The 253,295-nt window shown below is 41.0% G+C and overlaps 1 protein-coding gene across 3 annotated transcripts; it reads right to left on the bottom strand.

Moving 5' to 3' along the window:
- Positions 1 to 33,421: 33,421 nt before the first annotated feature.
- LOC124602490 (2-oxoglutarate-dependent dioxygenase htyE-like) lies at positions 33,422 to 218,694 on the bottom strand. 3 transcript variants are annotated; one of them, XM_047136324.1, is made up of 8 exons: positions 218,554 to 218,694; positions 112,134 to 112,249; positions 109,770 to 109,885; positions 96,705 to 96,874; positions 92,028 to 92,215; positions 84,090 to 84,200; positions 52,648 to 52,860; positions 33,422 to 33,829 (listed from the first exon to the last, which is right to left on the bottom strand). In XM_047136324.1, exons 1-7 carry the CDS (start codon positions 218,606 to 218,608, stop codon positions 52,651 to 52,653), a joined length of 966 nt encoding a protein of 321 aa, XP_046992280.1. In that variant the 5' UTR covers positions 218,609 to 218,694; the 3' UTR covers positions 33,422 to 33,829; positions 52,648 to 52,650. The 3 variants fall into 3 exon arrangements, with proteins under 3 accessions (XP_046992280.1, XP_046992281.1, XP_046992282.1); XM_047136325.1 differs by lacking the exon at positions 218,554 to 218,694 and adding an exon at positions 181,944 to 182,069; XM_047136326.1 differs by lacking the exon at positions 112,134 to 112,249 and having other exon boundaries at positions 218,554 to 218,675.
- Positions 218,695 to 253,295: the final 34,601 nt, after the last annotated feature.

The raw sequence follows: 253,295 nt of genomic DNA, 5'->3' as shown, positions 1-253,295 counted from the left end.
CCCAGAATTCCTTCAGAATTAATTAGTTTTCATAAATGTTTCCCTTTATGGCCGATCTTCGGGCCGCTATATTTAACACTGCTACGCCTCCCTGAGCACAAACAGCTCCTACACGATTCCCTACGACGTAGGTTCTCGTCTGTATCACTCGCACACTACAGCACTTAGGCCTGATCAGCCTGGCCTCAAATGTTCAAATGTGTGCGAATTCCTAAGGGACTTAATTGCTCAGGTCATCGGTCCCTAGACTTACACACTACTTAAACTAACTTAAAGCAACTTATGCTAAGAACAACACACACACCCATGCCCAAGAGAGGACTTGAACCCCCGGCGGGAGGGGCCGCGCAGTCCGTGACATGGCGCGCCAAACCACAAGTCCCTCCGCGCGGCAGCCTGGCTCATTAAGCACAAAAGACGCCTGTGAATTTCCCCATCTCGTAGCGAATCTGCGCTCTTTGTGACACATGGTCCTGGACGACAGGATTCGTTTCACAATTCCTACAAGGCTGTCTCTTTCGGTCATATACTTAAATGAGAGCGAAATGGTCGTTAACTCACTGTAGTAAGTTACTAAGAGGGAAGGAAATCGGCGACTTCCAGTCAATATTACTGAACCAAAGGAGTACATTACTCCGGGAATAAAGTTTTCATTATCTTCCAAAGTATTACCGGCGGAGAGCGCCATTGAAGAGTACGCTACTGCGTTAGTAACTTAAGGGGGAAAGGGGGAAATAAGGTCAAAATTTATTCCTAGGCAGTAGCAGGAGTAAAGTAAGAGAGTGAGGTGCGATCTTTGAGTTTTGTGTTTTATGTGTCGAATTCTATGGATTACCTGGACTACAAAGAATATATGGAGATGGATGAAGAGGTGAGGCTGGCCGCGGTGGTCTCGCGGTTCTAGGCGCGCAGTCCGGAACCGTGCGACTGCTACGGTCCCAGGTTCGAATCCTGCCTCGGGCATGGATGTGTGTGATGTCCTTAGGTTAGTTAGGTTTAAGTAGTTCTAAGTTCTAGGGGACTGATAACCACAGCAGTTGAGTCCCATAGTGCTCAGAGCCATTTGAACCATGAAGAGGTGAACATCCCAAAAACGAGGGTTGTAATGGAGAGAAGAGATCCATTTGTGATGTATAGCGACAGTGATTTCAAAGAGCGGTTTGGGATACGCAAGGAATATTTTGAGTTGCTGCTCGGTATGTTGGACCCTGTCGCATCCCGTCACAGCCTCACTATACCAGAATGAAGTAAGTGCGAACTGCGTAGTGCAATCGGGACATTAACGACAATGGGTCAATTATAAGTTGCCTCCTTGGTGTGAAGCAAATTAGTTTCCTGAAAATAGGTTACAGAATTGCAATAGGCACAAAAGATTGGTTAGTTTCTATAAAGTTTATTCACACATATACTTATGTGAGGTGCTGGACCATAAATCCCTTAGTAACACTTAGTCTATTTATTCGGACTTGCTACTTCAAAGCTAATTGCCGATACATATAAGAAACAAGTACAAAGCAATCACTTGTTATTGGTTAGCACTGAAATCTCTCTAAGTAATTGAGACAAAGACTGACAGCCTCTGTTCAATACTATTCCAATGAAACTCTAAAGATCCTACTTGACCTGCAGTTCCTGATTGTCCACCAGAGTCTATCACCGTCCTCTCGTAGTTGAAGCCTTTATCAGCTGTATCGGCTGCTATGGGCCTACTAGGCCCCGCTGGCATCTCGCTGCAGAATCTCCAAACTGCCGGCACTGGCTCTGAATCTGCATCTGAATCTCTGCCTCTAGCTATTCCGCTGCCTGGCCTTTTATTTCGTTTCTCATGTACTTGCGTGCACACGAGGTAATTTGTTTTACATGAACCTTTCATTTCTAAGTGATCAGATTGCACAAGAATGCCTATCGTTCCACACAACACTCTCGTTTCTAATTGGTCGGCTTGTGCAAGAATGCCCTTGGTTCCACATGACACTTTCGTTTCTAGCTGCACACAACTTAATTTGGTTCCACACGAGTCTTTTCCGCAACATGACTGACAATCTCTCTTGCTGTATTATCACCCTGGTGTTTGCGTCTTCCATTGCGCAAGTTTGATTTGTGCTGCTTCCTCTGGCAGGAAGTCAAACACTAAGTTATTTGATCAACAAGCCATACTTGGCAGCCTCCGCCACTTATCTTGTCCCTACGTCTTGGTGGACTATTTCTTAATGTCGGCTGGCTGTTTGCCTATGAAGCCTGGACTCTTATTATGGTCACAAAAGCAAGAATAAAAATTAAAAGTTTCTACAGTCACAACAAGCCATTACTGCACCATAATCCTGTCAGGAACTGTGCTTTGTCTCCTAGGCTGCAACTTCTCTGTGGACTGCGAATCTTTTGCACAGGTACTTATCAAATCGTATCAGGGGTCCTATTAATATCCATCCTACTGGTGCTTGAAGAGCTTTTAACGGTGTGATAAATAGTTTAACTGCCTTAAAGCCACTGTATGTGTCCATGTCACAGAGCCAAGAAAATATGTCAAAGAACAAAAGGGAATTCTATCGAACTGGTGGATTCCAAAATGTCATAGGGGCCATAGATTGTGCACATATACTGGTACTTTGTCCGTCCAGAGCATAAGCACAACTATACGAAATCGCAAGAATTTCTTTTCTATCAATACACAAATGATCTGTGATGCCAATATGAAGATTTTGAACGTGGTAAGCCATTGGCCAGGTTCCATGCATGATACACGCAGTTGGGACAATAGTAGAGTTGCTGCAGAATTTTTAAATGGACAATATGATGGGTTGCTTGTTGGAGATAGTGGATATGCTCTCTCCAAACATCTTATGATGCCTGTGTTCCGAGCCCACACAGAAGCCGAACAGCGCTACAGTAGCCCATATTGCTACCAGGTGTGTAATAGAGTGAGCGTACTGTGTTTGGAAGAAACGTTTCCAAATTCTCACTAAAGCAATGCCATTTAAACCAAACAAGCGTGGGAATATTATTTGGCTGCTACAGTTCTAGAAAACTCTGGAATAGAAGTTGGAGGTGTGTTTCACCCTGATGCGGTGGAGGTGAATGACATCAAACAATATGCATTTCAGCCAGAAGCATATGTTGCAGGTCAAGCTGTCAGAAGATCTATTATACTTCGTTACTTTAATTGAAACTGTACCTAGTTTGCTAGTAAAATTAGAAGTTTGTGTAAAGACCTATCCTTTTTAAATGAAAGCCACCGGATTTTCACTACTGCAGTGAAAATTTACTTATTTTATTTATGTGTAATTTTATAGTTATGTTTTTTCTAGGGGATTAACATTCTGATTTTATTTCTTAATTAAGTATGCAAAGTCATACAATGTTTCGATTATTTATAAAACAACTTCTTTTATAATATAACAAATTCAGATACATATTAAAATATGGTATTAACAAAAATTAGTACCAATGCTGAAATGATAAACACAAATATTATGCCATACAAGAAACAAGGACTTATTAACCATTTCAAAAAATATCAAGGAAATAGAAGATGTTTTATGCATATGAATATTTTCTTATTCATTCAAAAAAAACATATTTCACGAGCACATTGGCTGAAGAACTGGAAGCTGAAGTTTGCTCCATTACGTTCTTGAACTTACTTATAATTTCCATTTTGAGGTTATGCTTTTCTTCCATGATTTCTCTTTGTCTTCCTATTAATAATATTTTTGCATTGTATTCCTCTCGTATTAAACATATTTTTAAGGAATGAAGCTCGTCTGCTTTTTTTCAACAACTCTCGGTTCTTCACTACAACTGCATGTTCTCTCTCTCTCTTTTGCTGGGCGCATCTTCTGACAAGCTCCGACCAGAGAAAGCAAGCAGAGGTTCATGACTATGGGATAAAGTTCCACCTTCAGCAGTTTCATTGCTACCTTCAGAGCAGTTATCATCATCGAAGTTGCTTGAAAGTATCACATTATCTTCAGGTGTGTCGTTGTTGTTAATCCCACCTATCCTCTAGAAAACTTGTGGAATCATATCAACAACCATTTGGCTTATATCATCGATCTTGGTCTCACCTACTCCACCGCCAGTTTGAAATTGTTTTCGATTTCCCTTAGCTTGCATTTGCTTTGTTTTTACTTTCATGTCCTCCTAAATTACCTTCAGTTGCTCTTCTGATCTTTATGTAAGAGCTTCTGCGTTGCATTCAACGTGTATTTTTTCCAAGCATCCTTTTTCCTTTTTAGCATGTTGACATCATGCTTTTTAGATTGAAAAGTAGTTATGTACTTTTTCATTATTTCAGGAAACCGCCCTTTTCATTTTCTGGTATGTTTCTTGGCTACCTTCATGTTGCTGCTAGCTTGTAACTCAAACTGGCGTTTAAATTAATACGTTTCACCAACTAACAATGGGCATTGGTTGCTATAGATGGCGGTGTTAACGATAGATTCATCCATTAATGGCATGTTTCTTTTTCATAATACACAGATCTTGTCATTAATTAGTACAATAGCATTTTGATTTTCCAGTTACAATAATGCAATTTAATAATCCTTTTTGGCTTCTAAAATTATATCAATGAACATAAATTACGCAAAAGGTGACGCAATAATGTCTGCCGACAATCAATAGGCACTATTCTTCGAGAGAGAGCATAACGCACGTGCCAGCAGTGTGCAGTAATGGTTTACTTCTTTAGTAAAAAGGCATCAGTACTAAAGAAGTAAACAGAAATTGAGCTCTCCAACAGTTACTAGAAGAGCATATTCCTACAGAAGTAATTTACTGAAGTAGTTCAGACTAAAGGAGTGAAAGTTACTACAAGAGTAATTTATACTACTTTGGTGCTCGCCACCCAGACTCAAAATAACCTTTGCGTCTTTGAAGATGACGATAGACACGTAGCTGCCAGAAAATCCCGATCAGCAAAGAAAAAATAATAGCTGCTTTTTTTTTTAATCGAGTGGAATTGTGGAATGTGCTGCTTTGGACACACAGAAGACAGTCACAGCTAAGTGGTACACTGAGCAGTGCCTGGCCACAGTCATCTAATCGTTGAAGAATGTGCTACTGAAGTCAAGAATGGACACTTGGTTCCTCCATCACGACAATGCTCAAGTTCAAGACACCAAAGCATGCACCGAATATTTGCGGCATACAGGATTGAAACTTTTTGAGCACACTCCGTGCAGTCCAGACCTTGCTCCATGTGACTTTGCACTGTTTCTGCGTGTGAAAATGAAGCTGATAGGAGTGCAGTTTTCAAGTGATGAGGGCTGGGGGCTTGGGACTATGAGTGTGCCTTACTCCCTACAGAAGTACGGAAGATCTGGTTTAGGGACTGGTTTCAGAAGATGGAGAGGTGTATCCAATGTAGCGGAAATTACTTCGAAAAAATTAAATAAAGAAAGCTGTATTGCAAAAGTTTCCTAGTACTCTTTGTATGAATGCATAGCGCTAAACAGCTCATCTATGCAAATGTTTTTCACATGTCTAGCATTTTCTGCTGCTGATACAGGGCTTATCATGAAAATACAGCAACAACATCGCCCAAACACTTTGAGATACTCCAGCACAATTATATGTACATTCAAAATTTTGGACCTTAAACTAACTGTACAAAAGAAGTGAAAACGAATTGTATCTTCTTTGATGAAATGTTGAATTCAACGTTTCGCTAACTTTCGAAGGCTTATTTAAAATTTTTGTTGATCTGCCATCATTCCTGGACTGAACGCTGTGGGACCGATGACCAAGCAGTTTGGTCCCTCCCCCTTTAAACCAACTACCAACTTAAGGCTGCACCTTCAGCTGTATTTTTTTTCGTTTTTTTTTTTTTTCGTGTAACTTATCATCCTGGGTCGCAGCTCTAAATTGTCTCACACCGTTCCATGGAGAAAAATGTATGTACCGGTAAATATCTGTCCCAAACCCATCGTATAAATATGACATTTTGTAATGGACACGATTTAACCAAAGATATTACAAAACTTCATCTGTAGCTGTGATCTCTATTGGAATATTTATTTGGCGACTGTGAGAAGATGCAAACGGTACTCACAGTTTGAACTTGGATTTCATTTTCTTCTCCTGCTTGGTGTAGCTGCGCGATATTTGATTCACTTCAGTCCATATAATGCTGTTCTTCGTCAGTGTATATGACTCGTCAATGTCATCCTCGAGGTCCTCTAGCGTCTCCTCCAGATCTTTCTCCATAAAAGCTAATATGTTGGCAATCTGAAACAGAGACCTTCATTTTAATGGCATTGTCGTCTGCTGTTTGCAAGCTACAGGACAACAATATATCACTTACAGCCTTGTTTAAGTTCTCTCTGCTTAATATCGAAGTAATGTCTCGAACGGGTTGTGTCTCCATGTTCTGTTGATACAGTTCACAGTATCTTACTTAGACTCTACTATGCGAACGCTGCATTAAGGAATAGACCGCGTTGTGCGAGTACTATGTGATTTTCATTTGTTTTAGTTTAAGTAGTTTGATATTTTTAGGATTTGGGAGGGGTGTCTATCTTTGGGCGAATGATGTTACAGTTTGCAGTCGCGTTTGTATAGATGTCGATGACGCCGTTTCTTCTAAATTCTGTCGTCAGCTATTCACCAAGCTTGATTTTCTGTTACGATTTTTATTTTAAATACAAGAATGACATACCTCATGGCATTTAAATTAACGTATTTTTATACCATAAATACTCCACTGCTTGTCAATTCACGAGTTCGTAATGATCAGATTGCACTTGGTAATTCTGCCTTTTTTTCTTGATCTGAGCAGGATGTGCCAACACGTGCATTTTTATAATCTGACCAAGCTAACGTACAATGAAATTGAACTTTTATTTCAGAACAAAATGTTTAAACAAACAACGCAACGTGCTCAAGGACCAAGCGAAGTAGCAGTTCCAGAAATGTTGATGCGGATCTGCGTTTTGAATGTGAAATAATATCTCGAACAATAATGCCAACGTCGCGTTTCACTGTAAACAAGTAGGCTGCAATACATGTAGAAATACCGTAGTTTTACACTTGCCGCTAGCCGTACTCGTTCTCAAATACCCAATTACTTTCCAGGATTATGATCTAATGTTTCCGTAACAAAATGTTTTGAAACGATTGCCAGACGATACATCTCTTCTCAGCAACCTGTTTGACGTTTTATGTTCAGATTACCCGGGCGGGAGTGATAATCACATGCACAAAACAGATTGTCGTCTAGAACGGTTAGGCGCTACCTTAACAAATTTCAACTCCTCAGTACAGTAGGACCTATTGAAAACTGCTTTGACTCAGATTTTAGGCAATTTTCTGGGGGTTTTCTTTACCCTAAGCCCTCAATTAGTTGCTGGATATATTGCAATCTTTGCCTCCCGCCAGAGTTTTCACCTTCCACAGATCCCTCTAATACCAACAAATTCCCTAATGTCTTTAACATTTGTCCTGTTACTGTGTCCCTTTTAGTCAGTGTTGCTTTCTACGCTGATTTTGTGGAGAACCTCCTCATTCCTTATCTTATCAGTCCTCCTAATTTTCAACATCCGTCTGTACCCATCTCAAACACATCGATTCTCTTCTTTCTGATTTTCTCACAGTCCGTGATTCACTACCATATAATGCTGTACTTTATACGTACGTTCTCACAAAATTTCTTCCTCAGACTGAAGCATGCGCTTCATATTAATAGAACTCTGTTGGAGAGACGAGTGCGCTTTTCCCTTTGCTAATCCGCTTTTTACGTCCTCCTAGCCTCGTTCGTCATATGCTATTTTGCTTCTGTGGTATCAGAAATTCTTAACTTTCATGAACTTCATGACCAAATTTTTATGTTAATCTCATTCCTTCCTCTCATCACTTTCGTCTTTCTTCAGTTGATTCTCAGTCCAAATTTAGTACTTTTTCATTTGTTCATTCCATTCCACACGTCCTGTAATTCTTCATTACTTGTTACTTTCACTGAGGATAGCAAAGTCATCAGCGAATCTTACTGATATTCTGAAACCCTGAATTGTAGTCCCACTCTTGAACATTTGTTTTACTTCTTTCATTGCTTCTTCGGTGTACAGCTTGAACAGTAGGAGCAAAGGCCTGCACCCTTGTCTTACACCCTTTCTGGAGCTGCCCAGATGAATTGTAAGAGTACAAACTATAGCGAGAAATCCTAATAAATGCAGCAGAGCTTTAAGAACCAGTATTAAGTGAGGGATATAGGAATTCATTACAGCCCTCTGCGTATTGCATCCATAGGAACCGCAAGGAGTCCAATAGGAGGTGTTATAGTTAACAGAACTATCATTTGAAAAGAGTAATGAAATGAAAAGATCGTATGGCATTGTTAGCCGGGATGTCTTATTCGGGTTCGGCCGCCAAGTGCAAGTCTTATTTCATTCGGCGCCACATTGGGCGACTTGCGGCCGATGATGAGGATGAAATGATGAGGACACCACAACACCAGTCCACGAGCGGAGAAAATCTCCGACACGGACGGGAATCGAACCCGGGCCCAGTGCATGCGAGTCAAGCACTCTACCACCCAGCTAAGCAGGCGGACTGGAAGGAGCAATAAAATCAGCTCACCCATCTGAGTTAGAAAACACATCACATAGCCACCTGCAACAACAAATTGAAATTTCAGCAGTAGATTCAGCAAGAACAAAACTAGGTGAACCTGTATCATAAATCACACATCATAATCGCTGACATCCATCGCAACTTATCAGTCAACCAGAGCTGTACCAAGGATCAACCTTGCTATTAAACTAAAGGACAACCAGCAGCTGCCAGGAAGCGCACCACCAGGACCAAATTTGGACACAGTGGTCCTATCAACTGTCACTATCACCTGTTGCAGGACAACAAGAGCACCAAGGAAAATACCATGAACAAAACCCTGAGGCACTAATAGACATCACAAACAATGTTGGGCCAAGAGCTTCACAACCACAGGCACCGCACCCTACGGAAGGCATTTATGACTGAAGTGGGCTTTCACAGAAGGACTTTCTGGCATACCCTTTGGGATTTCCATCCTACAGTGCTTGACAGCAGAGTAGTGTTGCTACCCTGCCAACATTTCCATGAATATGGGCACCAAACATCAGGATAATGCTCCAGTAATTGGCGTCCATGCATCGATTCTGTTAATTCCGTCGAGCAAGGTGGCACTATGGTTAAGACACTGGACTTGCATTCAGGACTTGATCGTTCGCATTACCCTTTGACCATTCAAATTTAGGATTTCTGCAGTTTTCGTAAATCATCTAAGATAAATGCCGAGATGGTTCTTTTGAATAAGATACAACTGATTTTTTTGATCATCTTTTCCCAATCCGAGCTTTTGTTCAATCTTTAATGATATTGTCGCTGACAGAACATTAAAACATTACCTCCTTCCCTTCTCTTATCACCTGCCAGAGCCACCTCCATCCAGGACACTTTTGGCGGTATGTGCCTTTTGTAAGGACGTGGGATTTAGTGTCTCATAGTGTTATTGATAACCATACTGAATCAGATATGCTGGTAGAGGTGAAGATTGTAAATTTCCTGGTCATGTGACAGTTTTGTTAAGCTTTTCTTTGGTTCAGTACCACTGTTGACCTGTTGTTTGCTGTCACATTGTTTCAGCATCAGACTATTTGTAGGTAGCATTACAGACAACTTACTCCTGAGGCACACATATCTTTATAACTTCATAATTGTGTGCCTATTCCTCTCAAATTGCTACTGCCACTCTTCATTATAACTAACTCAATCAATACACTACGATTAAAAGGGATCTTCAAATTAAAAAGTTTATGATTGACACCGGGCTTAATACGTCTTGAATTTATGAAATGGTCGCTGGATTGATCTGAAGTCCACTCAGTGTACATTAACACTCACACTATTCACGTTTTCGCTTTTTAATTTCGTTCGTTCACAGTACCCAAAGTAGGCCTACTTGGCGTCCACAAAGGCAATGGGCAGGTGCCAGCAGAGACGTGAAAAGTAGGATTTGGTACACTGTAGTGTTATCAATATCTGTACCATTACAAAACAGATACCACTGATAGGGTGCCTTGGCCAACTATGATGCTACCGCCACTATCACGGACATCTCTGCATGTGCTAAGCAGTGTTCCTTTCAGACACCATCATATGAGGCCACGATTGAATAGCAGCCAACTGTTCGTTGCTGTTGTGGATGTTTAGTATTTTGGATACTTACCAGCGTGCTTGTCTTGCTGTCAACTTGTTTGTACCATTGATTTCACCTGAAACATTCTATGGACTGTTATTCTACATAACCCTTTCACTGCTGAGTGCACCGCAACAGTGTGGGCCGCACCACGCAGCAGAATGCGTCGTTCTGGGCACAATAAGGTCTTGAGCACTGCAGTGCTGCTGCACTAAGCAGGTGTCGTCACAGGCTTGTCCGTATTTATTAACACTAATGAATATTCAAAATTAAGTGGGCGTATAATACCCTTTATCGTTGAAATTCCTAAAACTATATGACATTACAAAGAAGAATAGTTCAGAAAGTTTTTGTGTATAACTGTGTGAAGTTTTCGATACAAGGCACAATGCACAGTTCCCCATCACACTGTTTACAGCAGTAATCGATTCCTTTAGGTGTTTTTGTTTTTACTGGATCTACAAAAAGGTCCATGTTCTTCTACTGACGATTCGACGGTGCTAGGAAAGTGCCTTTCTCAAACTCGCAATGGATTTTCTTTTTCTGATGGAAGATCTCCTGATGCTTTCCTTGTCTCACGTCTGTAAAATATCAGGAATAACGCCAAGAAGAAAATCGGTGATTGGATAATCCAGTGTGAACTTTGAAACCAACATGGGAATTCAGCACGCACATGTCTAAGTAGTGAAAAGAGTTTTTTGTACTATTTTAGTATATTGCGAACACATTTCATTGAGCTAAATACCATGTTGCATTTGTCCACTGCACCCACAAACTCGTAATTCAACACATACGTTGGTTTGAATTTTTCGGTATTAGCTTGGCGGTTGATTTTCCCAGCTGATTTCATTTTAGTCATATTGCACGTCATCAATATATGAGGGGCAGTCAAATGAAAACTGAACAACGCCACACTAGGACCATGGGATGGTTCCATTCAAAAGCAATCACCACACATGTTAAGATACATATCCCAATGGGAGGCAGGATGATCAGTTCCTGTTTTTTAGGGTGTGGTCAGCCATTGGCAGTCCAACACTGCACCCATCCTTGCGCTTCCTCTTCCAACTGAAACTGACGTTCACACACGTCTTTTTTCACGCTGGCAAAGGTGTGAAAACCACATAGTGAAAGATCCGGGAGAATGTTGCCTTCATCCGATCGGCAGTATGGGGATGAGCGTTGTCATGCAACAAGATGATTCCGTCTGACAGCATAAGGGCAAATGGCAAAACCAACGGTGTAAACATCCCAATTTCCCCTGCCACAGAAATCCAGTGAAATCACGATGACCTCCTTCAACTCCAGGTGCCCTCCACTCACCGAGTTCCCCAAGCGTGGAGCCACAATCAATGCACAGTTCTTGCAAGACACTTTGCAGAAACTGGACCGTGCAATAAAGTCAAAACACCCAGGAATGCTGTCTGATGGAGTCATCCTGTTGCACCATAATGTCCGCCACCACACCACCAATCCAATCGAACAAAGGCTCTGAATCAGCGAATTGGGTGGGAAGCACTGCAGCATCCTCTTACAGGCCAAATTTTTTGTCATATGATTTTCAAATCTTTGACAAGCTGAAGAAAGACATGCACGGATGTCGCTTGCAGTCAGACAAGGAAGTGCAAGACTGCATACGGTGTTGGATCCATCAACGGTGTTGGATCCATTGCAAGTACCAGTTGTGGAAGAGAGATGGACTTGTGTACCAAATGTCCACATATGGCATAGCATGTGCCTCGTACCATATAAGGTTCCAAAAGTGTTGTCACAATATTTCCAGTAATTCCCAAATAGTCTTCACTGACTACTGTGTCACACATTGCTCCAGTGTTAACTAAAAAGTCAAGTATAAAAACCATTTCACAGTCCCACAAAACATACATTTTTATGCTGAAATGATGTATTTTACATAGAATTTACTGTTTGAAAACCAAAGAGTCTCATGAGTAATAGACAACTTTCAACAATACAGTATTTTCAAAATGGAGTGAGTGCTGTTCTGAACTTCCCTTTCAATTGGAAACAACGGAGCTTACTTTGTACAGCCTATCACCCTCAACAGGAACACTGTTACTTAAAAAATGCAGCATTTGGAGGAACAATAATTACCTTTAATGAGATCAGTAATCAGAGTTTTGAGGAGATAATCATTTGACCATTATTCAAAACATTTCAGTCTTTTATGTGACTACGCAGGCTTTCCCAGCGTAATAAGTTTTGAAAGTCTCTTCGGGTTTGCTGCCGGATCCTAAAATCGGCTTGACTCGATATTTCGGCGATCGAGCTGGTCGCCATCTTCAGGAGAATGCTGCTTCTGCTGATGAGTCCCGCTGAGAACTGATGCCAGGCTGCAAATCGACGTCCTATATAGGTCATTGTGCAGTACACGGTGCATGCACTGCCCATCATGGTTGCTGCCCTCCAAGACAGGGAGGTGGCGCCGCCCTTAGTAGAACACTGCTAGCAACGATATGTCACACTCAGGGCCTCACCGAAGAACGTTCAATTTTAATGCGAGATAATACAGGATTCCACGTCTTGCTAAGAGGAAACCCATTGTCTCTGTTTATTAAATTATCTGCCAACCTAGTTTCAATCGCCTCTTTATAGACACTGTTCCAAAAACTGGAAATGTTGGCAACTACCACAGTTTCATCAAATTTCATACTGTGTCCCTCATTGAAGCAATGTTCTGCTACTGCCGATTTTTCTGGCTGTTGTAGACTCCTATGACGGCAATGTTCCACACACCTGTCATGAACTGTGTGAGTCTTTTAGTTCGTGCCATGAGAAGAGTCACTGTCCGGAAAAAATACATTTCTGCTACACACATTTCTTTCCAGGTCTTCAAACAATGAACAGTATAGTAACTATTATTCATGTCTACAATAATTAACACTAATTCCTCTGTGAATAATGTCAGAAAAACTTGTAATGCACTAGGTTTTTCTGGAAGTGTAAGAGTTACACCTGAATATATTGTATCAAAATCACAAACCCAGGGAATCACCTCCTCCCCCCTGTATCATGAAAACTTGTAAATGAACTTGCCTTTCTTCACTGGGCACAGCATCCTGATCTTCATTATCATTGTCAAGGTATGCAACGAAAAAAAACGGGGTTCTGGCCTCAGAGATGTAAAACGGCAAGAATACAGAGGCAGTATCCTCAGTTTTAGGTGAAGAAAGAGAAAACTCTCATTACCTGTTTCCATGAGAGTATGTTCTGTTTCCTCGTCAGGTAGCACACACTTACAAACTTTCAGACACTACGGAACAATACAAAGTACCTGAGTCCAACTGAGTAACCATCAGTAATCTTAAAAACTGCTTAGAGCTCCACAACTGATATCATGTTACCCAATCACTAACATTTACTAAGAAAATTGTGAAAAATATATGCAATGTTAGCTTCTTTCATACACATTGTCACTGGCACTGGAGACATGATGACTGGGCTTGGATAAAGCAGTTTAAGTTTTAATGCTCTCAGACTTTGGCTTTCTCCATAGAATCTTTAGTATTTAGTTGATCAGGATCACTACCCACTCACGCCAGAAATGGGTCTTACTGAAGGGTTCTTGCCATGAAATGTATCAACGTCTGTGAATCAATAAATGTCAGCTTACAACCAACAAAATATAACTGTAGTTTTTGCAGTATGGCATACCTTCCACCATGGGAGCTTTTGAAGTAGACTTTGCTTTTATTTGACCTTAGTGTGTTTCCTCTCTTAACTTTATTCTCAGTGCCTATGACAAGATGACTATTTTTATTTTTGTTCAATCAGTGGCTACTCTGTTATTTCCATGCCTTTGAACTTAACTGTTTAGAATGGTGCAGAATTTCTCCTTGATACTAGTCTGCCCCTGTTTCCCAAGTTCTCATTTACTTACAGACTTGACATTCCCTTTGCAATGCCATAGAAAGTAACTGCTGCACAATGTAGGTGTCTTGTAGTGTTATATGTCTGTTCCATAAAACTTCAAATGTCCAGTTATGTTATTGCTGACCCTAACTGACACTAGTATATGTATCTTTGTCACTATAACACACTGCTTACAAAAACACATATACAACATTTACTTATATAGATACAAAGTGCTAATAATTATCACTACTTAATTAGTTTTGAACAGAAAGCTGTGCATGTGTTAATTTTGTGTACACTGTACCACTTCCTACACTGAATTATCACATGATCTAATTAGTTCCTTGTGTTCCTGTCAGGTTATAACCAGGTGTAAATGTGCACTATGTTCAGAAGGAAAAGGTTGTTGGACACATCAAATCTGGGCAGCCTACACTTAATGCTTCTGTATGTTCACTCCAAATTATCAGAGAAGTAACCTTTATCTTCTCCATAACTTTCCTCATATGGTACAAAGGGCAAAGTGATATTGTAGTTAATTCAGTGGACTTGCAATGAGGAGGACATTGGTTCACACCCTCATGCAACCATCCAAACATAGGTTTCCATGGTTTCCACAAATTATTTAAGGCAAATGCCAGGACAGTTCCTCTGAAAAGACACAGCTATTTCTTTTCCCATCCATCCCCAATCTAAAATTTCACTCTGCCTCTTATGATTTTGTTTGCAATGAAATGTTAAACCCTAATCTCCCTTCTTTTCTTCACATGGCACAGGAGAAATCATCACTACCATATTAATAAATCAGCCCTCATATCTAATAAAAGATAGTCTGTTCAAAAGCTAGGACACTCTTTTACTTAAACTAAAGCAAATATGAAACACAAACTTTCTGAAGTTGTTCAAGATTTTTTGCTAATTTGTTTGATATCAGAAAAATATGATATATCTACATCTACATCTACATATATAATCCACTAGCCACCAAGCAGTGTGTGGCGGAGGGCACAATTCACCCAAAAGTCATATTTTGCCCCCTCTGTTCCACTCACAGATTGCACGAGGAAAAAATGACTGTCTGAACACCTCAGTATGAGCTCTAATTTCCCTTATCTTTGAATGGTGATTATCGCACGATTTGAAAGTTGGTGGTAATAATATACGCTCTACACCCTCGTCAAAGATCGGATTTTGGAATTTAGTGAGCAGCCCCTTCCGTTTAGCGCGCTGTCTGTCTGCAAGTGTGTCCCACTTCAAACTTTCTATGAGATTTGTAATGCTCTCATGATGGCTAAATGTGCCAGTCACGAACCTAGCTGCTCTTCTTTGGGCCTCCTCAATCTCTTGAATCAGACCCAACTGGTAAGGGTCCCATACAGACAAACAATACCCTAAGACTGGACAAACTAACATATTGTAAGCAATTTCCATTGTTGAAGGCCTGCATCACTTCAGGATTCTACCAATAAACCACAGTCTAGAGTTCGCCTTGCCCGTTATTTGTGCAACCTGATCATTCTTCCATTTGAGATCATTTCGAATAGTCACACCCAGATGCTTGGCGGATGTTACTGCTTCTAAAGACTGCGCCATTTATTTTGTACTCGTACATTAATGGGGATTTTTGCCTTGTTATACGCAGTAGGTTACACTTAGTAATATTGAGAGATAGCTGCCAGTCATTACACCACACGTTTATTTTCTGCAAATCCTCATTGATTAGTTCTTAACTTTCATGTGATACTACTTTCCTGTAGACTACAGTATCATTGACAAACAGTCTAATGCTGCTGTCAATACCATGAACCAGATCATTTATGTAAATCATAAAAAGCAACAGACCTATTACGCTGCCCTGGGGCACACCTGACGTTATGCTTGTTTCTGCTGAAGTCACCCCATTCAGGACGACATACTGCTCTCTGTCTGCTAGAAAACTTTCTATCCAACCGCATATGCCATTGGATAGACCATAAGTGCACAGTTTCTGGAGCAAGCGACAGTGCAGAACTAAGTCGAACACCTTTCGAAAGTTGAGAAATATGGCATCAACCTGAGAGCCGGTATCTAGAGCCTGTTGTATATCATGCACAAAGAGGGCCAGCTGTGTCTCGCATGACCACTGTTTCCTAAAACTGTGCTGGTTTCTGCAGATGAGCTTCTCAGAGTCTAGAAAGGTCATTATGTCTGAACACAAAATGTGTTCCATATTCTACAACAAATCGATGTCAGTGAAATTGACCGGTAATTATGTGCATCCGATTTTCTACCCTTTTTATAGATTGCTATGACCTGGGCCTTCTTCCAGCCTGTGGAACTTTCCACTGTTCCAACAATCTCTGATAGATGACAGATAAGAATGGCACTATATTTGTAGCATAGTCAACATATAATCTTATGGGGATACCGTCTGGGGCAGATGCCTTCCTGGCATCTAAGGATCTTAACTGTTTTACAATCCTAGATACACTAACCACTATGTCAGCCATCCTTGCGTTTGTTCGATAATTGAAAGGGGGAATGGTGCTGCAGTCATCTACCATAAACAAGTTTTTGAAAGCTAGGTTTAGAATTTCGGACTTCTGTTTATCATCAACCATTACATTACCTGTACTGTCAGCATGAGAAGGTACTGAATTATTTGTAGCATTCATAGATTTTATGTACGACCAAAATTTTTGGGGGTTATTTTTAGAATCTGCAGATAAAATATTGCTTTCAAATTCGTTAAAGTAATCTCTCATTGACCTTTTGACAGCTGCTTTCATTACATGTAATTTCTGTTTGTCAGTGGGGCAGTGACTACATTTAAAATGACTGTGCAAAATTCTCTGCTTTCTCAGCAACTTCCTAAAATGTTTGTTGTAGCAAGATGGATCCTTTCCCTCCCCTACATTTTGTATACAATACCTTGTTAGAATAATTACATTTTCCAAACATGTGAACTGAAATGATTACAAGATTATTAAATAAGTTCTTCCGGAGCTCATGGGAGATGTGCTTTTCACAATTATTATGCTAATGTGGTTTACATTTGGCTTAGTGCTTTCACAATTTTGTTCACAGTATTCCTATTTATTTAATATATAGTTTAAAGTGGTCAACAATGGATTGATCTAGGTGTCCCTTTGATATTTTAAGCTGTTGTCCCACTGGGGTCATGAGAAGAGCCTGGTTTACAAGACAAGATATCGAAATAGATGACAGAGGGATAGAGAAACAATTAAAATCACTCAAAAGAGGAAAGGCCGCTGGACCTGATGGGATACCAGTTCAATTTTACACAGAGTATGCGAAGGAACTTGCCCCCCTTCTTGCAGTGGTGTACCGAAGGTCTCTAGAAGAGCGTAGCATTCCAAAGGATTGGAAAAGGGCACAGGTCATCCCCGTTTTCAAGAAGGGATGTCAAACAGATGTGCAGAACTATAGACCTATATCTCTAACGTTGATCAGTAGTAGAATTTTGGAACACGTATTATGTTCGAGTATAATGACTTTTCTGGAGACTAGAAATCTACTCTGTAGGAATCAGCATGGGTTTCGAAAAAGATGATCGTGTGGAACCCAGCTCGCGCTATTCGTCCACGAGACTCAGAGGGCCATAGACACGGGTTCCCAGGTAGATGCCGTGTTTCTTGACTTCCACAAGGCGTTCGATACAGTTCTCCACATTCGTTTAATGAACAAAGTAAGAGCATATGGACTATCAGACCAATTGTGTGATTGGTATGAAACACACACATAAACCTTGGAGATAGGATCGTTGCATCCACTGAATAGGATTACTGCATTCACTGAATTGTTACTTCCATAATATTCCTCTGTACAGGTGCTATAATAAAGGTGGTCAACATATTTAGCAATTAGTACTTTAACTATATGAATTCAGTCACTTTATGTATTACTGCCAATCCTCTTCCTGCATGTACTGAAATAAATGTCAGAGATGGTGACTGCAATGCTATGGACCATGATTATGGAGAAAACAATATGTGATCCCATAAAATCAGTTCTGGTGGAGCTAAACAAAAAACATTACCATCTTGGCAAATTACTTGATCATGCCAAGGGCTTCCGGAGTGCAGATCATAAAATTATGCAGAGAAATTCAATATATGAGGCATTAATGGCATTCCCATGCATGGATGAAATCATTTTTAACACAGAAAGCAAAATGTCACAGCCACAAATGACACCATAGGAATAAAACAACATTGAGAGTACAGAAATATTAAATGTGGTGTCCAGCAAGATTTGGTGCTTGGCCGACTCCTGTTCTTAACCTACATAAGTAATTTACCAGGGCACTGGATACAAAAACAGTGATGTTTGCTGATTTGCTAGTCAAATTTTGTTGATGACTCTAGTACACTAAACAGCCAAGAGAATAATGGAACAGGTCTATGACTGGTTCAAGCAAGCAGCTTAACCATCTTGCAAAAGTTTATATTGTGCAGTTCCAAAGAAATAAAAATGACTTGCTTGTAACAGAAGAAGAATCACAGATGGAATGTAACAATACCAGAGAAGGAAAGTTGCTTCTCACCATATAGCGGAGATGCTGAGTCGCGATAGCCACAGCAAAAAGATTCACACAATTATAGCTTTCGGCCATTAAGGCCTTTGTCAGCAGTAGACACACACACACACACACACACACACACACACACACTCCCGCAAATGCAACTTGCACACACGTCTGCAGTCTCAGAGAGCTGAAACTACACTCAGAGACTGCAGACGTGTGTGCAAGTTGCGTTTGCATGAGTGTGTGTGTGTGTGTGTGTGTGTGTGTGTGTGTGTTTGCGCGTGTGTGTATGTGTGTCTACTGCTGACAAAGGCCTTAATGGCCGAAAGCTATAATTGTGAGAATCTTTTTGTTGTGCCTATCGAGACTCAGCATCTCCGCTATATGGTGAGTAGCAACTTTCCTTCTCTGGTATTGTTGCAGGTAACAGAAGTAGAGATCAATGGGCGCACATCAGATGAGGCTCCACACATGTAGTTTCTAACTATCCAGATTGATCATAAACCGAAATGACACAAGCATGTGGAAAAGTTAAACAACGAGCTTAGTTCTGCCTACTTTGAAGTTTTAGTATCTACAAAAGCAATGAACTAACTGTTGCTGTTTGGTGCTGGCCTTAAGTACTTGTGTCATTGCGAAGTCTGGCCCAACACCCACAGAAATATCTGCAAGAGTATTGTGTTACAGTGTTTCACAACAAGTGTTTCACAACAAGTGTGGCATTTACTTGCGACGTTAATATATTTTGACCACATTTCTCATATTCTGTAACCAGTGTATAATATGACAATTTCCAAGACCACAAAGGAAAACAGACACGTCAATAACCAGATGAACAGTTCATCAATTTGTAGAAAAAAAAAGAAAAAAAAAAGCTGGGCATGAGGGAGATCTGAACAGGGATCTCCTGCTCTACAGTCCAACACCGTGACTACACAACCATGCTGCCCTGGCTATATAAATTCGCTCAATCTTGCATATCTTGAACTTGGACCTTCACTGTTTCTATTTTGCTTCTTCTTTCACAGTTCAATACACTTTCTTCCTGTTTTCATGCTTGATCTGTGTTCAGTTTTTGATGGGCTATCCACTGGGCCATCTTATTACTAAATCTGGGGAGGGGGGTGGGCTGATGGGGAATTTCCCTTATAAGTTTTTGCCATCTCCTCTAAAATTATGATGGATGAAGTAGTAAAAGCCGTGAACTTCATCCATGGCTCCTAAATATGCAGATTCTTAATCTTTTGTGTCAAGAAATGGGATCATTGAATATTACACTTCTGCTACATATCTTGACGTATAATGTGAACAAAAATTTTCGAATTTAGATACTTCAATTTTTTTGGCTATTGAGAGGCATGAGTATGCAGATTTATTGCAATTGATGCATGAGTATCTCAGTTGGCATATCTTTCCAACATTTTTCTACACTTTAATGAAATGAACAGAAGAATGCAAAGTAGAAATTCTGACTAGTATGGATATTATTCCAGGATTTATTAATAAGTTAAATTTGTGGGTACAGACAACTGAAAATGGATTGGGTGAGATGTACTCGACTGTATGGCCCCTTACTAATGATAATAAGATTTGTTTGACTTAACATTGACTACTCTTGCAGCAGAATTTCAAAAACTTTTTTGGAGAGAATGGTGAAGATTTTGACTGGATTTGCGATCCATTAATGTATTTGAAACATCTTCCAAATAATTTAGGGTTAGGCTTAAAAGGGGAACAGGCAGATTCGAAAGCAGGCAGAATATTGCCATCAAAATTTTTCAAAAGTGCCTTTGGATACATTTGGTTGTCAATAAGCAGGTGGCAGTTAACATGTTATTTGTGATATCATTTTCAACTGCATACTGTTTGAACTGAGCTTTTCAACATTTACTGAAATTAAAACATCCATGTCCATGTCTGGGTCTGTCCCCTTTCCACTGTCCTATTTGATGTGTCTTGATTATATCATAAATATATTGGGTTGTGGTACTTGCAAAGGGTCCAGGGGAGAAACTGATGAAATCAGTTCATCTACTTATAAATCTACATGGATACTCTACAAATCACACTTAAATGGCTGGCAGAGGGTTCATCGAACCACCTGCACAATAATTCTCTATTATTCCAATCTCGAACACCACGTGGAAAAAATTAGGAACCTATGCCTTTCTGGACGAGCTATGATTTCCCTTATTTTATTATGATGATCATTTCTCCCTACTTAGGTTGTCATTGACAAAATATTTTTGCATTTGAAGGAGAAAGTTGGTCACTGAAATTGAGAAGATTACCCTCCAATGAAAAATGCCTTTGTTTTAATTATGTCCATCTGTCAAGTCCTGTATCACAGCAGTGAAACTCGCTCCCCTGTTTCTCAATAACACAAAATGTGCTGCTCTTCTTTGACCTTTCTCAATGTGCTCTGTTAGTCCTATGTGGCAAGACTCCCACACCGCACAGCAGTTCTCCAAAAGAGGATGGTCAAGCATAGGGTAGGCAGTCCCTGTAGTAGATCTGTTGCATCTGCTAAGTGTTCTGCTACAAGGTGTACAACTTTGCTTCCACAGATCGCAGACCTCATGCAGTTAGCTTGGACCTTGGTCAACATAATCTTATTCAAACATTAGTTGATTCTTGTCTGCATCACAAAGTTGTTCTTGATTGAAAATGTCAGTTTACAAGCCTAATTCTCGTCATTTGCAGGAGGTGTTACTGTTTTGTTTCAATATGAAGAAAACAGCAGCTGAGTCTCATTGAATGCCCTCAAGTATGTATGGTAAGGATGCTATTAGTGAAAGAACGTGTTGCGAGCCGTTTCAACGCTTCAAGAACGGTGATTTAAACATCATAGATGGGCATAGTGGTGGAAGAGAGAATGTTTTCGAAGATGCAGAATTGGAGACATTGCTGAGTGAAGACTCACGTCAAACTCAAGTAGAATTGGCACAATTAGTTTCAGTGACACATCAAGCCATTTCAAAATGTCCCAAGGCTACGGCCATGATTCAGAAAGGAGGAACTTGGGTCCCATGTGAGCTGAAACCAAGAGACTGAACGACATTTGTGTGTATGTTAACAGTTGCTTCAGAGGCAAAAACTGAAGGGATTTCTGCATCGCATTGTGATCGGGGACAAAAAATGGGTTCATTACGATAACCCTAAATGCAAAAAATCATGGGGATATCCCGGTCATGCTTTCATGTCGGCGGCCAAACCGAATATTCATGGCTCCAAGATCCCGCTGTGCATTTGGCGGGACCAGCTCGGCATCGTGTATTATGAGGTGTTAAAACCAAGTGACACAATCAGTGGTGCTCATTATCAAATGCAATTAATGCATTTGAGCAGAGCATTAAAAGACAAATGGCTGCAATACAGCAAGAGGCACAATAAAGTGATTTTGCAGCATGACAACGCTTGACTCCACATTGCAAAAGAGGTCAAAATGTACTTAGAAATGTTAAAATGAGAATTCCTACCCCACCAGCCATAGTCTCCAGACATTGCTCCCTCTGATTATCACCTGTTTAGATCAGTGGCACATGGTCTGGCTAACCAACACTTCCTATCTCATGAAGAAGTCACAAATTGGATTGATTTGTGGGTCGCTTCAATAGATGAACAATTTTTTCATTGTATATTGCCCACAAGATGGGAGAAAGTAGTGGCCAGCGATGGAAAATGCTTTGAATGATACATGTGTAACCAATTTGTTGCATTAAAGCCTCAAATGTTGGAGAAAAATGGTGGAAGCAAAGTTGTACACCTTGTAATAAAGCGCAGTCTTTGGCTCTCCTTCCCCACAACATTTTCTGTGTGTTCTTTCCAATCTAAGTTGTTTGTAATTTTAATTCCTAGGTATTTATTTGAATTTATGGGCTTTAGATTTGACTGATTTACATGTAACCGAAGTTTAACAGATTCCTTTTAGCAGTCATGCAGCTGACTTTACACTTTTCATTATTTAGGGTCAATTGCCAATTTTCACAACATACAGATTTCCATTCTAAATTGTTTTTCAATTTGTTTTGATCTTCTAATGACTCTGCTAGACAACAAACAAGAGTATCATCTGCAAACAACCCAAGATGGCAGCTCAGATTGTGTCCTAAATTGTTTATAAAGATAAGGAACAGCAGAGGGCCTAAAACACTACTTTGGGAAATGCCAGGAATCACTTCTATTTTACTTGATGACTTTCTGTTAGTACAAACTGTGACCTCTGATGAAAATTGAATTTAATCACACAACTGAGATGATATTCCATAAGGTGAAGTACATTGTCAAAAGCCTTCTGGCAATCTAGAAATACGGAATCAATTTGAAATCCTATGTCAATAGGCTCATCTGCAAACAATCCAAGATGAATGCTCAGATTGTCTCCTAAATCATTTATAAAATTAAGGAACAGCAGAGGGTCTATAACACTACTTTGGTGCATGCCAGAAATCACATCTGTTGTGCTCGATAACTTTCTGTCAGTTACTACAAACTGTGACCTCTCTGACAGGAAATTGTGAATCTAATCACATAACTGAGACAATATTCCATAAGCACGCATTTTGACTATAAGGTCCTTGTGAAGTAGTGTCAAAAGCCTTCTGGAAATCTAGAAATAGGGAATCAGTTTGAAATCTTATGTCAATAACACTCAACACTTCGTGCAAGTAAAGAGTTAGTTGTGTTTCACAAGAATGGTGTTTTCTAAACCAATGCTGACTGTGTGTGAATAGATTGTTCTCTCTGAGGTAATCATAATGTTTGAACACAATAGATGTTATAAAATCCTACTACATATCAATGTTGATGATGTGGACCTATAATTTAGTGGATTGCTCCTATTGGCTTTCTAGAATATTTGTGTGACCTGTCCAACTTTGCAGTCTTTGGATACAGATCTTTTATAGAGTGAGCGGTTCTATATAATTGTTAAGTATGGAGCTGTTGCATCAGCATACTCTGAAAAGAACCTAATTGGTTTACAGTCTGGACTAGAAGACTTCCTTTTATTATATGAAGATGGTATCTGTTCTTTCGGACATGTCCGAAAGAACAGATACCATCTTCATATAGTTAAGGCTAACCGGCCATTGACCTTCTTCTTCTGTGCTAGATGCTCACGCATTGCCCGAACTCTTACAGGACTCGGTAAGATTTTCTGCTGCGAGTAATGAGTGTAATGGGCTGGGGCACTATGAATGCAGTGTGTGAACAATAAGGTGGGAATATAGGTCTCACGGGAGCATGCAAGGGATAAATCCCTGCAGTCGCACTATCCTCTGTGCCCTCGGTGGCTCAGATGGACAGAGCATCTGCCATGTAAGCAGGAGATCCCAGGTCGGGACACACATTTTCAACTGTCCCCGTTGACATATATCAATGCCTGTCAACAGCTTAGGGTCTTGATTTAATTATAATTTAAATTGCTTGGCAACTCTGAGGATATCTACTTCTAAGTTACTCATGTTGGCAGCTGTTCTTCATTCAAATTCTGGAATATTTACTTTGTCTTATTTGGTAAAGGAATTTTGAAATGCTGTCTTTAGTAACTCTGCTTTAGTAGCACTGTCATCGATAGTATTTCCCCAGGAGGTCTAATCTCCTCGGTACTTCAATTGCTATTGCACAGGGAAGGAATTGATTCTCTTGCCACTAGCATACTTCACATATGACCAGATTTGGATTTTCTGCCAGATTTTGAGACAAAGTTTCATTGTAGAGACTATTATAAGCATCTCACTTTGAAGTCCATGCCAAGTTTCAAGTTTCTATAGAAGATCGCCAGTCTTCGAGATTTTGTGTTCGTTTGAATTTGGCATGCTTTTTTTGTTGTTTCTGCAATTGTGTTCTGTTACTTTTGTGTACCAAGGGAGTTCAGCTCCATCATTTGTTCATTTATTTGGTATAAATTTCTCAATTGCTGCTGATACTATTTCTTTGAATTCAAGCCAGATCTGGTCTACACTTAGAGCTACATTATTAATTTGGAAGGAGTGGAGAGTGTCTCTCAACTTTTTATTTATTTTTGGTGGATTTGGGAAATACAGCATCCAGTCTCGCTACGACAACCCTGTGTTCACTAATCCCTGTATCTGTTTTGATGCTGTTGCTAAGAGGTCAAGTGTGTTTTACTATTCACATGGGCTCATGAACTAATTGTTCAAAATAATTTTTAGAGCATGCATTTCACACAATTTCAGACAATGTTTTGTTCATTCCTCTGGATTTAAACATGTATTTTTGCTAACATATCAAGGGTAAATTGAAGTCACCACCAACTATAATTGTAGCTATGGGTTGGTACATGTTTGAAATTGTAGTCGAGTTTTCTTTGAACCTTTCAGCAATTGTATCACCTGAGTTGGGAAGTCAGTAAAAGGATCCAATTATTATTTTATTCCAGTCGCCAAGCATGATCTCGACCCATACTAACTCACAGGAACTATCTACTTCAATTTCATTACAAGGGAAACTACTTCTAACAGCAACAAACATCCATCACCAACTGAGTTTAGCGTATCCTTTCTCAACACCATTAGGTCCTACGCAAAAATTTTGGCTGAACTTGTCTCTGGCTTTAGCCAGCTTTCAGTGTCTATAATGATTTGAATATTAGTGATTTCTATTAACACTTGGAGCTCTGGTACTTTTCCAATGCAGCTACAACAGTTTACAAGTGTTATACCGATGGTTCCTGGATCTTCATTCTTCCTGTGTTCAATCTGCACCCTTTGAGAAAGAAGCCCTTTTTGTGTTTCCCTGAGACCCATTAACTCAAAAAACTACCCAGTCCACTCCACACAGCCCCTGCTACCTGTGTAGCTGCCTCCTGCGTGTAATGGACTCCTGACCTAAAACCCATACCCTATAGCATAAGTTGAGGAATCTGCAGCTTTCACAGTCACAGAACCATCTGAGCCTCTGATTCAGACCATTCACTTAGCTCTGTACCAGAGGTCCATAATTGGTCCTATCGACTAGGCTGCAAATAGTGAGCTCTACATTCATTTCACAATCAAGATTGGAGCCTTTACCATTTCTGATAGTCACTTGAAACCACAGAGAATATCTTCCAATCCAAAGTGACACACATCATTGGTACTGACATGAGCCACTACCTGCAGCTGGCTGCACACTGTGCTCTTCATGGCTTCTGGAAGGACCCATTCCATATCTGGAATGACTCCACCCAGCATGCACAAAAACTGCACAGTCTTTCTTACCCTCCTTGGCAGCCATATCCCTAAGGAACCCCATAATGCACTTAACATTGGAACTCCAAACTTCCAATAATCTCACCCTCTGTGACTGCCTGATTCTTGCAGACTGAGAGGTTTCCTCTGAAACAGGACAAGTGACTGGATCTGGCTGAGGGACATTGTCAGCCACAAACAGCACCTGGCACTTGTTTGTCAGGCTAACTGGGGAAGCCTTATGTTCAGCACCCTGGGAAGTCTTTCACTGCTTGCCACGTCCCGAGGTCACCAACTCCCGAGGTGACCTCCAACTCGACCCAGGTGAGGGGTCACCCTCAGTGCAAGCAGCAGTTGGGCTGGCCACTGGTGTGGACCGATCAGCAAACTCAGATATGCTGGATGTCCATTGGATCCCCACAGCCCATCCACCACAGTTATGCCCATCCACTACAGCTTCAAGCTCTGTAACCAAAGTCATCGCAGCCCAGAGCTGAGAGCAAAGTGTCATCAACTTGGCTCACATCCGCACATAGCAAATACAGTCCCTATCTACAATAAAGACCATGGAAAACTACACTACACAGACAAACAAAAGACTGTCGACATGTGCTATGGAACTCTACTGTATACGCTGACGAATACATAAGAGTTGTGTTTAATAAATTAGATTAACAAGCAAAAATTCAAAAACTGAACTACCATAGCACTCAGGTGAGACTGATTAGGAACTTGTAATACATTACAAAATAAGTTTACTTTCTGACACAAATGAACATGCAAGAACTGTGTAAATTGTATATTAAATTAAAATGCAGAAACTCAAGAAACCAAACTAGCAAAGCACACACAAGAAACTATACAATTTGTTCATGGATAGGAACTTGTAAAATGTCACAAAATCTGTTACTTTCCTGTTGCTGCTTGTGTTTCAGCTGGCTGCTGCTGCTGCTACCTGAGACTTGTATGCATGTCTTGACAGTTGTATGTATGCATTGCAACCTACCAGATCACATGGCTCCATTTTCAGGTAACATGATGTGGTATGTGGGATATGTCAGCAAAGAGGACATTATTCCAGGCAGCATAAGGAGAGAGCGTGGTTGAGATTTGGTAAACCATGGATAGAGGGAAGTTTGGCGAATGTAGATAGTAGGGGATTAAATGCATAATTTTTTGTAAATAGGGTTGTCATGTGAACTGTGAATTTAAGGTCTTCCAGGATTCTACACTAGTAGATATGTGGTTTGACATCCACAGGGTACCTGTATCAAGGGTGGAGCTTTTCTCTTCCTTTCAGTTTCTATGCCATGCCAAACTCATGCTTTAGATGTAGTTCTGTTCTCTTGTGAGGTGCCACAATTGTAAGTAATGGTACAGCTCTAACAGAAAAAAAAACAGATCAGTCTTGCAACAATGACTTCCAGTTCAAGTTTTTTGTCTTCTCATCATGCAATGCTGACCCAAATAGCAAAGTAAGATGCTGAGAGAGCACGATGCAAGATGGGTCGCTAGTGAGGTGCTATATTGTTCTGGATCCTTCAAAGTTCCCTCAGCATGATACCAAAGAATCTTTCTAAGGTAACTATGAGAATCATTGTTAGGAATAATGGGAATATAATGGGGGAATGTATCAAGTTTCAGGGAAGTATGACGAGAAGAAAATGTTATTAAGTAATGGGAGTTTTAGCTGGTAGAGTGTCTGTGGTTGAATATTTCAGTAGTATTGCAGTGCTCGTGAAGCATGATATGCTGAATAGGTCTCTCAGGGATGAGAGGAGACGAAGTTCTAGGATTTAAGTGATAGCTGTCCAAACACTGCAATCATAAATACAGCTGCAATGACTCTCAGCGATTCCCTTTTTGTAAATAATTTAACTCCTTTTTGATGGACTTCTGTGCTCATTTCATGACATAATGATAATACATAGTACAGTATTAGGGCAATTTGTAAAGTGGGGAACAGGATGACTAAGCTGGTGAAGATGATTGTTCATTGACAAAGCTGGGTATAAAGTGAGGAGGATAATTCATGGAAGAAAAGGATAAGTAGTCTGTAATTTCAGGCAAGTCAAACAGGGGCACAGTTGTAGGTTATCTCCCTGAAAATCAAAATGTCTAATCCTGTGAGATGTTGTGACACTACTGCCAACTGGACATGTCAGTGTCTTAGACTGTGTGTTGTTGACTCCCAGTGAGACTGGCTGAAGAGTTCTGCAGGAAACATCAAGTGAATCACAAAAAGTGCACCTAGGCATCAAAGAGTAATAACACATTGCAGTTAATCTGGTATTTGTTTGCAAGACTTATGCTAGTGTCTAGAGATATTTGGTGACTGAAAACTACAAACTGTGTGGAGATTTTTAATATATCTGGATACCTATTTAGGCATTGAAGAGCTGCAAATAGGATTTCTCACAACTGTGTGAGCTAAAGACTAATTGAACGTGCCTGGAATGAATTGCGAAAAATTTAACTAGTTCCAGGTAAAGCAACAGAGAGAGCCAAATTCTTTGAAGCAGGGAAGTGTGTAATGGTATGAGCCTAGGCAACAGGGCTTGATGCTGTAAAAAGGTCAATTGCTGCAGTCCACTGGCACGGGATTATGTCACAGTATCCGCTGGGCACCACTGCTCACCTGCCAGTCAGCACCCGGAAAATTACCAAAACCAGGGATACTTCAACATACAGTGTAAGTAACATTTGTGGCAGCAACGTTGCAACAAATCCACTTCAGCACATATAATTACTGGCTGCCCAGTTAGGCTGGACATCAAATCAAATCAGTGAGTCTTTGAGTCAGTGTCCATCGCAGTGCCTCCTTCTGCCATAAGTCGCTACGGCTCCACTGGCATCCTGACAGGACCCCCTGGGCCCTGTCCATTCCAGTCTAAGGCATCAGCAGCTGCTGTAGCTCCCTGTTGCATCTACAGGCATCTTCATGACACTTTGTGCCGATGTCATCGGGCAATGCGCACTTTTCAGCACCCATCATACATGGGCTTAAGCAACTAATATGAATTGTTGGAATGTAATAAAGGGATTCTACTGTCATCACCTTGAACCACCATCCTTCACCACAGCACGCGCGCACCAACTACAACACATATGTAGTACAGACTGTTATTTTCTGTAACAGTAGTATCCATTGTTCAGGTGCTGCTTTAACTGTATTGTTCAAATTCAGTTTCCGCATTGGAGAGGTCTGAGTGATAAGAACAAGGCTCAAAGATTTACCTGTGGCTTTACATAGTATATCATTTATTTCTAAATTTCAGGGACATTCTTATGTTCTGAACAGAGAAGAAAAATGAACTAAAATTTAAAAAGAAGTTACTTGTTACTTAAATGTAATCAAGTAGATGTTCTGAATTCTAGGATATTTAATCTTTAATATTTTTTCAGCTGTCAATACAAATCTGTTTCAGATTAACTTTTGTAGCTTAACATACAGACCACATGGTCACATCAAGCACTTTTACTTTGGCCAACCTTAGTGTGACCTATGGTTGAGTGTTATAATAACACAAGAAAACGCCAACTGGTCTCAGAAATATGCACACACAAACACACAAAACAAAATATATGTGATTTACACACATAGAGAGCATATGAATTTGAAATTCTGGTTTTTGTCATGTTCATGCACCAAGTCTATTGTACAATACAGCAAGAGTCAGATCAATTTTTGGAATGGGCTCAATAATAATATTTTATTACAGCATCTCATTTCAGTATAAATTTAAATCTTTGAATGGTTACAAAATTACGGTCTTTCTAAAATATCAGCGACACAAAAGATAAATACTATACATTACCTTAAATATCTAATCAAAATTAATCTATAACATCTAGCACCAGTTTTGCACATTATACTTGAAAGACAGTGTCATCATAACTAATTAGTAACTAATTAGTAACAAACTAGAGCACTACTTCCTTTTTGAACTTCTTGTAATATGGGTCCACAGGTAATATGTATTGCTTAAAGGACGCCATTTCTGCTTATGGCTGCAAATGTTTCTATTATGTTATTCCAGTTTCAGTGTTGTGCCATTGTCAAGCATAAACATTAAATGCCATATCAGATCATATAAGTATGTTATAAGGTTTCAGAAATGATCCACAGGTGAAAAATGAACCTGATTAGTTTAAATGTATTTCTTCTGCAGAGTAAATGGACAAGAATTGTGGTGATAGGTATCAAACTAGCTATAATAGAAACAGTAGTACCAGTAGTTGGATAATGGATTAGAGTGCTAACAGCAGCAGTCTTGTGGTACTAAGAATTGGATTTTTATTATTTTTTCTTATGTTTTACAATATACTAACAGCAGAAGTCTTTTGGTAGTAAGAATTGAGATTTTATATTTTCTCTTGTGTTTTGTAATATTATTATGCAGCACACAGATATTATTATCCCTCAATGTATGTGATTAAATGACCTATTACAGCTACCATGGTAATAGGTCACAACTGTGAAAGGATAAAGAGACACACAAATGGGAAGCCTGAAGGATTTGATATACAAATAGTTGGAATACCCACCTGTTCATTATATTTGGCACCACACTTATTCTCATGTTCAAACGAATTTGTGGATGGAAAATGTTTTGATTCCAACAAGAGGTTACAGAAACTGTAGATGGGTAATATGCATATGCACACGCACCCACGGGCGCGTGCACACACAAACACACACACACACATACATACACACACACACGCACACACACACACACACACACACACACACACACATGGAAGTGTTGGCACATGGCACTCAACGTAGGTGGTGACCTGGGTAAGATAACTTCTCCAGTAGGTGGTAGCATGGTCAGCCTTGACTTGGCAGTGCTGTATGGCAAGTCAATGCAGAGCTGGAGATGGAACTGAAGAAAATCCAACCACCATTACCGTAGATAAACATTTTGAATTAGCATCCACTGATCTAACAGAGCGAGACATCTATTAGAAGTTAATTATTCTGTGTGTGTGCTACTCACCTAATGGTAATGTGAGCACTTTCCTTAACAAATTAACTGAAGTCATGGAAAGAGACACCCCCCCCCCCCCCCACACACACACACACACACAAACCAACAACATAATAATAAGTAGAAACATGAGTTTTAACCCAAGTGTTGAGGATAAAATTGGTAATAACTTCCTAAACATTATGAGCACATTTGATGTGGCACAAATGGTACAGGCTTGTATAGCATATCCGAAAATTTTAAACCATGTTCTTACAAATATTGACACAGAAAATTGTAAAGTATTTATACAAGCTCTTAGTCCTTACATCATTACTATCAGATAATAAAGCTAAAGAAAGGCCTGGTAAAAACTACAAGACTGCAGGCCAACAAAAGGATTTTTTTTTTTTTTTTTTTGGAACAAATGATATACTTTTTCTGGGCTCTGGCAGATCAAACCAGGGACAAAGTGTGTGTGAAAAACAATATACATGCTAAATTTAGAATTATATTAATGACTTCAGCTGCTGACGGGCATTGATATATATCAACGGGGACAGGTGAAAATGTGTGCTTCAACCGGGAGTTGAACCCGGGATCTCCTGCTTACATGGCAGATGCTCTATCCATCTGAGCCACTGAGAACACAGAGGATAGTACGACTGCAAGGCCTATCTTGTGCATGCCTCCCTCGAGACCCACATTCTTACCTTGTATGTCCACACACTACATTCGTAGTGTCCCACTCCGACACACTCATTACTCATGGAAGAAGTTCTTACACCATATCCATATAAGTATATAGTTCTGGCAATACCAGCCATGACCTCCTTCATCTGTGCGGACGCACACCTATTCCCTGAACTCTTACGGGACTTGGTAAGAATGTCTTCCATGTGTAATGAGTGTGTTGGGGTGGGGCACTACGAATGTAGTGTGTGGACATACAAGGTGAGAATGTAGGTCTCATGGGAGGCGTGCACAAGACAGTCCCTGCAGTCACACTAACCTCTGTGCCCTTGGTGGCTCAGATGGATAGAGCATCTGCCATGTGAGCAGGAGATCCCGGGTTCGCACTCACACTAACCTCTGTGCCCTTGGTGGCTCAGATGGATAGAGCATCTGCCATGTGAGCAGGAGATCCCGAGTTCGAGTCCCGGTCGGGGCACATATTTTCACACGTCACCATTGATATATATCAACGCCCATCAGCAGCTGAAGATATTAATATAATTCTAATTTCGTTCTAGATGGCTGCAGGTCATCAATGGTGTCTGTTCTTTCGGACATGTCCTTATTCCACCAAGTGAGTACATGTACCAATCTGTGATGCATATCAGGAAAAACACTACTAAGTATTTCACTAATAGTTCTATACACAATCATGTAACAAGAGCCAGTTTGAGGTTACATTTACCCAGGAAAAATAAATAAAAAACGCAAAACAGCATTTTATATCAGGGAAGAAATTGTGTAATAAATTGCCAAAGGAAATGAAAAAGATTACTAAATTACACCTATTTAAAAAAAAGCAGCTAAAATGTCCTTTATAAATAATGCATACTACCCAATTAAAGATTACTTAGAGGACTCACAGTAGTGAATAGTAATGAAACAGGAAACTACAACACACTGTTGCGTTTCCATACATGATCGCAGTTAACTGCTTTCACAATGAAATCATGTGTTAAGACATAAAATGCATGATAGTAATGTCTTGTCATTCTCTGAGGTTCAATGTCTCACTTATCATGGGGAGGGGGAAAGCTGACTCAGTTTTTCAGGTGCACTGAGGGGATAGTTGAATATGTGTGGGCATGGAATTAGCTTTCTGAACAGACTGGGTTAGTGCGAAGGACCCAGGAGCATCTTCACAATCCATGAGTATCAGGGGTGTCTTTAGTACATGTGGCAATGAAGAACAAAACTGTCATTTACCTGAAATAAACTGTATTGTAAATCAAGGAACATTGTACAATAGAGACTAAATGAATGAGGAAGTGTTGATGTGAAGGCCCTGACATCACTTTTGGGAGTTTGGAGTTGCTCAGTCTGGCCATTCTGATTTGAGTTTTCTGTGGTTTTCCTAAATCACTTACACAAATGCTGGGATCATTCCTTAATCAAGGCTATGGTCAACCAACTGTCCTATCATCACAAGCCACCTGTCCTATCATCACAGGCCACTTGTCCTATCCTTAGAAAGCATGTTATGTACTCTGTGTGTTGTATGTTCCGAGCTACTGATTTGTATTGTATTATCTTGACAATTCCTATATCATCGTGAAATCCTTTGATGAATAAAGATAAATGAAATAAATTAATAGCAAATATTGTATACCTTCTTTTATTTGTTTTAATTCCTAGGCTTGTTATGAGCTTCTATTCACTATGTAAAGATGAAAAACAAAAAAATATTTAGAGCATTTCAAAACTTATAGATGTTAACCTGAGACTGTTGCTAAATGTAACAGTTGTACTAAACCATATCATACTTCAGATAACAGATACATTTATATATATAATGTTTCAGCTCCAAGATTATCTGTAAGTATACAAGAGCAAATCAAGTACTTAAACGTTAATAAACTGGCAGTTTTGGAACTGTTAGTGGCAGCTTGAGGCAAGCAGATTCCTTTCATATTTACTGGTTTATTGAGACTACACAACAAAATGAGAAATATGTGTTGTTTATTTCCTTTATTTGTACATACTAGAATACATTATCTTTTCTTGTCAATATTTACATGACTTAAAAATTGTTAGAATGCATAAATCAGTCAGAAGCTTACATGTGAGATATGATATCATCACAGTACATTTCTCTGGAAGTCAGTGGTTCTCAAGGTTTCCCATACAACTTCAACTGTGCGTCCTGAATCATTATCTTTTAAATAATAATAATTATAATAATAAACTGTGTCTCAGTGCCTTTAATTTCATTATGAAAGCACCATAAATATTTCATGATTTGTAAAGTTTCATTGAATGATTTGCAAAGGGTGTCATAAGTTATGAATTTCACAGTCATTTGGCTTCATGCAGAATGGTTTGAAGAGAGCAGAACTCAAATATTTGTTATCTGTAAAAGAAAAAAGGAATTTTTGTCATACATGTACAGAAAAGTGAAGAATATTACAAACCAAATCATCCATAGTTTTTGCTGTTAATGCTAATAACAATACACAGTTTGAAATAAAATGTGAGGCTTAAAAAGAGATATTCTTTATGATGTCTCTCAAAGTAAATAAATGAACTACTACATGAAATATTGATTATAGTATGTAATTGCAAAAAAGACTACATTGATCCTGGTGTCATAATCTCATCACAAGTAATATCAAACGTAGTTATCAGTATGTGAGATATATGATGTGAACAAAAAGCTGTATATAGTGAAATTGCAATTTTTGAGGTGGAGAATGCTGTAGTTCTCCATACTACAATTGGCTGGGTAAGTCAGTTGAGAGGTGGTAGAAAGACAAGGGCATACCAATTCCATGGCTAGTAGATAAAGCACTGTGTGGTGTGCAAAACAACCTGTGCTTATCTTTTTTGATTGTGATCCCAAGGAAAAACAAGAAAGGTTGGGGGAGGGGGGGGGGGGCAGTCAGGGCTAGGGGGTGTGGACAACCAACACCATATGATATGTCACTTGTGTGGAAAATCATGGAACAAGGAAGAAAAATTTGCACTCTTCAGAAAGAATTAGAGTGGCATATTTGTAATTAGAAAGGAGAATGAGAATGTGGCTAGTGGGAAAGGATTAAACATAAAAATACTGAAAGGAGAAAAATTCAGAAATCATATTTGAAAACTTCATTGAACAACACTCTGACATATCACTTGACCCAGATGGAAACAGCATACACAACCACTGATTTTGCAGTATTCAGATGAAACCTGGATGAACACAGCTGTCAGCCATGTAAAAAAGTTAGTGGGTTGCTATGGGCTGCAGCATAGTCTCATGTCTGTTCTGTATCAGTTGCTGCAATTGGAAGATGTGGATATGTTAAGTGTGGCTTCCACCTGAATAGCAAGAAGTAAAGACTAAATGCACTTCTATTAAGAAATATAAATGTGTCACAAAGAAACAAAAAACATTTAAGCTTAATGGAGCCAGATGAGCAGATTTCAAGTTAGAGTCAGATTACAGACAATAATCTTGAAAGAAATCATAAGAGAATGTACCACAAAATATCTTGTATCATGATGAGTTAGTTTGTTTTCCAACATGTTATGAGGCTTGAAAACAATGTAAATGAGATTCTTGTATGTTTAGAAGATTTTCAAGAGTCTGAATCGAGAGATTTTCCGTTCCTGTCTGAATAGCATATAGCCACAAGTTTAAGGAAGTTATAAGCATCATTGTCTTCTAAAGTCAATATGTAAAAAGAAGAAAGAGGTTGTTGCTGCTTACATAAAACTTGATCACAAAGTCAGAAACATTGAAACAGGCAGTTTTTTCATAGACCAGAACTTAGATGCATGTGCTTGTGTCATTACTGAAGAATATTTCTCTTATAATTGTAACAGTCCACAAAATCACATAGGAAATATTTATGAGAAATCTATGTTCAGTGTCTGACAGTCAAGAAGGAAGTAGTAAAAAGTTTGTTAATATTTTAATGTAGATTTCTTAAAATATTCTGACAGATTATTTGGCTGTTAAGGTCTGATTTCAGAAGTGAATTTTCCAACTGATGTACAGTAAGATAGTGGGATACTGATTGTTAACTTTTTGATGAACAGTATTTAGTACCAAAATGTTAATACTCACTGCATCAGTAGTACACTATCTGAAAATGATGGGTAATTATACCTTGGAGAGGTCCACATAAAACAGTGAAGCTAGCTAAAGAGAGCAGGATACAGTCTTCTAAGAGAAGCAATGGGATGAGATATATGTGGAAAGAGATGCCAATGTGAAATCAGTGTATTTCATGATAAATATGTGTCAATATATGGAACTAGTCTTCCTATAAAGTTTGGAAGAAATGAGAAAGAGGAAATAATATATTTGCCAAGCAAACAAAGGTCTTTTATTACCTGAACCCTAAAAAAATTGTGGTAATTTTTAGTAAGAATTGTTATATACTCCAGAAATATGTCTGTCAGAGGCAGAAAATTAATATAATTAAACAGAACCACTGTACTGTAAATGAGAATCTATAAATTGCAAGCATATTTAAGAAAAAACGGAGTCAGATACTTTAGTTGAAGAAGTAAAATGATACTTTATATTCAAAATAGGTACATAAAAAATTGAAATTTCAAGTTTCAACAACATCCTAAATCGAAATTAAAAGTATTATAAAAGTTTCAAAAAAGAATCTCATGCAATGTTGATAAAACTTCAAATAAAATTCAAAAGTGTTTTGATGTTCTTAGTGATATCAGAAAGGCAGAGAATTCTTCCATACAATTGCCACCAATAAAACTTTTTACAAGTAAAGATATGAAAAACAGAAATCCATTTTACAGATTTTTCCCTAAGAAGATAAATTTATGTAGCACATTACAGTTTGGATAGCAGAGTATCTGACTGAGAATGTCATTTATACATTCATACCAAATGTTGTAAGCCTTAAATCACAAAATTTCACTTACAGATATCACTTGTGATCTGCCCAAAGCATTGCTAAAGTCTGAATAATAAAACTAATAGTATGACAAACAATGGGTTTGAATCATACTTGCAAAAGTATGCAAAATGTAGTGCTGGGTAATTCAAATAATGCTGGAAGGAAAAAATACAAAGTGTAAATTTAGGTCTTTCACATCATAACACACTCATCACAAGTATCAATTCTTCTATATCCAAGGTAATAAAATATAAACAGGAATATAAAAGACATTTCTCCACAGAAAATCTAAATACTTTTATTCAGATGTTAGCAAAGGAAACCTAGGAAAATGTATTTTCAAACACAACAACCAGTAATTCATACAATGCTTTTTCTAGTACTTTCATGTTCCTATTTGAGATGCGTTTTCCAAAACAGCTTGAAAAATCAATGGCATGCCAAGGAACCCAAGGAACAACAGTCAGTAGGTATCACCTGCTATCAGAGTATCTACTCAAACTCTAAAACATCTCAGTCAAATCAAAAAAAGACACCAATCATAAAAACTATGCAGACTACATTAAGACATATAAGTATAATAGATGGAAACATTCCACGTGGGAAAAATTATATATAAAAACAAAGATGAGGTGACTTACCGAACGAAAGCGCTGGCAGGTCGATAGACACACCAACAAACACAAACATGCACACAAAATTCAAGCTTTCGCAACAAACTGTTGCCTCATCAGGAAAGAGGGAAGGAGAGGGGAAGACGAAAGGAAGTGGGTTTTAAGGGAGAGGGTAAGGAGTCATTCCAATCCCGGGAGCGGAAAGACTTACCTTTGGGGGAAAAAAGGACAGGTATACACTCGCACACACGCACATATCCATCCACACATACAGCCACAAGCAGACATATTTAAAGACATATAAGAACATTTATAGGAAGGTGATTAAGAAAGCTAACACAATGCACAATGACGAAATAATTTTAGGGTCAACAAATACATCAAAATCAGTATGGGAAGTAGTAAAATAGAAAGAAAGAAATAAAAATGTTAAAAGTCAAGAGGACATTGTTTTAAAAGATGATCATGGTGTATTAGTCAGAAATCTTACCCTTGCAAATTACATAAATGACTACTTCATAAATACTCTAGCCAACCTGAGTAAAAATTGCCATAGGAATAGTGGACTCTGTTCCAAAAAAAAAAACAAAGTGTTAATTCAATATTGCTATGCCCCATGAATATACCATAAGTTCTAAAAATAATTTAAAAAAATGAGGAATAAAATGTCTTCAGACTGACAAAGTAACTGGTTGAGTCATAATAAAATGTGCTAGTGTCATATCAGAACATCTCTTGACCATCATAAATATATCATTATTGGAAGGAGTGTTTCTTCAAAGATTAAAAATTTCAAAAATAAAACCACTGTATAAAAAGGGCAATATATATGCAGTGGAAAATTATAGACTGGTGGCTTTGTTATCTACATTTTCAAAAGTAATGGAGAAAGTCTTGAAACACAGGATTACAAATTTCCCTGAAAAATTCAATCTCTTGTCTGTAAGGTACTTTCCATTTCAGTGAAAATGCAACAATGAGAGTAGACAGGCACAATAGTACAATAGCAATAAATCTGGATGTATCAAAGGCATTTTTTGCTGTCCAACATGATATCTTGCTTGACAAATTAGAAGTTATTGATATATGAGGAGTTATGAAAAAATGGTTCCAGTCTTGTCTCTGTAACAGAAGACAGATAGTAGAAATTGAAAACCAAACTATTGCTTAAAACTCTGATTTTTGTACTGTAACACTTGTGGAGCACAGGAAGTGTTCTAAGACCTCTCTTATTTCTAATGTATGTAAAGTATATCAAAATTCCAATCAATGGTACTCACATAACCCTGTTTGCTGATGATACAAATGTTCTTGTAACAGATGTAAACGAAGTATTGCCAACATCTGTACTAGAGTTTTGGAATATTTACAAAATTGGTTTGAAATGAACAAGTTAACTTTAAATATTTCAAAAACTAATTACATCCATTACAGGAAAACAAAGTCACAAAATGATCTGGATGTCATAATACAAAATCCATTATCTCGCTAGCAAGTTAAGTTCTGCGTGCCTTGCACTATGTGTAATTAGTAATGTGTCTCATAAACAGTGTAACAGAACTGTCTACTTTGCTTGCATTCATACAGTTATACCGGTGGCCTCACTTTCAGGGGTTCATAACACGACAAATCTAAAAACCATCCTCACACTACAAAAATGTGATGTAGAATAATTACCAACAGATGAAGGCTAACACCCTTCAAGCAGCTATTGTTGTACTAACTGTACACTGCCTTGTTAAATGTTCACTCATAGTCACACTTATTTGATTTTGTCACTCTCTCAATCAAAGGCTCTGTCTTCAGAGGCCCTAGTTCCTCTGTGGCTAACTTTTCCTGGTAATTTACTTTCCTGTTCCCAGAATGAGATTTTCATGCTGCAGTGGAGTGCGCATTGATATGAAACTTCATGGCAGATTAAAACTATGTGGTGGACTGAGACTCAAACTGGGGACCTTTACTTTATGCCGGCGAGTCCTCTACAAACTAAGCTGCCCAAGCATGACTCATGACCCATCCTCACAGTTTTACTTTTCTGTTAACATTTAAAATAGATTCACCATAGTTTATGTTTACACTGCACATGAAAGCTGATTCCTGCATAGTAAACAACCAACTCCAAACACAAAGTGCCATTTGTGAGATGATTAAACTGAAGTAGTAATTTCTGCCAACATGGTCACTTGACTCGAATACAAATGAGGCACTGAGATCCATAAGGGCCTAAACCACACCGCCATTGATCCCACATTTAAGTGAATATCAGAGAAACCAGTGATACAGTTTTTTGTGAATTTTCATGTATACATTATGGGCCTACAGGACAGATAAACTTGACTCACCATATGCTCCACAGATTTCAGGAGGATGAATAAATGCTACAATGTCACAATCTATGGTGATGTGCTTTATGCCCTTATGATTCTCTCCACCTCAAATGGATTACTGTACGATAAAATTCATAATTTAATATACTATAACTCATTCAGAAGCCCACGAAATAGGTTGATTTTCAGTCCAACTTTAAAATACACTGATGTCCGATATAATTTTCCTAAAGTATATAGTGAGTGAATTAGCTTATCTTAGAAGTGTGCTATCATGTAGCAGCATTAATGCCGAGCAAATGGGGAAAAAAAGTCTGCCGCATTAACAGCATTCAAAGAAAAATAACCAATAAATCTGCAAGGCATTGAAAGTTAGGGTGTCCATGTGCACCTGTGATCTTACACAGTAGCCGGCACTCATTACTACTATACATTTGAAATTGATTTATATGAAACTCTGTTCTGTGCAGTTCTTATTTATATGTTAAGTTTTGTTGGTCCCTCTAGTATCTCACACCGCGGAAGTCGAACACGTGCCAGAACAAATGGACGTTGGCAGCCCATAGAGGGCTCCGCGTCCGCAGCGGCTATTCCGCGCAGCGGCTCTCGCGCAGCGAGTGCGCCACCACTATGCCACGTGCAGACAGCTGCCAATAGCCGCTCCCTCCGGTTTCGTATATAGGGACCCGCTCTGCCCTAGTCCAGTCAGTCTGGTACTCGCTCTGGATAGAGTTTCTGTCTCGGCGGTACTGCGTTCTTGTCATTGCTCATTGTTTACTTTTGCCTGGCTCTGGTTCCGAGTGGATTTACTGTTGGTGTTTGGTGTTGTGGTTTCTACAAACCTCCATTGTTTATCTCTTCCTTGTTGTGCCGGTCATAGTCAGTCGTGGTCGGTTGTCGTTGGTCTGTCGTCTGACTCGTCCTTGTGTTTACCTGGTGGTGCGTGCTCCACCGCCGGCGGCTTCCCCACCTGGCGGCTCCGGTCCGCGGCCCAAGGCGTTCCCACAGTTGGTTGTGGTTACTACATTGGCGACGAGGTAAACGGAACGTAGGAGTATGGAAGAGAAATTGCTCACTCTCTTAGGGCAACAGCAACAGCTCATGCGACAGCAGCAGCAGCAGTTGGAGGTCTTACAGACATCACTGCAGTTGCTCTCGGACAGGGTCAATAAGTGGGATTCCCTCCCACCTCTTCTCCCAGGTGCCCCGCTTTCAGACACGTTCCCATGTCCGCCGTCTTTCCCACCATTCAACGACGCAAAAGAGGATTGGGAAACGTACCTGCATCGTCTGAAGCAACATTTCACGGCCTTCCAGGTGTCGGATGACTCTCTGCAGCGGTCGTTATTCTTGTCTTGGGCCTCACCGGACACGTTTTTCTTGCTCCGCAAGTTGGCACCGTTTGCCGACCCCATGGCTCTCTCCTTTAACGAGATCTGTGTGTTGCCAACTAACTACTATTCCCAGCGATACCACGTGGTTGCGTCTCGCTTGGAATTCCATCAATACCACAAGCAGCTGGGTCAGTCCTACCGTTCCTGAGTGACGGATTTGCAAGGCCTCAGCCGCAAATGCAACTTCACGTGCACCAATCAGCAGTGCAAGGCGTCATATGCAGATTCGTTGATTCGGGACGTGGTCGTTCAACTGGCACCCGATCCAGAGGTCAGCACTGCGGTGTTAAAGTTGGGCAACCCCTCATTAGAAGACATTCTGCGTATTGCCCATTCCTTCGAAATTGCTCAAGCGGCGAACGAACGTCTCATGGCGCGGCCCCAGGTGGCAGCAGTCGAGTCCACTTCCCGCTCCACTCCTTCCCGCCGTCGACGGGGCGCAGTCTCCAGAGGGCACCGGCATTGAGATTCCTCGCTGTCTGACATCTCTATGGCGTCCGAACTGCCGGTTGCCCCTTGACAACGGTCGCGTGGCCCCCTCCCGTTGCGCCCCCAGTGCTTCTCGGCCCACACTCGAGATGACTGTCCCCATCGCTGGAAGACCTGTTCGCTCTGTGAGAAAGAGGGCCACCTTCGATCTGTCTGTCGTGGCTGCTCGACCCGCCCCCATCCCGCACCTGCGGGTGAACAGGAGGCCGTCCACGCTTTACACGCAGTCGCCCCTCAGACCGACACATTGGCTCAAAAGTTATTCCTCACCCTACGCATCTTTAACGAGGACGTCCGTTTCCAGGTCGATACGGGGGCCACCGTTTCATTGGTCAATCTGACGACGTATGCACATCTCAGGTCTCAAGAATTGTCCCCACCCTCTCAGAGGTTGGTCACCTACGGCGACGGTTCCATCCCTCTCCGTGGGCAGTTTTCTGTTATGGCCATCTACAAAAATGTTCCCTGGCCCCTCACCCTATTTGTGGTGGACCAGCCGTCGGCTTCGGACATTTTTGGACTAGATGCGTTTACGCGGTTTGGCTCTTCCATTCAAGATGAAGTGCAGTTCGTTTCAACTACAGTTCCATTTCAGGACCTAGACGATCTGTGCACGTCCTTTTCCTCCCTGTTTTCAGCAGACCTGGGCTGCGCTTCCAATTTCCAGGCACACATCACTTTACTGCTGAACGCACGGCCTCACTTTTGTCGGCTCGGCCTATTCCGGTAGCTTTGCATACGGCCATCAAGCAGGAACTCAATCGGCCTACAGGCTGCGGGGGTTATCAAGCCAGTACAATCGAGTGCCTGGGCAACGCCCTTAGTGGTCATCAAGAAACCCAATGGATCGCTTCGTCTTTGTGGGGATTTTGGGGCTACAGTCAATGCTCAGTCTTTGGTCAAAACTTATCCCATTCCTCGACAGGAAGACCTTCTCGCTAAACTGGCCGGTGGCGAGTACCTTTCTAAGATTAATCTGGCAGAAGCCTATCACCAACTGCCATTAGATGAGGAATCGCAGGCCATCATCGTCATCAACACGTCTTTCGATCTCTATAAATACAAGCGTCTTCCGTTTGGCATTTCCTCTGCCCCTGCGATTTTTCAGCGGTATCTCGAGCAACTTACGCAACCAATACTGGCTTGTGTCAATTACCTCAATGATATCTTAGTCACGGGGCGCACGTGCCAGGAACATCTGGGCAACCTCAGTACCTTATTTCACGCCCTGCAGGCTGCGGGTTTACGTTGTTGGCTGGAGAAGTGCAGCTTTTTTCAACCGGAAGTGGAGTACTTAGGGCATTGGCTCAGTAAAGATGGCATTTGCCCTTTGGACCGCAATGTCGCGGCCATCAATGCCCTTCCCCATCCACAAAACTTATCTGAACTCCAGGTATTCTTGGGGAAAGTCAATTATTACTTAAAGTTCTTACCCCAAGCCGCCCACGTCGCGCATCCCCTAAATCGCCTGCGTTGCAAAGGGGTACCTTACACGTGGACTTCTGCCTATGATCAGGCTTTCACCTGCCTGAAGACGATGCTGAAATCTGCCCGTTGCCTTACGCCTTTCTCTCCGGATCATCCCTTGGTGGTGGCAGCCGATGCCTCAGCATACGGGATTGGGGCAGTCCTGGCACACAGGAATGAGGATGGGTCGGAACAACCTGTGGCATATGCATCCAAGATGTTAACCCCTGCTCAAAGAAATTACTCTCAGATCGAAAAGGAGGCTCCTGCCATTATTTTTGCACTTCAGAAATTTCACATTTACCTGTTTGGGGCGCAGTTCACCCTCCTCACGGATCACAAGACCTTAGTGTCGCTTTTCGGGCCCCATTCGCACCTCCCAGAACAGACGGCTCAGTGTCTTCAGCGCTGGGTGTTGTTCTTGCGTAATTACACTTACACCATCCGCTATAAGCCCACCAGTCAACACACTAATGCAGATGCCTTGCTACGTCACACATCGCCGCTTCCACGCGCAGGGACCCCATTCTGCGGCAAGTCCTCCGCTATGTGACCCATGGTTGGCCTCCCTACCTTACCCGACATTTGAAAACTGACTTCAGCCCATGGCGTCATGTCTCACGCAGACTTTTGGTGATGGAGGATGTCCTCCTGTTGTCCACGGACTCGGACGCCCATCGGGTGGTCATCCCTCCGGACTTACGCCACCACGTCCTGCACTTATTACACCACAGACACTGGGGGATGTCTCGCATGAAGGCGTTGGCTCGATGACATGTCTATTGGCCAGGGATCGATGGCAACATTGAGCACCTGGTCCATGGTTGCACAGTGTGTGCGCGTCATCAGGCTTGTCCTCCACAATCTTTTGCACCCTAGCCAACATCCAGCCAACACTGGGACAGGATCCATCTAGATTTTGCAGGCCCCTTCTTAGGCTCCATGTGGCTCCTCATCATTGATGCATATTCCAAATACCCATACGTGGTCCACATGGCGCCCACTACCACTGACGCCACCCTCACTGCCTTGGCCCAGGTGTTGGCCATTGATGGCCTTCCTCACACGTTGGTCACAGATAATGGGCCCCAATTCACGGCGTCCTCATTCCAGAACTTCTGCTCCACTAATGGTATCAACCGCATTCGCTCTCACCCCTTCCATCCTTCATCCAATGGCCTGGCGGAATGCCTGGTCCGCACTTTCAAACAGCAGCTAATGAAATCAGTGGAGCTGTCGGCCACCACTTCGGCCCTCACCTTGTTTCTAAGCTCCTACCGCCCTACACCGGTGGCCGGTCATAGTCCTGCCGAACTCCTTCATGGGCGACAACCTCGGACCCTCCTCCACTTGCTGACACCATCCCCTTCTGGGCCATGCTCTCGCCCCTCCCAGCGCTACACCCCAGGCATGGCCGTGTGGGCCCGCTCCTATGGCAGCACACCTGCATGGATGCCCGCTACAGTGACGGCGGCTCATGGGTGGCGTGTGATGACCGTACAGACACACAGGGGGCTCGAGCATCACCACCATAACCAACTCCGCCCTCGGACCCCTGCCTTGATTCCTCCCCCACTGCCTTCCCTGCTTCCTGGTGCAGACACGTTCCTCGAGGTGGAGCCCTCCCCTTCCACCTCCATCTCCTCGCCGGCTCGGCAGACACCCCTTCTGCCACGCCAGGGTATAGAGACGCCCTCTGACCCCCTGCCCTCTGGTGACACCTTGATGGATGCCGGAGACAGTCTGCCCTCCCCTCCCCCAGTGGTCCTTCCGGACATCTCACAACCCGTGCCCTCATTCCGCCTGCCTCAGCATTGTCCAGGGCATTTCCGCCCCTATGCACCAATTTCGGGGGGGGGGGGGGATCTAGTACCTCACCCCGCGGAAGTTGAACACGTGCCAGAATAAATGGACGTGGTCAGCCCATAGAGCGCTCCGCATCCGCGGCGGCTATTCCGCGCAGTGGCCGCCGCACAGCGAGGGCGCCACCGCTACGCCACATGCAAACAGCCCCCAATAGCCACTCCCTCCGATTTAGTATATAGGGACCCGCTCTGCCCTAGTCCAGCCAGTCTGGTACTCGCTCTGGATTGAGTTTCTATCTCAGCGGTACTGCGTTCTTGTCGTTGCTCGTTGTTGACTTTTGCCTGGCTCTGGTTCCGAGTGGATTTACTGTTGGTGTTTGGTGTTGTGGTTTCTACAAACCTCCGTTGTTTATCTCTTCCTTGTTGCGTCGGTCATAGTTGGTCGTGGTCGGTTGTCGTTGGTCTGTCGACCGACTCGTCCTTGTGTTTACCCGGTGGTGCGTGCTCCACCGCCGGCGACTTCCCCGCCTGGCGGCTCCGATCTGCAGCCCAAGGCGTTCCCACAGTTGGTTGTGGTCACTACAGTCCCATTAAAATATAATTTAAAAACACGTCCATTAAACCATACATATATGCAATGCATTTTTAGTAATTCACTATTATAGACCACAAATTCTAGTGAAATAAATTCCCTGTGATATTTTCCTTAACTTTCTTGATGTATGCAAGTACAGCAAGTGGTCAGTCCCATGGAGACCAGGGACAAAGACTGTTACCCAGAGTAAGTAGCACGGAAACAAAGACACTCCCAGCATTGTTGTTTTCAATACAGGAATTTCTTTTGTGGTAACAATCGAGAAGTTAAAAGCTGCCTGCTGACATTTATTGTTGAAAAGTGCTTCTATCATTCAGTCACTTCTGATCAGCCATGGAGAACAGAAAAAGGGAAAGTTACACACTAGATCAGAAAGTAAAATTCATACGAGAGTTTGCATGCTGATCCACACAACCAGGCTTAGGAGTTGCCTGTACTACAGTACGTATGTCATCAGCAAAAGAAATAGTACTTTGAACATGTTTTTAAGATTGGGTACAAAATCAACAAAACACAACTATCAGCAAGAAGGAGGTATGTAGATTTGGAAAAGGCACTTTTTACATGGTTGCAGCAAAAATGGGTTGCAGTTCTATTGATCAGTGGTGACATGCTGAAAGCAAAGGCGCCAGAAGTATGAACATCACTGCTGATTTCAAGGCTTCATCAAGATGGTTACAAGGCTTTAAATATCATCATGGAATCATGGGGAGAACAATTTCTGGTGAATTGAAAGCTGTGAACAATGTCACCATGCAACACTGAATTGATGAGGTTCTGCTGAGTATATTAAGAGATTGTTAACCTCTTAACATCTACAACTGTGACAAGATTGGTCTACTCTACAGTCTAATTCCTAGTAGAACAGTAGCTGCAAAGTGTGGCTCATGTTATGGAGGTACAAAAAGTAAAATTCATATGACAGTTCTTCTCGCCACAAATGCAGATTGAGTCACCCACTTGTGTCAGCAAAATCTAAAAATCTGAGGTGTTTCAAAGGTGTAAAGATGAATCGTATGGAATACAAATCCAATAAATTTTTTGGATAGTTGTGATTTTAACAGAACAGTGGTTTTAAAAAGAAGAGGATCCTGCTTCTTATGGATCAATGTGCAGAACATCCACTCTAAATAGTTTTGAAAATGTTTGAGTGGAATTTTTCCCTCTAAACTATACAGTTTTATACAGCCACTTCATTTGGGCATTACTGCAAATTTCAAAGTTCGTTATTGAAAAAAACAGTTCAAGAACTGACAGATGCAGGTAATGAGAGTCTCTTCATTAACTTACCACAAGCCATGGAATTTTTTTGGCTGCCTGGCAGCTGGTGTTATCCTCCACAATAAACAACTGTTTCTAGGAAGCTCTGGGAAGGGACTGCCATTGACGATGGTGGTGGTGGTGACAGTGAAGTCATGTCTGGTAATGAGTTAACTCTACTGTAGGGTGCAGATTTCGGCAGTTTTGTATATTTCGATGATAATCTCACCACGTTTGTGGAACTATAGGATGAGGAGATTATTGCTGATGTGTTCCAATAATGTGGTGATGATCAAGAAGGTGAACCAGCTTCAAGTGACAGGAATAGAGATGGAGATGACGACCTGAATCTTGAAACTCCTAAACTAAGTGAAGTGTTAAGTGCAGTTAAAGTGTGCACATATTACAAAACCTGAATTCATTAAGAAGTTTGTAAAATGAGGTGTGTACACCAAATGCACAGAAAGTGAAAAAAGCCAAATTATCTGATTTCTTTAAATCAGGATGAAGTTCAAAATAATGTATTTTCCCTTTAAAACTGTATCTTTGCCATTTATACAGTGCAACATGCCAAATTACAATATAGAATCTAATTTCTCTAAACAGGAGCGAATGATATTTTTTCTTTTAATACGGAACTCTATCTTTGTTGATTGTAAAGTTTACGCATGTAGACCCCCTATACGCTTTCTTTCTTTCTTTTTTCCCAATGATAAATATGATGTGTATTATCATATCTTTATTGGACTTCTAAGTAATTCTGAGTTACGAGTTTTTTTTCTCTTCCTCCTTACATAAATATAAATTTGGTCAAACCGTATTGCAAATAAAGTACACCAGATAACACTGTAGGCAATACAATAACACTCATAGGACAAGCTTCACTGCTCATATCATCACAAACAGAGAGAAGAGGGCATCAGATCGACCTAGTGATGGCTTATTTGCTGGAGTCTGGTTTGGTCCTCTCGCAGGCCACACTTGAGAATCAGTGCCTTCTGTGTAATGGCTACAGTAGTAGGTAGTAATGTTGCACTAGTTATTCAGTTTCCATGGTAAAAATAGGTGGTGCCCATACATCCCCCCACCCCCACTAAAACTGACCACCAAGTGAGAAGAGCATACCCTGTCATGCCACCATATACAGAGTCACTTTGCTTAGGCATGTCAAAGAGAGGAGTAATGTGACAATGCAGACAATAATTATCAGCAAACACCCAGAGCACTGGAATGGCGTCATAAACTGGTTTTTGGTCCAGAAGAGTTGGGGTAGATGGTGGATCAAAGTCCAAGGAGGTTGCTTCGAAAATACAGCACAGGATGACACCTGATACGGAGTTATATGAGTCACCACTGGTCCAAAGGGTATGTCAAGAGTGGAGAAACTGGCAGCTACTGTACAGAATATCAGAGATGAGGGTAATGATGGTGTCAAAGAAATCTTTGAAGAGAGGTCACAAGATGCATCATGAACCTGTGGCATGTGGCATGCAGGGATTGTCCTGGATCCATCTTGGGGAGCATCAAAGCTCGTCAGCCCATGCCCAGGTGCCCACCTGGAAAGGAGATGCCTCTGCAATGACATGCTGTGGCGGTAGATGCAACCACAAGAGTGCGGTGATGGGTAGACCTGCAGTCGCTTTGAACAGCAGGGGTCTTCAGTCAGGATGGTCCTTCATGTTGCTAGAAGACCATAGCAGATGTTAAGTGTGGTGTTGGACATCATTTCCTAGCAAGTGGCAGCCACGACATAATCTTCTACTTTGTTCAACTTTATTGCCTGAGAGGTTGAGTGGCAGGGTGCCCTGGAAGTACCCTTACACAAGTTCATTTTAGCCCCTTGCAGTTTCAAGAATCATGAATCCAAAAGCATGAGAAGAAGAATCTATCTCAAAAATATTGTTCACTGTTGGCTCTGTTCCTGCAAGAAAATTTACTGGGTGAGTGATTTTGTTGTAAGCAAATAAAGCTGGAACTTTTCCTAGCAATGGCTCCCCTGATAGCATCCACAGGAACATAGGTTTGTCTCAACTGCCTGCACTAATGTCCAAAACTAATTTCACAGGGTATATGCTGTGAAAGGATCAAGGTATGTTTGCTGTGTTTTGTCCTGAAGATTATAAATTTCCACAGATTTATCACTAACTTAGTTCACTTCCATAGGATGGGCCATAACAACATTAGAACTGTTAAAGTAGACCTCTTGCAAGTGTACTTCTTTGCAGCACATGTAGCGTACTGCGTGCCAATGAGACACCTGCTTTTGCATGGCAAAGAAAACAATGTTTACAGCTGGCCAATGACTCTGATGCCGATGTGGTCCATCGCTGCATGTGTGGTTGTTTATGAGGTTGTCCAGACTACGGAGCAATGGGGGCCCTGCCGGAGCTGGCTTGCATTCAGCGTAATCTGTGCCAGAGAGCAAACTGCCACAATATCTTCCACTACAAGCAGACTATGAGCCAGGGGCAGCTTCTGAGGTAGTGCCACTGTGCCATGGCACTACTTGCATAGAAAAGAAAGAAATAGAAACATATGCAAATTGCACATAAAACATTATTTTGGAGTATGTATTTTCTTATTTGAAGAGGCACGTTTCGTTGCACGCACTTGCATGGTAGATTTCTGAATCCTGGAGCCAACTGCAGATTGGCACCATCTGTCCTCATAAGTGTTGTGTGAAAGGCTCGGCCATTGGTTTCTACATGCTTCTTATGGCAGAGGTCTGGCTCAGAGCTTTATGTTCCTTCCGCCAGAGAGCAGTAAAGTGCAGGACCTATAGAAGCATGATCTGCCATCTCTAGGGATCATGTTAGAACACATCGGGGCCCAGATTTCTTGTAACCATTTTTACAATCTTTCTGCAAGTTAATGCTAATGCATTCCTAAATGCTAATTAATGCTTAATTAAATTGAATACAGAAATAATACACTTAAATATCATTATAAATATCTATTTGCAATTTGAATATAATTTTGCCCTTAGATTTTGAAGCTAAGAGGCATTATTTCAATATTGGTATATCTACCAACAGCAAGGCTATTTGCTGCAGAAAAAAAAGAAACTAATGTATTCACTGCATGTTGAGCATCTGTTTTCCATACAAAGGTGTAGTATTTCTGTTCATACTCATTACGTCCGTGTAATACAGTTCTGTACAAACACGTAGTTATTGCGAGGTCAGGTAATTGATCGGGTATATACAGTATATGCACAGTGTTATCTGCAAGGGAAAAGTAAAATAATGAGTTATTAAAAACGTCATTTAGCAACAGGACTCTCAGATAAAAAAATACTAGGTAGGCCACTCCTGAATCTGAATTTGTAGCAGCAAAGAAAAAAATCAATGCCATAAGTTCAATCCAGAAATTTACCAAAATACCAAAAGAAGAAATGGATTTGTGGTTGTGAAGAAAGCAACAGGTTTTTTTTTTGGTTTTTTTTTTTTTGGGGGGGTGGGGGGGTGGGAGGGGGGGGGGGGGATGTTCATTGGTGTAAGACCGGAATAACTGATATTAGGCATATATGGTCTAAAATGAAAATACATGAAATGTCAAAGTGACACATGAATAATGTGCCTAGTCTTTCATTTCTAGGCAAGACCAACATTCAGCAGAAATTAGATTCGCAATATAGACAAACAGTTGACAGCCACAACAAATGTGTAGAATAGAATAGATGTATATTGAATGTAACTGTAAACTGTGAACTGGTGCTTTGGAACTGGCTCTCAGGGGCCACGATGAATCTGATGCCTCTCAAAATAAGGGTTTTTTTACAAGCTAATTCAGTTCAGCATGGCACTGGATACACATCTTCAAGTACATCTCATTAACGCATCAGTGTTCATAGACATTTTTAAGACCGTTCAGAACGAACTGCTACAGTGCACATTGGAACTCTACCATGACAAAGTTCGTAAAGAAATAAAATATGCCAATTATGTGGCAATAATTGCGGATGAAAGCACAAATGTTTCTTGCAAACTTCAGTTGGTTATTGTTTTGCATATGTTGTTGTAGGAAAATGTGTTGAAAGATTCTGGAACTTTGTTAATCCAGAAAATCAGAATTCTCATACTATAGATGAGAGTATTCTAAAAGAAATTGAGCCATTAAATGCCAATGAGTGAGCAAAACTAATAGCTCAGAATTACAATGGCACATGGTTAAAAATACACTTTCTACCAGATGAAAACACACTTTTTCCATGTTATTAAGTGACAGTACATTTTCCCTCGGAACTGTAAAACTTGTCAATCCTTTGAATGGTTATGTTTTTATACACTAATGTAGAGTTTCCCGGCACTTTAGAAAATGAAACTCAGGGAAGAAAACTCCTTTTGGAAAGATTTTTGATATGCAGCAACATGTACGCTGCATATTTTCATATTGCGAAAGTATAAATTCAAATTCCACCAAACACCGCATATTACTTTCCGAATCATTGTAATTGAGATTGTGATGCGCTTTTGTAAGCCAGTCATAGCTCATGTCACATGATCCTGCCAGTCGATGACAGTGGATATTCAGAACACAGGACACGTGATGTAGTCAGCTAATAGCAACATCACTTATGTAGTGCGGATACACGAACAGGAAAAGTTAATGTTTTAAATTAATATACATAGTGTTGATACAAGAAAAGCAAAGCTTTCACATATAATATTGATCTCTAAGGTTAATAAGCTGCAAGAGAAGCTAAGTTTTCGCATATAATGTTGATATTTTTTGCGCGTGTTACACTTTCAGATATATATCACACATATGTGCCAGTAACATTTTTAGCCAATTCCAGTGACTTGTCCTTAAAGATTTCCAAAAATAAAATAGCTACTACAAAGGAGAGAGAGCTTCCCGTAGCACTACATCAATTTTCTCATAATGACGACATGAATGTCTGATCTGTGCTCGAAATACTTCTAAGTGGCTCTTCATCAAACGCTCTGTGTTTTAAGAAATTCATCGTACACTCGCACATAGTTCAACTTGTGTAAAAGGAAATTTACTTTGAAAGTAACACTTTTGAAACCACCATTTGCAATATTTTCCCACGACTTGTTATAAATAGGTTCGTTTCAGTATTTGTCAGAGAGTGCCAAATAATAGGCGCCACCACACTTTGGCAGCTGCTATGACGCAGGACGCCTGTATGTTCCTATGTGTAAAACATTAAAAGATCTTACATTATGTCACAAAAGAAAAAAAGACATCAGAGGATACTCCAAGAGCATCGGAGTTTTGTGAACCATACTAAAACGGCACATTTAAAGTGCATACTTAAAAAGCACATTCGTCTGTCCAGATTCCCAATGAAGTAGGCCTCGACCTGACATTAAGCTTTTCAGAGTGGGTTCCGGGATGTAAATTTTCTTGGAGTACCAGTACTGTATTAACTCATTTTTGATTCTTTATTATGGCATAATGCCATACATGCTAGAAGATGAAAATGTGCACTTGAAATGCAGTGAGCAGTTGAAATTAGCCAATAGTGTGGAACTAAACACTTTGTTTCAAACATGTTGACCGCCTCAGCGAAAAAGATTAATAAAAGCCAAATTTCTTTAGCAAACCGACACAAATAACTTCATTGTTCTACAAGGCGATTAATGCATAGCTGTCAGAAAAGTGAAAATCCCAGCCCCCCCTCCCTTGAGCATTTGAGATACGACATCAAAAATTTTAAAAATCGAATTTTCAAAAATATTTTCATTTTGTAGCGCACATCTTTCTGAAGAGTCTGATACATAAAACATATATGTTCGAGAGCAACACATCATAGTCCATTTTCTACTAGAAGATATTTTTATAACAGATTGACAAATAATATAAAATTGCTAAAATGAAACATATTTAAGACAAAATTAAAGCAACTGTTAACTGATAAATGTTTGTAATCCATCAAGGATTTTTAATGTTATTGTGTATAATTTATCTTTACTTCTTAACTTTTTTTTTAACGTTGTTGTGTTTGTAAACTGACTATGTCCACAACCATTAAGTTATTATGGACAAATAAACCATTTATTTATATGCTGTCCAGAAAGTCCACTTGATGCTGAAAGTACAAGCAGCAGAACATACAGCGGAAAAAAAAACTTAAGAAAGGGTGATGGAGAACATGAGAAGATGGTTCTCATTTATGCATTAATTAATCAGCAGTAGCTCTCAAATCAGTTCATTTTGGACAAATTTTTTGTGTAGGCCTACTGAATGCTTTCTCGGAGGCTACCTTCATAAAACAGACAAATATGAAAGTTCAGTGAAGTCAAAAGAAACTATTTACTACAATAACAGGTACTGTGTCAAGGCTGTTTTTCATTGGTAGATTTTTCATGCCTTAACAACAATCTTCACTTACTTGTCATGCATAAGTATCACCAAAACGCATCTGTAGGTACTGATAGGCTGTCTGGACAGACCCTGGAAGTATTGGTGAGGGGTTGTTTGTCAGCTGTACATGACTTGGCAATGGAGTGAGGGGAGTGTTGTTATCAGGGTGCACAAAGAAGACCACAGCATGGCGTGCTCGGCTCCGCACTGATGCTTGATCAGGCATCACAACACGATGTGGCTGCAAAAAGAAAATTGCCTTCTCAGGTCTCCAGTGTTATTAAAATGGTTTTATATTTGGGACATACAAGCATCTGGAACTTTTATGATCTTGTTAACACCACAATAAATGTACAATAAAAGTTAAAGACTGTAAACTCATCACACACAGATTCTGATATGCTGGTCTACTCATCTGCAACTCTCTGAACAGCAAGTTTCTGAACAGCATGGCAGCGAGCTGGTATGACATGGGCATACAAAACTGCCACAGCGGCTACAAAAATGCATCGACAGAAATGGTGATTATGTCAAAAAATAGCTAAATGTTCAAGCTGTAAACTGATGTAAACCATTGTAGAAATAAACAGATCTATGTATTTATAAAAAAATAGGAGACCTTACTTTTGGGATTACCCTCGTATTTCACATTTGAAACGGTTGATTCTCGTTTTCTTACTGACTAAACATGGCCTACATCTTTTTTCAGAGGCTCCTGAGGTTGATCTTCTTCTCCTCTTCTTCGTTGCTGTTGGTGTTCATCTTCTGTGTTCAACACATTTAAAACTTTTGCACGGAGTCTCCAGTTACTTTAGTACTTCTCCTTTTACACGTTCCTGGACAAGTTTGTTTGAAAGATATCTGAGATATTTTCTACTCTTGAGATTATTGCTGGTGTTTCCTTTCCAGATTATAACTTAATTTATGGCAGCAATGCTCATCATCCAAAAAAACACCACCAAAGGCCATCACTCTGTGTTTCTTGCAATGTTGATATACCCACAAAGTTTGTCAGCAGCGTCAATGCCTCCTTTTGTGTGATCATAAGAAGTTATAATTTCTGGTTTCTTGAGGTCACCTGCTCCTCCATCAATTTTTCCATTGTTGAGAAGGCTGGATATCAACAAAACATTCTTGTACTTTTTGGCATGTATGAAACAAGTGTTGCCTCTTTGTAAAAAATCAAACAGACTTGAGTGGGACTCTCATTTTCTGGTTGCTGTGAATGCTGGAGGAATTCGAGGTTTAGTTTTACATAATTGCCAAAGAATGAAATTTATTTGATGCCAATTCCTTTACCAAATCATAATCCATAAACCAACTGTGCTGTGACATTTCTCCCACTGTAGAAAATGGGTGCTGCTAACCTTTTCACAACGTCGGAAGGTTTATTACTTACACTAAATGGACTATCTGGTTGGGTTCCAGCGTCTATTTCCATAGTAGATGTATAAAATAGCCAAGAGTTGACTACAGCAGAAATTTTTATGCCATATTTGCTTGTTTTTTCTGGCATATATTCTATGAAACTGGATCTACCTCGAAAAGCCTCGAGTTTTTCATCGATTGTGACTTTTCGTCAAGTGAATAGCATTTTTGGCAATTCGCAACAAATTCTTCAAAAATTAATTCTTATAGGAGCTAGGCAGTCAGTTTTTCTTCATTCTCCTCTTGTTTTCACATCATCAAAATGAACAGATCACATTAAAAACTTAAATCTTTTTATAATCACAATGGTTAGGAAGTCATCCATTCGCCATAAGTCGTTGAGATTCAGACGATTCGTGTGGTACACCCCAGCGAGATAAAGCAGCCCGAATAAGGCTTTCATTTCCACTGTGTCTGTCTCTTCAGTGATCTTGAACGAGAATAGTTATCTTGTATTGTAAGAATAAATTCGTTTGTATTTTCTACAATACGCTGAATCATTGTGTCACAGGTGAGGCATTTCCATGAATTTAGAATATTAGTCATGATTTTTGCAGGTCCGATTACTCCAGGCAGATGAAGTAAAATATTTAGTTTACCTCGTCTTTGCCTGTTGCTCAGCTTTTTTTGCCATGACCAAACCTCGATTATTTTTTTATTTTTCCATGAACAGCTTGAAATGGCGATTTTGTGCTCTAATCTTCATCGTCTACTCAGCTGGTCTGAGCATTCAGTTCCATATCAGAATCTCCATCTCTTTCCGATACGTGGTCTTCTTCATCAGTGTCACTGCCCTCTGTAAAACTGTTGTCCTCATCATCCTCATTGTCGGTATCTCGCAGAATTGCATTTATCACAGCTTCAACATCCAAAGGATTGTTTAAATTATACATCTCTTTATCCCCCATAGTACCTAAGAAATAAATATGAAACGAAACTGAATAAATAACATGGCACAAGCATTGAAGTTCATGCGTATCTGACACATACAATTCAGTTTAATTTCATTGTCGATTCGAGACACATGCAAATTCACCATGTACACTACTTTAAATTACTAATAAGCATTAAACGTTTAACAATAAATAATGCAAAATGCAAAGTTAAAAACTTACACAGAGGGTTGCGCGTATTCCTCAGATATGAAACATGTGTTACTATGCTGTTTACCGTAGCGGGCAGTGACCAGGACTGAAGTAGGGTGGGGTTGGATGAAGAGGCTAGAACAGATGGGGGGTTTCCCTCCCTCCCGTTTTCCAAGAAAAGGTAACAAACATTATCGCTACATATCTGACACATACGCGTACCTATCAGAAGGTTAATCAGGCAGGTAGGTTAGAAAATTTAAAAAGGGAAATGGATAGGTTAAATCTAGATATAGTAGGAATTAGTGAAGCTCAGTGTCAGGAGGAACAAGACTCTGGTCAGGTGAATACAGGATTATAAATACAAAATCAAATAGAGGTAATGTAGGAGTAGGTTTAATAATGAATAAAAAAATAGGAGCATGGGTAAGTTACTATGAACAGCATAGTGAACACATTATTGTAGCAAAGATGGACATGAAGCCCAAGCCTACCACAGTAGTACAAGTTTATATGCAGACTAGCTCTGCAGATGACAAAGAGATTGAAGAAACGTGATGAGATAAAAGAAATTATTCGGATAGTGAAGGGAGACGAAAATTTAATAGTCATGGGGGACTGAATTTGATAGCAGGAAAAGGAAGAGAAGGCAAAGTAGTAGGTGAATATGGAATGGGGATAAGGAATGAAAGAGGAAGCCACCTCATAGAATTTTGCACAGAGCATAACTTAATCATAGCTAACACTTGGTTTAAGAATCATGAAAGGAGATTGTAAATGGGGAAGAGGCCTAGAGACACTGGAAGGTTTCAGATAGATTATATAATGGTAAGACAGAGATCCAGAAACCAGGTTTTAAATTGTAAGACATTTCTAGAGGCAGAAGTGGACTCTGACCACAATCTACTGGTTATGAACTGTAGAATACAACTGAAGAAGCTGCAAAAAGGTGTAAATTTAAGGAGATGGGCCCTGGATAAACTGAAAGAACCAGAGGTTGTAGAGAATTTCAGAGAAAGCATTAGGGAACAATTGACAAGAACAGGGGAAAGAAATACAGTAGAAGATGAATGGGTAGTTTTGAGAGATGAAACAGTGAAGGCAGCAGAGGAACAAGTAGGTAAAAAGACGAGAGCTAGCAGAAATCCTTGGGTAACAGAAGATGTATTGAATTTAATTGATGAAAGGAGAAAATATAAAAATGCAATAAATGAAGCAGGCAAAAAGGAATACAAACGTCTCAAAACTCTGCCATAGTCGGTCCCAAGCCCAGTTGAAAAAAGAGGAGAGGGAGGAGTAACACCTCATAATAAAACCTTGGTTCACCTAGCCCAGGTGATAGTACCTCGTGAGGGCCCCTTGACAGGGATACGGTGAAGAACTCAATGGCAATGAAGACGGAGATGAAGATCATCGGTATGGTGGAACTGGCAGAAGAGGCAACCTTGCTTTTTGGGATATTATAAAAGCTATTGTCCAAGGTTATTTGGACAAAGGGCATGACGGTTTCACAGGTTAGTGGCGGTACTCCTATAGCGTCTATTCCACATGTTGTGGCACATGATCTGAACTTAACCAGACTGAAATCTCAGTTTCAGTCACAAAGTCAGTCCAAATAAATCAACATGGACACAGCACCTTCAAAGACAAATTACCCCAGTGGATCAAATCCCACGGTTGAAAAACCGCAAGTGGTCTATTCAGATTCTGGGGAGACCACAGAAGTGTGCATGGAGGTAAATCGGAGTGCCTCAAAGCCCCATATAACAAAATCAAACCAAAATCAAGAATTTGGCTAATGACATTTAATGTAAATTCTCTCTTAAAAATGGGAAAACTAAAAAATATCCTGGACAAATCCAGAGAATGTAAAATCAAAATTATCGCATTTCAGGAATTACGATATACAGATGAAAATCCTTTTGATTCAGCAGAATACAGGATGTACAAAGGAAAACCTGGAAAATGAGCCATGGCAAATTGTCCACAATTTGGAACTGGATTTTTAGTAGATAAATCAATACTTGATTCAGTCACGACTTTCAAATCTTACTCGTGTCACCTCTCCACAATGACAATAAAATCAGCTGGTCTTTAAATATGTCTGCTTGTGTCTGTATATGTGTGGATGGATATGTGTGTGTGTGCGAGTGTATACCCATCCTTTTTTCCCCCTAAGGTAAGTCTTTCCGCTCCCGGGATTGGAATGACGCCTTACCCTCTCCCTTAAAACTCACTTCCTTTCGTCTTTCCCTCTCCTTCCCTCTTTCCTGATGAGGCAACAGTTTGTTGCGAAAGCTTGAATTTTGTGTATGTATGTGTCTGTTTGTGTTTCTATCGACCTGGCAGCGCTTTCGTATGGTAAGTCACACCATCTTTGTTTTTAAATATATTTTTCCCGCGTGGAATGTTTCCCTCTATTATATTGAAATCAGCTAATAAGATATACACTCTAATCAACGGACATGCACCAACTAACATCACTAACAAAAACAAAGTTTGAGAAGTAGAAGAATTCTGGAACCAATTAGAAAATTTCTCCAAAAAATCCCAAATACCCATGTCAAAATCCTTAAGGGTGATTTCAATGCACAAATTGGTAAAGAAGAAAAATATCAATATTGGGTAGGTAAATGGTCAGGACACACACAGACCAACCGAAATGGCATGCGACTCATTGAAATCTGCAAAAACTGCCAACTGTTTTTCAAATTGACATTTTTCAAGAAAAGAGACTCGGAAACCAAAACTTGGATCTCACCTAATCCATTACTAGGTGAATATCAGTTGGATCACGTAATGATGTCCTGCATAAATACAGTAGAAATCATGAAACTTAAAGTCCTTAATGGACTAGACCTAGATTCCGACCATTACCAAACAAAATTCTCCCTAGATGTATTTTACAAAAAAGAAAATTCACTAAGAAATCTCCACACTGTAAATATGATGTACAAAAGATAAATGGTAATGAACAATTTACAAAAGAAACACAAAATTTAAAACCACAAAATTGGCAACAACTGCAAGCAGGATTTTTAAAAGCAGCTGAAACTATAGCACCACAAACAAGAACACGTTAACACCCATGGTGGACAGATGAGTGTGACCAACTCAGACAACAGGTGTGGCAAAACAGAAAGACCCTGGAAGATCAAAAGATACAGTCACAAAAGCAATACAAACAGTCCGTAAAAAACATGAAGACAAAAAATTGCAAGACATAGAAGATGATTTCAAGAAAAACAATTCCTGAAATTTCTACCTAGTAATCAAACAAAAATTAACAAAGTACTCTCCTCCATCACTCCAATTCAAAAATGAACATGGAGAAATTGCCCATACCAACACCGAAAACTGTGAAATTCTTGCAAAATACTTTTTTAAATTACTGAATGGTGGAAAGCCTGCAGAAAAATTTGAGTTCCGTCATACACAATGAAACCCAGACTCAAAGCCACCAAGTTTACTGGAGATTAAAGAGATAATTCAGTCGCTGAAAAATAACAAAGCATCAGGAGAAGACCAAATCACTGCAGAATTATGGAGAAATGCAGGAGAAAATCTTATTGCAAAACTCAAAGAAATTGTAGATGAAATCTGGAAAACTGAAAAAATCCCCACATATTGGAAAACAGCAATCATACATTCTCTGTACAAAAAAGGAAGTAAAACAGACCCCAACAACTATCGTGGAATCTCTTTATTGTCAATAACATACAAAATTCTGTCTAAAGCCCTACTAAACCGAGCAGAACCTCACCTGGATTCAAAACTAGGCGAATACCAAGGTGGATTCAGAAAAGATCAATCATGCGTAGAACAAATCATTAACTTGAAAAATTCGATGAAATATTTGCATAGTACTTCAAACAAAAGTTATGTCATCACGTTCGTCGACTTTAAAAAAGCATATGACAGTACAGACTGAGAATTCCTCTTTGAAGTGTTAGCAGAATTTGGACTAGATCAAAAGACAACAAACATCATAAAAGAAACACTCATGGAGACTAAATCCAAAGCAAAATTTATCAGAGAATTGAGCACAGAATTTGAAATCGACACAGGAGTATGACAAGGGAATGGACTGTCCCCAGTGCTCTTCAATTGTGCTCTTGAAAAAGTTGTTCGAGAATGGAGAAAAGCAGATGTACCAGCACACAGATTGGGACGAAAACGAATGGGCATAGAATTAGACTGTTTAGCATTTGCTGACAACATGGCACTGGTCACCCAAGACATTGCCAATGCACAGAAATAGCCAGAATTATTACAAGAGCAGGCAGCAAAAATAGATTAGAAATTTCATTTGAAAAAAAAAAAAAAAAAAATTATGACTGACATCAAAGATGCACCTTCTGATCTCAAAATTGGTAATAACTACATCTACCGAGTAAAAGAATTTAAATATTTAGGGGAATGGATTGCAGAAAATTGTAATGAAAAGAAATCTGTCAGATCAAGAGTCCAGAAAATGGAGATGGCGTTTCAGTTAACAAAAAACGTTTACAACAAAAAGAGTCTTTCATGGAAATGCAAAATACGACACTACACAACAGTAATTAAACCCAATGCTCTCTATGGATCTGAGGCACTAAATCTTCAACACAGAACACTAAAAGGGGAATTAGAAGTGAGAGAAGGTAAAATAATGAGGAAAATCCTAGGACCAAGAACTAAAGATGGTGTACATTATCCAAAATCCAATGCAGAAATATATAAAAATATCTCCAAAATAACAGACACAATGCATATGAGAAGAATCCAATTTGTGGGGCATTTAGAAAGAATGGACTCAAACAGGTTAATGCACAAAATCCATACATTTTTAAAGAACAAAACTATAAGACCGAACTGGTACAAAGAGATGAAAAAGACCTAAGAGAATTAGGGTCTCCAAATCTACATGACAGAAATGAAATCAGAAAAATCACAAACACACATGGTTTTGAGGAAGAAAGGAGAAGAACTAACCGACATACATGGTCTGCACAACGAAAACTAGCCTATTTGTTGAGTATGAAGGAATTATGGGCAAAAAGGAAGGCCAACAAATGTCGATTATGCATGGTCCTAAGTGAGGCATCCACAAAGAAGAAGAAGAAGAAGAAAAAGCAGGCAAAAAGGACTACAAACGTCTCAAAAGTGAGATCAAAACAAGTGTAAAATGGCTAAGCAGGGACTGCTACAGGACAAATGTAAGGATGTAGAGGCATACATCACTAAGGGTAAGATAGATACTGCCTACAGGAAAATTAAAGAGACTTTTGGAGAAAGGAAAAGCACTTGTACAAAAATCAAGAGCTGAGATGGAAAACAAGTTCTAAGCAAAGAAGGGATGGCAGAAAGGTGGAAGAAGTATATGTACTTGAGGGCAATATTATGTAAATGGAAGAGGACATAGATGAAGATGAATATGATACTGTGTGAAGAGTTTGACAGAACACTAAAAGACCTAAATCAAAACAAGGCCTCGGGAGTAGCAAGATTCCATTAGAACTACTGATAGCCTTGGGAGAGCCAGCCCTAACAAAACTCTACCACCTGGTGAGGAAGATGTATGAGACAGGCGAAATACCCTCAGACTTCAAGAAGAATATAATAATTCCAATCCCAAAGGAAGCTAGTGTTGACAGATGTGAAAATTACCGAACTATCAGTGTAATAAGTAATGGCTGCAAAATACTACCACAAATTTTTACAGACAAATGGAAAAACTGGTAGAAGCCAACCTCAGGAAAGTTCATTTTGGATTCCATAGAAATGTTGGAACACATGAGGCAATACTGACCCTACAATTTATCTTAGAAGAAAGATTAAGGAAAGGCAAACCTACATTTCTAGCATTTGAAGACTTAGAGAAAGCTTTTGACAATGTTGCCTGGAATACTCTCTTTCATATTCTGAAAGTGGCAGGGGTAAAATACAGAGAGCAAACGGGTATTTACAATTTGTACAGAAACCAGATGGCAATTACAAGAGTCGAGGGGCACAAAAGCGAAGCAGTGGTTGAGAAAGAAATGAGACAGGGTTGTAGCCTTTCTCCGACGTTATTCAATCTCTATTTGAGCAAGCAGTAAAGGAAACAAAAGAAAAATTTGGAGTATGAATTAAAATCCATGGAGGAGAAATAAAAACTTTGAGGTTTGCCGATGACATTGTAATTCTGTCAGAAACAGCAAAGGACCTGGACAGGGTTGGCTCAGGTGACTGACAGAACAGGGGAGCTATGTAGGAATTTTACAACGGAGGATCAGGTAGTGATAGTGGATGGAGCAGGGAACAGTCTTGCCAGGGACAGGGAATATGATGTAGGTGGTGACCTGGTAAAGATAGCCACTCAAACTGGTGGCACTAATGTGCATTTCATGCTGCTGCTTCAGCATCATGGCTGACCTCATCTTAATGCAGCTGTTAGGCACGTTAACGTGGAACTGGAGAGGGCGCTGATGGCGGAGGGTGTGGGTTACATTTCAGTGGTGCCAGTTGGGTCTATCAATAGGTCAGGTTTCACTAGGCATGATCTGCAACCCAATAGGTACGGGAAGGGGAGCCTGGCAAAGCTTATAGGTGACAATGTAGTAGGTGGTGGTGGGATTATTCATGGAAAAATTCCTGTAGTAGTTGGCTTAAGAGCTGCACCTTTATTAGATTGAAGTCAGCTGATAGGTATACCTGCTTAAAGGAAGTCCCTCTAACTAAGGGCTCACCTTCAGAGGACATCATGTTTCCAAGTAGAGAAGGAATTAACATATTTCATTAAAATATAAGAGGTATTAGAGATTAAGTTAGTGAACTGCTTGTGGATGTTGACTCTGAAATTTTTGTTATGTCGGAGCACCACTTAAACAATTTGACGATTCAGAGGCTTCCTTTACTAGGATATAGATTAGCTGGCTGTTGTTCAAGGAGTTCCTTGTGGGGTGGGGGAGTGGCCATGTATGTAAAAAACAGTATTCCATTTGAGTCCATAGACATATCACTGAACAGATATTTGAATGTTGTGCAGAGGCAGTTGAATCTAGTGGAACTACACTTCTAATTTTTGTTAGGTCCCTAACTATGACTTCAGAGCATTTCTGCTCAAGCTAGGGTGGGTTCTTGATTCACTTTGTAGGAAGTACCAGAAATTAGTTATATATGGTGACTTCAATATAAATTTTGTATACGATGGTGCAAGAAAAAGGATGTTGGTAGATCTCCTAAATTCATATGATCTGATGCAGACTGTTTTTTTCAATTAGGGTGCAGGGGAACAGTAGCACAGCCATAGACAATATTTTTATTCATTCTTCATTATTAGATGGGCATTTTGTTAGTAAAAGGGTGAACAGCCTTTCAGACTATGATGCACAAATTTCAACACAAAGGCTTTTGCACTCAAACAAATGTCACATATAATTACAAACTATGTTGGACAGTTAATCCAGCAGCAATAGAGAGTTTTTTAAACCTTGTCAAGGAACAAGAGTGGCTGGATGTTTATAGTGCCGATGACATAGATGACAAATAAAATGCTTTCCTTAACACATTTCTCAAGCTCTTTGAGAGTTGTTTTCCATTAGAAGATTCTAAATGGGGTACTAGCAGTTATAGGCATCTCCGGGTGGCTGACTAGTGGGGTACGGATATCATGTAGAACAAAGCAGGAATTATATCAAAATGTTAGAAGTAGTCACAATCAAGCTAAAGTATCCTATTATAAACAGTATTGTAAGGTGCTTTAGAATAGCTAATTCACAGGATAAAATCAAAACCATATAGTTAGTTGTGAAGGAAGTGTCCGGTCAGCAGCACAAGGTTGACGGTATAAAGTCAGTTGATAGTAAAAATATTTCTGTTACTGATAAGTCAGATATATGTACAGTATTTAACAATTGTTTTCTGAGCATTGCTGGTGAATTAAATAAAAATTTAGTTTCTACAGGGAATCATAACTTTCTTGGCAAATGCCTTTCTGAGATTGATGGCTGAAATACTCCTCTGTGATACAGACAAGGGGGAGATTGAGTCAATAATTAAATCACTGAAGACTAAGGACTCTCATAGATATGATGGAGTGCCTAGCAGAATATTGAAGTACTGTGCTGCACATGTTAGCCCTGTATTTAGCCATATTTGTAATTTTTCCTTTAGGAATGGTCAGTTACCTGAACAATTAAAGTACTCAGCTGCTTTATAAAAAGGGAGAAAGGGATAATGTAGACAATTTTAAACCTATTTCTATCCCAACAGTGAAGACTGTGTACGTAGGGATAATTGATCTTTTATGTCATACGATTTGCTATCAAATGTACAGTTCGGCCTTAGAAGCCGTTTCACGACTGAAAATGCTATATTCTCTTTTCTATGTGAGATACTGGATGGGTTAAACAAAATGTTTCCAATGCTAGGCATATTTTTGTATTTAACTAAGGTGTTTGATAGTGTTGATCACAAAATATTTCTCCAGAATTTGGACCATTAAGGAATATGGGGAGTAGCTCACAATTGGTTCACCTCTTACTTTAGCATCAGGCAGCCAAAGGTCATTATTCACTATGTTGAGAATGGTTGTGATGTGGAGTCTGAGTGGGGTACAGTCAATTGGGGAGTGCCCCAGGGATCAGTGTTGGGGCCACTCCTGTTCCTTATTTACATAAATGATATGCCCTCTAGTATTACGGTCAACTCTAAAATATTTCTGTTTGCTGATGACACTAGCTTGGTAGTAGAGGATGTTGTGTGCAACATTGGCTAAGTTTCAAATAGTGCAGTTCTGACATAAGTTCATGGCTTGTAGAAAATAAACTAATGCTAAATCACAGTAAGACACAGTTTTTCCAGTTTTTAACACACAACTCAACAAAACCTGATGTTTTAATTTCAGAGAATGGGCATATGATTAGTGAAACTGAACAGTTCACCTTTTCAGATTCTGCCAGTCCCTTTCCCTCACAAGCCTGGTTCTACAAAAACATGTCTTCATGGCACAGACATCCCTGAACCACTCCCACTCCCTTGGCAAAATACTGTTACTGTGCGATCCCCACTAGCTACAACTCATCACCCAAATTGAAATCCTGGCACTCCAACACCTAGAAGAACATTCCATTCACCCCCTCCAAAAGTTATTCAGCCTGCTGGAATCCTACTCCCACCTTGGGGCATCACTGTTCAACCACAATCCTACTCACAGTATTTCTCCTTGTCAAACCCTTATAGCACCCAAGACCCTGCCTAGCAGACCTTTCCAACTTACCACATCGTCCAGAACCTCCTACCAACACTCCATGAAATCCAGAACCAAAATAACACCAGAACACTGTTGTTAACCTCACCACCAAAATTCTCAGCCCCACTGAAGTTTTAGTCCTATCCATATACCTTATATTCAGCCCTACTCCCAGATTTAACTATGTTGGACTTGTGAAAGACCTACTATTCTCTTCCCATTCCCTACAGTGGAAACACTTCCTTGCCACCAACACCTCTAACTAATGCCAATAGCCTGCCTGTCCCACTTTCCAACACCATCCAACTGTGATCCTCCTACACGGATCCTGATCTGATCATCCATCCAGCAGACAAAGGTTCCACCACTGTTGTGACGAACCCAAGTGACTACATGGCAGAGGGACTCAGCCAGTTGTCTGACACCTCCACCTACAAGCTCTGCCCCATCCCAGAGATCCAACATAACCTCCAATCTCTTCAATCCTTAGGCCTTTCCCAGCACCTCTCCTCTGAATCCATCTCCCTACTCCCCCCGAACAACAGCCCACGCACCCGCCTTCTGCAAGCTCCCCAAAATCCACAAACCTAACAATTCCGGTACCCCCACCAAAAGAATCTCAGCCCTTGTTGACCAACATCTGAAGCCCATTGTCCAAAACCTAGCTTTCACATTAAAGATAACAATCACTTACTGCACCGCCTCTCCATCCTCCCAACACCCTTACCTCCTGGGTCCCTACTCATCACCATTGATGAAACCTCCTTATACAGCAACATCCCTCATGCCCATGGCATTGCCGCAATTGAACACTACCTCCCCAGTGCCCTGGAGATTCCAAAACCACCACTTTATTCCTCATATACGTAGCCAGCTACATCCTAACCCACAATTACTTCACCTTTGAAGGGAAGGTGTACAAACAAATTCGTGTCACAGCCATGGGCACCTGCATAGGACGCTCCTACACCAACCTCTTCATGGGCCATCTACAGGAGACATTCCTGGCTTCCCAAAACCCCAAACAACAGGTCTGCTTCAGGTTTACTGATGACTTCTTTATAATCTGGACCCATGGCCAGGACACCTTATTCTCCTTCCTCCACAATCTCAACACTTCTCTCCCATCCACTTCACCTGGTCCTCCTTCATGCATTGTGCCACTTTCCTAGATGTCAGTCTCCTCCTCTTAGATGACTCCATCCACACATTGGTCCACATCAGATCCATGTTTCACCAACAGCACCTGCACTTTGACAGATGTCACCCCTTCCACAGCAAAAGATCATTCCCATACAACCTGGCCACATGTTGGAGAAACATCTGCAGTGATGAGAACTCCCTTGTCCAGTATACTGCAAGGCCTCACAAAGGCCTTCACAGAAAGGCAATACCCTACAGACCTAATACATAAACAGATCCTCCATGCTGTATCCTCACCCGCACCTGATCCTCACATCCATCCCAAGAACCAATCCCAAAGAAGCACCGCCCTTGTCACCCAATATCACCCAGGACTGGAATGACTGAACCACATCCTTTGTCAGGGCTTTGACTGTCTAACATTATGCCCCTAAATGAGGTACATTGTACCCACGACATTCCCAACGCCTCCCAAACTGGTGATACGTTGCCCACCTAACCTCCACAACACCCTAGTCCATCCTATGCCACTACTGCTCCCAATACCCTGCCACAGGGACCAACCCTTGTGGAAGACCCAGATGCAAGACCTGCCTAAGCCACCCACCCAGCACTACCTACTCCAGTCCTGTCACAGGCTCATCCTACCCCATCAGAGGCCAGGCCACCTGTGAAAGCTATGGTATATACCAGCTCTGCAGCAACCACTGCAAACCATTTTACATTGGTGTGACAACCAACCAGCTGTCAACTAGAATGAATGTCCACTGCTGAACTGTTGCCAAAAAAATGTGGACCACCTAGTAGCATACATGCAGCAGAGCACAACACGCAAGATTTCAATGGCTGCTTCATAAGGCATGCCACCTGGATCCCCATCACCACCACCACCAGCTTTTCTAAGCTGTGCAGACAGGAGCTATCCTTACAGCACATCCCTCATTCTCGTAACCTCTGTGGCCTAAACTAAAGTGTGTGTGTGTGTGTGTGTGTGTGTGTGTGTGTGTGTGTGTGTGTGTGTCTGTGTGTGTGTGTTGTACACTATCCCCTGTCCCAGTACCATGCCCAATTCGTGTCAGCTAGTTGTGCACTGCTGTCTCATGCCCTAGTCTGTGAAATTGCATGCCCAGCTGTCTGCCACCAGCCCCTCTACCTGCACTCCTAGCTAGCCCACTGACAGCTCCACACTTCTGTACAAGCTACTAGACACTTCCCCCAACCTCCTCCCTAGCCCCCTGCCTCCCTCCATCCCTCACCCACCCCACCCTGCAGCCCATCTCACCCCAGCACACTCACAGTGAGCCAAGAACAACGAGCTGGCCGTCGACTGAGCACAATGTAGGGAGCCAGACATGTGTGTGTGTGTGTGTGTGTGTGTGTGTGTGTGTGTGTGTGTGTGTGTGTGTGCGCGCACACATGCGCATGCTTTTCCTGTAAATTGAAAAAGGAAGTTCATTCCAAAAGCTAGCAAAACTCTGTATCTTTTGTTTGTGTACCTATCGACAATGCAGTGCTTCTGCCTGTTGGTGAGTAGTCTCCCTTACTCCTAAATAATTTGTAATTCTGTACATTAATATCTTTTACTACTCACTTTTAAAAAAAGCCTATGTGTTAATTCAGGGTACAAGCTAATTCCACTCCAGATTTCTCCCAAATCAAATCCATCTAGCCATTTCAGCATGAAGGAGTAACAAGCATACTCACACACGAATTTGTGCATTTATAATACATATGAGATGTGGCATACATACAAGCAATACACTTCAACAGTATACTTACAAGGGGAGGCCAAAACATTGGGATCATGGATTTACTTCAAACTTTGTGCTCCTTCAGTAGGCTATTGAAACAACATAATGTGCAAGTAGAAAGTGTACTAGCCTGACAATTTCAAGAAAATCACAAGAGAAGTTTTATGGATCTATTATGTAGCTAATGCATCTGTGCATAGGCACCAGACATTATAGTTCATGGTGGTCAAGTGGTTAGAATTCGAGCTTCATGAAAGGGATGAGTATGAGGTGACGGGCTCAAACATTCATTTTTTTAGTACAATTGTAAATTCTACGATATTCAATAAATTTGCCCCTACACTATTCATTCTTGCTACATTAGTAATGTCTCACCTCTACACAGGTTAACTGCCAAATGGGGCCTGCCTCTGTGTCTGCAGCTCGAAGCATCGAGGTACAAAGTAGTTCTCGGTGCCTTACCAGATTGCATGTATAAGGGGTTTCACAAATCATGACAGGCATACATTTTCATGAAAACTCTATGTGCTTCTTCATTCACTTGATCAAGTGAGGTGGCACAGTGGTTAGCACACTGGACTCTTATTCTGGAGGCCTATGGTTCAAATGCGTGTCCGGCCATCCTGATTTAGGTTTTCCATGATTTCCCTAAATCGCTTCAGGGAAATGCCAGGATGGTTCTCCACCCTCTCCTAATCTGATGGGTCTGATGGCCTTTCTGTTTCATCCCTTACCTGAATCAACTAACCATTCACTTGTCAATAGTTATAAATATGATTGTTCTATTAACTAAATTTAATTAAAAATAGTAAGTAGCCAAATAACATGAAATTCACTAAAACTTCATGCAAATACATGTGATTTTTTAATTATATTACCTCTCAAATGTTGTTTAAATTAAATATGACCAGTGATGAAAAAATATAGATTGAAAATCAAGTACGAGCAGTAGTCGAAACGTTGCCTCATACCTATTCATCTTATGAATCTAAAATGCCATGAACTCTAACCACCAGAACCTATGCACAGATAGATGTGACATGATAGACAAGTAAAACTTCTCTTGCGATTTTCTCGGAATTGCCAGATTAGTGCACCTTATTACTGGCACATTATGTTGTTTTAATGGCCTACTAAAGGTGTACAAAGTTTGAAGGAAATCTGTTATCACAACATCGTGGCCTCCCCTTACTCTGGAAATCAATCATTATGTGTTTAACATGAGAGCTTTTATCAAGTACAGTTCTTAAAAACTGCTTCCACTGCTTGAATGTACCCTAGTGAATTAGACGGAAAATTATTACTTTGCTAAATGCTGTTGCTTGCTCATTTATATTAAATAGCTGTGAATTATGTTCTACTGATAGCTTAAACCACATATAGTGTTTTCACTGTCATCTAAGAGATGCTTGTACATGATGCACTACTGTGAAAGAAACAAAGGAAATGTAAATTTGACTCCAGTAGAAAGAGATAGAAGCGTTTGTAACGCCGAACATAACAAATACATGGTTAGACAAATAGGAAATAGACAGCTGAAACAAATGACCTGACACAGGACAGAATAACTATAAAAGCAATGTAAAATTCGGGATGCTGAAGATGCTAGCACAGTACAATAGCACATCTACTTGTCATCTATACTAAATGTAATGAGAGTACACAGGTGTCGCACATTAGCAACCAGTGACAATAATAATGTCCACAGATGCTCAAAGCGACCGCCCTGCATGTCCAAACGTTGTGCAACCCGCCGCATCATACAGCTCTGGACCCTTTGCAGGAAAGCTGCATCCACAGTAATAAGAGTAGCACAAACTCATGCTACCAATTCTTCCACATTCGTCAGTGGAGTAGAGTACACGTGCTCCTTCAGATGTCCCCACATAAAGAAATCCAGAGGATTTAGGTCATGTGAACACAGTGGTCATACAACTGGACCTCCATGTCTGAGCCATTTCCCTGGAAATGTTCTGTTCAAATACTGTCATACATTAATTCCCAGCACATCAGGCAGATAGTTTGATAGGAATGCATGATACCTTTATGCAGTCGACCGGTCATGCAACATGTAGGGGTCCAAACACCTGTCAGCCAATATTCTGGCCCAGGCATTGATACCAAAGCGAACTTGATATCCACGCTCATGGGTGACATACAGGTTAACCTCATACTGAAGACACCCTCAAAAGTGAAAGCTGTTTCATGCGACCATATTACGCTGTTCACAAAGTCATCATTGGTATCCTGTTGTCATTGGAACCATTCACAGAATTGCATCTGCTGATGGTGATCTGCAGGATGTAGGTGTTGCGTGAAAGCATAATGATAAGGGTGCGGCCCATGCTTGTGCAGCACTTTAATGACCATGCATTGCATGATATGCAGCTGCCTTACTACACTATGTGTACTTCACTGAGGTTCTTGGTGTATGACCTCCAGAATAGCTTCCTCAGTAGCTAGAGTATGGTGAGTCCATGGATGACCTCTGTCACGCGATTGTAGAAGGAGAGAACCTGACTTCCAAAGGTGCAGCTCCAGACAACAAAACACATTTTTATCTGGATGGCATCGATGAGGATATCTAGCATCATATTCATGAGTGACAACACCAGCCCGGTTATCAGATGCACCAAGGACTAGAAGCATACCCACATATTCATTGTCTGCCACTCTGGTTTAGAGGTTTACAATGAGAAAATTTGATATGTGTACACATGAACATTGGAGTCTGCCACAGGCACATCACTCCACTTGTAACTAGTCCCTGTCTGGTGGACAGCGCATACAGTATAAGCACACCATCAGTCCTAAGCACTTTTCCACCTAACGCATATTACCCCCTGACAGATATTGTTCTGCATGATTCATCCGGACACCGCTAATTATGAAATGCTAGGTTTTGAATTACACTGTTTCCCTGATGGTCAGAGATGTGATGTTTCCACAGTCATATTGATAGAATAATAATAATAATAATAATAATAATGAATTGAGATACATACTAAACAGCATGCAGTTACGAGACACAATGTTGAAAGGCATAATTAGTGGGACCATGGTGATAACACACACAAATAGTAACAGAGTTTGGACATTATTTGCAAAGCACATTGCAAATCCTACTGATAACAAAAGCCCCTAACAAAATGTAATGGACCAGAATGAGGCAACGATAGTGGTTGGTACTAATCGATAGGACATCGGAGAAGGGTACAAAGAAAATAGGTTTCATATGTATTAGATGAAGTGGTGCAAATAAATTCATGCCCACGACGTGGAAAGGGCTTCTTTCAAAGTTGACTAAGCTTGCATTTCTACGACTGTAGTATGTAAGTGCAAATGTTTTCTAGAGGGCCGCTGCAATTGCTGTTGGTGGTTAAGATGCCACATACTGTACCACCTGGACCACATTTACCAAAAAAAACATATGCCTCAACCCAGAGTCGAACCATCAACCTCCTGCATCAACTTCACAGCAAGATTAATATTTGCTGAACAAGTATTTACCCTACCTATGGTTACAGTGTTGCCAGATTGCCACTCTTTTAACGTCCTTTTTCTGCTGGATGTTCTTGCCGGATGAAATTTTGTGACAGACATTTTTTTATTGCTGGCCTGCAAGGAGTCATGCTGCAAAGTCCAAGTACACACACACACACACACACACGATCTCTCACTTCTGCCTCATGGTCAAATTCTGTTTCTTACACTTGGGCACACTTACATGCAACTGATATATTGAATAACACACAAAAAAAAAGTGCCATAAGAGAAATGTATAGCACTGCTGCTCCCTCTTTAGGAAACTTGATATACTTAGTACTGTATTTCTTTGTTATATGTCTCATCACTATACGTTAAACTGAATGTAAAAGAATTTCAATTAATAGGAGATATACACTAGCACAACACTAGGGGAAAAATTAAAAGACACAGACCCTTAAAAGCAGCCTATTCCCCCAAAGTCAGCTCACTAAAAATCTTTACCAAATTACCAGCCTTGGCATGGTCCACGTCCTATAAATTATTTCAAGGAAAATTCTGTAACTGGTTGAGTGAAAATTCATTTTATAATATAAAATATTTTTTTTATGTACAGATTGTGAACATAAGTTAAAATTCAGAATCTATAGTTAAATGTCTGTAAGGTGTATGTAATTAACTATATTTATATTATGTATGAGACATGGAGCCTATGCCATTATGGTCAACGGTGAATAAAGATGACCGAATGATAAGTATATTTCCATAACATGCAATCCCCCCCATGAACCATGGACCTTGCCGTTGGTGGGGAGGCTTGCGTGCCTCAGCGATACAGATAGCCGTACCGTAGGTGCAACCACAACGGAGGGGTATCTGTTGAGAGGCCAGACAAACGTGTGGTTCCTGAAGAGGGGCAGCAGCCTTTTCAGTAGTTGCAAGGGCAACAGTCTGGATGACTGACTGATCTGGCCTTGTAACAATAACCAAAACGGCCTTGCTGTGCTGGTACTGCGAACGGCTGAAAGCAAGGGGAAACTACAGCCGTAATTTTTCCTGAGGGCATGCAGCTTTACTGTATGATACATGATGATGGCGTCCTCTTGGGTAAAATATTCCGGAGGTAAAATAGTCCCCCATTCGGATCTCCGGGAGGGGACTACTCAAGAGGATGTCATTATCAGGAGAAAGAAAACTGGCGTTCTACGGATCGGAGCGTGGAATGTCAGATCCCTTAATCGGGCAGGTAGGTTAGAAAACTTAAAAAGGGAAATGGATAGGTTGAAGTTAGATATAGTGGGAATTAGTGAAGTTCGGTGGCAGGAGGAACAATATTTCTGGTCAGGTGACTACAGGGTTATAAACACAAAATCAAATAGGGGTAATGCAGGAGTTGGTTTAATAATGAATAGGAAAATAGGAAAGTGGGTAAGCTACTACAAACAGCATAGTGAACGCACTGTTGTGGCCAAGATAGATAAGAAGCCCACACCTACTACAGTAGTACAAGTTTATATGCCAACTAGCTCTGCAGATGACGAAGAAATTGAAGAAATGTATGATGAAATAAAAGAAATTATTCAGATTGTGAAGGGAGACAAAAATTTAATAGTCATGGGTGACTGGAATTCGAGTGTAGGAAAAGGGAGAGAAGGAAACATAGTAGGTGAATATGGATTGGGGGTAAGAAATGAAAGAGGAATCCGTCTGGTAGAATTTTGCACAGAGCACAACATAATCATAACTAACACTTGGTTTAAGAATCATGAAAGAAGGTTGTATACATGGAAGAACCCTGGAGATACTAAAAGGTATCAGACAGATTATATAATGGTAAGACAGAGATTTAGGAACCATGTTTTAAATTGTAAGACATTTCCAGGGGCAGATGTGGACTCTGACCACAATCTATTGGTTATGACCTGTAGATTAAAACTGAAGAAACTGGAAAAAGGTGGGAATTTAAGGAGATGGGACCTGGATAAACTAAAAGAACCAGAGGTTGTACAGAGATTCAGGGAGAGCATAAGGGAGCAATTGACAGGAATGGGGGAAATAAATACAGTAGAAGAAGAATGGGTAGCTTTGAGGGATGAAGTAGTGAAGGCAGCAGAGGATCAAGTAGGTAAAAAGACGAGGGCTAGTAGAAATCCTTGGGTAACAGAAGAAATATTGAATTTAATTGATGAAAGGAGAAAATATAAAAATGCAGTAAATGAAGCAGGCAAAAAGGAATACAAATGTCTCAAAAATGAGATCGACAGGAAGTGCAAAATGGCTAAGCAGGGATGGCTAGAGTACAAATGTAAGGATGTAGAGGCCTATCTCACTAGGGGTAAGATACATACTGCCTTCAGGAACATTAAAGAGACCTTTGGAGATAAGAGAACGACTTGTATGAATATCAAGAGCTCAGATGGAAACCCAGTTCTAAGCAAAGAAGGGAAAGCAGAAAGGTGGAAGGAGTATATAGAGGGTCTATACAAGGGCGATGTACTTGAGGACAATATTATGGAAATAGAGGAGGATGTAGATGTAGGTTGCAGTAGGTACTGGGAGATGAAAAAGCTTGCACAGGATAGAGTAGCATGGAGAGCTGCATCAAACCAGTCTCAGGACTGAAGACCACAACAACAACAACAACAACATGCAATCTGTTCCTGTACCTCTCTTTCCTACACTAATGTATTTATTGTATCTGTCACAACCCACTGGTTCTCCTTTTAACTTAAGGGCACCAATGTGATACTTTGTAGCAGATGGGAGGAAGGTGATGGTGGAAGGGGGAGGGGGGGGGGCAAGATCTGGAAGTACGAAGTATTTTAAATATTTATATTTTGGAAGACGAATGGCAACTTGTCAGCAGTCATAAAAATTTCCAATTCTGACACTGTTAAAAAATCTGTGTAATACAGATTTTTAAATCAAGAAAAACACCTGGCTACACTATATATTTTTTGCCATTCCTGAGAGCTATAGGGTGACACAGTTGCTCCCCCCCCCCCCCCCCCTTCACCCCTGGTACTGCATCATTCTTTCAACAGTTGTCAAAAAGACACACACACAGACAGACACAACACACACACTATTTCCCTTTTATTACACACTTTTGGTTCTCTGTATCTTGCACATATGTTATCCATGTGTTCTTTTTTTCTCTGTTGCATCCAGAATTCCCATATCCCTCTCTCTACCCATTATTCACTTCCAAACACATCCATAAACTGTCTCTTTAACTGTATGATTCCTATTATTGCTTGAATTTGTTAGTTATGTGCTGAGTGGCAGAATTCATTGTAAACAGTCTTCTATTCTCACAGAATGTAGATAATCTTTGTTCTGTGATAAATGTCAGTCTGGTCATGATAAAAATAGTTATTAAGGGGAATACATATGGTGAAATTGCTCAAAAGGTGGCATTTTCTGATTATTATCTCTTAATAACATCTGATGTCTCCTGATTAGTTTGTTGCATCATTTGTCAATTAATTCCAATTGGAAGTGTACTTTTCATCATTTCAAAGTTAATAGTGCAAGTGTAAAAAAAATCCGGTCCTTCTACATTGACTTGCTATCTCTGGAACTATTCAATCTACAAGGCTATAGTTTTCAGCTATTTATTCCTTAAATTCATGTTAAGAGGATGGATGCACTGTGTAAACAGAAATGGTAGTACTAGCACACGCATCTTGTGGATTTACTTTGTGGGTGTAGTGTTTCATAGGTGTTGAACTGCAAACATAGTCATTTGGTGTACTATTACACATTCTTATACCTCTTTACAACATGACAAAAAGAAAGAGCTGTTTTAAGAAGTAACATTTCCATGGAAATCAGCATAGGACTGGATCTGAATCCAGTGCTGATCCTGAAACAGATGTTTCACAGACACACAAAAAGGACATGCCTACTAGTGCTTTGAGGAGGAAACTTGGAAACCATGAGGATTTATTTATTGACAAAGGAGATCATGTAAATAGTTTAGGTTATGTTTTATTAGATTTGAATGTGTCAGGACAAGTTTTACAAGATGCTGTTTCATGTAAGGTTTGTGGTGGGCAAATTATCATCTTTGAGGACACATCTGCAAGGACTGGACTAGCTAACGAACTTGTTGTTCAGCGCAAAGTTTGCAGGCTCTCTACATCATTTTGGACTTCTCAAAAGGGTAAGAATGACTTGTTTGAGAGCAATGATAGATTCTTGTATGGAATGAGGTGCATAGGTAAAGGACTGATTGCAGCTCAAGTATTGTGTGTGAGGCTGAACTTGTCGTACCCACCATCTGGATCAAGTAAGTACAAAGAAGTAATTGGTGAATGTGTCAAATCTGTTGCTGTTGTTATATGAAAGCCACTGCTAAAGAAGCAGAATTAAAGAACATGACAGATTTCTCTGTGGCAGTTGATGGTACACAGCAGAATAGAGGCCACACATCTAAAAATGCAGTTGCAACTGTCACTTGTGTAGACACAGGTAAAATTTTAGACATCGAAGTGCTAACTAAATACTGCCATCAGTGTAAATCAGTTGGCAATGATCACAATTGAAAGTCATAAAACAAACTGTGCCAAGAGTTATGAGGGAACTAGTGGGGGTATGGAGGCTGCTGCAGTTGTTTCTATGTTGAGACAGTCACAGCAGGAAAGAGGTATGTGCTACACTGAGTACTTGGGGAATGGAGGCCTTCCAATCAGTTGTGGGAAGCCAACCGTATGGTGAAAAGCATGTTTTGAAGATTGAATGTGTGGGCCATGTTAAAAAACAGATGGGAACATGCCTTTGAAAACTGAAGCAGACAAAAGGAAAAGAGAAGTTATTGGATGGAAAGACTCTAAATGGTAAAGGAAGACCTACAGACAAAAACATTGATGAACTCCAGCAATATTATAGAATGACAATAAGGAACAACAGACATGGCCTACAAGGAATGAAAAGAGCAGTGTGGGCTACATTCTTCCACAAATCATCCACTGATGATACACATATATACGGTATTTGCCTACTTGGTGTGCCACAAGGCTCTATCTTGGGCCCCTTTTTGTTTATTTGCTACGTGAATGATTTCCCAAAAGTATTAGACACCAGTCATCGTATTACTATGTATGCTGATGACACCTCTTGGGTTTGCTGGGCACGTAGTAATGATGGCCTAAATTCAGTGGTACAGAATTTTGTTGAAAAAGCCCAAACACATTTTGAAAAAGAAAACCTGAGGGGCAATATTAACAAAACTAATTTAATTTATTTTAAGACAAGTGGCTCAAATAAAAATACTGTTGTAAATGAGGACACTTAGGAAAATACCTGTTCAGAATGTAAATTTCTGGGGATACATATACATGACAGACTTTCGTGGAATCAGCAAATAGATCATGTCTGTGGTAAAATAATATCTAGTCTGTATTTACTAAGAAGATTAGTTCAATATCTAGATACTGAAGCAATAAAAATAGCGTATTTTGGGTTGGTGTATCCCCACCTATATTGTTGTTGTTGTTGTTGTGGTCTTCAGTCCTGAGACTGGTTTGATGCAGCTCTCCACGCCACTCTATCCTGTGCAAGCCCTTTCATCTCCCAGTACCTACTGCAACCTACATCCTTCTGAATCTGTATAGTGTATTCATCTCTTGGTCTCCCTCTACGATTTTTACCCTCCACGCTGCCCTCCAATACTAAATTGGTGATCCCTTGATGCCTCAGAACATGTCCTACCAACCGATCCCTTCTTCTGGTCAAGTTGAGCCACAAACTTCTCTTCTCCCCAATCCCATTCAATACTTCCTTATTAGTTATGTGATCTACCCATCTAATCTTCAGCATTCTTCTGTAGCACCACATTTCGAAAGCTTCTATTCTCTTCTTGTCCAAACTATTTATCGTCCATGTTTCACTTCCATACATGGCTACACTCCATATGAATACTTTCAGAAATGACTTCCTGACACTTAAATCAATACTGGATGTTAACAAATTTCTCTTCTTCAGAAACGCTTTCCTTGCCATTGCCAGCCTACATTTTATATCCTCTCTACTTCGACCATCATCAGTTATTTTGCTCCCCAAATAGCAAAACTCCTTTACTACTTTAAGTGCCTCATTTCCTAATCTAATTCCCTCAGCATCACCTGACATAATTAGACTACATTCCATTATCCTTGTTTTGCTTTTGTTGATGTTCATCTTATATCCTCCTTTCAAGACACTGTCCATTCCATTCAACTGCTCTTCCAAGTCCTTTGCTGTCTCTGACAGAATTACAATGTCATCGGCGAACCTCAAAGTTTTTATTTCTTCTCCATGAATTTTAATACCTACTCCGAATTTTTCTTTTGTTTCCTTTACTGCTTGCTCAATATACAGATTGAACAACATCGGGGAGAGGCTACAACCCTGTCTTACTCCCTTCCCAACCACTGCTTCCCTTTCATGTCCCTCGACTCTTATAACTGCCATCTGGTTTCTGTACAAATTGTAAATAGCCTTTCGCTCCCTGTATTTTACCCCTGCCACCTTTAGAATTTGAAAGAGAGTATTCCAGTCAACATTGTCAAAAGCTTTCTCTAAGTCTACAAATGCTAGAAACGTAGGTTTGCCTTTCCTTAATCGTTCTTCTAAGATAAGTCGTAAGGTCAGTATTGCCTCACGTGTTCCAGTGTTTCTACGGAATCCAAACTGATCTTCCCCGAGGTTGGCTTCTACTAGTTTTTCCATTCGTCTGTAAAGAATTCGTGTTAGTATTTTGCAGCTGTGACTTATTAAGCTGATCGTTCGGTAATTTTCACATCTGTCAACACCTGCTTTCTTTGGGATTGGAATTATTATATTCTTCTTGAAGTCTGAGGGTATTTCGCCTGTTTCATACATCTTGCTCACCAGATGGTAGAGTTTTGTCAGGACTGGCTCTCCCACGGCCGTCAGTAGTTCCAATGGAATATTGTCTACTCCGGGGGCCTTGTTTCGACTCAGGTCTTTCAGAGCTCTGTCAAACTCTTCACGCAGTATCATATCTCCCATTTCATCTTCATCTACATCCTCTTCCATTTCCATAATATTGTCCTCAAGTACATCGCCCTTGTATAGACCCTCTATATACTCCTTCCACCTTTCTGCTTTCCCTTCTTTGCTTAGAACTGGGTTTCCATTTGAGCTCTTGATATTCATACAAGTGGTTCTCTTATCTCCAAAGGTCTCTTTAATTTTCCTGTAGGCGGTATCTATCTTACCCCTAGTGAGATAGGCCTCTACATCCTTACATTTGTCCTCTAGCCATCCCTGCTTAGCCATTTGGCACTTCCTGTCGATCTCATTTTTGAGACGTTTGTATTCCTTTTTGCCTGTTTCACTTACTGCATTTTTATATTTTCTCCTTTCATCAATTAAATTCAATATTTCTTCTATTACCCAAGGATTTCTACTAGCCCTCGTCTTTTTACCTACTTGATCCTCTGCTGCCTTCACTACTTCATCCCTCAAAGCTACCCATTCTTCTTCTACTGTATTTATTTCCCCCATTCCTGTCAATTGCTCCCTTATGCTCTCCCTGAATCTCTGTACAACCTCTGGTTCTTTTAGTTTATCCAGGTCCCATCTCCTTAAATTCCCACCTTTTAGCAGTTTCTTCAGTTTTAATCTACAGGTCATAACCAATAGATTGTGGTCAGAGTCCACATCTGCCCCTGGAAATGTCTTACAATTTAAAACCTGGTTCCTAAATCTCTGTCTTACCATTATATAATCTATCTGATACCTTTTAGTATCTCCAGGGTTCTTCCATGTATACAACCTTCTTTCATGATTCTTAAACCAAGTGTTAGTTATGATTATGTTGTGCTCTGTGCAAAATTCGACCAGGCGGCTTCCTCTTTCATTTCTGTCCCCCAATCCATATTCACCTACTATGTTTCCTTCTTTCCCTTTTCCTACACTCGAATTCCAGTCACCCATGACTATTAAATTTTCGTCTCCCTTCACAATCTGAATAATTTTTTTTATTTCATCATACATTTCTTCAATTTCTTCGTCATCTGCAGAGCTAGTTGGCATATAAACTTGTACTACTGTAGTAGGCGTGGGCTTCGTATCTATCTTGGCCACAATAATGCATTCACTATGCTGTTTGTAGTAGCTTACCCGCATTCCTATTTTCCTATTCATTATTAAACCTACTCCTGCATTACCCCTACTTGATTTTGTGTTTATAACCCTGTAGTCACCTGACCAGAAGTCTTGTTCTTCCTGCCACCGAACTTCACTAATTCCCACTATATCTAACTTCAACCTATCCATTTCCCTTTTTAAATTTTCTAACCTACCTGCCCGATTAAGGGATCTGACATTCCACGCTCCGATCCGTAGAACGCCAGTTTTCTTTCTCCTGATAACGACATCCTCCTGAGTAGTCCCCGCCCGGAGATCCGAATGGGGGACTATTTTACCTCCGGAATATTTTACCCAAGAGGACGCCATCATCATGTAATCATACAGTAAAGCTGCATGCCCTCGGGAAAAATTACGGCTGTAGTTTCCCCTTGCTTTCAGCCGTTCGCAGTACCAGCACAGCAAGGCCGTTTTGGTTATTGTTACAAGGCCAGATCAGTCAATCATCCAGACTGTTGCCCTTGCAACTACTGAAAAGGCTGCTGCCCCTCTTCAGGAACCACACGTTTGTCTGGCCTCTCAACAGATACCCCTCCGTTGTGGTTGCACCTACGGTACGGCTATCTGTATCGCTGAGGCACGCAAGCCTCCCCACCAACGGCAAGGTCCATGGTTCATGGGGGGGGCCACCTATATTATGGAATTGTATTGTGAGGTGAGTGTAGCCAATACAATATAAGAAGGGTATTTGTATTGCAGAAAAGAGTAATAAGAACTATGGCAAAAGTAAGACCCAGAACTTCATGCAAAAACCTGTTTATTAATTTTAATATTATGACTATCTATGCAGTATATATGTTTCAATCAATATTATCTGTGAAAAAAGACAAAAAAGTGACAAACAGAAATATGGAAATCCATGATCACGATACAAGACGCAAATCACACTTTCATATGGTGAGCAGAAGATTGAATCTAACAACAAATACCCCATTCATTAAGGGAGCAATATTTTATAATTCTCTGCCAAACAACCTGAAACAGCTTTCTGGTAGAATTTTTAAAAATGATTTACAAAAATGGCTTATATTTAAGTGCCCATACAGTATGGTGCTGACATGATTTGACCTCATGAATGCTATGTTAAATATACTTAAATGATCTTTTACTTAATAGCATGTAATCTATATATATTGTGTATCAATAATCTAAATGTAATTATTGTAACATTGCCCATGCATGTTAAATACATGTTACGAGATGTAAGATAAATAAATAAATAAATATGAATATAATAGAGGGAAAGATTCCATGTGGGAAAAATATATCTAAAAGCAAAGATGATGAGACTTACCAAACAAAAGCGCTGCCAGGTCGATAGACACACAAACAAACACAAACATGCACACAAAATTCAAGCTTTCGCAACAAACAGTTGCTTCATCAGGAAATAGGGAAGGAGAGGGAAAGACGAAAGGATGTGGGTTTTAAGGGAGAAGGTAAGGAGTCATTCCAATCCCGGGAGTGGAAAGACTTACCTTAGGGGGAAAAAAGGACAGGTATACACTCACACACACACATATCCATCCGCACATACACAGACACAAGCAGACATTTGTAAAGGCAAAGAGTATGGGCAGAGATGTCAGTCGAGATGGAAGTTAAGAGGCAAAGTTGTTGTTGAAAGAGAGGTGAGGTATGGGCGGCGGCAACTTGAAATTAGTGGAGGTTGAGGCCTGGCGGATAACGAGAAGAGAGGATATACTGAAGGGCAAGTTCCCATCTCCAGAGTTCTGACAGGTTGGTGTTAGTGGGAAGTATCCAGATAACCTGGACGGTGTAACACTGTGCCAAGATGTGCTGGCCATGCACCAAGGCATGTTTAGCCACAGGGTGATCCTCATTACCAACAAGCACTGTCTGCCTGTGTCCATTCATGTGAATGGACAGTTTGTTGCTGGTCATTCCCACATAGAAAGCTTCACAGTGTAGGCAGGTCAGTTGGTAAATCACGTGGGTGCTTTCACACGTGGCTCTGCCTTTGATCGTGTACACCTTCCAGGCTACAGGACTGGAGTAGGTGGTGGTGGGAGGGTGCATGGGACAGGTTTTACACCGGGGGCAGTTACAAGGGTAGGAGCCAGAGGGTAGGGAAGGTGGTTTGGGGATTTCATAGGGATGAACTAAGAGGTTACGAAGGTTAGGTGGACGGCGGAAAGACACTCTTGGTGGAGTGGGGAGGATTTCATGAAGGATGGATCTCATTTCGGGGCAGGATTTGAGGAAGTCGTATCCCTGCTGGAGAGCCACATTCAGAGTCTGACCCAGTCCCGGAAAGTATCCTGCCACAAGTGGGGCACTTTTGGGTTTCTTCTGTGGGAGGTTCTGGGTTTGAAGGGATGAGGATAAATAGATTCATGGTGCAGGTACCATAAAGCTCAAGCAGTGGGTGCAGAGGAACAATTTAGGCACAAAAACAGCACATCATCTGCAGTGCTGGAGGTAATTAAGCCAATATGTAGAGAGTTAGTTAATCCTGATCTTCTTTCCAAATGTCCCCATGGTCGAATGCAAAACCCAGAATGAGTCTTTCAAAAATGTCATTTGAACCCACATACCAAAAAATGTCTTTGTATGAAAACTCTATGCTTGGGTGTTTTCGATGCTATGACAACGTTTAATGATGGCAATAAGGGAAGAATTAGGGTACTAGGACAACTTGATATCATTCCAGGAGCCAACACACTGTAAGCCTTCCAGCGAATGGATCGACTCAGGATCATGAAAGTGCAGTGTGCAGCAGAGGAAATGGCTAAAGAAGCAAGAGGTAGGAAAAGAAGGAAGCTTCTAGGTTTGCAGGATGATCAAGTACATGATCCAGAAAAAGCTGATTATGGGCCTGGCTGTTTCTAGGGGGATATGGATGGTTCCATATGTGTATTAATATCAAATAAAATGTTTAAACTTGATTTCACAGAAATGAATTTTTTTAAAATATTTGACCCATTATCTCAGGAACTATTACAGATAATAACTATTACAGATACATATGCCTCATTTTACACAGTGTTACCTCTTAGTACACTGCACCTGCTGAACCACAAAAACATAACTTGTAATGATTTTTACTTAGAAGGAACAGGGGACCTTTTTTTTCGAAAAACAATTGAACATAATTTTTTTTTAAATCATAACTAACTAATTATTTGTCTGTATATTCTGATCCTGGTTCAGTAATCAGAAAAGGAGTGAAACTATACTTCCTAAAAATTTCAGATCTCTATCTCTCAATGGTTCTGAGCTAATGGGTCATCAATATTGCAAATTTAACACTGTAGGTATAGGACATACATATTCCCCTTAAACCAGATAAACAGCAACACCATATGGTAAAGAGAAGACAGTACCTTTTTTTCTCTGAGTAGGTGTTACCCTGCTAATTTTTAATTTAACCAAGATAAACAGAATATTAACATAATTTATAAAAGTCTTTCAATTTATTAACATAACCTTAATAAGTTACACATTCCTGAAAGTTATTCTTCATAAAAAGATCCATGAAACTAAATGAATCTAACTTTCCCACACCAGCTTCTCTTGATAACACTATAATTTGTTTTACATTTCTATGGAGTATTTATTTTTCCCCTTAATATGTTATCTGTTTCCGGAATGAAATTTTCACTTTGCAGCAGAATGTGCACTGATACGAAACTTTCTGGCAGATTAAACCTGTGTGCTGAATCGAGACTCAAACTCGGGACTTTTGCGTGCAAGTGCTTTACTGGCTGAGCAACCCAAGCGCTACTCACAACCTGTCCTCATAGCTTTCTTCTGCCAGTACCTCACCTCCCACCTTACGAACTTTACAAAAGCTGTCCTGCTAAAGATGCAAGACTAGCACTCCAAAGAAAGGGTGTTGTGGAGACGTGGCTTAGCCACAGTTCAGGGTTGTTTCCAGAATGAAATTTTCACCCTGCAGTGTAGTGTGTGCTGATATGAAACTTCCTGGAAGATTAAAACCATGTGCCAAACTGAGACCCAAACTCAGGACGTTTGCCTTTTGCAGGAGAGCTTCTGTGAAACTTGAAAGGTGGGAGACATGGTACCAATGGAAGTGAAATGTACGCCCACTTAAGGCAAAGGTCCCGAGTTTGAATCTTGGTCTGGCACACAGTTATAATCTGCCAAGAAGTTTCATGTCATCCATCACTTATTTAATGTACATTTTTATGCCAAACATTCTGGTTAATTTAGTTTTCAGGTTTCTCTACACTTTTACAAAAACTTCTTCTTATTTGCTTTTTTCTATCAGCTCCCATTTAAATGTTCACAGTTAATAAAGTACAAACTTTTACTTGTAATTTTGGTACTGGTGTCAAATTTCTAGATGAACTAGTTTTCCTCTACTTCTACATCTACACTTACATTTACATCTACATACATACTCCACAAGCTACAGTACTGTCCATGGCAGAAGGTACCACATACCTCTATTAATCATTTCCTTTTCTCTTGCACTTGCAAACAAGATGAGAGAAAAATTACCATCTACAAGCCTCTGTATGAGGTCTAATTTCTCGCATCTCATCTCCATGGTCTTTATGCAAAAAGCAAGTTGGCGGGAATAGAATCACTCTGCTGCATCTCAAATGCCAGTTCTCCAAATTTCCACAACAGTGCCTAGCAAAAAGAGCATCTTCTCCCCTTTAGGGATTCCCATTTGAATATATGAAGCATCTCCATAATACTTGCATGCTGATTGAACGTACCAGTAACAAATCTAGCAACATGCTTCCAGATTGCTTCAATGTCTTCCTTTAATCCAACCTGATGGGGATCTCAAACACTTGAACAGTATCAAAAATGAGTTACACTAGTGTTCTGTGTGCCACCTCGTTTATGGCTGATTTACACTTTCCTGAAATTCCCCCAATAAAACAAAATCCAGCATTGGCCTTCCTTGCTACCAACCTGATGTACTCATTCCATTTTATATCTTATTACTTATGCTATTAGTAATTACTAAAGGAATATTACTTTCCCTGAAGTTTTGCAGCAAGTTTGTGTTTGTTAATAAATCTGTTTTGGTTTATTATGTCATCTTCTGGTGAGAACCTGGTTTATCTACAAATTGTCACAGGAAATCAAGAAACATTTTTTTTCATAAATTTCTGATACCCATCAGAATAAAATTCAGTTGATGGAGTGTTATCAGTTATTCAAACTACATAGGAAAAAGAAAATATATGTGTGCACTCACAATTGCAGTGTACTCTCCTTTAGTCCAAAAGGATAACAACTCTCCAGTGTTGATAATTAATGCTCCTGGTAAGAAGCCAACACGTGCCCATTCACCTGCAGCTGTTTTCACCTGTGATATAAAGCTTCGTTTTAATTCTTATTTGTTAAAGAAGTTCAAAGCTATGCTCCATTATTTAATTTGGTATTGTACAGTACTTTTCAAAGTTGTATAACGACAGTTTTTGATTTGATAGATATATTCTTGGTAACCTTCAATTTTCATGATTTAGGCTATGAACTGAGGCATATATTTCTGCCTAACATTTCCTCTCTCTCTATAGGAAGCATCTTCAGGACTATCAAGATAAATGGTAAAATTCTCCAGAATGTAGTACTTTTGGGAAAAAAATAATCATTCTGCCTGTGATAAAGAGTCACTGACATATATTATACACATGTTTTTATTTATTTTATGTTCAACAAAAGAACATGTTTTTAATCACGACAGCTTTCACCTAACACTGGCCATCTGTAGAATCCATATAGGCTTATGATATATGGATTCTAAAAAAAATGGTCAATGTACAATTAAAATTGGTAATGATTAAAAATGTGTTCTATAATCATGTCCAATAGAAATAAATTCAATTGCTTATTCCTTCACTAGCTTCAAAAATTGATTGTACCATTATTAATAGGTTGGACAGAGTACTGCTTAAGAATGAAATAAGAATGTGTTTGCACCCCTTAAAATGTTCACAAAAGATATTGTGGCTAGTACTGAAGTTGGAATGTGTTTTATCTAAATGATTCACAGATGAAATATATTTCACATATGCTAAGGATGAAATAAACCAGCAGCGAGTTAAAAAAAAGCAAGAATAAAGTTCTCAGCAACTTAGATTAAGTGACTAAGTGCACGAGTGTCTGGGTTAAAAGTGAAAGATTGGTTGTGCAATGTTCATTATGGACACTTACTGTTTCCCTCAATCTCTTTTGGTAATTCTTTGTGTATGTGAAGAAAAATGCAGTTCATTCTGTGGTTCAAATTTTGTGTTAAGCTGTAGGTCCCCCTAAAAGTAGCTGGCTAAGTCAGTTCAAAGATCAGAGGAAGGAAAGTGTGTGATACTTTCAATAACATCTTGCTTGCAGAAGTGCTGTGCTGTTCACTACCTTGGACCAACTGAGAACTGATACCTGGATCTTTACAGCCTGATTGAAATTACTTGGTAGTTGAGAGTTCACATCCTTTAGCTGGTTTCCTGCAATCAGAGCACTCGACTTCATGGCTGAACCATTCACTGTTGCCACAACATTTGGTCTGATCACGTCCAATTCATTGTCAGGCTTTCTTTCTTGGTGTGTTTGGATCTCTAGTCCTGAGTGTGGTCCTTACATTTCGTATTTCATCAAACATGATAATGCTAACAAAGTACATAGCATTAATCAAACACTGGAGTGTAAAGATGATGCTGGTAGGACTGTGTGGTGACAGAATGCTCGAAAATCATTTGAAATTAAATGGTTTTTCATGCAGAAAGTATATAAAACATGCAGTCAAAGGAATTTGGTACATTAAGTGCAACTTTTGGTTACATGAGAAGTGCGCGAACTTGAGTCTGAAATTTATAAATGACAATACTCAGTGGACATGCCTCAACTGTACAAGTGAAGAAAATGCACGATTAACATCCACACTAAGTTCTAAGGATGAAATTATTGGTCTTCTTCAAAGTAACATTGATGCTCTGAGAGAAGAACTGACGTTGTTAAAGCAAGAAAATATTGCATTGAAACAAGAAAAGTGTTGTGTATGTGAAAAAAATCCAGTACTAGATGGACCTACTTTGGCAAATATGCAGTGATACAACTGACAAACAATGAAAAAATTCAGCCGCCATTATGGAAAAAAAAAAAAAAAAAAAAAAAAAAAAAGGAACTGGAGATACTAAAGAACCAAACAAATTTAAGTGGACCAGCATAACATACAAAAAAGACGGAAAGAAGCATTACAATAAGACAGAAAGTGAATTATTTATTACAGGTGACTCACTGTTGAAAAACATAGTCATTACAAACTCCGGAATTGACATTTGACCTAGAATCAGGACGCATCAATTGCATACACACCTAAACATCATCTTAAACTCAAGACAGAATACAGCAGATAAGCATAGCAGAAATCTAAAAGGTGTTTTTATCTATACGGGAACAAATTCGCTTTGAAACAACAGCGAGGAAGAAATTGTAGACCACACAAGGAACCTCATCTGAACAGCCAGAAGACTCTACTCGAATTCCAGAATAATAATAAGTAGCATTGTGTACAGGAGAACGGTGAGTGACAGCTATGTGCAGAGAATAAATGACAATATTAAAGAACAGTGCAATAAACTAGGAGTCGTTTTCATTGATCCCAACAAATTGCCAAGTGCAAACTGTCTTGCCAAAGATATTCTACATGTGAATAGGTTGGTCTCAAAAATATTCAGTAAGATGTTCATAGACACTTGCCAGGTAATAAAAAATAAGGGAAACTAATTAGCATTAAGAAAGACAAAACCAAACCATGATCAGGCAAGAAATATGCTAAAGCCCATAACTAATAGCCAAAGTAGGTACCTGTATGTTATCCACTGGAATATAAATGGTTTAAACACTGATGCTCCAAAATAGACGAATTGGAAATCATTCTGTCAGAATGTGCAAATATTAGAGTTGTTTGTTTAAATGAGCACTGGTTTACTGAGGACACAATAAAAATTCTAAACAAAATAGGGAACTTCAGATTACCAAGTACCTTTTGCAGAAGAAACAAGCCACATGGAGGCTTCTGTATACTTCTACATAGTGATATAAATTATGAGACCAGAAACTGTCTTAATTATTTAAATGAAGAATGTGTGTTTGAGAGCTGTTGGGTAGAAATAGTGGACTCACTAACAAATGTTATAACAATCTCAATATACAGAACAGAACTATTCTTATCCAAGCTTCAAGTTATGATAGAAGACCTTTGTAGAGAAAAAATAGAAAAAAATTGCAATAGCTGCTGATTTTAATATTGGTATCACATGTGATAATAGCCACTCTTCAAGATTCACTGACTCAGTAAAGAAATATGGTTTTAAATTGAATTTCTTCTAATCTACCAGAGACAATAGCAATCAACAACATGTACTGACAATATTCTAACTAATTATGTATATTAAGATGTGTATAAATTTTGTCTGGGTCTAGGTATTTCAGATCATTGTGCATTGTTCATTGAGCTGCCACAGACAGACAGGAACATTTCACGTATGAGAGCCCATATGAGCTGGAACTTTAGTGAAGAAGACTTGCTAACATTTAGGGAGAAGCTAAAAGAGAAAACTTGGCCGTTTGATCATTGTAACTAAAGTGACGAAAACTTTGAGAAATACCTCAATAGTTTTCTTGGTGTCTTTAATGAAACATTTCCACGTAGACCCTGCAGCAACAAAATAACAAATAAAGTGAAGTGGATTACCCAGGGCATAAAAATTTCCAGTGTAAGGAAAAGACAACTGCACAGAGAACTAAAATATAATAAAGATATTGATATCATTAAATATGTTAAGACTCTATAAAACCATATTTAAAAGAGTTGTCAGGGCAGCAAAACAACTGGCAAATAACAGGCTAATTTTAAATCATAAAAGTAAGACAAAGGCTACGCTGTCAGTCATTAAATCTGAGTTAGGCGATAGAGCCTATAACCAAGAAATTTCAAAAATTGACATAAATGCAATTACCTTCTACATTGTAATGGCACTGCATAGTGGTTAGTGTATTAACCTGATGTGGGGAAGGTCGTAGGTTCAAATCTTATTGAATGTAGCATTTTTTTTTTTTCTAGACCTAATAAAAAGACTTTGATTATAATTTTTATTAAATTGGTTTAGTTGTAATTCTTTTTTTTTATTTCTAATACTTCATTACATAATCTTCATTATCATACTGACTTATGAAATTTTGCTGCAGAAGATGGCTATGGCAACAAACATGTTATGAATTTTTTCTGTCTTGAGTTTGCTCATACATGTTAGTGTTCAACACCAGGAACAAAGTGATCATGATATTAGATCACTTTCTCAGATACACTGCAAATCTTGAGGTCATGGTTAGATCAGTACATGAGTTTAAATTCAGGGCTATGAAACAGTTGTCTGCCTCAGTTCGATCATTGCTCACTCAAAATCAGTTGTCAACAGAGCATCTCACAATTCTGTCATACCGCCCAGTGGCCACTTCCAACACTGTTCCGAGTTACACATTAACATCCAGCAGTGGATGTGGCAACACAGTAGTGTCAAGTGGCAGATGGGAACTATCAAGTAATTTTAATCATATTATAGATTTGTAATCTGGCACTTTCCTATTAGACTCATTGAGCACCAAGTGAGGTGGCACAGTGATTAGGACAATGGACTCACATTTGGGAGAATGATAGTTCAAGCCCGCATCTAGCCATCCTGATTTAGGTTTTCCGTGATTTCCCTAAACTGCTTCACGCAAATGTCAGGATGGTTCCTTTGAAAGCACATGGCTGACTTTCTTTCCTAATCTGATGGGATCGATGACCTCGCTGTTTGGTCCCCTCCCCCAAATCAACTAACCAACCAACTCATTAAGCCACAGTCTTTTAATACATCCTTGTCAATTTATATATTTGTACAGTTCCTCAGGTTGGAAAACTTGAGCACTGAAAACCTTTGATTGTAAAAATTGGTTTAAACAATATAATAAAACTGTGCATTTTTCAAAATGTAAATTCATTACGATGAAAGTTATGTTACTACTAAGGAAATGGTAATTATCACAAAATAAAACTTGAAATAATACTATGTAGAACTTTCAAGAAAATTGATTAGGTCAATGGGAATTTTATTTTACTGAATCCAAGAATTCTAGTGTAAAATACATTGGCACTTCTGTCATACTGTAGCTTTACATATCAAAATCATATGTGGGCACATTATATACTAAAATACTAATAAATTATTATGTAATGTGTTAAAACACAGCCCCTTTGGAGTGAAAAAAATGATAAAATGCAATGATATTTTTATCATTTTGGCTATGAAATCAAAACAAGTGCTGATTATTTCTATTCAGCAATGGGAATGACAATACAGAAATGTCTATTAAGATTTTTTTGTCAATGGCACTGTACATAATAGCATAAAATAAATGAAGAAAAATTGGAGCAAAATATAAACATTTTTAAATGGCTTTGAATAAAAATAATATTACATTGTTAAGGATATTTATATCTATATTATGAAAGAGATAATTTCAGACATTGTTATCTTACATAAGACTTCTGGGGTAATGTATATAAGGTCAATAACTCATTTACTGTACAAAAGTAAAGAATAAAATTACAATACAAAGCTAAAATAATCAAACCTCTTGTAGAGGACCCTTCAAAGAGTATAGGAATTCTAACACTTCCATCACAGCATTTTTGCTCTTTAAGTTCAATCACTTTATGTAATAAAAGTAAAATTCAAACAAACTGTGAGATACAGTACCACAGTAGATGATATAATATAATTTCAAATTTAGTGGTCAAGACATGAACACGAGTTCCCTCCTTCAAAACACAGTAGCACAATTCTGGCCTTGTGACATGGAAAGTTATTCTTGCTGGAAGACGCCAACACCTTGAGGAAGGCATCAGTCACAAAGGGATGGAAGCAGTCTGCAATAATGCTCATGTAGTTTGCAACTGCCATGCTACCCTTGATTACTACCACAGGTTCCATGGAAGCTGAGGTGAATGTCCACTGTAGCATACTACTGGCCCAACTGGCCTGCATCCATGGTGTGGTTCACGTTTTGAGTGCCATTTACTTTGATGATGGCATATCCAGTGATGACCATCAGCATGATGTAACAGAAAAACTTGGTTCATCTGACCAGGAAACACGTTTCCATTGGTCCTTAGTCCAGTCTCAATGAACTTGTGTCCATTGCAAAGATTAAGTGCTGATGTTGCTGGGTAACATGGGAGGATGCAGGGGTTGTCTGATGTTGAACCTCATGTTCAACAATATGCACTGAATGGCATCCTTCAAAACACTTCTGCCTGCACTAGCATTGTTCTCTGTCATCAGATCAGCCACAGATCACCACTTATCAAGCTTTACAGAGTGGGAAAGCCTCCAATCTTGATGGTCTGTGAAGAGGCATGGATGTCCAACACCTTGTCACCAACCGGTGACATCTTATATTACTTTATGTAGATGTTCATGGAAGTAGCATACGAACAGCTGAGCGGCTTCATCATTTCCCAGATGTTCATTCCGACATACCAGGCCATTAGAATCTGTCCTCTGTCACAGTTGCTTATGTCAGTGGATTTCCCCATTTGTGGACTACAATGATTCCCTGATTGTTTCTGCTCCATTTATGTGTCCACAACATCACCAGGTGGCTTTCAGTCTTATAGCGAGCAGTGATCGTAATATTTTGGCATACTAGTGGCAGTAAGCATCATAGCCAGCAGAAGTATTTTATTGAACCAGAGATGGTTGAGGGACTCAGCTGTTCAGTACAGAAAGTCAAGTCATCTAATTTCCAAACTGTTATTTTATTGGGCTACCAGTTTCGGCGATGTATTACACCATCTTCAGGCCTCCCGACCGATGTGTAGAGAGATTCCAGCCTTGGCTCTGGTCAAAACAGGGACCAGCATCTGAGGAGAACAACACACATCCGAGATGCTGTCAGGCTCCGCCTCTGCACTAACAAACCATGTGCCCATACTTTACAGGAATTACACAACCTGTGCTTAAATACCTGTTCCCACGTACTTCCGGGAACCTAACCTACCGAGGACTTGTTGGACTCATGCCACACATAATCACTGCTCCATTGCATTCCAAAGGTGGACCAAAATCTATATGATCAGATAATTTATAAACCAAACTTTTAATAATGTGTGCCTTTAAACTGCTCTTCAGTTTCTGTGGCTTCCACATTTCATGCATGCAGCATGCATTGTGTCTAGGATGAACTAGTTTAAGAATTTTGCATCAGAATAAAGTACTTTATTATGAATCTTACATAATAAAGCACAGTGTACACAGAAATTAAGTTTTATACCTTGTGTTGTTGTTTTTGTTGTGTTTGTCATAGTTCATATGAAATTATAATATATTATTAACAACAGTAGTTACAGCTAAAAGTACTGAGAAGTAAAGTAATGGGCTCCAACACCATTATTCAACACTTTTACTGCTTGCTTTGTATAATAAACTCTTTGCTGACTTTTTCTACATTACAACATTAAACAAACTGAGATGGAAAGCATGAAAAACCAGCTAATTCCACTGCAAGTCATTATAAATGGTCAAAATTTTATCAATAAATCTGCATGAATGTAGTGTATTGATGACTTTTTCAGTTCATACTGCTATGTAAAAGTGTTTTTGGGATAACATAATAAAAGATAAACAGTGTTGATCCTAAGATATATATAAGATAAAACTATTTCATGAAGTAAATAACTGAAATAAATGCAGAGCCCTCTTCAATGTCATAAATATTTTTACTCTTTGTGCCAGTATATTTATCCTTGAGTGATATTTGTAACTATCAATAAAATGTTTGCGATGTAACTGTTATACATGCAGCTATAACACCTGATACAAAATAATTTACGCAGAGGTCAATTCTGGGTAGAGAATACACCACTGCAAAATTTTCTTAAACTTGCCAGCAGTTACTGGGCAAAAAACTAAGAACTCACTGGCAACTATCCTGCTGGATATGCATTAACTTCTGTTGAGAGCTTAAGATTCTGTTGGCAACGTCATGTTCTATAACATCATGCATATCACTTAAAATTTGAGGAAAATGAATAATTGCTTTGGAATATAACTGCTTTGGAATATAGCTTCATGGAAAAAATATCAAATGAACTAACCTCTAGGCCTCCTTCTGAGTCTTGGGCCAACAGAGTGAATGAGCCATAATCAGTATGTTCTCCACAGCGTATTGCTGCCTCATCTATTTCTGGTGTCCAAGGAGGATAGTAGAGTAGTCGGACACATGTTTCATTGTCTTCTCCCAGCATTCCACGGTGCATGTCAAGAAGATAATCTGTTGGAAGCTCTGAAGAAAAGTATCTGAATCAGGACAACACAAGCATGTTTTTGCACAATTTCTGGTTCTTCAAAGAACATCTCTCTCTCTCTCTCTCTCTCTCTCTCTCTCTCTCTCTCTCTCTCTCTCTCTCTGCTCCTCCCCACCCTCCCTCTCTCTCCTCTACTATTAATGAAAGTATTACTCATCCAGCTCCTAGTCAGCTGGAACATTTACCATAAGAATACCTTTTATTTAATATTTTCATAATTTCACATTCATCATAACTGGTAACTTGTCATCAACTCTCTCACACAATATCATTGGATAATAGAGGGTACAGCAAAAAGCAGCCAACCAAAAATGTAGTACAGTGTTTCATAATTTCAATGGATTACACAAAGCAATTTTTACTAATGAAATTGTTCAAAGCGTCCATTTTTATATAGACATTGAACACATCGTCTAAACACCAAATTACATATCTTGTCACATTAACTTCCTATTATTGCCAAAAATGCTCTCAAATTCTTGTTCTATTTATTTTATTTTATTTGGTATGCATATTCCATAGATCCGTACATGCGAGTGATTCGCCTGGATGTGGAACGCGTCAATACAATTGTACAAATACAATTAATGCTACAGAGTAGTAATACAATACAATGATATAGATATTAATAAGTATCACTTTTTCTCATTTACTAGCTGTCATTTAACTAGTATAGCAATTCTCAATATAACATTATAACTATAACATTAACATTATAACATTAACCTAATATTGTATCGTCCATCAAAAAACTAAGAGACTAAATACATCTATTATTAACGGAGGGCATTACTTCTGGAAAAGAATTCATCTAACGAGTACAGTGGATGGTCAAGCAGGTACTTTTTAACATACCTTTGAACAGCGTTTCATTTTCTCTTGTACATTTAATATAATTAGGAAATGCATTAAAAGTCTTTATAGCAGCATACTTTACTCCCTTCTGTACAAATGTTAAATTTTTTAGTTCAACATGTAGATCATCTTTACCTCTAGTATTGTAGTTATGGTATGAACAATTTGTTTCATACTGAGCATAGTCTTTATTAACTACATTCATCAGAGAGTATATGTACTGACATGTTGTGGTCAGAATACCTAACTGTGTAAAAAGTTTTCTACATGAGGTTCATGGAGGAACCCCACACATGATTCTGACTGCTCTCTTCTTAGCAGTTAAGATTTTTTTTTTAGGCTGGTGAATTACCCCAGAATATTATGCCGTAACTCATCAATGAGTGAAAGTATCCAAAGTAAGCTGGTTTTAAAATGTTGATGTCCCCAAAATGAGTAATGATTCTTAGAGCAAAAGTTGCTGATGAAAGCCTTTTTAGAGTAAGGGACACATGCTGTTCCCAGTTTAGCCTACTGTCAATGTGAACCCCCAGGAATTTAGTGGATTGCACCTGTTCTAGTTCCAGGTTGTCATGAGCAATTACTATATTTTCTAGAGCTTTATTTTTTGTGTGGGACTGTATAAAATTAGTTTTTTTAATATTAACTGAAAGAGAATTAATTGAAAACCAAGCTGTAACTTCTCTGAGTATATCATTAACATCAGTCTCCAGATCAGCAGTAGACTTACCATCTATGACAATGCTTGTACAATTAAATCATCTGCTTTATGTTTATTGATTTTTGTTATGAAAACTTTTTCAGTATCACCCACATTGAAAAATCATATGGTTTGAGGTCAAGTGATCTTGGAGGCCAAATGATTTTATGCCGCCTTCCTACCCACTCTTGAAAATTGTCACCCAAAATTGTATGGACATGTAATCTGTAGTGCAGTGGGGCACTGTCTTGTTGCTAAATGTGGTTATTTTGTACAATTTCAAACACAATAATAGCTTCTCATAAGATTTTTTCAAGATACCTTCCCACAATCACAGTCCCATTGGAAAAATAAGGGTCTATCACACCTTTGCTTCATGTACCAGCCTAAACTGCAACACCAGGAACATTTAACTGCTCCTCAATAACAAATTGCAGATTGGCAGAAGGCCAGTACACACAGTTGTGTTGTTAACTCTTCCATTTAACTTAGAGCTTGCTTCATCAATTCACAGGATAGTTTTGAAAAATTTTGGATCACTTTTATTGTAGATCACACATAACTCACACAATTCATGCCCTTGATCAGGATCATCTCATTCACAATTTGTAGTAGTGTAGGCTTATAAGGCTTCAGAGGTAATGATTTTAACATTCTCCTTCAATTTCTTTCAGAAAATTGTGTTCCTTAAAAGCTATTCTTGCATAAGCTGCAACTCTCATAAAATTCAATCATAAGAATGTATTGCCAACTTCTCATTCTGGTGTTATGAGACTGCTATATTCTCTTAAAAATAAAAGTTCATTTGGATTTGACAGCATCTCCAATATAGTACTAAAGTTTTGTTCCGACAAATCTGAAATGTGTAATGCATCACTAACTCAATGTACTTTTATGGAGAGATCGAAATATGTCATTGTTAAACCTCTCTATAAGAAAAGTGATAGGAGAGATGTCAATAACTACTGACCTGTTTCACTACTGGCATCATTTACTAAATTTTTTGAGGAGGTGATGTATTCTTGACTACTATCCCACCTGAGAAAATCATATCCCCAGTAAATCACAGTTGTTTCAGAAGAGTTACTCAACTGAGAATACTACTAACACATTCACTCAACAAATTTTACAAGCATTAAATAGCAAAACAGCACTGGCTTGTATATTCTGCAACCTATCTCAGACATTTGATTGTGTGAATCACAGTACTATCCTAAATAAACTAAGGTTTTAGGAAACTTGTGATACAGCCAACCAATAAATAATTTTATATCTAATGAAAAGAATGCAGAAAGTTGTACTTAGTAATTCAGCCGATGTACTCAGGTGAGATTCTTCTGACTGGAGAGAAATCACGTATGGGGTTCCCCAAGGATCAGTCTGAGGACTGCTATTGTTTCTTATGTATATAAAATTGATTTTCTGTCTAATATACAACAAGCAGATTTAGTTCTTTTTGTGGATGACATTAGTATCATAATCAAACAAAGCACACATGCAGCAACAGGAGAAACAAGAACATGTTCTTAAAAGTATCATTGTTTGAATTTCTGTGAAAGGTCTCACTCTCAGTTTCAAAAAGACACATGTTCATTTCTGCACATCTAGGGGTATTACACTGATGATAAATGTAACACATGGTGAGTAAATAATAATTAGGATAGAAAATTCAAAATTTTTTGTGTCCACATTAATGAGAATTTAAACAGAAAAAAACACATTTTGAAACTCATAAAACAGCTTAGTTCAGCCACATCAGCACTTAGAATCATTGTGAATCTTGGAAACAAACAAATCAGTAAGTTAATATATTCTGAGTGTTTTCAGTCAGTGATGTCATATGGAATAATGTTCTAGGGTAACTCACCTTTAAGAAAGAAAGTCTTCATTGCTCAAAAATTTATTGTAAGAATAATATGTGGTGCGATCATATTGTAGAAATCTGCTTAAGGGGTTAGGCATTCTGACTACTGCTCCATAAAAAACTTATTTCCTCATGAAGTTTGTTGAAAATACAACACTGCAGTTCAAAATGAGCAATGATGCACATTATTACAATACCAGAAGAAAAACAACATTCACTGCACCTCATTAAGATTGTCTTTAGCACAAAAAGGGGTGAACAATGCTACAACCAACACTTTTGATCACTTACTCAGTGATGTAAAATGTCTGACAGACAGCAAAGTAAAATTTGAAAACAAACTGAGAATGTTTTTCTCTGACAGTTCCTTCTATTCTAGTCTACAGAAGAATTTCTATTACTGTAATGTGTAAAAGTTGGTTGATAGGAACTACTATTTCATTTCTGTATATTAAAAAAGCTAGTCAGTCATATTTAAAAATTAATTTGCAACGTAAATTTAATATGACTCATTTCAAATCATTACAATTTATCAAACAAATGATCCATGGAACATGAAACTCACTGACTACAGAGTAAAACAAATGAATAGATAAAAAAAAACTTTTCAGAAAGAGACTGAAAGTCTTAAAAATAAAAACAAGCCACTCTGAACCTAAAGGTTAGTGGAATGTTTTACGTAACAGAGAAACACACAACTAGATAGTGAGGAATAAACAACAAAGATCCATCAAACAATGGAAAACACATGATAGAAAAAAGTCAATATTGTGAAAAGGATAGAGTGTTACTCACCACGTCATCAGTAGCAATCTATTCTTTTCATAATATTATCAACAAAGATAAATTTACAAAGTTACTTTTACACTACCATATTAATCAAAATTTCAAATTTGTCCATATAAAAAATAGGGCAAAATTATAAATTAATTTTTGAAGTTATGGCACAGTATGATATTTTAATTCCTCATCTAAGACTTGATTCATGTTTTATAAGTTCCCTAAAGCTGTTTTCACAATTCTGTCATAACTTCAATAGCACACTTACCAAAACCGGCAGCTAGAACACGTAACAATAATGCAGCCACCCTTTGAAAGTCATATGCTACAGATGTAACAATGGCACGGAACCCTGGTACTTCAGATTCTGGTAGCCCTCTGTCCAACCAGAGAACATTGAAAGTGTGGCGCGCTTCATCAGCTGGTTCCTTTGAGAACCTGCACTAACAAAGGAGTAAGCAAATAAATGTGAAAAGGTACACATTAAACAAATGTATACTGGATAAAAGAAATGTATTGAGATTACAAATTATTTAGGAATAAAGGAGATGACTCACTGAAAGGCAGAAGTACTGTATCATCAATAGGTGCACAAACAAATGGTAGACCTTGGATAGCTTTCAGAATCCACTTCCTTTATCAAGCTTTTGGGAAAAACATGCACACAAACACACATACACTCATTCACAAACACACACCTGTCTCCCTACATTGTGCTCAGTGAGTGCTGACTTTCATTTGTGAACCTCTCAACGACATAGCACTTCTGCCTTTTCATGAGACGTCTCCTTTATTCCTAATCAATTTGTAATTCTCAACCAGAACTTTCCATACATTTTTGTACTAATATTAATGATATGTGGTTGATGTTACATACCAGCACAGTAGAAGAGCAGTTAGCATCATGATATTTTCAAGAAAAAAGAGCCTACTTGGTCACGTATTCAAATTGCTCCATTATGAAACTTAATAAACAAGTGATTATGTGTAAAGACTGTAAATATCCAAGTTCCTAATAAATAGTTCTTGAACACAGCATCCATATGAAACACACAGCTGTGAAAGTATACGTAGGTAGTGAAATTGAACACAGCATCCATATGAAACACACAGCTGTGAAAGTATACATAGGTAGTGAAATTGTAAAAAGAAAAAATAAGAAGAATTGATTGTAAAATTTCTGAGGATGGCCATGCATCATGAAATAAAAACTTAAAGAAAATTCCTTGTCCAAAAGCATATTTGTAACTATTATGTTAAGAAATTCGATGGCAGGAGGAACAACACTTTTGGTGAGGTGAATAGAGTTATAAATACAAAATCAAATAGGGGTAATGCAGTAGTAGGTTTAATAATGAATAAAAAAAATAGGAGTACGGGTAAGCTACTACAAACAGCATAGTGAACGCATTATTGTGGCCAAGATAGACACGAAGCCCACGCCTACTACAGTAGTACAAGTTTATATGCCAACTAGCTCTGCAGATGACGAAGAAATTGATGAAATGTATGATGAGATAAAAGAAATTATTCAGGTAGTGAAGGGAGATGAAAATTTAATAGCCATGGGTGACTGGAATTCAAGAGTAGGAAAAGGGCGAGTAGGAAACATAGCAGGTGAATATGGATTGGGGGTAAGAAATGAAAGAGGAATCCGCCTGGTAGAATTTTGCACAGAGCACAACATAATCATAACTAACACTTGGTTTAAGAATCATGAAAGAAAGTTGTATACATGGAAGAACCCTGGAGATACTAAAAGGTATCAGATAGATTACATAGTGGTAAGACAGAGATATAGGAACCAGGTTTTAAATTGTAAGACATTTCCAGGGGCAGATGTGGACTCTGACCACAATCTATTGGTTATGAACTGTAGATTAAAACTGAAGAAACTGGAAAAAGGTGGGAATTTAAGGAGATGGGACCTGGATAAACTGAAAGACCTAGAGGTTGCACAGAGTTTCAGGGAGAGCATAAGGGAACAATTGACAGGAATAGGGGAAAGAAATACAGTAGAAGAAGAATGGGTAGCTTTGAGGGATGAAATAGTGAAGGCAGCAGAAGATCAAATAGGTAAAAATACGAGAGCTAGTAGAAACCCTTGGGTAACAGAAGAAATATTGAATTTAATTGATGAAAGGAGAAAATATAAAAATGCAGTAAATGAAGCAGGCAAAAAGGAATACAAACGTCTCAAAAATGATATCAACAGGAAGTGCAAAATGGCTAAGCAGGGATGGCTAGAGGACAAATGTAATAATGTAGAGGCTTATCTCACTAGGGGTAAGATAGATACTGCCTACAGGAAAATTAAAGAGACCTTTAGAGAAAGGAGAACCACATGCATGAATATCAAGAGCTTTGATGGAAACCCAGTTCTAAGCAAAGAAGGGAAAGCAGAAAGGTGGAAGGAGTATATAGAGGGTCTATACAAGGGCGATGTATTTGAGGACAATATTATGGAAATGGAAGAGGATGTAGATGAAGATGAAATGGGAGATATGATATTGCGTGAAGAGTTTGACAGAGCACTGAAAGACCTGAGTCGAAACAAGGCCCCCGGAGTAGACAACATTCCATTAGAACTACTGACAGCCTTGGGAGAACCAGTCCTGACAAAACTCTGCCATCTGGTGAGCATGATGTATGAGACAGGCAAAATACCCTCAGACTTCAAGAAGGATATAATAATCCCAATCCCAAAGAAAGCAGGTGTTGACAGATGGGAAAATTACCGAACTATCAGTTTAATAAGCCACAGCTGCAAAATGCTAACGCGGGTTCTTCACAGACGAATGGAAAAACTGGTAGAAGCTGACCTTGGGGAAGATCAGTTTGGATTCTGTAGAAATGTTGGAAAATGTGAGGCAATACTGACCCTACGACTTATCTTAGAAGAAAGATTAAGGAAAGGCAAACCTATATTTCTAGCATTGGTAGACTTAGAGAAAGCTTTTGACAATGTGGATTGGAATACTCTCTTTCAAATTCTGAAGGTGGCAGGGGTAAAATACAGAGAGCGATCGGCTATCTACAATTTGTACAGAAAGCAGATGGCAGTTATAAGAGTCGAGGGGTATGAAAGGGAAGCAGTGGTTGGGAAGGGAGTGAGACAGGATTGTAGCCTATCCCCGATGTTATTCAATCTGTGTATTGAGCAAGCAATAAAGGAAACAAAAGAAAAGTTCGGAGCAGGTATTAAAATCCATGGAGAAGAAAGAAAAACTTTGAGGTTCGCCCATGACATTGTAATTCTGTCAGAGACAGCAAAGGCCTTGAAAGAGCAGTTGAACAGAATAGACAGTGTCTTGAAAGGAGGGTATAAGATGAACATCAACAATAGCAAAATGAGAATAATGGAATGTAGTTGAATTAATTCGGGTGATGCTGAGGGAATTAGATTAGGAAATGAGACACTTAAAGTAGTAAAGGAGTTTTGCTATTTGGGGAGCAAAATAACTGATGATGGTCAAAGTAGAGAGGATATAAAATGTAGACTGGCAATGGCAAGGAAAGCGTTTGTGAAGAAGAAAAATTTGTTAACATCAAGTATAGATTTAAATGTCAGGAAGTCGTTTCGGAAAGTATTTGTATGGAATGTAGCCATGTATGGAAGTGAAACGTGGATGATAAATAGCTTTGACAAGAAGAGAATAGAAGCTTTCGAAATGTGGTGCTACAGAAGAATGTTGAAGATTAAATGGGTAGACCACATAACTAATGAGGAGGTATTGAGTAGAATTGGGGAGAAGAGGAGCTTGTGTCACAACTTGACTAGAAGAAGGGATCGGTTGGTAGGACATGTTCTGAGACATCAAGGGATCACCAATTTAGAATTGGATGGCAGCGTGGAGGGTAAAAATCGTAGAGGGAGACCAAGAGATGAATACACTAAGCAGATTCAGAAGGATGTAGGCTGCAGTAGGTACTGGGAGATGAAGAAGCTTGCACAAGATAGAGTAGCATGGAGAGCTGCATCAAACCAGTCTCAGGACTGAAGACCACAACAAGAACAACATGTTAAGAAAATACTGTACAGATATTTCCAGATGCTACAAGAGAGGTGTTGTGAATCACAATTTTGTTTACTATTGAAATTCCAAGATCCTGCATTTGTAGAAGAATCAATCATTAATTTTTGTCTCACTGCAGATACCTCACAAAAAGTCTGAAAGTAATGTTAGACATTTTAGAAATCAAATGGAGGCTTACAAATCATCATTCTTCCCACATACCATTTGTGACTAGAACAGAAGAGGAGGGAAGTGACTAGTGTATGGAGTACTCTCTGCTATGCAGCTCTCAGGTGCACCAATCCAAGGTAACTTTAATAGGCTACTGGTCTTACAGAAAAGAGCTGTAAGAATAATTTGTGATACTGGCCTTAAATAATCCTCACAAAATTAACTCCCAAAAACTTTAATTTTAACAGTAATTACTATATCTATATTTAGAGTACTTTTGTTGATCAACGTGCTGGAGGCATACACTCTAATCTACACCAACACAATACAAGCACCAAAGAGAGACAATATGTTAATAGGTACAGGAAAGCTTGAAACTCAAAATGTTGGCAGATGTCATAATTAAGACCGTTTCACAGATTGCAAGACCTTTGACATTAATTGCCAACTATTCATTTAGTGAAGGAAAGTTTCCAGAAAGGGTGAAAATATCAAAAATTAAGCTGCTATTTAAAATGGGTAGATATATGCCAGAAAACTATCAGCCAGTGTCACTTCTTTTAGCAGTCTCCAAAACATCTGAAAAATTGATGTAGCATCAAATTAAGGAATATCTAAATGATCATAAGTTACTAAAAGTTATCAGCATGGCCTTCAGGAAGGTAAAATCCCAGAAATAGGAGCAATGTGTGACACTGAACAAATAATCAGAAATCTTGAAAAAAATAGCATAGTAGGAGTTAATATAGATCTCTCCAAAGCAGTTGATCTGTCAATAATGGCATTCAATAATTTCGAAAAATTGGAAGCACTATGTATTCAAGAGTCTGGAAAAAAGAGGTTTGAATCACACACACACAAAACTAAATGCATTGTACAACTGATATCACTTTAGTCCAGTCACAAAATCAGTTTAGTTTCAAATGCAAAGAAAAGGGAACTTGGAGTACTCCAAGGCAGTATTTGGGTCCCATATTATTTCTTATCTATATAAATGACATACAGACCCCAGATAGTGCAGCCAAAGTCACGCTATTTGCAGATGACACTAGTGTGATGATAAGTGAGACAAAGCAATTGTTGCACACAACAACTGATAAAGTCCTTAAGCAGGCCTGCTCTTCATCTAAGGAAAATAAATTGATACTAAATGTAAGTTATACAAAATAAATGTAATTTGGGAAAAATAAGTGAAAATGTAAATCCAGCTCTGGTATTGGGTGACAAAGTCATTAGTAGTGTAACATTTACAAAGTTGCTAGGACTTCATGTTCATGACAACTTAAATTTTAATCACCATGTAGTAAAGCTTGTACAGCAATTAAGTTCAGCATGTTTTGCTCTGTGAGAGTGAGATATTTGTTGCCCATGGATATCTGTCTAATGAATGATTATCATGATCTTTGGAAGTAATTCCTGTTTTAGTTAACAGTCCATTTCAACTAGCATACTGTGAGAGGAATTTTGTCTTTCTTAACAAACACGTGCACAAGTTGGGATGGATACACCAAATATAACAGACAGTATGATGACAGCAGTCCTTCTGTGATTTTCAGCGCTCACTGATTCGGTACTTTACTCCATACCATTCCCATCCCACATAGGAAGTGTGCTGTGAGGTGTGGAAGATAAGATCATGACGTCTTCATTGTCTAAATAATTAACATTTTTAACTAGTCTGACAGATATGTATTAAGACAGACAATTTACACAGACAAGAATCCTCAGACAAAGTTATATAAATAATATATGGAGTGATTCTATGTTGTATTGGAAAGTATAATACACTGATCAGCAAGAACATTATGACCACTGACTTCCAATAACATAAAACCATCCAGGTGATAACAGTATCACATGCCACGGAATAACTGTTAGTCAGGCAAAAGCACAGTGCATGTAGTATCTGTTAGCATGCTGTCTGTGTGTAGAATGGGAAAGGCACGCGATCTATCTGAGTTCGACCAAGAGCAGGTTGTGATGGCCCAGAGGCTCAGCGTGGCCTTTTCAGAAACTGCACAACTTATCAGGTCTTCGAGGAGTACTGTGGCCAGTGCCTGGAACATGTGGCGAAACCAAGGTAAGACCACATCCATATGTCATGGGGTTGGGCAGCCACCCCTCGTTACAGATGTCGGAATTTGTAGGTTGAGCAGAATGGTAAAAAAGACAAATGGTGAACTGTGGTGGAACTAGCATCAGACTGTAATGCTGAGAAGAGTACAAGCATGTCTGAACACACAGTGCACCGAACACACCTAACGACAGCCCTCTGCAGCTGACAACCCATGCATTAGCCAATGTTAACACCATGACATCGGCACCTATGACTGAAATGGGCACGTGGCCACTGGCACTGGATGTTGACATAATGGCAGACTATTACAAGGTCTGATGAACCCCAGTACCTTCTTCACCATGCCGATAGGGTGGCACAAATCTGTCGTCTTCCAGGAGAACAGCTCCTTGACATCTGTGCTGTGAGACAGAGACAAGCGGTGGGGCTTCATTATGCTCTGGGGAACATTTGTGTGGGCATCCATGGGTCCAATGGAGCCCATGCAAGGCATCATGATGGCCAAGGAGTATCAGACATTAGTTGCATACAACATACACCCCTTCATGACAATCATGTTTCCTGATGGTAGTGGCATTTTTCAACAATATAATGCACCATGTCACAAGGCGATGCATGTGATGGAGTGGTTCAAGGAACACAATGGTGAGGTCCAGTTTATATGCTGGTCATCAGCTTGTCAGTTCTGAACCCAATTGAACGCATCTAGGATGTGACTGTATGTGGCCTCAGACCTCATCACTCCCCACCCCAGAATTTTCAGTAATTTGGTGACTTGTGTGTGCAGATGTGGTACCAACTCTCTCCAGTAATCTACCAAGGCCTTACTGCTTCCATGCCTTGATGCATTACTGCTGTTACCTGTGCCAAAGGTGGACATACCAGCTATAAGGAAGGTCGTCATGCTCTGGCTGATCAATGTATATGCATACTTACCAGAGAAGAAACCAATGTCATTTGTTAGAATATGATTTCTCCTGGTGGTGAACTGAAATATACTCAGCCAGAATAAATTAACAACGGGAACTGAAAATTTATTTCACAAATGGTATACCAAACAAAACATGGACCATTTCATTCTGGCACCCTAAGTGGTGTATCAGAATACTTCTGTGCTAGAAAAGTGAGGACATGTTAATAACACAAATAAATTAACCATCAATTTTGAAGAAAATAAAAAAAATTGAAAGAGAGTTGTACAGAAATAGATTGATGTTGCTCTTAGCAATAAGATCAACAGCCAAAATTAAGATGTAGGTTGCAAATTATCTGGATGCATTGGAACTAAGAACTTTTAAGTCAAGTTTGGTATTCAAGAAGATATCATTTAACTTCTCAATGGCCATTACATTAAAGAAGATTATGCAAGTCCAAGAGTCGAAGATTGACAACTGCATCTATGAAGGGCTACAAGTATAATTTTATTTTCTTTGTAATTGTATGGCAGTCATGACAAGAGGCTGTGAGGCAACAATACCAGAGTGGTTGGAATGCGCAATTCAGCACTAACTTACAGGCTGATTTAAGTACTGATCTAAGCTAAGAACTGAACTAAGTACTGCAATAGATACCACAAATATTGAACTAGGTACTAAGCTAAATGCTGAGCTAGGTATTAGATTAGATACCTCAATGCAGAGTTAAGTACTAAAGTAGATACAGCAAATGCCAAGTTTGAGTGACACATTACCAAATCTCGTAAAGAGAAAAACGAGAGCAATAGCAAAATATCTAAATTACAAATGATACTATCCACTTTAAAGGAAAAGTTACTTACTGAGATAACTAAACAATATGATTTAGTAAGAAATGAAGCTAATTAGCAATTCAGAGAACTAATTAATTTCGTGGTGCAGATTAAAGATGAAATGGACCAGGAATTTTTGAAAGTGCATACGCAGACCTCAGACTCTGAAGTCCAGTTAAATGTTTTAGAACAAATGAGAGATTCTGATGCAGCTGAAACCACAGTTCTACACTTGCAAGTTGGAGACATTGCCAATAAGCCTATCTGGGAGAGATTATCTGCTTTTGATGCACTCATACAGTTGCGTTGGCGGGACATTTATTTGACTGATTTTTGAAAGCAATTTCTAAGTGATTGGTTGGATTCCTGTTGTTGTATAATGTGTGGTGTTTTCAAGGTTGAAGGAACTAATATTTGCATTTTAATAGGTACTGATAGTTTTATAAGATTAAGTATAAATTAATTATTATTAACATGCAGAAAGGTATTATTGATGAGAAGGAAGGTGTCAAGTTCATCTACAATTTTTGTTTAAATTGTCTGTTTTAACAAATATTGATGTCCACTATTTCAGTAAAGATAAAAGAAGATGGAAAGGCATCTCTGAAGTGAAGGGTTGGTGACCTCATTCACATATTAAGCAGCTTGAGTTGTATGTGGCAAGGGAGGTACCCAGGATAGCGCCTTGGTTGTTGTTTTTGATGTATAGGCACACAGGAATGATAATTAAGTGTTGTAGTCCTCAGAAGAGACTGCAATCTGTGCAGACTAGTCAGACTTATGCCTGCTGGGTTCTGAGATAGCTGCTATATTACTTATCATTTCAATTTTTGTATAGAAGTTTCATACATTCCTGCAATCCTGTTCTCTGGACCTATTTTCCCTTTGAGTATTCTATTATAACTATTTTTTAAAAAGAATGGAAGGGCTATCTGGACCATTATGACCACCCAACACTAACAAGAGTGTCCCTAAAAGTCGAGTGGTTTAAAATAATATTCCCTCACAGTTATTTCTTATCATGATACCTAGAAATGTACATTAAGCAATATCAACAGCAATCTTTATTCCAGTGCTATTAACTACTGTTCAGACATGTCACAGAACAAGTTTCCTACATATTTCATTAATAAATATTATGAACCTTCCCCGCATCATCCCCAACAAGGCAACAGAGGCAAAAGCCCTGTAATTTTTGGAGATGGCAGACAACTCAACTTCAAAATAATTTTTAAAACATAGTACATATAGCACAATAAAACATTTTGTTATGTACAGAATAAGATGTGTTTTAAGGTAAATGTCACCCAGGGTGCAAAAAATGGCAGTACTGATAAATATTTAAGGAACCCAGTTGAGTGTAATTTACATTCAATAGATTAATTATCCTACATTCAATACATTATACATGATGTTTCACAATTCATTTTACACACTTCTAGAGGTTGTAGAGAGACTTAGAAGGTCAAGTTTTACATAGGAACCCATGTCTAGAAACATCATCCAACCATGCTACATCGCATCAAAGTTATAGGTGCTGGCACCTGTAAATGTATGTATATACGGGTGATTCCCTGATGATGTTACAAATTTTCAAGGTGATGGAGGCCAATAAGTGTATCAATTTGAGGCAAGGGTCCCTGGTTTAGAAACAAAAAAGGAGGAGATTAGTGTTTAACATCCTGTTGACAACAAGGTCATTAGAGATGGAGCACAAGCTCAGATTAGCAATGGATGGGGAAGGAAATTGGCTGCACCCTTTCAAAGGAACTATTCCAGCATTTGCCTGAAGCAATTTAGGAAAATCACGGAAAGCTAAATCAAGCTGGCTGGACGTGAGTTTGAGTCATCATCCTCCTGAATGTGAGTCCAGTGTGCTAACCACCCTGCCACCTTATTCAATAGAAATGAACGAGTTGAAAGTTACAACGAAAATCATTCTGATAGCTCTGACAGTGGAATACACGTACCAGTACTGCTGTTTCTAAGAATTTAGGATACGCAACTTTCAGAGGTGGTAGTATTGGCCAAGACAAGAGAAAACATCAAGTAAACATGGGCTCTAAGATGTATAGCTGAGGAGAAAATAGCTCTTGTTCATCTTTGCAAGTGTGAAACACATCTCCTCTATTGAACAAATGCTCATAGCTCTTAAGATATGCATTTTAAAGCTCATATTTACTAGAGACTTTTTCTTGTTTTCATCCTAGCTACCTCTGAAAGTTGCATACTCCACATTCTTAGTAACAACAGTACCGGTATGTGTAGTCCACTGTCAGAAGTATCAGAATGGTTTTCACTTATAATTCATTTCTGGTACAGCAACGCTTAGCTCAAATTGATACCTTTATCCTTTTCCATCATCCTTGAAAGTCTATAACATCATCACGGAATCACCCTCTATATAGATACATTTACAGGCACCATGACCTATAACTTTGACACTCTGTAGTTGGATGACATTTCCAGACATGGGTTCCTACATAAAACTTGATCTACTAAGTTCCCTCTACAATCTAAGTGGATAACATGAATTGTGAAACACACTGTATGTAAACTCAGTGAGCAGATTATGAGCTGACTATGGCTCTTAGTGATGCTTCCTTGAATGTGGGAAGAGAGATGGGCATGTACTATTCATAGGTATGGAAGTTGATGAGCTAAAAGCCAGCTTTAGATCCTGATGTGACGTAAATAGCAGCATCTGAAGCCGCAGCATCATAGTAAACTTGTAACAAAACGGCATGGTAACTGATAGTTATGTACAGAGGTGTACATTTGGGCAGTCAATGTTTAAACTCAGAAATCAGGCACAGGTTCTAGGTGCAAAAGGAATAAATTACCTCCAAAGTGTACTTTGAGAGACAGAATAATGTATACTTGTGCATTAATTAGTGGATGATTAGATGTTCATTTGTACCATGAGTTGGATGACTAACACTGTGTAAATCAAGGGTTATTCAGGGAGGATCTTTCTACAGGAAGACCTGTTGATGTTTCTTACAGATGCAAAATACCTTTATGTTGAGGCTTACACCAAAGTTGCAAAACAGGTTACCTTATCTGAGCTTGGAGTCCATTTTCTAGTATTTACACAGGTATCTGAGTTTGTCAGCTGGTTCTGAGGTAAGAGAGCAGCAAGTGTATAAATATAGTAAGCTGAGCAATGAAGAGTTGCTAATTGTAAAGTATGTGACTCCTCACGGTGGATGCATGTGTCACAGACAAATAAAATATCATATACCTATGGATATGCTGTCATGTATCCTGGAAATGTTTGGTAAAATACCAGAACTACAATAAAGAGAAACTGGAACTTAAACCATGCCTTATGTAGGCATAGTATGCAAATATCGTAAAATACCAGACCTACAATAAAGAGAAACTGGAACTTAAACCATGCCTTTTGTAGGCATAGTACACAAATATAACTTCACATATTTTGTAGCATTTTGTATAAATTTTGCACAGTGAAAAGTAAACTTGTTTGCTATGAAATTTCTACTGGGGATTTTTATACCTTTTGCACTCAGGTAAGCATTATGTTTGGGTTGATACAGACTTTTGTAGAGACGGAATGAGCAGTTTATAACGACACTTATGCACATTTGACCAAAGTCATTCAATGACAAATGCAGTGCAAGAATAAATTGACATCGCTTTATGTGGATAATCCACATACAAGCATAACTGACTGCATTAGCATGTGATGTTTAAGGAACTAATAAAATAAATATTGTAAAAGAATACTTCATGTCTGACAAGTAGAGATATTTATGGTTTTGATTTATGGAATCAGAAGAGGACAACTTAAGAGACAGAAGTGTTGCCCATATTCACAGTATAAATGTAAAAAGTTTGTTGTCAGTTGGGAAGAATATTCGTTTGTTTTCCTGATGGAATTGTCATGATATCAGTCATCTCAGTGGGAGGATGTGTGTTTTAACACATCACCTTGGAGAAAGTGGTGTTGCTCCATAGCTATCTGATCAGTGCATGATGACTGTGACCTACGTACCTGTTTTCAACAACAAAGCATACCTTTGTTTTATTGCAGTTCCCATATTTAGTCAAATTGCGTACCAGAACTTCTTGGCAGACTAAAGCCATGCACCAGACCATGACTTGAATTCAGAACCTTGCTGCTCCTACCAACTGGGCTATCCAGGTACAACTCAAGACCTAACCTCACAGCCCATTTTCTCCCAGTAGCCCCTACCTCCCTCATACCATCCAAATTTCATGGAAGTACTCTGGCATACCTTGCAGGACTAGTACTTCTAGAAGAAGTCATCCTTTGAGACTGTTTCCAGACTCAATTTCTCACTCTGCAGTGGACTTTGTATGTTTTGAAACTTCCTAACAGATTACAACTGTGTGCCAGACTTTTACACCAACCTGGAAGTTTGAAATTTGCAGGCAAAGCTTTACTGACTGTGATATCCAAGCACAACTTTAGGCCCACCCAAACAGTCTTATTTCCACCAGTGCCTCTCACCTACCATCCAAACTTCACAGTTCTCCAACATAAAGTTCCAGGTTCAAGTCCCAGTCCCGCATATAGCTTTAAGCTACAAGGAAATTTTACAACAGCAGGCACTCCGCTGCACAGTTAAAGATTCATTCTGGAAAATGCATTTATGTACTTTTCAAACATTTTTCAGCTGCTTTCAATGACATTTTCTTAAAATTAAATTGGCCTTGATTTTACAATTGATACGCAAGTAAAATCAGCAACTTCTAAAACAAATACTCGCAATTTTGCCTTGCTGGTAATAGAAACATAGGTAGGAACAATTGAAAAAGTTGAAACGTTTCCATTTTTGATGTTTGCGAACATGGCTGAATAATTCCAATCTGGAAAGTGTTAGAAGGTAATGTCCAAGTTATTCACTCTGCAGTTGGTAAGTTGTTTCCTGCATTATGGAGACCGGGTATTTGTTGAAGATATTTCTGTTATCAGCAAACATTACTAGTTTTGCCCTATTACTTACTAATAAATGGCAGAGCAATACATTAAACTATGAACAGCACTGAACCAAGGATTGGGTCCTAAGGGACTCCTTTTTCAATTTTTCTCAATGTTGAATTTATTGTCTTTCTGTATTGTTAATAATGTTGATGGGTCATGGAACTGTGCTGTCTATCTTCTCATAAGTATTGAAGCACTGGCCTCATCAGGGAAACATTTTTGTTTCCTTTGGAATAAGAAAGATTCTTCTTTCACCACTATTTTCTGGCGGCAACGATTTCAAGACATGCCTAGATGTTCCAAGGCACAGCCTTTCTCAATATCTGGGTAGCTGTCAACTTAAAATTTACCTTTCAACTCCTGGAGGTACATATCCATGGTTGCTAGGTGGATGTCTCAAGTAGAGCTCCCTCGTATTTCTTGGTAGGTCACAGAATCGATCCATTGCTGAATATGCTGCTTCCAGCTGTAAATTAGAGAGTATTTTAATACATTTCACAAAAATTTACTGTGGACATAATACTAACATATTTCAATCACTCTTTAGAAAGGAAAAAATGATAGAAAAGTTGGCTTTTAAGAATTTACTGTCCCACATTATTAGAACCGGCATCACACACTATTGACAACTCATTTCAGGGTTGGAGTGTGCTATGTATGTTCCTGTGTAAAGCTTAAATTTCATCCTTTTTTTTGTAAAATTTATGAACATCCTCCTAAAAGTTATTTCAAGAGCAGTTATAAGCTGATCATGATCTGATGCTGCAGAGACTAAATGTCAAACAGATACCTACAAAGCTTTAGGATTTGATCCATGGTACACATTCATACGATTCTTTTTATCCTGGCATGTAAGCATCACTGACAATGCTATATGTTTGTGACAAATTTCGAATGTACCCGATAGTTCACATTCACTGTTAAACTATATATTCCATTGCAAGTGGCTAGGCATGAGAGTTCACAGGTCAGAAGACATCTGTCTCTAGTAGGACAACATTTAGTAAAACAGAGTGGTATTTACTTCAGTGCTAGGGTTTACTTATTTATTTATTTAACTAGGGTTTATTTTACTTTTATTAAATGAGAGTGAAAAATTCTAGAAAAATAACATGTATATGCATTTCCTTTGAAACTGTGCTCTCTCTCCCTCTCACCCCCTCCCCCCTTCCCCTCTCTCTCTATACCTTGAAAGAAAGATTAAGTAATTCTACAGTAAGCAAACTTCAAACAGAGTGTAAAAGGTGACCACTCACTAAATAGCAGAAGTGCTGACTCGTCAACAGGCAGAGACAAAGGTAATGAAAACTTTTCTAGCTTTCGGAAGAAACTGTTTGACAAGCTACAGTACAAATACACACACACACACAGTCACACACACACACACACACACACACACACACACACACACACCACCATCACCACCACCATCAGATTGCAGTTCAGCAAGAGAAGTGAGGTGGGGTTGTGTTGGTTGAGAGGTAGGGAACATAGAGGGACAAAAGGACAGGAAGCAGGAGAATAAGTTTGGGATGGGTAGCTACCAGCTCAGAGGGAAGCAGCAGATGCACGGGGCTAGAAATGCAGGAGGGAGGGGGTAGCGAGTGTATGGGCTAGCAATGTGACACACAAGTATTGAAGCTGGTGAGATACAGTGCACAATGAAGATGATGTGGAAGCCTGGACCGGAGAGGTACACAGGACAGAGAAAGGAGAACCTGTCAGATGGAAGTTATTGGACAGTGGTTGAGCAGAGACTGAAGCCAGGAGTATTATGGGAGTGAAGACATGTTGCAAGCACAGTTCCCATCTACATAGTTTAGAAATGATGGTGATGGCAGGAAGGCTATATGTTCGTGACAAATTTCAAATGTACCAGATGGAGTGGGTTGTGAAGGAGCCACTGAACTCAAGCATTTAGTGTGTTGTGCAACTCGATGCTCAACATTGTTCTTGGCCACAGTTTTGTGGTGGCCATTCATTCTGGTGGACAGCTGGTTGGTGATCATGCCCACAAAAAATGCTGTGCAGCAATTGCAGTTGAGATGGTATCTGACATGGCTGCTTTGACAGGTGTGTGTGTGTGTGTGTGTGTGTGTGTGTGTGTGTGTGTGTGTGTGTGTGTCTTCCTCCTAAATTCCCATGGGTGTGCCCAGCAGGGGAGTTTCAGCTACCCCCCGGCCCCTAGAATGAAATTACTTTCACAAACTGGATTCGAGCTCTGCCATGCACCACAGATAAACATAGTAAATCACAATCACTTTTAAAATTTTGAAGAAAGGAAGAACATGTAATAGATACTGACAAAATGAAATGAAATGATTGTATGGCATTGCTGGCCTGGAGGTCCCATCCGGAGGAGTTATGACTAGTAGCAAGTGTACATGGAAACACTGTACACTCTTGTTAACATGCCATTTTGTCATGAGTGTTCTACAATTCAGAACTCTTTAAATGTCCATTTTACATCTCCCACAAATTAATCTTTTTTTCATGAAAAAGTTATCAGATGTGGAACACCTCATAAATTTTCTAAAATAACTGAAGTTGCTCTGTAAACTGAATCATATAACTGGTCACCCAAAAGAGCATTTTCAGATACAAAAAAATTATTGAATGTAACTACAAAGTGTCAATACATACAGCACTTCTATGCTTGAGCTTAAAATGTGATAACAAATTTAACAAGTTGCTGTTAATGGAGTTTAACTCACCCTATTGTTTGAAATACCATGATTGACAAGGAAAGCAATTCCTTTTTGTGCCAGTGATCGATGCAGCTGAGCGGCAACCTTCTTCAAGTTGCTACGAGTTGGTTTCTCTATGCTACCTGCAAAATGGATTTTTATGTGGTATAACCTCATTTTATTTTTATAGTAAAACAGTCAACAAAACAGCAAGTGACAGTAAAGAATATAAATAAAACTGCCTGTACACTCATTGTACTTCATTAAAATAACAAAATATTCATCCACTTCATCCACATGATGAGTTAATTGTATAAAAAGGGAAAATCTCAAACAAAAACTTGTTCCATTTGCAAAGAGAAAGAGGCAGAGAGTACCTGGGCAGTACTAAGCTTTCGGATGCACAAAACATCCAGCAGCAACATAAAAAATAAAAAAAAGTAAAACCACTCTTAGTTTTCAGAGCTGCAGGTTTCTTCTGTAAGGGAGGACAGAAGAAATAGTTGGAAGAGGTTTGAGACTGTGAGTTCATTCAGAACCCACTGCACAAAGATAGTCTATTTGCACCTACGAACTAGATGACCTGTCCCCTCTACAACCTACCTCAACTACTTCCTTTTTTCTCTCCTGAAGAAATAATCTGTTTCCATAAGCTAGGAAGGCTTTGTATGTGAGTTAAGATGATTATCCACTTATTTATTTAATCATACATTATATTCTGCCCTGTCCGATCAGAAGCAGAACGTTCAGTGATGTGGAATCATTTAATGTAAAACTTAGCAGTCGGAAGCATGTATGAAAAACATAAAGTTGCCTCATCTAGAGCATATCACTCACAAGCCTTCTCAAATATGTCTTAAGCAGAAAACTTTCCTTAGTGATTACAGGAGAGCACAAATCACACCCATGTATTAGAGGACCCATCTGGATCTAGTACCAACAATAACACAGTAGCTAAAAACATGCGTAATCTGAACATACAGACTCATCTCAAACAAAGTGGTGTTTTATGTGGCAGTTGTCATGGGTTGAAAAAGCACTGGTCGCATGAAACATGACTAGCAGGCTTCAGTCCTCACAGTCATGGAATAAGAGATAATTTGTGAATTTGTTGCTTCTAAAATGTTCTCCACTCTGTATCACACTTCAAAGAAAATGGAAAGAACATTTAAAAATGAAATAAGAATGTATTCTTCTCTACTCTTCAGAGTTATCTGCACATGTTATTGATGAATATGGAGCTGGATATTTTACGGAGACCAAGAAACGTCCTGTAGTCAAATAACAATGAGGACAGAGAGTAACTGCACTATTCAGCCAAAACTATTCTGATATTGTTGCTCTGAGAAAGAAAAGAGAAGTAGCTTGGAGTATCAATATCATTATAAGTTGTATTACAGTGGAACATTACCAAAACACTTCATTTTTTATGGAGCAGATATCTTGTATGATTTCAAGACTATGCTCACCATTGTTGGGATTCAACAAGGTCACATGGAGTTTCCACAGCCTTTCAATAATGTGTTATGTGATGGTCATAACAAAAGGGCTTGTTAAGAATTTACTCTATTAGAGTTTCAGTAAAGAGGGTTGTTAGGATATTGTTCATGCAGAAAAATACATGTAGAAACTAGGTTATCAGTTATTTTGTATGCTGTCTGTAAACATTTATGTTTACAGCAGTGTTTTGGAGGGTTGTTAATTAATGTGCTTAAACAAAAGGATTGCCAATAAAAAGTTTGAGGTGCACTAGTACACACACCTTTTCACAGTTAGTTCATTCTTCCATCGGTTCAACAATCATTCTTCACATGATACCTTCATGATTTCACAATCATAAGTTCAGCACAATCTGGTTGATAGATAAGTTAATTTAATAAACATTTCCACGTAAATTTACAATAAATGCATTAAGCTACTGTCCTAACACAGTACTGAAATGCCACCAATTGACTGATTTACTGACTGACAGTACCACATTTTAACTCTTAACACAAAGGTTTGCCTGTGATAATATTGCTACACCAAATACATGCAAATGAGGCTATTGTAAGATATCATATCAGTTCAAGGGGGTAAAATGTAAATGAAGGTTAAAAAGTATCTGACTCCGTGATCTTATATTTGAGAATCCCCTTGCTACATTTCATGGTGTATTCGTGCACAGTATTGTTGGCATAGTCGTTTGAGAACAAGATAAGAAAACATTTAGTGCCAATGCTACACCAATATGTTGCAATACCAACGTAACCTGTATTACATTGCAGCTCATATATAAAATTTATATTGTTAAGCCAAAACATTATTACCACCTGCTTAACAGCACAGTGATAAACCATTGGAACACAATAAGGCTGCAATTCTGGGTAGCATGGATTTGATAAGCCCTTGGAAGGTTTCCGGAGGTATGTGAAACAGATATCTATACGTAGGCCACACAGTTTCCATAAGTTTCAGGCTGGTGATTTGTGAGTGTGGAACTGGCACCTGATATTGTCCCAGATACAGGGCTGGTTTAAGAGCCAGGCAAAACTAGCCACTGCCTGGGCACTAAGCAGAGAGGGCTGCCAGGGATGCCCTAGTGCAGGCTTGGGCAATGTATGGTGACCTGCTGGCCTGAGCCACATACCAAACTTGCAAACTAAGATGACACTCGGCACAGTGACTGTTGGGAGACTGTAAAGGCATTATTCATATACAGCCACTCCCATCAGCCGCCATGTCAAGTGTCAACTTAGTTTACACGGTCGGTTCATCATGTGACATGACAGCAGCACTCATAGCCCGGCTCATCATGTGACATGACAGCAGCATTCATAGCCCTTAAAGTTAATGTTTATGCAGTAACTCACAAATATGAATGACACCTCCATCCCAACACATCAAACAACAAATTATGCCTCGAAACTCATGTTTTCAAGAGTATATTAATATCCACACAGTCTTCAGATGTTTACATTTATTTTGGGATGTGAACATTGTTTATGTGCATATGACATTTGAACATTGTTTCTGTGCATACAACATTTTACAATAGCTCTCTTAAAAGTTTCTGTAGCACTGATAGTAAAGAGACACTGTTCATGACACGTAAGTAAGTGTAGACACAACATGGGATGCCAGGCATCATGGGAAAAAATGCTTATAAAAGCAACTGGTTTCAGCTAATTCAGAGCATACTACCTTCAGTTTCAAAATTGCAATCTTCTAATACATCCTTAATGCTCAAAGATTATTTAGTAATATTAATACAACAAAGGACAGAAAAACAAAATATAGCAATGAGATGGGCAGTTCCAGTCTACCAGTGGTTAGGGGTGACTTAGTGTTTTTTGACCACAGGTAGGTCATTGGTGCTTTTGAAATTTAGTGTGTTAACACTCAAAAACACTGTTAGCAAGCTTTTTCTTAAAAAAAATATTTGACCAAAAATGCTTTTAATGGCAGGTCACATAGGCAGGGTTTGTTCCTTTAACGTGCCAAATGGTGAATATGCAAAAATGTGTCATGGGTGGAGTACAATGTGAGTGTCTCACTCTCTCACATGAATTTCTTCTGCAGTCCAGATTCAAACTAATTGCTAGCCAGATCCGGCCGCAGACTGCCTGTTGCCCACCCACACCCCAGTGAGAGGTTTTTACCCAGTGTGTTTCACAGTCAATAGTGTAAACTAACATGGGCAAGAGGATATAGGGAAAATGTGAAATGGGTGGGGGGGGGGGGCTGTCAGATAGTAAGTCACTTGTATGGAAAAATGTTCTCAAACTGGCACCACCAGATATCTTCAATAGGGTTCAGACCTGGCAAATTTGGTGGCCAAGACATCAATGTGAGTTCAGTTTTGTTGTCTGCAACACAAAGTAGCATGATTCTGGCCTTGTTAGATGGAGAGCTATCCTGCTGGAAGATGCCATCACCATCAGAGAGGACACCAAGCATGAAAGGGTGCATTTAGTCTGCAATAATGTCCACACAGACTACGGCTGTCACGGTGCATTCTATTACTATCGGGGTCACAAGGAATCGCAAATTAATGCCTCCATAGTATAATGCTGCCCCCACTGGCCTGCGTTCAGGCCAGCCATTTGCCTGGATGGTATAGTATCCTGACATGACTATCAATATGTTGTAACAAGAAACGTGATCCACTCAGATAGAAACTGACGATGTCTTTGCGTCAACATGAGAACATCTATGGGGTCATATGCTGCAGAGCCATGTCTTCAACAATGTGTGCTGAATGGTGCGCTCCAGGACACTCGTGACTGCACCAACTTCATACTCTGTCATCAAGTCGGCCACAGACTGCCACCTATCATTCTGTGATGAGGCGTAGACACCTGCAACTTGTCGTCTATTCATAGTTTCACTGTGTGGCAACCACTTTCCACATATGTCCACGACAGTAGGACACAAACATACTCGTACACAAGCACTGGTCTGTAACAATCTGCCTCCTATTGAAGTCGCTTTCACTATCTGACCAAAGGTATCCGGACAGCTCAGTACAATCCATAATTGACCGCTAGATGTCATGAGACATGGACTGTATTGTCAGTCAGTAGAGGAGCCGTAACAGCAGATTGGGGTGGTCAGGAGAGCTCAGTGACTTTGAATGTGGACCAGTCATTGGATGTCACCTGACTAATAAATCCATTAGGAACATTTCAATCCTCCTAAAGCTGCCCATGTTGACTGTTGGTAATGCAGTGGTGAAGGGCTAATGCAAAGGAACAACCACATCTAAGCAAAGATAAGAGAGACCTCATGCACTTGTGGATAAGGATTGTCAAGCATTGTGATGAGTGCTTGAAAAAAAAAAAACCTCATAAAGTCAGCCAAAGGAATCATTTGTGAGTTCAAAAGCGCTAACAGTGGTACATCTTGCACAATGCCTATGTGTAATGAATTTAAAAGAGTGGGGTACAATCATCGGGCAACTCCTCATTTCCACACATTTCAGTAGTCAATGCCAAGTGACATTTCATGCAGTGCAAACAACGATGTCATTTGAGAGTGGATTAATGGAAACAAGTAATTTGGAGTAATGAATCACGCTATACTCTGTGGTAATCTGATGGAAGGTTTTGGTTTTGGCGAATGTCTAGAGAACGCTACCTGCCATCATGTGAAGTACTAACAGTGAAGTACATTAATACAGAGGAGGTGGTCCTACTATGGTATAGGGTGTTTTCCATGGTTGTGGTGTGGTCTCCCTATTGCGCTTAAGAAAACGCCAAATGTGGAAGGACATGAAAACATTTTACAGCATTGAGTACTGTGTACAGTAGAGGAATGGTTTGGAAATAATGATCGTTCGTATCAGCATGACAATGCACCATGTAATAAAGCAGTATTTATCAGGCAAAACTTTTGACGTCACTCCAGAACCCAGCATCCAACATCACTAACTTCTCTAGTGTTTGAACCTTGGGGGGGGATGGGCTGCCATTCCTCCACAGACATTCTGACATCTTACCTCATTGAAAGTGTCTCCAATTGATATGAGCCATTATAAAGGCAAAGGCTGGACACACCCCATATTTCTGCCTAACATTTCCGCTCTCTCTACGAGAAGCATCGTCATAACTATCAGGATAAATTGGCAAAATTCTCCAGAACTTAGTACTATTGGAAAAAAAATAATCATTCTAAATGTAGTGAAAAGTCACTGACATATATTATGCGCATGTTTTTATATCTTTTATATTCAACAAAATAAAATGTTGTTAATCATGACAGCTTCCATCTAATACTGGCCATCTGTAGAATCCATATATGGTTTATGACATATGGATTCTAAAAATGGCCAATGTAGAATTAAAATTTGTAATAATTAAAAATGTGTTCTGTAATCGTGTGTAAAAGAAATAAATTCAGTTATTTACCCCTTAACAAGCTTCAGAAATTGACTGTACCGTTATTAATAGGTTGGACACCAATAGGTGTCCAGATACAATTGATCATATAGTGTATGTCAGTCGATTTGCCTGTTTGCAATCCGTATCGTTGCTTGAATGATTTCTCATTTGCCTCTACTCAGCTTATTCACTTCCGTTATCGCTTCATGTACAATGGTCATAATACTTTTGGCGCATCACTGTGTGTAGGTATATTATGTTGTGAGATGCCGAGCAAAGAAATAAATTTTATTTGGTAATCTTTGACGTATATGACATATCAATACCTGGCTGAAATATGTGAAAAGTTCGGTACCATTCCTCTCACACCCTCAGTGGATAAGTTGTGTTATATGCAGGTCTTATGTGGCTGATTCGGTGTCGAACCAAGACATTATGTTTTGTTCTTGGGATTCTCTCAACTGCCAACATATTCTGGATATTAATCTTGTGTTAACTATTGTCGTAGTTATTTCGATTTGATTAATTTCCTTGAAACTACGCTATAATCATGTACGCCCCATGAACCTTGAGCCTTGACGAGGTGGGGTGCTTGCGTGCCTCGAGAATAATACGCAGAATGTTATCTTAGGTACAGCCACAAAGGAGGTATATCTGTGGTTGCTGAAGAGAGGCAGCAGCCTTTTCAACAGCTGCACGAACAACAGTTTGGTTGACTGACTGATCTGGCCTCGCAACATTAGCGAACACAAATACGGTGCTTGTGTTTCTTGAGATTCATCTTGTATATGTTCTCACATTTCAGTCACTTGTCATCAGGCAAATAGCAACACTGGACAGTTTGATCGCGACTGTACATCCTTTTACCATAGGAGGTTCTGTACGATGTAAGAACCGTCAAGATACCATTCCAGCTCAAACTTATATCGTTCTGTTTACAAACTGACGGACGGTTGCTAGCAACAAATAAAAGGAATTCCTGAATTTGGTAATAGTGTCAGAGAAAGGAACGAGAATGGAACGGTCTCCTAATAGTCTTCGGGAAACGTAACATTTTATCTGAACGGCGCACCTTATCGTCAGTGCCTTGAACCACAGTCCAAGACAGCTGAGCGCCCGTGTTACGACCTGCGACAACTGCGCTGTTCCAGCTACAAGCAGTTACATTCGTACAAATTCCCGACGGCGGATGTGAAGCGTGGGCCGCACCTTCTAACGGACGTCTGCGCAGCAACTTTGCCATTAACAGTTACGTAATCAGTATTAAACGCTCGTAGCAGTGTTAGAAGTCCGTTGCATTTCTTTTATCAGCCTAACTACTTCTTGTGGAACATCGGCGTCACTCTTTTCTCTTCTTAATTTCATCTTCATATTCCACTGAAGGCCGTCATCAACTATCTGCCCCAATTCGTGTCTGACTGCAGCTGAATTTGCTCGATTTGACTGGAGGCCTCATCCGTCATCGACATTTAATTTGCAGAAGCGTGACTTACGTGAAACAGGTCAGTAACTGCAATGGGCAAGATGAGACAATGCCTTATAGTTGAAGCGAACTATTCATTCGGTCAATCGTCATATTTCCTTGAACAAACTTATGTGATTGGGACTAGTCTGTGTGGTCTCGTACACGAATTATGTACCTCGTGTTAACAATTAACTTCCATTCAAGTATTGTATCTGATTTATGCTTTCGTATGCTCCAGTTGAGCATAGTAAAATCTTCTTAAAAATACAGTTGCTTCACCTACATCTACATCCACATACATACGAGCTTACAGTTCACAATCGGTCGTTTGAAAACGGATATTTCGAAAATACAACAAGAAAATAGTGAGCTGAACATGCTAAAACTTGCGCGACATAATTCGTCCGTTACGGAAAAGTTGTCAAATGAGAAGGGCAGTAACAGCAAGACCTAAGTGCAAAATCGGGAAACCTGTGAAAGTAAGGCAAGCTTTGTGCACGAAAACACATTTCAAGTACTTTCAACCTACGATAGTGAAAATGCAACATAGAGTTCGCATGAACGATGGGAAAAGCAGAACACCACTGTGAATAAGGTAGGAAAAGAAAATTTATTGACGAAAACAAGCGTGAATGAGGTCAATGTAAATGAGCCGATCAAAAATTGTGCCGAAGTTTTAGTAAAACAATACAAAACGATTCCCACACAGTGAACTTCAAAAACAGCAAACTGTTATGCTTTCAGACTGCCATGGTCGTGGAATAACAACTAAAACACACTCGTGTAGTATAGTGAAATCGGGACTCCCACTTGGCGAAATTAAAAAAAATACTGCATCTGCAAAGGTAAAAAATCTGCACGATAAAGACTTGGTTGTACTTCTGGGAGGCGCAAACGACGTCTACAGAAATCAAACAGCGAGTGCTGATAACCAAGGAAATAAAATTAAAAAGCAAAATGATAATCGCATCGCCAGACTCCATAACGAAAGCACTTCAAAAAGAGGTAAAAGCATTAGAACTATTATCAGCACCAGCAAAGCATGTAAAAAAAAGACAAAGTGTTTACAGAATGAACAGTGGACAGCGATTTGAACGACAATAACTACAGTTCCTCATCATCCAAATATTATTTTAGATGTAAACAAGAAAAACGCGAAGATTCCAAGTTCACAAGAAAGCACAGCAGCAGTGGAAGAACCAACACTGGAAGTGTCAGAAACATCATCACCGACAACAACAGAAATGGCAGTATTAAGCACATTAGCAACAGCACCAATAGCAGCAACAAGCAATTCACCCCAGCCCAATGTACAGGTTCGTCCCGAGAGATGCAGGAAACCTGTCCTTCACAAGGACTTTTGGTACCTCACGAGGACATTGGAACGAATATAACAGCAAAAAAAAAACGTAAATAAAGCTATAACCAGTTCGTACCTGCAGATTTTAAGCCTAAATATTCAATGCGTTAGAAATAAATCACTAGAATTTGAGGTAGCAATGAATAGTACAATATCATTAATATTCATCCATATAAGTTGACAAGTCAGTATTGTAGAGAAAATGCGAAAAGCGGAGGTGTATGTATCTTTACTAAATCAAGTATCAGGTACAAAGGAAGGTGTGAAGCTGAATCGCTGAGAGTGGAAAATCATTTTGAAACAGCAGCTATACAGTTGTATAAAATACAGGGAAAAGTCGTAGTCATTGCAATATACAGACGACCTACGGGGATACAGACATATCCATTAATCATTGTAATTGTGCCAATAAATGAAATATTTTAAAAACTTTATAAATGGCCATCGAAGGGCTGTAGAACACTGCGCAAAATTGTAAAATTTGCTTTAAGGTTCGAGCAGAGTAATTAGGTGCACGCACTCAGCCACAAAAGATATAGCCATATGATAACTGTCACTTACAGCAGATCCATAGTAAACAGCTTCAAGCTTAAGCCTGCGGAGACTCGTATTATGCTATCTCAAATGAGTAAAAACACACCTACCAGTTATCTTCTCGTTATCTAAATTTAATAATAGAGCAGTTAGGTTGGAAACATGGAGAGAACACAATGTTAACGTCAAAGACAACTGTTGTTTTTTGAGGGGCAGTCATCACGTTTTAATTAACATCTCGATACAATCGAGCTGCGATCATGAAAGGTTGGCGACAGTGTGAGATCCCTACGTATTCACCAGTCAATGTGACACATTTTTCCCCATGGAAGACTTGGAGGGATTTTCGCCGTGCGGGAAACGATCCACCTGAAAATCATTTTGGAAATGCCTGTAACGCAGTGGTTTCTTCATCCGGGGAAGAGGGAGAACTCACTGGGTCCATGTCAAGAGAATACGGAGAGAGCAAAAATCGACAAATCAAAGAAGCAGCGTGCGTGACTGTGAACTGTGCACAATGGGGTGTTGCAGTAGGGCAAAAATAGCTCATTGGACAGGTTCCCGCTTCACTTCGGATTCGCAGCCTCCCAGAACCACGTCAGGGGATTTCGTTTATTATGCTTCTGAACAGTTTCATCCTTATGAGTATGATCTACATTCAAAGACGAAAAAACGACGCACCACGAAAAAATTATCCGAATGGAATGGAAATCTGTAAATTTGACGTACATGTACAGACAAAAAAATTATTACAGTTTCAGAGAAACCGGATTATTTCACCAGTTGAGCAAGTCAATAACGCGTTGGCCCACCTCTGGCCCTTACGCGAGAAGTTATTCGGCTTGGCATTGATTGATGGAGCTGCTGGATGTCCTCCTGAGTGACATCGTGCCAAATTCTGTCCAACTGACGCGTTAGATCGCCAAAATCCGGAGCTGGTTGGAGGTGGAGGGCTCTGCCCATCATGCTCCAAACGTTCTCAAATGCGGAGAGATCCGGCGACCTTGCTGGGCAAGGTAGGGTTTGGCAAGCACGAAGACAAGCAATAGAAACTGAAGCCCTGTGTGGTCGGGCATTATCTTGCTCAAATGTAACACCAGGATGGCTTGACATGAATGGCAAGAGAACGGGTCCTAGAACATCGTTGACTTACAGCTGTGTTCTAAGGGTGCCGCATATGACAACCAAAAAGCTGGTGCTGTGAAATGAAATGAAATGACACCCCAAACCATTACTCGTGGTTGCCGGGCGTACGGTGGGCGACAATTAGGTTGGAACTCCACCGCTGTCCAGGGCATCTCCTTCGCTGGCCATCGGGGCTCTGTTTGAAGCGGGCCTCATAACTGGAGACAATTCTACTCCAGTCTATGAGATTTCAGGCCGAAGACGTTGACAATATTCTATGCCCCGTTTTGTTGCCCTTCGTAGCACGCCATACTGGACTTACATTTCAAAAAGGTAATGATCACCCGCACACGACGAGAGTTTCTTATGCTTGTCTTCGTACTTGCCAAGCCCCACCTTGGCCAGCCAGATCTTTCCCCAATCGAGAATTTTTGCAGCATTTTGGGGAGGGCCTTCCAAACAGCTCGGTATTTTGACCATCTAATGGGACAACAGGACAAAATCTGGCACGCTACCCTTCAGGAGAACAATCAACAACTCTGTTAATCAGTGCCAAGCCGAATAACTGCTTTCATGAGGGCAAGAGGTGGACGAAGGCGTTATTGACTTGCTCAACTTCTGAAGCTCTTTCTCTTGAATAAATTATTCAGTTTTTGTAAAATTGTAATCATGTATTTGTCTGCAAACGTACATGACATCTACCGATTTCCGCCCATTCGGAGGATTCCTTTATGGCGTGTCGTTTTTTCTGTCGTCGAATGTTTTAGCCCACACCGTGGCAAACCCGAAAAAATAGTGTGTTCGTCTTTCTCGGTGGTTCAAAAATGGTTCAAATAGCTCTAAGCACTATGGGACTTAACAGCTCAGGTCATCAGTCCCCTAGACTTAGAACTACTTAAACCTAAGTAACCTAAGGACGTCACAAACATCCATGCCCGAGGCAGGATTCGAACCTGCGACCGTAGCAGCAGCGCGGTTCTGGACTGAAGCGCCTAGAACCGCTCGGCCACAGAGGCCGGCTTTCTCGGTGGTGGTGAGCTCCCTTTGCTGCTTTGACTCAGGCGCATCTCATTCCGACAGGCCTGGCATAGCTGCTAGCGCAGGTACTGGAATTCCAGTAACTACGGCCTTGCCTCAATCCGAAAGGTTTTTTGAATGGATATGATCAGTCATGGAGTCCAGCGAGCGGTGACTTCCGTCACGCAAGGTGTTGAAAACTGATCCATGACAAATTTTCATTTTTTCCTTTATCGTCTCGATAGTGATGGACTTGGGAGCATAAATGCCTCCAGTTCTCTTGCAGTTCTATATTACTCGCAGAGATATGGTACTCCACTTCCTTTTTCGTCAGTCACTCTTCCTGTCCACACTGGAAGCGTCTGCCCCGCCTAACCACTGTGCCATATGGTGGCGTGCTGTTGCCGTACAACTTCCCCAACTCATCGTGAGTTGTTGCGTTGTTTTCTTTGAAACGCAGATTTACTTCACTTTATCAGTGCGCTGCGACAATTCGGGCCTCTAGCGGTACTGTGACAGGATTTTCAGTGAGTAGCTAGACTACTGACGTGCACCAGCAAACTAACAAAAATTAATTATTTAACTTTATATTTTCGAGGTGATAATTAAAACGTTATGACAACCCCTCGTTATCCGACTGGTATATTAAGGAAGCAGTAGCAGATACACAGAAGATATTTGGCATAACTTATCCAGAGTCGATACGGGCCCTCTTTTTTGCAATTGAGTGGACAGTCTCAACCAGAAGCTCCGTCGATTCTGTGACAGTCATGGATGCAGTTTTATGGTCCTGCGCTATGGGTTGGACAGTGGTAGAACACCGCTTAAAACTTCAGGGGTGCACTACACAAAGGAAGAGGCTACTCTGGCAGCAGAGCACATGGGAAGTGTAACTGGCGATAGTTTGAGGTCCTGTGATGAACGCTCGCCATTCAACGTGCAGAGCGCAAAATCAGATCGCGTTCAAAGTAGACACCTTGACTGTCAAAAGTTTGACGTAAATTGTCCAAGTACTCGTTGCAAAGCTCCTTAATTTGCTGCCCTCGAGGAAAATGTCGCGCTCAAATTATCCTCGGAACTGAGAGCTGCCAGAAAGCCGAAACAAAAGCTCCGATTAGACGCCATAGGAGAGGGAATATTCAATGTTGTCGACAGAAATGGCTCTGAGCACTATGGGACTCAACTGCTGAGGTCATTAGTCCCCTAGAACTTAGAACTAGTTAAACCTAACTAACCTAAGGACATCACAAACATCCATGCCCGAGGCAGGATTCGAACCTGCGACCGTAGCGGTCTTGCGGTTCCAGACTGCAGCGCCTTTAACCGCACGGCCACTTCGGCCGGCTTGTCGACAGAAATAGTATTTCTATCGAGGTCGAAACTGAGTCTGACTTTGAAGTTATGTGGAGACGAGTAACAGGCCTAGGTGAATTTAAGTTATCGGATGTTTTTAACGGCCATCCGATTCAGCCATAACAGTTGTAGAAGCATTTAAAGAAAGTCTACCCTCAGTAACCCGGAAATCCCGAGATCATGCAATATTAGTCGGAGGCGACTTTGCTCTACCGAGTGTAGACTGGGACTACAATGGATTCATTATAAGACTTAACGGATAGGCAGTCTTGCGAAGTGCTTTTGAACACGTTTTCCGAAACCTGCTTGGAACAAGTCGTTAGACAACCCACACGCAATGGAAATATTTTAAACCTTGTAGCTACGAAGAGACCTGACCTTGTCGACAGTGACAATAGAGATACAGTGGTTAGTGAGCATTATGTCATCATAGCGATGATGGTTACGGAAGTTAATAAATCCATTACGAAGGGTAACAGAGTATTATGCTACAAAAAGCAGTTATTAGCATCCCGCTTAGACAATGAATGGGCACATTTAGTTCCAGTATAAAGGACGCATGGGCAAAGTATAAAATGTAAATCGTGCGCTGGAGTATGCACCGAATAATGGGTTCAACAATGGAAAAGACCCATTGTGGTTTAATAACAAAACTCGGAAAATGCTGAGGTTGTTACACTATCGATTTAAAAAGAGGACGCTCAAACGTCGACAGGCAATGGATAACAGAAATTCGTGCGTCCATAAGAAGATCGATGCGAGGATCATACAACAGCATCCACCGTCATACCTTAGCAAAAGATCTTGCCGAGAGCCAGAGAAAATTCTGGTGACACGTAAAATCAATAAGCGGGGCGAAGGCTTCTATACAGTCACTCGTCGACTTGTCAGCGATGGTAACAGAAGACAGCAAAAGAAAGCTGAAGTTTTAAATTTCACGTTCATGAAATCATTCTCGCAGGAGGACGTAAAAACATACCGTCGTTTGACTGTCGCATAGTCTCCCGCAAGGAGTACATATAAATAGCCAACCTGGCGTAGAAAAGCAACCAGAAGAATTGAAAAAGAATAAATCGTCGGGTCCAGATGCAATCCCAGTTCGGTTTTACAGAGAGTACTCTGCAGCAGTGGCTCCTTACTTAGCCTGCGATTATAGCGAAGTCTCAGGCGATTGGAAAAAAGCACAGGTAGGTCCCACGTGTAAAAAAGGTAAAAGAATGGACGCACAAGACCAACATCCTTAACAATCGGTTTGCTTCAAAATTCTTTAACACATTCTGAGCTCGGTTGTAATGAATTTCTTTGAAACAGAAAAGGTCCTGTCCACAAACCAGCATGGATTTAGAAAGCATCGCTCGTGCGAAACTCAGTTTGGCCTTTTTTTTTCGAATGACATCCTGCGAACCATGGATCAAGGGTAACAGGCAGTTTCCATACTCTTTAGATTTCCGGAAAGTGTTTGCCAGGATGTCACACTGCAGACTGTTGACGGAAGCCCGAGCAGACGAATTAGGTTCCCAGATATGTGAGTGGCTCGAAGACTTCTTAAGTAACAAAACCCAGCATATTGCCAGTGGCGGATTTACATACAGCCCCACTAGGCACGGGCCTAGGAGCGACACCTTAAGGGAGACGGAATTTTTTGCTCTGCACTCATTTTAACTTTTTACGTTTTACAATAACTGCGCTTACAAACGACAAAAATTTTTAATATTGTTAAACAACTTGCTAGTTTAAATAAGCCTTAACAGCGAAATTCGACAATATAAGCTTGAAAATATACAGTTTACTTGGTGGCTGAATGGAAATTTATCACTGGGTTTCTGTCTGGTATCATCTTCACGATTGTTCAAAATATTTTGAAGTAAACTGTCAGGACGGCAATCTACAATACAGTATTTGAAACGTTATTATTCCGAGAATGTTGTCAGCTTCTATTTAACCCTACCACGTTTTCCCCGTGAAAATACGGGGACCTCTGAATAGCTGTGATAAACTAGTCGGCAGTTTCTTAAATACTGTAACTTGTGTGGGCCTCAGTATGTAAAACCCTACTCTACTTAAATTTCTTGTAGAAACTACGGGGAAGTATCAAGTTAGCCCTCCATTACTGTAATTAATGTGAAAGCTCTGTGGTCTTCAATATCTGAGCTTTGATTTAATGACACCCGTTTAACAAAACATGTTGAACACATGTTTATACAAAAAAAACATTAGCAGAGTATCTAATAATGTGTGAAATACACTTCACAGCAGTTTAAAAATTTTATTAATTTATATACTTAGTCACTTTTTTGGGGAAAAAAGAAGAAAAATCCAACTTTAGTTTGTCTCATTTGTTGTGCTGCAGTCTGCACCATAGCAAAGTTCCCACTCCGTGCAATCGAATAGTACGTGGCATTGCAAATTTTATATTAAATTTCTTAACTAAGCTTTTTTTCTTCGAGCAAATGTTATTTTTATTTTCTGTTTGAATAAAAGGTGCATTTGCGTGTAGACACTTAAATTTTGTAGTCTGTCTTCTCTGCCCATAGAAATCGCTTAAATGTTATAACAATAAGTGGGATAAGAGTCGATCCAGCACACGTCACTACAAGAAATTGCAAAAATTATTTGCTTTTTAAATTAGAAAGACAGTGTCAAGAATATTTAGAACATATTTGTATCTCATCTAAAATTCCGGCGACGCGTTAAACAGAAGCCAAAAAAAGGACTGTCCCGTTTTCTTTACGAGACGAATTCCAGCCGGCGAATGTGGTTCTACTGTTCACTGACAACAAAGAAACAGGCGACAATGAAATTAAATTATTCTAACTATTAGATTATGGAACAAATTTGATTTTTCCACACTAGTCTGTAAAATTAGTAATAGCAAATCCAGTCCTGTGTTTGTTCGTCTGTTTGCCAGAGATGATTTATTACACAGATTTAACACCAAAGACGAGTGTTCATAAACAAAGGAATGCAGTAGAGAGAAAATGGTAGACATATAGCACGTGCATTCATATTTCGAACACAATGTTAAGGATATCACTTGTTGGAGGTCAGCTTCGATTTCACAAACCACGTTCCTCGTTTAATTAAGCGCCAGAGTCGATCCCTGCTGCACCTCCATACGAATAAATCGTGAGTACGACAAGCGACGCCATTTGTCAAAGTCGACGGTTGTATCCCGTTCTTCAGCTGACCCCAAAAATCCGTTGTCTCCTACACGCTCTGCCGAAATTTTAGGCCATAAAAGAAAAGTTATTTTCCTTGTGTTCGTTTCTTTTGTCTTTCGACATAAGAATGTGTTAACACAATGCAGTTTTAAGTTTGTTTTATCTGCTGCCGTAAACCAAGTACAGTTCAGGAGCCGTATTACATTTTGATTGAGCGCGACTAGACCGCTGACGCGCCCTTCAGAACAACGAATAGCAGAGTACGGAAACGCTCACAGCCCTCCCACCCAAAACGGTAAGTGTAAAGTGATCGGGTAATATTTATTATTTAAAACTTTTTTTCGGGAGGGGGGGGGCATATAATATGGTGTGCCTAGAGGCGCAAAATTTTTAAATCCGCCACTGCGTGTTGCCCTCGACGACGTGTGTTCATCAGGAACAAGAGTATCGTCAGGAGTGCCCCAGGGATGTGTGAAAGGAGCGCTCTTATTCTCGACATACATAAGTGATCTGACGGACAGAGTGCGCAGCACTCTGAGGCTGTTTGCTGGCTACGGTGCGCTGTATGAGAAGGTGACAATAAGTTAATGTGGGTGAGTGGGAAAAAAATCTATAATTTTAGAATACAACATTAGTATTGTGCTACTTGTCATGATCACATCGATTAAACACCTAGGCATAATGTTGCAAAGCCAAATGAAATGGAACGATATCGTCAATTTGGTAGTAGCGAAGGCGAATGGTCAGTTTAGTTTTACTGGAAGAGTTTTGGAAAGTGTAGCTCATCTATAAAGGACACGGCATATAGAACATTAGTATGACGCATTCTTGAGTGCTGCTCGAGTGTTTTGGATCCCCACCAGGTCGTATTAAACAAAGATATCCCATCAATTCAGAGGCGTACTGCTAGATTTGTCACCAGTAGGTTCGATCAGTACGCAAGTATTACGAAGATGTTTCGTGAACTCAAATGCTAATCCATGGAAGGAAGACGACGTCCTTTTCATGAAGCATTGTTGATGAAATTTAGATAACCGGCATTTGAGACCGACTGCAGAACGATTCTAATGCCACCAACGTACATGTCGCGTAGGACCACGAAGATAGATGAGAGAAATTGGGACCCATACAAAGAAACGCATACAGATAATCGTTTTTCCCTCGTTCTGTTTGCGCGTGGAACAGGAAAGGAAAGTAGTACAGGGTGTATACGACCCAGGACAACCGGGAGATCAGGGGAAAACCCGGGATAATGCACGACCGCATGTTGTAGGTCCTGTACGGGCCTTTCTGGATACAGAAAATGTTCGACCGCTGCCCTGGCCACCACATTCTCCAGATCTCTCACCAATTGGTCAATGGTGGCCGAACAACTGACTCGTCACAATACGCCAGTCACTACTCTTGATGAACTGTGGTATCGTGTTGAAGCTGCATGGACAGCTGTACCTGTACACGCCATCAAAGCTCTGTTTGACTCAATGCCCAGGCGTATCAAGGCCGTTATTACGGCCAGAGGTGGTTGTTCTGGGTACTGATTTCTCAGGATCTATGCACCCAAATTCCGTGAAAATGTAATCACATGTCAGTTCTAGTATAATATATTTGTTCAATGTATACCCGTTTATCATCTGCATTTCTTCTTGGTGTAGCACTTTTAATGGCCAGTAGTGTATGATGCTTACAGTGCCATCTACTCCTACATTTTGCAACTATTTTTCTTCCTCCATACGTTTCCCCCCTTCTCCGATAATATTCCATTGCAATCTGACGTCATTCTGACCAGTAGTGTTATTTCTACAGCGGTTTGAAAGTTTCACTTTAATTACAATCACCCTGTACATGCACAGACAAATAAATGAATATAATTTCCGAAAATCAGATACTTTATTCCAGAGTAACAGCTTTACAAATTGAGCAAATCAATAACGCGTTGGTACACCTTTGGGTCCTAAGCAAGCAGTTATTTGCCTTGCCGTTTGTTGGTAGGGTTGTCGTATGTCCTCCTATAAGATATCTTGCCAAATTCTGTCCAACTAGCGCATTAGATCGCTAAAATCCCGAGCAAGTTGGAGGGCTCTGCAAAAGCGCTCCAAATGTTCTCAATTTGGGAGACGCTCTGTTGTAAGGGTGCCGCGGATGAGAACCAAAGTGGTCCTGCTACGAAAAGAAATGGCACCCAGGCCCTCACTCCTGATTGTCGGGCTGTCTGGCGGGCAACAGTTAGGTTGCTATCCTCCTGCTGTCCGAGGCGTCACCAGGCACGTCTTTGCTGTTTATAGGAGCTCTGTTCGGAGCGGGACTCATCACTGAAGATAACTTTGCTCCATTCAATGAGATTCCAGTAATTCGCGTAATTTTCTTCAAATCAATAAATATCTTGTACTGCACGCTTTCTGAAATAGCTTATGTTCTTCCTCAGTGTTCAAGCTATCTCCATAACAAATTCATTCGAAATCGGGTCAGCAGTTTAGCTGTGAAAACAGAACGGAGTTACTTTCTCATTTATAATATTAGTATGTATTTCGTTGTAAACCGGCTTTCTGCTTTCTAGGTGATACTCGAACAATTTTATTTCACAAATGGTATAAAATGTGCTAAAGTAACTCAATTATCCATCACGTACTGCAGGTTAGTCTTAAGTTGTTTGAGGATGGCATAAAAAGCCGAAAACTGGTACATAGCGAAACGGAAGACAAATATTCTTGTGGAATATTATTAATGTGTGTTTCAGTTTTTAATATAATTTTTCCACCAAGTATTGATGGAATATACCATAAAAGCCGGTGGTCATTCGCACCACCCTACTCCAACTGATAACTGCCAAATCAAACGGCCACTGTACAACGTAAATATTTAGTGAAGTTAAGGTTCAAATGGCTCTGAGCACTATGGGACTCAACTGCTGAGGTCATTAGTCCCCTAGAACTTAGAACTAGTTAAACCTAACTAACCTAAGGACATCACAAACATCCATGCCCGAGGCAGGATTCGAACCTGCGACCGTAGCGGTCTTGCGGTTCCAGACTGCAGCGCCTTTAACCGCACGGCCACTTCTGCCGGCTTGAAGTTAAGGCTTTTGAACTTGTCTGTTATACTCAATCACCACTCAAACCAAACAGCTCTGTGATCTTTCGCACCACACTGCTTTTATTTTTTTGAACTGCCAGACAAGATAACCAAGCATGACTCATTGCTGAACGGAACTATTTTATAAAAATATTTTAACTTGGAAAAAGAAACCTCAGTTTTTGGAACAATTGAGATTTTGTTTGATTCATCAGGACGGCTGTGAATAAGTCAGGATAACTCGACATCAGCCCTGCAAGTCTCATGTACCATACCTCATTTTGTACATTTCTACGTTACATAAAATTCTTATAAACATTAACTGTACTGGAAACAGAAGAGAAATGTCACTGACAAACTTACGTGGTTCATTTCTATGATATTTGTCATAGACGGTAGACAGGAAAGAAGGTTGAATTGCTACGTATGCATTACAATATACATCATTCCTTTAAACCAGACATTTAGTTGCGAATAAATATCATCACTCACTGGATAAAAAGAACTTTTACTTTATGTATAGTTACGTGCTCTGTCCCCCCAACCTCTCCTTACAAAGCACGGCAATGTGCTTCACTGCTGCTTTAATTCGTGTGTTAGGTAATTTACACGTAATGGTCCATCTCTCACACACGTTGAAAATTGCGCCAAGTACTGTATCGTAACATCCTCTGAAGCTAGGTATTTCTGACAGCAATCGAGCGATATGTCGCTCACATCTAATCGCTTTCATTTTGTATATTCATTTGACTGTTGTTCGGTTCCTAAAACAAAGTGATCTTTGACCTGAGTATCTTTATGTCGGAATAATTTCCAAACAATATTTCATTATCTTAATATAGTTAAAGACTTCTCTTGACTCATCGTCTTTTCTAGTACTTCCACCTTTCCTTCCAATTTTGATTTTTCTATTTTTTTCTTTTTTCTTTCAAGAAGTACCTTATCCTCGTGATCACTGCCTCACTCGTCCCAGTCCTAATGTTACACCCCTACTACGCTGCTATAATCACTGGATGGTTTCCAATTGTTCGGTTATTATTTCCTGCATATCCTCTTAAAAATGGTTCAAATGGCTCTGATCACTATGGGACTTAACTTCTAAGGTCATCAGTCCCCTAGAACTTAGAACTACTTAAACCTAACTAACCTAAGGACATCACACACATCCATGCCCGAGACAGGATTCGAACTTGCGACCGTAGCAGCCGCGCGGTTCCAGACTGTAGCGCCTAGAACCGCTCGGCCACCATATCCTCTTAGAGCAGTGGTTCCCAACCTGGAAGTAATTACTCCCTAAGGGGTAAAATATAGTGTTCTATGGCTAAAAAAGAGTGACGAAAGTAATGTTTTAAAAAGATCATTACTGTCATCACTGTTTCGTAAGACTGTAATACTGCTTACATAAGTTACCAATAATAATCTTTTTTTTTTAAATACAGCAGAGTCTTGATATTTAGATTCTCGGAATAATGTGTGTCCCAACAATCCGGGCCTGATAATAATTAATTAATTAATATAAAATAAAAAAGCTACAGTACTGTGTTTCAAACCTCGATCCGTTTCCCCCAGCCACTGATGGCACAACCTATTCGAGTTGAAAGTGGTGTTTTATGTTTTTAACTATCCGTGAAGTACAGTGTTGCGTTTCGGTTTCTTTGTTGACTGTTTTGCTTGTACACCTAAAAATGACTGCTGCAACAAAGAAAATCTAATTTGTTCCTTTGAATATTAAGTTGGAGGCATTGAAACAACTTGACAAAGGAGAAACAATAAAAGAATTGCTCCCGAATATGGTGTAGACGAAGTTACGGTTTGTCAATGGCCAAGGAACTGGCATGAATTGGAACAGTTTTCTTCAAGGACATGCTCTGAAGAGAGTCTCAATCGAAAAACTATAAAGAAATCGGAGTTTGAAAATAAAAGAAAATCAAGTGAGGCGTTGTTCATGCAGTTTATCTTATAACCATCGTTTTACTTCTTTTCCAACATGAATTTCGATATGTGAATGTAGGCTTTCCCGGTGTATAATGCTGATGAAATCTTCTCGGGCTTCCATTCTGGTAGCTGCGTCGAAAATCCGCGGCGTTTCGATGAGTGTCATTCTCATCATCTTCGCCAGAAGATGACTGGAATGACACTCACCGAAACGCCGCGGATTTTCGACACAGCTACTACCCGGATGGAAGCTCGAGAAGATTTCATCAGAAATTTCGATAGTCCGATTTTCAATAGTTCGAGATTGTTCCGGTCCCGTTGACTTTGAATTATCGAGACTGTACTGTGCTAGCAGTAATTTGGTGAAGGTTGCAGCTTGTGAAACTATTATATGAACAACATCTTCCACGCATAGAGCATCCACTACACACATACTTTGTACCGTCCATCTATGAGACAGGTGGCTCCCATATGTTCAAATATCTCACGAGAATGCCCTCTCCGTGTTGTAAGTAGAAGGGACAGTCAAGTGAAAACGAGACAGTTGGCAATAAAGTAAATGAACTGTTTATCTTTTCACACGTAATCCCTCTGTGAGACACGGCTGTCATTGCCTGCATGGAAAAATGTTTGCGGTTGCATACGGAACAACGATTGTACCAGGCGAGCACATTTCCAATCGAAGCAAACCAACGGCAACGAATGTCTTTTTTCAGAGCCCCAAGAACATGGAAATCCCATGGAGAGATATCGGGACTGTATGAAAGATGTGTAAGGGCTTCCCAGCGAAACTTCTGCACCCTTGGCAACATGTGGGCGGGCATTATCCATTAACATTCCTGGGAGTTTGAACTTAATGGGAAGCTTCAATTTTTGCGAAGTGCCCACGTACCACTGTGAGTTGATTGTGGTGTATTATCAATGAACAGCGGGAGGCCCTTACAGTCAAATAAAAAGGTCTTTGTGTCTTTCCCGGAGCTGCTGCGTGTGGTTTCGTCTGTGCTGCTGAAGTTTCGCTGGGAAGCTCTTACATATTCTCCGTAAAGGCCTCTACTCTCCCCACACGATTTCCACATTTCTGATGCCCTGAAGAGATACATTTGTGGCCATCGATTTGCTTCGGCTGAACAAGTGCTCGCTTGGGTACAGTCATGGTTCCGAAGGGAACTGCAAACAATTTTCCAGGAAGGCTGACAGTGGGATAAATGTACCATTCGCGGAAAAGTAAGTTGGCGCTCGGCGCGATGGCTGGTGGGAGCGACCGGCGTAAAGGCATTTCCCATTCACAGGCGCTCCCTTCAGCCACGGTGCCAAGTGTCAATTTACTTTGCGCATTTGGTATTAACAATGGGTTAAGTATATTGTGGCGATTACTTGTGAAGTAATAAACAGTGTACTTACTTTTTTTCCATCTGTCTCTTTTTCATTTGACTGCCCCATGGAGTTTCCGCAATAGACCATAAATTACTTTATTATTCATTTCGCAACAATAATCGAACTAAATGATAGCACGACGCAACATTAACAGTGTAGCGGCTAATATCCTTCTGTAGAGCAGTGGTTCCCAACCTGGAGGTTATTACCACCTTAGGGATGATGTATAATTTTCTGAGAAGCAAAAACAAATTTAATTGTATTTCGGCCGCAAAACTAAATTACTTTTAAACGAGTATTATTACTATCAACATTCCGTGACTGAAATACTAATTACATAAATTGCCAATAATTACATTTTTTTTTTCAAATACTAGCATTAATGCATGACACAGTATGGTGGAGGTTACAGCTACTGAAACGAATGTATGAACAATACCTCCCTCACATAGTCCATCAACTTCACACATTCTTAATACTATGTACCATGCATCTATAATAGCAAAATTAAGACATATACATCGCATATCTTTAAATATGTCATGAAATGCCTTCTTCGAGTTGTACATAGTTCCTTCAACAGAACAGAAATCGCTTCATTCTTCACTTGAGAACAATAACTGAACTAATTGACAGGACAGCACAACAGAAACTATGTAATAGTTACTACGCTATTGTAAGATCTAACCATTATTATTATTAGTAGTAGTAGTAGTAGTAGTAGTACTAGTAGAAATAGTAGTGGCAATGATCAGATATAAAGCATTAGTAGCCTGAATTCTTCCAGTTTGTACCATTTCAGAGGTATGCCACGAAATGCCTTCTCGGAGTTGTACATAGTTCCAGCAAAATAACAGAAATTGCTTCGTTCTTCACTTGAGAAAAATAACTGATCTAATTGACAGCACAACAGTAACTAAGTAACAGTTACTACACTACTCAGCATTATTATTATTATCATGATTATTGTTGTTGTTGTTGTTAGCAGTAGTAGCAGTAGAAATAGTAGTGGCAGTGATTAGACATGAAGCATTGGCAGGCTGAAGTCTTCCAGTTTATGCCAGGTTCAGAGGTAAGTAATTTAGCAATCAAATGATTTACAAACAGCAGACGTAAGAATATATATAGGTGTTTTAACTTGGCTGATTTTAAATGGAGGTGCAGGATGTGCGTAAAACAAATGTCGCTGGGGAGAGGACTGGTGCACAGGAAGCAAGTGTCAGTCCTCAATGTGGGTAGTTAGTTTTCTTTCCTGAGGAGGAGATGGAGGTAGCATGAACGATTCACTGAAGACTGCTTCATCACTCTCTAAAAAAGTGTGTCATGGATACTCACTACCAATTGTCCCACTCACTCATTAGTTCGTGGTTTAATGAAACACAGACAATAGCGAAGTCATTTATCTTCCGTCATTTTGAAAACGAAAGTATTCAAAGAAAATTATTTTTCATTCTATAGTTTAGTTAAGCGCTAATTTTAATAATGGTGGGGGAGGGGTGGAGGAGGTACTAACTAATATCTGACTGCGCTCAGGGGCGATGTTGCAGAAAGGTTGGGAACCGCTGTCTTAAGAGTTAACATGTTGCGACGTGATGCAATTCCCAACACTGCAGGGGTCTCTGCAGCTGTCCACGCAGTCGCTCAGCGTGTTTGAGACGAGGCGTCTGACGAGCAACATGAAAGTATCCATCCCCAGTTAGCTAAATTTTGAGAAAACCGTGAAATGCAGTACGAATGCAGGGATGTAGGGGTGTATTCCATAAGAATCGTCCCTGAACAAACGCCGTAGACAATATGGTGACTATAACGTGATGTTATTGGCGATTTTTTTAAACGGAACAAGTTACATATCAGTCTGTCACCACAACCACATTTATTTCATCCCACATCCGATCGCTTCGCTAACTGACAACAAAACTGTCACCCTCCCACCTAACCTGTACCTCGGATTAAACTACAGATCAATCTGTCCCACAATTAATTTTTTGCTTTCAAACCCGTCACCTTCGTCAACTAACAACAAAACTGCGAATATATGCACCAACAGGTTGCGTGACGGCAGCCATTAACATTTCGTCACTGGGCAACGCCAGCGACTCGTGTCCACCAGTCCTCTTGACCGGGAACACAGAGCAACATTAGCACTCAGAAGGTAAGTCATCTGAAATCAGCCAAATACGTGGCACCAAAGACACAAGCGTCAAATTGCTTGCACCTTTCTGCAGAGGTATAACACAAATTCTCGCAGATATATATATATATGTAATGTACATGGAGATTCTCAGCACTACAGTTACACTGATGAGGCAAAACATTATGACGACTGTCCACCGCGACGTTGGATGCCGCTTGGCGGCATTGCGGGCAAGTGACACGGTAACAAAAGTGTGTAAGCGGAGTAGACACGGAGGGGGTCACCTTAGCGAAGATATGGGCTGCAAATGGGAAAATCCATTGAGATAAGTGACTTTCACAAAGGACAGACTATTACTATGCAGAGCCTGTGAACGCATATCTCGAAAACGGCGAAGCTGGTCGAATGTCCACGTGCTTCTGCATAAGCATGTACAGAAAGAGGTAGGAGGACAGTGAAACCACCACTAGGCACTAAATGGCTACACGTCAACAACTCTCCACAGAACATGGGGTACGGAGGCTTGTCTGCTTGTAAAGTGAGATAGGTGGTGCTCTGTGGCGTCATTGCCGAAAGAGCGCAATGCTGGTGCACGCACAAGTGTTCTGGAGCACTGAGTTCATCGTACATAGTTGAACATGGAGCTCCGCAGAAAACCACCCCTAGGTGTTCACAAGTTGACCCAATGACAACGTCAATTACGATTGCCGCGGGCAAGGAACCATCGGAATTCAACAGTCGATCAATGGAAACGTATCGTCTCTTCATGTGAATTACATTTTTGCTACACTACTTTGATGGTCGTCTCCACAAATACCATAGTCGAGGTGAACGGAGGCTCGAAACATGCAACGCGCCACGGATGCAGGCTGGTGGGAGCAGTATTGTGCTATGGGACAGTGTCTCCTGCGCTTCCATAGAACCTGCGGAAGTAATCGAAGACACGCTGACAGTTGCGAACCAACTTTATTCCTTCATGGTTGATAGCTTCCCCTACGGCGATGACATCTTTCAGTAGTATAATTGCCCGCGTCCCGGAACCAGAACCATGCGGCAGTCGTTTGAGGAGCATTACAGTGAACTCACGTCGATGTCTCGGCGACCAAATTCGCCAGATGTAAATCCTATGGAACCCATCTGGATCGCTATTGGACGCCGTAATTTTACGCGAATTCCGTAGACATCTAACGCTACATAGCTCCACAAACCTGTCAACAAACTGTCGGATCCCTGATACGCCGAATCAGTGATGTATTTCGTTCCAAAACCGGAAAACAAGCTATTAAGCAGGTGGTCATTATATTTTCGTTCATCAGTGTACATTCAACGTATTTTGATTTTAGGAACGAGTCATCCAGTTTGTTTATCAATGATTTTCTGAGGCAGTCTGTGTTGGAAAAATATCTACTTTATGAATTTTGTAATTACACAAAAATCGGATACTTCGAACTCTACATTCTCCTACGATACTGCAAATTCTACTTTCTCCTACGAAGTTTCCGTTCCAAGTGATCTCTGTATTCACTCGTACAAACACTGCTCGACTAGTCAAGTGACACACCGCGTTGTCTTGGGACCCGTTCATCATTCACGTACCTTAGCAATAATATTTTTCTAAGAATTTCTAACGATTAATTTCAAAAATTAAGGTGTGTTTTTGGTCAGAAGAATATAATTTATATTTTAAATCAGAGATCTGTTACAAACGGAATGAGATGTGATTTGAAACTACTGTTTCTGCTAATGTCTAATTCAATAAGTCAGTTTTCATCATTGTGCCAGAGCAATTTCTATCTTCAGTCCCACTGCAGAGCAGCCATGGTTTCTTGTATTCTCTTCTCTGTAGAACTGAATCGGTAGAAGTCGCAGGAATTCGAGCTGCTAATACGAGGGTTGGAACTTTAGTAGTGGCAACTATTTATTTACATCTCGTACAAAAGACGCTACTGGCCATTAAAATTGCTACACCAAGAAGAAATACAGATGGTAAACGGGTATTCATTGGACAAATATATTATACTATAACTGACATGTGATTACATCTTCACGCAATTTGGGTGCATAAATCCTGAGAAATCAGCACCCAGAACAACCACCTCTGGCCGTAATGACGGCCTTGATACGCCTGGGCATTGAGTCAAACAGAGCTTGGACCACAGTTCATCAGGAGTAGTGACTGGCGTATTGTGACGAGCCAGTTGCTCGGCCACCATTGACCAGACGTTTTCAATTGGTGAGAGATCTGGAGAATGTGCTGGCCAGGGCAGCAGTCGAACATTTTCTGTATCCAGAAAGGCCCGTACAGGACCTGCAACATGCGGTCGTGCATTATCCTGCTGAAATGTAGGGTTTCGCAGGGATCGAATGAAGGGTAGAGCCACGGGTCGTAACACATATGAAATGTAACGTCCACTGTTCAAAGTGCCGTCAGTGCGAACAAGAGGTGACGGAGACGTGTAACCAATGGCACCCCATACCATCACGCCTAGTGATACGCCAGTATGGCGATGACGAATACACGCTTCCAATGTGCGTTCACCGCGATGTCGCCAAACACGGATGCGACCATCATGATGCTGTAAACAGCACCTGGATTCATCCGGAAAAATGACGTTTGGCATTCGTGCTCCCAGGTTCGCCGTTGAGTACACCATCGACAGGCGCTCCTGTCTGTGAGGCAGCGTCAAGGGTAACTGCAGCCATGGTCTCCGAGCTGATAGTCCATGCTGCTGCAAACGTCATCGAACTGTTCGTGCAGATGGTTGTTGTCTTGCAAACGTCCCCATCTGTTGACTCAGGGATCGAGACGTGGCTGCACGATCCGTTACAGCCATGCGGATAACATGCCTGTCAAATTTGACTGCTAGTGATACGAGGCCGTTGGGATCCAGCACGGCGTTCCGTATTACCCTCCTGAACCCACCGATTCCATATTCTGCTAACAGTCGTTGGATCTCAACCAACGCGACCAGCAATGTCGCGATACGATAAACCGCAATCGCGATAGGCTACAATCCGACATTTATCAAAGTCGGAAACATGATGCTAAGCATTTCTCTTCCTTACACGAGGCATCACAACAACGTTTCACCAGGCAACGCCGGTCAACTGCTGTTTGTGTATGAGAAATCAGTTGGAAACTTTCCTCATGTCAGTACGTTGTAGGTGTCGCCACCGGCGCCAACCTTGTGTGAATGCTCTGAAAAGCTAATCATTTGCATATCACAGCATCTTCTTCCTATCGGTTAAATTTAGCGTCTGTAGCACGTCAACTTCGTGGTGTACCAATTTTAATGGCCAGTAGTGTAGATGCGTGTTTCAAAGTTTTACTGACCTTCAAAGTAGTCACCAGTCTCTAAGCAGGTCGTAGGTTGTGTTCCAAAAATTGAACAGCTTAGACACCGAAGTGATGACACTATCTGCAGGACCAGACCATCATTTTGCAGGACAATGCTCAAACACGTACAGAGCAAGCTGTTACTGATTTGTTCGATTGATGAGGCTCCGAAGTGCTATACCACCTACTGCACTTCCCTGACTTAAGCCCTCGTGAGTTCAACTCGATTTCTAAACTGAAGGAAACACTTCACGGCATTCGCTTCAGAACTGCTACAAATTCGTCGGGCAACAGACCGCACCGCTCGAACTGTCAACACAACTGGCACTGCGAAGAGTATCCTACGACTTCCACATTGCTGGCAACGGGTTATACACAATGCTGGTGACTACTCTGAAGGCCAGTAAAACTTTGGAACACGTATCTATTTTTTACGAGCTGTAAATAAATAGTTGCCACTATTAAAGTTCCAACCCTTGTATGTTGATGCTTCTCGCTGCCATCTTTAGCGATCAAATAATACTGTGTGCTGTAGGTCTGACACTACATTCGTCACTGTTTAATTCTCTGTTTAATTTCGTTGATAAATAATTTGGAGTATTGAGTATCATTTGTACATAATCTTTCACCCCATTGTGTACCCCATACGTGACACAATACGTGTTAACCGTTCGCTCTGAGAAGACTCTCACAGCAGCGGCAGACGGGAACAGCTGTTTGGTAGAAGTCGAAAGGCTGTGTAATGACTTCGGAGAGATATTCACTTGTTTCCGGTTTCTACCAAGCTTTGTTTTCAATATTGTGTACAAAGAGTTTCTTCGTTGGATGTATCAATAAATTTCAAATTCATTTACATAAAACATTTCCGCGATCTTTAAATCCTCTTGTAACGTCTGCTTTCTTTTATGAGTACGTAGGTGCAGTGAACACAGCATCGTCTCCAAACTAAAGTTGACAAAATGATTCGCATATCTTTACGTCAGAATTACGTCTTAAACCAACTTCGATAATTTAACGTCGGGAAATGCTTCACTTGAATAATCGATTCGAGTGATTTTTCGTTTTAATTGCTCCTATTTTTTTCGTTTCTTAGTTTAGCACTCCAATGACCCCTCATTCACGGGACCTGGGCAATGCTCCAGTTGTCCAGCCTAATTACGCCCCTGTAACAGACAATGTGTACCATGGGGGCTCTCCCGTCACCGACTGTTATGCTGTGCACATATCTATCCAGTAGTTGGTCAAATATTGTTCTAAACTTGAGCCATAGTTACTCTACAATCTACTGTCTATGTATCAATTTCCTCCCTCAGACATGATACTCACTAACGCCTCTTTATCTAGTTTAGTGAACATATTATCTTAGTGCTTTTTTAAGTTCTCTTTTCATTTTAAGTAACACAGTGCGACGGTAACCAATATCGTGATACCTTTAAATTAATACAAGGAATAAACGTTACCTTGTATCAGCTCTGTGGTACTGACGTTTATTGTGGTGCATACTGTTACTGAAGGCGGCTTGCATCTGCCGTACAGGTGTTGCCCAGGAATCGAGTTCACAGTGTGGAACAGATTCTGCGGTTTCTTTGACAATGTTAACTGCTTCTTCATCGCATCGCGGTGTAGAATAGGCAACGATACGCTATACATAACCAGGCGCAGATCCAAGAGGATGCCGATCGGAGAGAGAGGCAGAGGCGTTGTCATGGAGCCATGACCTCTCCCCCCGCCCCCCCCCCCCCCAAAAAAAAAAAAATTAAATGCACTGTATTAAAATGATGTAAACAAATTATGATAATATTTAAAAAAATTATACATTTGTTGTTAATATTACTGAAATCCTAGCCACAAGTTGCACATTAAATGTACATGTGGTAGCAAATTACATTTGGGAAGGACAGTGAAAAATTGTGACCCCATTGCCAGAAACGAACCTTGGGCCTGTACATAGCAAGAAGTTCCTCGGGGCAGTAGCAAAACTTTAACTAAAGTATTCCTTATTCGATTTGCCAATTTAAAGATATGAAATTTCCTCTAAAGCTTCTGAGCTAACTTTTCGTGATACGGAAGCTCTTTGCCTGAGAGTAATCGTTGGGTTTTTGAACACATAGCATTCTTCTCAAAGATGATGCGGTTATCTTGTTCTTCGCACATGCTAGTACAATTAGCGTCTTTATCAGACGTAGACTTATTTACTTTCGATTATTTCTATGTACTAGTAAACTTCTCATCATTTCGAAACATACACCACTGGATTTTAATTTGCTAATGTCAGACAAAGCAGATACATTTAAGAAGTGATAAAAATTTTATGGCCATATTCATTCCTCAGTAACGGTGTAGTTGCTGTAGAACTCATCAGAAGTGTCCAGTTTTTGTATGAGTGGAAAATTTGATAGCTTCTGATTTCTTCTGGGAGTCTGCATTGGGCAGTCAAGTTAATGTTGATTAGACAAGTCCAACAAATCGTAATTTGCCAAGAAAATACAATAACAATGTTGATATCTTTTGTAAAACCGAACAGACATGAAGTTGTATCTCTTTCGCGATTTACGGTTCATAGATCTACTCCATGAAATATTATTAAATTTTAAATACATATTCCACAATTCGAATCAAGAACAGCTGCCAACATGATTAACTTAGAAGTAGATATCCTCGAAATAATGAAGCAATCTAAATCACTCAATAAATCCACGTCTTCTGGTCCAGACTGTATACCAATTACGTTCCTTTCAGAGTATGCTGATGCATTAGCTCCATACTTAACAATAATATACAACCGCTCGCACGACGAAAGATCGGTATCCAAAGACTGCAAAGCTGCACAGGTCACACCAAAATTCAAGAAAGGTAGTAGAAGTAATCCACTAAATTATAGGCCCATATCATTAACGTCGATATGCAGCAGGATTTTGGAACACGTATTGTGTTCGAATATTATGAATTACCTCGAAGAGAACGATCTGCTCACACACACTCAGCATGAATTTAGAAAACATCATTCCTGTGAAACACAACTAGCTCTTTACTTACAGACTGTTGAGTGTTATCGATAAGAGATTTCAAATTAATTCCGTATTTATAGATTTCCGTCTGACACAGTTCCTCACAAGTGGCTTGTAATGAAATTGCGTGCTTATGGAATATTGTCTCAGTTACGCGAGTAGATTCGCGATTTCCTGTCAGAGAGGTCACAGTTCGCAGTAACTGAGGAAAAGTCATCGAGCAAAACAGAAGTGTTTTCCGGCCTTCCCCCTATGTAGTGTTATAGGCCCTCTGCTGTTCCTTTATCAACGATTTAGGAGAGAATCTGAGCAGCCGCCTGAAGTTGATTGCAAATGATGCTGTCGTTTACCGTCTAGTAAAGTCAGCAAAGGTCAAAACAAATTGCAAACCGATTTGCCAGCCGGGGTGGCAGAGCGGTTCTAGGCGCTACAGTCTGGAACCGCGCGACCGCTACGGTCGCAGGTTCGAATCCTGCCTCGGGCATGGATGTGTGTGATGTCCTTAGGTTAGTTAGGTTTAATTCTAAGTTCTAGGGGACTGATGACCTCAGCAGTTGAGTCCCATAGAGCTCAGAGCCATTTGAACCATTTTTTTGCTAACCGATTTAGAAAAGGTATCTGTATAATGCTAAAACTGGCATTTGAACAAAATAATGAAAAGCGTGAGGTCATCCACATCATGCTACAGGGAATCCGTTAACTTCGGTTACCCGATGTTGTTGTTGTTGTTGCTGTTGCGGTCTTCAGTCCGAAGACTGGTTTGATGCAGCTTTTCATGCTACTCTATCCTGTGCAAGCCTCTTTATCTCCGAATAACTACTGCAACCAACGTCCTCCTGAATCTACTTACTGTATTCATCTCTTGGTTTCCCTCTACGAGTTTTACCTCCCACACTTCCCTCCAGTATTAAATGGTGATCCCTCGATGTCTCAGAACGGGTCCTACCAACCAATCCTTTCGTCTAGTGAGGTTGTGCCACAAATTTCTTCTCTCTCCAATTCTGTTCAGTACCTCCACTTAGTTACGTGATTTATCATCTAATCTTCAGCATTCTTCCGTAGCACCACATTTCGAAAGCTTCTATTCTACCTGTCTAAACTGTTTATCGTCCATGTTGCACTTCCATTCATGGCTACACTCCACACAAATACGTTCGGAAAAGTCTCCATGAAACTTAAATCTACACTCCATGTTAACAAATGCCTCTTTTTCAGAAACGCTTTTCTTGCTATTGCCAGTCTACATTTTATTATATCCTCTCTACTTCCGACCAATATCAGTTATTTTGCTGGCCAAATGCCAACCTCATCTACAACTTTGTCTCGTTTCCTAAACCAATTCCCTCAGCGTCACCTGATTTAATTCGACTATATTTCATTATCCTCGCTTTGATTTTGATGATGTTCATCTTATATCCTCCTTTAAAGACCCTGTCCATTCCGTTCAACTGCTCCTCCAAGTCCTTTGATGTCTCCGACAGAATTACAATGTCATCGGCGCACCTCAAAGTTTTTATTTCTTCTCCCTGGACTTTAACTCCTACTCCAAATTTTTCGTTTGTTTCCTTCACTACTTGCTCGATATACAGACTGAATAATATCTGGGATAGGCTACAACACTGTCTCACTCCCTTTTCAACCAATGCTTCCCTTTCATGCACCTCGACTCTTATAACTGCCATCTGGTTTCTGAACAAATTGTAAATAGCCTTTCGCTCCCTGCATTTTACCGCTGTAATTTTTAGAATTTGAAAGAGAGTATTCCAATCAACACTGTCAAAAGCATTCTCCAAGTCTACAAATGCTATAGACGTACGTTTACCTTTCCTTAACCTGCCTTGTGTGAGAAGTCGCAGGGTCAATATTGCCTCGCGTTTTTCCGGAATCCAAATTGATCTTCCCCGAGATCGTCTTCTACCAGTTTTTCCACTCTTCTGTAAAGAATTCGTGTTAGTATTTTGCATCCACTACTTATTAAACTGATAGTTCGGTAAGGTTAACACCTGCCAGCACCTGCTTTCTTGGGAACTGGAATTATTATATTCTTCTTGAAGTCTGAGGGTATTTCGCCTGTGTCATACAGCTTGCTCACGAAATAGATGAGTTTTATTATGGCTGGTTTTCCCAAGGCTATCAGTAGTTCTAATGGAATGTTGTCTGCACCCGGGACCTTGTTTTCACTTAGCTCTTTCAGTGTCCTGTCAAATTCTTCACCCAGTATTATATCTCCCTCCTCATCTTCATCTACGTTCTCTTCCATTTCCATAATTTTGCCCTCAGATACATATCCCCTGTATCGACCCTCTATATACTCCTTCCACCTTTCTACTTTCCCTTCTTTGCTTAGGGCTGGTTTTTCATTTGTGCTGTTGATATTCATACAGGTGGTTCTTTTTCCTCCAAACGGCTCTTTAACTTTCCTGTAGGCGCCATCTATCTTTCCCCTTGTGGTATATGTTTCTGAATCCCTACATTTGTCCTCTAGCCATTACTGTTCAGCCACTTCGCGCTTCCCGTCACCTAATTTTTTAGACGTTATTTAGTGTTTAGACACGATAAATCTATTAAATCTAAATGTCGTAAATTCAACTAAATACCTATGAATTATGATGACGAATAATCTAAATTCGAAGGAACATATATAAAATGTTATGGGGAAGGCGAACCAAAGACTGCGTTTCATTGGCAGAATACTCAGAAAATGCAACAAATCCACTAAAGACGCTGCCTACACGGCGCTTGTCCGTCCTCTTTTGGAGTACCGCTGTTCGATGTGGGATCCTTGCCAGATAGGATTAACGGAGTACATCGAGAAAGTCCGTACAAGAGCAGCAAGTTTTGTATTATCGAGAAATTGGGAAGAGAGTGTCACGGACATGATACAAGATTTGGAGTGGACATTATTAAAATAAAGGCGTTTCTCGTCGCGACGGGATCTTCTCGCGAAATTTAAATCACCAACTTTCTCCTCCGAATGCAAAAATATTTTGTTGACCCCGAGCTACGTAGGGAGATGGCTGGCTCTGAGCACCATGGGACTTAACTTCTGAGGTCATCAGTCCCCTAGAACTTAGAATTGAACATAACTAACCTAAGGACATCACACACATCCATGCCCGAGGCAGGATTCGAACCTGCGACAGTAGCGGTCGCGCAGTTCCAGACTGTAGCGCCTAGAACCGCTCGGCCACTCCGGCCGGCTACGTATGGAGAAGCGATCATCATAATAAAATAGCGAAATCAGAGCTCGCACGTAAAGATATAGGCGCTCGTTCTTTCCGCGCGCTGTTCGAAACTGGAATAACAGATAATTATTGTGAAGTGGTTCGATGAACACTCTGTCAGGCACTTAAGAGCGGTTTGCAGAGCATCCATGCAGATGTAGATGTATATGGCCTATCTACACTGACGCAAATAAATCGCAACACTAAAAATGAATTTATGGAGAGTAATGAAATATCGGGAATATCTTTGTCCAGGTACTATATTTAACTGATTAGCATTGCAAGATGACTGGTTAATGCAAGCGCGTGATAAGCCATTGCAAATATGAAATGCTGGTACATTAATAAGGGCTGTAACCGCTAGAATGTTGAACGCAAGCGGCGAGCGTTGTCCTGAAACTTCCTCGCTTATTAAAACTGTGTGCAGGACCGATAATGGAAATCGGGATCTTGTTCGAGTTTTGGTCCGGGACACAGTTTCAATCCGCCAGTAAGTTACATTGTTGTCTTGTGACAGGCAGAGCGAGAGCACCAGCAGCAGCGAGTACTGTTTGTATAAAGCGTTTATTTTGCATTTTGTTTACGACCTTCCACTAAGGAAGGGATTCTATTTGTGTTTATCTGCTCTGCATAGTAACTAACAGTTCTTGATAAAACTTTACGTAGTTTTCGTGTTAGATTTCTTAGTGTTTTCTTGATCGTTTAGAACAGAAAGCGTCCTAAAACCGTCTTTTGTTTGTTTCGCGGCCGTTAGCCACTAGTCACTTGAATCAGCAGTTGTCTTGTGACAGCCAGAGCGAGAGCACCAGCAGCAGCGAGTACTGTTTGTACAAAGCGTTTTTGTACTTATTTGCTGCGCTTAGCTTTTAAATAGTTTTTCTGGGAAAACCTAGCGTAGTTTTCGCGTCTCGTATTTCAGTGAGTGTTTCTTGATTATCAGAGTAGCTCATCAGATGATTATCTTGGGAATTTGTCACCGTATTGAGTAGGGTAAACAAAGTCATGTGTAGGGACTGTGGTTGTTGTGAGCGGACGCAAGGAGAATTGGCCACTCTTCGGGGGCAGGTGGAGGCTTTGTCTGTTAGGCTCATCGAGCTCGAGGCGCAGGCGTCGGCTCGTAGTGGCGTTGGGGCAACTGTGGTGAGACCTATGCCTACTTCGGTGGCCTTGGAATCACATGGAACCCCTGATGTCGCTGCGTCTTCCGGCAGTGAGCATCTTACCGGTCAGCCATCACTCCAGGGTGAATGGCGGACAGTGGTGGGCTCGCGCGTGCCTGGCCGAAAGGCGAAGGTGGGATCTGGCCGCGTGGCAGCTGCCTTACCCCTTTCCAACAGGTACGGGGTGCTTCCTAGTGGTGATGACATCGTTTCCGAGCCACCACAGGATGCCTCGCCTGTTGGGCCAGTGGCCGATTCTCCGGCAAGGTCCCGACAGTCACAGAGGGCGGGCCTATTAGTTATAGGGAGCTCCAACGTTAGGCGGGTTATGGAGCCCCTTAGGAAAATAGCGGGTAGGTCGGGGAAGAATGCCAGTGTGCACTCGGTGTGCTTGCCGGGGGGTCTCGTCCGTAATGTGGAGGAGGCCCTGCCGGCAGCTATTGAACGCACTGGGTGTGACCGGCTGCAGATAGTAGCACATGTCGGAACGAATGACGCCTGCCGCTTGGGTTCTGAGGCCATCCTTGGTTCCTTCCGGCGGCTGGCTGATTTGGTGAAGACAACCAGCATCGCACGCGGAGTGCAAGCTGAGCTTAATATCTGCAGCATAGTGCCCAGAGTCGATCGCGGTCCTCTGGTTTGGAGCCGTGTGGAGGGTCTAAACCAGAGGCTCAGACGACTCTGCGACTATAATGGTTGCAAATTCATCGACCTCCGTTATTGGGTGGAGAACTGTAGGGCCCCCCTAGACAGGTCAGGCGTGCACTACACACCGGAAGCAGCTACTAGGGTAGCAGAGTACGTGTGGCGTGCACACGGGGGTTTTTTAGGTTAGAGGGACCCCCCCTTGGGCGAAACGATAAAATACCTGACGGCTTACCAGAGAGGACATTATCATCGTTGATAAAGAACGTCCGTCCTCAGAGACCAAAAACAGGAAAAGTTAACGTAATATTGGTAAACTGCAGGAGTATCCAGGGCAAGGTTCCTGAATTAGTATCTCTTATTGAAGGAAATAGTGCGCATATAGTATTAGGAACGGAAAGTTGGTTAAAACCGGAAGTGAACAGTAACGAAATCCTAGACACAGAATGGAATATATACCGCAAGGATAGGATAAACGCCAATGGTGGAGGAGTATTTATAGCAGTAAAGAATTCAATAATATCCAGTGAAGTTATTAGCGAATGCGAATGTGAAATAATCTGGGTTAAGTTAAGTATCAAAGGTGGGTCAGATATGATAGTCGGATGCTTCTATAGACCACCTGCATCAGCAACCGCAGTAGTTGAGCGCCTCAGAGAGAACCTGCAGAACGTCGTGAAGAAGTTTCGTGATCATACTATTGTAATAGGGGGAGACTTCAATCTACCAGGTATAGAATGGGATAGTCACACAATCAGAACTGGAGCCAGGGACAGAGACTCTTGTGACATTATCCTGACTGCCTTGTCCGAGAATTACTTCGAGCAGATAGTTAGAGAACCAACTCGTGAAGCTAACGTTTTAGACCTCATAGCAACAAATAGACCGGAACTTTTCGACTCCGTGAATGTAGAAGAAGGTATCAGTGATCATAAGTCAGTGGTTGCATCAATGACTACAAGCGTAATAAGAAATGCCAAGAAAGGAAGGAAAATATATTTGCTTAACAAGAGTGATAGGGCACAAATCGCAGAATATCTGAGTGACCACCATCAAACGTTCATTTCTGAGGAAGAGGATGTGGAACAAAAATGGAAAAAATTCAGAAACATCGTCCAGTACGCCTTAGATAAGTTCGTACCGACTAAGGTCCAAAGCGAGGGGAAAGATCCACCGTGGTATAACAATCATGTACGAAAGGTACTACGGAAACAAAGAAAGCTTCATCATAGGTTTAAGAGTAGTCGAATCATAGCTGATAAGGAAAAGCTGAACGAAGCGAAAAAGAGCGTAAAGAGAGCAATGAGAGAAGCATTCAACGAATTCGAACATAAAACATTGGCAAACAATCTAAACAATAACCCTAAAAAGTTTTGGTCATATGTAAAATCGGTAAGCGGATCTAAATCCCCTATTCAGTCACTCGTTGACCACGATGGCACCGAAACAGAGGACGACCGAAGAAAGGCAGAAATACTGAATTCAGTGTTCCGAAACTGTTTCACTGCGGAAAATCGTAACACGGTCCCTGACTTCAGCCGTCGCACGGACGCCAAAATGGAAAATATTGAAATAAACGATATCGGAATTGAAAAACAACTGCTATCACTTAGTAGCGGAAAAGCATCCGGACCAGACGAGATACCCTTAAGATTCTACAGTGATTATGCTAAAGAACTTGCCCCCTTTCTATCAGCAATTTATCGTAGATCGCTGGAAGAACGTAAAGTACCTAGCGACTGGAAGAAAGCGCAGGTCGTTCCCATTTTCAAGAAGGGTCATAAATCAGATGCGAATAATTATAGGCCTATTTCGCTTACGTCAATCTGTTGTAGAATAATGGAACATGTTTTGTGTTCTCGTATTATGACGTTCTTAGATAATACAAATCTCCTTCATCATAACCAACATGGATTCCGCAAACACAGATCATGTGAAACTCAGCTCGCCCTATTTGCCCAAGAAATTCACAGTGCCGTAGACACTGGCGAGCAGATTGATGCCGTATTCCTGGACTTCAGGAAGGCATTTGATACGGTTCCGCACTTACGTTTAGTGAAAAAAATACGAGCTTACGGAATATCGGACCAGGTTTGTGATTGGATTCAGGATTTCCTAGAAGAAAGAACACAACATGTCATTCTTAACGGTTCAAAATCTGCAGATGTAGAGGTAATTTCGGGAGTACCGCAGGGAAGCGTGATAGGACCTTTATTGTTTACAATATACATAAATGACTTAGTTGACAACATCGGTAGCTCCGTGAGGCTATTTGCAGATGACACGGTTGTCTACAAGAAAGTAGCAACATCAGAAGACTCGTACGTACTCCAGGAGGACCTGCAGAGGATTAATGCATGGTGCGACAGCTGGCAGCTTTCCCTAAACGTAGATAAATGTAATATAATGCGCATACATAGGGGCAGAAATCCATTCCAGTACGATTATGCCATAGGTGGTAAATCATTGGAAGCGGTAACGACCGTAAAATACTTAGGAGTTACTATCCGGAGCGATCTGAAGTGGAATGATCACATAAAACAAATAGTGGGAAAAGCAGGCGCCAGGTTGAGATTCATAGGAAGAATTCTAAGAAAATGTGACTCATCGACGAAAGAAGTAGCTTACAAAACGCTTGTTCGTCCGATTCTTGAGTATTGCTCATCAGTATGGGACCCTTACCAGGTTGGATTAATAGAAGAGATAGACATGATCCAGCGAAAAGCAGCGCGATTCGTCATGGGGACATTTAGTCAGCGCGAGAGCGTTACGGAGATGCTGAACAAGCTCCAGTGGCGGACACTTCAAGAAAGGCGTTACGCAATACGGAGAGGTTTATTATCGAAATTACGAGAGAGCACATTCCGGGAAGAGATGGGCAACATATTACTACCGCCCACATATATCTCGCGTAATGATCACAACGAAAAGATCCGAGAAATTAGAGCAAATACGGAGACTTACAAGCAGTCGTTCTTCCCACGCACAATTCGTGAATGGAACAGGGAAGGGGGGATCAGATAGTGGTACAATAAGTACCCTCCGCCACACACCGTAAGGTGGCTCGCGGAGTATAGATGTAGATGTAGATGTAGATAAGAGCGCATACTCCACTGCAGAGTTAAAATTTCATTCTGAGCATTATCCTACTGGAAAACACCCCTTGGAATTCTGTTCATGAATGGCAGCACAACATGTCGAATCACCAGATTTACGCACAAATTTGCAGCCAGGATGTCTAGGATAACAACGAGAGTGATCCTGCTGTCATACAAAATCGCACCCCATGCCGAAACTCCAGGTGTGGGTTCAGTGTGTCCAGCACATAGGCGGGTCTGTTGCAGGCCCTCAACTGGCCACCACCTACCGAACACTTGGCCATCACTGGCACCGAGACAACCAGCTTTCATCAGCAAATACAACAGACCTTCACCCTGCCATTCAATGATCTCTCACTTAACACCACTGAAGTCGCAAATGGCGGTGGTTTGGAGTCGGTGGAACGCATGCTATAGGGCGTCTGGCTCGGTGCTATCCTTGAAGTAACCGATTTGTAACAGTTCGTTGTGTCACTAGAGCCAACTACAGCTCAGGTTGTTGCTGCAGATGCGGTAAGATGCGCCACAGCCATACGCGGATCGTACATTCTCGTGGCCACCGCTCCGAGCAATCACATTTAGCGGCTACATTCCTGCCAAGTCTTTCTGCAGTAGCGCAGAAGGAACATCCAGCTTCTTGTAGCCCCATTACATGATCTCGTTCACACTCAATGAGATGTTGATAGTGGCGTCTTTGTCGCCTTAATGGCATTCTTGACTAACATCAACGCACCACGTTTAATCTCAAAGATAACACGACTGTTACACTACATATTTAAAGCAAACCATATTTTTATTCTCGCTACTAGCGCCACTCTTACGCTACTGATGCGAAATTTGAATAGACATCATCTTTTGGTTGTAGAAACACGCTTACCAACTTTCGTTTATGTCGTATAACTCCTTGATGTTGCAATTTTTTCCCTCAGTGTACTTTTGAAGAATCTTTGAAAATTATTAATAATGATACACACATCAAAAAAAGTTTTGCATCACCCCAGTTCGCAGAACTCCTGAAGATAGACGTTGACTGTGGATACTGTATCACACACACAGTCCCTTTGACTGTTCAGAGATGTTACTAAACCCGCCCAAAGATGTAAACAACCATCCATTAGCACCGCCTATTAGACGGAGGGGGTATGGCAGCCGATCAGTTCCAGTCATTCCACCGGGAAGGAGGTACACGGCTAGTGTTGTCTCTCGTTCAACCAAGCCTAGACGGTCAATACCGCAGTTCGATCCCGTCCGCATTGTTACTTTGTGCCAAGAAGGGCTCTCAACAAGAGAATTGTCCAGGCGTCTCGGAGTGAGCCAAAGCGATGTTGTTCAGACATGGAGGATATACAGAGAGACAGGAACTGTCCATGACATGCTTCGCTCAGGCCTCCCTAGGGCTACTACTACAGTGGATGACCGCTACCTACGGATTACGGCTCGGAGGAACCCTGACAGCAACGCCACCATGTTGAATAATGCTTTTCGAGCAACCACAGGACGTCATGTTACGACTCAAACTGTGCGTAATAGGCTGCAAGAAGCGCAACTTCACTCCCGACGTCCATGGAGAGGTCCATCTTTGCAACCATGACACCATGCAATGCGTTACAGATCGGCCCAACAACATGCAGAATGGACCGCTCAGGATTGTCATCCCGTTCTCTTCACCGATGAGTATCGCATATGTCTTCAACCAGACAATCGTCGGAGACGTGTTTGGAGGCAACCTGGTCAGGCTGAACACCGTAGACACACTGTTCAGCGAGTGCAGCAAGGTGGAGGTTCCCTACTGTTTTAGGGTAGCATTATGCTGGGCCGACGTACGCCGCTGGTGGTTCTGGAAGGCGTCGTACGGCTGCACGATACGTGAATGTCACCCTCCGACCGATAGTGGAACCATATCAGCAGCATATTGGCGAGACATTCGTCTTCATGGACTATAATTCGCGCCCCCATCGTGCACATCTTGTGAATGACTTCCTTCAGGATAACGACATCTCTCGACTAGAGTGGCCAGCACGTTCTCCAGACGTGAACCCTATCGAACATGCCCGGGATAGATTGAAAAGAGCTGTTTATGGACGACGTGACCCACCAACCACCCTGAGGGATCTACACCGAATAGCCGTTGAGGAGTTGGACAATGACCAACAGTGGTTTCATGAACTTGTGGATAGTATGCCACGACGAATACAGGCATGCATGAATGCGAGAGGGCGTGCTACTGGGTACCAGAGGTACCGGTGTGTACAGAAGTCTGGACCACCACCTCTGAAGGTCTCACTGTATGGTGTTACACCATGCAATGTGTGGTTTCATGAGCAATAAAAAGGGCGGAAATGATGTTTATGTTGATCTCTAGTCCAATTTTCTGTACAGCTTCCGGAACTCTCGGAACCGAGATGATGCAAAATTTTTTTTGGTATGTGTATATAGCCTGTTCGTGGCATTCTAGATCTATTTTAAGGTTATGTAAAACTGAGACTTGTACGCACATTTCATTATTTATAAAGTCACATCTGTTTGGTAGGTAAGCGAGCGTACATTTCGAAATAGAATAATATTAGATTACGTAAGAAATCTGCCGTGCGAAGACCATAGTGCTGGCTGTAAGGCACTCTGGTCAAAAGCACATTGGAAGTTCCCAGAACAGCTATCATAAATAATAGTGGCTATTTGGTTTTCCCGCTTTCTTCTCCTACTTACTTTGTTCGTCCTTGGTTATATTGCTACTTCCAGCTACAGTAACTGTTTAGCCCGCATTATGTGAACACATCACAAGTAGAAACAGACTGGCATCACTCTGAAGCAGTCCTGACAGAATTTACTCACTGTGAACATTTTTGATATTTCCTAAAACAAATGAAATTGTTTGAAACTTCCTATATATTTAATAAACATACACTAAGAGATTTGGCTGGAGAAAACAATCATACTGTGGAATTAACTATCGAGCTGATATAGATGAAACACTTCGCTATTTCTGACACACATACATCATACTTCACAAGGAAGAGAGCACATTAAGTAACGCAGGCTCAAAATAAGCGCTAAGAAACGAAGGAAGAAAATAATGATGCCAACATTTTTTTTAAAGTCATCACATAATGTTAACCTTGAACAAATAGAAAAGACAGCTTCCTCCGCTAATTGTTTTGTCAAACATAAGCAAGAAAGAATGATGGTCGAGCCCTTTGTTCCGACGCCGATAGTTTGTGGTCCACAACCAGCATATACGAGGTCCGATCGGTCGAGAAATTAAAACCACCGCGAGAATCCGATGAATCTTGGCGCAGATGTGTTGCGCTGCGTCTCTAGTATACCCGTCGATCGCGCCACGTCTCACCTTTCCGTCCTGAGTGCACAGTCAGCATGTAAAGATGGCTAGAACAATAAACACTCCCGCCGAGCGCGAAGCGCGTGCTGTCGTTCGATTTCTTCGTGCTGAGGGGTTCCGCCTGATTTCATGCAGTCCGTACAACGTAGCTGTCATGCGTGACAGCTAGGTGCAAGAATGATGCAGGAACTTTGAAGCAGGACACACAGACGTTCATGATGCAGGCAGTCTGGGCAGGAAGCGAGTGTCAACTGATGTTCTCGTTCAGCGAGTAGGTCAGGCGATTCGCGAAAATCGGCTAGGAAGTGCAATTCAGAACAAGGTTAAGACGAATATTGTCAGTATGCAGCTGCAACAAAGACGTTCCTGGAGCGTTTTCCTTCTGACTTTTATCTATTTGGTCATATTAAACGCTGGCTATGAGAACAGCATTTTGGCACAGACAACGAGATGCAGGCCAGGGTAGAGAATTGACGGAAAGCACCGGCAGTTGCCGTCTATGACGAGGGTATTTGAAAATTGGTACAACGCTACAATAAATCTCTGAATCGGAGAGGCGACTATGTCGAGAAGTAGCTGGAAGATGTAGTTAAATGTTGCAAATAAAGCAGTTTTTAATTGCACTGTGGTGTCCATTTCCCGACCGATCGGACCCAGAAAAAAAGGCCCCAAAATATCGCCTTTGAAACTAGTACATTAGCTAGAAAGACAGTCTACCACAGAAAATCAGTGATACTTCTACCCTTACCTTATCATTTAGTTTATTCTCTGATCTAAATATTTTATGGTGACGAATAACTAATGTCAGTGGAATGAAATACGAAATTTGTTTCCTTTTTAGCGTCAAACACAGAATTTTTTTCAGGAAGAGACGGAAGAATCCATTAACCCGGACAAAAATCTTAAAAAACAATGGAAAATAAAGCATCGTCTGTAATGAAGCTCAGCTCAGTAACAGCAACGCCATTTCATCGCAAGAGTAATAGCGGGGCGGCTTCCACTCTGGAATCTCCGAGAAAACTGATGCATGTCGCAGATTTCTAACGGCTCCAGACGTTTTTAGCATTCACTGTGAATACACATCAGGCTTTCTGGGTGTTATTATGGTAGCGTTATCGATGTTCATATACAGCAGCCCCCTTGATAGTCAGTACGTAAATATTTACTTCCTTATCCGGTTCGCTGAAGTAATTTTAATCTTCGATTTCTTTGCGGGGCCACTTGTGGACCTCTAAAAGAGAAAAAAAGACGCAACGCTTATTCACACCAGTGTAAGCGATCAATAACCGACGAAACAAAGTATTTCTGGCTGTGTATCGTACACTTAGCTTTTTACAAATGACTTTCTTCCGACTAGCGAGGTGCTTTACGAAAGGCCAGTCCATATATTATAATAGAAAAGAAATGTTACATCCATTACACAACTCTTGTGTTCAATATTCGTCTTCACACACTGTACTAATTTCCTGCGTTCACAACAAAATTAAAAAACAGGCACAAGAACATTTTGTAAGGTGTTCCATTCTAAATGGACTGCAGTACCTCTTCGCACTGAGTGTTAACAGCAGGTGAAGAAGTTTTGTTCCAGGTACGGGCGGAATAATAGGGGTTAGGGGCGATCGTCGCCTCCCTCCCCTCCCACGAGAGGCGAAACTAAATTAAAACCAGTTCTTTTTCTTTTTTTGTGCCACAGTAATGCATAAAAATTTAGAGTCCTACTCAGTAGATTTAGTCATTTACTTCCGTATTCCCCACCACACCTTACTTTGCGCGCTTGGGAAAATATATTGACGTACCACAGCAGTGCACGCTTCGCGTCGCACGTACGACAATATCTGCTTTGCTCCCATTGTTGGCAATGCTGCTACTGTTAGATTGCTCGCCCAGAATTCAATGCAATCGAGCCGTATGGTGCTCAGAAAGGGCAAATAGCGGAAAGATTTGTTGAAATTTGTTTGACAAGTTTTCTAGTTATTTTCGAGGGTGCCGAATCTGAATTTCCAAAATTCCACAAAAATTTCGGCCCAGAAATGGGTCAAAAATGGGAAAAATCGGGAAAATGGTACTTTTTTGGGTTTTTCGCTAACAACTCGGGAAAGACTCAATTATCGGCAAAGTTGACTATCTATAAGGTGGAGAGGATAAAATTTCCCACAAACTTGATCTTAATGACTCGTTTTGTCAGACCAACCATATAGTGTATATCGTATGTTGAAGTCAGCGCAATTTCAAAGCTGAAGAAATGGGCAACTGAGGTCCTACCCCCCTCCCCCACCCCCTCCGCACCCGTACCAAACTTTAGTTACACATCTATTGTCGAATTCCATCCTCCAATAGTGTCGAGATGTTATTGGTGAGGTTGATAGTTGGTACTTGAGGTGGTGACTGGATAAAATGTTTATCAGATGGCACCTGCCCATCCTGACAGGGGGTGGTCTACTGCACCAGCGCCGGCCGCGGTGGTCTAGCGGTTCTAGGCGCGCAGTCCGGAACCGCGCGACTGATACGGTCGCAGGTTCGAATCCTGCCTCGGGCATGGATGTGTGTGATGTCCTTAGGTTAGTTAGGTTGAAGTAGTTCTAAGTTCTAGGGGACTGATGACCACAGTAGTTACGTCCCATAGTGCTCAGAGCCATTTGAACCATTTTTTTTACTGCACCAGCAGTTGTTTACGAGTTCGCCCGCAGTTGATTATTTAGAACGTATTTCCAATCAGTTGATTCGGCTTAAATGTCTAAAATAGTCATATGTAATGAGTTCAGGTGAGCAGTGTGTTCCAAAATGATTCAAATGGCTCTGAGCACTATGGGACTTAACATCGAAGGTCATCAGTTCCATAGAACTTAGAACTATTTAAACCTAAGGACATCACACACACATCCATGCCCAAGGCAGGATTCGAACCTGCGACGTAGCGGTCGCGCGGTTCCAGACTGAAGCGCCTAGAACCGCTGGGACAACGGCCGGCCAGTGTGTTCCAAGTGATCGTGTGCTGAACGATGGAAGAAAAGTGCCATCACTTAGACACGAAGTGGGGTTGAAGAATAGACTTGAAACAAGTAAGAAGGATAAGGATGGTACAGCTGCCCTTTTGAAGGGCAAAATTGTGATTAAGGTTCATGACCCATGTTGAAAATAGTACACTAACGAAAAACTAAGGACAACGAACGAGCGAGGTTCCGCAATCACAGCTCTGTAAAAATAATCTTCAGCGGAACGATGGTAACAGGTGGGGCTCAGTTAAATTTCCTCTCTAATTCCAAGAACGAGGACTGCTTAATATCAGTGTTACTGGGCAAATTGGCCAAAGCAGGCATAGCCTCCAAGCAAACTATGGAACATACTGATACCTTGATTATCGACACCGCACTGTCTTTGGTCCACACATAGACAACTGCCGTAGTTGTTGGGGAGCACTTGAGCTTTTTGGTCATTCTAACATGCCTCAGTCAACAAAGTAATGCGTTATTAACGAAACCACGACGGGGAAAATTTCACTGCAAGTGCCACTCTCCTCAGGGCAAAGTTAAATGCATCACAACACCGAGAGCTCTTTACAGACAAGACAATGTGAAATGTGTCAAAACACTGAAGAAAATCCTGAATATCATCAGGACAAACAAATATTTAAGATCCAAATGCGGACAAGGAGGTCGTAGTGGAATGTGGTAAGTGATATGGAAGTGGAGGAAGAAACCGAAAGGAGGTCTGCAACAGAAGAAGGTATGCAACATTTCACATTATTGTTATTTTAATTTACCATTGTGAAATCTCATGACCTCGTTACTGTCAAGTTGTATGCTGGTGAACCAAATCCGATACAGAAGCTATATCAAATCAGCATTCAGAACTGCCAATATCGCTTCTCTGCCACCAACTGAAGATGCTGCTTGCCAGCATATTCTCCGAGTTTCTGCGCAAAAATAAAAACACAGAGAAATGGGCTTGTGCGAGGTCCGAGGACCACACCTACATTTAATGCAGATGCAAAAGTGGGTGTTGTGGCTACTCTTATACCTGCGAAAACCAGGCCTCCACTGCTCGAAACTCTCCATCAACTGCGATACGTTTTGCGAGAATGTCAGCACCTGGATTCGTAAAGAAGTGGCCGTGTTGGAAGTAGAGGAAGAGACTGAAATGAGGACTCCTGCAGAAGAAGTTCAGCCATACTTCACAATGTTGTTATGATAATTTCCCGTTGTGAACACTCATACCTCATTATTGTAACAACACTGTACGTTGGATTCGACCCTAATTTATTAAATTACAGCAGGTAAATAATAATTCAGCTATTATCTGGTATGAACTGAAATTAGTCATCTTCTACCTAATTTAGCTTGAGAGGTGGCAGGAGCCCCCTCTCATATTTCTATCTTACTCTGAGTAATTCGATTTTCCTCTCTAATTGCATGTGGTGAAAAGTTGCTATTCCTTCACACGCGGACTTCCCACGCAGCGTCTCTCGTCACCCAGGTGGTCCGGTGACAGGCGAGTTCTGATGAGCTTGAAAGGGTTAAGCCGACGGGTGTGAGGGAGTCGAGTGGATGCTTTCCAGGCACCGACATTGTCATAAGAGCGGGAGCGACACGCCCAGAGGTGCCTGAAGGGGCAGCTGGGCTAGAGATTCCGTTACTTCGCAGAAACTTAGTGAAAACACTTTCTGGCGGGCTACCAGCGAGGCGTGGGAATGACTTGTGTTCCCCGCAGTCTTGGCGGGCAAATTCCCGCGTTTTCTGCAAAATCGTAACTGTGATTGGCCTGCTCATGGCATAGCTCCGTGACGTAGCAAAATCGGCGCAGAAATTGCCGCCAAGAATCTCCATTGGTGGAATGGTTGTGCTTCGCAAATAGAGTGGAATTCTCCGCCGGTTTTCGAGTTGCTGATTGGAACGTTTAACCACGGCCGCTTGTACGAGTGCTCTTGAGAGGGTCGGCTCTCGCTTTTCGGTGGGAGTAGGTTACAAGACTGAGCTCTCGCTGGTCTGGACAGCCTGCTTTCCGTTGGCTGTCTAATATACTGTTATTTAATTGTAACTGTTTGACGAAGTTGCTGAAGTTTCGACTTCAGCGTAACTTTCCGAGTACAGTTGGCAATTGGGAATTCTGGGTACAAGCGGCCTATGTTGTCTGTCTTGAGCAGTTTTGGCTAAAGTTGACTGTATCGGAGTTACTGTGTGACTTCGCTAGTTAAAATCAATCACTGTACCGTCAGTGATTGTGTGGCGAGCCTTCTTCGTCTCCCTCAGAGGCGCATTTGTATTGTTAGGAAGTCTTTAGTCTGGAACAACCAGACCAGGATAATTTGTTTCGGGCTATACTCGCGACATTATCATCACTACGGCGCGACGTCGAAGCAACCAGCCATCGCCTCCGGTACGCCAGATCGTGTTCTTGCAGTTAAGAAAACAGCTTGGTAATGTATGTCCGCAGCACCGGAAGATTAGGGATTTTCCTAGGTGATAATCAGAGCTCAGCAGAGCGCGCCTGTTCGTCTTTTTCTAACTTTGTTCTGTCTTGGGTGTCCGTTATCTGAGTTCTCACTACTGTAGCAGCAATTATTGTTGGATTGGCTGTGTGTTTCTCTTAAGATATGAGTTGCAAGGAATTGGCTCCACATACCACTTCGTCATAAATGTCAAAATCTAGTTTAGGGACAACTTCACCTTCACAGTATTTATTTGAGTATCCAGTTTGAGCTAATTTGATGTACTGTAAATGTTTCATGTGTTTTGTTTATTATTTTGAGTTTAGTCATAATAAATCATATTGTTATTTTGGACAGAACTTTCATTCTGTTAATCGGTAGAGCAACCCTATCATTTCTCACTACGTTAATGAAACTTTCCTTTATTTAACTTATTTATCAAATTAAATTATTGCACGTGCCAAACTCTTTTCTACTCCACTTGCAGGGTCGATTACAGTCAGTTCGCGTTTCTTTTTAATCCATGTGCAACAGCAAAAGTCGGAGTTAGAATAGGGGGGGTGGGGCTTAGAGCATCATTTGCATATGAAGATTCTAGAAGAATTTAGTGTTAAATACACTGCTAGCCCCGGCACCTCACAAGCTGTAACAAAAATTCTAAAATTCTACATTACGTGTGTATGTCACTGAACTACTCCTAAACAGTTGGACCGATTTGAATGAATTTTTTTGTGTGCATTTGGGTGGCGCCCTGGATGGTTTAGATTCTCAAATTAGCCCGGCAGATGGCGATGCAGTTGGTATCTATGTTATTTATCTATACTGCAACTAAACGGCTAGATCGATTTGAATGAATTTTTTGTATGCATTCAAGTGGGGGCCTGGATGATTTAGATTCACAAATCAGCCCGGCAGATGTCGCTGCAGTCCGTATCTAGGTTATTCATCTACGGTATACTGCAACTAAACGGCTGGACCGATTTGAATGAATTTTTGTGTATGCATTCAAGTGGGGACCTGGAAAATTTACATTCTTAAATCAGCACGGTAGGTGGCGTTGCATTTTTGTGTGCAATATTGAGCTATAATATTCAGATATAAGTTACGTGCATAGGATTTCGTTTATTTTTCGACATTTTAATTTGTGTGTACTATATTAAGCGTGTTTCGTTATTTTGCCATTTTAATTGTTTTGTACGGTGTCTTTTGATATTTCAGGTGTTGCATTCCAGTGAATATTAAGTGTATTATACTCACATATAAGTTACGTACATAAAACAATGCCACGTCTTCGTGGACGAGGAGGAAATATTGGTCGGCGGACTCGAAATTCACAATTAGTCCAGAACCATCGGTTAAACAGTTCGGCAGAAGATCAATTGACGGACAATGAAAATTTAAGAAAGAAGGCTGCAATCAGACGTGCTAATGAAAGTCAAGAGCAACGCAACAAACGCCTTCGAGCTAATGCATTGAGACGAGGACTGGCCCTTCAACGAGCCACACACACGTTCAGAATACGTGAACAACAGCGATTGCAAGTGTCTCGCACATTGACACGTGCATCACTTCTTCACCTTGCGTTTGAATATGAGTCGGACATCGACTATTCGTCACATTCACAAATTGTAATCGGTGCTGTGAACAAACAATGCCAAAACTGTCATGCACTCAAATAAAAAGGTGAATCGGCCGGTTTCTGCTCCGCGTATGGAAAAGTTGTATTGCCATCATTGAATTCGCCGCCAGAACCATTGAAAACACTATTGGCTGGAGCTACATCTCAATCTAAATTGTTTTTGAGTAAAATTCGCAAATTCACTTCGTGCTTTCAAATGACATCATTTGGGGCAACAAAAATCGTTCAGAATGAGGATGGTCGCAATTTTCTATCAACGTTTAAGATTCATGGCCAAGTGTATCATCAAATTGGTTCTTTAATGCCGATACCTGATACCGATTCAAAATTTCTGCAAATCTACTTCATGGATGATGAGTAGCAGCAAATAAACACACACACAGTGTCGATTTGTGAGTTGGATCTAGAAAATCCGGTCTTTCCACATGGCCAATTATATGTGGCGTGTTCTCGCGTTGGAAAACCGTCAAGTTTATTAATTTACACTCCTCAGGAATTGACTAAAAATACTGTTCATCAACTCACATTCAGAAAAAATTAAACAAACATTATTGCTTATAACGAATTGTTTTTAGAATAAAATTGATGTTATTTCAAAATAAAGAATAATGAATTTATTATATTATTTGTCTTTCATTTCATACTTTGTTTAATATCCTAATCGCTCTTGTAATATCATGCTGGACAACGTCTGTCGGGTCTGCTAGTATATATATATATATATATATATATATATATATATATATATATATATATATATATCATCAGTCTTCAGATGAATCAAGTAAAGAGGAGGGCAGTGGTGCACGAAGCGCAAAGTGTAATGTTGTCATTATTATTAGTATCAAATGCCTAATAAAGCACCATTATTAAGTGATTATTATAGTTATTTGAACACCTTTTAATTGTAGGAGGGATAGAAGATATAATTTTGCCGCTTGAAAGAACATAACTGCGTATTTGGGGATTCAGGAGCTCGGCTTTGGTGATGGCGCCCGAAATTACGTTAAATTCAACAGGCACTACACGCCATACGGTTGGTCTGATGAAAAACATCACTTAGACATAGTTTGTGGGAAGTTTTATCATGTTTATTTTCATCAATAGACAGCTTTGTTGAAAACTGCGTCGTTTCCGAGTTATGAGTGAAAATCCTTAAAAAAATCCAATTTCCCTTTTCCATTTTGACCCGTTTCCCAGGCGAAATTTTGGTGGGACTTAAAAAGTACGGAAACTCGAAGCTTGTCAAAGAAACTTCTACAAAACTTTCCATTAAAAATCACAGCTTGATTGGACTAGTATCCTATGTAAAAATTTCGTCTTACCAGTCAGATTTTTTTTAAGTTTCTTGCGTCATGAAAAGAGTTTAAAATATAAAATCTTTCTTCTCTAGAAACAGAAGACAACATGCAAGTTGCCCCTTACGGATTATGTGAACCTGTACTTTTTTTTCCTGGTTTACTTAATTTCGGAACTTAGGTTAGTAAAGTAATATTGTTTGAGACTGAGATCACATTATTTGAGGTTACTCACCAGTTCTCTTCAATGGCGGACTGTTTTTAACACTGGAGCTGTACAGTTAAGAGTATTTCTGCATCAGTTGCTTTACTTCATAAGGACAAAGTATTTTGGTAGTCAGTCATTATCTTCGGGTGGTAAATCGATCAAACTAATTGATCGAACTAAATTGGTTTTCATTGGTTATGCAGCAAAATGCGAGCTTTCATGAGTGTACGGGCTTGTTAATGTAATGAGTCCTCTTGATCCAATGACATCATATCTTTCCTTGAATTTTTCCGATCATCTGTATGACCACGCATCGTTTAGTGTGATGTGTACGTGATTTTGTTTACGTAACCGCCATAAACACGGCTACACATACTTGTCTAAAACAGAGGTATCTTCCTAGAATGTTTGCCTTTCTCTGATAATTTATTTTTTAAATGTGTGAAAATTATGTGGCACACCTGCGTCTGGTTACCCGTATTTACATGTTACATCTGAGAATGTTATGCTCATGCCACTGTACAACAGAGCAAGTCTCGTTTTACATCCACATTAGTGCTCATATTTTACTTGTCAATCAGCAATTGTTGACAGAATCTAACTTGATTATATAAAACAGCTTCAACTGACTCTCATTATGAAACACTGCATCACTGTAGTTCGGTAACTTGCACACTATTTTAAGCCGAAATCAGAAGTTAGTTTTTCACGCATCTGAATGTCTAATATGTCATATCTCCTAAGATATATGTCGTGCAATGATATAATTTTGCAGGTACATTCAGAAGTATACGTGGATACTGTCTGCAAACTGTGTCATGAATAGAGTCGGTAGTAACGAAATAATAAATTAAAACGTTTTTTCGAATGCTCAACTTTTACTGCATGAACTGTGAAAATGTCTAAAGCAACAATTTTTTTTCCTTTCGTCGTTTTGTGGGGGATGCCAGCGAGAAAAATTTGCTAGAGGCTTGAAATTATGTGTGACGTTTGTCATAAGTGGCTAAGTGCTCTCCTTCTCAAATACTGGATTAATGAAATGGGAAATTTTGCGCCACCATCAGTTAAAGGCAACTTGCAGTTGGAATTGGGTTCCGGATTTCGTACAGTCATTTAGTAATATTGATCAGTTTGATTAATTCTGTTGTCGTTCCATTTTCTATACATAATTACCATTTTTGTAGTTGGCGTACGGTAAACAGATTAGCCACAATTTTAATTAAAATTCAAAATAAAATTACGTCCTGGAGCACTCTTTATCCTAAATAGGAAACGTTAAGTAATTAGTTATTTTTTTACAGAAAGCAATAATATTCTCAAAAGGCACAGGGTACAGAGTGCAGTTTTTTAATCTCTTCTGCAGGAAGAAATGCTGGCAGATTCTATGGTAACTTTCAAATAACCTCTGGGCATAGGCCAGTAACCCCCTAACACGGCGAGGGACTACGCGTTCAGTTATGCCAACCAATAGCAGCTTGAACGTCCTAACTGAGATGAACATGTATGCCTGTACGGCGTAAGGGTTAAACATATAAGGTTTATAATTTAGGTGCTACGTACGTTTTTCAGGTTCCAGACCAGATGAGCATCTTACGGATTCTGAGCCTCCAACGAGCAACACATCGCAGGTCCAAGGTGGTCTGATCAGCTGCTCTGCAGCTTCATTACCTACAGGTTACACTTCTCAGCTTCAGGTATTTAGTACGAAGACGACACTGGTATACATATGGGGACCAGCCTGTAGAGTACTTGCCGTCATACTTCAAAATCACTGGCAACCTCCGCCGAATACAAATTTCCACATTATAATCACAACAAGGGAGGAAATGTTAGTAGCGGTGTTTGTAAAAAGAGCAGTTGGATAAATACACTCCTGGAAATTGAAATAAGAACACCGTGAATTCATTGTCCCAGGAAGGGGAAACTTTATTGACACATTCCTGGGGTCAGATACATCACATGATCACACTGACAGAACCACAGGCACATAGACACAGGCAACAGAGCATGCACAATGTCGGCACTAGAACAGTGTATATCCACCTTTCGCAGCAATGCAGGCTGCTATTCTCCCATGGAGACGATCGTAGAGATGCTGGATGTAGTCCTTTGGAACGGCTTGCCACGCCATTTCCACCTGGCGCCTCAGTTGGACCAGCGTTCGTGCTGGACGTGCAGACCGCGTGAGACGACGCTTCATCCTGTCCCAAACATGCTCAATGAGGGACAGATCCGGAGATCTTGCTGGCCAGGGTAGTTGACTTACACCTTCTAGAGCACGTTGGGTGGCACGGGATACATGCGGACGTGCATTGTCCTGTTGGAACAGCAAGTTCCCTTGCCGGTCTAGGAATGGTAGAACGATGGGTTCGATGACGGTTTGGATGTACCGTGCACTATTCAGTGTCCCCTCGACGATCACCAGTGGTGTACGGCCAGTGTAGGAGATCGCTCCCCACACCATGATGCCGGGTGTTGGCCCTGTGTGCCTCGGTCGTATGAAGTCCTGATTGTGGCGCTCACCTGCACGGCGCCAAACACGCATACGACCATCATTGGCACCAAGGCAGAAGCGACTCTCATCGCTGAAGACGACACGTCTCCATTCATCCCTCCATTCACGCCTGTCGCGACACCACTGGAGGCGGGCTGCACGATGTTGGGGAGTGAGCGGAAGACGGCCTAACGGTGTGCGGGACCGTAGCCCAGCTTCATGGAGACGGTTGCGAATGGTCCTCGCCGATACCCCAGGAGCAACAGTGTCCCTAATTTGCTGGGAAGTGGCGGTGCGGTCCCCTACGGCACTGCGTAGGATCCTACGGTCTTGGCGTGCATCCGTGCGTCGCTGCGGTCCGGTCCCAGGTCGACGGGCACGTGCATCTTCCGCCGACCACTGGCGACAACATCGATGTACTGTGGAGACCTCACGCCCCACGTGTTGAGCAATTCGGCGGTACGTCCACCCGGTCTCCCGCATGCCCACTATACGCTCTCGCTCAAAGTCCGTCAACTGCACATACGGTTCACGTCCACGCTGTCGCGGCATGCTACTAGTGTTAATGACTGCGATGGAGCTCCGTATGCCACGGCAAACTGGCTGACACTGACGGCGGCGGTGCACAAATGCTGCGCAGCTAGCGCCATTCGACGGCCAACACGGCGGTTCCTGGTGTGTCCGCTGTGCCGTGCGTGTGATCATTGCTTGTACAGCCCTCTCGCAGTGTCCGGAGCAAGTATGGTGGGTCTGACACACCGGTGTCAATGTGTTCTTTTTTCCATTTCCAGGAGTGTACAAATCATGGTTAGCTTTGTCACCATCGAAACAAGGTCCACTGCGAAAAGTATGTCCCTTTTTTGCGCCTGCGTTTAAGGGCGGTAATCATGCAGGAACTAAGCTAAACACACTAGCACTCGTACTCCTAACAAAAGTATCTGGTCACCAACAAGAAGGAAAAAAACGGTGGCTTGATCCCATAGCAAAACGCTGCATCATCAGCAAGCTTTGGAACGTGCTAATGACTTTCTGGTTAGTTACAAATCCGCGAGGAATCCATTGAAAATCAAGTGTACACATACAGAATCAAAAGAGGAGAACGAAACAGAAAAAGTTGTCATTCACTTTGCAAAACGTTATATTTATTTCGAGGATGAACATACCTTTTAGGGAGCATCGTGATGATGGCTCTGTTTTCTCAAAACAGCCCAGACTATCAAATAAAGGTAACTAAACAATTGACGAAATTTCCTGTCGAAGAACGTCGAGATACTGAATTAGCGGCGCAGTATAGCTGTGATAGCAAAGGTGGTACATTTCTTAGTAAAACTGTACAAAACGACTTGCATGAACGCTGTGAGGAAGAAATTTTTTCGCAAATAATATACAGAGTCCAAGAAAACGGATTCTGCAGTAATGGGGTTTGATGAGACCACTGATATTCGTCACAAAACGCAAATGACAATTTTTCTGAGTTGTATTTACCAAGATATGATCGCAGAAAATTTCATACGTTTTATCTAAATAGAGCCAGGGAAAATACCAAAGAAGAGGACCAGAAATGATTGACTGAAGTGGTCCAATGAGGCCGTAAAAGCAGAAGAAGAAGAAGAAGAGCCAGAAAAAAATCCATTAATGACCGTACAGCTTCTCTAGACTAAATGTTAATTAATTGAAACACTTAGCTGGCGACAGGTGTTGTTGACATACCTCAATGGGGACAGCTGGAAACGTGTGCCCCGACCGGGACTCGAACCTATGCAAATGGGCACAGGTTTGCCCGAACTCTTACGGGAATCGTTACCTTAGTGGGGGAGAGTAATGAGTGGATGGGCAAAGTATCTATTAGGAACATTACGTAGGCAGATTGTGGACAGTTGGGAATGTGGGCCTCACGGAAAGCGTCTAAGGTATAAATCCTTGCAGTCGCGCTAGACATCTGTGTCCTCGGTGGCTCAGATGGATAGAGCGTCTGCCATGTAAGCAGGAGATTCCGGGTTGGAGTCCCGGTTGGGGCACACATTTTAGGCTGTCCCCATTGAGGTATGTCAATAACACCTATCGGCAGCTGAAGGTTTCAATTAATTATCATTCATCGAATGGAAATTTGTCAGGACCTGCTGGACCAACATGAAGCTGAAGATGACAATTTTGTGGATAGCATCGTCACCGGAGATGAGACGTGGTGTCACCACTACGAGCTGGAATCCGAAAGACAGGCCATGGAATTGTGACATGTGAATCTGCCGTCAAAGAAGAAATTCGAGACACGGCGAGACACGGGCGTGAATGCACAGTCTTCTGTGATAGCCAGAGTGTGGTTCTTTTGAATGCCCTGGAGCCTGGAGAAGCTGTGAATTCAGCACCCTACAAGACGGTAATGACTAAGGTGAAAGACCGAATTTCCAGGGTAAGGCCAAAGAAGAAGACCAGCTTTCACCTGAAACATGATATATGTCCGTCAACCTCAATGCATTTGACAATACGTGTAACGACATTCCTCTCAACACCGAGCGAGGTGGCGCAGTGGTTAGACACTGGACTCGCATTCGGGAGGACGACGGTTCAATCCCGCGTCCGGCCATCCTGATTTACGTTTTCCGTGATTTCCCTAAATCGCTCCAGGCAAATGCAGGGATGGTTCCTCTCAAAGGTAACGGCCGACTTCCTTCCCCGTCCTTCCCTAATCCGATGAGACCGATGACCTCGCTGTCTGGTCTCCTTCCCCAAACAACCCAACCCATTCCTCTCAACAGCGAGTAGTTCGCTTTCCGTAATGTTCGCACATCCATTGACAATGCGCTGATCCATGTTGTCAGGCGTTGTCGGTGGATCACGACAGCAAATATCCTTCAAATTTCCCCACAGAAAGAAATCCGGGGACGTCAGATCAGGTGAACGTGCGGGCCATGGTATGTTGCTCCGAGGCCATGGTATGGTGCTTCGACGACCAATCCACCTGTCATGAAATATGCTATTCAATACCGCTTCAACCGCACGCGAGCTAAGTACACCGCCATTCTGTCATGCAGTGAAACATCTTGTAGTAACAGCGAAAGAACATTACGTAGATAATCAGCATACATTGCACCATTTAGATTGCCATCGATAAAATGGAGGCCAATTATCCTTCCTCCCACAATGCCGCACCGTACATTAACCCGGCAAGGTAGCTGATGTTCCACTTGTCGCAACCATCGTGGATTTTCCGTTGCCCAATAGTGCAGATTATGCCGGTTTACGTTACCGCTGTTGGTGAATGACGCTTCGTCGCTAAATAGAACGCGCGCAAAAAATCTGTCATCGTCCCGTAACTTCTCTTGTGCCCAGTGGCAGAACTGTACACGACGTTCAAAGTCGTCGCCATGCAGTTCCTGGCGCATAGAAATATAGTACGATTGCAATCGATGTTGATGTAACATTCTTAACACCGACGTTTTTGAGATTCCCGATTCTCACGCAATTTGTCTGCGGATTAGCCGCGACAGCAGCTAGAACAACTACTTGGGCATCATCATTTGTTGCAGGTCGTGGTTGACGTTTCACATGTGGCTGAACACTTCCTGTTTCCTTAAATAACGTAACTATCCGGCGAACGGTCCGGACACTTGGATGATGTCGTCCAGGATACCGAGCAGCATACATAGCACACTCCCGGTGGGCATTTTGATCACAATAGCCATACATCAACACGATATTGACCTTTTCCGCAATTGGTAAACGCTCCAATTTAACACGGGTAATGTATCACGAAGCAAATACCGTCCGCACTGGCGGAATGTTACGTGATACCACGTACTTATACGTTTGTGACTATTACAGCGCCATCTATCACAAAGCGAAAAAAGTGGTCCAACTAAAACATTCATATTTCTTTACGTACTACACGAATATGTAAAAAAAGGGGGGTTCCTATTTAAAAAAACGCAGTTGATATCCGTTTGATCTGTGGCAGCGCCATTTAGCGGGCCAACCACAGCACCATCTGGTCTTCCCGTTCAAGCTAGACGAGTTTCGTTCTTTGTAGTTTTTTCGTTTGATGCTTAGTTTGTGAGATACTTGGCCCGGTTACTATCAATGGACCACCCTGTATATATACAGCAGCAATCTTTTAGAAGATTTTAACACGTAAAGTTTGAAAAAAATTAGCTATGCATAGATTAAACAGCGATTGCCCACATAGAAAAGTTGCGTGATCTTGATATCTGTGTATTAGAGCATGATTTTCGTTTGTATGGACAGGCTTTTTTTGCTTTGCATATTCTAGTTTTTGCCATAATCTTTCCTAAGTTTTTGCATCTGAATTTTCTGCGCCATTTTCTCTTCCCCCTATAGTTCAAGGTTTTTGCCTAAGTATCTGAAGTATGGAACTCTCTCGATTTGTCCATTTTTTTGTTATCAGCTTTTGAGTGAGACGTTTTGAGCGGATGTATTTGGTTCTTTGGAAGGATATTTGGAGGTCAAATCTTTCCGTGCATTCCTTGAGCGTTTCTGTCTGTTTTACCGCTGTCTTCTCTTCGTCTGCTAACACTGCCAGACCGTCTGCGAAGAATGCAAGAAATTCGATGTCATTATTAGGTCTCCCAAGTCGTATGGGTTTTCAATAGCTTTTGTTTTTAAGTTCTTTTTGACACTGTCGGATAATTTTGTCCAAAACCAGATTAAAAAGGGCACCAAATAGACCGGCGCCCTGCGGAACACGGGTATTGATCAGAAACGGCTCTGCCACCTGACCCATGAATTCTATGACGGACCATCGATCAAAAAGTTCCCGTTTGAGGACGTTGCTGCTCATCACCGACATGTACGCAACGGATTAAGGTGGCATTCTGTGTTTCCGACATGCGTGAGGTAGATGCGAAAACGAGAACTATGGCGGTGTTATTACCAAATGTGTCCAAATAGGATCAACGTGCTGTTATTCTCCTCTTGGCTGCCGAATGACGAACATCGGTACACATCTACTGTAGAATGCAGAACGCGTATGGGGCAGCATGTCTGTCGCAAACCAGCATTGTGGAGCGCACTCAACTGCTACAATGGCTTTATGATAACGGACGTCCTCGCATCGCTAATGTCGTAACGCAGGAGCTGCGACAGCTCAAGTGGGAGACAGTCGAGCACCCGCCCTGTAGTTCTGATCTCTTTCCATGCGATTATCACACCTTCGGTCCCTTAAAAATGTCCGTGAAGGGTCGGCGATTCCTGTCGGACTGTGCAGCAGACAGTTAGGGACTTCTTCATGTAGCGGGACACGGTGTTTTCCCAAACGGTATCTTCAACTTGGTGCGTTGGTAAGATGATTGCTCCAATGTTCACGGCGATTTGGTCTCACTGGCATACCGATTCTGGACTGTACGACCATCAAACGAAAACGTTTTGATCGTCCATAATACTGTAGAGGTAGTGTTGGTGAGTATTTGTTTGATGAGTGGTTTCAGATCGAATCCTTGTTCTTCGAGGATACTAAAACTGGATTGTCAATCGACTGACTCTTACTCCTTCTTGAAGTCCACAAAGGAGCATATGATCGGGTTGTTACTGAGCGCCTTGTATTTTAACGTTGTTTTTAAACTGAATATATGTTCTATACAAGTTCGACCATTCCGGAAGCCGCGTTGACCATTCCGGATGCCGCCTTGGTATACGTCAATTTTGTGATCGAGTTGGTCCTGAACTCTTTGGAGGAGGCATGCTGACAACATTTTGTATGTAATTTGCATAAGGGTGGTTCCTCAATAGTTATTTAAATCCGTTTTGGTGTCTTTCTTCTGTGAACTGGGTGAATTAGGGAGCATTTACAATATTCAAGAGGTTTTACTGTCTACCGAATCTCTGTCATTATTTGAGTGAGTTCGTAGATGAAATTTGATCCCAAGATTTTCAGCTGTTCGGCTGCTATAGCCTCTTCTCCGCAAATTCCATTTCCATACAAAGTTTATCAAATAATTTTCATTATAAAGCAGTTGGTCGTTTACAGAAGACTGTCTACTTCATTCTTCTGTGACAATGAAATTATGGAGGTAGGCATATTACCTGGCTTCCTGCCGGCGACCGAGCGCACTGCGAACTCTTCGAATTCTGGTGTTTACATAAAGGTTAGAGCGTTCCGTTAGCTACCTACATAAACACCAAGGTCGTAGAACTGTCGTTGTTCATTTTTCGCTCATGTTGTGTGACCATATCAGCTCCCTTACATTAATGACTGTTCTGATATCGAAAATGAACCGTTCGCTTTCATTTTGTTTTTTCTATTCATCTATTTATTCGTTTGACACACAAAATACCCGTAGAAAATGAAGTTTAAACATCACCTACTCAATCACACGCTCGGTGTATATTCTTCTTACGCATTTCGCCTGTTATGATAGGCTACCTGCATTCATGAATAGTACGATGCCGCGATGTCACGTGATGTCCTCTGTTCCCAATTATCTCGTTTTCATGCTTCCTGGTGATGCGTTAATTGACATCACGGTGAACAGTACTGCAGTAACAGGATGTCTGAGTACACGTTGGCAGAGTACACCGATATTTTGTTAATTTACGGTGAAGCTCGCCATAACGGAAAGCCCGACGTCTGTACCACGAGTACTTTTCAAATCGTGTGACCCATCTCATTCCATTTTTGCCAGAGTAGAACAACGGCTGTGGGAAAGTGGAAAATTTTGAAGCGGAAGAGCAAACTGTGGTGCTCCAAGAAAGCTGCGCCATTGCACTTGATTTGCATGGGTCTCACTCGCCTGTCTGGCGCGTTCTGCATGAACAGGAACTCAACCCCTTATCACCCTCAGAAGGTACACGCCTCGCTCCCGGCGGGTTTTGTGCCACGTGTCAATTTCTGTACTTGATTTTTACACCGTTGAGTGGATTTTCTTTGTGTTTCAAGACGAATTTTGATCACTGACGAAGCTCATTTCAATAAGGAAGGTGTTTTGAACGCTCTAAATAGCCACATTTAGGATTAAGGAAACCACAAAGCCACATGTACGCTAAGATTTCACCACACCTTTAGCATCAGTGCCTGGGCAGGTATCTGCGATGGTCGTCCGATTAGGCAGCACATCCTCGCTCCCCACCTAATGAGTGCTAGCTACTTGATACTCCTGCAACAAGTGCTGGAGGAGTTTTTTGCAGATGTGCCATTGGACATTCTGGACGAATTGTAGTTCCAGCATGATGAGGCGGCAGTACCTTTTGCAGTTCGCGGCCGAAACCATCTGAACTTAGTCTACGTGGACAAGTGGATCGGTCGAGATGGACCACACACTTGGTCACCAAGATACAGATTTAATCCCTTTGTTCTCTTTTTTGTGCGGCCACATGAAGACTCTTGTTTACGATACCCCCGATCAATCGGAGGAAAATCTGATTGCACGAGTCATGGCTGCGGCAGAAGTGATTAACCATACACCACGCATGTTGGACAAACTCTATGCGAACTTACAAGGCAGATATACTGTCTGCACAAAACTTGGTGGTCCCCATATCTAACAGCTGTTGTAATATCACAGTAAACAGCAGTAAAATCTGTACATCTTGTTTCCTTGTAACATGGAAACCGACCGTTTCCGGACATGGGCTCCTTTTTAAAACTTGAGCTCGTAAGTCCCCTCTGCAACATGTTGAAGTGTGTAACATGAATATATATCGGTAAAGAGGCCGATGGGGCAACTGGGTCATGATGTCTTCCCGAAGAAATTGGTGAATATTTAATTTTTATAGTGCTGCCATACCTAAATGAAGTATTTTGTGTTAAACAGAAAAAAACACACTGTATTTCATTCATAAATATTTATGAGTAGCTAGGCTGTAAATTTTGCATGTTTTCTTCCATAACAAAGTGTTTATTTCTTGATTTTTTTAAATATAATAGAATTCACGTAAATGCTTGTTTCTGATTACCTCTAGCATGAGTGGTCCAATTACCCCTTACAGATTTATGAAATGGTGCAACACGCCATACACTTGGGGTCACCAGGTCAAATGACACCAGTTGCAATCCGTGCAGACACCTCTCTGTTGATCCAACTTTTCTCCACATATTTTCCTTTAAATGTGCAAAGTATTGGCATCATTTTACCATCAGCTGATGAACACTGTAAGACTATAGGATTTTCTCGTTCAGGAGAAATATTCTCACATTCGCTTTTGATGCTAGCTCAATCAAGACCTCTAGTGTCATGAGAAAATGAGGTTTCATCACAGTTCTATATTTGTCCTGTGTTTCCCATACATTTAGTTCTCCGACAGAGGCAGTGACCATTAAAAAAAAAAAAAAAAAAAGGAAAGAAAGTCACAGTTCGCTTGTAAGTTGACACGGTCACAACGAGAATGTTAAGTAATTTGAGGCTTTTTTGTAGAAAGTAAATAACTTTTACCGGCGCCAGGTCGTTGATCTTCGAGTCATGCTTGTAGTCTGTTTCATTTGATGTAACACTGCAAGATATCCGCACATCTTCTGATGGCAGCCCAAATACATTTTTGTCCATTGTCCGAATTTTCAGTTACTTCATCAACCTTCGGCGATAGATAAGAAGACACCACCACCACCATTACCTTACGGTAACGTGAGCCGAATCAACAGACAAAATGCTCCTGACGACTCTTATGGGGGACACATCGTATTTAGCTGGACCCAGTTACCCCAAAATTTTGATGTATCTGCGACTACGTGAAAAGAATTTTTTCGCTTGCACTTTTCTTTAACTCAGACATTCAGAGCTCTTTTCAAAGACAACATGTCAATGAGAAAAGTTTCATTATATAATAAAAGGTGGCGTTAAATGTAGTCTTTAATAAAGCATACCAAACAGCAGGCTCTAAAGTATGGGGGGGGGGGGGGGGGGGGGGGCAGTCAAATGAAAATCGAACACCCGCCACAATGGTACCACGGAATTGTTTCATTCCAAAGTAATCACCACACGCGTTAAGACATCTATCGCACTGGGAGACGAGACGAGGAATTCCTGCTTCGTAGAACGCGGTCGGACGCTCACGGACCCTCAACAGCACCCACACTTGCACTTCCTCGTCCGACTGAAACCGGCGCCCATGCATGCCTTTCTTCAGATCGCCAAAAATATGAAAATCATATGGTGAAAAATCCGGGTTGTAAGGAGGATGCTGCGGTGTTTCTCAAGCAAACTGCTGAAGCGTAGCCTTCTCCCGACTGGCAGTGTGGTGGCGGACATTATCGTGTAACAGGGTGATTCCATCCGAAAGCATTTCGACAGCCCGTGAGCAAACGGCAAAGCCAACTGTGGAAACATCCCACGCCTCCTCCGCCAAAGACTTGACTGGATGTACAAACTGATGAAAGCTTGAACTGTAAGAAGCATATTACCGATCTTCTCAAACAATTACCTTCTGCCGTTTTTGCTCTTCGTATAACTGCTGGGTCTTGGAAACAAACGAATCAGCCTCCTGACAGCCGGACGGAGTGGCCGTAAGGGTCTAGGCGCTACAGTCTGGAGCCGAGCGACCGCTACGGTCGCAGGTTCGAATCCTGCCTCGGGCATGGATGTGTGTGATGTCCTTAGGTTAGTTAGGTTTAATAAGTTCTAGGCGACTGATGACCTCAGAAGTTAAGTCACATAGTGCTCAGAGCCACCAGCCTCCTGACATATTTTGCATATTGCACTCAATAATGCCTCATAGAATAATTTTCTGGGGTAAGTCATCACTTAGAAAGAAAGTAATGATTGCACATGAGCGAGCAGTAAGAATAATATGTGGTGTTCACCCGCAGTCGTCATGTAGGCACTCTTCACTCTTAAGCATTCTAACTGCACTATCGCAGTACATATATTCAGTAATGAAATTTATCATAAATAATCCATCAAAATTTGAAAATAACTGTGATGTCCATAACTAAACATTAGGGGATAAACTGACCTTTATTACTCATTATTAAAGCTGTCAACAACTCAGAAAGGAGTTCAATGTGCAGCAACAAAAATTTTTCATCAGTTGCCCAATAACATAAGATGTCTGACACATAACAAAACAAGCTTTATATCTGAGAACTGTGATGCCCATAAACTGTGACGCACATACCTCAACGCTAGAGGAGAAACTGATCTTTATTACCCATTATTAAAACTGTCAGTGGCTCAGAAAGGAGTTCAGTAGGTAGCAACAAAATATTTTCATCAGTTGCCCAATGACACAGGATATCTGACTCGTGACAAAGCAAGTTTTATATCTTACTGAACATTTCTTTCAAACAATTCCTTCCATTCCAGGGATGAATTTCTGTTTAAAAAATTGTAGGCTGAAAAAACTAGTTTTTAAGTGCAGTTGCGCCAGTAGAAATAAAAAAATGGAAGTTCGTTAATGTTAACTCTAACCACTTTTGTATATCCCGTGAACTAATGGAAATGGAAATGCCGTGTGGCTAGGGCCTCCCGTCGGGTAGACCGTTTGCCTGGTGCAAGTCTTTCGAGTTGACGCCACTTCCGCGACTTGCGTGTCGAATCGCCTGAACTGATTGTTCCACATCATTTCGATAAAATAATCGTTCAAATGATCTATGGAACATGTAACTAACTAGCTAACTAATTAACTAACTAGCAAGAAAAGTATTTCTGAAGATCAGACATTTATTAACATCCAATATAAATTTAGGTGTGAGTAAGTCTTTTACACAGGTACTTGTCTGGAATAAGGCCTTTAACGGGGGTGAAACGCGGACGATAAACCGTTCGGACAAGAAGAGGAGTTTCTGAATGTAGTTGTAGGGAATTATGTTGAAGATTAAATGTGTGGATCAAATGACAGATGAGGAGATAGTGAATCATATTTATGACACAAATGGACTAAAAGAATGAGTCAATTGTAAGACACATCCTGAGACGTAAGGGGGTAAAAATTGCTGAGGGATACCACGGCTTGAGTGCAGGTTCAAGTGGATGCAGGTTGCGGTGGCCACGTAGAGGTGAAAAGGCCGGCACAGAATAGACCAACGAGGAAAGCTGCATCAGACCCGTATTCCGACTCAAGACCACAACGAGCACAACTTGAAGTACTAGTACGGCTTAATGCCTCAGTGGGATACAACGAAACTACATAGTATCCTAACTACATAGTATCCTAAAAATAAGGTGATATTTGGTGCTGCTTGGTTGTAAATGTCAATTATTTTTAGTAGCGTCGGGACATCAAAAAATATTGTCCTTAAGAAGTAAAAAAGGAACATAAAATCACGATAACATAATTGAAACTCAAGCAACAAACAACATAAAACTGTTTACACTACTGCCTTTCCGCTTCAAGCAAGAAAATCGCAGACAAAAATGGTTCTCGTGGAACTGGAGACAAAGACAGCACTTCTGGTCGTGCTTACATCAGGAAAAACCTGTTACCGGAGTATAGCGTTAAAGACACTTGACGCAGGATGATGATGATAATAAATTGGTCAGCAATATACACCATGAAAAAGTGCAACGGAAGAGATTTACTCATTTTCAAGTTTTTCTCGTGCAACGTCATTCCCGAATTCAAGAAGTGTCGTAGAGAGGCACAAAACTTCAGGCCTTTTTGTGCAACGTCATTCCCGTATTCAAGAAGGGTCGTAGAGAAGCACAAAACTTTAGGCCTTTATCTCTGACGGCGGTCTGTTGTAGAATACTAGAACATGTTTATGCTCGCGTATTATGGCAGTTCTGGAGACGGAAAATCTCCTGTGTAGGGATCAACATGGGTTCTGAAAACAAAGATCGCGTGAAAATCAGCTCGCTCTGTGCGTCCACAAGTCCCAGAAAGCAGTGTACACAGGAGCCCGTGTTGATACAGTGTTCCTTGACTTCCGGGAAGTGTTCGATACAGCTCCGCACTCCTGCCTAATGGAAAAAAATACGACCGTACGAAATATCAAACTAGCTGTATGACTGCACCGAAGAGTTACTAGCAAACAGAACACAGCATGTTATTCTCGACGGATAGAAATCTTCAGATGAAAAAGTAACTTTTGTCATGCTCCAAGCGAGCGTTATTTGACCATTCCTTCTCAAAATTTATGTAAATGGCCTTGTGGGTAACGTTGGAAGTTCCACGAGGCCTTTCGCGGATGATCCTGTTGTATACGCCGAAGTCCCAAGGCTAGAAAGTTGTAGAAAGACCCGCAGAGGATCGAGGCTTGGTACACAGATCGGCAGTTGGCCCTCAGCATAAACAAATTTAACGTATTGTGCATAAATAGGTAGAAAGACCCATTATTTTGCGATTACACAGCTGCAGAACAATCACTGGATGTAGTGACATCCACAAAATGTCTAGGAGTATACTTACATAGTCACTTGAAGTAGAACGACCACATAAAAGTAATCGCATTTAAGACAGATGCCGGACAGAAATTCACTGGAAGAATCCTCAGGAAATATAGTCTTCCCAAAAATGAGGAAAGGAGGTAGCTTACAAAACCCTCGTTCAACCAATACAGAGGAGCATCGCGTTTCGTTAGTGCGCGAGAAAGCGTCACGGAGTCCAGCCAAGTCAAGTGGCAGTCGCTGCAAGAGGGGCGTTCTGCATCTCGGTCTGGTTTACTGCTAAACTTCCGAGAGCGTAATTTTCGTAGAAGAGGCAACCAATATATTTCTTCTGCCTGCGTGTGTCTCGCGAAAAGACCATGAAAATAAAATCATAGAGATCCGAGGTCACACGGAGGCTTACCAGCAGCCGTTCTTCCCACGAATCATTCGCAAATAGAACAAGAAAATGGGGAACTGACACTGATTCAGAAAGTATCCTCCTCCACACATCGCAAGGTGGCTCGCTCAGTATGGACGTAGATGAAAATATAACACACTTCGAACTGAGGCTAAGCATTCCTGCAACGAAAACCAGACCTCCAGCACGTGCTCAGTGCTCCAGTGCCCAACAGGTTTTGATGTGTAGTTAAAGTAAATGCCTGGGAGTCCCTGAAGGGAAGTTCGGCCGCCTAATTGGAAAAACTTTCCCTATCCTTCGCGCCCACAGGCACCTTTCCTTCTTGAAGTATGAGAACTGTGTGCGTAAGTGTAGCTGTTAAGCGTAGGTGACTGTAACGGGCGTTTGTGTAGTGTAGCGTCGTGTTCGTGTTGGTGATGGTGAGGGAACAGACAGAATGAAACCCGGTGCCGGCACAGAGCCTACTCCTCTCGAATAGCATCGAGCGGGCCGCCGAGGTTAACGTCTGCATTCGACGGACGGATCACCATCGTCAGTGTCACAAACTCTCACTTCATGAGGCACTGCGGAGAGGCTTGGAATGGAATCCAGGACATTGATGCAAAGACTGGTGGTCAGAAACCTTACACCACCACCTTTGCTCCTCTTGCCGGCCAAATACTGGTTGCCAAAATTCCATCCATCACCACGATCTGAACCGGATCCGCGTAGAGCGTCGCACGCTAGCGACATCGACCACGGAGGCAGGTGAGATGTGCAGTGTGCAGCGGCAGCAGAAGGTGCTCCGCCTGGATACCCCTCGCCCCCAAACCGGTTCCCCCGATGTGGGTCTGGTCCCGCCCCACTTTCGCCGCCACGATCGACAACACAGCTTCCATTGCCTTCTGACTATGCGGTACAACTGCACATTTGTCAAGTGCTGTAACCTTCCGAGGGCCAAGCGTGTTTCAGGTAATACCCACTTTGTTCTGTAATGTGATTTGCAGTTACGAATAATTCCAATTTCCTGAAAGAGATGGGGTAAGCGTGACATTGAATTTCCCTTATTGGGATCAGAGCGAAACGTGATTTTTTTCCCTGTTCTATCCTGAAAATGGTTCAAATGGCTCTGAGCACTATGGGACTTAACATCTATGGTCATCAGTCCCCTAGAACTTAGAACTACTTAAATCTAACTAACCTAAGGACAGCAAACAACAGCCATCACGAGGCAGAGAAAATCCCTGACCCCGCCGGGAATCGAACCCGGGAACCCGTGCGTGGGAAGCGAGAACGCTACCGCACGACCACGAGATGCGGGCTGTTCTATCCTGATATTGTTTACACTTCTAACACAAAAATGGTTCAAATGGATCTGACCACTATGGGACTTAACTTCTGAGGTCATCAGTCCCCTAGAACTTAGAACTACTTAAACCTAACTAATCTAAGGACATCACACACATCCATGCCCGAGGCAGGATTCGAACCTGTGACCGTAGCGGTCGCGCGGATCCACACTGCAGCGCCTAGAACCGCTCGGCCACACCGGCCGGCACTTCTAACACAATTTTAGAAGTTAAAAATGTTGACCGATTCTTACCGACAGAGGAACTAAATAGAGGCAAGTTAGAAACAGTTATCCCTTTCCTTCTCCCGAGCTTGCAAGGACGTCCGCTACCGTCATTCACGTTGTCTGACGTGTCCTCCCTCACATGACACTTGTAAACTTGACCCGCGAGTATATCTTATCATTTACACCTCATACAACACTGATTTGAACCCTGTCGCTATCCTATTGCTCTCAGAGAGTTCTGACCCGGGCACTGGAACGAAAATTATACACTGCAACAGTCTTCACTTGCTTTTCCAATTGGCTTCTAGGAACGTCCAGCAAAATTAAGAATGAAAATTGTCGGAGTAATAATTAATAATTACGAAAGTCAGTCACTCAAATTTAGCAGTAACATCCACAGCAACAACACAGATTATTTATCTCTGTCAGACAAAGCCGAGTCTTCCCTTCGTGCACGCTCTCCTTTAGTTAACTGCAACCAGTACAATTTAACACACGACTGCTACCAAAATTTCCACAGCAAGGACATTTCACTCACTGCTCCTTCCACAGTACCCGACCACGGAAGTAATGTAACTATACACTTGAAGTAACTTCGCCGACCCCTACGGATCACAACTCATATCTCAAGTAATCTGCCGTAAATGACTACGTTCCCATCGCGTCCCACAGGACTTCTAGCATCCACAAAGGTTCATAACTAATACTGGAATCACGAGTCACTCCAAATAATTATTCACATCTGGTCTTTCATCTGATCAGTGACCGTTTTGTAACGCTATATTGACTCCACTGCGTCTCATCATGGCCTGCATTAAACACTGTTATTCACAACTGCCATCATAAAGTAATATTTTGTAAGAAAAGAGACACAACCTTCTAATACAAACAAGTGTGAATAAAGATCAAATGAGAGGTGCGTGTGCATAATTACTCTACGAGAAAGTCCACCGAAATGCGCATTTAAGACGGGTTACGATCGTACGCAGAGTGGGATTCATCTCACTGATCGTCTCAAAGTGCCTGTCTCCCCCTAAACTTCCTCTACAGTTCATTTTGGCCGCTGTAAGTCGCAGATTTCACTCAAGAAACTTTCAGCTCAGGTGTGCTGGTTGAGTGTTATGAATAATGCAGTCTCCGGTGCTCTGTTAAAGGGCAACTCGGATACTATACTAGATATGTACACCGTTCGGTTGAACGTGATGAACCGTACTGATTACGTACAATAGCAAATCAATTAATTATTACTCTGTGGCCTATAAAGCGTACTTGATAAGACGCTGAACTCAAAATTAGAAGGACTGGGGTCGAATCAGATCTAATTATCCGTGATTTATATAAACTGCGTTACACAAATTCTGGGATGTTTCCTTTCAGAACGTCACCCCAATTCCCTTCCTTATCCCTCCCCAATCCGAGCTTTTTTCCATCCACAATGACCTCGTCGTGGACCTGAATTTAAACATACATTTTCTTTCCTTTCTAACAAATATTAGTTATAAATTGACAACCGAAGTAGTACGTAGAGCTTCGAGGGTAACGTAATTATCCTAATTCAAAAGCGGTGGCGGACTAAAAGGTTCATCACGTCGCTTTGAAAATCGACCCACATCATTACCAGCAACGGTGCAGTGAGGCCTCGCGTATAATCGTACACATTCCAGCACAGGACGGAATTCGTGTACATCAGCTGCTGCGATTCGTGGTAACCTCATCCAATGACTTATCTTCTGGAGGCTCGTTAACTAAACGTGACACAGGGCCCGCGATGAAAAATCCATTAACAAAATCCTGTGATGGAGCTGGCCGAGATACAGACATACTGCGTACAGTTTCTTATACTATAAAAACTCCTTACACCAAAATTTTCTGTAAGATTCCTTGAAGACCGTTGGTGCTCACTTCCACTGCGTCTGCAGAAATCTTTCCAAGAACTACTGAGAAACTCGTGTTAGAGATTAACAAATGTAACTAATACAGTACCAAATCAAAATATAGGCTATTTAATTTTAATTTCATTTATAGCACTTTGCTTATAAAGCTTCACATCTGATCATTTTAACGCATGTGCTGTTGTGTTATGTCTCGATTGGCATAATTAAAGCTGAGCAAACTGCTCTCAAAGCTACACTGGTGCAGTCGACTTGACTCCAGGGCATCGCCGAAACCACAGTCGCGGGCCACGGAAAACCACATAGTTTCCCGCCAAGAGAGTGACAACCAAACAAAGCTAAGTTAAGCAGCGACTGCTGAAGCCATATTATTTCCCGTCCACCTGCACTAAGTCTGCAGTTTAGGACAATAGGAAAGAATTATTTCTTGAAAGGCGTAATGAATTACAAGTATGTTTACCAGATTCCAAGATAGCGCCTATGCAGTCCATGAAAATGCTAGAATGACCGGCACAGCTCACATTACGTAGCACGGTTAATGCTGTAACACAAAAACTGCTTGCCAGAATCGGCTATTCCCAAGTAACCGGATCTGGATACACGTACTGACAGGCCTACGCCGCTTCGTCTGCGTGATCAGTTGCTCCGTCCCTAGTGACCTTGATGGCTGGTACGTCACACTTTGACCTTCCTTCCTTAATCCCCAAACAGTACGATATCGCGGCCCTCAAATATCTCTGCACATTGAGAAGGGACCTGCAAATCAAGCAGCCACGTGCCACAAGTGTCCTTGGGAAGCAAAACGAGGCGCAAAATCGCAATTACGGCAACTTGTTGTGAAGGCTTATGAGAGGAAATATCTCGGGATTACATGTAAACAAACTTACGGCCTTTCTAATTATATTCGCATTGTTACAGGTGTTACATACAACAAATAATACCGACTAATCCATAGTGTACAACACTGAAGCGCAAAAGTTGGTGAATGACGTGTACGTTGCATATAGTATGAATTAGTCGGTAAACAAACAGGGAAATGACAGGAAAATTCATCCGAAGCAAAAAAAGTCTGTTACACATGGGCTCTAAAATCCATGACTTAAGAACTATGAGCACTTCTTCATCTTAGATATTGTGAAACAAATCTTTCTACAGCAAGCTTTTTATTTTCCGTATTTTGGGAGGTAGTGGTATGCACCAAAACAAGAAAAAATTGTCTAGCAAAGATGGGCTCTTAAAATGCATGCCTAAAGAGCTATGAGAAATTGTTCAGTAAAAGAGATGTGTTCAAAAGTTGAAAAGTGCTAATAACGTTCAAGATATACACTTCGGCTTCCATATTTATTGGACATTTCTTTCTTGTTTTGCTGCATACTACCACCTCTGAAAATACGGAAAGCAAAAAGCTTGCAGTAGAAGAGATTTGTTTTACATTATCGAAGAATTGCTTCTAGCTCTTAGAGCCCGTGTTTACTAGACTTTTTCGCTTCGAATGAACCTTCCTGTCATATCGCCGTATACTGACCATTCCTGCTGGGACGCCCTGTATTTATCCTATTGAATATATTGGGAAATCCGCCTACAGTCTTCTGCGCTTAGAACCCATAAACTGCCAACAAATGTTTCTCCATAGCTACCGAGCGTGGCGCAATGGATTCGCAGTCATACAAAGATAGATTTTTCATGGTTTCGCTAAACTACTTAAGGCAAATAGCGGAATGGTTCCTTTGGAAAGGACAAGGCCGACTTTCTTCCCCGTTTTTCTCCAAATGCGAGATAGTAAGCTTTCTCTGGCGACGATGTAGTCATGTTCCTCATTTCCCTCTTCGCAGATCCTTTAGATACAAATGGAAGAGAGATTGCGGTTTCATGTCCCATCGGCGAGTGTCTGCAGCGATTTAGAGGAACCATGGAAAAACCTAAATGCGGATGGCCAGACGCTGAGTTGAACCGCCGCCGTTCGCATATGATTCCAGTGTCCCAGCACTCCGCCACGTCGATCAGTACCGAGAGTAACAAACTCTTGTTACTGATGGATCTAAGACGATACCTGTCGAAGAGCCTACTATTCATCGGGGAGTGTCAACGAGGTAACGGCACTATACATCTAAACGAGCGATTTGGAGCAGTGGTGCGGCATTGAACCCTTATCGGGAGGGGGGATATCTATTCAAATCCCCGCCCAACCATCCATATTTTGGTTGTCTGTGATTTTCTTTGAGAGAGTCGATAGATTCCCTTCCCTATTATTTCCTTCTGCGTGGTCTGTAATCACCTCATCGCCGACAGAATATTAATTTCCTTCTACCCTATGTATAACAAGTATCTGTAACATAATAATCTAAAGGTAATTGGTTGTTGTTGTTCAGTCACAGAGACGGAAGTGGCATAGTAATTAATACGTAACGCGCTGCCCTTGTTTGTACGTTCCGTCTTTCCTTCCTCAGTCCTACGTGACAATTGTGACAGAGTGAGCAGCGATACTCAAGTATCGCCAAACGAGGGTTTTGTAAGCTATTTCCTTCGTGGATGGCTCTCACTTACTGTTATAAAGAATTTCAGTATGCCGTCTGCCTTTCGTACGATTAGTGTTATGTGGTCACTTCAGTTCACTCTGTACGCATACTCGCAGATGTTTAATGGCTGTGACTGCTTACAGTGACTGTTCGACAAAGTTGTAACCAAACAATAACGGATTTTTCTGTCTCTATGTCCAATACGTTATATTTCTGCATGTTGAGGATCCCTGCCAGTTCCTACACCAAGGATCAAAGATCTGCTTGTCTTCTTGCGTTTCACTACGATCTTCTAAGTTGCGACTTCTCGGTCGGAAGACTAGTTTGGTGTAGCTCTCGATGCTAGACTGTTCTGTGTTAGCCTCTTCATATCTGCTTAACGTCTGCTACCAACATCCGTTAGAACCTGTTACCATCGAAGATAAATTTAAATGTACGGAAATGTTTCCTGAAGCTGTTTGTATGGAGTGCGACCTTGTAGGGATGTGCAACGCGGACGATAAGCAATTTAGACAACACAGACCTGGTTTGGTTCTCCCTCTACATTTCTTACCTCCCATACTTCCTTCCACTGCCAAACTGATGAATCCTTGATGCCTCAGAATGTGTCCTATCAACCGATCCCTTCTTATAGTCAAGATGTGACATAAATTTGTTTTTCCTCCAAATCTGTTCAGCATCTCGATAGTTATTCGATCCAGCCATGTAGTTTTCAGCGTTCTTCTGTAGCTCCGCATCCGTCTGAGGATTACACGGCGGCCGGTCGGTACCGTCGGGCCTTCCAAGGCCTGCTCGGACGGAGTTCAGTTCTGTAGCTCTACATTTCAAAAGCTTCTATTCCATTCTTGTCTGCATTGTTAATCGTTCACGTTTTACTTCCGTACAAAACTACACTCTATGCAAATACCTTCGCATAATACTTCGTAGCACTTCAATTTATATTCGATATTCACAAATTCCTCTTTGTCAGAAGCACTCTTCTTGCTATTGCTAGTCTGTATTTTATATCCTGTCTACTTCAGCCATTGTCATTTACTCCGCTGTCCAAATAGCAAATTTATCGACTACTTACAGTGTCTTATTTCCTACTCTGTTTCCTCTAGTATCACATGATTTGACTATATTGTATTATCCTTGTTTTACTTTGTTGAAATTCCTCCTATAACCCATTTTGAAGACCTGGCCATTCCGTTCAGCTGCTCTTGTGAATGCTTTGCTTCTATTTGTTCCTTCCACCTTTCGCCTTTCCTTATTTGCTTAGTACAGGCTTACCGTCTCAGCTGCTTCTCTTTTCATCAAAGGTCTCTAATTTTCTTATATGCTGTATCCATCTTTCTCGCAGTTTACAAGCTTCTACAGCCCCGAGTTGCTCGTCTAACCGTCTCTGTTTTGCCACTTTGCACTTCCTGGCAATCTCATTTTTCAGCCGTCTGAGTTCCCATTTGGCTACTACATTTCCTTACGACGTGATTTATGTGTACTAACGACTTTCTATCGTGAGTTAAAATAACGATACAGCAACAAAACTTCCTCCGGAGCAGAAAATAAGAACGCACGATAAAACGCGTTTGTTTAAATGAGCTATAGGCAACATGGTACGTATAGCCAACCCTTGCACGCTTTGAACTGACGATATTTCGCGTCCTGCTATCCAGTGCCGGCGAGCGCGGACAGTCGTGCAACCTTCCCGCGACTGATAACCGAGTGACGAGGAGACGGCCTCATTACGCAAGGGGCCGCGGAGTCGTGCCAGGTGGCTCGCGGCGACGCTGGCGCCGTTCTCCCGGCCACTCCAGCTCTCTGCGCGATCCGTTAAAATCGGTCACGAATCAACAACGAGCCTGTACTTCTGAAGACGGCGGTGGACCCACAACGACCTCACATCCACTGTTAGCGCTCACCTCTGTTCATATGTACATTAGCTCGCTAAAACAGTTTCCGCGAATTATGGGCAGGAATTGTAAGAAACTTAAAATTAATAAATTTATTTATTTATCGTATGGCTTTTTGACACACTGAAAAACAAATAGAGTGCAGAGAATAACATTTACAGTATAAAATCTTATAGAGACACATCTAGAACATTTATGTAATCTATCGACTTTGGAGTCGCCAACAGCGAGCCATGTGGTCTACAATGGCATCATACTACGGAGCATTCTCCTACGATGTGTCTCGTAGGCTACGGTTCTCCGCAATCACAAAGCAGCGATGGTTGCTTATTCAATTTGTGCAAAAAATGTGCACACCTGCCGTATTTCGTTCTAATTCTGTTCAGCATTGACCAAGTTTCACGTGTCAAGTCAAATCCCGACGGTTCTTGGATGAGACACGGCATATTATTATTTTGTTGTCCAGTCCGTACTTCAGTCCATGCATTAGTAACGTTGAACCGATCTTCCACAGTAATCCTTGCTGCTATTGTTGGTGGTCGTCTACAGCGAAGTCGGTAAGGATTTGCATCATCAAAATCTTGATGTACTGGTAGATTTTTATTATACACGATCTTTTTGTATTCATTCTTGAAGGTGTTTATGCGCCTTCGTTAAGGAGGTGGAATGTGACTTAGCACTGTCAGCCATTCTGTAGGTGTTGATCTGATAACGCCAGCCAACATTCTCAGGCGTTATTCATTTTTACATCTTTCTTTTGTGCATACGGGCTGTTTAGGCAAATTGGGACACAATATTCAGCGTTTGAGACAACAAGACTCTGATCAGAAAAATGTATAATGGATGCCAATGCTCCACAGATTGTACCACACAGCTTTGAATGTCGTTCTTTGTTGTTTGACTCTTTTTGTTAGATGATCCCGGGAATAACAAAATGATCCCGGGAATAACAAAATAATCGGCTTAAAGATGAGGTCGCCATTACATTAGAAGTGACACTTGAATCTATTAGACACCAACAAGAGCGTAGCCATACACTTGCATTTGCATATTGGAGAGAAGGGTGGCAGTCGTTGCTGGCAGAGTGGGACGAGACGTCTGAGAAGGCCAACTTCACCGAATGAAGTTGATACATGTGTTCAAATGATCGGTCATATGTCTCTCCAATACTTTGGCATCAAAATTTCAACTTTAGCATTCAGAATGTCAGCCAAGGGCTACAATGTACATCGCTGGCCTGTTACTGTTATCGCCGCGCGGTATTAGCCGAGCGGTCAAGGGTGCTGCAGTCATAGACTGTGCGGCTGGTCCCGGGGGAGGTTCGAGTCCTCCTTCGGGCATTGGTCTGTGTGTTTGTCCTTAGGATAATTTGGGTTAAGTAGTGTGTAAGCTTAGGGACTGATGACCTTAGCAATTAAGTCCCATAAGATTTCACACACATGTGAACATTTATTATTGTTATCGTCCGCTATAAGAGAAATGTTCGGACCTGAAGGACAGTAGGCTGGAATACTGACGCCAGGTCACTTAGAAAAGATCACCGCACGGCGTGTGAAGCTATAAGTCACTTGTGTGTCGCTCTACACTGAGGTGGAGTCATGGGATACCTCCTAATGTTGTGTCGGACCTCCTTTTGCCCAATGTAGTGCAGCAACTCGACGTGGCACGTACTCAACAAGTCGTTTGAAGTCCCTTGCAGAAATACTGAGCCATGTTACTTCCATAGCCGTCACAGTTGCGAAACTGTTGTAGATGCAGGATTTTGTGCACGTACTGGCCTCTCGATTATGTCCCATAAATGTTCGATAGGGTTCATGCCGGGCGATCTGGATAGCCAAACGATTCACTCGAATTGCCCATAATGTTCGTCAAACTAATCGTGAGCAATTGTGGACCGGTGAGATGGTGCACTGTCATCCAAAAGATCCTATCGCTGTTTGGGAACATGAAGTCCATAAATGGCTGCAAATGAACTCTAAGTAGACGAACATAATCATTTCCAGTCAATGATCGGTTCGGTTGAAAAAAGGACCCAGTCCATTCCATGTAAACACACCGCACGCCATTATGCAGCCACCACAACTTGTGCAGTGCCATGTTGACAGTTTGGGTCCATCGCTTCGTGGGGTCTGCACCACACTCGAACCCTACTATCAGCTCTTACTAAATGAAACTGAGACTCATCAGACCAGCTCACGGTTTTCCAGTCGTCTAGGGTCCAACCGATGTTGTCACGAGCCTAGGAGAGGTGTTGCAGGTGATGTCATGTTAGCAAAGGCACTCGCGTCGGTCGTCTGTTGCCACAGCCCATTAACGCCAAATTTCGCCGTACTGTCCTAACGCTTACGTTCGTCATACGTCCCACATCGATTTCCGTGATTATTTCACGCAGTGCTGCTTATCTGTTAGCACCGATAACTCTACGTAAAGTCATGGACTGTGCGGCTGGTCCCGGCGGAGGTTCGAGTCCTCCCTCGGGCATGGGTGTGTGTGTGTTTGTCCTTAGGATAATTTAGGTTAAGTAGTGTGTAAGCTTACGGACTGATGACCTTAGCAGTTAAGTCCCATAAGATTTCACACACATTTGAACATTTTGAACTCTACGCAAACGCCGCTGCTCTCCGTCGTTAAGAGAAGGCCGTTTGTCACTGCACTGTCCGTGGTGAGGGGTAATGCTTGAAATTTGGTATCCTCAGCACACTCCTGACATTGTGGATAACGGAATACTAAATTCCTAACTGTTTCTGAAATGCAATGTCCCACGCGTCTAGTTGCAACTGCCATTCCGCGTCCAAAGTCTGTCCGATCCCGTCGTGCGGCCATAATCACGTAGGAAACCTTTTCATGTGAATCACCCGAGTAGAAATGACAGCTCCGCCAACGCACTGCCCTTTTAGACTTTGTGTACGCGATACCATCGCCATCTGCATACATGCATATCGCAATCCCATGACTTGTCAGCTTAGTGTATTACTCGAGTCTCGTCACAGAAGTGAGCGTTTTCACCGTGGACATAGATCTTTGAATGTACAACACTGGATCAGACTGAGTTCAGAACTACTCTTTTCTTTCTTGTCATGAGCTTACTACAGTCACGCCGAACGAGGTGACGCAGTAATAGGAGGCTGGATTCCTGTTCGGGAGGACGGCGGTTCAAGTCTCTATCCGGCCATCCGGATTAAAGAGAAGGAAGGCTACGGTTTAACGTCCCGTCGACGACGAGGTCATTAATAGACGGAGCACAAGCTGAGGAAGAAGAAGTGAGGAAGGAAAGAGTCTGAGCCTTTTCAAGCGAATAATGCCGATTTTCGTCTAAAGCTATTAAGGGAAATCACGGAAAACCTAAATCTGGGTGGCCTGACGGAGTTTTGAACCTCCGTTCTGCCGAATACACGCCATGTGCCTTACCTCTGGAGCACCTCGCTCGGTCGTACATATTCAGGATTTCCAGGTTTCCATACATCAATTGAGGCAATGGCTAGTGTGGTTGATCTGAAAAAGGCAAGGCCGATTTCTTTCCTCATACTTCCCCAGTCCCAGCTTGTGCTCCGCCCTTAACGACCTTCCTTCCTTTATTCCTTTTTACATCGAGAAGGTCACAATCGCGCAGCTTGTTCAAGAGGGAATGACGTAAGATAGTACGGCTGGCGCCCAGTCTGACGTCGGTCCAGATGAACATCTCTTGAACTAAACAGCCTATTAACAGATCCATAAGCCCACCACAGAACAGATACAGAGCCGTCGGAAATAAAGGATCAGACTAGGAAAATACACACAGATATCATTGCAACTTGGTGAATAACCTTCCTGCAGGAGTACTGGTTGTGGTAGTGAGCAAAACGAATCCACATTACAACATACTAACCCCATAACAGAGTAAGACGAGACTTTTGTTGTTGTCCTGTTACCAGGGCCAATATTGTGAAAGACAAGACATGCGATAATGATAAATGAGAACTGATTCACCCACAAGTAGTCTATATTCAGTCTTGAGTCGAATGAATTATTTTTTGATAGACTACAATTGGATATCGGCTCAATTAAATCGTCGATGTGGCGTTGCTGATCTGCACAACATAATTTTTCCACAAAACTAGTACAAATTCGCATTTCGTGAGAGCCGCAATGAAACAGAGAATTAGAGAATCCTCCAAAGCTGCCACACATGCCATATATGCATGAAAGAGCTAAGTTTACTGCAGAATTCGTCAGCCTTTCATTTGTGCGTTCTCTTCGTTCGAGGAATCTCTGTACGCATCTTCAGAGCATGCACTTGTGGCATTTTTCAAAGGCGGGTTTCGAACTACAGATTAATTTTGGCAAAAGACCGCATACAGATACGTCCACATGAAACTCAAGCCTGCCAAGTTGCCAGAGATATAACTACAGCCTTTCATGCACCAGTGAGTGCCTAACACTGTATGCCGCTGGAAATTGAATATAAGGAGCAGCGAAAGTCGTATCTTCATTAGAATCTATGTCTACGAGATATTTACGAAGCCGATGAAGCTAGTTTATATGTTTCTGTTGAAAAGTCAGTCAGCTCCCTTGTGGTTAATCGAGACTCAGAATTCATAATAAGCTACATCAGTGATTCCCAGCGCGGGGGGGGGGGGGGGGGGGGGCAGAGAGGTGTGATAGATTAAAAGGGGGGGGGGCGGTGGAGGGTTTTGGAGACAGCTCACAAAAATGCAGAAACATGCGCCCAGATAACTCAAAAATTTCGTCTCATACAAAAATAGTTGAAATACGATAATAAACAAAAAGAGTTCACACGATTCACAGAAACAAAAAGAGTTCACACGATTCACAGACATATGGCGCGTACAATTTCCTTCCCCTCACATTACCTTGACGACTGTGGCGTCAAGAAGAGTATCTGACTACAGAGTTAAATATGTTGTTGTTGTTGTTGTGGTCTTCAGTCCTGAGACTGGTTTGATGCAGCTCTCCATTAGCATGGAGCTGTGCAAGCTTCTTCATTTCCCAGTAACTACTGCAACCTACATCCTTCTGAATCTGCTTAGTGTATTCATCTCTTGGCCTCCCTCTACGATTTTTACCCTCCACGCTGCCCTCCAATGCTAAATTTGTGATCCCTTGATGCCTCAGAACATGTCCTACCAACTGGTCCCTTCTTCTTGTCAAGTTGTGCCACAAACTCCTCTTCTCCCCAATTCTATTCAATACCTCCTCATTAGTTATGTGATCTACCCATCCAATCTTCAGCATTCTTCTGCAGCACCACATTTCAAAAGCTTCTATTCTCTTCTTGACCAAACTATTTATCGTCCATGTTTCACTTCCATACATGGCTGCCGGCCGCGGTGGTCTAGCGGTTCTAGGCGCTCAGTCCGGAGCCACGCGACTGCTACGGTCGCAAGTTCGAGTCCTGCCTCGGGCATGGATGTGTGTGATGTCCTTAGGTTAGTTAGGTTTAAGTAGTTCTAAGTTCTAGGGGACTGATGACCATAGATGTTAAGTCCCATAGTGCTCAGAGCCATTTGAACCATTTGAACCATACATGGCTACACTCCATACAAATACTTTCAGAAACGACTTCCTGACACTTAAATCTACCCTCGATGTTAACAAATTCCTCTTCTTCAGAAACGCTTTCCTTGCCATTGCCAGTCTACATTTTATATCGTCTCTACTTCGACCATCATCGGTTATTTTGCTCCCCAAATAGCAAAACTCCTTTACTACTTTAAGTGTCTCATTTAAAATAAAATTTGTCATTACCTTAAAAACTAAAGCACAAGACGGTGAAAAAACGTAGATCCACAAGAGTCATAAATGTGTAAAAAGCTAAACAATTGCACGAAACAATGTATGTAAAGACATACAGTAGTTAGCCATATTTGCCGAAATAGAAGAAATATGGTCAGAGGGCAATAAAAGTAGAGAAATTTCTATACAGATGCAAGTACCGGATCTGCTACGCAACTGATGCAGACTCAGATGCCCGTGAAGCTATATCCGTGTCCACATGTTGCATTTCTCTGCTCCATTCAGTTCGATCTGGGCTACTTTCTCTTGCAGTGATCTACTGCGGCTGAGCAGAAGATGACAAGCTCCTGCGTATTTGATGTTGACACCAACGTCGAAACAGGTCGCAGCTGAAGAAAAAAAAATGGTTCAAATTGCTCTGAGCACTATGAGACTTAACATCGGAGGTCATCAGTCCCCTAGAATTTAGAACTACTTAAACCTAACTAACCTAGGGACATCACACACATCCATGCCCGAGGCAGGATTCGAACCTGCGACCGTAGCGGTCGCGCGGTTCCAGACTGAAGTGCCTAGAACCGCTCGGCCACCCTGGCCGGCGCAGCTGAAAAGGTGATTGTGATTGATAATAAAACTATTTTGCAGTCAAACCTTACTGAGTAGCTTTATTTGTCTATATTTAGTCACACTATACATATCAAGAAACCTAGCTGGATTGACACTGAGTTTTCTCTTCTGTAGCTTTTCAGACGTCCGCCTCCGCAGCTGATTGTGGTTGACTACCAAGCGGGGGACCCAGGCTCCACTCCCGGTCCTCCCAGGGTTTTTTCCTTGGTGGGAGGACTGGTATGGGTTGCACTTATCTTCCGAGGCCAACTGAGGAGCTATTCGACCGATTAATAGCGGCCCCAACTCCAAGAAAACCGACAACGACCGGGAGAGCGGTGTGCTGACCACATGCCACTCCGTAGCGCATCCGGTGCCGCCACAAGCAGAAGATGGCTCATCCGTGGGTCGGGCCCGATTGATCCGTATAGGGCCAGAAGGTGGAGCTTCACATTTTACCTCTACGTTTTCAGATGTTACTGTGCGAACTAATATGCCGCCTGTAATGCTTCATGTATCATTTCTTCGCATATTTTGCTCCGATTTCCTTTGAAAATACCGTTCGTACAAACAACAGCAGATTTGTAGTTTAATTCTATAGCCGCTTCTTCTTAAGACGTACACAATACTGCCACAGAAACTGATAGCTCGTTGTAACACGTGCCAAGACTAAGTGCGCTACCATATAACACTTCAGGTTCAGTTCCTGGAATTTCGGCAGGGTTCCCAGTACAAAACTAAATCTGATTTACAAGCATTGACAAGCACGTGAAACTTTTTCTGCCACAATTCTTTCCTTTTTGCACCAAAACATAATTCTTCAGCGCAGAACGAAGCTATCCACCGAATACGCAAACACTTTTATAGTGAAGGCTGACTCAAGTAACACAAAATAAAAGTTACCATTTGACATCAACGGCAGCCCATAGGCGGTGTGCAAGACTTCTGAACACACGAACATACAGTGGTTTGCAGAGTATGTATGAGGGTGTAGTTACCCATTAAAAAAACCGATCCGATTTCTGCAATTCACCCGCAGGTGATTTTCCAGCCAACAGTGCTGTTCGAATTTCATTCAGTCTGGACCAGCTTTCTTGCGCCACAGATTATGTGAAAAGTGTCGCCTGCGAATGGACAGCAGCATGTAGGGGGAAGTCGTGCCTTTAACTACGGCCCTCTCTTTCCAGATGTTCAAAGCGAGCCGCAGCCGACGCCCTCCGAATCAGGCGGTACCCCTAGCAGCCTCGACTGCCCACAGCTTCGCCTACCAGCCCAACATACACGTCCCAGCTGATCTTATCTCTGTCTCTTCGAGATGAACCGTTTATCCCGGATTAGCCCTGTACAAACAGTCGCCGATGGAAATGTGTTGAGCGATATTTAAGACTGCGGATTTAAATGTCTGTTGCAGTTAAGGGATTACAGAGCTCCTGCTTACTTATTGTAGAACCTGAGTTTCTAGAAAAAATTAAAAGGTACTAGCGGTGCACATTGGTAACTGGGAAGCTGCACGATACGTCCGCCAAAATGCCTTGCAAAATACAACTCAACAATTTCCGTTCTGAAGCCGGGATTTTTTTCTTTTTTCGCCGAGGCCCTAGCAGCCTCAACCAGGACATTTAGATTTAATATTCGTAATAAATTTATTAAATTGAGGTTTTAGGGCTGTCTTCCATAATGGAACTTTTATTTATTTCATTATGTTTATTACGTAGATAATAATACATACTATCCGTCGTTTACAACTGAATGTTTATTTTGTTTTAGCCACAAACATCAGCTGCAAATGCTGGATAATATTTATTATATGTACATGATAAACATAACTGAGGAAGAATTGTTGCAAAGAGTAACAATATCTACTCTATTATTGGATTTATTCTTATGCACTGCGGTATCATGTTTGTGTTGCATGGATTATTGTGGACAGATAGATAGATAGGTAGACAGATAGAGAGAGAGAGAGAGAGAGAGAGAGAGAGAGAGAGAGAGATAGAGAGAGAGCGTAACAAGGAACTCTCCTTCGGAGGAGGGAGCGGAAGGGTTGCAAATCATGTTAGTTTTGTGGAAAGGGAGTGGAGGAAACGAACACAACTTTGTTGAAATAAAACGCAGAACTTACGAAAAACTGTGTTTATGAATCACCAAACATACTAATGCTACCGCTTTATATAAGGGACCTACACCTCTTGCAACGTCAACGACCGTGCCACGGCGGATACACCGGTTCCCATCAAATAACCGAAGTTAATCTCCGTCGCGCCTTGCCATTACTTGGATATGTGACCGCCCAGGTAATCCGCGTGCTGTTGGCGATTTTTCCTTCCCCTTTGACTTTACAGCGTAGAGTCTCTGATCACCAGTGTTAGGGCGAATGTACCGTAATAAATTGCAAACCTCTCCAGTGTCTCATGGAGTGAGGGCACGCGAAACTGTGGACGTTGATCCGTCCGTCGCATGAGGACGTTAAGCTCAGCGGCCCGTGTTGGTATTCGAGAGGAGTAGATTATGTGCCGGCACCGGGTTTCTCTCATCATTATCATAAAATACAAATATAACACCACACTATCCACTCATTCGTTACTCAACTAGACTCCGCAAATGCACTTAAACAACATAGAACGCTCACACTTCGATGGAAAGGTGCTTACGGATGCAAAGGACAGAAAACACCTTTCCAATTCAGGCGGCTGAACCTGCCCTTCGGGGTCTCCCAGCCATTCATACCATACGGCTTTAGTTTACTTTACTACCTGCAGTGTACTTAACCGAGAAGGTAAACGTTTTTTGAGATGCGTACATTTTATTTTTTGCCAGGCAGGTAACTTTCAGATGGAGATACATCCCGTAAGCACGCTTTTGTAGTTCTCGCCATTGGGTGGTAACACATCAAAATAGTTGCGAACTGAAGGCACGCTACTGGGAGCTTTTAGAATCCGGGCATATCTAAGTTTTCCAATTGGAGGAAGTGTAGTGGTAAACAGCAAAATAGTGTTGACAGTTCACGACAAATGGCTCTTTATACAGTTGCGTTCACGACGTGTTGTTCAAACTGACATCGAAACGAGATGTCTGTCTGTGTGATGCGACAGGATGCGAATTCATTTGGAAATGTCATTGTTGTTTTTTTAGGGGGAGGGAGAAGTGAGATGAGACCCGTTGGGTATGGCCTTGATAGGGAGTAACCATGCGCCGGCACATAGCCTCCTACTCTACATCCGATGGGCAGATCACCATTAACAACGTTGCTAGCATTCACTCCGTAATGACTTCAAAGAGCATTATTTGCTCAGGAACCATTGTACCATACATGTTCCTCTCCTGATTCACTGCACGGGAATACCTTTCACCAGGACTAGACCACATCTTTCGCGAGCACGGGTCGACAGTCCATTCTTTACGGACTGATAGTTTAGCGTTTTCTAGTGATAGACTTGTACGGTACTCAAACATAATCGTGTGTTAACCTTCCTTCCGTGAGAGAGATGCATGATTGCGAGTAGAGACGAGGAGGACCGTCTAATTCTCGCAACCGTACGTCAGCAGCACTACGTTGCACGTCCAGTGCTATTTATATCACACTACAGTTTCTCATTGCAGACGAAAACCAAATGGATGAACCCATCTTTGAAGCCCAGCCACCACCCAGGAAAGTTGCAAACTAAGCAATAAACCTATCATGGAGAGGACGATAAGCAGCAGCCTCTCAACAAGGTCAATACAGTGTCATACGTATCGAGCAATCAATCAACAAGTGATAAACAGCTGAAGGGGGTATCAGAGCAGTCCAACTGTGTCCAGCCTGTATCGTTAACAGTAGGGCTCCTACAAATACTTCCCCAGTCAACCAGCATGAGACGCATGACAGTAATCCTTTTCCAGTCTTTGTGGAGAGCACACATAAAAACATCAGCCTATCCTCCTTTACAGAGCGGGCAAGCCTTCAGGCCGCATATTCTGTGATGAGGCGCAGCCGTCCAACACCTTGTCGCAGCTCGTGGCTTTACAGACCTTCGACAACTTTCCATAGATGCTCACTACGTAGTACGCAAATGGCTGAAGTGCTTCGCCGTTTTCGAGATGCTCGTTCTCAGGTGCCAGGCCATAACAATTTAGTTTTTGTAAAAGCAGTTTACTTAGCTGATTTCCCCATTTGTGTCCCATAATGTTGCCAAAATGATTCCCCACCCGTCTCTGCTTCGCTCGTCTACTTCCCTTATGGCGTAACGCACCCGCAACGCCACCGGGCGGGCGGCGGCATTCAGTCTCGGGGTGTGGAGTGGTCGTAAATGTTGTGGGTCGTCAGGGTAGCTCGTTAGTGTTCCGCTCTTATCCCTGGTCTTCAGTAAGTGGACGGGATAACGGGACATGTGTTAACACATTGTGGAACAGCTTCCATGGTACAAGAAAGCAGCCACAGGGTGGAAAAATTGTAGAGAAAGAGGCAGAATGGAAATGTTCAAAAAATAATTGAGGTCAGTGGGTGTTCGTCTGAGCTGAAGAGGTTGGCACAAGAAAGGAATTCGTGGCTAACCACACCGACTTAGTCAATACATTCATGAGCAAAACCAGTAGGAGGGGAAGGGGGGGGGGGGGACTGGGGATCCCAACAGATCAAACTATGACTGCTGTGCCACGTGATAAAATTGTTACTTCGCACTTAGTGCGGCATCACAGCCAAGGTAGCAAAAATAATGTGACACATACAGTGAAACTGATTGTGTTTCTGTGCGATGGGGTACACTGTAACTACAAATATTATTGAAGACTGGGGGACAGTGCTTTAAACTGGTAATCCTAAAGTATACATTAAGTATAACTCTACAGGAAACTTAAAAACTTTCAGACACAATTCGGAATATATCGCTCTACAGGAAACTTAAAAACTTTCAGACACAATTCGGAATATATCGCTCTGTTAGGATAACTAGAAAGAATAGATGAAAGCAGATTAACTAAACATATGTTCAGTACTTCAGTGCTAATAAGAATAAAACTAGCTACATAAATGAAACTCGAAAAGACCTACAAGAAATGAATATTGCTGAAATTTTCCAAGACAGAAAGAACTTCAGAACTAAAAGTAAGAGGTCTGAAGGTTTCCAAGAGTAAGAAAAACAGAACGAAGAAGAATCTCCACCTCGCATCAGTACAAACAGCAGAGTGGAACAATGAAAAAATACTGAGGAAGAAGAAAAACGAAATACAACCGGAAGTAAGGAATCGTAGTAGTATGTAGTCTATAGTTGGACTGTTTCGATAGGGAAATAGAGCGATCGTCGGCTTACGAAACAGTTTTTTCTGCTGATGAGTTTCACGGACTTGTCAGTCAATAGCTCGATACGAGAGTTTCAACAACACAGCTGGGACGTGGGAAACAGCTGACGGAAGAACCGCTGATATAGAGGCTCCCAAAACAACACATGCGCTCAATTAACTGATATGCACGGACTGTTTTTTTTTCGGATAAGCGTATCCTCTGACGCAAATCGGTCTTGTACGTGAGGGTGACATAACATAATCCTATAGAGAAGGATGCAGAAAAGAAAGCTGCAGAAAAGAAGAATCCCGACACAAAACTGATAAGACGTGATCCTCGTTAGAGAATCTACTGGCGGACTACAGATTGCTGAAGGCAACTATTCTAAAAACGCATAATAAAATGTCGAAGTTCGACTACTTAAAAGTCCGGTGTTAACACATGATCGTGCTATTGTGTTACTGAACATGGGCTAAACATTCCTTTGTTATTCTCTTCTAAGAGATGCGCGTACCCTTCGGGCCAGTGCTAACTGATTGATGTGCCAGAATATGTCAGCGGAAATAAAATGAATTAAGTTCTAAATTCAGAGATGGTTCTGTCAACTTGGGTTCCCTCCTATTGAGGATGTCGACGTTTCGTAGTATTTCCTGAATTTTCTATTAGGGTTTTCCCTCCTTTAGCTGAAAAATGGTTCAAATGGCTCTGAGCATTATGGGACTTAACATCTGTGGTAATCAGTCCTCTAGACTCAGAACTACTTAAAACTAACTAACCTAAGGACATCACACACATCCATGCCCGAGGCAGGATTCGAACCTGCGACCGTAGCAGCAGCGCGGTTTCGGACTGAAGGGCTTAGAGCCGCTGGGCCACAACGGCCGGCTAGCTGCATTCTGGCTGTCAGTGAGTCGCTTTCCATTTCTCCCTTCTCCTATAATTCTGAACAGGGGCGGTGGCAAGGAGATGGGGGGGGGGCATGGGATACCCCAATGGAGTATCATATTAGACTGGATAAAATGACTTCAGAAATCAGCGAATATATTACTCCAACAGTTTCAATGACTTTTTTTTTTTTTTAATAATTGTGTACCAATATGGGTTGCAATGTATTTCAAACACATTTCAACAAAAGAATAAGAGTGGCAAATAGCTTACTATCTAAACCAATAATTACCATATAACTTAAAATAAGCGTCTTATTATTTATTAATACATCGGCAGATATCAAGTCTGCCTGGTTTTCCAATTAAGAGCCGACATATTTGGTTCTGCATTTCATTTATGATGCAAACGTAAACCTTTGTGTTCTAACGATTGATATTTTCGTTAGAAATTTACTTCATTGTTGCAAATTTGGTTGTACAGTACAATATGGTTAGCTAATTCACTGCCTGGTTATAAACTACATTTACCGTGATTCAGCAACAAAGACGTGGACGTAATAGCTTTTGTTCACGTCGGGATGCTTGACATCGTGCTTGATTTCGGTGAGTCGCCTTGCCCCTCGCCACTGTATTCAGTACCAACGGCAGGTGCGCCTGTCACTGTCATTTCATGGACATTTTACCGTATAAACAATGGTTGTGGTTTGTATTCCACTGGTAGCCGCCAGCTCGAGAGTTACGGCGATTGGATGGAAACACTCATCGAAATCAGTCACCCTTATCGGACCTCCGCGCGGGGACTACGCAAGAGGACGTCGATATCAGGAGAAATTAAACTGACGTTCAACGGATCGGAGCATGGAATGTCAGATCCTTTAATCCGGCAGGTAAGTTAGAAAATTTGAAAAGGGAAACGGATACATTACAGTTAGGTATAGTGGGAATTAGTAAAGTTCGGTGGCAGGAGGAACAAGACTTCTGGTCTTAGTCATGTGGGACGTAAACCGAAGAGAAGGAAAAGTAGTAGGTGAATATGGAATGCGGGTAAGGAATGAAAGAAGAAGCCGCCTTGTAGAATTCTGCACAGAGCATAACTTAATCATAGCTAACACTCGGTTTAAGAATCATGAAGGAAGGTTGTATACGTGGAAGAGGCCTGGAGACGCTGGAATGTTTCAAATAGATTATATAATGGTAAGACAGAGATTTAGGAACCATGATTTAAATTGTAACGTATTTCCATTGGCAGATGTGGACTCTGACCACAATATATTGGTTATGAACTGTAGATTGAAACTGAAGAAATTACAAAAAGGTGGTAATTCAAGGAGATGGGACCTGGATAAACTGAAAGAACCAGAGGCTGTAGAGAGTTTCAGGGAGAGTATTAGGGAACGATTGACAAGAACGGGGGAAAGAAATACAGTGGAAGAAGAATGGGTAGCTCTGGGAAATGAAATAGCGAAGGCGGCAGAGGATCAAGTAGGTAAAAACACGAGTGTTAGTAGAAATCCTTGAATTTAATTGATGAAAGGAGAAAATATAAAAATGCAGTAAATGAAGCAGGCAAAAAGAAATACAAATATCTCAAAAATGAGGTCGACAGGAAGCGTAAAATGGCTAAGTAGGGATGGCTAGAGGACAAATATAAGGACGTGGACGCATATATCACTAGGGGTAAGATAGATACTGCATACAGGAAAATTAAAGAGGCCTTCGGAGAAAAGAGAATTACTTGTATGAATATCAAGAGCTCAGATGGAAAACTAGTTCTAAGCAAAGAAGGGAAGGCAGAAAGGTGGAAGGCTGATGTACTTGAGGGCAATATTATGGAAATGGAAGAGGACGTAGATAAAGATGAAATGGAGTATATGAAACCGCGTGAAGAGTTTGACAGAGCACTGAAAGACCTAAGTCGACACAAGGCCCCTGGAGCAGGCAAGATTCCATTAGAAATATTGATAGCCTTGGGAGAGCCAGGCCTGTCATAACTCTACCATCTGGTGAGCAAGATGTATGAGACAGGTGAAATACTCTCGGACTTCAAGAAGAAGAATAATAACTCCAATCCCAAAGAAAGCAAGTGTTGACAGGTGTGAAAATTACCGAACTCTCGGTTTCATAAGTCACGGATGTAAAATACTAACACGAATTACGAGTATTTACAGACGAATGGAAAAATAGGTAGAAGCCGACCTCGGGGAAGATCAGTTTGGATTCCGCAGAAATGTTGGAACATGTGAGGCAATACTGACCGTATGACTTATCTTAGAAGATAGATTGAGGAAAGGCAAACCTACGTTTCCAGCATTTGTAGACTTGGAGAAAAGAAAACTTTTGACAATGTTGACAGGAATACTCTCTTTCAAATTCTGAAAGTGGCAGAGGTCAAATACAGGGAGCGAAAGGCTATTTACAATTTGTGCAGAAACCAGTTAGCCGGCCGCGGTGGTCTAGTGGTTCTAGGCGCGGGACTGCATAGGATAGTATTGCAACCTCAGGGCCAGTAGCCGGCCGGAGTGGCCGAGCGGTTCTAGGCGCTACAGTCTGGAACCGCGGGACTGCTACGGTCGCAGGTTCGAATCCTGCCTCGGGCATGGATGTGTCTGATGTTCTTAGGTTAGTTAGGTTTAAGTAGTTCTAAGTTCTAGGGGACTGATGACCACAGAAGTTAAGTCCCATAGTGCTCAGAGCCATTTCATTTCAGAAACCAGTTATAAGATTCGAGGGGCATGAAAGGGAAGCAGTGGTTGGGAAGGGAGTGAGACAGGGTTGTAGCCTGTCCCCGACGTTATTCAATCTGTACATTGAGCAAGCAGTAAAGGAAACAAAAGAAAAATTTGGAGTAGGAATTAAAATCCATAGAGAAGATATAAAAACTTTGAGGTTTGCCGATGACATCGTAATTCTGTCAGAGACAGCGAAGGACCTGGGAGAGCAGTTGAACGGAATGGACAGTGTCTTGAAATGAGGATATAAGATGAACATCAACAAAAGCAAGACGAGGATAATGGAATGTAATCGAATTAAGTCAGTTGATGCTGTAGGGACTGGATTAGGAAATGAGACACTTAAAGTAGTAGATGAGTTTTGTTATTTGGAGAGGAAAATAACTGATGATGGTCGAAGTAGAGAGGGTATAAAATGCAGACTGGCTGTGGCAAGGAAATCGTTTCTGAAGAAGAGAAATTTGTTAACATCAAGGCTAGATTTAAGTGTCAGGAAGTCTTTTCTGAAAGTATTTGTACGGAGTGTAGCCATGTATGAAAGTGAAACATGGACGATAAATACACTACTGGCCATTAAAATTACTACACCAAGAAGAAATGCAGATGATAAAAGGGTATTCATTGGACAAATATATTATACTAGAACTGACATGTGATTACATTTTCACACAATTTGGGTGCATAGATCCTGAGAAATCAGTACCCAGAACAACCGCCTCTGGCCGTAATAACGGCCTTGATACGCCTGGGCATTGAGTCAAACAGAGCTTGGATGGCGTGTACAAGTACAGCTGCCCATGCAGCTTCAACACGATACCACATTTCATCAAGAGTAGTGTCTGGTGTATTGTGACGAGCCAGTTGCTCGCCCACCATTGACCAGGCTTTATCAGTTGGTGAGAGATCTGGAGAATGTGCTGGCCAGGGCAGCAGTCGAACATTTTCTGTATCCAGAAAGGCCCGTACAGGACCTGAAACATGCGGTCGCGCATATCCCACTGAAATGTTGGGTTTCGCAGGGATCGAATGAAGGGTACAGCCACGGGTCGTAGCACATCTGAAATGTAACGTCCACTGTCCAAAGTGCCGTCAATGTGAACAAGAGATGACCGAGACGTGTAACCAATGGCACCCTATACCGTCACGCCGTGTGATACGCCAGTATGGCGATGACGAAAAATACACGCTTCCAATGTGGGTTCACCACGATGTCGCCAAACACGGATGCGACCATCATGATGCTGTAAACAGAACCTGTATTCATCTGAAAAAATGACGTTTTGCCATTCGTGCACCCAGGTTCGTCGTTAAGTACTCCATCGCAGGCGCTCCTGTCTGTGACGCAGCGTCAAGGGTAACCGCAGCCATGGTCTCCGAGCTGACAGTCCATGCTGCTGCAAACGTCGTCGAATTGTTCGTGCAGATGGTTGTTGTCTTGGAAACGTCCCCATCTGTTGACTCAGGGATCGAGACGTGGCTGCACGATCCGTTACAGCCATGCGGATAAGATGCCTGTCATCTCGACTGCTAGAGATACTAGGCCGTTGGGATCCAGCACGGCGTTCCGTATTACCCTCCTGAACCCACCGTATTCTGCTAACAGTCGTTGGATCTCGACCAACGCGAGCTGCAATGTCGCGATACGATAAACAGCAATCGCGATAGGCTACAATCCGACCTTTATCAAAGTCGGAAACGTGATGGTACACATTTCTCCTCGTTACACGAGGCATCACAACAACGTTTCACCAGGCAACGCCGGTCAACTGCTGTTTGTGTATGAGGAATCGGTTGGAAACTTTCCTCATGCCAGCACGTTGTAGGTGTCGCCACGGGCGCCAACCTTGTGTGAATGCTCTGAAAAGCTATTCATTTGCATATCACAGCATCTTCTTCCTGTCGATTAAATTTCGCGTCTGTAGCACGTCATCTTCGTGGTGTAGCAATTTCAATGGCCCATAGTGTAGTTTAGACGAAAAGAGAATAGCCGGTCGGGTTGGCCGAGCCGCTCTAGGCGCTACAGTCTGGAACCGCGCGACCGCTACGGCCGCAGGTTCGAATCCTGCCTCGGGCATGGATGTGTGTGATGTCCTTAGGTTAGTTAGGTTTAAGCAGTTCTAAGTTCTAGGGGACTGATGACCTCAGCAGTTAAGTCCTATAGTGCTCAGAGCCATTTGAAAAGAGAATAGAAGCTTTCGAAATGTGGTGCTACAGAAGAATGCTGAAGATTAGATGGATATATCGCGTAACTAATGAGGAGGTACTGAATAGAATTGGGGAGAAGAGGAATTTGTGGCTCAACTTGACTAGAAGAAGGGAGCGGTTGGTAGGACGTACTCTGAGGCATCAAGGGATCACCAAAATCGTAGAGTACTGAAAAAGAAATAATAAACAAGGGATCAACCAAAGCAATGAAATCCAACCAAGCACTAGCAGACGGAAAATTCATAAAACACAAAAGGTGTAAAAATGTAGCATGCAGGACAATGTGTCTTATTGCAATACTGACATAGCAGAATAAAGAACATGTACCATGTGGAAATTGTGTATCAGTCTCCTGAGAACCAGTTCATTAATATAACCTAAATATAAAAATTTCTTCACCTTCTTACATGCTTTTCCCAAAAAAGTAAAGCCTTGGAATGTACTTGAAAATGGTTCAAATGGCTCTGAGCACTACGGGACTTAACATCTGTGGTCATCAGTCCCCTAGAACTTAGAACTACTTAAACCTAACTAACCTAAGGACATCACACACATCCATGCCCGAGGCAGGATTCGAACCTGCGACCGTAGCAGTCGCGCGGTTCCGGACTGAGCGCCTAGAACCGCTAGACCACCTCGGCCGGCTGGAATGTACTTGAAGCTGTGTTTACCCACACCTCTTTTACTCTTCTTATTGTGCGACTGCGATAGCTAGCGATTTCTGCAACCATTTCGAGCATACTATTTAATGAGATTTTTGCTTTCTCGTTTGCTTCTTCCGACAAGAATTTAAAGACATTGCACATAATCACACTGCCTGATTATGAAGAACTTTTGCCGCATGAAGAACTTTCGCAGCACCTACTGGCCTTGAAAATGGTTCAAATGGCCCTGAGCACTAGAGCACTTAACGTCTGAGGTCATCAGTCCCCTAGAACTTAGAACTACGTAAACCTAACTAACCTAAGGACATCACACACATCCATGCCCGAGGCAAGATTCGAACCTGCGACCGTAGCGGTCGCGCGGTTCCAGACTGTAGCGCCTAGAACCGCTCGGCCACTCCGGCCGGCTACTGGCCCTGAGGTTGCAATACTATCCTATGCAGTAAAGGGATTTCAACAACAAAAGCTGGAACTGCCAGACGACTGGCGTCACTCAACTGAGGCGGAACAAAGGGGTGAAACCACCCATCGCTCACAACAAGAATGTGTTTCTGCGCTGAGATCACGTTATTTTGCAGGAGTTCTACTTTAACCACGGGCACTTTAAATCATATTTTCAGAAATTTACAAAAAGTTAAATTGAAAATAAATTCTTTTATTAACTCAATTTCCATAGTAAATTACTTTATATTTCTGAATGATTTCTCTTTTGAAATTTCTTTCGTTCTATTAGCATTTATCTGCAGCAACCCAGAAACTTTTTATTTTATGTTTTCTCCATCTTTTACTACATATAAATATGTCTGTGCAGTGCTTGAGAGTGTTATTCCTGACGGATACTGCTTGATTTAGGGGGCAGTCCAATCTTTGTAATTAATATACTATAAAATCTATACATGAATGCTGAACGGCCCGTCGAAGATGGGCATAGTTGAGATGGGAAAAATTGCGTAACTGCGTACAAAATTCACGGGAAAGAGTAAGCTGTACGAAGGTCAAAAAATAAACACTGCCACTGCCACTGCTGCTGCTGTATACAGTGTCGCTGGTTACGCATAATTACAACTTCGACTGCCGCGACACCACCATTCAACACAGCAGAGGACAGCGGTCTGACGCTACAGCAGCCCCCGTGGCCGAAGCGGAGCGTCGTCGAGAAAATGCGTAGCAAAATGCACGCTACGTCCCGAACGAGTCGTGCGCAACAGTTGCGGTTGTGCGTCGGTCGGTTGTTGACTCTGTGGTTGTTGTGCCGGCACCGGAAGATGAGCCTGTCTTCTTGGTGCTTCAGCTGGAAGCGCCTCCCTGAAGGTGTAGACGGGTTTGACGAGATCATGAGAGACGGTTGTCCTTCTGCCATTTACCGCAGTATCCAGCGTCCGCGTACCTCTTCTTAAAACACGGTGTGGGCCAGTATACGGAGGATGTAACGGTGGTTTCACGCCGTCCACACGTAGCACATTACGTGCGAGCGATCGTCCAAGTCATGATGGACGTAACTATATGATGTGCCTTGTCTGGAGGCTTTGCGAAGACGGGTGCGAGCTATGTGGTACTGCAAACATTGTAAAAGTCTGGATGATCATAAGATGAAGACTGCAGAGAACTGGCTCTGCGCTGACAGAACCGAAGCGCGCGCACACTGATTTTTCTCCATAAACCAGTTCCGCTGCGGATGAATCTGTGTCTTGCTTCTAAGTATTCCGCAGACCAAGGATAACCAGTGGAAGAGCAGTCGTCCAGGAGGTGTCGTGATACACAAGAACAGCTTTGAGGGAACGGTGCCTTCACTCGATAACGCCATTGCTCGCCAGGTGATAGCTGGTGGTTTTATTGTGTACATATTCACAGAAACTTGCGAGCAGGGCGAACAAATAAGACTCAGGTTGTCGTCCGCAGTCAGCTGTAATGTGCAGAGGATAACCAAACCTAGCTAACCGCGTCCACATGAAAGCGGAAGCGTTAGTTCCTGCTGAAGTGTTGTCCACAGGCACCACTTCCGGCTAACGAGTGAAACAATCTACCATGGTTAATACGTGGCATTGGCCATTCAACGGAGGCTCTTGTTCTACTACGTCAACGTGCACATGCGAAAACGTAAGGTAGTATCTGGGAAATCGCAGACAGCCTTATGCACGTGGCGAAACACTTGGTTACGATTGTATTGTAGGTATGAACGTGTCCAGTCACGACAGTCTATTTCCGTGCCAGGCCACACAAAACACATTGATTAAAGGCAAAAGATGGACATATTTCAGCCTGACAAAAGTTGTGTAGGATGCTGAAAGCTTGTCTTCGAAATGTGACTGGTAAGAAAGGGCGAGATATTTCCTGAGAGACATCACAATACAGTTTGACTTTCTCACCAGGCACGCTCGCAAGTTGTAACTGTAACACAGATGTGTTGTCAAGTAGAAAGCTCTGGAGCTCATGATCATCCTGCTATGCCTGGGCGAGTTCCATTAACTGTTGATGAGGAGAGGCAATCAGCAATTACACTGTCAATATCCGAAATGTGATTGACGTCTGTGCTGTACTGGGCTATGAATTCCAGGTCGTTATACTTGCGAGGTGAGCAGCAGTTGTTGCTGTTCCGCTTGAAGGCGTATCTCAATGGTTTATGATCAGTGTATATGGTGAATACCCTTGCATCTAGCAGTGGCCGAAAGTACTTAATTCCGTCGTACACGGTAAGGAGCTCATCGTCGTAGGAACTCCATTTCTACTATACGGCTAAGCACGAATTGAGAAACTTATAGCACGTGTGACCTGACACAAAAGTACAACGCGACGCGCACGTTCTACACTTGTCGCGCTGGTCCTGCGCACATTGCGACGCGTACACCAGCTTCGCAAGCGCCGACTGGCGACGCTCTGCGCTGACAGAACCGAAGCGCGCGCACACTGATTTTTCTCAAACGAATTTATTGAAACTATTTGGTGAAAAGATTTGATCTTTGCCTTACTTGTAGCGTTATATGTCAGCTTCATGGCGAAGTGCCCATCATCTCGCTAATGGTCATACTTATTGTGATAAACACATTTTAGTAAGACACTATGCAAAATTCAAAAAATGTGCGATGAAAAACAGGGGGCGCTATGATTTTGCGTTTGGTCGTAATACACCATACGCTGCTGCGCACGAAAATTAACTAACATACTGGATTTTTCTTTAGACTTGAGAGGAGGTCTCTATCTGTCTCCGATCCCGAGAAAGTTGATCCAATGTAGCGCATTCACTCCCGATCTCACGCCCGCGGGAATGAAATGTGTAGGTTAGAGTCATAACTCACATGCTCCAAAATGATGAAAATTGAGATGATGACGTATTCACATATAGCTTTGTACAAAGAACATAATTCACGAAACAATTATTCACATTTGGCACAAGATACTTGAGAAAACCGGTGTTAAACTTCATGGTTAATTTCAAAAGTCTCATGTTCCGCGGGATCTTGTGAGTTTTCTCCCGTACCTCATCTTGACCAATCAGCGATTAGCTCAATCGGCGCAATTTTTTTGTGTAGTAGTAAATATTGATGCCAGTGGAGTGTGATTTCTGTTCTGTTCAGTTATTTTGGGGAATATAATTCAATATAGTGGTTGGAATAAAACTGATTTGAGACACAAGTCATGGAAGAAAACGTTTCACCCGTTGGAGAAAGAGGAAGGCCAAGGAAACGTTCACAGCATCCAGAAATGTGGAAGCCAAACGAATGAGGTTAGAATATCCTGTTTTCTTCATTGTTTTCAAATTAAACTGATTCTTGTTATTGGCTTGATTTGTTCCTCCAGGTAAGAATGACTCTTTCTTTGGAACTTAACAGTGAGGAATCGCAAATTCAATATTTTAAGTCCATTTTTGAAAAATAAACAGAACCTCACAGTGTAGTTTGTTCTATCATTATAGGTACAAACCTTCAGTGCTGCCCCAGTATCCGACATGTCAACACCGTGGAGGAGCATTACTTGCTGTTCAGTTTCTATGAACAATATCAAAAACTTTCATGATCTGCATATCGAGTCGCAACACGATTGTTCCCGCGAAATCAACATCGTCCAAACAGCTTGGTACCAAAACTCAAAAGATCCAAAATGGGGATTGTCAAAACTTACATGTTCCATAGCTCATTAACAAAACTCACATGATCCGTAATATAACCTTAAATAATTGTAATTTCTCAATAAGCAAACATAATATGAAATATACATAATGATTTATAGCCATTGTTCTTGCACATACTGATGTCAATATATGGGACATGCGCACGACGCATGTAAAACACGTTTTTAGTCATTTGTGAAAATGTATGTTTTTGGAGCATGTGAGTTATGCTTCTAATCTACTCAAATGTTCACAACATCCTTCATATCTCCTAAACCGCTCGAGACATCGAACGAGATTTTGACGATTGATGGCACACAAGGAGGGGAGTATAGTTCCAGTTCGTAAACACACTGAACTTCCTTATCTATGGTGATATACCAGAAGTTGTACTTTCTATTTTATTTTTTTCTTCCAGTGACGCTAATTATGGTTCAAATGGCTCTGAGCACTATGGGACTCAACTGCTGAGGTCATAAGTCCCCTAGAACTTAGAACTATTTAAACCTAACTAACCTAAGGACATCACAAACATCCATGCCCGAGGCAGGATTCGAACCTGCGACCGTAGCGGTCGCGCGGTTCCAGACTGTAGAGTGACGCTAATTCTTTAAGAGTTATCGACAGTTAGTGAAACAAGAGTTTCCTAGTACGAAAATAAACATGAAATTTCTTCTCTTAGGTTACACCAAACCGATACAATAGGTTTTTCGTAAGCTATTAAGCTCTCTGGTCGCCAATTACTTGTTTAATGAGATACTCTGTTTCAGAATTCTGTCACAATAGCTGCTGCAAAAATGAGTTTGTGCAAATTATACTGTGTTTTGGCAAAAGAAGTACAATTACACCTCCAAACACGAGAAATGTGGCCGTTACTCATAAATGGAGGTGCCATTTGTTGATTGAGACGTCGTCTTATTAATTAGAACCTGGAATCGTGCCTAAAATTGAAATCAACAACATAGAAACTGGACTTACCAAACTTTACAAAGACATTCAAGGCTATTGTGCACATTAGTGTTTGTCAGTCATTGTCATAATTTAATTTTATGTATACTTTGCAATTAAATTTCATCAACAAATAATATCGTTGACAAGTATGACATCAAGTTTTATTCAGCGTACCTGTAGTTCAATAAGACTTAAAACTTTAGTAAAGTGTATTAAGTTAACTTCAGGGAGCGTTGTGTAGTGAAAGAAGATGGGGTGTGGAATATTGAGAAAGGTATGATGACGTAGTCTGGACATACAAAGGAGAGGACCGAAAGGAGATAGCTGAAACAAGCATACGAAAAGAATGTGGATGGGAGAACAGGATGGGGTCGACCTCAGCGAACGTACCTCAATCAGACTGAGGATATTATTTAGCGAAGGCCCGCTTATGATGATCCTAAGTAAGCTAATAACAATGTACCTTCCTATATAGTTTAAGTGTAAAAAATCTAAGTCTCAAAAAAATTTAAATCATTGTACTGTTGATATTTGGCTCTGTCGACTAATGAGTATGTCGACCGTTGGATTAGGTGATGTCCAGGTTTTCTTTTTACGTAGAGATCTTGTAAACTTTGTTGACTTAAGACCCACTGCTGGTAATATATATATATATATATATATATATATATATATATATATATATATATATATATATATATATTTATTTATTTATTTATTTATTTCCCTCCATGCCAGCCTGTGCATTAAAATCACCTAACAAGATTTTCTCACAATGTTTGGGTATCTTGCATGTAGTTCCTTCTTGTCTTTCCTACAATCTTCCAGTGTTTGAGGAGCTTTCTTGCTGTCACTGTTAGAGGGAGCGTGAGCATTTATCAGTGCATATATTTTTTTGCTTGATTTTACTGTAATGACTGAGATTCTTTCGCATGGGGATGTAAAGTCGACAACTGAATCTAAAATCCTATTTCTTACTGCAAAGACAGCTCCAAGCACTGATAAATTTCCTTTGATTTTTATGGTCGGTTTATCTTTAAATATGCTGAAGTTTTCTGAGTCGATATGGTAGTCAAGTTGGAAACGTGTTTCCTGGATTGCTAGTATATCAATGGCGAATTTTTCTAGAGGGTCAGTTGTATATGTGTGTCAGTTTTCAGCAGGGTGCTGGATATTAAAAATACCTTAACAAGTTGTTTTTTTTTTTGGGGGGGGGGGGGGGGGAGGTGGCGAAGAGATTTTGAGAATCTCCGATTCATCTCTGTATGATATTCCCAATCCCAGAGAATCCTTTGGATCGAGAACTTTCGGATATGTGTCCGGGGTTTGGGGTAGTTGCGTTTGTTCCATTATGCCTGTTTTACAAATTAAAGGAATAAGTGGAGATGATCTTTGGGGAAAGATCACAAAATTACAACTCGATTGTTGAGATCTAGTGGTGCCTGTAACTGTTCTCCGGCTAAGCTGTTTTAGTACGCGAGAGTTGATTTATTTCGCTGAAGTCCGCCGGCAAGCCGCTGAGAACCTCACCTGTTCGCCACCTGACTATGACATGCGCCACCCCTTCCCTTGCTACGACAACGTAACAGGTTCGTGGCAGTTCATTTTTTTTATTATTATTTATTTTAAGGAGACGAGACCCGTGGGGTAACGGATGCTGCAAAAGTAAAAGCAGACAAAATTAGATCTCATCCACACTTTGAAAAAGAAAAGAAAATTCATTCCAAGAAAATGAAGAAGCAGTTTACATGTGTCCCTCATGATGAACCTGTTGATGCAAATGAAGCAATGTGCGAAGGTGACTTTTTTCAGTTCATTTTTGATACAGCGACATGTTCACTAAGCAACTTTTTTTTAAAAAAATCCCTGAAACTTGTTGTGAAAAGCTTCCATTATATTTAAAAGCGCTGTTTTGAGACAGCAATATTCAATATCACGATTATTTTTTTGGCAATGTTTCAACAGGCTTCGAAAGTGAATCAAAGATTCTCTTTCACTATCTCGAGCAAAAAGAGATGATTTATTTTCGAACGAAATAAATTCTTCTAACGTCGAAAAAATTATGTTTCCTTTCTCCTATAACTTACGATTAAGCTGACGTAGACTGCGACATAACGTCTACTACGAAGTAGGATTTTTGGATCCACTGATCGTTCGTTCTGGATCGTGGACAGCTTTCTAATGGAAAAATGCTTTAATTTATGTTAATAAGGAAGCGAAACGTTTCAAAACGTTTCCTCTATACGATCAAAGTATCTTATTATGCTTGAGAAGAGTACGTACTCACTCTTCATTTCAACTAAACAGACTTGAAACTGGCGATGATCAGGAGCTTTAGCGCTATAACGTGCGCCCACATGTGGTGTTTATGGAAGAGCCACAGACAAGGAGCTGAAGAGCCTCATGTGGCTCGCGAGCCGCGGTTTGCCGAGCAGTGACATAACGCATTAGGGAATGCGGCAGTTCTTGCAAAGAATATGCATAAGATTAAATATGTCACAGTACGGAAGGGAGTAGTTGATTCGGATAACTACTTAACACAAAACAGAATTACGTTCCTACCAAATAGACCAGATCTAATGGAAATCAATTTCCAAAGTTGATACAGATTGCTTGAAGAACAACTCCGAGGCTTTCGCTTGTGACACGAGAACAAGATCCCAAGGAGTAGCCAGACCTCCGCGGCACATTACCCAGGCACACGAGTATTACAGACAGTCATAAAACTAGGATAGCCAGCCAGGAAATGTAAACACAGGTGGTGGTGATGAAGTTGTCGATAAGTGGATCAAAGAATGGGATCCTTGGAATGAATATCAAACAGTTGAAAGATGCGAGTCCTCACTGAAGATACAAAACTCACCTCAAAAAGAATCCGCCACAAGAAACGTGCCTACGACAAACGCAGGCTCACAGAAACAGAACAGGATTTCCAGAAAAACAACACCCGATGTTTCTACAAGACATTACGTGAGGATTTGTTTCGGTATAAACCACCAACATTGTGTTTTCGCCAAATTAATGGAAAACTAGAGGCAAACAATAAAGTGAATTGTATGATAGTTGTTGACTACTTTCAAAATTTATTGAACTGCGATGCTCTAGTGGAAAGATTGCATTTTAGAAACCTTTAACAAACCCAGGCCATCATCCTCCAACAATTCAAGAAACAAGAGAGACAATTCAGCCACTCAAGAATAACAAAGTGCCAGGAGAGGATGGCATAACCGATGCGAGGTTTAAAATAGGAAGAGATTACCTCATAAGAAGGATTCATATCCTCTAAGCAAAAATATGGAAAACTGAAAGGATTCTAAAGGAATGGAAGAAAGCTATTATATATCCGTCGCACAAAAAGGGTGATGGAGCAGATCCCAACAACTAGAGGCCTATCTCTTCTGTCAGGTTCTAACCAAAGCTCTCCGAGACAGATTTAAACAGCAAATATATCGTTTGGTTGGTGAACATCAAGCGGACTTCAGAAGAACCACATCATGTGCTGAGGAGATCTGGTGTCTGAAGACAAATTAAGGATGTGTTGAAGTATCAACACATTACATCGCGTCTGTGGGCTTCAAGAGGGCGTATGACCACGTTGACAGGAGGAGGGAGAAGGAGATTAGTGTTTAACGACCAGTCTAGAACGAGGTCTTTAGAAATGGCGCACAAGCTCAGATTTGGAAAGGATGAGGAAGGAAATTGGCCATCCGAGCATTTGCCTGAAACGATTTAGTGAAACCACGGAAAATCTAAATCAGGATGCCCGGACGCGGGTTTGAACCATAATCCTCCCGAATGCATGTCCTGTGATCTAAGCACTGTGCCACCTCGCTCAATCCGTTGCCGACAGCCAAACCGTTTTGAACACTTCAGAAGAGCTCAGGGTAGACAGGTAGACCAGTAACTAATCTACCGGATTCTCACAGACAAAATATCTCAAGCGAAGTTGCTTGGTGAAATATCTGATTCTTCTGAAGTACGTACAGGAGTTCGATAGGATATGACGTCTCCCCGCTTCTGTTCAACATTTTATTAGACAAAGTCGTCAGAGAATGGAGGAAATAAATCAAAGTTATAAATATCGGGAATCAAACCGAAGATTTAGCTACGTTCACTAAGACTAATGGGGAAATCAAGTACGCCATAGATACGTTAGACGAGGTAGCATCAAAGACAGGCCTCCAAATATCATTTAAGAGAACTTATTTGACGGAAAATTTACATTAAAATGTCATAAGATTTTCACTACAAATGAGATACGGGACGATTTCATATATGTCTTCTGTTAACTGTCTCGAAGAAATCACTGTACAATCTTGGGTAGACAGTGAAGTCAATTTAAAAAGAACCAACAGACTTCAGAAAACGTACAGAATAACATGGAATCAATAAAATAAAATAGTGATAATCTGTAATGCGAAACTTCAGACAGTTGTCAGACAGACAGTTGTCCTGCCTGAAGCACCATATGTCTCACAAACTACAACTCTAGGAGACCATTCGAAAATTGATGAAACTGCAAAGGAGGTGGGAAAAATTCTAAGAAAAAGTTGTTGTCTTTCTAATGTAAATTGCAAGTGGATTAAAAGAAAAACTACAGACTTAAACACAGCAATAGATGGGCTCACTGATGCAATACCTAGATGCTTGAAGTTCTGTGTTCACATCTACAGAATGGACAACACTAGATTAACAAAAAACTGCTTAATATAATAAATTTAAAAACGATGAAAATCACTTGTTTAGAAGAAGTTAGGCAGGACTTACGATAAATGAATGTCACAGTAGATACCAACAGAGAAAGCAGAGCCTTTAGAATCCTAGTTGCGAGTCACGCAACTGCAGAGAAAGCTTAGAAAACATTGGAAAACAGTGGACAGAGGAACGCTAAAAACAACACAGCGAATTCAGGATATTTTGGGAAGAGAAGAAGAAAAAGAAGCTGCCAGACTAAGCCAACAAGTTCAAACGCGCCCTTTAACTGGACATAACGACGAAAGAAGAAAAATACTTTCAGTTAGACACGTAACCAGCAACTGGATGACAGTTGGACCTAGCAAATTTATTGGTTGAATCCAGTGCACGACAAAAAACCAAGACAGTGCCCTAGTGGAAGGTGAGGAGGTGACTTTAAAGAACATGGACGAGCAAAACAGATATGTAAGAGCGAAGATTGTAGACTTCGAGTAGTCTGGAAGAGATCTTTCATTTTAGCACTGTAACGCAAATGGCTGATTATGATGGTGGCGGTGTTCGTGAAATAGGTTAACAGATGTAGATCAGAGTTGCGGAAACACTTCACTTGTGCATATCATTCCTGATCTTGGATAGCTTCAATCTGATTAACACCCATGGTAAGCCATATGCTGCATGGGGCTATAGCGTAACGACCTCATTTCTTGCGTCATTTTCTATACGTTAAGGCGTACTATACCCAAATAAAGAGCATGCATTTTCTCTGTCTCGCACTTTACAATTCTAGCTCGACTGCACAAGGTGTAGTTAACTTCTAGTACTGTTATTTACTGTTCTGATTTTTCTCTTTACCTGAGACAGACAGACAGACAAACAGATGGATAGAGAGTTTCGCAACTAAGCGGAGCTTCCCATTGCTGCAGAAAATAAAGTGACCCAGGAGTGGCCCCGGGGAAGGGGTAGAGGACGTTCTTATCTTCGTGCGCACCAGGCGAACATGGATGAAGCGGGTGTCAAACGCTCATGAATTATGATATTGCACGGATTGTTTACTCAGCGAGAGATAATAAATGATTGTGTTATCTCGCAGCAAATACGGCATCTGCAGCATCCCCAAATACTGTTCCTTACGCCCTATAGTACTCCATTTGACTTAATACAGCTCAGTCAGTGTTACTCATGACTGTGACTGAGTCTTTTCTGCTTTCATCCGAAATATACATTAACAGCATCATGCTGTTCTTTTCAAAAGTTATAAAAACTACTGGAATTTCGTTCCTATGTTCACATTTTCTCCAAGTTGTATGCCGCGATATATTCTCTCGAGGCACTTAGGTTCCATGATATGTGCCCGTGGATGTCTGATGAGGAAAACTCGGTAGGTATATTCAGCTGTCCACTGACAGTTTTTTGAGGTTTTGGGAAGGACGCCAGTGCTGGTCTGTGAGGATTATGCGGAACAGTTTGATTCGAAACGCCTCAAGAAGTGCATGTTCTTGCATCTTCTGATCAGGGCTATGTCGGGTTGTGGGGAGACCAAAAACAGGTATCGCAGGTTCTGTTGGATACTTTCAAATAGCGTAGAAAGACGTAATCCAACTCACCAATCAACATTTACTGTAATGTTCTCTTAAGAGTTGTTCTAGCAATGCAACCATTTAGTCTACAGCCATTACAATGTATGTAATTTATTTGATCTCGTGTACACACGTTGCAGGAAATTCCTTTCTTTGTTCATCATTCTGGCCATGTCTAAATATATACCTGATTACAAACGGGGGTCACAGAGACGACCGAACGAGATTTCTGCAGTTCTCGTTCTCTCAAAAATTCGGCCAAATGTAGACTAAATACCAAACCAGGGTTGGATAAGACAAACGCATGGTGGGCACTGGACTAAATAAATCCGTCGAACTGGCGCCTGATAAACTTTCAATTCTACCCACTACTGAACAAGAAACTGTTGTCTCTTAAAAGGTCTTTACCATACGTCTTTTCACCAGTTACGATACTGAATATACATTTTAACCACCTGGAGATAAACGTGTCAAGCATTTGCTCACAGAATTTTAAATCACTAAACCTTCTGTTCCTGCCAATATCCACCACTTCCCGACTTGTAACGCCCTAGAAACAGGTGTCGGTCCAAACCCAGGCGTATACCGAGTGCGTCATTAAGCGCAACGGAGTCCCAGATGTTGAGCACCCAAAACCCCAATCAGCAATAACATCCGATTTCAAAAAGCGTTTTCTGTGATCGCATCAACCACTGTCTTTCAGGACATGGCACAAGGATGCATCTCTAATCGCGCTTGTGTGTCGATAGTGGGTTTTATCGCCACGCCAGATGAGGTAAAGTCAACACAAGACACGATGCGTTGTGAAACAGCAACACGCTAAATTATCAAGAAATTGATGCAAACCACAGAACTGTGGGAAATTACTAACGGATATAGTTTCTGTTCATTACATATATGGTCAATCCATACCAAGTGGTCCAGCACTGGTTGCTTGAACATCTCAGAAAAAAATTTATATTTGCTTGGTGAATTCCCCAATGTTTAGTAGTCACAAAAATATATTTTTTAAAAAAATTACTGTTTATTATTTTGAAATGGCGGCCATATTTGCTCCAGGCCCCATGTGTTTTTTCGTATTTGCAAGCATCTACATTTTTTACAATTATTCAGTAGTGGGTTGTCCTAAGCCTTTCAGATAAAATACATTTAGTACAACACACTCTGGGCTACAAATTAACACCATTATCGCTTAGCTGAATATATTCTTTAACATATTTTTAATAGTTCAAAGTTACGAGCCACAAATTAAAAGAACTCAATTTTTGAACAGTAGTTTTCCAAAGAAAGATTAATTTCTCAGCTTTAATATTTTTTCTGCTATTGCACTGCAAAGTGTAGTTACTTTTTATAGAGTATTAATGGTTAGCAGCTTACACTTAAAAAAACACACTATTTTAAAAAATGGATTTTTTAACGTTTTTTAACATCTGTGATATCTAGGCTTAGGAATAAAATATATCAGTTATTTATAAAAAATAACTATACTATACAGTTTAATAGTAGAAAAAATATTAAAGCTGAGAAGTTAATCTTTCTTTGGAAGACAACTGTTCAAAAATTGAGTTTTTTTAATTAGTGGCTGATAACCTTGAACTATTAAAATATGTTAAAGAATACATTCAGCTTAGTGATAATGATGTTAATTTGTAGCCCAGACTGTGCTGAACTAAATGCATTTTATCTGAAAGTCTTAGAACAATTAACTACTTCATAACTGACCCTATAACAATTACTGAGCGGATAACCATCAATGCTCTGAGATAAGTTTTTTGTCACCTGTAAAATTTAGTTCTTGTGGCATGATACGTCTCGAAGCTGACCAACACTTATTTGTATAAAAAATAAATGGGGATTTAATAATCTTGTGGTCCCCCCCCCCCCCCCCTCACGACGGACAAATTTCTGCGGACGCCCATGGTAGTACTAAGAGAGCAAATGTACTTTAGAGAGTGTTGATTAGGAGGTGATACTATATCTTACGAATAAAAGAATTACCAATTGTATCCTGCTGTATTGCCAGAGTGATAAAAGCCGAGAGTTTGTATATGACAAATCCTGGAAAACAGAGGGTTCAAAAAATGGTTCAAATGGCTCTGAGCACTATGGGACTTAACTTCTGAGGTCATCAGTCCCCTAGAACTTAGAACTACTTAAACCTAACTAACCTAAGGACAGCACACACATCCATGCCCGAGGCAGGATTCGAACCTGCGACCGTAGCGGTCGCACGGTTTCAGACTGTAGCGCCTAGAACCGCTCGGCCACTCTGGCCGGCCAAAAACAGAGGGTCCGTGAAAACTGCGACCATGGTAAAATCAGAAACTGATTGCCGGCTGTCACATTGTGATAACACACGATTCTTGATGACAAACATGACGCATATACCAACACGAAAAACCGTCTATCCATTGTTTCAACGTTAGAGCAGCTGCAATTGTTGCGCGGAATCAAGCACAGTAACAGTATACACTCTTTAGTGCGGGCTTCACGATGGTTCGCTGAGTTTAAATGTAAGGACGCGTGTGTACAGCTTATGAAAATGACTTCATAGTGCATTCTAAATGAGATTTTACAGCTTCGCTTTTAACTTCTGTAATCCTTTATGGAACCCAGTTAAATGTAGCAAATGAATATGTGTTTGGAGAGGGACCAGCGTGCGTGGGTCTCAGAATGGGAAAAGAAATCAGCTGTTTGCTTTCCAGAGTAATCATTTTCTTTGAGCTACTGAAGGAAACCACGGGCGAGCCATCTAAGAAACACATTTTCAGCTGCAAGATCGTCACAATTATTTGATCGAGTCTTTCAACTGCTCTAGTTGTAGGGGTGTGAACACTCTTTAGTAGATTTCAGTAACTTTCTGTCCATATTTTTTGTAATCATTGACGCTACGAAAAATTGTTTATTTTCTTATTTTAATGACAGAATTTTAGTGTCTGCTAAAACTCTTGCTTTGAGGAATCCTGTTTGCAACTTTTAAAATGAGCTACTCCACGATAGGTTTCTTTATTTTTCTTATTTTAACGTCACGTACGCTGAAACTGTACGAGACATGTAGATATATCTGTTATTTTGCTTTCTTGCAATATATTGTCTCTAAACTTGTACTTCGACGTTTGCGTTGGACTCTGGTGTTCCGAATATTATTAACTTGCGGGTGAGATCACCGACTCACGCGAACGCTTTACATATGGCAAACGAATTGTAAGTAAGAGGAAGAACGTTATTATTCAAGAGTGCTGTACTCACCTAGGTGAGCGAGGTCGATTATAGGAATCTCTGATCTCGACAGCAATGTCTCCATTCTGCTTGACAGTGAGCGACTAAAGGCATAACATACCAGTCTACTTGATACTCGGCGAGCTCATATCCGCGGGACTGCAAACTGTTGACGCCACCGCCAGGGGCGCTCTATGACAGACACATTTCGATTAGTTTATGCCGATACCACCAGAGGTGTATACAATTGAAATTTATTCTTGCAGCAGTTATTTAATTCATTTACGGCTGAAAATTACCAGATTAATGTAATTTCCTTTTGGGGAACTCTAGGTCTTACATCGAAATAGTACAATTGTTTTTGCACTGTATCAGGTTCCAGGAAGGAATTGAAATCTTCCTGCTTTTAATCACCCCTCTCTCCTAATATTATTATTATTTTAATGCAATCAGCACGTTTGTAACACATAGACATCATAAGGAACTTACACAAATACGTGATGAAATCATATATTTTACTGTTAACTGATTTGGCATTTAATATATGCCATGACATTTTTATATTTTTTAAGTTGTTTTGGGTAAGCAATGTACATCCAGTTATTCTCAATTGAAATTCCCCATGTTATATCACCTCATGCTTAATGACCACAACAGTTTGTGGCGTATAATATGAGAAAAACGATAGGCTATCTTTGACAGAATCACATTTTGTAGTATTTTTCTCCATTGTTCTATCACTACAATTTTACCCCATAGTTGTTGTCTGTGTGTGTGGGAAAGAAGTCACGTAATAGCTAGAATACAAATGAGCTATTTGGAGCACATGTTTCATCAGTGTTCAATGTTTTATGATGCCACATACTCCAATTAAATAGTAACAGATATCAAACATTTATATAACAGCATCACTTCTGGAAGTATGGCTAGTATCTTCATGGATATCACATGATTTTGTGATAAAAATTATGCTTATATCTTTGGGTTTTTATCAGATATAATTCTTCTGTCAGCACACCATATAGAAAACTACCTCCTTGACATAAACCTGTGAAGTAAGGACGCTATAATGCGACAGAAATGGCCCTGTCATGCCTAATAGCAGAGGAAATTCTGTCCTTTTTGGGACTTGAAAAAATTTGTTCTCAGTGAGCAATTGGAAACCTAAGTAGCTCATAATAATGTTTTCCTGCAAGCTTAATTTTTGAACTCATATGCTGATTATTTTTGGCAATCCATTAAATAATATTACCAATATACAGTTATTGATAAGAAGTAACTAATCTTAAATCTGATAAGAAATTGCACAGGAGGAGTTAAAACAGTTGTGAGCAGCAATTTATACTTGTACTGGCAGAATCAAATCATAACTGGATGCATGTCAGGCCTTCCAAATCAGTGAAAATATTCAGGAGGTACTGCTTCTGTCCACACATCTCAAATAGCTGCTGTGTTTTTAGTTTCACAAGAGCAGTAGCTGTCTGAGATGTCCAGACAGAAGTTATCACACTTTCAGTGCCTGATGAATGTTTTCATTTCATCCAGCAAAGTGCACAAACAAGTTATTGAAACCAGAAGCATTTTGTCAGTAGGCCTACAGGGCATAAGACACAAGTTACAACTTACACTACTTAGTACTGGGAGAGAAATAATAGAATTGATACCAGACACTGCAGTAGTTGCAATCCACACACTTCCAGCAGAGCAATAAATATGTCAAAACACCGAGTAAATTGGTGTGTGTCCCTATTCCAATCTAAGACTTGCACTTACAAGGGTATCCCTAGCACATTTAGGGCAACAGCAGATTGAAATAATACACAACTGAAAGAAATATATGGGGGAGGATCGAAAAGCACTACACGCCCAAAACCAACCAGATGTCTATGGAGTGGAAACATGCTGCTTCCCCAGTATAAAAAAAATCAAAGTGACTCACTCTGCTGGGAAAGTGCTTGTGACAGTGTTTTAGAATATGTATGGTGTGTTATTGGTTGACTTTGCTGAACACAGGCCACTGTGAATGCTGCAGCCTATATCAAAACTGTGGTTAAGTTGCATTAAAACTTTGGTTAAGTTGCATTGTGCCCTTTATGACAAAAGCCACAACATTAATGCTGATGGTGTCAGATTCCTTCATGACATGCTCACCTCCATGTTGCTGCTACTGTCATGAGAAAATCACCAAATCAGGATGGGAGATGATCCAGTATCCACCATACACTCTGGACCTTTCACCATAAGACTTTCATCTGTTTTGTCCCATGGAGAAATTCATGGATGGCCAACATATGCAGAAGTGAAATCAATAGTCCGCAGATGGCTATACTCCAACCAACTTCTACAAATATGGCATATTGAAACTGGTACCATGATGAGAGAAATGTGTTGACAACATTGGTGAATATGTAGAACAGTAGATAAAAGGCTTAAGGTTTTTTTTTTTTTTTTTTTTTTTTTGTTATCTATTAAAATTTTTGGTAGTAAAATTATTGTGCATTTCTTTCTATCTTCCCTCAAATCTTGGCAAATAACGTGAGCTATTACTGGAAATTAAAATTGTTGGGCCACTGTTTGTGTTCCCTTCACTTGAACGCAAACATTCATTACAAGTTCTGTGCAGGTTAAGAATTCAGAACATAACAAAAGCTTCTGTCCAGTTGCAAATACAAAAAATGAAAACTGTGAAATATTGCAAGACTTTGTGTAGGCCCAAGACCACTCTAATCCCTTGAGAAATCCAGCTAGACAACGAACACAGCGTTTGCAGCATAGGTTGTCAACAGGTAGGTAGCTGGTACATATCTGGTAGACAGAAGTAGCTTGTTAATACATCCAAGAACCAGAATAATACCAAGTGATGAGAGGCAAACTTCTAATTTGTTTTTTGGAGGGAGCAGCAGCACCAGGACTGGATGTGATGGCCTGGAAATCTGCTTATGAACCAGCGCTGGTGGGATAATTACATCCAATGAAGGCTGAGGTGAAAATGGTGATGTACTGCTGTAAAGAGTCTGCATCTGAATAAATGTGTTTACCTTGAATGCCAAGACTGTATGAGTGGGAAAGTTTCACCTGGAAAGAATGGTAACTGTCAAAATGCAAGTACTACTGTTTGTTAGTAGGTTTAATGTGAACACAAGCATGTAGCTGACCTTCAGTGAAGATGAGATCAATGTCAAGGAAAGTAGCATGGGAGTCTGAATATGACAAGCTGAAATTTAATTGGGAGAATATATTTAAAGAAACCAAGAATTTAAACAGGTGAGCCTCACTATGAGTTCATCTGACAAATATGTCATCAATGTATCTACATCATTACAGATCTCAGGAAAGTTGCTTTCCAGCAACCCTTGCTCTGTTGGGTGAACTTGGGATTATGATGAAGGGCCTACTTTGCTGCACATGTAATGTCAACTGGAAATATTACTTTGGAGCCCAATCCCAAAACCATTCCAGCAGCAAACCTGACATTGAAATCTGCCTTGGACAGTTCCTATCACAATCCCAACTTGATCCCCCACCACTAGCTCTAAATCAACCCTTACAAGCCTTCCAAGAATTCTTCACATCCAGCATTGCTTCACTGCCCTTCCTCAGGTCCCTACAACATGACACCAACCTGTCCTCTGCAGAACTCCAGGCTCTTTGTTCCCTAAAAACTGATGACTCCATCATTATTGATCATTTTGTGTGTGTATAGACCTCCTAGTGGTAGTGTGGACACTTTTTTCAATAAATTAACAGAAGTTCTAGATAAAGTCTCAAGTACAAAGGTCAACATAATTCTGTGTGGGGACATTAAAATCAACACTAATATAAATGAATCCAGCAGCACCTTCAAAAACATCCATCAAAGTTTTGGCATGTCCCTATTGGTCAGTAGCGCAACAAGGGTTACCACAACGACTGCATCAGTAACTGATCATGTGGCCACAAATATGGACAAGGAAAAATGTGATGTAGCTGTAAAAGATCTCAGACTATCAGACCATCTCTGTGAAATAACAACAGTAAAATCAGGCATCGAATCATTCCCTAAACTACAAGCCTACAAACGACATCTATCAGAAATCAAAATAAAAGATTTTTCAAAAGAACTAGAAAAACAAAGCTGGGATGAAGTGTGTAAGGAATCCAATGTGAATATGAAATTCTCCACGTTGTTTAAATTGAACTCTGAAAAGGCATTTCCAAAAGTTTGCATGTCTGTATCACCATCTCATAAAAACAGGTGAATAACAGCAGATATTAAGAAGTCCTCCCAAACACTTAAACACCTCAGTTCTATGAAAAAGATTCACAATGATCCAGAATTCTTAAATTTCTATCATAGATACAAAAAGATCTATAGGAAGGTGCTGATTGCTGCAAAAAAAGTCATTTAATGACAAAATAATATATAATGCAGAGAATAAAAGCAAAGCAGTCTGGGATGTTATAAAAAAGGAACTGGGGAGAGGCAAACAAGCGCAGAATAACATACTGCTAAGGGAGGGGGGTAAGGTAATAAATGATCCATAACACTTAGCAAACTTATGTAAACGAGCATTTTTCAAGTACTGCAGAGAAGTTACAGCAAAAATTCCCCAAAGCAAATATAATGCCTATAAATGATGTTGCACTAAATACAATGATGTTACTTCCAACCACAGAGAACGAAGTCAATAAAACTGTTCAAAAACTAAAAAACAAAAAGTCAGTAGGCTTAGATGAAGTACCAGTGTATGTACTGAAACAATGCATAGGGATTATACAAGGCCCTTAGCAAATAAAATAAATGAATCTTTCACATCAGGGCTCATTTCCAGAGAAGTTAAAACAGGCAAGAGTTGTACCTTTGCTTAAGAAAGGTATGGCAGAAGACATGGAAAATTACTGGCCCACTTCCCTGTTGTCAGCATTCTCAAAAATAATAGAAGCAATTATGAAAGACAGATTAATGAATTACCTGAATAAATACAGTACAATATTTTAAGCGAATCACAGTTTGGTTTCCGAAGTGGCAAAAATACAGAGTCAGCCATAGTAGAATTCACAAAAGTTGTACCTGATGCTCTTGATAAAGATGAGTGTATCACAGGCATATTTTGGGATCTTTCTAAGGCATTTGATACAATCAACCACAAGATTCTATTAAATAAATTAGAAGAATTACGAATAAGAGGGGTAGCTAATGACAGGTTTCTATCATACCTAACAGGTAAGGTACAAAGAGTAGAGATAACACATACTTCAAATAGATCTAAACATTTAGTAAAACACTTATCAGAATCAAAATACATTAATATAGTGGTTCCTCAAGGTATCATATTAGGACCAATACTATTCCTGATATACATAAATGACTTTCCCAATAGTGTTACTCATGGTGATAAAAATTCTCTTTGCTGATGACAGCAATATTATAGCCACTGAGAAAACCAGTGAACTCCTTGCTGAGAAAGCAAATGAAACTCTCAAGGAAGTTTATGATTGGTCAATAATCACTAAAATGACATTGAACATAAGGAAAACTAACGCCATGAATTTCAGTTTGAAGAGGAAAAATGACAATGTTAAATTAAATGTAGATGGCACCTCTATAGACTGTATGACAAATGCATAATTTCTAGGAATGAATATTGATTCTCAGTTGAAGTGGTGTAACACACAAAGGTACTTGCAAAAAAAATGTCACCAGCATATTATGTCCTTGGAATCCTATCATCAGTGTGTAACATACAGTGTCTTTTAGTTACATATTATTCATATGTACACTCAATTCTTAGCTACGGCATTCATTTTTTGGGAACAAACACACAAAATATGAACACAATTTTCAAACTCCAGAAAAGAGCCATAAGAATAATAACTAAAAATACTAGTCGAGCTCATTTTGAATATCTGTTCAAAACACTAGGGATTTTAACTGCTCCATGTGAATACATTTACCAGTCAGTTGTACACATAAAAAATAACATTTGTAATTACTGCACAAACAGCTCTGTCCATGACCATGCAACAAGAGATAGACTCAGCTTACATTTACCAAGAAAAAATAAACATAAAACTCAAAACAGCATTTTCTACCAAAGAATAAAATTGTACAATAAATTACCAAAAGAGATTAAAGAAATTGCAAAAATACACTTATTTAAAAAGGCAGCTAAAAAGTACCTGTTATGCAATACATTTTATACATTGAAGGATTACTTAGATAAACTGGAGTAGGGGTCTGATAAAAAAATGTTATACAAATAAATAATAGTAATAATAATAATAATAATAATTATTATTATTATTATAAAACATCCAACATTCCACATAACACCTTAACTTTCTAATTTTATTCCTTCTTTTTTCCTTTCTAGAAATACTATATGCAAAGCACAATACTAACACCTCACTCATTATGGATGGATGCTGTCTCAGTTTTTCAAATGGGAAGCTGTGTACAGTGAGTGAAATGTTTTGAAACAATGTATGCGTAGTGTGTGCAGTGACTGATAGTGAAATATGAGTGAACAGTGTGGCATTACATTATTTAACAAGTTATTTGTAAGAAAAAGTTTGTGTACCAGGAGCAAATCTAATGATTTTCTCTAACTAGAAGTCTGTAAATATATGTGTATACAAATTAACTTATTTTAAATTGATCTAAACTTGTAAATAACAATATAGCGGAGATGCTGAGCCACGATAGGCACAATAAAAAGATTCACATAATCATAGCTTTCAACCATTAAGGCCTCCTTTGTCAACAGTAGACACACATACACACACGCACACACACACACACACACACTAACGCAAGTGCAACTTGCACACAAATCTGCAGTCTCAGAGAGCTGAAACTACACTGCGAGCAGCAGCACTAGTGCATGACGGGAGTGGCAACTGGGTGGGGGTAAGGAGGAAGTTGGGGCAGGGAGGGGGAGGGATAGTGTGATGGGAGTGGCGGGCAGTGAAATGTTGCAGTTTAGACAGAGGGTAGGAGAAAAGGTGCGGAGGGGGAGGGGGTAAGTAGCAGAAAGGAGAGAAATAAAAATAAAAGAAATTAAAAGACTGGGTGTGGTGGTGAAATGAAGGCTGTGTAGTCCTGGAATGGGAACAGGGAGGGGGCTGGTTGGGTGAGGACAGTGACCAACGAAGGTTGAAGCCAGGAGGGTTACAGGAACATAGGATGTATTGCAGGGAAAGTTCCCACCTGCGCAATTCAGAAAAGTTGGTGTTGGTGGGAAGGATCCATATGGCACAGGCTGTGAAGCAGTCATTGAGATGAGGAGTATCATGTTTGGCAGCGTGTTCAGCTACAGGGTGGTCCACTTATTTTTTTGGTCACAGTTTGTCGGTGGCCGTTCATGCAGACAGACAGCTTGTTGGTTGTCATGCCTACATAGAATGCAGGACAGTGGTTGCAGCTTAGCTTGTAGATAACATGACTGGTTTCACAGGTAGCCCTGCCTTTGATGGGATAGGTGATGTTAGTGACTGGACTGGAGTGAGTGGTGGTAGGAGGATGTATGGGACAGGTCTTGCATCTAGGTCTATTACAGGAGTATGAACCATGAGGTAAGGGATTGGGAGCAGGGGTTGTGTAAGGATGGACGAGTGTATTGTGTAGGTTCGGTGGGCAGCGGAATATCACGGCAGGACATTCCATCCTGGATTTTTCCATTGTTAAACTTGTCTGACATTTGGCATTACCCCCAAAGGCCTCACACTTAAAGTTCCCATCTCTGGCTGCAACCCTTCTTTCCATCAGTCCCTATACCAATTTCAAACTGAACGATCCATTGCCCTCAGCTACCTAATCCCTCACCTACATATCAACTCAGCCAATGAACACACCCGTCAACTCCTATCCTTAATAAAATTCCTCAGTCTTCCCTCTCCCACATCCACACCGGCTGTTCAGAGCATCCTCCTACAGGCCAACTGCAAATTAGAACAGCGTGCCACCCTCCACCTCAAAAAACTATCCAATCTCCTGGTTTCCCACCTCCGGAAAGGCAACTCACTCACCCTTCACAACCTTTCCAACAAACCTCAACCTCCTCTCATTGCACACAAACCCAGTCTCTCCCATCTACTCAATCTCCCACTTCCAGCTCCACTCCCTCCAAAATCTCAAAATTCCAATCAACACAATCTGGAACCACAACACCCTAATTCAGTAGTTAACCTTTCCTCCAAACCTCTCTCCCAATCCGAAACCTCTGTCCTATCCAAAGGCCTCACCTTCAGCCCCACTCCCAGATTCAACCAAACAGCCCTTGTCAAAGATTTACTGTCCTACACTCGTACTCTCTGCTGGAAATATCACTTTGCCACGAAGAGAAATGATCCTAATCCTACTCCTAATGATCCAAATCCCCAAGACACTATCCAAATTGAACCCTGCCTGGAACAGTTCCGTCCTCCGTCACAGCGGGACCCACCTCCTCTTCCTCAAAATCACCCTCTCCAAACCTTCGAGGAATTTCTGACTTCCAGCCTTGCCTCTCAATCCTTCTCAAAAAACCTTAATCCTACTCCCAACATCACCACTGCTGAAGCCCAGGCTATCCGTGATCTGAAGGCTGACCGATCCATCGTCATTCTTCCGGTGGACAAGGGTTTCATGACCGTGGTACTTGATCGTCGGGAGTATGTGGCTGAGGGAGTGCATCAGCTTTCAGACAGCACCACATACAAAGTTTGCCAAGGTAATCCCATTCCTGATGTCCAGGCGGAGCTTCAAGGAATCCTCAGAACCTTAGGCCGCCTACAAAACCTTTCACCTGACTCCATCAACCTCCTGACCCCACCGACGACCTGCACCCCTACCTTCTACCTTCTTCCTAAAATTCACAAACCCAATCATCCCGGCCACCCCATTGTAGCTGGTTACCAAGCCCCCACAGAACGTATCTCTGCCTACGTAGATCAACACCTTCAACCCATTACATGCAGTCTCCCATCTTTCATCAAAGACACCAACCACTTTCTCGAACGCCTGGAATCCTTACCCAATCTGTTACCCCCGGAAACCATCCTTGTAACCATTGATGCCACTTCCTTATACACAAATATTCCGCACGTCCAGGGCCTCGCTGCGATGGAGCACTTCCTTTCACGCCAATCACCTGCCACCCTATCTAAGACCTCTTTCCTCATTACCTTAGCCAGCTTCATCCTGACCCACAACTTCTTCACTTTTGAAGGCCAGACATACCAACAATTAAAAGGAACAGCCATGGGTACCAGGATGGCCCCCTCGTATGCCAACCTATTCATGGGTCGCTTAGAGGAAGCCTTCTTGGTTACCCAGGCCTGCCAACCCAAAGTTTGGTACAGATTTATTGATGACATCATCATGATCTGGGCTCACAGTGAAGAAGAACTCCAGAATTTCCTCTCCAACCTCAATTCCTTTGGTTCCATCAGATTCACCTGGTCCTACTCCAAATCCCATGCCACTTTCCTTGACGTTGACCTCCATCTGTCCAATGGCCAGCTTCACACGTCCGTCCACATCAAACCCACCAACAAGCAACAGTGCCTCCATTATGACAGCTGCCACCCATTCCACATCAAACGGTCCCTTCCCTACAGCCTAGGTCTTCGTGGCAAACGAATCTGCTCCAGCCCGGAATCCCTGAACCATTACACCAACAATCTGAAAACAGCTTTCGCATCCCGCAACTACCCTCCCGACCTGGTACAGAAGCAAATAACCAGAGCCACTTCCTCATCCCCTCAAACCCAGAACCTCCCACAGAAGAACCACAAAAGTGCCCCACTTGTGACAGGATATTTTCTGGGACTGGATCAGACTCTGAATGTGGCTCTCCAGCAGGGATACGACTTCCTCAAATCCTGCCCTGAAATGAGATCCATCCTTCATGAAATCCTCCCCACTCCATAAAGAGTGTCTTTCCGCAGTCCACTTAACCTTCGTAACCTCTTAGTTCATCCCTCTGAAATCCCCAAACCACCTTCCCTACCCTCTGGCTCCTACCCTTGTAACCGCCCCCAGTGTAAAACCTGTCCCATGCACCCTCCCACCACCACCTACTCCAGTCCTGTAACCCAGAAGGTGTACACGATCAAAGGCAGAGCCACGTGTGAAAGCACCCACGTGATTTACCAACTGACCTGCCTACACTGTGAAGCTTTCTATGTAGGAATGACCAGCAACAAACTGTCCTTTCGCATGAATGGACACAGGCAGACAGTGTTTGTTGGTAATGAGGATCACCCTGTGGCTTGGTGCACGGCCAGCACATCTTGGCACAGTGTTACACTGTCCGGGTTATCTGGATACTTCCCACTAACACCAACCTGTCAGAACTCCGGAGATGGGAACTTGCCCTTCAGTATATCCTCTCTTCTCGTTATCCGCCAGGCCTCAACCTCCGCTAATTTCAAGTTGCCGCTGCTCATACCTCACCTGTCTTTCAACAACATCTTTGCCTCTGTACTTCCGCCTCGACTGACATCTCTGCCCAAACTCTTTGCCTTTACAAATGTCTGCTTGTGTCTGTGTATGTGTGGATGGATATGTGTGTGTGTGCGAGTGTATACCTGTCCTTTTTTCCCCTTAAGGTAAGTCTTTCCACTCCCGGGATTGGAATGACTCCTTACCCTCTCCCTTAAAACCCACATCCTTTCATCTTTCCCTCTCCTTCCCTCTTTCCTGATGAAGCAAGCGTTGGTTGCGAAAGCTTGAATTTTGTGTGTATGTTTGTGTGTCTATCGACCTGCCAGCACTTTCGTTTGGTACGTCACATCATCTTTGTTTTTAGATATAAACTTATAAATACTTTGACATGTCCTATATCCTTGTAAAAAGAGATCTACACATGAGTAAAGCTACTACTACTACTACTACTACTACTACTACTATCCTCCCAGGGAACAAGGGATCTAGCATTGTGGTACCTGAATAATGTGAGTAAGTTAGCAAACGCCTATGCCAGCTATCTGACACTTCTACAAACAGCATCTGCCATCAAGATCCCAACCCTGTGACTCAAACTTACCTGTAGTCCCTTCTTAAAATCTCAGGCCCATTATAAAGACTAACACTTCAATCCAAAAAACTTCTTACGCTATCCAAACCATGCACACCCGCCTTTTATGTTCATACTAAGATCCAGAAACCCAATCACCCCAGCCATCCCATAGTTGCTGGTTTCAAAACACCCACTGAATGTATGTCTGTCTTAGTTGATCAACACCCATAGTACAAAGACTTTCCTCCTGTGTTAATGATACCAACCATTTCCTAGAATGTCTGAAATCCATGCCTGTCCCACTCTAACCACACATCTTGCTTGTCACCATTGATGCCAACTCCCTCTATACCAACATCCCCCATGTCTGTAATCAGTCTGCTGCCGAACATTTCCTCAGTCAGCACCAACCTGGTTCCAAAACTATGACTTTCTTCCTGCGCACCTTAATGAACTGTATACTCACCAACAACAACTTTACCTTTGAAGGGGCAGATACACAAACAAATTAGAGACACAACCATAGGAACAAGGGTTGCTACTTCCAATGACATCATTTTCATGTGTCGCTTAGAGGGGGCTTTCCCAAGATCCATAAGCATTTAGCCCTTGGTTTGGTGTAAAAACATTGATGACCTCTATGCCATATGGATTCACATTGAGGCTCACCTGTTAAAGTTCTTGGAATCTCTAATTCTGAATCCCATGCCATTTTCCCTGATGTTGATCTCATCCTCACAAAATGTCAGCTGCAAACATCTGTTCACATTAAACCTACTAACAAACAACAGTACTCACATTTGGACAGCTGCCATCCTTCCCATGTCAAGCGTGCCTTCCCATACAGCCTTGACATCTGAAGCAAACATTTTTGTTCAGGTACAGACTCTTTACAGCAATACACCACCAATCTTTCCTGTGCCATTACATCCAGTCCTGGTACTGCTGATCACTCAAAAAACCAAAAACAAAAAAATTACACTTCTTGTTACTCAGTATTAACTTGGTCTTGAATATATTTATCAGGTACTTTAGCAAGACTATGACTCCTTAAAATCATTGCCTGAAATGAGATCCATTCTGTCTGGCATTTTGCCCACCACATCTACAATAGATATGTCCATCCTCCCATTTAAAACTCATTAAGGAACAAGAGTGGCAGGATATTTATAGTGCTGATAATCTAGACAATAAATATAATGCTTTCTTCAACACATTTTTTCTTGCTCTTTAGAGTTGCTTTCCATTAGAATGTTCAAAATGGGGCACTGGTATTAAGAGGCAGCCTGGGTGGCTCACTAGGAGGATAAGAATGTCACGTAGAACAAAGTGGGACTCATATCAAAATATTATTAGGAAGGCAAAAATTATGTAGTGCACAAATAGAATATCTTAATTCTCAGGATAAAATTATAAATAAATGGTCACTTGAGACTGACATGTCTGGTCAGCAGCACCAGGCTATAAAGTCAGTGCCTAGTAGAAATGTTTCAGTTACTGGTAAATCAGATATACGTAAAGCATGTAATCATCACTTTCTGAATATAGCAAAACTAAGTAGATGTTAGTTCCTACAGGGAATCATATAACTCTCCTATAAAATAGCTTTCCAAGACTGTTATCTGAAATACCCCTCTGTGATACTGACAACGGGGAGATTGAGTCAATAATTAAATCACTAAAAAGCAAGGAGTCTCATCTATGTGATGGAGTATCTAGCAGAATACTAAAGTACTGTTCTGCATAAGTGAGCCCCGTACTTAGCCATATCTGTAACTTTTTCTTTCGGAATGCTCAGTTTCCTGACTGATTAAAATACTCGGAAGTGAAGCCATTTCTTAAGAAAGGAGAAATGGATTCTATAGACAATTTTGGACCTATTTCTATGCCATCATTGTTTGCTAAAGTTATTTAAAAGGTTGTATATACAAGGGTAATTGATCATTTCAAGTCACATAACCTGCTATCAAACGCACAGCTTGGTTTTAAAAGTGGTTTAACAACTGGAAATACTACATTTGCTTTTTTTGTGAGGCTCTGAATGGATTAAATAATAGGCTGGGAATGCTAGGCACTTTCTTTGATTTAACTAAAATGTTTGATTGTGTTGATCACAAAATGTTAGTGCAAAAGTTGGACCATTATGGATAAGGGGAGTAGCTAACAATTGGTTCACTACTTGCTTTAAGAACAGACAACAGAAGGCCATTCTCTGCAGTACTGAGAATGGATATGACATGCATTCCTAACGGGGCACAATTAAGTGTGGGGTGCCCCTGGGGTTGGTGCCAGGGTCACTACTGTTTCTTATTTATATAAATGATATGCCTTCTAGTACTTTTTCCCCAAGGGCTCTATTGTATAGTTAGATGATGACATCCTCTTGGGTAAAATATTCCAGAGGTAAAATAGTCCCCCACTCGGATTTCTGTGCACGGAGTACTCAGGAGGACGTCGTCATCAGGAGAAACAAAACTGGCATTCTATGGATGGGGGCGTGCAATGCCACATCCTTTAATCCGGCAGGTAGGTTAGAAAATTTGAAAAGAGACACGGATAAATTAAAGTTAGATATAGTGGGAATTCGTGAAGTTCAGTGGCAGGAGGAACAGGACTTCTCGTCATGTGACTACATGGTTATAAATACAGAATCAAATAGGGGTAATGCAGGATTATGTTTAATAATGAATAAAAAATAGGAATGCGCATAAGCTACTATGAACAGCATAGTGAATGCATTATTGTAGCCAAGATAGACAGAAAGCCCACACCCACTAGCTCCGCAAGATGTGGAGGAGATATAGGAAATGTATGATGAGATAAAAGAAATTATTCAGATAGTTAAGGGACATGGAAATTTAATAACCGGGGGGGGGGGGGGGGGGGGGGGACTGGAATTCGAAAGTAGGAAAAGGAGGAGAAGGAAAAATAATAGGTAAATAGGAGCTGGGGGGAAAGGAATGAAAGAGGAAGCCACCTGGTAGAATTTTGCAGAGAGCATAGTTTAATCATTGCTAACATTGGTTTAGGAATCATGACAGATGATTGTAAATGTGGAAGAAACCTAGATTTATTATATTATGGTATGACAGAGATTTCAGAACCAAGTTTTAAATTATAAGACATTTCTGGGGGCAGATGTGGATTCTGACCACCATTTATTGATTATGAACTGCAGATTAAAACTGAAGAAACTGCAAAAAGGCAGGAATTTAAGAAGATGAGACTTGTATAAACTCAAACAACCAGAGATTCTAGAGAGTTTCAGTTGCAGCATTGGGGAACAATTGACAAGAAGAGAGGAAAGGAATGCTGTGGAAGAAGTATGGATAGCTTTAAGAGATGAAATAGTGAAGGCAGCAGAGGATCAAGTAGGTAAAAAGACAAGGGCTGGTAGAAATCCTTGCATAATACAAGAGATACTGAATTTAATCAACGAAGGAAGAAAATATAAAAATGCAATAAATGAAGCAGGGCAAAAGAGAATACAAAGGCCTAAAAAATGTGATTGACAGGAAGGGCAAAATGGCTAAGCAGGAATAGAAGCATATGTCACTAGGTTTAAGAGGGATAAGATAGATGCTGCCTACAGGAAAACTGAAGAGAACTTTGGTGAAAAGAGAACCACCAGCGTGAATATCAAGAGCTCAGATAGAAAACCGGTCCTAAGCAAAGGAGGGAAAGCAGAACGGTGGAAAGAGTATATTGAGAATCTATACATGGGACATGTACTTCAGGGCAATATTGTTGCAGATGAAGCTCAGTAGCATAGTCATCGTGGTGTAGTGGTTGTGATACTAGACTGTTTCACGGAGGGTTGTGAGTTCTAAACCCACCTGGATTGTAAAATTTTACTTTCTATATTCAGTTTGAGTACATTCTAGAAGTATCCACAAATTGACATTTGTACTGGAATTGTACTGGAATGTCCTGTAACTGTATATATACTGTGTGTGTTCTAGCTGGAGGCAGTTCACTCCATGCTCTTGTATGTGCAAGTGCTGAATAAACCTTCATTAAGCGAAGTTAGTGTTTGTCATTCATCTAATTACACCTTCTTCTACATGACATTATTCTGGTGGAGACGCTGGGTATTGGAACTTGTGATAGTGCACATTATTGACAACACAGTGGCTCCCATCAGGCCACGACAGAGCTGACGTTTACGTGGCGAGAAACCCGAGTTCGAGCCATATTCAGGAGCTTGCAATCTATCGGCGACAGAAGAAGATGAGGACGTTGCGATGACAGCAACTGTGTGCCACCACATGAGAGATCCTTCCGAGTTCTCTGGTGATGATGACCAAGATTCAAGCAAGTGGCTGAAGGTAAAAGAGAGTATAGCCAAATTTTACAAATGGGATGACAGTGTGTGTTTGGCTAACATATTTTTCTACTTGGAGTGCACTGCCAAGCAATGGTATGAGAACAACAAGGAGAAGTTCACAAGCTGGGAAGTATTCCAGGCAGAACTGTGCAAGTATTTCGGTGACACACAACGACAGAAGTGCAAGGCAGAAGAGAAATTAAAGCATAGGGCACAGCATCCAGGAGAAACTACAGCATTCTACATTCAAGACGTCTTGGAGCTGTGTAAAATGGTGGATCCTAGAATGAAGGAGGAAGATAAGGTTGCACTCTCCTGAAGGGTGTTGCTGAGGATGTGCATCAAGCCCTACTCCTAAAGGAGGTTTCGACAGCAGACGACTTCATAAAATGGTGCCAGTATATCGAGACAATGCATCAAAAAAGAATTACATGCAAGAAGTTTGAATGGCTTCCAAACATCGTATCGATGTCTGTGATGGAGGAAGAAACTGATTTCACAGGTGTTCTTCATCAGATAGTGAGAGAGGAAGTTCAGAAGACACTTGGATTGCACGGTGAGCAAAAAACTGAGATGTTTCAAGAGATCATAAGGGAGGAAGTGGAACAGACATTGAACCCAATCTCTTGTCCTTCATTTCCCTTTAAAATGGTGAAAAAGTCGAGACCCATGCACAGTTACATTCCTACAATGCCGCATGAGGAACCTGTTTGGGCACCAAGGAAGAGGACCCAGGATAACCAACCAGTACGTTTCCAGTGCGGACGACCGAGACATGTGGTGCACTATTGTAGAAAGGTGGCGGATATTTAATGACACCCACACCAGAAGACAGCAGATCGATCTTAGCTGACACCAACTCCGGGACGACGGAGATGAACAAGAAGGTGTGGGTGCAGGACGACATAGGTCACCATCACCGCAAGCTAGCTGCAGGGGAGGATGCTCCCCAAAATGCTGATCAACATCTCCATCGCCATTTAGAAGCTCCAGCTGATCACCTTGCCACTGCAACCTGAAAAACTAAAGGGTGACCTTCCTTGGAGGTGAGGCCACATAAGAGAAAAATCCACCGCTGTCGATCACTACCAAAATGATAGGAAACTACATCGATATCCTCTTGGATGGCTGACCAGCCCTAGCTCTTGTGGACTCTGTTGCATCATATTCAGTCATTTAGGAGAAGTACTGTCACTAGTTGCAGAAAACCATATTTGTCAACATAAAAACATCTCTGCTGAAGGTGGCTAATGGGAACTATGTAAAACTTACAGGAAGATGTATCACTCGTGTGGGTATAAGTGACCATACACAACACTTAGAATTCATTGTCTTACAAGAGTGTAGTCATGACGTCATCCTCAGATGGGACTTTTTGAAAGCTTCTCAGGCAATTATAGATTGTGGTCGCTCAAAGATTATGCTAGACGAGATGAGATACTGTGGACAGGAAGATGCGCATCCGAGTGTGTGGAGACTATGTGAGCTGGATTAAGTGATCATTCCTGCAGTCAGCACTAGAGAGGTAACTGTCATGTGTCATACCATGCATCAATCCATGGATCTTGTAGTGGAATGTAAGAGAAGCATACTTCTGAAGAATAACTTGGTCATCCTAAACTCTGTCATCTCGTTTAAGAACAGATTCGATAAATTATGGATAGTTAACTGTCGCCGAGAACCGCAGATCCTTCCAAGACACATGTGCATAGCAAATGCTGAGTCGTTAATTGCCAAACAGCTGACCATCATAGAAACCTCCCATGCTGAGTCTGTGGGCAAAATTAGTGCTACGACTGCGAGACAAGATCTTCTAGCTCGACTATCACCAGATCTCACCAAGGAAGAACAGAAGAAGCTATTTGCCATTCTTCAAGAGTTCTCTGAATGCTTCAATCAACAGGTGAAGAGCAAATTAGACAAATCAATGGTGAAGCACCAGACCATCAACCAATAAGCCAGAAAGAATACTGTGTGTCAGCAATGGAATGTCAAATAATTTGCGACGAGGTAGAGAAAATGATGAAGAATCACATCATTCAGCCTTCGCAGAGCCCATGGTCGTCACCAGTGGTCCTCGTCAGGAAGAAGGATGGCAGTTGGCACTTTTTTGTTGATTACAGGAGCTTAATAAGATAACTAAAAAGGACGTTTACCCTCTTCCACGAATTGACGATACACTAGATTGTCTGAAGGGGGCTAAGTTTTTCTCAATCATGACATGTACTCAAGATACTGGCAAATCGAAGTAGATGAAGCTGATCATGAGAAAACTGCATTCATCACCCCTGAGGGCCCGTTTGAGTTTAAGGTAATGCCGCTTGGTTTGTGTAATGCACCAGCAACTTTTGAATGGATGATGGATAATCTTGTTATTTAGATGACATTTTAGTGTTCTCAGACATTTGATGAACACACAAAAAGACTGAGGAGCGTTCTTAAGTGTCTCCGATAAGGCGCACTGAAACTTAATTCAAGAAAGTGTCTCTTTGGAGCAAAAGAAATCAGAATACTTGGACACCTTGAGTCAAATGAAGGTGTGCGACCAGACCCAGAAAAGGTGAGATCTATAACGAAATTTCCTATTCCTAAAAGTATTAGAGACGTGAGAAGCTTCCTTGAATTATGTTCTTATTACCGTCATTTTATCAAAGACTTTTGTATCAAAGCCAGACCACTCCAAGAGTTGTTAAAAGCTGATGCTAAATTTATCTGGGGTGGTTCTTAACAATATTCTATGGATGTGCTGTAAAAAGGTCTGACGACTAACCTGTACTTTGTCTGTATGATGAGAGAGCACCTACAGAACTACGCACAGATGCCAGCGGGTTTGGGATTGGTGCTGTTTGGGTTCAAATTTCAGATGGAAAAGAGAAGGTTATAGCCTATGCTTCTAGGACACTTACAAAAGCCGAGAGAAACTGCTCAACTACAGAAAGAGAATGTCCTGCTGTGATCTGGGCCATGTGCAAATTTCGACAGTATCTCTATCTAAAGTAATTCACAATTGTTACAGACCACATTGACTTTGTTGGTTGACAGGTCTTAAGGATCTAACAGGACGACTTGCTGGTGGGCACTACATCTTCAAGAGTATGACATTACCATAGTGTACAAAAGTGGAAGAAAACACCAAGATGCCGACTGTCTCTCAAGAAACCCTGTGCAAGACCATGAAGACTTTGATGAAGATAGTGACTGTCTTGCTGCACTCCAGGATCTGTCTGCTGAGCAGATGAAGGATGCCAAGATATCTCAAATTATGCTTGCTTTAAACCAGTCAGAGGGTGTGAAAGGACAGTTTGATGTGGTTAATGGATTGCTTTGCAAGAAAAACTTTGAGCCGTTTCGAAAGAGGTGGCTACCAGTGATTCCTAAACACATGCACTTAGATGTTCTACAGAAATTCCATGACACACCTGAGGCCGGACATTTAGGATTTACTAAGACATATGATAGGATGAACAAGAGATTTTTCTGGCCACGTTAATTTAGGAGTGTTTGTCACTATGTGTCACACTGTCAAGAGTGCTGGAGGAGAAAGGCAGTTCCTCAGAAACCACCTGGCCCACTCATACCAATTCCACCAGCCAAAACGCCTTTCCAGCGTGTTGGGATTGACCTCCTTGGACAATCTCCAACATCTGCTAGTGGCAATAGATGGATTATTGTTGTTTGCACTGATTATCTGACACACTGTGCCATTACAAAAGACGTGAAAATAGCCAAAGCATCCGAGATAGCCAAATTCATCGTGGAAGACATTGTATTAAAACACAGTGCCCCAAGGTCATTAATTACGGATCGAAGGTAAGTTTTTCAATCGAATCTTGTGACAGAGATAAACCGTTGGTGCAACATTACTCATCACAAGATGACTGCCTACCATCCACAAACTAACGGGCTTACTGAATGCCTTAATAAGACTGTGGCCAACATGCTATCAATGTTTGTCAATTTTGAGCAGAGCAATTGGGATGAGGTGCTACCTTTTATGACATTTGCCTACAACACTGCCAAACAAGACACCACATGATTTACACCATTTTTCCTGGTGCATGGGCATGAGGCGACCAGGACGATGACACTGTGTTTCCGTTACATCCCAATGACATGTACAACAACTACATTGGCCAGGTGTTAACCAGAGCTGAGAAAGCTCGGCTGTCAGCTTGACTCTCCAACTTCAGGTGCAAGAAAATGAACGCTGACGGTATGACGCGAGCCACCGCCCTGTTGTCTACCAGCCTGGTGACCTTGTCTGTTTGGAAGGTTGGTCTCTCAGAGAAGCTCCTCAGGCACTAATTTGGACCTTATAAGGTTGTAAGACAGTTGTCTGATGTTACTTATAAAGTTGAAGATTTCGACCCCGACACAAGACGACGAAAGATCAGAGATACAGTCCACGTTCTTCATATGAAGCCCTATAAGGATCCTGCAACCCAGGGTAAATTTGAAGCTCCAGTGACAGGCAACGAGTAGAAAGGTGATGAAGAGCGTAGCAGCAGAGGAAGATCTAAGAATATCACCGCCAGGGCGAGCATCAATCATCGGGAGTCGGAGTATGCAGGACTGGTGACTCGTTCCCGAACCAGGAGGATGCAACACTGAGACGCTGTTCTCTTAAGGAAGGAGCAATGTCGCAGAAGAAGCTCAGTAGCACAGTCACCGTGGTGTTGTGGTTATGATACTAGACTGATGCAGGGAGGGTTGTGAGTTCTAAACCCACCTGGACTGTAAAATTTTACTTTCTATATTTGGTTCGAGTACATTCTAGAAGTATCCACAAATGTCAAGAATCATTGTAGTGGAGTGTTCTGTAACTGTACATATACTGTATGTGTTCTAGCCGGAGGCAGTTCGTCCCGTGCTCTTGTATGTGCAAATGCTGAATAAACCTTCGTTAAGTGCAGTTAGTGTTTGTCATTCATCTAATTGCACCTTCTTCAACATGACAATATTATGGAAATGGAAGAGGATGCAGATGAAGATGAGGAGGGAGATATAATACTGTGTGAAACATCTGACAAAACACTGAAAGACTTAAGTCAAAACAAAACCCTGAGAATAGACAGCATCCCATCAGAGTTACTGATAGCCTTGGGAAAGGCAGCCATGACAAAACTGTTCCATCTGGTGAGCAAGATGTATGATATAGGTGAAATACCCTCAGACTTCAAGAAGAATATAATAATTCCAATTCCAAAAAAAGCAGGTGCTGACAGGTGTGAAAATTATCTTAACTATCAGTTTAATAAGTCACGGTTGCAAAATATTAACACAAATTGTTAACATAAGAATGGAAAAACTGGTAGAAGCTGACCTCGAGGAAGAATTAATTTGGATTCTGGAGAAAATTAGGAACACCCAAGGCAATACTGACCCTACGACTTCTCACAGAAGATAGGTTAAGAAAAGTTAAACCGACGTTTACAGCATTTGTAGACTTGGGGAAAGCTTTGGACAATGTTGACTGGAATACTCTCTTTCAAATTCTAAAGGTGGCAGGGGTAAAATACAGGGAGCAAAAGGGTATTTACAACTTGTACAGAAACCAGACGGCAGTTACAAGAGTCGAGGGGCATGAAAGGGAAACAGTGGTTGGGAAGGGAGTGAGACAGGGTTGTAGCCTATCCCCGATGTTATTCAATCTGTAAACTGAGCAAGCTGTAAAAGAAACAAAAGAAAAATTTGGAGTAGGAATTCTAGTCCAGGGAGAAGAAATAAAAACTCTGAGATTCGCTGATGACATTGCAATTCTGTCGAGATAGCAAACGACTTGGAAGAGCAGTTGAATGGAATAGACAGTGTCTTGAAAGGAAGACATAAGATAAAAAGCAACAAAAGCAAAACCAGGGTAATGGAATGTAGTCTAATTAAATCAGGTGATGCTGAGGTGATTAGCTTAGGAAATGAGACACTTAAAGTAGTAGATGAGTTTTGCTATTTGGGAAGCAAACTAACTGATGATGGTCGAAGAAGGGAGGATATGAAATGCGGACTGGCAATTGCAAGTAAAGAATTTCTGAACAAGAGAAATTTGTTAACATCGAGTATAGATTAAAGTGTCAGGATGTCCTTTCTGTATTTGTATGGAGTGTAGCCATGTATGGAAGTGAAACAGGGACAATAAATAGTTCAGACGAAAAGAGAATAGAAGCATTTGAAATGTGGTGCTACAGAAGAATGCTGAAGATTAGATGGGTAGATCACATAGCTAATGAGATCACCAATTTAGTACTGGGGGAAGAGGGGGGGGGGGGGGGGGGTGTAAAAATCGTAGATGGAGACCAAGAGATGAATACAATAAGCAGAGTCAGAAAGAAGGATGTAGGTTGCAGTAGTTAGTCAGAGATGAAGAGGCTTGCACAGGATAGAGTAGCATGGGGAGCTACATGAAACTGGTCTTTGGACTGAAGATCACCACCAACAGCAACAACAACAACAACAACATGCCTTCTAGTATTACAGGTGATTCAAAAGTGTTTGTTTCCTAATGACAGCAGTTTGTAAGTCAAGGATGTTGTGTGCAGTACTGGCACAGTATCAAATAACACAGTTCAAAACATAAGTTCATGGCTTATACAAAATACACTGATGAGAAAAAACATACTTGTTAATAGCTTGTTTGTCTGCCTTTGGAACCAAATACATCACTGATTTTCTGTGTATCAGGGCTCCGACAGTTTGTTGGTAGTTTCTTGAAGGTAGGTGGCATTAGATGTCTACACACGGGTCACGTATTTCACATAAATAACAGGTCACTTATTTGTGTATGCAGTGATTGTGCCCAATAGTAACCCAGATCAGTTCCATAGGATTTACATCAGGCAAATTTGGCCACAAGGCATCAACATGAATTCAATATAATGCTCATCATACCACTGTAGCACAGTTCTGGCTGCAAGGCACACGCAATTGTTCTACTGAAAGATGGCACTGCCGTTGGGGAAGACATCAAGCATTAATGGATGCAGATGGTTTGCAGCTGTTAGCGTGTCTTCAATTACAACCACAGGTCCCATGCATGCACAGCATAATGTCTCCTGTTGCATGACACTCCTATCACCAGCCTGCACCCGTGGCATGTTGCATGTTTCGAGCTGCCACACACCTCGATGACAGTGTTTGTGGAGATGACCATCGGCACAGTGTAGCACAAATGTGATTCATCCGAAGAGCTGACACGTTTCCATTGACTGACAGTTGAATCCTGATGGTCCAGGGCCCGCTGTAATCATACTTGACGATATCGCTGGGTTAACATATGAACGCATAGAGGTGGTCTGCTGTGGAGCTCCATGTTCACCAATATACGATGAGTGGTGTGTTCCAAAACACTTGTGCATGTACCAGTATTGTGCTCTTTTGGCAGAGATGCCACAGATCATCATGTATCCTACTTAACTGAACTCCACATTCTGTGAAGAGTCATGGGTATCCAACCACTTGGCACCTAATGGTAGTTTCACTGTCGTCCTATCTCTTTCTGCAGATGCTCACGACAGTAGCACATGAACATTCAAACAGCTTCACCATTTTTGAGATACTCGTTCACAGGCTCTGCGTAATAATAATCCACCCTTTGTCAAAATCGATTATCTCAATAGATTTTCCCATTTTCAACCCATATCTTCAGTAGGATGATCCTCCATCCTTGTCTGTTCCACTTACACACTTTTCTTACTACGTGAAGTGGCCACAATGCCACCACACGGCATCCAGCATCATGGTGAGCAGTGCTCATAATATTTTGATTTATCAGTAGGACTCAGTTTTTAAGACACAGTTCAACAAAAACCAATGTTTTGATTACACAGAAAGGGCAAACGATTAATGAGACTGAACAATTCAAATTCCTAGGCACTCAGACAGATAGTAACCTGTCATGTACAGCCCATGTTCACAATCTTGTTCAAAAACTAAATGCTGCTTTAGCTACCATTAGAAGGGTATCTGAAATAAGTGGTAGTTCAACACAGAAAGTAGTTTACTTTGCTTATTTTCATTTGCTTTTGAACTATGGTATTATTTTTTGGAGTAACTCTTGTGATTAAAAAATGGTATTTTTGGCTCAGAAACGGGTGGTTTAAGCAATATTTTTGTTGTTGTTGTTGTTAACAGTATCAGCTTATTCCCAAGAGTTAGCAGCTTTCACTCAGTTAATACTAGGCAGAAATCCAATCTGCATTTGGACCGTACCTCCTTGACTCTTGTGCAGGAAGGCATGCAGTACTCTGCAATGTCCATTTTCAGTAAGTTGCCAGAAGAATTCAAAAATCTTAGCAGTAATCTACGCACTTTCAAGTCTAAACTGAAGAATTTCCCCATGACTCATTCCTTCTATTCTGTCAAGGAACTCCTGGAAAAATTAAAAAAAAAGTTATTTCCTGTATTCCATTATTGATTACTTTTATATAAACTTATGGCTTCTTGTCTGCAAATGATTAATATACATTTCATTTATCTATTATTACTCTTCTTTTGTAATTTCATGTACTGACTCATTCCGTGGCTGTAGAGACTTGTTCATCAATTTGGTCCTATGGAACATGTAAACATAAAATAAAAATCTCAGCAATATCCTTGTCAGACCCTATGCCCCTTCTGCACCAATCTCCCTACTGTCCTGCGGCTCCTACCGCTGTGATCATTCCCGCTATAAAACTTGCCCTATGCACCCTCCTACCACCACCCATACCAGCACTGTAACTGGCAAAACCTATACTATCAAAGGGAGAGCCACCTGTGAAATGACATGTCATACAGAAGCTGTTGTGTAAACACTGTTTCACCTTTTACATTGGCATGACTGCCACCAAGTTATCAGTTAGGGTGACTGGGCATAGGGAACACACAATATCCTTTGCAGAGCATGCCCTACAACATGACAGTCATGATGTTGGTGTCTGTTTCCACCACACATACCATCGGATTCTTCCCACACATACTAGTGTCTCAGGACTCTGCAGGTGGGAAATGGAGCTGCAACATGTTCTTGGTTCTCCCCATCCACCTGGCCTTAATTTACTTCAGTTTCCTTGTTCTCAGCATTTCCTCACAGTAACTGTTCCTTTATTCAGTCCCTTACAGTTTTTTATATCTTTCATTTTCTGACCTGTCTATGCCGAACCCCCCTCCTCCCCTGCACCATCCTCTATCACATACAATGCACGTAGCTTTCCACTCTCATTAACTTGTACACAATGTTTTGCCAATAAACTCTGTCTTGTGAATCATCCAGCTTTAAGCTCTCACATTTTCAAATCTCACCAGGAGTAGTCCCCAACGATGTGTCTTTCCTTCTCATCCCATCCAGTATATCTCCCCTTATCTGGGATTCTGAGCAGCTTTTCTGAAATATACCCCTCCCTCACCAGTCCTTTAGCTTCACTCCTGTTTCTACTCTACAATCCTTCTGCCAGAAGAAGGAGCCACTGGCTGTGAAAGCTTGCAAACCTATATCGCTTTATATGTGTGACCTTCTGCCACTGCTTAGTGAGTAGATTATGCGTAACATTGCACAGCGATATTAAGCATTTACAAATGATTGTAGAGAAGGCAAAAGGTTTACTTTTAATGGGAGAATTCAAGGAAAGTGTAGTTCACGTATAAGGAGGACTGCGTTCAGAGCACTTGCGTGACCAATCCTTGAAAACTGCTTGAATGTTTGAGATCCCCACCAGTTAGGATTACAGGAAGTAATTGAAGAAATTAATATGTGTTCCGCTACATTTGCCACTGGTAGGGTCATTCAACATGCTAGCATTACAGAAATGCTCTGTGAACTCAAATTAGAAATCCTGGATAGAGGGGAACATACTTTTTGCAAAACTTTGTCGAGAAAGTGTAGAGAACCGGCATTTATCACAGACTGCAGAACAATTCTACTGCCACCAAACAACAAGTGATGTAAGGACTGCAAAAACAAGATAAGAGCTGTCACAGCTCATATGGGCAGTCGTTTTTCCTTATTCCATTTGCAAGTGGAAAATGTAAGGGAATGATTAGCAGCAGTACAAGGTACCCTCTGTCATGCACTATATGGTGGCTTGAGGAGTAGTAGAAGGGAATGATGAAACTATCTGTAAAGGGAAGGTAAAGTACTGGAAGGAAAAGGAAGTACATCTCTTTTAAACAGCTGAAGGCCCTCTGGAGCATGTCAAATAGTGAGCAGCACACCTACTGTGTCCAGCTGGTAGAACCCTGATCATTATAAAAGACTGGTGACATAATCAGGTCAATAAAGTAGTGAGAGTAAGATAAAATCCTTAGATTAAAACTGCTAGAGATGTAGAAGGATAAACAAACTGAAAACTGGGACCAGATCAATCCTACAGCCAGGGACACTTTAGGGACTTCCTGGAGCCGAGACTGCAAAGGACAGTGACAAGACACCCTCACTCAGGCCCCAGAAAGATCATTTCATCTGATCTTCAAACAAGAATCTGCAAGCTGCACTGTTGAATAAAATGTGACGCTATGTGGCAAAAGTGGGGCACTCTATTAAAATGCTAAATGGGCACCACAACTGCAACAGAATGGAGCAGCCTATTTAAGAATGTATCTACAGGTCAGTCTTGTGTGGCCAATGGTGGGTCAGCAAAGAATCTTAGATTCTTGGTGGTACATTCTACTTGAAGACATCTGTCACTAAAGAATCTTTTATAGAGTGTAGCTTTTTAGTGTAAGCCACAGTGTACCAGTCCCTATTCCACAACACTAGAAGTTTTTGGGATAGGTTCTTCCGTAAGTCAAGGCCTCGTATCTTTAATTCCAAGATGTTCCTTTGGTAGCCTTCCGGGCCACATGATGTATGGGTTAGTTCTCTGGAATTCAAATGTGGTTAGGGGTCCACTGAAACAGGATCAGCCTTACAGTGTTTCTGTGTTCAGAGTTGTCTTGACTGGACAGTACCAATTGGTGTCTGTGTTGGGGCAGCGTGAGTTATGGGTTGTAACCTTGTCAGAGAGAGACACTGCAAATTAGGAAAGACCCACGCTGTGAGTGTGGTTGTATTTCAGTGTTTGCACAAGGACTATTAGTTCTGCAGTAAAGAAACTATGTTCCTGTGCACCTGTATATGTGAAGGCATAGCCCATTTGGCCATCAACATTACCCATCAGTGTAAATTTTTTCCAAACTCAAATATGTTCACCAGTGAAGAAAACTGTGATTGTAGAATAAATGAATCTGTTATGCTGTTTTGCCTGAAGGATATATCTAGACAAAGTTATGGGCAAGGGAACCCCCAAGGTGGTGTTCATAAGAATGTTCATGAGAAGATTCAGGAAGGTTGTAAGTAGTTCAGAGAGGGTGGATTTTACAAGGATAGATATTGAGGCACCAGAAAGACGGTGTTTTTGTGGAGGTCTTGTCCTTCTATCTGAGATGAGAAAAGGATTGCTTAGACCATCTTGGAGGCTATTTGGATGGACAGCGTAGTAAAGCACTAGTGGAAGCCGTCCAATCCATAGAGGGGTGTGTCCTTACCTCTGTTAGCCGGATAGCCATAAGGCTCACCCATAAGGCACAAGTTGCAAGTCTGATCCTACCGTGATGTACAGGATCTAAAAGATATATCACTGATAGGGCCGCTGATCTGTAAATCAGGCTACTGTAGTTCAAGAGGAATGATGCAGCATAGAGCATTAAGATAGCTTGAGAGAGAGAGAGAGAGAGAGAGAGGGAGAGAGAGAGAGAGAGGGGGGGGGGGGAAGAGAGTGTGTGTGTGTGGAACTCTAAAGCCCCAGTCACATAAAGTAATAAGAATACAGTGCTGCCACACTGTCATAAGCTTTTTGCAGATTTGGAAAAAAAAAAATTAAAAAAAGGTGTTAATGAGATGTTGGTAGCAAGTGAGGGCCATTGTGATAGCAGATTCCAAGTGAATTACAGGTCACTGATAGACCAGCCCTTCTGAGATCCACATTTAAATTTCGGTAGAAATTCCTTAGCGTTTAGAGTCCAAATTAATTATCTATTCACCATTCATGCCACACACACATAACATCTGTATGAAAAACAGGGCAATAGTTGTCTACCTCACGAGGGTTCTGTTCTGGCTTCAAAGTTGGGGTAACTATACTTTCACTCCACAGGAGGGAGTTGGCAGATTGGAAAGGGGGGCAGCGGACTGGTTCACCTTCATGCTAGATGTGATTAAGAAAGATGTTCGAGATACTAGAGGATGACTGGAGACAGTAAATGCAGAGTAGTTTGCCCCTTCCTTGAGAGAAATAAGTACAAGCCCCAATAGTAGTTACAAATCTTTCCAACACACTTGTGTTTGTTAAGAAAATAGCGGTCCCAGGTTTGAAGACCTTTGAATGTTATAAATGTACTCCTTGATGGATGTCATTTATGTTGCCAGTCTTCTATGATTTTTTAATGACTGCAGCTATTACATGGCTCCACCTGCATACAGATTTTTATTGCGGGATGCTGAGGGAAGAGGACTTGCTGCTTCTGCCACTTGTAATATCACAGGAATACAGGTTGTATGTCAGATGATAACTTCATTTCCCCCCTGGGGAAGGGACTCCAGAATTTAAAGAAATGATGAAGCTACACTAAACTGCATTAAGTTCCCTCATGGAGGATGCTCTGATAGGTATTGGTGTGGGAAAGAAAGAATGGCAGGATAATGGTTACTGTCACAATCACTGTGCACCTTCCAGTATATACACGAGAAAAACTGGAGCTACAGACAGTTCAATGCTGGGCTAAAATGACGCAGAAATCCAGAGTTTAAAACACAAATATTAAATCAAAAAATATCTGTTCTAGTTGATACCGTGCTGAGAAATTTTGGAAGTGCCCTACAAATAATTGTGAGGATTAAAATTCCTTAAGACAAATGTTACAGAGAGCAAAATGTGCATATGACCATATATGACAAGCAACCGCTTCCAGTGAAGTACTGAGTGGAACACATTCACTGAAATTTATCTTATGAACAACATTAGGAACCTCACTCAATGCACTCCACAGGTCAGCTTCATTTTTGTAATATGCTTTGTAATGCATGAGAATAAGATAGTAGTCTGCTGGGAATCTGGTTTCTTATAGGACTATACCAACCAACATGTGAAGTGTTATTAGGTATTTTAAGTTCAGTGATGTGGAAGTTCTATTGTCTATTAGCTGTGTTCATTTTTGGGGGACAGGGAGGGGGACAGGGGGGGGGGGGGGAGGGGGCTGCGAGAAAGCAGTGGAAATTTTTGTCACAGTTCAGCGAGAGCCAGTTCCAGTTGTGAGGAACTGTTGTCAATCTGCATAATTTCTTTAGGAGGCATCTGTGGTATCCAGTAACACTGGAGTTATATCAGTCGTTCCTTTCAATTTCTTCTTTTCTCTTCTCCTCTTTTTGAGATTTTAGTACCTGTTGGAAAATGTTCTCCCAGTAATGTATAAGCAAGAAAGGGGAGGGGGTAAACAAGATCCTTTTTTCCCTGATGTAGTGCACTTGGGAGGCTATTTGGGCATAGTGTTAAAAGGGAACAATGGACACATTTTCTCTGTAGGTTAGTTAGTTGGTTGCGTGTTCCATTGATCAATCGCACGGTACAGTAGGCATTATGATGTGGAACATGTCAAGTGCACAAGAAATGCACATATGAAACAACATTTGTTTGTATATACAGGGTGGTCCATTGATAGTGACCAGGCCAAATATGTCATGAAATAAGCGTCAAACGAAAAATCTACAAAGAAAGAAACTTGTCTAGAGCTTGAAGGGGGAAACCAGTTGGCGCTATGGTTGGTCCGCTAGATGGTACTGCCATAGGTCAAATGGATATCAACTGCATTCTTTAAAATAAGAACCTCTGATTTTTTATTACATATTGGTGTACTATGTAAAGAAATATGAATGTTTTAGTTGGACCACTTTTTCGCTTTGTGATAGATGGCGCTGTAATAGTCACAAACATATGGCTCACAATTTTAGACGAACAGTTGGTAAAAGGTAGGTTTTTTAAACTAAAATACAGAACAGGTACGTTTGAACATTTTATTTCGGTTTTGCCAATGTGATACATGTACCCTTGTGAACTTATCATTTCTGAGAACGCTGTAAATACCACATTAATGCAATAAATGGTCAAAATGATGTCCGTCAACCTCAATGCATTTGACAATATGTGAAACATCATTCCTCTCAACAGCGAGTAGTTCGCTTTCCGTAATGTTTGCACATGCATCGACAATGCTCTGACGCACGTTGTCAGGTGTTGTCGGTGGATCACGATAGCAAATATCCTTCAGCTTTCCCCACAGAAAGAAATCCGGAGATGTCAGATCCGGTGAAAGTGCGGGCCATGGTATGGTGTTTCGATGACCAATCCACCTGTCACGAAATATGCTGTTCAATACCGCTTCAACCACACGCGAGCTATGTGCGCGACATCCATCATGTTGGAAGTACATTGCCATTCTGTCATACATTAAAACATCTTTTAGTAACATTGGTAGAACATTACATAGGAAATCAGCATACATTGCACCATTTAGATTGCCATCGATAAAATGGGGGCCAATTATCCTTCCTCCCATAATGCTGCACCATACATTAACCCGCCAAGGTCGCTGATGTTCCACATGTCGCAGACAACGTGGATTGTCTGTTGCCCAATAGTGCATATTATGCCGGTTTATGTTACCCCTGTTGGTGAATGACACTTCGTCGCTAAATAGAACGCATGCAAAAAAATCTGTCATCATCCCGCAATTGCTCTTGTGCCCAGTGGCAGAACTGTACACGACATTCAAAGTCATCGCCATGCAATTCCTGGCACATACAAATATGGTACAGGTGCAATCGATGTTGATGTAGCAATCTCAACACCGACCTTTTTGAGATTCCCGATTCTCGCGCAATTTGTCTGCTACTGATGTGCAGATTAGCCGCGACAGCAGCTAGAACAACTACTTGGGCATCATCATTAGTTGCAGGTCGTGGTTGATATTTAACATCTGGCTGAACATTTATTGTTTCCTTAAATAACGTAACTATCCGGTGAACACTCCGGACACTTCGATGATGTCATCTAGGATACCGAGCAGCATACATAGCACACACCCGTTGAGCATTTTGATCACAATAGCCATACATCAACATGATATCGACCTTTTCCTCAATTGGTAAACAGTCTATTTTAACATGGGTAATGTATCACGAAGCAAAGACCGTTCAGACTGGTGGAATGTTACGTAATACCATGTACTTATACGTTTGTGACTATTACAGCACCATCTATCACAAACCGAAAAAAGTGGTCCAACTAAAACATTCATATTTCTTTACGTACTACACAAATATGTAATAAAAAATGGGGTTTCCTATTTTAAAAAACGCAATTGATATCCGTTTGACCTATGACAGCGCCATCTAACGGGCGAACCATAGCGCCATCTGGTTTCCCCTTTCAAGCTAGACATGTTTCGTTCTTTGTAGTTTTTTCATTTGATACTTATTTCGTGAGATATTTGGCCCAGTCATATATAATATTTCTATTATTTACCCCTTTCCCTTAAATGGCACAATGTTTTATAGATTTATTTATTCCTATTCAAGAATTCATCTATGGTATAGAAGGAGTTGTCAAGGAGATATTATTTCAATCTATTTTTGAAGCTATTACTGCTGTCTGTGAGACATTTTATTTCATCTGGTAATTTGTTGAAAATTTTTGATAGCAGCATATTTTACCCCCTTGCTGTACCAAAGATAGGTTGAGTAAAGGATACTGTAAGTCTTTATTTTTTCTGGTATTATTCTCATGAATGTCACTGTTTTTAAACTGGTCCATGTTGTTGAGAACAAATTTCATTAGTGAGTAAATGTACTGTGAGGCTGTTGTAAGAATTCCCAATCTTTTAAAAAGATGCCTACAAGATGTGCGACTATGAACCCCACACATTATTATTCTAACCACTTTCTTTTGAGCAGTGAATACTTTTTGTCTAAATGTTAAGTTATCACAAAATATTATTCCGTATGACAAAGGGTGAATGTATGCAAAGTATGTTAGCTTACTAATTTCTATATCCTCAAAATTGGCAATTATTCTGATTGCAAAAGTTGCTGAACCTAGTCGCTTTAGAATATCCAAAATATGAATTTTCCAATTAAGGTTGTCACCTATATGTACACCCAAAAACTTAGTATGCTCTACCCTGTCTACTGACTTCTGTTGATGTGTTATATTTATTGAAGGAACTGTACTTTTTGCAGCAGAAAATTGGATGCACTGTGTTTTTTCAATGTAAGCAAGCCCATTTGCAGAAAACCAGTTTATGACTTTTTCAAAGACCTTATTTGTCTCATTTTCAATTGAAGTTCCTTTTACTGGATCAATAATGATGCTTGTATCATCAGCAAACAGTGTCAGTTCAGCTTCCTGTTTCAGATAGGAAGGGAGGTCGTTCATATATATCAAGTACAGAAGGCGACCCATGATTGAACCCTGTGGAACACCTAATGTAATTTCACCCCAGTTAGATGAAGTGGGGAAACTTATTTAAATCACTTGACCCATATAAGGAAACTTTTTGCTTCCTGTTCTGTAGGTATGACTTAAACCACTCATATGCTATTGCATTTATACCATACGATTGTAATTTCTGTAACACAATTTCATGGTTCACACATTCAAATGCTTTGGACAACTCGCAGAAAATTCCTATTGGTGACATTTTACTATTTAAAGACTATAATGTGGACAGTGAAATTGTATATTGCTGTCTCAGTGGAGCATCAGTTTTGAAATCTGAACTGTGATTTACTAAGTATCCCATTACTGTTGAGATGGCTAACCACTAATGATTACATTACTTTCTTGAAGATTTTTGAAAATGCTGTAAGCAAGGATACTGGCTGATAATTCTTGACATCTGTGGTGTCCCCCTTTTTGTAGAGAGGCCTGACAATGGCATATTTTAACCTTTCTGGAAAAATACCTTGAGTTAGTGACGTATTACATATGTGACTCAGAACATCAGCTGTAATTGCTTCACATTGTTTTAATATCTTATTTGAGATGTCACCTACTCCAACAGAGCATTTATTTTTCAAAGATTTAATAATTTTACTTATTTCATAAGAGGTTGTTAGATGAAAATCTGTCTAAATTTTTTTCAAAACAGACTCTTCCATTTACTTCCTGGCTTTTTCTTTTGAACCGTTCTCACCAATTTTTTCTCCTACACTTAAGAAATGGTTGTTAAATACATTAGCTACTTCTGTACTGTTGGTTAGGATGGTCTCATTCTCTTTAGTAGTAATATTACCTACCCCAGTGGTTACTTTTCCTGTCTCCCTTCTAACAACATTCCATATTGATTTTATTTTATTGCCAAAATTGTTAATTTCTTCTCTAACATACATATTTCTTGATTTCCTTAAAACTTTCCTCAGTATGTTACAATAATTTTATAGGGTAAAACTACTTCTGGATCTTTACTAGTTCTTGCTGTCTCATACGGTTTTCTTTTTCTTTCTCTTTCTGAAGACACTTTAAGGTTTCTTTGAAAAGTGTGTGGTGTTACATTTAGCAATTTTCTTTGGGAAACAATGTTCAAAAAGAGATATAAATTTATTAATAAATATGTTGCATTTATCATTAGCATTTGGCCCATTATATACATCTCCCCAATTAACATTTCTTAAGCTTTCTCTGAAGTGTTCTATACTTAACGGGTTGAGCGACCTCACACTTTTACTTAATGGTTTCTAAACTGTACACCCCGTTAGGTTTTGTATGTTAATCAGTTGGGCATCATGGTCTGACAATCCATTTACCACAGGGAAAGCATGTGTTTGTTTTACATCCTCTTTCTGTACAAATACATTATCTATTAGCGTGCTACTCTCGAGCTATATGTGTACGGAAATTGATCACTGATTCTAAGTTATATGTTGCTAATAACTCTACTAGTTCAGTTTTCCTATCAGAATTACTTAGAAAGTTTACACTGAAATCACCACAGATTAATAACTTCTTCTTTTTGTCTGACAGACAGCATAACAGGGAGTCAAACTTTTTTATGAACAGCTCCCAGTCTCCTAATGGGGACCTGTACACTGTTGCTAATATCAATACTACATTATCTAGCTTAAGTTCACATGCACAAACCTCAAAATGCTGATCAACACAAAATTTGCTTACTTCTACAGTTTTGCATTTATACCCGTGTTTTATGAAAATGGCAACTCCTCTTTTATTCTTCCTAGATCTACAAGTGTAAGATACTAAATTATATCCACTTATACTGACACTATCCATTCTCACAGTTACGTGGTGTTCAGACAGACATAGTATATCAATCGCATTCTTATTTTTGAAATCATCTAAACACACTAATAGCTCATCTACTTTATATTTTATTCCCCCGATCTTTGACGCAGTAAGTTGATACTGCCCTTAGCTTTACCCCTATTTACTGTACATGAATTTTCTTTTATTTTATTTATCTTGATTGTCATCCGTCTGGATTTTGGCTTTAACCTAAAAAATCTGTCTTGTGTGACTGTGGAACCCCTTACAGTTTCTGCTACTAGAGAAGCTAACTTATTTTTCACCATCCTACTCAGGTGCAGGCCATGTGTAGTGTATCTCCACCTACCAACAGCATTTACTGGAACACCACTTAATGAGATTTTGCCGGTGTCTGGAGCATCCTGCTCAGCTCAGTGTTAACATGCCTTACAGCAGTGTTTACCCACGGCTGATCATGGTGCTGAAAGACCTCCACAAACCCCACATTTGTGTGCTCCATTTCTGCTCCTATTTTATCCAGGTCACTCCTAATACTGTAACTTATATTCATAGCCAGGCTGTTTCCTGCTCCTCCAACTATAATTACCTGCTCTTCCTTCTCGAAGTCCCTGCATAGCTGACCTAAGTTTTCTGTCACCTGGCTAAGGTTAGCACTTGGTTTCAAAAAACTTGTGACCCGGTATCCTGCACCTAATTTCTCCTGAAGCTGCTGGCCCACACCCCTCCCATGACTGCTGCCTATAAGCAGAATTCTTCTTTTCCTACTCTGGTTTGATCCCAACCTGTCTTTTTTTCTTTAAGATAATATTCTGCTTCAACCTACTTTCAACTATAACGGGATGAGGACCTTCCTCCACTTCAGATAGCAAGCCAAACTGTTTTACTAATTAAATTCTGGAGTTTTTTCAAGTGTTTCCCTTTTTCGCCCTTTGATTGCTACCTTTTCCCAGTTCCCAGTCTCTTTTCCCTCCCTTAACCTAGATAATTTCAAGTTCGCATTTTCTAATTCAGCCTTAAGGGCACAAATTTTTGCCTCTTGTTCAGTGATTTTTCTGTCCTTTCTACATAACCTATACTGCCACGGAAGAGCCTCATTTTCTACCCTCGTTTCCTCGCCGCTACATCCGCCCCAATGAAACCATAACTTACAGTCTACACAGAACACCCCCTCTTTCAAATTTC

The sequence above is a fragment of the Schistocerca americana genome, chromosome 1 (genome assembly GCF_021461395.2).
Source record: "Schistocerca americana isolate TAMUIC-IGC-003095 chromosome 1, iqSchAmer2.1, whole genome shotgun sequence".
Lineage (NCBI taxonomy): Eukaryota > Metazoa > Arthropoda > Insecta > Orthoptera > Acrididae > Schistocerca > Schistocerca americana.
This window is presented reverse-complemented; position numbering and strand designations above follow the sequence as displayed.

Excerpts from the sequence above, each read along its gene's own strand:
- LOC124602490 (XM_047136324.1), bottom strand. The coding sequence starts at position 218,608 with ATGGAGACATTGCTGTCGAGATCAGAGATTCCTATAATCGACCTCGCT. Across the intron at positions 96,875-109,769 it reads GTACCTCCAGGAGTTGAAAG|GTTCTCAAAGGAACCAGCTG; the intron begins GTAAATTTTAAG and ends TTGTTAGTGCAG. Across the intron at positions 92,216-96,704 it reads TGTTCTAGCTGCCGGTTTTG|AGCTTCCAACAGATTATCTT; the intron begins GTAAGTGTGCTA and ends ACTTTTCTTCAG.